General features: G+C 53.4%; 77 protein-coding genes and 1 non-coding gene across 86 annotated transcripts; 41 read left to right on the top strand and 37 right to left on the bottom strand.

Annotated features, from left to right (window-relative positions):
* Positions 1 to 2,486: 2,486 nt before the first annotated feature.
* Positions 2,487 to 7,523, top strand: PV07_03807 (uncharacterized protein; the record flags this gene model as incomplete). Its single annotated transcript, XM_016390561.1, has 10 exons — positions 2,487 to 3,279; positions 3,342 to 3,471; positions 3,545 to 3,703; positions 3,776 to 3,892; positions 3,999 to 4,564; positions 5,374 to 5,448; positions 5,541 to 5,719; positions 5,792 to 6,633; positions 6,739 to 6,779; positions 6,955 to 7,523. 10 exons carry the CDS (start codon positions 2,487 to 2,489, stop codon positions 7,521 to 7,523), a joined length of 3,471 nt encoding a protein of 1,156 aa, XP_016252463.1.
* A 7,009-nt stretch (positions 7,524 to 14,532) lies between these two features.
* On the top strand, positions 14,533 to 19,400 carry PV07_03806 (uncharacterized protein; the record flags this gene model as incomplete). The annotated part of the gene is made up of 9 exons (XM_016390560.1): positions 14,533 to 14,589; positions 14,656 to 15,527; positions 16,996 to 17,886; positions 17,939 to 18,123; positions 18,173 to 18,187; positions 18,236 to 18,377; positions 18,514 to 18,687; positions 18,739 to 18,900; positions 18,956 to 19,400. 9 exons carry the CDS (start codon positions 14,533 to 14,535, stop codon positions 19,398 to 19,400), a joined length of 2,943 nt encoding a protein of 980 aa, XP_016252462.1.
* Positions 19,401 to 26,248: 6,848 nt separating this feature from the next.
* On the top strand, positions 26,249 to 27,905 carry PV07_03805 (uncharacterized protein; the record flags this gene model as incomplete). Its single annotated transcript, XM_016390559.1, has 3 exons — positions 26,249 to 26,551; positions 26,605 to 27,655; positions 27,709 to 27,905. 3 exons carry the CDS (start codon positions 26,249 to 26,251, stop codon positions 27,903 to 27,905), a joined length of 1,551 nt encoding a protein of 516 aa, XP_016252461.1.
* A 771-nt stretch (positions 27,906 to 28,676) lies between these two features.
* Positions 28,677 to 30,777, top strand: PV07_03804 (uncharacterized protein; the record flags this gene model as incomplete). Its single annotated transcript, XM_016390558.1, has 2 exons — positions 28,677 to 29,058; positions 29,147 to 30,777. The coding sequence occupies 2 exons, from the start codon at positions 28,677 to 28,679 to the stop codon at positions 30,775 to 30,777; spliced, it is 2,013 nt and encodes a 670-aa protein (XP_016252460.1).
* Positions 30,666 to 37,252, bottom strand: PV07_03803 (uncharacterized protein). The gene has a single exon (XM_016390557.1). It carries the CDS (start codon positions 37,151 to 37,153, stop codon positions 31,067 to 31,069), a length of 6,087 nt encoding a protein of 2,028 aa, XP_016252459.1. The 5' UTR covers positions 37,154 to 37,252; the 3' UTR covers positions 30,666 to 31,066.
* Positions 37,253 to 37,454: 202 nt separating this feature from the next.
* PV07_03802 (uncharacterized protein) lies at positions 37,455 to 38,759 on the top strand. Its single transcript, XM_016390556.1, has 3 exons — positions 37,455 to 37,721; positions 37,782 to 37,864; positions 37,940 to 38,759. The coding sequence occupies exons 1-3, from the start codon at positions 37,701 to 37,703 to the stop codon at positions 38,430 to 38,432; spliced, it is 597 nt and encodes a 198-aa protein (XP_016252458.1). The 5' UTR covers positions 37,455 to 37,700; the 3' UTR covers positions 38,433 to 38,759.
* On the bottom strand, positions 38,492 to 39,744 carry PV07_03801 (uncharacterized protein). The gene has a single exon (XM_016390555.1). It carries the CDS (start codon positions 39,384 to 39,386, stop codon positions 38,775 to 38,777), a length of 612 nt encoding a protein of 203 aa, XP_016252457.1. The 5' UTR covers positions 39,387 to 39,744; the 3' UTR covers positions 38,492 to 38,774.
* A 386-nt stretch (positions 39,745 to 40,130) lies between these two features.
* Positions 40,131 to 42,620, top strand: PV07_03800 (uncharacterized protein; the record flags this gene model as incomplete). Its single annotated transcript, XM_016390554.1, has 1 exon — positions 40,131 to 42,620. One exon carries the CDS (start codon positions 40,131 to 40,133, stop codon positions 42,030 to 42,032), a length of 1,902 nt encoding a protein of 633 aa, XP_016252456.1. The 3' UTR covers positions 42,033 to 42,620.
* On the bottom strand, positions 42,243 to 42,979 carry PV07_03799 (uncharacterized protein; the record flags this gene model as incomplete). The annotated part of the gene is made up of 2 exons (XM_016390553.1): positions 42,243 to 42,691; positions 42,760 to 42,979. 2 exons carry the CDS (start codon positions 42,977 to 42,979, stop codon positions 42,243 to 42,245), a joined length of 669 nt encoding a protein of 222 aa, XP_016252455.1.
* Positions 42,980 to 43,808: 829 nt separating this feature from the next.
* Positions 43,809 to 44,972, bottom strand: PV07_03798 (uncharacterized protein; the record flags this gene model as incomplete). The annotated part of the gene is made up of 2 exons (XM_016390552.1): positions 43,809 to 44,712; positions 44,773 to 44,972. The coding sequence occupies 2 exons, from the start codon at positions 44,970 to 44,972 to the stop codon at positions 43,809 to 43,811; spliced, it is 1,104 nt and encodes a 367-aa protein (XP_016252454.1).
* Positions 44,973 to 45,324: 352 nt separating this feature from the next.
* On the top strand, positions 45,325 to 47,236 carry PV07_03797 (uncharacterized protein; the record flags this gene model as incomplete). Its single annotated transcript, XM_016390551.1, has 4 exons — positions 45,325 to 45,400; positions 45,459 to 46,007; positions 46,059 to 46,593; positions 46,643 to 47,236. 4 exons carry the CDS (start codon positions 45,325 to 45,327, stop codon positions 47,172 to 47,174), a joined length of 1,692 nt encoding a protein of 563 aa, XP_016252453.1. The 3' UTR covers positions 47,175 to 47,236.
* Positions 47,237 to 47,522: 286 nt separating this feature from the next.
* Positions 47,523 to 48,836, bottom strand: PV07_03796 (uncharacterized protein; the record flags this gene model as incomplete). Its single annotated transcript, XM_016390550.1, has 1 exon — positions 47,523 to 48,836. The coding sequence occupies one exon, from the start codon at positions 48,834 to 48,836 to the stop codon at positions 47,523 to 47,525; it is 1,314 nt and encodes a 437-aa protein (XP_016252452.1).
* Positions 48,837 to 50,609: 1,773 nt separating this feature from the next.
* Positions 50,610 to 52,293, bottom strand: PV07_03795 (uncharacterized protein; the record flags this gene model as incomplete). The annotated part of the gene is made up of 3 exons (XM_016390549.1): positions 51,837 to 52,293; positions 51,357 to 51,777; positions 50,610 to 51,291 (listed from the first exon to the last, which is right to left on the bottom strand). The coding sequence occupies exons 1-3, from the start codon at positions 52,123 to 52,125 to the stop codon at positions 50,610 to 50,612; spliced, it is 1,392 nt and encodes a 463-aa protein (XP_016252451.1). The 5' UTR covers positions 52,126 to 52,293.
* Positions 52,294 to 52,568: 275 nt separating this feature from the next.
* PV07_03794 (uncharacterized protein) lies at positions 52,569 to 53,622 on the top strand. Its single transcript, XM_016390548.1, has 2 exons — positions 52,569 to 53,477; positions 53,534 to 53,622. The coding sequence occupies exons 1-2, from the start codon at positions 52,680 to 52,682 to the stop codon at positions 53,600 to 53,602; spliced, it is 867 nt and encodes a 288-aa protein (XP_016252450.1). The 5' UTR covers positions 52,569 to 52,679; the 3' UTR covers positions 53,603 to 53,622.
* A 51-nt stretch (positions 53,623 to 53,673) lies between these two features.
* On the bottom strand, positions 53,674 to 55,636 carry PV07_03793 (uncharacterized protein). The gene is made up of 2 exons (XM_016390547.1): positions 55,393 to 55,636; positions 53,674 to 55,345 (listed from the first exon to the last, which is right to left on the bottom strand). The coding sequence occupies exons 1-2, from the start codon at positions 55,502 to 55,504 to the stop codon at positions 54,126 to 54,128; spliced, it is 1,332 nt and encodes a 443-aa protein (XP_016252449.1). The 5' UTR covers positions 55,505 to 55,636; the 3' UTR covers positions 53,674 to 54,125.
* Positions 55,637 to 55,845: 209 nt separating this feature from the next.
* PV07_03792 (uncharacterized protein) lies at positions 55,846 to 56,277 on the top strand (the record flags this gene model as incomplete). Its single annotated transcript, XM_016390546.1, has 1 exon — positions 55,846 to 56,277. One exon carries the CDS (start codon positions 55,846 to 55,848, stop codon positions 56,275 to 56,277), a length of 432 nt encoding a protein of 143 aa, XP_016252448.1.
* Positions 56,278 to 56,312: 35 nt separating this feature from the next.
* PV07_03791 (uncharacterized protein) lies at positions 56,313 to 57,497 on the top strand (the record flags this gene model as incomplete). The annotated part of the gene is made up of 1 exon (XM_016390545.1): positions 56,313 to 57,497. The coding sequence occupies one exon, from the start codon at positions 56,313 to 56,315 to the stop codon at positions 57,495 to 57,497; it is 1,185 nt and encodes a 394-aa protein (XP_016252447.1).
* A 956-nt stretch (positions 57,498 to 58,453) lies between these two features.
* On the top strand, positions 58,454 to 59,917 carry PV07_03790 (uncharacterized protein). The gene has a single exon (XM_016390544.1). The coding sequence runs from the start codon at positions 58,927 to 58,929 to the stop codon at positions 59,524 to 59,526; it is 600 nt and encodes a 199-aa protein (XP_016252446.1). The 5' UTR covers positions 58,454 to 58,926; the 3' UTR covers positions 59,527 to 59,917.
* Positions 59,918 to 60,090: 173 nt separating this feature from the next.
* PV07_03789 (uncharacterized protein) lies at positions 60,091 to 61,592 on the top strand. Its single transcript, XM_016390543.1, has one exon. The coding sequence runs from the start codon at positions 60,170 to 60,172 to the stop codon at positions 61,331 to 61,333; it is 1,164 nt and encodes a 387-aa protein (XP_016252445.1). The 5' UTR covers positions 60,091 to 60,169; the 3' UTR covers positions 61,334 to 61,592.
* A 67-nt stretch (positions 61,593 to 61,659) lies between these two features.
* On the top strand, positions 61,660 to 65,717 carry PV07_03787 (uncharacterized protein). Its single transcript, XM_016390541.1, has 2 exons — positions 61,660 to 65,153; positions 65,210 to 65,717. Exons 1-2 carry the CDS (start codon positions 64,316 to 64,318, stop codon positions 65,605 to 65,607), a joined length of 1,236 nt encoding a protein of 411 aa, XP_016252443.1. The 5' UTR covers positions 61,660 to 64,315; the 3' UTR covers positions 65,608 to 65,717.
* On the bottom strand, positions 61,758 to 63,876 carry PV07_03788 (uncharacterized protein; the record flags this gene model as incomplete). The annotated part of the gene is made up of 7 exons (XM_016390542.1): positions 61,758 to 62,174; positions 62,236 to 62,449; positions 62,504 to 62,996; positions 63,047 to 63,119; positions 63,171 to 63,215; positions 63,266 to 63,771; positions 63,816 to 63,876. 7 exons carry the CDS (start codon positions 63,874 to 63,876, stop codon positions 61,758 to 61,760), a joined length of 1,809 nt encoding a protein of 602 aa, XP_016252444.1.
* A 3-nt stretch (positions 65,718 to 65,720) lies between the features above and the next one.
* PV07_03786 (uncharacterized protein) lies at positions 65,721 to 66,762 on the bottom strand (the record flags this gene model as incomplete). Its single annotated transcript, XM_016390540.1, has 1 exon — positions 65,721 to 66,762. Exon 1 carries the CDS (start codon positions 66,636 to 66,638, stop codon positions 65,721 to 65,723), a length of 918 nt encoding a protein of 305 aa, XP_016252442.1. The 5' UTR covers positions 66,639 to 66,762.
* Positions 66,763 to 67,311: 549 nt separating this feature from the next.
* Positions 67,312 to 68,247, top strand: PV07_03785 (uncharacterized protein; the record flags this gene model as incomplete). The annotated part of the gene is made up of 2 exons (XM_016390539.1): positions 67,312 to 67,773; positions 67,824 to 68,247. Exons 1-2 carry the CDS (start codon positions 67,376 to 67,378, stop codon positions 68,245 to 68,247), a joined length of 822 nt encoding a protein of 273 aa, XP_016252441.1. The 5' UTR covers positions 67,312 to 67,375.
* A 450-nt stretch (positions 68,248 to 68,697) lies between these two features.
* On the bottom strand, positions 68,698 to 70,164 carry PV07_03784 (uncharacterized protein; the record flags this gene model as incomplete). The annotated part of the gene is made up of 1 exon (XM_016390538.1): positions 68,698 to 70,164. One exon carries the CDS (start codon positions 70,162 to 70,164, stop codon positions 68,698 to 68,700), a length of 1,467 nt encoding a protein of 488 aa, XP_016252440.1.
* An 8,517-nt stretch (positions 70,165 to 78,681) lies between these two features.
* On the top strand, positions 78,682 to 79,549 carry PV07_03783 (uncharacterized protein; the record flags this gene model as incomplete). The annotated part of the gene is made up of 2 exons (XM_016390537.1): positions 78,682 to 78,992; positions 79,189 to 79,549. The coding sequence occupies 2 exons, from the start codon at positions 78,682 to 78,684 to the stop codon at positions 79,547 to 79,549; spliced, it is 672 nt and encodes a 223-aa protein (XP_016252439.1).
* An 824-nt stretch (positions 79,550 to 80,373) lies between these two features.
* On the top strand, positions 80,374 to 81,523 carry PV07_03782 (uncharacterized protein; the record flags this gene model as incomplete). The annotated part of the gene is made up of 2 exons (XM_016390536.1): positions 80,374 to 81,105; positions 81,170 to 81,523. The coding sequence occupies 2 exons, from the start codon at positions 80,374 to 80,376 to the stop codon at positions 81,521 to 81,523; spliced, it is 1,086 nt and encodes a 361-aa protein (XP_016252438.1).
* A 9,049-nt stretch (positions 81,524 to 90,572) lies between these two features.
* PV07_03781 (uncharacterized protein) lies at positions 90,573 to 93,520 on the top strand (the record flags this gene model as incomplete). Its single annotated transcript, XM_016390535.1, has 1 exon — positions 90,573 to 93,520. One exon carries the CDS (start codon positions 90,573 to 90,575, stop codon positions 93,480 to 93,482), a length of 2,910 nt encoding a protein of 969 aa, XP_016252437.1. The 3' UTR covers positions 93,483 to 93,520.
* Positions 93,521 to 94,056: 536 nt separating this feature from the next.
* Positions 94,057 to 95,931, bottom strand: PV07_03780 (uncharacterized protein). The gene has a single exon (XM_016390534.1). The coding sequence runs from the start codon at positions 95,435 to 95,437 to the stop codon at positions 94,376 to 94,378; it is 1,062 nt and encodes a 353-aa protein (XP_016252436.1). The 5' UTR covers positions 95,438 to 95,931; the 3' UTR covers positions 94,057 to 94,375.
* Positions 95,932 to 96,297: 366 nt separating this feature from the next.
* On the top strand, positions 96,298 to 97,840 carry PV07_03779 (uncharacterized protein). The gene is made up of 5 exons (XM_016390533.1): positions 96,298 to 96,370; positions 96,421 to 96,466; positions 96,583 to 96,683; positions 96,751 to 96,864; positions 96,943 to 97,840. Exons 1-5 carry the CDS (start codon positions 96,350 to 96,352, stop codon positions 97,741 to 97,743), a joined length of 1,083 nt encoding a protein of 360 aa, XP_016252435.1. The 5' UTR covers positions 96,298 to 96,349; the 3' UTR covers positions 97,744 to 97,840.
* Positions 97,841 to 97,930: 90 nt separating this feature from the next.
* On the top strand, positions 97,931 to 105,207 carry PV07_03778 (uncharacterized protein). The gene is made up of 3 exons (XM_016390532.1): positions 97,931 to 98,520; positions 98,575 to 98,873; positions 98,923 to 105,207. The coding sequence occupies exons 1-3, from the start codon at positions 97,950 to 97,952 to the stop codon at positions 104,950 to 104,952; spliced, it is 6,900 nt and encodes a 2,299-aa protein (XP_016252434.1). The 5' UTR covers positions 97,931 to 97,949; the 3' UTR covers positions 104,953 to 105,207.
* On the bottom strand, positions 105,153 to 106,954 carry PV07_03777 (uncharacterized protein). Its single transcript, XM_016390531.1, has one exon. It carries the CDS (start codon positions 106,908 to 106,910, stop codon positions 105,390 to 105,392), a length of 1,521 nt encoding a protein of 506 aa, XP_016252433.1. The 5' UTR covers positions 106,911 to 106,954; the 3' UTR covers positions 105,153 to 105,389.
* A 213-nt stretch (positions 106,955 to 107,167) lies between these two features.
* On the top strand, positions 107,168 to 107,979 carry PV07_03776 (uncharacterized protein; the record flags this gene model as incomplete). Its single annotated transcript, XM_016390530.1, has 5 exons — positions 107,168 to 107,224; positions 107,280 to 107,296; positions 107,365 to 107,570; positions 107,644 to 107,846; positions 107,899 to 107,979. The coding sequence occupies 5 exons, from the start codon at positions 107,168 to 107,170 to the stop codon at positions 107,977 to 107,979; spliced, it is 564 nt and encodes a 187-aa protein (XP_016252432.1).
* Positions 107,980 to 108,429: 450 nt separating this feature from the next.
* PV07_03775 (uncharacterized protein) lies at positions 108,430 to 109,379 on the top strand (the record flags this gene model as incomplete). The annotated part of the gene is made up of 2 exons (XM_016390529.1): positions 108,430 to 108,625; positions 108,676 to 109,379. The coding sequence occupies 2 exons, from the start codon at positions 108,430 to 108,432 to the stop codon at positions 109,377 to 109,379; spliced, it is 900 nt and encodes a 299-aa protein (XP_016252431.1).
* Positions 109,380 to 109,747: 368 nt separating this feature from the next.
* PV07_03774 (uncharacterized protein) lies at positions 109,748 to 112,219 on the top strand (the record flags this gene model as incomplete). Its single annotated transcript, XM_016390528.1, has 1 exon — positions 109,748 to 112,219. One exon carries the CDS (start codon positions 109,748 to 109,750, stop codon positions 112,055 to 112,057), a length of 2,310 nt encoding a protein of 769 aa, XP_016252430.1. The 3' UTR covers positions 112,058 to 112,219.
* Positions 112,061 to 113,188, bottom strand: PV07_03773 (uncharacterized protein; the record flags this gene model as incomplete). Its single annotated transcript, XM_016390527.1, has 1 exon — positions 112,061 to 113,188. The coding sequence occupies one exon, from the start codon at positions 113,186 to 113,188 to the stop codon at positions 112,061 to 112,063; it is 1,128 nt and encodes a 375-aa protein (XP_016252429.1).
* A 690-nt stretch (positions 113,189 to 113,878) lies between these two features.
* Positions 113,879 to 116,026, top strand: PV07_03772 (uncharacterized protein). Its single transcript, XM_016390526.1, has 2 exons — positions 113,879 to 114,063; positions 114,187 to 116,026. The coding sequence occupies exons 1-2, from the start codon at positions 113,952 to 113,954 to the stop codon at positions 115,839 to 115,841; spliced, it is 1,767 nt and encodes a 588-aa protein (XP_016252428.1). The 5' UTR covers positions 113,879 to 113,951; the 3' UTR covers positions 115,842 to 116,026.
* Positions 116,027 to 116,316: 290 nt separating this feature from the next.
* Positions 116,317 to 119,912, top strand: PV07_03771 (uncharacterized protein; the record flags this gene model as incomplete). Its single annotated transcript, XM_016390525.1, has 3 exons — positions 116,317 to 116,848; positions 116,903 to 119,615; positions 119,694 to 119,912. The coding sequence occupies exons 1-3, from the start codon at positions 116,436 to 116,438 to the stop codon at positions 119,910 to 119,912; spliced, it is 3,345 nt and encodes a 1,114-aa protein (XP_016252427.1). The 5' UTR covers positions 116,317 to 116,435.
* Positions 119,913 to 120,782: 870 nt separating this feature from the next.
* Positions 120,783 to 121,799, bottom strand: PV07_03770 (uncharacterized protein). Its single transcript, XM_016390524.1, has one exon. It carries the CDS (start codon positions 121,579 to 121,581, stop codon positions 120,862 to 120,864), a length of 720 nt encoding a protein of 239 aa, XP_016252426.1. The 5' UTR covers positions 121,582 to 121,799; the 3' UTR covers positions 120,783 to 120,861.
* Positions 121,800 to 122,230: 431 nt separating this feature from the next.
* On the top strand, positions 122,231 to 125,234 carry PV07_03769 (uncharacterized protein). The gene has a single exon (XM_016390523.1). It carries the CDS (start codon positions 122,485 to 122,487, stop codon positions 124,837 to 124,839), a length of 2,355 nt encoding a protein of 784 aa, XP_016252425.1. The 5' UTR covers positions 122,231 to 122,484; the 3' UTR covers positions 124,840 to 125,234.
* A 28-nt stretch (positions 125,235 to 125,262) lies between these two features.
* On the top strand, positions 125,263 to 127,882 carry PV07_03768 (uncharacterized protein). The gene is made up of 3 exons (XM_016390522.1): positions 125,263 to 127,139; positions 127,252 to 127,360; positions 127,493 to 127,882. Exons 1-3 carry the CDS (start codon positions 126,156 to 126,158, stop codon positions 127,621 to 127,623), a joined length of 1,224 nt encoding a protein of 407 aa, XP_016252424.1. The 5' UTR covers positions 125,263 to 126,155; the 3' UTR covers positions 127,624 to 127,882.
* A 160-nt stretch (positions 127,883 to 128,042) lies between these two features.
* On the bottom strand, positions 128,043 to 129,449 carry PV07_03767 (3-carboxy-cis,cis-muconate cycloisomerase; the record flags this gene model as incomplete). The annotated part of the gene is made up of 1 exon (XM_016390521.1): positions 128,043 to 129,449. The coding sequence occupies one exon, from the start codon at positions 129,447 to 129,449 to the stop codon at positions 128,043 to 128,045; it is 1,407 nt and encodes a 468-aa protein (XP_016252423.1).
* A 359-nt stretch (positions 129,450 to 129,808) lies between these two features.
* On the top strand, positions 129,809 to 131,084 carry PV07_03766 (uncharacterized protein). The gene has a single exon (XM_016390520.1). It carries the CDS (start codon positions 129,887 to 129,889, stop codon positions 130,871 to 130,873), a length of 987 nt encoding a protein of 328 aa, XP_016252422.1. The 5' UTR covers positions 129,809 to 129,886; the 3' UTR covers positions 130,874 to 131,084.
* Positions 131,085 to 131,439: 355 nt separating this feature from the next.
* Positions 131,440 to 134,242, top strand: PV07_03765 (uncharacterized protein). Its single transcript, XM_016390519.1, has 3 exons — positions 131,440 to 131,911; positions 131,964 to 133,496; positions 133,543 to 134,242. The coding sequence occupies exons 1-2, from the start codon at positions 131,472 to 131,474 to the stop codon at positions 133,435 to 133,437; spliced, it is 1,914 nt and encodes a 637-aa protein (XP_016252421.1). The 5' UTR covers positions 131,440 to 131,471; the 3' UTR covers positions 133,438 to 133,496; positions 133,543 to 134,242.
* PV07_03764 (uncharacterized protein) lies at positions 133,578 to 135,342 on the bottom strand (the record flags this gene model as incomplete). Its single annotated transcript, XM_016390518.1, has 3 exons — positions 133,578 to 134,990; positions 135,047 to 135,107; positions 135,176 to 135,342. The coding sequence occupies 3 exons, from the start codon at positions 135,340 to 135,342 to the stop codon at positions 133,578 to 133,580; spliced, it is 1,641 nt and encodes a 546-aa protein (XP_016252420.1).
* Positions 135,343 to 141,409: 6,067 nt separating this feature from the next.
* Positions 141,410 to 142,739, bottom strand: PV07_03763 (uncharacterized protein; the record flags this gene model as incomplete). Its single annotated transcript, XM_016390517.1, has 2 exons — positions 141,410 to 142,364; positions 142,498 to 142,739. 2 exons carry the CDS (start codon positions 142,737 to 142,739, stop codon positions 141,410 to 141,412), a joined length of 1,197 nt encoding a protein of 398 aa, XP_016252419.1.
* Positions 142,740 to 147,551: 4,812 nt separating this feature from the next.
* PV07_03762 lies at positions 147,552 to 147,625 on the bottom strand. The gene has a single exon. It is a non-coding gene; the product is annotated as a tRNA-Ile (tRNA).
* Positions 147,626 to 147,873: 248 nt separating this feature from the next.
* On the bottom strand, positions 147,874 to 149,882 carry PV07_03761 (uncharacterized protein). Its single transcript, XM_016390516.1, has one exon. It carries the CDS (start codon positions 149,515 to 149,517, stop codon positions 148,003 to 148,005), a length of 1,515 nt encoding a protein of 504 aa, XP_016252418.1. The 5' UTR covers positions 149,518 to 149,882; the 3' UTR covers positions 147,874 to 148,002.
* A 183-nt stretch (positions 149,883 to 150,065) lies between these two features.
* Positions 150,066 to 152,931, top strand: PV07_03760 (uncharacterized protein). The gene is made up of 3 exons (XM_016390515.1): positions 150,066 to 150,474; positions 150,541 to 151,834; positions 151,888 to 152,931. Exons 1-3 carry the CDS (start codon positions 150,266 to 150,268, stop codon positions 152,380 to 152,382), a joined length of 1,998 nt encoding a protein of 665 aa, XP_016252417.1. The 5' UTR covers positions 150,066 to 150,265; the 3' UTR covers positions 152,383 to 152,931.
* On the bottom strand, positions 152,924 to 154,720 carry PV07_03759 (uncharacterized protein). The gene is made up of 3 exons (XM_016390514.1): positions 154,487 to 154,720; positions 153,327 to 154,437; positions 152,924 to 153,265 (listed from the first exon to the last, which is right to left on the bottom strand). The coding sequence occupies exons 1-3, from the start codon at positions 154,563 to 154,565 to the stop codon at positions 153,022 to 153,024; spliced, it is 1,434 nt and encodes a 477-aa protein (XP_016252416.1). The 5' UTR covers positions 154,566 to 154,720; the 3' UTR covers positions 152,924 to 153,021.
* A 655-nt stretch (positions 154,721 to 155,375) lies between these two features.
* Positions 155,376 to 156,978, top strand: PV07_03758 (uncharacterized protein; the record flags this gene model as incomplete). Its single annotated transcript, XM_016390513.1, has 1 exon — positions 155,376 to 156,978. Exon 1 carries the CDS (start codon positions 155,497 to 155,499, stop codon positions 156,976 to 156,978), a length of 1,482 nt encoding a protein of 493 aa, XP_016252415.1. The 5' UTR covers positions 155,376 to 155,496.
* Positions 156,979 to 159,557: 2,579 nt separating this feature from the next.
* On the bottom strand, positions 159,558 to 160,710 carry PV07_03757 (uncharacterized protein; the record flags this gene model as incomplete). Its single annotated transcript, XM_016390512.1, has 2 exons — positions 159,558 to 160,566; positions 160,626 to 160,710. The coding sequence occupies 2 exons, from the start codon at positions 160,708 to 160,710 to the stop codon at positions 159,617 to 159,619; spliced, it is 1,035 nt and encodes a 344-aa protein (XP_016252414.1). The 3' UTR covers positions 159,558 to 159,616.
* Positions 160,711 to 163,853: 3,143 nt separating this feature from the next.
* On the top strand, positions 163,854 to 165,815 carry PV07_03756 (uncharacterized protein; the record flags this gene model as incomplete). Its single annotated transcript, XM_016390511.1, has 1 exon — positions 163,854 to 165,815. The coding sequence occupies one exon, from the start codon at positions 163,854 to 163,856 to the stop codon at positions 165,813 to 165,815; it is 1,962 nt and encodes a 653-aa protein (XP_016252413.1).
* A 76-nt stretch (positions 165,816 to 165,891) lies between these two features.
* On the bottom strand, positions 165,892 to 169,662 carry PV07_03755 (uncharacterized protein; the record flags this gene model as incomplete). Its single annotated transcript, XM_016390510.1, has 1 exon — positions 165,892 to 169,662. One exon carries the CDS (start codon positions 169,660 to 169,662, stop codon positions 165,892 to 165,894), a length of 3,771 nt encoding a protein of 1,256 aa, XP_016252412.1.
* A 2,048-nt stretch (positions 169,663 to 171,710) lies between these two features.
* On the bottom strand, positions 171,711 to 174,166 carry PV07_03754 (uncharacterized protein; the record flags this gene model as incomplete). The annotated part of the gene is made up of 3 exons (XM_016390509.1): positions 174,015 to 174,166; positions 173,205 to 173,896; positions 171,711 to 173,143 (listed from the first exon to the last, which is right to left on the bottom strand). Exons 1-3 carry the CDS (start codon positions 174,128 to 174,130, stop codon positions 171,711 to 171,713), a joined length of 2,241 nt encoding a protein of 746 aa, XP_016252411.1. The 5' UTR covers positions 174,131 to 174,166.
* Positions 174,167 to 174,431: 265 nt separating this feature from the next.
* Positions 174,432 to 175,654, top strand: PV07_03753 (uncharacterized protein). The gene has a single exon (XM_016390508.1). It carries the CDS (start codon positions 174,644 to 174,646, stop codon positions 175,613 to 175,615), a length of 972 nt encoding a protein of 323 aa, XP_016252410.1. The 5' UTR covers positions 174,432 to 174,643; the 3' UTR covers positions 175,616 to 175,654.
* Positions 175,584 to 176,899, bottom strand: PV07_03752 (uncharacterized protein). The gene has a single exon (XM_016390507.1). The coding sequence runs from the start codon at positions 176,710 to 176,712 to the stop codon at positions 175,744 to 175,746; it is 969 nt and encodes a 322-aa protein (XP_016252409.1). The 5' UTR covers positions 176,713 to 176,899; the 3' UTR covers positions 175,584 to 175,743.
* Positions 176,900 to 177,214: 315 nt separating this feature from the next.
* On the bottom strand, positions 177,215 to 178,333 carry PV07_03751 (uncharacterized protein; the record flags this gene model as incomplete). Its single annotated transcript, XM_016390506.1, has 1 exon — positions 177,215 to 178,333. One exon carries the CDS (start codon positions 178,331 to 178,333, stop codon positions 177,215 to 177,217), a length of 1,119 nt encoding a protein of 372 aa, XP_016252408.1.
* A 1,547-nt stretch (positions 178,334 to 179,880) lies between these two features.
* PV07_03750 (uncharacterized protein) lies at positions 179,881 to 182,798 on the bottom strand. The gene has a single exon (XM_016390505.1). The coding sequence runs from the start codon at positions 182,568 to 182,570 to the stop codon at positions 180,486 to 180,488; it is 2,085 nt and encodes a 694-aa protein (XP_016252407.1). The 5' UTR covers positions 182,571 to 182,798; the 3' UTR covers positions 179,881 to 180,485.
* Positions 182,799 to 183,357: 559 nt separating this feature from the next.
* PV07_03749 (uncharacterized protein) lies at positions 183,358 to 184,401 on the bottom strand (the record flags this gene model as incomplete). Its single annotated transcript, XM_016390504.1, has 3 exons — positions 183,358 to 183,747; positions 183,797 to 183,903; positions 183,951 to 184,401. The coding sequence occupies 3 exons, from the start codon at positions 184,399 to 184,401 to the stop codon at positions 183,358 to 183,360; spliced, it is 948 nt and encodes a 315-aa protein (XP_016252406.1).
* Positions 184,402 to 185,097: 696 nt separating this feature from the next.
* Positions 185,098 to 186,877, top strand: PV07_03748 (uncharacterized protein; the record flags this gene model as incomplete). Its single annotated transcript, XM_016390503.1, has 4 exons — positions 185,098 to 185,254; positions 185,302 to 185,401; positions 185,453 to 185,977; positions 186,024 to 186,877. 4 exons carry the CDS (start codon positions 185,098 to 185,100, stop codon positions 186,829 to 186,831), a joined length of 1,590 nt encoding a protein of 529 aa, XP_016252405.1. The 3' UTR covers positions 186,832 to 186,877.
* A 1,841-nt stretch (positions 186,878 to 188,718) lies between these two features.
* PV07_03747 (uncharacterized protein) lies at positions 188,719 to 191,184 on the top strand (the record flags this gene model as incomplete). Its single annotated transcript, XM_016390502.1, has 3 exons — positions 188,719 to 190,249; positions 190,303 to 190,599; positions 190,655 to 191,184. The coding sequence occupies 3 exons, from the start codon at positions 188,719 to 188,721 to the stop codon at positions 191,182 to 191,184; spliced, it is 2,358 nt and encodes a 785-aa protein (XP_016252404.1).
* A 275-nt stretch (positions 191,185 to 191,459) lies between these two features.
* On the top strand, positions 191,460 to 193,864 carry PV07_03746 (uncharacterized protein). The gene is made up of 5 exons (XM_016390501.1): positions 191,460 to 192,736; positions 192,792 to 193,083; positions 193,149 to 193,252; positions 193,306 to 193,462; positions 193,525 to 193,864. Exons 1-5 carry the CDS (start codon positions 191,679 to 191,681, stop codon positions 193,588 to 193,590), a joined length of 1,677 nt encoding a protein of 558 aa, XP_016252403.1. The 5' UTR covers positions 191,460 to 191,678; the 3' UTR covers positions 193,591 to 193,864.
* A 1,134-nt stretch (positions 193,865 to 194,998) lies between these two features.
* On the top strand, positions 194,999 to 196,087 carry PV07_03745 (uncharacterized protein; the record flags this gene model as incomplete). The annotated part of the gene is made up of 1 exon (XM_016390500.1): positions 194,999 to 196,087. The coding sequence occupies one exon, from the start codon at positions 194,999 to 195,001 to the stop codon at positions 196,085 to 196,087; it is 1,089 nt and encodes a 362-aa protein (XP_016252402.1).
* A 219-nt stretch (positions 196,088 to 196,306) lies between these two features.
* Positions 196,307 to 199,449, top strand: PV07_03744. Of its 3 annotated transcripts, XM_016390498.1 has the most exons (8): positions 196,307 to 196,520; positions 196,572 to 196,687; positions 196,750 to 197,145; positions 197,196 to 197,633; positions 197,683 to 197,945; positions 198,009 to 198,548; positions 198,598 to 198,912; positions 198,975 to 199,449. In XM_016390498.1, exons 1-7 carry the CDS (start codon positions 196,380 to 196,382, stop codon positions 198,702 to 198,704), a joined length of 2,001 nt encoding a protein of 666 aa, XP_016252400.1. In that variant the 5' UTR covers positions 196,307 to 196,379; the 3' UTR covers positions 198,705 to 198,912; positions 198,975 to 199,449. The 3 variants fall into 3 exon arrangements, with proteins under 3 accessions (XP_016252400.1, XP_016252399.1, XP_016252401.1); XM_016390497.1 differs by having other exon boundaries at positions 198,598 to 199,449; XM_016390499.1 differs by having other exon boundaries at positions 196,572 to 197,145.
* PV07_03743 (uncharacterized protein) lies at positions 199,108 to 200,111 on the bottom strand (the record flags this gene model as incomplete). Its single annotated transcript, XM_016390496.1, has 2 exons — positions 199,108 to 199,872; positions 199,929 to 200,111. 2 exons carry the CDS (start codon positions 200,109 to 200,111, stop codon positions 199,108 to 199,110), a joined length of 948 nt encoding a protein of 315 aa, XP_016252398.1.
* A 1,766-nt stretch (positions 200,112 to 201,877) lies between these two features.
* Positions 201,878 to 203,758, bottom strand: PV07_03742 (uncharacterized protein; the record flags this gene model as incomplete). Its single annotated transcript, XM_016390495.1, has 4 exons — positions 203,673 to 203,758; positions 202,543 to 203,620; positions 202,293 to 202,485; positions 201,878 to 202,219 (listed from the first exon to the last, which is right to left on the bottom strand). The coding sequence occupies exons 1-4, from the start codon at positions 203,746 to 203,748 to the stop codon at positions 201,878 to 201,880; spliced, it is 1,689 nt and encodes a 562-aa protein (XP_016252397.1). The 5' UTR covers positions 203,749 to 203,758.
* A 532-nt stretch (positions 203,759 to 204,290) lies between these two features.
* PV07_03741 (uncharacterized protein) lies at positions 204,291 to 205,559 on the top strand. Its single transcript, XM_016390494.1, has 2 exons — positions 204,291 to 204,623; positions 204,678 to 205,559. The coding sequence occupies exons 1-2, from the start codon at positions 204,360 to 204,362 to the stop codon at positions 205,455 to 205,457; spliced, it is 1,044 nt and encodes a 347-aa protein (XP_016252396.1). The 5' UTR covers positions 204,291 to 204,359; the 3' UTR covers positions 205,458 to 205,559.
* Positions 205,560 to 208,737: 3,178 nt separating this feature from the next.
* On the bottom strand, positions 208,738 to 210,624 carry PV07_03740 (uncharacterized protein; the record flags this gene model as incomplete). Its single annotated transcript, XM_016390493.1, has 3 exons — positions 208,738 to 209,973; positions 210,065 to 210,119; positions 210,206 to 210,624. 3 exons carry the CDS (start codon positions 210,622 to 210,624, stop codon positions 208,738 to 208,740), a joined length of 1,710 nt encoding a protein of 569 aa, XP_016252395.1.
* A 502-nt stretch (positions 210,625 to 211,126) lies between these two features.
* On the bottom strand, positions 211,127 to 214,165 carry PV07_03739. Of its 2 annotated transcripts, XM_016390491.1 has the most exons (6): positions 213,700 to 214,165; positions 213,050 to 213,616; positions 212,840 to 212,991; positions 212,615 to 212,785; positions 212,203 to 212,559; positions 211,127 to 212,144 (listed from the first exon to the last, which is right to left on the bottom strand). In XM_016390491.1, exons 1-6 carry the CDS (start codon positions 213,910 to 213,912, stop codon positions 211,436 to 211,438), a joined length of 2,169 nt encoding a protein of 722 aa, XP_016252393.1. In that variant the 5' UTR covers positions 213,913 to 214,165; the 3' UTR covers positions 211,127 to 211,435. The 2 variants fall into 2 exon arrangements, with proteins under 2 accessions (XP_016252393.1, XP_016252394.1); XM_016390492.1 differs by having other exon boundaries at positions 211,127 to 212,559.
* PV07_03738 lies at positions 214,166 to 218,086 on the bottom strand. Of its 3 annotated transcripts, XM_016390489.1 has the most exons (3): positions 217,655 to 218,086; positions 214,752 to 217,539; positions 214,166 to 214,659 (listed from the first exon to the last, which is right to left on the bottom strand). In XM_016390489.1, exons 1-2 carry the CDS (start codon positions 217,945 to 217,947, stop codon positions 214,818 to 214,820), a joined length of 3,015 nt encoding a protein of 1,004 aa, XP_016252391.1. In that variant the 5' UTR covers positions 217,948 to 218,086; the 3' UTR covers positions 214,166 to 214,659; positions 214,752 to 214,817. The 3 variants fall into 3 exon arrangements, with proteins under 3 accessions (XP_016252391.1, XP_016252390.1, XP_016252392.1); XM_016390488.1 differs by having other exon boundaries at positions 214,166 to 217,539; XM_016390490.1 differs by having other exon boundaries at positions 214,166 to 217,539; positions 217,674 to 218,086.
* Positions 218,087 to 218,465: 379 nt separating this feature from the next.
* On the bottom strand, positions 218,466 to 220,410 carry PV07_03737 (GTP-binding protein rhoA). The gene is made up of 5 exons (XM_016390487.1): positions 219,838 to 220,410; positions 219,748 to 219,775; positions 219,418 to 219,615; positions 219,226 to 219,360; positions 218,466 to 219,156 (listed from the first exon to the last, which is right to left on the bottom strand). Exons 1-5 carry the CDS (start codon positions 219,903 to 219,905, stop codon positions 219,004 to 219,006), a joined length of 582 nt encoding a protein of 193 aa, XP_016252389.1. The 5' UTR covers positions 219,906 to 220,410; the 3' UTR covers positions 218,466 to 219,003.
* Positions 220,411 to 220,991: 581 nt separating this feature from the next.
* PV07_03736 lies at positions 220,992 to 224,396 on the bottom strand. 2 transcript variants are annotated; one of them, XM_016390485.1, is made up of 2 exons: positions 223,840 to 224,396; positions 220,992 to 223,784 (listed from the first exon to the last, which is right to left on the bottom strand). In XM_016390485.1, exon 2 carries the CDS (start codon positions 222,901 to 222,903, stop codon positions 222,106 to 222,108), a length of 798 nt encoding a protein of 265 aa, XP_016252387.1. In that variant the 5' UTR covers positions 222,904 to 223,784; positions 223,840 to 224,396; the 3' UTR covers positions 220,992 to 222,105. The 2 variants fall into 2 exon arrangements, with proteins under 2 accessions (XP_016252387.1, XP_016252388.1); XM_016390486.1 differs by lacking the exon at positions 223,840 to 224,396 and having other exon boundaries at positions 220,992 to 223,532; positions 223,594 to 223,786.
* A 1,352-nt stretch (positions 224,397 to 225,748) lies between these two features.
* PV07_03735 (uncharacterized protein) lies at positions 225,749 to 229,725 on the top strand. The gene is made up of 2 exons (XM_016390484.1): positions 225,749 to 226,393; positions 226,450 to 229,725. Exons 1-2 carry the CDS (start codon positions 226,042 to 226,044, stop codon positions 229,500 to 229,502), a joined length of 3,405 nt encoding a protein of 1,134 aa, XP_016252386.1. The 5' UTR covers positions 225,749 to 226,041; the 3' UTR covers positions 229,503 to 229,725.
* Positions 229,726 to 229,932: 207 nt separating this feature from the next.
* PV07_03734 (uncharacterized protein) lies at positions 229,933 to 232,526 on the top strand (the record flags this gene model as incomplete). Its single annotated transcript, XM_016390483.1, has 3 exons — positions 229,933 to 230,359; positions 230,445 to 230,632; positions 230,711 to 232,526. 3 exons carry the CDS (start codon positions 229,933 to 229,935, stop codon positions 232,478 to 232,480), a joined length of 2,385 nt encoding a protein of 794 aa, XP_016252385.1. The 3' UTR covers positions 232,481 to 232,526.
* Positions 232,527 to 232,848: 322 nt separating this feature from the next.
* PV07_03733 (uncharacterized protein) lies at positions 232,849 to 234,947 on the top strand. The gene is made up of 2 exons (XM_016390482.1): positions 232,849 to 233,625; positions 233,732 to 234,947. The coding sequence occupies exons 1-2, from the start codon at positions 233,498 to 233,500 to the stop codon at positions 234,600 to 234,602; spliced, it is 999 nt and encodes a 332-aa protein (XP_016252384.1). The 5' UTR covers positions 232,849 to 233,497; the 3' UTR covers positions 234,603 to 234,947.
* Positions 234,948 to 235,074: 127 nt separating this feature from the next.
* On the bottom strand, positions 235,075 to 238,299 carry PV07_03732. Of its 2 annotated transcripts, XM_016390481.1 has the most exons (5): positions 237,890 to 238,299; positions 237,302 to 237,829; positions 235,622 to 237,238; positions 235,492 to 235,562; positions 235,075 to 235,445 (listed from the first exon to the last, which is right to left on the bottom strand). In XM_016390481.1, exons 1-4 carry the CDS (start codon positions 237,894 to 237,896, stop codon positions 235,510 to 235,512), a joined length of 2,205 nt encoding a protein of 734 aa, XP_016252383.1. In that variant the 5' UTR covers positions 237,897 to 238,299; the 3' UTR covers positions 235,075 to 235,445; positions 235,492 to 235,509. The 2 variants fall into 2 exon arrangements, with proteins under 2 accessions (XP_016252383.1, XP_016252382.1); XM_016390480.1 differs by having other exon boundaries at positions 235,075 to 235,562.
* Positions 238,300 to 238,556: 257 nt separating this feature from the next.
* Positions 238,557 to 240,502, bottom strand: PV07_03731 (DNA repair protein rhp51). Its single transcript, XM_016390479.1, has 4 exons — positions 240,268 to 240,502; positions 240,133 to 240,212; positions 240,014 to 240,081; positions 238,557 to 239,965 (listed from the first exon to the last, which is right to left on the bottom strand). The coding sequence occupies exons 1-4, from the start codon at positions 240,358 to 240,360 to the stop codon at positions 239,157 to 239,159; spliced, it is 1,050 nt and encodes a 349-aa protein (XP_016252381.1). The 5' UTR covers positions 240,361 to 240,502; the 3' UTR covers positions 238,557 to 239,156.
* Positions 240,503 to 240,755: 253 nt separating this feature from the next.
* On the bottom strand, positions 240,756 to 243,424 carry PV07_03730. Of its 2 annotated transcripts, XM_016390478.1 has the most exons (3): positions 243,285 to 243,424; positions 242,808 to 243,219; positions 240,756 to 242,757 (listed from the first exon to the last, which is right to left on the bottom strand). In XM_016390478.1, the coding sequence occupies exons 2-3, from the start codon at positions 243,025 to 243,027 to the stop codon at positions 241,124 to 241,126; spliced, it is 1,854 nt and encodes a 617-aa protein (XP_016252380.1). In that variant the 5' UTR covers positions 243,028 to 243,219; positions 243,285 to 243,424; the 3' UTR covers positions 240,756 to 241,123. The 2 variants fall into 2 exon arrangements, with proteins under 2 accessions (XP_016252380.1, XP_016252379.1); XM_016390477.1 differs by having other exon boundaries at positions 242,808 to 243,424.
* Between the last annotated feature and the right edge of the window lie 1,253 nt (positions 243,425 to 244,677).

The following is a 244,677-nucleotide window of genomic DNA, read 5'->3' as shown; positions in this document are numbered from 1 at the left end:
CTAGTCAGCAGAGCTTCAATCACATACATGCACGTTTCACCAGGGATTCTCTCACATAGTACAGCTTTGGGGTACCTTGGCGCATGTCCAAGCTGAATTGCGCACCAGGGTACGTTTGCATCACTGTGTCCACGACGGGCTGTAGGAAGACTGAAGTTTGCAGATCATCGGGATTTCGAGCCTGTGCAAAAACTCGGAGGTCACAGGTAGCCGACTCCTGACTGCGCGGATTTGCAGGTGGCCTGCCGTTCAGCGATACTCTGAAACAGTGGTATTTATCGATCGGAAGGACGTCTCGGATCTGAGTTTCGAACATGGCAGCCTTCTCCTCGACATCGAGACCAACCACGTAGAAATGAGTCTCGGCTTGGTACCCGCCAATTGCAGTGATGCCGACCTTCGTCGTTGGTGGAGGCGGGAGACCCTTTACGCCCGAGACTTTGACGCGGTTCGGGCCAACCTGTTCCATACTGATATTCGAGAGTTCGGCGACGACATCCTAAAGGGGGCTATCAGTTATACAGTGGGGGTGGGCGTGCCGCAGGGACTCAGATGTAACCTACTGAGTTGAAATACCAAGGCCCCTGGATTTCATACAAAAGTTGGCTTCTGCAAGTTTCGGTCGTCACCACGCCCTTCGAGTCCTGCTCTTTGGTAACGATGCATGTACCATCTTTTGCGAGTTCTGCAATCGGGTAGCCAAGGTTGATGATATTTTTGCCAGTTCCGAGCGACTTGAATCCTGACCAGTTGGCCCCGCAGACGTACGCGCCACATTCGATCAGATGGCCGCAGACCAGGGCGCCAGCAAGCTCGTCCAGTTGGTCCTCGGTCCAACCGTGCCACCATATGCCAGCCGCAATAACGGGAGCTGGGTCAGAGACGCGACCGGTGAGGACGATATCAGCACCCTCAGCCCAAGCCTTTGCAATACCTCGACCTCCAAGATAGCATTGGGCGTAAATAGGGTCGAACTCCCAGGTCGAGAAATCCTTATCCGTGGTAAGTCTCTGCAGTTTTTCCCCCTTGGTGCGAAGCTTTTTGAGGTCTTCGATGGGGATTTCATCGCCAGAGACCCAGGCCACCTTCAAGTCCAGGCCTTTGCGCGCAATGATTTCCTTGACATGCTTGGTTAGGAGCTCAGTGCCTGAGGCACCGGCGTTGGCGGCGAGTTTGATCTTCTTGGCCGCCAAGTGCTCCAAAGCGGGCTCGAGCGATTGAAGAAAGATCGTTTCATAGCCGGGCGCTGTCGGGTCTTGTATTTTCTCCACCCCTCGAGTGGTCATGTTATATTCACTCATCCAGTCGCCGAAGATAACGTCTACATCCTCATTTTGTGCCATGCGTGCTAAAACTCCATGTTGATCTGTGATTCCACCTTCGCACCCCCCAATACGGACGGCGCGATTTTGAATAGACGGCATTGGTGTACAGAGAGTAATATAAAAAAAAATTTGGGTTGAAATGATGTTGTCTTGCTTGGGGAATCAGAAAATGGAGGCAAAAGGGTATCTGGATCTGTCGCGACAGGAGTAAGTCTGAACCTTTTTATAAGCTTCTTCACAAGCCGTGATTGATCATGCTCCTCCGCGATCCGGAAACTCCAATCCAGAGAAGGCCTGAAGGTTGAACCGAGCGCCAACCGCACAACCCTGGTGTGCGTTCGACAGATGGAAACCCAAAGATTTCCCGCCGCAAAGCTCATATTCCGTCGTCCTACTACTGACAAATACTGCAGTGGTAAGACGCGAGACCTCGGAGGTTTCGATATCCGAGCATGGAGACGCCAACCCCGAGAATCAGGAGTCTGCCAATGAGCTTGGCTGCACAAGCCTTTACGGCGCGAACTATGGAGAACGGAGAATGGATGGCGGAAAGTGGATAGAAGCTGGAGTATACAAGCCGGAGCAAGTGGGGAATCGATGGACCATGAGTCCCCCGCATACGCAGCCGAGGGTCTTGACATCAGTTCTCTTGGGTACTGCAAAGTGTAGCGCTATTGTACCCTACTGTGCTACTCCCTCCTGAAAACAGATACCGCTTTGGTGGTCCCAAACGCCATTGGAAGTTGTCATATCATGGAAAGAACCGGGCTCAACCTCGACTTCGCTCGGGTACCCCCCTTGAACGCTGTGACTAATCCATTGAATACCAGCCGAAACGAGCCCTCGGGCTCTGGACGAAGCAGGACTCGGCGGCATACATCCGATCATGATATATTTCTAGCATGCAATAGATGCAAACAGAAGAAGGTCAAGGTACGATGCAGTCGCGTTGATAGAACATATCTACCATTCGTCGCGGCCATATCCGAGGCTGACTTGTTCTCGACCATGAATGGGGTACTAGTGTCAACGAGATAATCCTCACTCCTGTGCCCGATGCACTAAGCTCGGTCTAGCATGCTCTGTTCGTGAGGAGGATGGGAGGAAACTGTAATCACCCTGTAACCACGTGTCAGGGGACCGGGTTAAGCCCGGCTCTGGATGTCGATAGAGAGGGATTTGCTCACCAGGAAACACAGGAATTCTTCCCGACATTATACCATCAAGTTAGAGCGCCGAATTCGTCAGCTTGAGGCCGAGCTACAGAAGAACAACTTGGAAGTGCCGCCAGGGGAATCAAGAGAAGAGGTGCTCGAAGCTGTCTTGCAAGAATCAGGAACGTCACAACATGAGTCTCAACAGTCCCTGCTGGGGCAAGGCCAGAAGCCTCGAGGACGATTTCACAGTCTTATTGACAGACTGTGTGCGGCCGAGCCCCGGCTGTGTACCGATAGAGCAGGGCGCCTACACTTTTACGGGCCTTCGTCAAGTTTACACACGGCCGAGAGCATCTCGTCATGGTTCACCTTCACGGACGCAATCTATACAGAGACGCCGCATCAAACTGCTCGGGAGCTACCTGTGCAGCTCCAAGAACATCTTTTAGACCAGTACTGGAAATTCCAACACGGAGTTATTCAGGTGGTCAACCGTGAGGCCTTTCTGAACGACATGAAGGTAGGTCGCTGCCAATACTACAGCAAAGCACTGCTCTACGCCATCTTCGCCTCAGCTGCCAGGGTATCAGACTATCCCGAGATTCGGGCACTGGTCGTACCACCAGAAGCTGGCAGCCTCCGTTTTGAGGAGCCCTATCTATTCAAGAAAGCGTCTACCCTGGTCGAGGAGGAGCTCCGCCACGATGCTAGCGTGACAACGGTGCAGGCCTTGGCCCTATTGAGTGTCCTATGCTGCTGCTACGCCGGCTCCGATGGCAGAGGGTGGATGGATTCGGGTCCGTATGCCTTTCTGCGCCCTACTGAGTCCTCCTGAGGTGGCAAGCACTTACTTCCGCAGGGCGTGCTGTCCGTCTCGCATTCGAATTCGGATTGAATCAAGAGCTCTCGTCTATTGGACCGAATAGTCTTCGCAGAGTCGACAGCAGTGTGCTTAGGACAACATTCTGGGGCTGTTTTACTCTGGATAGGTAAGCACTCGACTGTCTCCTGCGGTCTGCAGGCTCTCAAGCGTTTGAGATTGACTAAAATTGCAACGAACAGGCTATGGGCTACCTACCTGGGTCGACCGTACTTGATACGGCTAGACGTCGTGACGCTTCCCCGCCCTGATGCTTCACCCGGAGTGCATACCTGGGACGAGATAATTGCCGGTGCTTGGACTGACCTCCTTGACATCATTGGCCGTATATGCGACTCCATGTGCGTGCACCGTACCTTTGGGGCTCATAGGATTCTGTTCTGTACGCGCAGTTGCTAACAGCTTCACCTCAGAAACCACAAGCTTTCACAGCCCTTGGTCATGCGCCAGGAACTCTGTAACTGGCGTCTGAATTTGGATCCTGTCCTCCGCTACCTGCCCCAGTCACCACCGGCAGTTCATGTTCTGCAGTAAGTATCCACAGAGCTCCTGCTTGCGAGCCCGTTTGGACCTAGTGCGTCTTGAAGACTGAAACACCCTCCGGGCAATGAAAGAGACTATACTGACTGCACGAAGTCTCCACTACCACAGTGCGGTCATTCTGGAAAGACTCTCAGAAGGGCGCTTCGGCGTGGAAACGTCGAGCGCAGCTTCGGACAGCACCAGTGCTCGGACCATTTATACCGACCATGCACTGCAACTGGCTGCTATTACACAGGATTACAGAGCGAACCACGGCAGTGCCCGAACCATGATAGGGAACTCGCTCTACAATATCACGATTGCGGTCATCGTCCTGATTGCAAACTGGGCCGAGGGAGGAACGACGGACGAGAACCAGTACATCGAACGTGTCGACTCTTGTGTGCGCAGCATCAAGGAGATGGAAACCTCGTTCGCATCCGCTCGAACGCTATCCAACATCGTCCTCTCCCTGATGCGTCGGTGCAATTTCCCGCCTCTGCCATCACAACGACAGAAAGAGTGGAGCGAGGAAGATGAAGGGTTGCTGTCCCGGCTACGCCTGTCTCTGCCGATATTGTCGCCGGACTTCATGCCTGCTCTATACGACGACCAAGGCCTTTTCTCGGCGACGTTTGATTCCGAGGGACTCGAGTCCAGTGGCCCTTTCTGGCTCTTTGGTGATTCGGGAATTTAGAATGCAGGTCTCTTCTTCTCATACGGCTGAGCTTGTCTATTTTCATGTGCTTCTGACAGTCAAATGAACCAAGTGTTCTGGAATTCATCGTAATCCTTTCGTCTGGACTCTTAAGCAGATAACAGCTCATTCATTTGCCACATCATCTCATGGCGATGGTGTTTAAGCTACATCGCAGCGTAGAAATATGAGACGCAGGATAGGAAGTATTCTCTGTCCGAAATGGTCTCGCGAAGTTGTTCTAGCCCTCGATAGATTTGGACTGCTGCGGAGGAGACGGAAGCCAGCTTGGTCTACTACGCTAGTATTGGGGTCGTCTCAGTCCCGGCGGTCCAAACCTCCGAAACCTCGGGGCTTCCAAGAATCGACTCTCCATGTTGACGGATGCAGTCAGTGGGGTTGGAGAATGAATGGCAACCCTGAGACATGGTAGAGCGGGTTGCAAGAGAAGCGACCATGCGAAGCTTGAACAACTTGGAGAAACAAAGATCGCCAGATCTCCACTTCAGACCTTTACATGAGCGTCGTGGCATCCTGTCTCCTAATAAACGTCCCTTTCTTCTCAGTAATCTGATTGCCCTCAGCACAGATTGATATCGCCGCCTTATTTTGTAGCTGACATTAACCCACTTGCCACGCCCTTCCGCTGCCTGCCATGATTGTAAAAAATTCGAGATGGGACCAGCGAGGCAAGCGGCCCGCGAGAATAGCCAACGTCTCGGGTGCCAGAAGTTCGTCTATCTCAGATCTTTGTTTGTGTCGACGCCGGTAGAGAGGCTAACGTTCCGTCAGCCGATCCCGGCTATCATATGCGTCGACAAGCTGAATGGGGCGATGTTGATTTCTTGACCGGCGACTACCTTGCGGGTGAGTGCTGATACAGGTCATGATCATGACTTCATCTCCTCGGTCCTTGTTCAGACGTGGGACTGATGGTTATGCGCCTGATGCGAGGACAGAGATCAATCTCCCCGAGAACAAAAAAGGAATGGATGCCGGTGTGCACGAGGGCTGGGAACCGACTTGCTGGGACGGGTTTGTGCAGACCATTGATCTGATCGCCCAGAAAGAGCTGAAAGTCATTGTCAACGGAGGAGCTCTAAACCCTGCCGGGCTTGCAGCCAAAGTCCAACAACTTGTACGACTCTCCCACGTCCACTGCTACGTTGTTTTTTCCTCAGACATTGGGAGTTATCTAATCAGGTCTCAGGTCAACGAGAAAGGCTTCTCCCTCAAGGTAGCCTACCTTTCTGGTGACGATCTGACCCAGGAAACAAAGGACCAAATATCCAAGACGGGTCAAATTCCAGCCCATCTTGATTCCAATAACCCCGACGTCAAGGTCGAAAAGCTGGCTGTCGCATTACAGGACTACCAATCTAGACCAGTGATCACCTCACATGCATACCTTGGGGCGAGAGGGATTGTGGGGGCTTTAGACGGCGGCGCAGATATCGTCATCGCCGGCCGAGTCGCTGACGCTTCTCCCGTTATCGCTGCCGCCTGGTATTGGCATCAGTGGAAGCCGACAGACTACGACCAACTGGCGAGTGCACTTATCGCCGGTCATCTGATCGAATGCTCCGCGTACACGACCGGCGCCAACTTTGCCGGGTTCGATCAGTTCGATTTGGATCTCTTTGTGGACCTTCCCTTTGGTATCGCCGAGGTGGCCAACGACGGTACGTCCGTGATCACCAAACATGAACACACCCAGAAAGGGATCGTAAACGCGGACACCATCAAATGCCAGTTTCTCTACGAGATCCAAGGCGCCATCTACCTGAACAGCGATGTTTCCGCCGACACCACCAACATCGTGATCACGGACGTGGGCAAAAACCGGGTGCAAATGTCGGGGATCAAGGGCTACCCGCCGCCTCCGACGACGAAACTGGCAGTCTTCTATGATGCAGGGTATCAATGCCAGCTCTTGGCCAACGCGGCTGGGTACGCTACAGAGAAGAAATGGCAGTTATTCGAGAAGCAGATGCGCTTTTTCCTCAACGAGAAAGGCGTTCTGGACCAGTTTGACCACCTCGAGTTCCAGATGTGAGCCAATCCTCTCCTTTCCTTTTGCGGTCCTTTCGCTTCTCTCCACGCATGGCTCGTTTCTTCAAACCCTCAGCGCTGACCTACATTTTCACCTCTCCAAAGTGTGGGCGTACCGGAGCCCAATCCTCGAAGCCAGCTCCGCAGTACGACCTATTGTCGTGTCTTTGCACAAGCCCCAACCGAAGAGGCCGTTGCCCAGATATTCCCAGCTTGGGCGGACCACATAATGCAGCATTTTCACGGCAAGTACCGCCCAACCTTGAGCTGAATCTCGTTCAACTGTTGCCGTTGTCGAATCCATTCTGATATTGGTCCCAGGGTTACATTGGTCGCTCGACTACCGCACTGCTCACCCCAAGCCATACATATCTTTCTATCCCGGCCTGTACGATCAGACCGCGCTCAAGGAAGCAGCACACATTCTGGGCCCAGACGGAAAAGTCGCCCAGACGATCGACGCGAAATTGCCGACCGAGTTCTACCGTCTGGAGCGAAGGATCAACTTCGACGCCGAACAATGCACTCTGCGCAATCCTCAGGGACCCACTCGAACCGTAACTCTGGGCGATATCGCCTACGGTCGATCCGGCGACAAGGGCGCAAACTGCAACTTCGGCATCTACCCCCGGAACCCGGCGCATTGGGCCTGGTTCCGCGGGTACATGTCGCGGGCGAAGCTGCAGGAGCTGATCGGCGACGACTGGCGAGACACGTACTTTATCGAGAGGATGGAATTCCCCGAGATCAAGGCCGTGCACTTTGTGGTGTACGGCATTCTCGGTCGCGGCGTGTTGGCGAGCACCCTGCTCGATTCCCTGGGCAAAGCATTTGCGGACTACATCCGGGCGAAAACAATCGAGGTCCCGGTGGAAATCTTGGAGCTGTGAAAGAAAAGGGGGGGATCTAGCTAGCTGTCAAGAGTTTTGCATTGTGCGAGGGACTGGCTGTATGTTTCAGTGGCGACGACCACCTCAAGCAACTCAACGTATGTTACTTCATCTTGGCCCAAGAGAACAACTACTGTGGGCAGCCATCTACTTTCGCCGTCATTTCCTTTCCCTTTTTGGGGACCCAGTGGGACAGTTGATTACAGTGAGAAGCTGGTCGAATTGACGTTCTTTCTTTCAGTAGCTTCGGAGAATTGCACCTCCGGCCGTTGCAGTCGGTGTTCAAATACCGAGGCGGATACGGCAGAGATGCAGGTGTAATATTCCAGCTTGCTGCCAGGCAGACCTCCTTCCTTACAGAAGGTGGCAAGCAAGAAGCTAAGGGTGAACTGTCTACTTTGCTCGGTGTCATCCTTTGGAACGACAACTAGCCAACCCATGGTATCTTTCCACATTGAATGGCATGCACAGGATATCTAAATTCAAGAACTCGCTCCAGGCTTTGAAGAGGTGCAACAGTTGGTATTGCTGTACTTCAACATTGCGAGATCCAGATGCACAGATTCCCTTTGATATTTTTTTCCAAGCCCACGCTTTGGTGATCTTGAGCCGTGTCCCTATCTTTCCTTGACGCTTTCTTTCGCCTTGATTCGAGCCTCCGACCGGCTTTCGCAGTGAACTCATGGCCTTCCTCATTGTATTAAGATTTGGAAATCGGCCTTTTTCTCTGCAACCCTTCCGCAGGTCCTGGTCCTTGCACTGTCCCTAGACGAGTCCCTGGTGTTGTATTTTCCCCTCCTGGTGCTGGTGACGATTCGATATCAACATTCGCTCCCTGGCAGAATGCAATTGCTTGGAGAATAGTACGCAACAGTACCCTCAGTATGGGTACGACGACTTCCAGCATGCCAGTGGCCAAGACGAAGACTACGATGAGGGTTTGGAGCAAGTAGCGGCGACGATAACGATGGTATGCCCTTGCCAGTTGCGCAAGGTTGCGTAAAAATAAATTCTCCAGATTTGCTTTGTACTCGTCCCAGATACGACAACTTCGCGACAGGACCCATGCACCTTGAACAAGAGCCGTCAAATTCGACGCGATATTTGCACCTCTAGCCCCTCTTGCACCACAAAGAACGTGGTATGGTGCTTCAACGGTCTTCCTGGGTGGAGCAGCTCAAAATGATATCGCCGTAGCAGCCGTGGGAGCAATTTGTTCATCTCCAGCAGCGCGAGATTCCGGCCCAGACAGAGGTGGCTCCCGCCCCCGAACTGTATGGGTGTTTCATCAGTCAATGCCGAAATAAGGAACTCATGAAGCAGAGAGTTTGGGGTTTAGACGGGACCGGGACAGGCGTACCTGATACATATGTCGGTGCATCTCCTTCGCATTCGGTTCAAGCCAGCGCTCCGGACGGTAGTCTTCTGCATGGAGGCCAAAGACAGTCTTGTCTCGGTGTAAGACCCAGCCATTCACCGCGACTTCGGTTCCGCCAGGATAGAAAGTGCCGTCAATCTGCATACCCTCGGGTGGTAACTTGCGGTAGATGTTTAGGCCTACGGCAGGGCGGAGCCGCATCGCCTCATGAAGGCATGCTTGGAAGTACGGCAGGTCCTGCGCCTCGGCGTAGCTAACGGGGTCGGAGAGTTTCCCTGAAGTAGTGGCTGCATCGATCTCTGAGAGGAGCGTCTGGTAGCTGGACGGGGAGTTGAGGAGGAGATAGAAGAAGGACTGCATAGTAGACGCGGTCGAGTCGGAGCCAGCACCGCTAAATCGTGATTAGAAAAGATCTCTGGGATCGTTCTGGAAGAATGGACAGAGCTGGGGGACGGTGGTGCCGGACAATAGCTGCTTCTTGAAGGCAAAGCACTTACATTGCTCCGTGAGCCACGGAAAACACGTCGGCCTCGGTGAACTTGTCAGGAGACCGAAGGTGCCCCTGCAAGAACAGGGCCAACAAGTCGTCTTTCCCAGTGGCTGATTTGCCATTATCGTCCAGTTTTTTCCGATTTTGCAGTTCCTCGAGGGCCATGCGTGTCAGGAGAACAGGCCTGAGACCCAGCCCAGGAATATAGGACGCCACGGGATTGAGCCGAAGCAGGTAATGCAGCCACGGGACTTGCCCGACGAGGCCGTCATAGAATTGAACGTCGTCGATGAACTTTATACAGCCGTCGACATCGGTGCCTGTGCTCACGAAACCATAGCGGTGGGAGAACGCAACTTCACCTAGAACCTGGAGACACAAGTTTAAACTCCGCCAACTTGATGAGGAGGGAGACTTACATCGAACGCGAAGTAGTGGAGGTAGTCTCCAAGGTCACAACGTCCTTGACCAGTGCCGGCCAACTCATCGAACTTATCCATTAGCTCCTTTTCAACTGCCTCGATCGAAGACGACATCTTGAGTAGCGAGGCCAAGCTATACGGCTGGACCGTAAACCGCTTCAGCTGGGCGTGTTTCCATTCGCGGATCTCTGTAAAGACATCCGGATTCTCGGCGGGCGGAAACACCCAATAAAAGTCGGTCTTCTCCACGCCCTTTCCCACCGCGAAAATGTCTTTGGCCGCCTCCGGAGACGCAAAGGACAGCTCGTTGGGACCCGTGCGGACAATCGGGCCTTTGAGGATATCAAGAACAGGTCAATGTGAGGCTTTAATGGGTAGGAAAAGTCGTGCTGCGCACGTATCGGGCCGCCCGTACCATATTTGCGATGCAGGTCCATGTAATCATGTTCGCTGTGACCTTTGTACGTGACCCAGAATTTCCAGAGCCGCGAGCATGACGCCAGCAAGGGCCCAGGCCATGTCCTTAGCGGTGAGTTGTAACGTTTGTATATGCCCCTCGCCACCAGTAACAAGAAGAGCACCAGCAAGAAATGAGATCCCAGTATCCGAATAACGTGGTCCAATAGAAGACCCGCCATCGAGTCTGAAGACATGCTGAGAGACTGTCGTCAAAACTGTGAGCGGCTGTTGCTCGCTGGTAGCTAGGTACTGATCAGATCATATATGGCACTGTGAGGCTGACCCGCGGTCTTCTCGTCTTGCCCGCGGCGACTCGCATGTCTCTCATTTGCAGCGCCTACTCAACCAACGACGAGCATGTGCCAGGTTAATCTTTGGTGGTTCTTTGGCGCAAAGCACTGGAGATGAAATCATTGCGGCTGTTTCGCATCCATCCACAGGATTCTGGTGGGGCTAGAAGCAGCGGGCTTACAATAAGCAGCAGCAGCAGTGATCTCAAGGTCAAGTGACTTGCAACCTCATCCGGCCGAGACAGGGCGGTTTGCATCTTCCGCACAAAAGTGGCACATGCAAGGAGACTCAGGAGCCCCGCAACCGATGAATCGCCGCACACAAGGTTGAGAGCGAAGCCCCAGCCACCAAGCCCGATGTGACAACCCAGCCTTGTCGCACGTCGGTATCTGTGCGGAGCTGTCGCCCCCAGCTGCATCAGGCTGCATGTGGCAGACGAGGGGCGACTCCCCGCTTACGGAGTCAGGAGTCTCACGATGCGCAAGACCAAGTCCGGGGGATTTCTCGCGTTTACCTCCTGCCACACTCACTTCGCCGACATCATGAATTTGCCTGGGCGACCCCGGGGGCGGCCTCGCAAACTGTGTTCGACTACATGTGCCACATGCGGCCAGCAATTTTCCAAGAGCGAACATCTTCAGCGACACGAAAGAAGGCGTATGTTTATCTATCCGCGCCGCGTCGATGATGCCTGGGAAGGAATCGGCTGACCCAGATGTTTTAGACACTGGAGAGCGTCCTTTCGAATGCTCGCATTGTGGAAAGCGCTTTTCCCGCAAGTCAGACTTTGAGGCTGCAGAATCTTTGAGAACCAAATTGACCATACATGCAGGGATGTGCTCGGACATCACGTCCAGAAACACACACGCTTTATGCAGAAGAGCGGCAGGACATTAAGTCCCCTTGACCAGCCCGGCCATCTCCACGGGGGGCTCTCCCATGCACCGGGGGAGAGTCGAGAGGGCCGTGGCCAGCACATGTCAATAAGGAACTCGCTTCGCGATAGAGTTGAAGCTGCTTACGATGCTTATCCTGTGCATTTTGCGTCGGCTTATCTTGATCCTCTGAATGGGCCACAGTACGGTTCGGTAGACACGGTGGCGATGCCACTGTCGAGTCCATTGGCGTTACAACGCGCTTGTCCCAATGAGCATGCTCTTGATGAAGACTTCAATGCTGCTGCTGAAGCAGGTAGCCATAGAGTTGCACTACGGGAATCTGAAGACGATAGCAACTTCTGGTTCGACTCCGCGAATAATCATCAAGCAACCGACATTCTCTGGAACGCAGCAGAGGCTCCTGTTGCCGACATGACATTTGCAGACCCCTGGCTGGCTCCTCCGGGTCCAGCCTTTTCGGTCCTAGATAAATCTCAGGAGCAGGGTCGTTCCAGAGAGCGCTTACCTAACGGACTACTTGACAAGGTCTGTCAGTGCTGGTCAACGACGATGAACGTTGGGGCCAACGGCAGTCAGCTCTGGGATCAGATCATTGATGATTCTGAAGATGACACCTTCTCACAGCCTATGTCAAAGTTCTGGGCCGTGTATGCGGAACAGTCTGCTGCGTCGAGATGGAAGTTTGACGAGAGTTGTAGATGGCGCATCATGACATGTCTCAGAGGAGCCCAACTAGAAAGCCGCCATGTCACTTCTCAGCTCACAAGCATCAACGCGGAAACAGAAAATGATCAAGAATCTTGGCCTGATGTTACACCTCAGGATCGGTGGAATGGAAACCACGGCGCAACCATGAAGTTCCCATCGATCAGCACCCTTGACTTCAGCTTGGATTTGTTTTTCGATCACCTTCATACCTTTGTGCCTGTCATCCATGTTCCGACGTTTGATGCCAGGAAGGCTCCTGACGTACTACTCCTAGCACTATGTATGGCAGGATTTGTCAGGCTTAAAGGTCCTGCGGCACAACAGTTCCTGGAGAAAAATCTGACGGTATCCAACTCCCAACATGCCTAACTATGAAGTGGAACTGCACTAACCGACGGATCCCAGGCCTTGGTGGACCGCTGCCGTCAAGCGCTTCGGGCAGCTACATTACAAACTACTACGGCGCCAATGCTGCCGATTTTAGCAAGCTCATACCTCGCCACGCTCTCTGCGCTTCTTACGGTCTGATGTTTCCAGTAGCAATGCATGTCATGTCACGTTTGACTAGTTATCTAGGGCAGGAGCAACACAGAGTCATGTCGGAGACTCCACAGAGAGACTGTCTCGGTTTGGGCGCACCGCCTTGTCCTGGCATCTTAAGTTCTGACAAATGCCAGGCGATGATTGCTCATGGCTTCTTCGAAAATGAGGTCGTCTCAGCCACGGAGAGTGGCGCTTCTGATGAAGCCCTGGCGCACCGCTATGGATGGGAGGTCTGGGCTCGAGTCGAATCGACCAAGAGGTCTGTCATCGATCCCCCATGCGACCAAGCTCTACCATCACTGATCATTCCAGGCTGATCATCGCCATCGTAATGGTTGACGCTTTCTACTCCAATTCTCAGGGTTTAATCCCCACTATCCCAACCGAGATGTTGAATTTGTACCTTCCTTGTGATGAAGAACTCTTCTTCGCTCCATCCGAAGTGGAATGGAGGCGAATTCTCCAGACCAAAAGCACAAATTCGTCCGCAACCTTGGCCTTTTGCGCCGACCAAGTTTTGATATCTCCACAGACGTATTATCCGGGCTCCGTGGGCCTGCACGGTGTCCTCGCCGCTGTATGGATTCGTTTGTCTGAGGCTCATCACAGAATTTTGTCACGGAGCGGCTTGTTAGGCCATGAGTGGGGACTCATCCCGTACGAGGTCTACTCGACCGACCACACTGCCAAATCAATTGCGCCCTTTCTGGTCAATTTCATGCGATTGCACGGCAGGAAACTGCAAAATGGGAATCCTCATGCTCTGATCATGTGGAATATCCTGTGTGTGATGCTGCTGAGTAATTCGTGGATGTTCGAGCTCGGGGCCGGTCAAAAAGGTGCAGAGGCCGCGAAAGCCGCTTTGGCTTGTATTACCTCCTGGTCAGACACTCTTGCGGCCAGACGGGCTTGTGTTCACGCAGCTCAGATCTTTTGGATATGTTCGAAAGGGAAGATATCTGATAGGATGATGTTGCACTCGGAGACAAGCCTTTTCCTCGCCGCCCTGGTCCTCGGTCTCTATGTCCTCGTTATGAAGGCTGACACCGATGCTTCCTCACAGCACAATGTCTATGAGCTCCTGGGTGACATGGATTGGCGAGATCTGGGCGATGTGGCCCTCGGAAGTAGTCTGCACCACGGTCTAGAGATTGATGTGGCTCCAGAGGCGGGCTTCATTGTGCACGGGGGCACTCTCACCTTTGACGGTGTCCCTCTCTCCAGAGGCTACTCTTCTGCAAGACGGATTCTTGTGCACTTTGCCAACCTCCTGGAAGGTGTGGGCATGTGGTGTAGTTCGGATATCTCTCGAGTTCTCCATATCATTGGAGACGTACTCACGGACGAGGGGGTTGAGCATGGAGCCAACGACCCCGTGGCTTTCCGGAACTACCAATCCTAAAATATATCCTGGGGAGAACACAAGATGTGAGTTCAGCCGATCCAGTTAGAGACAAAGTTGGCATTGTTACACCATTCACAGTAAAGAGCGAGGAATGTAGCACATGGACATCCCGGTGGGATCAATTTTGCGACCTTCTAGATTCGGTCGAACTTACGATGATGAAAAGCAACACTCCAGAACAATTTGTGGGGAAAATATGGGGATAAAAATGGTAGGGGATGGGGAAGAAATTACTCTCACCTCTACGAATGACCCGTGACAGTGGTTCGGGCCATGGACGTCTCTGCTGACGACTCTCTTCACGAAGACAGAGGGGAATGATAAAAGCTCCGCCGACCCCATGGAAGAGCAAGTAGGGATCTAGCACCATCTGGGTGGAAGAACAGATTTTCTCACCAGTCGCCCTCTATCACCATGCCCTCCAGACGTCTCATAGCGGTGCTCGGAGCAACAGGGGTCCAGGGTGGCTCTGTGAGTGAATTACTGGCCCATGAAGAAGCAAAAGTCTCTATTCAATTTTAATGGAAAAACTTGTAGGTTGCTCGATACCTCTCGACACAGCCGGAATACGACATTCGAGGAGTTACACGCAACCCTTTCGGCGCCGCGGCGAAGGAGCTGGCCAGTCTTCCCAATGTTTCGGTGGTGAAGGCGCACTTCAATGATCCTGCTTCGCTCCTCAAGGCGTTCGAAGGCGTCGAGGTGGTCTATGCATTGACCAACTTCTACGATCCAGAGAACCAATCCAACCTCCTCGCCGAGGCGCAGCAGGGAATCGCCATTGCCGACGCTGCCAAAAAAGCCGGTGTACAGCTCGTGATTTGGTCGACAGTACCAAGCGCCCTACTGCGAACAAAGGCACAGTTCGCCTCTGTCCCCTTGGTCGAGAATAAATTTTACGTTTCAGCGTACCTAAAGAAGATCAACATGCCCCACGTTGACATGTACCTGGGCTTCTACTACGACAATTGGCGCAATTTCCAGTGTCTCTCGGTCGGTGCAGACGATGTGATCGAGGTCACCCAGCCCGTCATGAGGCCGGAGACGAAGATAGGGATGATCTGGACCGAGCGCGACCTCGGGCCCACCGTCGACGCGATCCTGAAGAACTACCGCACCAAACCGCTGGTTGGCGGAGAAGTCTACTGCGTGGGCGGGTATCACAGCACCTCAGACGTGGCCGAGGAGATTCAGAGGCAGACGGGGAAGCAGACGCGGGTGGTCACTGCACCAACGTCGGGGTTCAAGGACCTGGATGTCATGTACGAGTATTACAACGACCACAGCCTGTACTCGGAGTTTCCCATTCCGGAGAAGGAGACGCTGGAGCTTGGGATCAAGTTTCATTCGATAGAGGACTTTGTCAAAGAGGTCGCAGTGCCTCATATCAGTATGCTAACAAAGGCAAAGTAGTCGTTGACAACAATATATGTCAGTCTAAGCACCACTATAAGTTATGGGCGTGGAAAAGAGAAAACAGGATTCGATATGAGCTCCTATCCAGTATGTTTGACGCCGCTCACGATCAACACTTCAGCCTTTCTGAGATAAAGAGGTAAGTACGCAGAGGCTGCTTCACGTTACCACTTGCGGTTGTGGCTCACGGAGGTGTCGAATCTTTCCACCTGGGAACTTGGGTTCGCCATCTTACATTTATGTATGCCATGCACTGTCTATCGTATCGGTGTCAAACATCGAATCATGGAATTCATGAGCCATTGTTTTGTCCTCCCGCTAGATCGCGTTGATTACTCCAAGGACAGCAACTCCCCGGCCAACGCCGCAGTCGGTATCAAGCTCAAGCTCTGTCCTCAATCCCCTGAAAGAAGAGCCTAGTTCCTGAGACAGAAAGTACCGCTTCCTGTCTTCAAAGCGGCCCGGCTGTTCAGGGCCCACAATGTCCTTGTCTGGCTTCGCGTCCTCTCCCTGAAGCAGCCGGCTCGGCGAAAGGATCTCCACGGACAAGCATCTCCGAAATCGGCATACTGGGTTTCTTCACATTTGTGGTGACACTGAATGCAAGGCTAGTAGCCAGGGCATATCCTTGCTAGCAGACCTGTATCGAAACTGCTTGAAAAGAGTTGACACCTGCAACTATTGATTATATGCGCAAAATATCGGTCGGAGTGAGAGACATATATTAGCAGATAGTGTTGGATGCCAATGTCTTTGGCTTCCCCTGCAAAGCTGGAGTTAAACTGGCCGAACCTATTGTATAAGGAGCGAGGCTCTCAGGCCACCAGCCTAGATGCTGCCTAGAGCAGCTGCCTTCCCCAGTCAATGTGCCGCCCTTCGCGCCCCGATGGCTGGGCCTGTCCGCTAGCTGCCACACACTCAGTATGCTTTGCACCCTCTTTCTGGGGGGGGACTCCGCTTGAGCGGCTTGGATGTCTTGGAGTCCGGGGAACTTGGGTTAAAGGGCCACTTGCACCCCGCAATACAGTACCCTCATGACAGCAACATCCTGCTCCTCAAGGCGCACTCTTCCCCTCCTTTAATGCAGCCATCGATTATTCACCTATTTGACGACCAACCAGCGACACCTTTGGAGCTTGCAGCTACTTATATATTGCACAAGGCTCGGGGCTCTGGTACACGGAACGATGGATAGTCGAGCCCAAGGCTCCCAAAAACGACATGCTCGTCTGGCCTGTCTGCAGTGCCGCAAGAAGAAGATAAGAGTGAGCTCGCGCTAGATTCCCAGCTTTTGCTCTGAAATTCGATATCCAAGAAGCTAAGTGTTGCCAAAGTGCGACAACGGACACCCCAAATGCTCAAACTGCCAATTGTACAACACGGACTGTGTTCTTGGAGAGGACAAACGCAGGTCAGTTTGCAATGACTCCAGAAAACACCAAGCTCATGGTTGCTTCGCAGAGCCCAGTCGACGAAAAAGACCATCAACGAGCTCACCGACAGGCTGGCCGAGGTTGAAGCACGCTTGGCCCAGACGTCACAGGACGAGAGTATTTCTCAAAGGCCTAGTATAATAGACAGAAGCACTCCCCCAGATCCGCTCATTGAGCACTTTTTGGATGCAGGAGAAGAACTGAATTCTTCCGCAACCGTAACTGGCCCATACGTCACGACCATGCCTGAGTGTTCTTCCTCGACACCAATGGTTTTCCGAGACATCGACTTGGACTTCTGGGAGCACGTCGACGACACGAGAGCCGACCTCGCTGAATTTTCCGACCTTGGACCGTCGTCAAATATGGAGACGGTGTATGAGGCCGGAGTTGAGTCCATGTCAACGTTACTGGAAAACGTGGGACCCGAACAACCTCTGTCTCGGATTTCGCCCATCGCTTCGCAAGCAAGCCGGAAAGACAAGTCAGTGTCACCCAATCAAAGTCCCGGAAGCGGCCCAAACTACAATGCAACCAGTTTCGATCAAGCTTCGCAGACTTCCGAGGACGATATCACGCAGCAGATATCGAAGCGACTCGGTCGTATGTGTCTGACAGAGGACGGACACATGCGGTACTTTGGCGCCACCAGCCATCTCTCGATGCTGCCGAACGACCTCAGAACCATCTATCGACCCGACATGCGCGTGTTCCGGGAGGAAGGCGAAATCGTGGTCAAGCGGGCGCACCTGGGCTGGACTCCCGACCCCGAATACGAGCTCCATCTGACACGGCTCTACTTTGCGTGGCACAACACTTTCGTCAGCGAGGTGGAGAAGGAGAACTATTTCCAGCAGAAAGAGCTGTACTACAGCGGCTATGAAACCGCGCTGTTCTCGCCCGCACTGGAGAACGCAGTGTGAGTCAGGTAGCATCTCCAGCGTTGGACGCTTACTGAAGGTTGTCTGCAGTCTTGCGATCGGCGCATTGTACTCGACCAGACGACATCCTGCCATCCAGGACAGTGCCTCGGACTTTTTTGGCGCGAGGACCCGGTTATACCTAGAAACGGAGATGGACCGTCCGACGATAGCGACAACACAAGCGGCAGTGATTCTATCTGCTTTTGAGTCGGCGAACGGCCATGATTCTCGAGGTGAGTCCTCGCACCATTTCGAGCAAGGCATTGGACTTATGATCCCCAGGTTGGATTTACTCAGGTTTGATGATAAGAAGCTCTACCGTGCTCCAGGTTTAACCAGCCACAGGCGTGGCAGTCCAGATGACGACGGATCTTGGGCTACAGCTCCGTCTCGACACCAACGATGACTACCTTGGAAGCGAGGACAATACGCGAAGTCTTGAGGACGTTCGTAGAAGTCTCTTTTGGACCGTGTATTCTGCGGACATGTGAGTTCTCCATCCTCGTAGCCTCGGAGCAGGGAACGAACGCCGGCCCTTCATGAGATGGGTAGAATGGCTGACTGTCTTTCGGGAGTTGCAGGTACCACAGTAGTTATAGTGGACGGCCTTACTTGATGAACAGGATGCGATATGATGCTCCTGGTCTGGATGCGTTGAACGACGGCGATTGGCAGCCATTCCATTCGGACGGCGAAGCGATGAAGCTGCCGGCTGCTTTCGACGGTTCTGGTATTGGATCAGTCACCGCATATGTGGTGCAGATGGCCATCAAGCTGCGAAAGATCTACGACACACTGTAAGCCGCCAGAAAGCGTCTGCCTCGATGTTTTGCTAAAGGGGTTTTCAGATACTGCGGGACCGCCTCTGGCTCCGAAGATGCCAGACTGTTCGTTCCCGCCATGGCCAAACAGCTCCAGCATTGGCTAACAGCGTTACCGCCGGCGCTTCGTGTGGACTATGGAGAAGAACGGCCTTCTCCAGTTCCAGCGCCGATTGTGCTCCAGCTTCAGTGAGATGATATCACCAGTGTGCACGTATCTTGACAGAGCTAATCCAGTGGCAAGCATCTTATACCATCAGATCCTGATCATCCTCAATCGGCCGTTCGTTGTGCACGAATCAGACTCCGAGATCCTCGCTGGAGAGAACTGCACCAAGTCTGCCGGGATTATATGTCAACTGCTGCAAGTGTTCAAGGCCAATTACGGGCTACGATATATCAATGTCCAAGCGGTTGCGTCCACAGTCACCGCCGGGGTTGTGCACGCGTACGACAGCTGCATCTACTCGGGACCGAAGGGTAAAGCGGCGCAGCATAACTTTGTGGTCTGCATCCAGGCCCTGGCTGAAATTGGCCAGTCCTTCAGAAGCAGCATCCACGGGCTCGAAGTGATAACCTCCCTGAGACGCGCGTGGCAGCACCAGATGTTCAAGGAAACCAGAGCGAAACGGCGCTGGAGAGGGTCGTCCGAAATAGGAGGAGACCATCTGCATCGTACTCCGACCTGAATTTGATGTTTCCTGCCATCAAAGGTGTGCACGGCGGTTGATATCAGACACAAGGCATGCGGATTTGCAATGGCCTACAGGAATTTCATGGCAACGTCACAGCCAGAGTCTATCCTAGTACACACTCGGGTCGAGTGCCGGAGCGTCAGTATTGAGACTGGCTGTTTTGCTCTCCTCGTTAAGCCTGCAATTCTTGTCCTCGTCGATTTAGGACGCGATGGTCAAAAATGAAATTTTTACTCCCATCGCCACAAGATCATGATTAATATCGTCAATGGGTTGCCTGGTTGTGATGCCCCAGTCCCCGGGAGCTATATGAATATCATCTGAATATTCTTCTCGATAAGGAAGATGCACTAAGGCTTCAAGGACAATTCCTTGTATCGTTCACTGGCCACCTGGTCGCAGCGAGCTCGGTAGTCCACCGCACTGCCGTTGAAGATCACCAAGGTCCGCGTTTTCTTACCATCGACGTTGCTGTTGACGCCCGTAATCCAGGAATCGACATCATTGGTCAACAGACCTTCGCTGCAAGTTCTGACGTGTTCTGTCCATTCTTTCTGGCCTTGTTCAGTGGCCTCGATAACAGAGACGCCGTTGTCGCGCGCATATCCAAGGATGCCCGCAATCCATTCGACGCTGTATTCGATACTCCGGGGAAAGTTCCCCAGAGCCGAGTGCGGACCCATGGCCATTAGCATATTTGGGAATCCTGAGACCAAGAACCCCAGTTGCGTCTTGGGCCCCGGAGCCCATAGTTCCTTCAGTCGCTGTCCGTCAACACCGACGATGTCAATGGCGTTAAAGCTTCCGGTCACAGGGTCGAAACCAGTCGCTATATTCAGGCCATAAGATCAGCGAGAGCCTGCCAGGTTCTGGGACAGTCTGCGACTTCCAAACGCGAGAAACAGTGACAAGGAAATCCAAGGGGCTTACCATAGATGATGACGTCGAACTCTCGCTCTTGCTTCGAGGTTTGGATTCCTTTCTCCGTGATGCATTCGATCGACTCCTCATTCAGATCCACCAGCTCCACGTTCTCTTGGTTGTACACTTCTAGATATCGCGTCTCGAGGGGAACCCGGCGTGTGCCAAACCCGTGATCCTTCGGGATCAGTTTGTCGGCGACTTTGGGGTCTTTCACACGCTCCCTGATCTTCTTGGCCACATATTCACTCAGGAGGGCGTTTGCCTTTTTGTCGGTGTACACGTCTCGGAAGTTACCCATCCACAAGCCAAACCCAGGCTCATAGTAGCGCTTCTCCCAGAAGGCTTCCCGCTCCTCATCAGAAACGTCAAAGACACTCCGAGAATCGAATTGGTGGACAAAGCACCCTGGGGTCGTCTTGCAGATGGCGAAGATCTCGTCGTACCGCGCCCGGATGCTCTCCATTTCTTGCGCCTCGATCTTGCGGTTTCCCAGCGGAGAGCACCAATTGGGTCGGCGCTGGAAGACGGTCAAAGTGCCTGCCGACTTGGCCACCTCTTGGATGGTCTGGATGCCGGTGGCACCCGTCCCTATTACTGCAACCCGCTTTCCGGCATAGTCGATACCGTCCTTCGGCCAGAGCCCTGTATGACACCAAGACCCCTTGAAGTTAGGTATCCCTGGGATGCGTGGCAAGACCGGGTTGGTCAGAGCCCCAATAGCGGTGACGAGAAAATGGGCGTTGAACACTTCACCCGACTCGGTCGTTACTTTCCACTGGTTGCGAGCCTGGTCGTAGTGTGCCGAGCTGACGCGACTCTGGAATTGAATGCCGTCGCGCAGCTTGAATTTGTCGACCACAAAATTGAGATAGCTCTCCGTTTCGGTCTGCGGCGCGAAATGTTCCTTCCAGTCCCATTCTTTCAAGAGATCTTGAGAAAATGAATAGCAGTATGTCCAGCTCTCGGAATCGAAACGTGCCCCGGGGTATCGATTCCAGTACCTACCGTACGTTAGGATCAGCCAGACCTGGAAGGACAGGCATTCTCTCACCATGTTCCCCCGACGCCATCGCCGGCCTCAAGTACTCTGGCAGAGATGTTCAGCTCGCGTAGTTTGTATAGCATGTATATTCCCGAAATCCCAGCTCCGATCACCAGGACCTCGACATTTTGCTCGGGCGCAACAGAACCCATCTTTTTCCTTTTTCACTACTCGGCAACGATGTACTCAAAGCCGCAGATCGAAATCGCCCTAACAGATAAAAGACGTCCGTGGGCTATGTGTCAAAGATTTTGAGAATTTGAAACCAAATTTAGGGCGTTAGGTATTCGCAATAGTCTCGGACGGTGACTGGTGGCTCTTATAAAACGACAAGAGCCAGATCAGTCTGTGGAATACCAAAGCAACAAAGGATCTTTCTCAACCAAATACAGCTACGCCATCACTGAGTTGTGCCTATCGCGTTCGGCGAAGGATGGCGACATGGTGAAGCTCCTCCTCTGCTCTCTAACTCCGCTGTCCCGCATCCGCCTGGGGAAGCAGCTCCACGGAAAATATACAGCGTCTTCTCCGAGAACATCAGTTTTGAAGAGCACGCGCGTTCAAGTGTACTTCGGCCACGATTGGGCGGGAGAAGATGAGACTGATGTTTTGCTTACGCAACTGCAGACTCCTCGTTCAATTGTTGTAGCTCTATTCGGGGTATTCTATGGGCGCAAGTGACAGCCTCGAGTGAAGCAATGTATAGTGCATGGCTGGGTACAACCATGTGCAACCAATGCGGTCTAACAAAATCTCCTGCGAAAAGAACACATGGCATTCTGTTATATGCAAGGCAACTCTTGAGCAGTCCCAATTGTAGATTTCAAATACAGGCCCCCCCCCCACTTCCCACCAGGTTGTCTCTCCCATTTTCATTGTGGTCTTGCACCCCCCCCCCCCCCAGCCAATCGCAAGAAACGCATCTCTAGCACGAGACCCGAATCTTGCTCACACGGACAGCTTCTCTGAGTGCATTGCTGGCTCGTCAGCCTTGCCCTTGCTCTCTTGCACTGAAATAGACGTTGTGTGCGGATCATCCGTTCCACCGCCCATCATTTCCGAGAACCTCGCCTCCAGCAACTCGCTCGTGATGGCGGTTTGGTGCACAACGACCAAGTCTGGGTCGCCAAACATGTCGGCAATCTCCTCCATGGGCTTGTGCAGCGTATCGGGGAAGAACAGGAAGACCGTGATGGAGCCCAGCGCGGCGAAGATGATGAAGATGAGGAAGAATTTCCAGCCGATGCTTTCAAAGGCGGTCGGGGCGGCCTGCAGCCAGCAGATGTTGATGGCGTTGTAGACCATGAACGCGATCGCACCGCCCTGCGCACGCAAGTGGCTCGGCCAGATTTCCTGGATGTAGAAGAACTCCGGCCCGTCGAGGCACAACTCGAAGCTGCATCCAAACAGGTAGATGAACGCCACGGCGGCCGCCTGCGCGGACTTGTTGGACCCGGTCAGGAAATTGGCGACGAGCGCGGTGTAGATGATGAGGCAGACGCACTGGGCTGCGAAGCCCGTCCCCATCAAGTTCCGGCGCGAGACCTTGTCGACGAAAGTCATGGCGAGAATGCTGCAACAGCACAGCGTCAGAGTATAGCCTGATTGAAGTAGCAAAGTATCCACGCCCGTGTAACCTAGTTCGGAATACAGGGTGACACCGTAGTCTAATTAACACCAGACGTTAGTTATGAGGTTAGAAAAGCCTGGACAAATGGTGATGACCTACTCTGAATCACAATCAGGCCAGCGCTCATGATGGAAAAGGAGAGCATGGCGGAGATCAACGCGCGCTTTCGATACGATGGCCGCGTGAATATCAACTTCCAGCTCGTATCTTGACTCCGATCAAACTGGATCTGCTCGTGGATCTGGTAGAATTCTCGTTTGGCGAATTCGTCGCTCGGGTCATTTGGATCCGCGTGAAGCGCACGCAGGATCTTCCACGCCTTCGCAGACTGGTCTCGCGCGATTAAATACCGCGGGCTCTCCGGCAGCCACCAGCAGCCAGCCAGGAAGATAATCTCGGGAATAATGGCGATGCCGAGTGGAGCGCGCCAGGCGTCGGGGGAGTCGTAGTAGTAAAAGCCAACTCCGACAAACCCGATGATCGAGTAGCCAATATTGATCATGACTGCGTGGATGTCGGAGAGCTTGCCACGGTGTCGCGGGGGAACAATCTCGCTGATCCAGAGAGGGACGCCGCATATAGCTTGAAATCCACTGGTCCCAGTCAGCGCCAGATTTTCAACCTCGGAGGGGTTACAAGGAGCAGGAATACATACCCCCAGCCCAAGAAGAACCGAAATACAATGAACATGGCCACGTTCGCAGAGCCCGTGAGCAGCGCCTGCGAAACCAGGATCACGCAGACAGCAAATATGATGGATGGCTTGCGCCCATATCGATTTGCAAACCAGCCATGCACAAAGGCCCCCCAGGTGGCACCAACGTAGTACAGGCTGGTGACCGCCCCAGTCAGCGAGGCGCCATTCGGACCGTCAAGGCCCATCTTGACAATGAATGACGGCTGTCCCAGGGTGGTGCTGATCACTGAGGCCGTCATGCCCATGGACGCCGAAGCCATGGACATGGTCAAAACCATCAAGACCGTCTTGACCCTAAGATGGCCTTTTTCACTGATTTCGTGCATTGTTGCGGGGACTTGCGACTGAGCTTGTCTTTGTCATTCAAGGGAACTGTTTTTGGTCTGCGGCGATGGGGATGATAACGGAAACGTGTCTGCAAGGTATGAATATTGCCACCTTTGTGGGAGGGTGGTCCTGGAGGTGGACCATTTATTCTTATGCAACCTCTACGCTAAGGCCGGCCAACCTGGGGAAGGGGTCAACCCCAGAGCCAATGTGGATACTTTTGATGCGGAGCCTTGAACGTGGGTATTGCCGGAGAAAGGAAATCCGGGGAAGCCTGGAAAGGAGAATCCGGCGGTCTCGACTCAGAGGAGAACTTCGGGCCGCCGAGAATGCTTTCGCGGAGTCATCCAAGAGCTTCTAGAGCCGACGGTGCAATAGTCCAGCTCATACGCCAGCCTCCAGCACTTGAAACTGTGATTCTTTTCAGCCGTCTTCAGCACCGTGCGGTTTGGTAGCGAGGAAGATATCTTCACATGTTTGGAGGACTTTATTGTCCTTGGATTGCGGCTAGCTGATACAACTAATGTTCTATGCACCTTGAAGCTTAAATGCTGCCTTGTGTCCATCTGCTCTCAGTGTCAAGAAAAGCGCTTCGTTTAAGACCTTTAACAGCCTTTCTCAATTGCCCCGTCAACGTTAATAACCTGGTTATATTTAGTTAGATAAAGAACGACCACCCTAGCAACAGCCGAACATGCGGTGAATGGACTTACACTTCCGCTGATATAAGCCGATTGATCACTGAACAAGAACAAAATAACCCTGGACACCTCTTCGGGTTCGGCGATACGTTTGAGCGCGGTCTTTTTTACCAAGAGCTCATTCACTTGGTCGGGATTTCCCAGTTGATCGGCAAGAGCTGTGCGAATAATACCACTGAGTCTTGTTAACCACATCACTACGAGGCAGAATCGTGAAGTACTCACGGAGCCAGAGCATTTGCTCGGATACCTCTTGCACCGACCTCGCGTGCTAGACACTTGGTGAGACCAATGACCCCCCACTTGGCAACAGAGTATGGTGCGTTATACTCCGGACCGTATTGGCCTGCAATGCTGGCTGCATTCACGATCGATCCGTGGCCCTTCATTTGATTCAACTCGGCTCGCACGCAGTTCTTGACACCATTCAGGTTAGTTGCTAGCATATCGTCCCAGTCATTATCCTTCAGCACGTCAAAGGCGTAGCCCTTGCCGAAAAACCCCTGGTTTCCAACGTAGCCAGCCATGTTCGCTGCACCGTCCAGTCTGCCGAAACGCTCTGCTACCTGCTTGACCGCAGCATTGACAACGTCGGCCTTTTGGACATTGCATTCAATCGAAATGCCTTGTCCACCTAGCTGTTCGACCTCAGCTAGGACGGCGTCGGGCTTATGGAGGTCCAGAAGGCCAACATGCGCGCCTTGTTGAGCAAGCATCAGAGCTGTTGTTCGGCCCATGCCAGAGGCTGCCCCGGTAATAACGAACACCTTCCCCTTCAAGTCACTATATACGGCAGTGCCGTTGACTTCTTGGAACGTCGTCATTTGTAGGATGGCGACGGAACTGCCGGTGGCGCGAAGAAGATAAGAGTGAGTTAATAATTAGGAATGAGCAAGCAAGGCCTTTGCGATTTGTTCTGTGAATCTGTGGACGTCTAGGTTAGTCAACGGTTCAAGTCGAAGCAAAGGATTTGCATTTGAAGAGTTCTTGCAACAAAACATGGCGGTAAGACGTGGGGTCTAGCGCCGCCGTCTGCTCAACTAGTGTCGTGCATCCTAGCTGTTGCGAAATCCACGGAGATCGTAATGTAAACAATAATGGTTGCTCCTGTTAGGAAAACCGAGTGGAGTCCGTCGAGATTGACGCAGCACGACCATAACAGTCGAAACGAGGGGTAAAGAGCATCGGGAAACCTTGTCTGCAAAACAAATCCAGCAAAGATGCACTAAGACTAGCAGCGGATGAAGGCACCATGTCAATGAATCACAGTTTTCAGACAAGTTGATTTGTGGAAAAGGGTACCCGGTGCCAGCTGGCTAGCATTTCGGTGGAAATTATGAGTGGCATTCTATCTCCGCCAGCTACGGAGGTCTGATGCTGCCAGGAGTTTAATAGTTGGTAAGAACAGAAACCGAGGGCTTCCAGTACATTGCCTCATATTTTTATTTATTGAAGAAGTTTTGACTTGCCATTAGTATCGACGACTTTGTCATCAACGCTGCCGTACCGGGCTATCAAACGATGGGGCTGGCGCTTCAACTCACACAAATATTCCAGCAATGGTGGTGGGCTATTTTGTGTCTGCTATTCTTTACAAGGCTTCTATATACCTATTACAGGCTTTCGTTTGTCCCTGGCCCAGTATTGGCCGGTGTGACTGACGTGTGGAGATACTTTCACGGCAAGGCTGGTAAATGCATTCATGACTACCAATTGCACAGAAAATACAACTCCAAGCTGGTACGTGTTGGGCCGAACCAGATCTCGGTGTCAGATGCGACAGAAGTGCCCAAAATTTACGGCTTGAACCCGATTTTCAACAAGGTGGGCTTCCAGTGTATATCAGTGACGAGCGTGAATGGGCTGAACAGTGGCAGGGGGAGGCTTATGTGACCCACAGCTTCAAGAGCATTCGGGGAGAGGTGATGCCCAATCTCTCTTCCACGCGCGACGAGAAACTCCATGCGCGTTTGAGGAGGCCGGTCAATCACGCCTATTCCATGAGCACGGTCATTGACTACGAACATCTGATGGACTCCACAACCAATGTGTTCTTCTCGGAGCTGACGGAACGTTTCGCACGTCCTGGCAGGGTTTGCGATTTCGCGACCTGGCTCCAGATGTATGCCTTCGACGTTCTCGGTGAGATCACCTTCAGCAAGCGGTTCGGCTTCCTGGAGGCCGGGCGTGATCTGGAAAACATGCTCTACCATACTGCTCAACATATGGAATACCTCGGCACGATGGGACAATTGCCATCGCTCGACAAATGGTTCCGACTCAACAACCCACTTGCGCGGCTGCTGGTGAAGGCCAATGCCATCGTCAAGTTCACCACCCAGCACATTTATGAGCACAAAGGCCATCTCGAGGCACAAGGGAAACCGGATTTTGTGACCCGCTTTCGAATGGCTCAGGAGAAATACCCCGACGTCATGACCGACTCCCAATTGATCGACTTTGCCGTCACAAACGTCAGTGCCGGCTCCGACACGACGGCCATAATCCTCCGCGCCGTCTTCTTTTATCTCTTGACAGATCACCACAGGCTTGAGAGGGTCATGGGCGAAATCAGAGAGACACTGGCGCTGCGAGCCAGGGACAGCAGCTTTGGCGACCACTTCTCGTGGGCCGAGGCGCGGCAGATGCCGTTCCTCCAAGCCTGTATCAAAGAATCTCTGCGCATGCATCCCGCGCTCGGAATGATCTTGCCTCGTGTGGTTCCTGTTCAAGGCACCACTATCTGCGGCGTTTTCATTCCCGGCGGCACCGAAGTGGGATGCAATGCGTGGACGGTCCACCGGGACAAAGATGTATATGGTGAGGACGCCGACCTTTGGGTGCCAGAAAGATGGTTGGACGAAGATGAAGAAAAGGTGAAGATGCTGGAGAGATACAATTTCGCCTTTGGTGCAGGGTCGCGGACTTGTAAGTGGTCGACCTCTTTATTCTGCCTCAAATAGTCTCTAATGGTGACGCAGGTATCGGACGTCATGTTGCCATGCTTGAGATATCAAAGCTGGTGCCCGAGGTGTTTCGACACTTTGAGGTGGAATTGATAGACCCCAATCGGTATAAAGCGAAAGCGGGCTGGTTGGTGGTTCAATCAGGATTGGACGTCAGCCTGAAGGTGAGGGATCCAAGAACGCTAGATATTCCTCAGCAGACAGTTGGATGAAAGTCTCATGTTTTGGCACCAATCGAATAATGACGAATTTAGAAGGCTATATTGTAATCTTAAATTAGCAGCGGAGAGTGCAGAAGAAGGGGAGGAATAGGTTGGCCGTCGTGATGATTCACGCGTAGGTCATTTGGGTTTGTGTGCATATTGCCGGCTCTATAATAAGAAGCAAAACAGATACCTACTTAGTATATCCATAAGATCAGAGAGGCTGAGAGTACTCTCTTGGTCCTAGCACATGATTTTTACACCTACTGTAGATGCTCGCTTGCATTGACAGCTATGTATCGGAGGTTGAGGCGGCAAGGACGCTAGAGATATACCCCACTAGTCAGATTAGGCTAGTGGGATAGAACAGGCTACTTTTGGCCCCACAACTCGGGCAGCGCGGGAGCCTGCCAGCCTTGTAATGAACACTCTTCCACCCCGATCAGTCTACTAATCTATGATCATCATACTGGTCTTACGTTCTCGGGTCTTCAGCTTGCCTAGTGGCGCCGTGTTTGCCACCGTCCAAAGACTCTGAATGTGTACACAACACCAAAATAAAACCAGTGGGCACTGTTGCGGAGAAAGCGATTTCCGCGCGTCATTAACGGTCAATTATACTTCATATTACACAAGGATTGGGACGCCCACAGAATGTGGGTACAGCGGAAAGGTGTGACAGGGTACGTTCAAAGCTGGCTTTCTGTGCCTACCACCTAGGCCAGCCGAATTGGACCTAACCGATAGACACTTTTTGTTCTTACGAATGGTGATTCAAATATGGCGTACCTTGACTCGCACAGCCTTTGCGAGTATTGCCAACGCATCAGAATCGATTCGATCATATCAACGGGCCCAATAGATCCCAGGGCGGGTCTCTCTCAAGGAGGTTTATCTCACCAGCCAACTTTAGATGCACTTCAGAAATCGTCACGATCTTGCCAGCTATGCGCTTTTTTCAACTCGGCGCTCGAACGAAGCAATGCCGGTGAGCCAGTCGCACACGAGTATAGCGTGCGGCAGGGGAGTTTCATCCGACTGATTGCCGGCGCGACGGCGTTCTCGAACTTGTCGACGCCCAAAGGCCTGTTCCACATGCTCATCTGGTCCCGTTGGAGCAATTTCGCCAAACCAGCGTACCTGAGTATCACGACTGAACCTGGTGAGTTGCGGGACCAAAGTCCATATATCATAGCTTCTTGCCTTCGTCCGGACAGCTATAAAGACCTCTTTGCTGAGATTATCTACAGATGATCCGTTGGCCCTTGCTGGGGACGTAGTCGGAAGACAAGTTGCTGAAAACTGCGAGCCTGTTGGATGTGCCCACCAGATCATCAAATGGCTCAGCAATTGTGAAAACGAACACCAGAATTGCCGGAACCCGCTCGTAATATCCGACAAAACACCCTCGCGATTGCGCAATTCGCAAGACCTTGAGAACTCCCTACATCAGTCGCCGCTACCCCCAAGGCTCATCGACGTTGGAGGCGCGTCTTCGGCGGTACTGCAGCTCAAGGAGACTGACGGCTTGTACGGACGATATTGCGCGTTGTCTTATAGCTGGGGCCGGTCCAAGTCTTTTCGAACCCACAAGGTCACCTATAAAGACAGAATCTGCGGGTTTCGACCTGAGGATCTTCCGACCACTATCAGAGATGCTGTCCACTTGACACAAAACTTGGGTTTCCAGTATCTGTGGGTGGATGCTCTGTGCATTGTACAAGATGATAGGGATGACTGGGCCAAGAACTCGGCTATTATGGATGAGATCTACGGCTTTGCGACGCTCACCATTGCTGCTTCCATGTGCGAAGACAAGTGGCAGCCCCTGTTCCGAAAGAGGGCTCAAGCCGAAAGCATCCAGATTTCGTCCCCGTGCTCCAATGACAGCTCCAAGCGCGGAACCATGACCTTGTCCCAGTCGGACGGCCATTTTGAGGACGTTGTCAAGAAGTCCGTGCTCGCTCGTCGAGCGTGGACTCTGCAAGAAAGCGCGCTATCGCTTCGGGTAGTGTATTTCACCAGGGAACGCCTGTTCTGGGAGTGCCAGCAGTGCATCCTAGCCGAGGACGGCTCGATTTTTGACAAGTCCCAGAGCAGTCGAATCTTTCTCCCACCACTGGATCGGAAACCAACGCTGGAGCTCAAGTTGGTCCGCTGGCAGAGCATCGTCGACGATTATGCCCGGCGCAAACTATTCGCCGCGAGCGACAAGCTGCCGGCTCTGGCTGGTCTGGCGCGACAATTCCACCGCCTTACCAGTGCAACGTACATCGCCGGGTTGTGGCGCGAGGGCCTACCACTCGACCTGCTTTGGACAATAAACGCCGAGTTGATCACTGAAACGAGCCAGGGACCGAAATCGTGGAAGGCGCCATCCTGGTCTTGGGCCTCTGTCGAAGGCGCCGTTCATTCTGATGGGTATCAAACCATGGTGTTGACCTCGTCGGCCGGACCACCGGTGGAGCAACTGGAGATCCTCGACATTGACATCTCTCCAAGAGAAGTGGCGAACCCTTTCGGTGAACTCACAAGGGCCAACCTCCACGTACGTGGGAAAACGCAGCGTCTCAGCCGCGCTCTCGAGAGGCGACGACCCCATAGTAAAAGAGGGCGACTGACGAGAATTTCCCAATACTATGCGACGGACCCTCCAGGTGGCGAAATCACCTTCGACGACGCCGCGGAGGGAGCTGTGGTCCCAATCAACTTCCTCTGCTTGCTTGTAGATAGACGGAAGTCTGACTCAGGGCACTATACGTCTGTCTTTATCGCCATTGAAGAGGTCGAGCATGGTCACTTTAAAAGACTCGGCGCAGGTTACATTGACGGAGACTCCTTCTTTGCCTCCCAGCGTTTGCAGGAGCTTACTTTGGTATGAGCAGTTCAGCTCAACTCAGACCACACTTTGGTGTTGCCGATCCATCATGAGCAAGCATAGGGAAATGTAAGGCAAAAGGCCCATGGAGCAAGGATTAAAGACATATCGAACTCCGCTCCCATCCTGAGCATCGATGGCGATGTCTAGGCTTGAATTGTTCGTCCTCTGGGGGATGGCAGCAATGGCAGTGAGATGGAGTTTGGTAATACTCCTCGCTCTCAGATGGCACTCAAACCCTCAGATCAATTCATCAATTGGCAATGGGGCTTGCGCCTCTTCCCTCTTCCGTCTATTTCTTCTTCAGCAAATTCTCATCAACCTTCACCTCTACTGTCTTGAAGCCCCCTGTCTCCTTTTGCGCCACAGGCACAACCACATTCTCCAGCCGCCACTCCATCCCCGGATACGCATCGCTCATTACGAGAATGTCGACTTTCATCTCCTCTTGTCCTCTTCCCATATCTAGTTCCGGCGCTGGGATCTTGAGCTTGACGTTTGCAGTTCCGATCGCCTTGCTCTGAGTTCCCTGCTTCGTAGTAGACCAATTGGCCCGCTTCAGTGCCAGAATATCCATTCCTTGGCCGTCTGCAGCCGATCCAGGAGGGAGCACAAGTACGAAATAGCCCTCTGTCTGTGGCTTTGGGAACTTTGGGGCATATATTCTCGCTTCGCGGTCAAGCAGTCGATTGCTGCGTTTCAGAGTGAGTTGCAGATTGTCCGTGTTGCCCGTCGCCGACAAGGCAAGGTCTGGAAGCGCGTTCGCAGCTTTGATGAACGCCGCACGAGTATGATGGGCTTTTATTCCAAGAACGTTCATCAGCCCGTCAATTGTCTTCACCCCATGCCTTGTAGACAGCACCGCAGTTGTGACTAAGTCCTTGGGGACTCTTCCTTCAAGCTTTTCGTCAAACACCTCATCCACTCCAGGCAAGATGCTGAGCGGATAATCCTCTGGCCATCGCGCAGACTTGATGCACTGTAAAAGTTTAACCATTTGCACCACAGCGTCAAACCTGTTGAGCTCTGTCATGACGTCCACTCCAGCTTGAATGATGCGAATGCCTTGGTCCAGCACCGAGATCTGGTCGCCAACGTAGTCAGAAATGGGGAGGTCGATGCGGGCCATGAACGCCTGAATGAGGAGGAATGCCTTGACGTGGGGATCCCACATGGGCAAATTGTCCATTAGGCCTTCAGTATCCAGGGGCAAGTTCTTCGCCAGCTCGGCGTTGATCAGATCTTCGTTATGCCGTACAGGAAGATCGTCAAATTCAGTGGCCAGGCTTATCCAAGCGAGAGCATCGGCGAAGGTTGTAGAGGTGGTCTTGCGCGCTTTCGACAGGAATTTGCGAATCGTTAAGTGGCTGAGATAGTAGTACGACATGATCTTGCCAAATGGGGTGCTATCCACGTCTCCGTTATTGTGCACCAAAACACAGTCACTCTCAGCTAGGTCGTCGAGCGATTTGTCCACCAACGTGATCATGTAATCGGCGGCAGCTTGTCTTGCAGCAAGCTGGTTCTCCTTGTGCTCCTCTGCCGAGATCTCAAGGCCATAGTAGGTTGGGTTCTTATGGAGACGACGAAAGAAAAATGTCCAAGTCAAGTAATCGAGCGCATCTTGCTTGGTGGTTATGACTCCAGCGGAGACCTCGGCGCCCAGATGGTTATCAAGGACTTTGTGCAGAGAGCTCTCTACTGGGAACCCCGTGTGTAGGAAATGCTTGTAAAATGCCTTCTTCGAGTCCTGCGTGAAAATGCGAGCAATCCCGGAAGTATCAAATTGTGGTCGTCCTGCTCGTCCTAGCATCTGAAGTACGTCGGTCAAGTCCATATCTTTGTATCCTTCGATTTTGGCATCGAAGAACTGTGTTCCCTTGACGACAACCAGATGGGCAGGTAGATTCACACCCCACGCAAGCGTCGACGTGGCAACGAGGATTTGGATCTTGTTCGCAGCAAAAAGTTGCTCAGATAGTGTCCTGTCAGACTCGACTAGACCGGCGTGATGCAGTCCGATGCCGAAACTCAGTGCCTCTCGAAGCGCGGCATCCTTGACAGCAGATAGAGTATGCTGAAGATCATCTTCAGTGTCAAAATGTAGGAACCTCCTCGGATTCTCTTCCATGCCACAGAAATTGATGAGATCTTTTGCAGTGAGACGAGTTTGTCTTCTCGAAGCTACGAAGACAATGACAGGCTTGTCTGGACTGTGGTTCTTAATCGCCAGGTAAGTCGGGCGGTTCATGCTTTGCATCAATGGACAGAACCCTCTCTGCTCAGGAAATCCATCGATGTATATCTCGAGTGGAACTGGCCGAACACTGTGACGGAAATTGAACAGCCCTTGATTGTTTCCAGGCTTAACTCCAAGCCAGTTTGCCAAGTCTGTGGCGTTGGCGCAGGCGGTGGACATTCCTACCAGCCGAATAGAACCGCTTTCCGCCTGCGACGCGATGTAGTTCATTCTAGATACGATGATCTCCAGAATGGGACCGCGATCACCACCCAAGAGGTGGATTTCGTCGATAATGACGAGAGAAACTTGCCGAACGTAGGATCTGGTCTGCCAGGATCGTGATATACCGTCCCACTTCTCAGGTGTGGTGATGATGATGTCTGCATCACGAATAGTCCGTGTATCTGGTGTATTGTCGCCAGTCAACTCGACCAGTCTCAAACCCATCGGTATAGTGAGCCGCTTGCGCCAATCTTGCACTCTCTCGCGAACAAGCGCCTTCATTGGTGCAATGTACACGACTTTACTTCCTGGTCTTTCACGGAATGCCCACCACATCGCTAGCTCTGCGGCAACGGTCTTCCCAGAACCGGTGGGTGAGCCCAGGAGGACATTATTGGAAGTATGATACAAGGTATGGAAAATCTGAGTCTGCATCGGGTTGAAGAACTGGAATCTTTGTCCATAGAGCTCTTCCAGCGCGGGATTCTTCAAGGCAGTGATGGGAAGAGGTTGGAGGTCGAGAAGGTCTGTATAGACACTCTCAGTGTCGGGTCGGATGAGATGCTGAAATGAGACAGGATGCACGGTTTCTGCTCCCAGCCATCGATCCGATATGACTCTGACATAAATCTGAGAAGGCAGAGGGTCAGCCAGCGGTATGGTGAAGTTCAGTTCGTGATCGTCGTGCATCTTTTTCCGACTCAGGATGAAATACTCGTGATGGTAGACTTCTGACGTTTCCGAATTTTCCACCCAAACCCAGTATGCTTCAGAAGTCCCGTGGTGGCGGTCATTCCACACAAACTCTGGATATAGGTATAACCTCATACGCAGCACATCCCTATTGAGTGGTGCAGTTTCTGCCTCGACAGACATTGTCGGGAAGTTGTCGAGCAGCTTCGTCAAGGTAGTTCCCATTTTTTGATTGTGTACAAGATTTCCGATCTCAGCAGGCTCCATTTCTCGCAGGCTTTCAATATTCGAGGAAGGCGCCTTGTCGTCCAGATTCTTCAAGACTGATAGAGGAAGATCAAACTGGTGAAACGGATGTTGGAAAGGCCAGATTTGCTTCTCAATGGCCTTGCACATGGATAGCAGCACCTGACACTGATAACCCCAACCACGATTTAGAGCAATCATAAACAAAGCTCGACAGATGCGGGCGGAGTTCTGTGCAACGTATGCCAGGTCCGAAACCAAGGCAAAATCTTCAAGTTTGGCCCTAGATATGTATGATTGCAGCAGGATATTTGTCTTTGCATGGTTCTCGATGACTTTCTGCTCTTTCTCCTCTTCAGAGCTCTTGGGACCACTCTTTCGATCCTCGATCTCGCACACGACGGCTTCTTGGCGGAGTCGGTGCAGTTCTAGCGCTTCATTGTCCCGGGATTGGATGTTGTCGAATTCGCCACTCATGCTGATCATTTTCAGAACATCTGCCTCGCTCGCATGCGGCCGCATCATGGTATTGAAGATCTCAATACTGCTCTGTAGGACGTAATATTGGCTGGCGATGCGACCGACATCTTTCGCACGGAGTTCGTCCGTCCGTTCGTTGAAGATAATCATTTGGCTTCGGTGCAGCGTTCTTGCAGCATCTATGATTAGTTTGCGCCTTCTTTGACCCAACTGGGGGTCATCTTGGTACTCGTTCCAATCGATCCCATATGCCTGCGGATTCCGCCGCATGCGAATGAATAAATAAGTGTAGCCTAACCACGTCACAGCCTCTTGAACCGTGGTTACTGTGCCCAGACTAATCTCAGCATTGAGGTTATCGACCAGCTTCTGAGAGAACTTGGACTCAATTGGCTGTTGCTGGGTGACAGCAGACAGATAATGCTGTAGTTTATCGTGGGTGGTACAAATATATCCAACACCGCTGTCTTGGAACTGAGGACGACCAGCACGCCCGAAGATTTGAAGGACGTCTAATATTCCAAGATCCACAAACTTACCAGCTTCGGCACTGTAAAGTTGCGTTCCTTTGATGACGACAGCGGCGGCGGGCAAGTTGACACCCCATGCAAGAGTTGCTGTACAGCAAAGGACTTTGATAGCGCCTTCGGAGAAGACCCGTTCAACAAAGTTTCTGTCCGACCGCGCCATGCCAGCATTATGGCATCCGAATCCTTTGGGAATGATTTCTCGCAGTTCTCGGCCTCGAGTGGTTTTCAAATCTGCCATTGCTCTGACAAACGCAGGGTTGTTGGGGTCCGGGACAAACAGCTCCGCACAACCATCGTCGATAGCCATTTGATTGAGGGTTCTGGCAGCCAAGACGGTGTCTTTCCTGGAGTGAACAAAGACCATGACTTGCTTGTCCTGTTTCAAAAGCTCCTTTACCTTCTCAAAGGTGGTTTGATCTAGATTCTCGCGCTGAACCTTGCTTCCCTTCCCTTTAACACCAATGAAGTGTTGTTCGAGTGGGACCGGGCGGAAAGAGGCGTCAAAGTAGAACAGACCAGACATCCGGTTGACTTTCAGAAAGTCTGCAACGTCGATGTAATTGGGAAGAGTGGCAGACAGTCCAACAATACGGATTAGTGACTGTGTACTTTCCACCTGCCGTTCTGTCCTGGCAACCAAAGATTCGATAACCGCACCTCGCTCGTCATGAAGCATATGGACTTCGTCAATGATGAGAAGCCGGACTTTCTGGACCAGTTCGGTGTCTCCTGTGCTCTTCCGAGTGACAACATCCCACTTCTCTGGTGTCGTCACGATAATTTGGGTCGCAGCAATTTCCTTCTTGGTCAACTGCATATCCCCTGTCAACTCTCGCACCTGAATGCCTAGCCATGCCAATCGCTTGCCCAGTTTTTCTGTAACTTCGGCAGCCAGGGCTTTCATTGGCGCAACGTAGACGATCTTGAAGTCGTCTGCCATCACTATAAATTCCGTGGCAGTGGGCTCTTCGATTGGATTGGGTATGACGTTCTTTGAAATCGCTTGCAGGATTGTGAGCATGGCAGCATCAGTCTTACCAGCACCGGTAGGAGCACAGATTAGCATGTTCTCGGCGGTAGTGTATGCCACAGGATAAAGTAGACTCTGCATTCGATTCAAGCTTTTGTAGCTCTTGAAAGTGCGCTGGCACAGACCATCCATGTCGGAGATATTGACCAATTTCTGTCCTGCAGCAAGAGCGCCTACCTTTGAGGCCGGGATCGAATACTCTTCGTATTTTGGATAGTCATGTCGGGTACTGCCAACAGGTAGAGTATACTTTCTGCCAGCCACATCCAACCTATTGCCCGTAGCAGCGACATCGGACTTGTAGACATGCGGATACTTGGGCCCAGATCGATCGAAAGCCGGAGCCAAAGCAGCATGTTTGTGCTGGTGGTCTTGTCGTCGGAGAGTTGCTTCTCGCTCCTGACGAGTCTCCAGCGTTCCAAAGAGCCCGTCGGTCTGACGAGTAGTTGTAGTTTGAGAAGCCAGGACTTCCTTACGATGGGAGATGAGTTCAATGACAAAGTCAAGGTCGTCAAACCCGATGACATCTGCAAGCGACATCTGCAATTCATTGTCCGAACTGTCTGAAGCTAACAGCGCCGTGATTTGGTGTTCGACCTCGGTCGAATCGATGCCAGGCCGTGAGCGAGCCCAGGCAGCACATTTTGAGCGTAGCCATGTCCTGTCAAAGACACCATCGGCAGCGAAGTTGGGAGTTTTGAGCCCATTTACGGTGTCGTCGAAGTCGTCGGTAAAGGGGCTCTCATCGACCGCGCTTTCAGCATCCCAGATGTCATCCTCGATGTCTTCACTCAAGTCTTCGTCCAAGTCCAGATCCGCCCCATACATTTGCGACGCATCGTTGAGGGATGGCAATTTCAGGTCGGCAATAGCCTTTCGCATGACTGCCACTTGAGCCAGCCATTGTTCCGCGGACTGGAAAGTTTGGTCAACCATTTTGCGGTCAGCTGGACAGGCGGAGCAGAAACGGGCTTCCGAGACCTGCAGAGAGATGAGAAACAATCTGGCAGCCTATGCCGGAAGGCTATGTTGATATGGGAAGAGGGCGAGAGGGATGCGGTAAAGTGAAAAAGTCACTTTTGCTGGCTGATGACTCGCACATGGTCGCAGCCTCGCCCTAAGCAGAAGTCAATACTGATAGGCCAAAGGGCATCGCGGGGGCTGAAACTTGAGGCTGGAGGGGCATTTGGCGGGCTGGCAGCTGCGGGCACCGCCCACAAAGGCAGACAACGGGTACCTTTGGTCCCGGCGCTACACTTCGTGACGTGCCCTCCAGCGATCGCAGGCACTGTCAATTCATCTGCTTTATCATTCCTTCACAAGATCCTTCTTCCCTTCCCCTTGTGATCCTTCCTTTAGCAGTAGGATCATACACCCGGGCGCTCTACTACGGTATCAACACCCCGAGCAACTCTTCGACCTCGATACACTTCTGCTTCTTCCACACTTCCCACCTTGTCGACAAAGCCCTCACACCGCCAGAATGAAGATCTTCTACATCGGAGTGAGCAAGCCCTTTGATCATGGATTGTGTCGCAGCCAATAGACGCTAATATCCCTTCAGGTCCTTCGAAACGACTCGTCTCCTGCCATCGAACTTGCTGTTGAGCGAGATCTGTCCTCTTTCTCCCGGTTCACTCGAGACAGGTAGGCATGGCACTTCCCTCAACCCCGTTTCACCTCCTTCTCTCCTTGAGTGTGCTAACGCGCTGATTCCACCAGCTATGGCGAATTCATGACCGTGTTCGCCAAAACAGTGGCCGAACGCACTAAGCCCGGGGTGAGATCCGACATTGAGGAGAAATCCTACACATTCCACGCCTACAGTTCCAGCCTAGGACTCTGCGGCATCATTATATCCGATGGCGAATACCCAGCGCTCGTCGCACATCAACTCCTCTCGAAGATCATCGACGAATATTCCTCGCAGAATCCGCGGGCCTCATACTCCACCAACCCCCCAAACACGAGACCATTCCCACAACTTAAAGAGTACATTGTGAAATACCAGGATCCGGGCCAAGCGGATAGTATCATGAAGGTGCAAAGGGAGTTGGACGAGACTAAGATTGTGCTGCACAAGACAATCCAAAGTGTTCTGGAGAGAGGGGAGAAGATTGACTCTCTCGTGGCTAAGAGTGATGGTCTGAGCGCACAGAGTAGGATATTCTACCAGCAGGCCAAGAAGCAGAACAGCTGTTGTGTTGTTATGTGAGCGTCGGGCTCTAGAACCGCGAGGAAACAACCAGGAAACTGCTGGCCTGGAACCGCCGTGTTGGAACTCGGAGTTAGATGCTTCTGCGGGAATCAGGTTGAGTAGGCGTTCAGGTGTTCACATGGGACGAATGAGATGAGATGAGATGAGATGAGACGAACTGAAAAAGACTTGACGTTGACGGCAACCGCCCCAACCATATCCTGCTTGACCATCCGCAACACCATTTCGTTCGCTGCGCCGTTCTATACCACAAATGCCGCTCTCAAGGGTCTAATGGTTCTAGAGACAGACAACAAATTCCAGAAAGCGAACTTTTCCCTCCCTCCGATTGCCAGTCGTTTAATTGCCCTCCACCATCTTGCTCAGCCTCTCCAATCGCTCCCCTTCAACCCTCATGCCCACCCACTCCTCCATCCTCGTAGCGCCTACGCTCGCGCCTTGGTAGAAGTCGATGCTTGGGGTATTCCACTTCAAGACGGACCACTCCAGCCGGCGGCAGTTCAGTCTTTGGCACTCTCGAGCAAGGGCACGGATCAGCGCCGTGCCGTACCCGCGGCCTCGGTAGGTTGGATGCACGAACAGGTCTTCCAGGTAGATGCCAGGTCGGGCGTGCCAGGTCGAGTAGTTGTGGAAGTACAATGCCATGCCAGCGACCTCTTCTTCCCCATCCTTGTGGATGTCCGGGTGATGCTGCTCACTCCCGCCTGACGCGGTCGAGCCAGGAACCGGACAGATGAGTAGCGTCTTCGCATATCCCTCCGTAAAGCCTTTGTCGAGGTCCTTGGGGTCGAGTGGGAAGGAAAGCGACTCTCGCAGCGATTGCTCCGTGGCGAAGACTTCGTGAAGCGCTTTCTCATAGATGGCGAGCTCGCGGATCAGGTGTAGGATCACCGGGACGTCGCGCTCGGTGGCATAGCGGATCTTGTACGTTGAGGTTTCCTGTTCCGCCATCTTGTTGCTCTGTCTGGGTGTTTGCTGGAGAGAGATGCGTGCGCCAAGATGAACATTAAATAATAAAAACACCGCGCCACTTCATGACCGACTATGGCATAAAGGGCGGGCATCAGAGGCGCCCTGTGATTAACCCCGCTTCGCAAGATGCCAAAGAGCCTTTCGTTCAAAGTTTTCGCAAGTCGAGTAGTATCTCTATGTCAGCCACCCTTGGGCAAACCCCACCGTGGGCGTCTAAGATCTCGAGATCTCGAGTTAACGGTGTAAACAGCCCTTGTAGGCTCAAGGGCGTGACATGACAATGCCTGGATTAATCAGCCTAGTAGCCACTCTAGTATGTGACAGCGATGTCAGGTACACCTATAGGTATTCGGGTACTCCGTACAAAGGTAGGTGAGCGACTAGGTCGAGTTATGACTATAACTACCCTAATTACCTAGGTTTGCTGAAGTACCATTCGTACCGAGCCCAATGGAGGCTGGTGAGGCCTAGCTTGGGATGGTAGGGAACGGGCCCGAAACGTTGATTAGGCGAAGTATTGTCCACCCTCACACCATCCAACCCTCTAACCACTACCAACTACACAAGCAGCGAGTCTACCTCCTCAGGCGGCTTTGCTCGCCGATTCCCAGACCGAGAATATATGACCTCCTCACTGCCACCGTGGCCTCGCGCATCCTGCGAGTGAAGTGAAGAACGCACGTCTGCATTCTGACCACCTAGAAACCACGGGATCATCTCGCAATGTCCGACGACAGTGAGCGCCGTTACAAAGCGTGTCGAACATGCCGAAGACAGAAAATGCGCTGTGATGGTAGTGACGGCATCCCCTGTCGACGATGCCTCAATGCAAGGGTTCCTTGTGTGTTTGACAAGACGGTCATGAAAAGGCGAAACTCACCGTCCGACGAGGCCACCACCGCGAAACGGCAAAACAGGCAGAGTTTGGCGGATGAGGTTGCCATGCTGAAAGATCAGATCGCAATCCTTCGACGGTCGCACAGCTGTTCGGCCCAGGAAACAGCCGAAGCGCTGTCCATCGCAGGAGACCAACAGTCGGGGCGTGTCAACAGAGGGGTTACTGCCTTTTCATCCCAGAGTGGTCCCGGTGACGATGGCAAATCCGATTTTGGCCACACGTTCTCTCCGGAGAATCTAGGCTGTCCCGTCAGTGCTGTTCATGTCATGATGCACCCACCTCTGGACGGCGAGCCTGAGCGGAACTCGTCGGGCTGGACAGTGGAAAATCAGTCCAAATGGAATCGCGAAGATCAATCCAAAGGCTCCCGCCCAGATATTATTGATCGTCAACTAGTCGATGAGTCTGAAGCTCGCGAACTATTTGATCTATACATGCACGGGGGCAATGCCTTTCTGCCTATCTTCGATCCGCTCCTGGACACATTCGACTCAATCCGACAGACGTCTCCGTTCACCCTGACAGTCATCCTCTACGTGGCAGCTCGTCACCAACATATCCAAGAGACGAACAGTCCAACCTTGCAATTGTGTAAGGAGGAGGCTCTGCGTTACGCAGCAGAGTCGTTGTTCCAGAACCCTTGCTCCCTCGAGACATTAGAGGCCATGACAATTCTAGCCGTGCATTCCGAGAAGACATGGTTTGCGCTTGGACACGCTCTTCAGATGGCTCTCGATCTTGGAATCCACTATACAGTCCGGAAGATAATATCCAGTTCTGTATCACAGGCTAACTCGTCCACCTCCACCAGAGTGACGCGCATTGATCTCCGTTTTGCGCGCATCTGGCTTTTACTTGTTCAATACGAGCGGGCAATCGCCTTTGGGAGCTTACGCAAATCTCGCACCGAAGAGCTCATTATCGCCGACCTAGAAAGCTTTCTCGATCTTGCTGCGCTGCATCCTTCCGCGATATCTTCCTGCGCCGCCATCGATATTTTTCAGGACCTGGTCCGGCTGCGCAAAGGGCCGGATCTCCTTTCGACGGAAAAGTTTGAAACGGGTGTAAAGCTCTGGTTTCGCAAATGGGATTCTCGTTTCGAGGACAACGGTGTCCACAAAGAGTCTCTTCAACGCTCACACCTGAGGATCCAAGAGCTCTATGCGAGACTGATACAGGGCGGCATCATGTTCGTTCGGGTTCTCAAGGCGCGACAGCTTCGTGAAGCTCAAACGGTCTCGACCGATCACGACGAGAAGTCTGTTCAGCTCAGCATACGCATCTTACAATTGGTGCAGGACCTTTTGACCTTCATCAATAACTGCCGTGCGTACAAAAGAGTCTTCTCATGGGCACCAACGCACGAAGGCTTGCTTCTTACGTTTGTGATCATCCTGGCGTTTCAGGTGTTGCAGGTGCATCCAGATCCCCAGAGACGGGATGATTTATTGGTGCAAGTCGAACAAACTGCTGTCCTGCTAAAGCAACATCCTTTAAGGAGCTTCTACGAGGTCGTTGCTCGATTGATGCGCCTCGCCAAGTCTTCATCCATAACCCTGCAAGATCCTTCCCTACCGAGTTCCTCACAGGCCCATGAGTACAATTCCATCGACTTTGGGCCTATATTGGAAGGAGAGGACTGGTTCTTTGACACCTCGACCGACGCCTTCTTCCATCCCTCCATCGGTGAGGAGACTTCCGACATATATGGACCGCCTCTCATTTAACCGTTTGATGGTCCACGACATACACGACCTCCAATGGGCTGACGGAAAGCTTTAAACCCAGTGACTATTTTGTGTAGTTTCCCCTCGCACACTGATGCTGGAGCGACGACCCACGCCCTCTTCCACTCCAGATGACAGGATTGCCCCCTAGTATAAGGCAAGAGTCACAGCCTCGTCAGCCTTCCCACAGCTCTTTCCTCCTCCCCGCCGTCAAAGCACAGCAGAGGTCTCGAAGACAGCTCTGGGCAGATACCACTCATATTTTCTCGGATTGTCCTTTCCGCCAAAATTTTGCTGTGCAAGGGGAAATGCCTTTTTCCCACGACATCTTAAGGGCTTAGGTTTCAGCCGATGTCGGTCGGCCTGGAATCGCCGGTGCTTTTGTGATTGCATGTTGTTGCTGCCTAGGCAAGATTTCGATTCAGGCGTCCAGGTTTTACTGAGAACATCACTGGTGGTTTGTTCTGGCATTAACTCCTGCAGCAAATTGCACTCGTTATGGGTGACGGTGGTTGCGGAGAGCAAAGTGTGCAATAAATCCCTCGTCGAAAGGCGCTGGCCGACATCTTGCTGGTCTGTTGCTTCGGCTTTCACCTCATCTGCCGAAGAAATGTGTGGAAGTGCTGGTTCTGACAGTGTCGTGGCAGTTATTTTTATTTCTAAGATACACTCAGCATCAAGCTTGGGCGGAAATGAAACCACTCCCTTGTGGAATAGGTTGGCATACCAGCCTCCGAAGCGGGGAATGCTTCCTTGTCCTCGGCGCATGACTGGGGAGAACCCCATGGCACTATGATATCACCGGGGCATTCACGGTCCATGGAGCCCTGCTTGATCACGGCTCTCCTGCTGTCGATGCCATTGTGCTCGTTCTGGATGTGACCCACTAATTGACCTTGCGACAGATCTAGCAGAGCAGGGGCAATGCAAAAGGTTTGTGTAGCCATGCTGTTGTGTTCAGACAGGCCTGTCAAATTCGCATCGCCAGGGGGTCAAGCAAGGAGATAGCCTTGCCTTACTTATGCCGAAGTGGCTGTCGCGCACCAAAGACGTGGCAATCTACCGCGTTCGTCGTGGCGGCAGCCGAGTATTTTCGGAACCTGGCAAGAAGTCCCTTTGCAGTGATACCGATCCCCCGGGCGTCAGGACAGACTCAGTCCAACTCTTTGTGTCAAACTTGTCCTGTCAGATCTAGGTCTTCGTGAGTGCAGTGACCGAAAATCCTCGAGAGGCCGGTTGCCGGTTGCCGGTGGCCGGTTGCCTGCAGCCGGCAAGAAACATGCAAAGAGTGGCCGGCCGGTCGAGTGGGTCAAAGGTGAGAAATGACCGCCCAGTGTTGACCATCCACTGATGCAAGCCTCTGTTTGTCAAGAAACTAGCACGATATCGATCAAAGGTTCTTCGGCACCATCCTCTCCTTGTTTATTGCCTGCAGCCAAGTCCCCGGGGGGGCGAGCCCTTCTCAGCCTCGAAACCGTCGGTCGTGTTGCCGACCCGGCGGACATCCGCTTGATGTTATGATTCAAAGACTTCTTCTATTGCACAAGAATGGAGAAGATCTGAAGGACTGTTGATCATTTCAACCAGATGGTTGCTGCTGCTCTAAGACCCCAGTCGAGTTATCTTCGACACCTGCTGACTCTTCCACTAGCACCTCCCGTCATCACCACCGGGCCATCCACGAGCTCCGATGGTTCGAACATACGTCCTAAAAGTGCCCGTCTCACATGAATCCTACAAAGCAAGATCTTCCTAGGATAGGGAAGACCGCCCCTCTCACACAATTTTATCGATTTGCTGGATATTGGTTTTGTCCTGCGTCGCACTTCTCACCTCCTGCTCAGCTACGTTGCCATTTGCCGACGCACTCTCCGGATCAAATGCGCCGACATTGGTCAAATGCCTGACTATGCCAGCGCCTCCGTCCTCGTGCTTGGCGTGGCCGGCTCGAATGCTCTGCAGCGAGTCACGGAACACATACTCGTAGAATCCGAAGCCGAAGACGTAGGCCGGCAGGTTGACCAAGATGGGGATCCAGCAAAAGTTGGCGTACGTGAACGCCTCCTTGCCGAAGAAAATGGCCGCCACAATGCGCGTGCCCAGGTCGCGGGCCATGTTCAGGGACAATGCCTGCGACCCGAACCCCCAGATCATGACAGCGTAGGCCAGGCCGATGGTGTAGCCCAGCGACACGGGCGTCTGAAAGGGGTTGGCCGGGTCGATGCACGCCGCGATCACGATGCTGAGGGTCGAGGAACACGCGAATTCGATGAGGAACAAGTATCCCAGGTTCAGCTGTGTCGGCGGAGGGAACGAGCACAAGATGTTCGCCGCTCCCCCGTTGAACACAGCGGTGCCATAGTCTTTGACGTTGGCGGCCTTCAGCTCTTGGATCTGCGGCCAGTAGCAGCCCATGAGGAGCAAGGCGGCGAAGAACGAGCCGAAGGTCTGGCTGAAGACGTAGTGTGGGACTTTGCGCCAGGGGAAGCCTCCGTAGATGGCGAAGCAGAGAGACACGGCCGGGTTGAAATGCCCGCCAGAGACGGGACTGCAGATTGTGATGGCCAGGGCGATCCCGAGGCCGAATGCGAGGCCAATCTGCTGCAGGGAGCTGAACAGAGCGTACACCGGCGAGGTGAGGTTCAAGTTGCAAGCCGCCACCGAGGCAATGCCGCAGAAGCTATAGAGCCGAGTTTAGCCATCCACCCGAGACCACTTGAGTAATGAGTATGGATCTTACACGTAGAAAAACGTTCCCAGGGCCTCGGCGATACACTCCTGCAGCAGCCGTGGGCGGCGATGTTCGAAATCGAGCCTTCTCTGGCTCACGGGCGGCGCTGGCACAACGTGTCGAGTTACATGCTTCCGTAAGGCTTCGGTGTAGCCGATCTCCATCTCATCGCCTTCCAAGCGGTGACTGAAACTTTCAGAGGACGACATTGTTATTGTATTACAAAAAGTATGCGCTTCCCCGGCAGAGCTTGAAAACATAAACGTTTTCCAAACAATCAGGGAGCAACCGCGAGGATAAATACACGGGGACTCCGCATGGCTGGGGCCCCGGCCTGTGAATATCATAGCAGCCGGGGAAGAGATGGACGTTGAAAGGTCCGCGACACCGGCCGGCGCCCCGGTGAAGCCGGCTGATGCTCAATTGGAAGGGCACTTGCATCGCCAAAACGGCTATAAGATCGAATACTGAGGAACTTTGGGGATCTCGTCCATGCTCGCTTTGTGTCAAGGTCCTCGAGCTGCCTCAAAGTATTGATATAAACAAACGATTTCAACTGCCATGCCCACAATCTATCGCAACGCAAAGTATCCTTCGGTCGAATGGCCGAAGCTTGACTTGCTGACGCTCCTTTTCGGTATGGGTTTTTAGGTAATACAAGCCGCTCAAACATGATATGCTTACAGGGATGCTAGATTCAGAACACACTCTCGCTCAAGACGACGCAATACTACATATCTCCGCAGAGAACCCCAAGCGGACTCTGACCAAAAGGGCCCTCAGGAGCTTGACGCAACGAATTGCGCATACCCTGAGGACGAAATATGGTGTAGGCTCGAGCGGGCCGGGCAATGATGTCGTTACGGTCATGAGCCATGGTCAGCCGGCCCTAGCAGCGGCGTTTCTGGGTGTTATTGCGGCGGGGGGTGTCTATTCCGCCGCCAGTCCGTCCTTGAGCGCCGACGAGCTCTCGCATCAAGTACGGGTTGGGGACACAAAGCTGATCATCTGCAGCCAGGAGGTAAAGGAGGTTGCGTGCCAGACGGCCAGGTCCAACAGTCTGCCTCTGGAGAATGTCCTGGTGCTCGAATCAGACCCACTTTGGAGTCTGAAAAGGGTCACGGACGGCATCGAGCTGTTGACGGAACATCAGCTGGTGTGGGAGACGATTACAGACCCAGCTCGACTGAAAGAGAGTCTCATCGTCATCGTGTGGTCGTCCGGCACCACCGGCGTACCGAAAGGTGAGCATGGAATAAGGTCATGGCGGACGAGCCAGCCACTGACTGTCCCAGGCGTCATGCTGTCACACCAGAACCTCGTGTCGCACACCTACATCCAGCACTATCAAGGGCGCGAGCTCGCGGCCAAGCAGGTTGCAGAAGGCACTTACGAACCCTGGGAGTTCCGAATCCTCGCGCACCTCCCGGCCAGCCACATCTCCGGCCTCTTCGGCTATCTCATCTCCGCCCACTACGGCGGCGGCGTTGTGGTCTGGATGCGGAAGTACCAATGGGACCTGTTCCTGGCGTACACCAAGCGATTCCGGATAACGTACATGTTCACGGTGCCGAGCATCTACCTCCGAATCGCCAAGTCTCCTGATGTCACGGATCAATTTGCCTCTCTGAGGACCGCCGCCACGGGCAGTGCGCCCATGGACAGTAACCTCCAGGCGTCAGCGAGCACAAAATTGAGACTTGCGAACGACTGGCTCGTGGGGCCGACTTGGGGACTCACCGAGACGACGGGGGGAGTGACGATGACTCAAAGCTATCAGAACGATGAGATTGGTAGTCTGGGCCCTCTCCTCCCGTGTCTAGAGCTGCGGTACGTCCTATCTCGCATACAGCGCTGTCTCAGCTAATGTAATGCACAGCTTGGTCGATGACAACTTTGTCGACGTAAAGGATGGAGAGCCAGGCGAGCTGCTCGTGCGCGGACCGACCGTCATGAACGGCTACTTTAACAACCCCGAGGCCACCAAAGAAGCGTTTCACGAGCACTGGCTGCGCACGGGCGACATTGCCATCCGCCGGGCCGGCCACTTCTACATCGTCGACAGGAAGAAGGAGCTCCTGAAGTACAAGGGCCTCCAGATCGCGCCCGCCGAGCTGGAACACCTCCTGATTCAGCATCCGGCGGTGCACGAGGCCGCGGTGATCGGGGTCCCTTCGCCAGACGACCCGAGCTCGGATCTACCCCGGGCGTACGTTGTGGCGGGATCCTCTGACGTTACCGAGCAAGAGATCCAACGGTACGTCAAGGAGAGGCTGGCTGCGCACAAACAGCTCAGGGGAGGGGTGGTGTTCGTGGACGAGATTCCCAAGAATGCATCCGGCAAGGTACTGCGGCGGGAATTGAGGGATCGGGCCCGGAGAGAGCTGGGTCAGGGACGGGCGAAGCTATAGGAAGAAAACGCGCAACGCATAAAGCCTATGCCGTTGTTCTATGAAGTCAATCCTGAAGGGTCCAGAGGAACAAGACGTCTTGTGCAATCAATCTTCATGGCTAAGGAACAATGGATAAGTGGCTATTGAGAACGCCATGCGATTGCTAAAGGATAGACTCGAACACGAAAATTGATAGAGAAGACCATGGCGGAAACTTGCATGGAACAAAGTCCTTAGTACCATCAGGATATTTACATTAGGTCGACTCCGTCCGGTTGTCGTAGTTGAGATGCCACGAATCGGAAATTGCAGCTCCAAGGTTCGTCAATGTGTCGTCTCGTCCATCACGCGCTCAAACTGCCCTCCTCATGGAATTCCAAAAGGTTCGGTAACAGTGATGTTCACCGTCACATTCTGCACCGTACACCCCACTGTTGGGTAAGCTGCACTGTAATTCCCCTGCAGAACCAACGTTAGCCAGTTCAGCGCCCTGGCATCTCCGTTGTAGGATTCGTCGAGGTGATACCCCACGGTGTTCCTCTGGTAGAGGATGTTCGCCCCGCCGAGGCACAGCCTGTCCACGAGGGCGTCGGTGTCGGCTACGGCAGAGTACCCGTCCTGGGTCGCCTTGTAGAGGAATATTGGCATTTGGGGGACGCCGTGGTAGCCCATGAGGCCTTCCCTGTCAATTGCCTTTTGGATGGCCGGCGCCTGGACGGTAGTCCCGGCGGCGAAATAATCTGCGAAGATATCCTGGTCCGCGTATGTTGGGAAGAGTTCGAATGCCGACAGGTTTCTCGCCTCGAAGAAGCCCGTGGCGTTGTACTGTCCCCGCGTCTTCAGGCGGCTGTCGAGGTAGTGGGAAGTGTCCGGATACTGGGTCGATACTCCCAGCAGTATTGCCACCAGGAGGCCTGCCGCCGGTGTGTTGTTGATCTTGTCGAAGTTGCTGGTAAAGTTGGGCACGAGGCCGCCTATGGCCATGCCGGCGAAGTTGAGCTCCGGGGCGTACTGTACTTGCAGCTCGGCCGCGAATTCGCTGGCGACGGAGCCTCCAGAGTATCCCCACATGGCGTACCGCGAGGAAGAGTCGAGGCTTTTGTGGGATGACAGAGCAGCGCGCACCGAATCAAGCGTCGCATGGCCTTCTGAGACGCTGGCGCCGAAAGATGCAAGGGGCCCTTCGAAGTCCGGCACATTGACAAACCAGCCGTGGTTGAGAGCTGTGTTGATGTCAGAGAACTGAAGTCCCAACGCTTCTGCCCCGGCATAGGCAAGGAAACTGGGACTGGCATCCACGTCGACCGTGTTGTAGGGAACCTGGTACGAGAGCAGGGCGTTGCTGGCGTTGTGTGGGGGCTTTAGCGGGACAAAGAGGGTGGTCACGGCCCAGGCAGGTTGATAATGGCTGTCTGTGGTGCGATAGAGAATGTTGTATGCCTCTGAACTAGCATTAAATATCGTCGTCAGATTACCGGGTGCCGCGCGAATATTTAGAACGGCACCGGGCGCCGCGTTTTTGAACCCTCTGGGAGCTGTATAGAAAGGATCCAGACTTGGAGGGATGGGCGTCGACGTTGCTTCGGGTGCCCGAGCATCAAAGTCGTGGAGGGCGGTCGGAACAGCAGAAGATGCTGCAATCAGGCTGCCCCATCCCAGGATCCTAAGGCTGAAATACATCGTCAGTGAGCTTCAATGTAAACTCGCAGATGCCACACTCTGGACTCCAGGGTTGACAGTGGTGACAGGAGAATTTCATAGATATTTATTCCCTACCCAGTGATGTCCTACACAAACTCGTCTGGTTGCTTCCCACCCAAGCCATCAAAGACTAAGTCCGTATATTGACTCGCACTTGGAATGCTGGGAGCATGCTTGACAGTCTGGTTTGCAAGGCTTCGCTCAAAGGAGAAAACAGTCTCGAGCTTGGCATGCACTATGGAACGACATGGAGGCTTCTCCGGACGCCCGTATTCCTGAGCAAGGTAGATCACCTTGCGGAATTGGATTCGATCGGTTCAGAGAATAGCAGGCAACAACAACCGGGCATGGGTTGCTCCGAGCCCGCTGAGTCTTCGGCTGGGATGGACATAGAAGAGGAATGTGCGTGCTGACCGCCTGGACGAAGTAGTCAAAAATTGGGGGTCGTAGATCTATTTCCCTGTTTCGTATACAGAGTGGACGTCTTACCTCCGTTCGTATTTAGGGATAAAATAAATGCTTGTATGGAGTACTTGTCCTTGCATTGCGCCATTCTCCCCTGCAGGAAAGACTCGCTGTTGTCTCTTCGTACTATGGTGCGGAATCGGCACTTTTTTCCACCTGAGCAACCCGCAGTTCGCACCTTACGCCTTACGCTTTAACCGAGCCCTCGACCCAGTGCTCGCGAGAGATGAAGTGTCGTCGTCTCGGTCGCCGGCGTCAACGTACGCGGCGTCACCTGCAACCCTTGCCTGGTCAACACGTGTGGATTCAGTCCCCTGGCGATGATTTTCTTCCTGGCTGCGGGCGTGTGGGTGCTCTGCTTCGTGTTGGCCTTGGGGTACCGGACCTATAGGCCAGGCATGCCGGTGGCTGGGAGTTGCAGGATCGCCATCGCCGCAGCGTGCCATCCAACGCAAGATGAGCGGAACCAGGATGTTTTGCCATCGACATTGCCCCTGCAATGGGGCGTTGTCGAGAGGTACGATTACCACGGTGTGAGCGAGACTGCACGATCGCCGACACAGTGGCGCCTTCGCCCTGAGCTCGCAGGCCATTGCAGCTTTTCAAGTCGACCGGTCGAGATGCCAATTCGATGGAAGTACTACGCCTAGAAGTTACCGGAGCTCCGGCTCCAGCCACCAGGAGAGTATTCGCATAGCCCGCTTGATCTCGCGACACCTTAAGTTGGACGTTCGACGTCGTTAAATGATCGAGCCTGTATTCTTGGCGGGTTTGTATCCTTATACGCCGGGAACAGTCTCCTCGTATCTTTTGGGCTTGTCATGTTGCCTGAGATTAGGTTGCGTGCGTGGCCGGGCGGTCAGGCGACTCAGAGATCTTCCATGGTCGCCATTGTAGGGCGTTTCCTCGTGCATCAGAGGCGGTGATAGACGTCAAACTTCTTCCCTGTGTAGCTGGCATATACGCCGCGACTATTATAAGAGCATACGGTCTACTTACGCGCACACGCGCAACTCGCAACACAGTCCGATCTCCAGCGGAGGAAGAGAGAATGGCCTGTTTTCATTGGACACAGGGGTCGATGGAAGGACAGACATTTGTATGCGGAGTACAAGGACGACTCGGTCGACCCAGGGAGACACCCGGGCTTACTAGTGGAAAGGCAAGGAAGAAAAAAAAGTCTTGAAACCATGGCCCCTGGTTAGTGAACCTGTATGGTTCCTGCATTGTCAAGGTAGCTCAGCAAGCATGTCAAATTCTCAGCATAGAGTGGTCCAATGAGACCGGTCATGGCAAGACGGAATCAAAGACATCCTTTCCCGGCTTGTCATGGAGCAGGCCGATCCACATGAACGATTTTAAGACTCCCCGCATCTCGGTCCAGGACTTCACTTGACATCTGTCGATATGTTCTCGCAAACAATCCTTCAGCCACGGATGGTCCGAGGTAGTAAATGCCGAAACGGCTCCGACCATCAGAAACCACAGCATCATCTGAGAAGAAGCCACATCCACGAGCTTGTGGTCTAGAAGGCAACTTTTGTAAATCGAAGGAAAGAAGGTATACGGCAGCCTCAGATACTGCCACTTTAAGAACACATGATAGGTCAACCCTAGTAGGCTGAGCCGCACTGCTTCGTCAAGCGAGCCGGTGTCAAAGCTCATATGGAGCAGGCGATACATGACCGAAGCCATGGTATCGTAGAGGAGTGGCGGAGAAAGCATTCGGTTGGTTTCGGCCGCGAGATTGACGATTGAACAGAACCTCTGCATGACCTTCCAGGCTTCGAGGAGACTCTCATCCATCTTGTGCAGCAGTCTTTCCGAGTCATGTTGAGAGGGAGTAACACAGGCACTGTTTCGAATTGACAGCAGCTCCTGGTCTGGATAGGGCACAATGGGTTCTGAAAGAGGGTCGTTGAAAAAGACGGGCTCGGTTCCACTTTGCATGGCCATGCCTATATCGCATCTGCGCAACAATCAGAGCTTCTCAGAAGGATCCAAATTTTGACAGAAGCAATGGCCACGGCTTACCTGAATATTTCTGTCAGAAGCTTGTTACCCTTGAAGGCAGCTATTCCACCTCTCAGATCGACCATCTTGCGCAGGCCCACCATATGATGCTTGAAGGTCTCGTCCTCGCCCATAAAAAAAGCACTTACAGCCAGGGTCAAAACTACGGCGATGGTGGAGTTTGAAAACTTGGTGCTCTCGTCCTCCAGCAAGAGCCTGTTGCGTAGGATTTGAATCCCTTTCAGAAAATGCACGGTTGCATCTCGGTTGGTGGTAGGATATTGTCGACCCAGGATCCTGTCCATGAAGACCTCGGCTGCGAACACGGTTACGTGAAGATAGGCAGCGTCGAACTTCAGTGGATCAAACCAGTCCATGTCCCGGTGGCTGAATCCAGTCACCATCACCAGAGGGAACAATGCTCTTGCTGCCATGTCAAAGACTAATTTTGGGGCAAAGTTAGCTGCTGGTCAGTGTTCATCCTAGCGAAAAGAAACCCACATCTCACCACGTCAACAAACGCCGCCGGATCCATCTCGGCAGCAAGCTCGATGGAGGACAGATCCGAACCCACTCTGCCGGGGATGGCAGAATAGTACGCGTCGATGAATGTATCCAAAGGCTCTGGCGGACCTCGTTTGGAGTCAACCGCAACTGCCCAACTTGTCGATTTCTGTTGTTTGGCACGATGAGACTTGCCACGGTTCTTCCCCATCATTACCTGACTCCGGATAAGCCTCTGTGTCTCTGCGTCCGCCTTCTTCACGTCTGTTGCCACAATGAAATGCATCGCGGCTGATCAACATCGGGGAGAACTGGAATAAAGTCCACCCTTGAGCAGAGAACTAAACCGAGTTGGGAGCAGATATGTTCTTGGACTGCATCAAGGCAACGTTTTCTGGTCGTTCTGACTGGACAAGTGAAGATTCATAATGTGGGCGAGGACACAGCGCGTATGTGGCCGTGCAAGCGGCTTTAATGTTCCCGTCTTGATTTGATGTCGTGAGATCATGCAAAGGAAGCGAGATCATCCGGCGTGCCAAGCCCCTGATTGCTTTCCGTTTCCGGCCATAGTCCGTTGGATGAAGCATTAAACATCCATCTACCAACCACCAGAATGGAGAATAAGGTACCTGTGTAAGTTACCTATCTAACACACTACGGACCTAAAGGACTGACAAACTCCCTGTGTGGCACGATGCAGTCCTTCAGGTATAAAGGTAGTGTGACTCTCTCTCTTATCATGGCGTCTTCGCTCTGCTTTGCCAACGCGAGAACGGCCGCCACCCACAGATTTGAACCCTGCAAAAGAATACAGATCGATTTCTTTACCTAGGTGCTCCGATGGCCTCAGGACTCAAGTCAGTCCTCATAACCGGCTGCTCTTCAGGTGGGATTGGCGACGGACTGGCCCAAGCCTTCCATGAAAGTGGGTATCACGTCTTCGCGACCGCGCGGACACCGTCAAAGATCTCACCATCCCTCGCCAAAGCACCCAATGTCACCGTCCTGACTCTCGACGTGTTATCCTCCGAATCGATCGCCGCGGCAGTCGAGAGCGTCACGAGGGTGACCGGCGGCAAGCTCGATGTGCTCGTCAACAACAGCGGCTTGCTGATGGTCATGCCGGCGTTGGACACGTCGATCGAGGAGGGCAAGAGACTGTTCGACACCAACTACTGGGCGGTCCTGGCCATGATCCAGGCCTTTGCTCCGCTCTTGATCAAAGCGAAAGGGTACATCGTGAACAACACGTCGGTGAGCGGGGTCGTTCCCTTCGGGGCCTTTGGAAGCATCTACAACAGCTCCAAGGCGGCCGCCATCCTGGGGAGCGAAACGTGGCGTCTCGAGCTCGCGCCCCTGGGCGTCCGGACCTTGACCCTGGTGACCGCTGCCGTCAAGTCCAACGTCTTCGCCAACATGGCCCCGCCGCAAATCCCCGAGAACTCGTACTACTACGGCATCCGAGACTACATTGAAGGGCTCTGCGACGGCAGCATGCAGGAAAGCGGCATCACGGCGAAGCAGTTTGGTCTGCAAGTCGTCCGACAGGTCGGAAAGGGCAAGACGGGAAAATACTGGGTCGGCGGCGGTGCGTCATCTGCTCGCTGGGCCGCATGGCTGTTGCCGGCATTTATAATGGTGAGTTCATCATGGTTACGCCCTGAAATGATTGACACTGGCTGAGATTGAACTAGGACGCGCTGTTAGCCTCCCTGTTTCCCTTCGCCAAGTTGCTACAGGCCCAATCCAGAAGCAAAGGGTGATCAAAAGGGTAGATGTATCCAGGGGTAAGAGCAACAGGTGAGAGAGGCTTGGGCGAAAGTGAGAGTCGGTTGGTATAAGGTCGATACTAAGTCAATGAGTGGCACGGGAGCTCGAAATGGCTTGTAATCTCTCGAGTCGACGAGAACAATGACAAGGATCGACGACTTCGAGGAAACGAGTCGTAAAGCTTCTTGCCGACCCAGAGAGACCTATTGTCTGATGGGACTATAAAGCCTGATATCAATTGATAGTGTTTCACGAGCGCACCGCCGAATTTGGATGGAATCCCAAGCACAGCGTACGACTTTCGTCACGCGTTTCGCCCGTCCGCCTCCTCAACTCAATGTCCAGAGACGGAGACATCTCCTGGTGGCGACAGGATGGCCTTTGCTGTAACGAGTCATTTCCTCCCTCAAACTTTTCGTCAATGTAAAGCAAAATGCCATCCAACATTCCGGTCGCTAGACAAATAGCCAACATTCAAACACCAATCGCCCAACTTGTCATAACAATCGTTCTATCTCAGAGTTGAATTCTCTTCTTCTCCGGACTCCTACTTCGCGCTCGATGCTCTTTGCTGGGACTTCGAGGATATTCTAACTGCTGCTGGCTGGCGAAACCAGGATCAGCGTGCCAGCCCACATAAGAGTGTTGTCCGTAAGACGCAGCCGGAGGAAGTGCAAATTGACCCATTTGTGCAGGATGTTGCTGAGGATGCATATATGATCCAGAGGGCGCTCTATAGACGTGCTGGCTCTCTTGTTGTCGCCGGTATAGAGTAAATGTCGCATTGTTGACCACCAAGCCCAAAACAATCAGGGTAATGGTGAAAACCATGGTTTTCAAACTGATGGGCTCGACGAAGCTGTTGAAGATTTCGGCGAATGTGTGCGCACTCAGTCTCGCTCGTTTTACAGCGCTAGGATCCCGCTTCATGCACAACTCCCAGTTGCTGCACACAGCCTCCAAAGCGGGCAGCCTAGTGTCGGCGGCGCATCGATTTTCGATGAAGTTCTTGGAGCACGCCGCCATTTCCGCCAACACTTCGGCCATCGCATCCTCGCTCGCTCGGTCCACATCCGCCTGGATGGTGGCGTAGAACGACCAAAACATGTATAGACAGCCGCCGAGGATTGCTGCGTTGAAGAAAACCTGAAGGTATTTGGCAATAATGGAAGGCGCGTCAGGGTATGTGTGGATGAAGGTGAACAGGCCGGTGATCCATCCTGCTTCTTTCGCCGGCGGTTTCTTTGGCTCTGCCTCAGTCGGGCTTGGGGCACTCTCATCGTCACTGTCGTCTAAGGAGCCCTTCCGCCCTATCATCAATTGTCTGTCAAATTGCTGAGCTCGCCGTCGCTTCTTGTGGATCCTTCGTGCAACAGCATCACTCGCGGGCTTTCTAATTTCTCCTCTTCCCGGGCTTGGTGCAAATCTGCCGTAGAGTCCAAACAATGAGTTTCTCTTGTTCTCTGTTTTTGAAGGGCTGCTCTTAAACTCAATGGGTAGCGGTGTCGCGTCTGGTGTTTCCTCGTTGTCTGTTGGTGCCAGTGGCGAGGAATTTTCAGGCGGTGACGAGAAATCGATGTCGAATGGTTTTCGAGGAGTTGTAAATGAGGATGTCCGAAAAGGAGAGGATTCAGGCGCCGCCGCCGGAGTGTCTGAGAAGAAGAAGGGCTGATTGTTGGGTTCTCGGAGCGCTGGCATGGTTGGTTTTTGAGGAGATTCAAACTCGCTATGGGTACCTGTCATATTCAGCATGGCAACAAGGTGCATGGACTTCAAGACTTACGCTTTTTCGCCTGCATCTCGAGAACACGTTTATGATAGGGAGAGGTGGGATCAAGGGGACCATGGCCTTGCCATTCAAAGTCCATAAAACTCTCTGTACCGCGAAACGCCATGTTTTGAGGGGGGGAAGGTTGGGGTGCAAGATCAAAACATAGACGATCAAATATTCTGCCAGTACCACTGGGAGGTGGAAGGCAACACTGAGTTCAGGTCCAGGGATTTATTTGGTAGGCCAAACACACGGCCTGCCGAAGGAGGAAAATAAACAAAGCATGCAGCGCAGCGCAGCGGGATCTATTTACTAGCATGGTTGGCAAGGGTCTTGGATCCATGCACGCCACATCTCCATCCATCTCGGATTTATAAGTCCCATCCGTTCAGGAGGAGCTTTGATTCGTCTGTCCATCAGTCCTGCTCTCCTCTGTGCCTACCGCACAGCTTTGGATCTAGAATCATGCCTCGAGAAAAATCAGAGGAAGCGCAGTGGTGGTATGAAGCTGTGTATTCGGCCATCCAGCAAATCCCCCACGGCAAAGTCACCAGCTACGGACACATCGCCCTCCTCCTCGACTTTCCCAAACGCGCAAGACAGGTCGGCGTATGTCTCAAACATCTGCCCACATTTGATTCTGCCAATCCGGACCAGTACTTTTTCCACGATCAAAATGTCCCTTGGCAGAGAGTGGTCAACTCCAAGGGCGGCATCAGTCCGCGCGGCGATGACGGAGCGGCGGCAAACAGACAGGCGGAAAGATTGCGTGCGGAGGGGGTTGAAGTCAACCCGGCTAGGGGTATTGAGGAGATGACGGTCGATTTCGGCAAATACGGGTGGTTTCCATCAAGACTGCCGGACGAGGAGAGCGAGGATGACATGCGAAGCCAGTAGGAGTGAGAAGCTGACCGGGGTTCGAACCGTGGAGGATGACACTGCATCTCTGTCCATCGTATACCAGGAAGATCACCTCGACAACATGCTTACGCGCGCAAGGAACGGATGTGACCGAAAGCTTCAATTCGAATAGGAGGTCTTCTGGTGCCCAAAGTATATCTACTGGTGTTTGTCGTTGGACAGCTCGAGCTCTGTCGAAAATCCCAGACTGTCGACTGATCACTCCGACCATTGAGTGCGACGCAATGAAACCATTCCTGCTCACCTTGTCGAACGATGCCCAGCTCTCAGGTATCTATTCCGTGCCCGGAAAGACTCCTACCACTCCACGATATCGACCTTTGATCGTCGCACTACATGGAGGCACCTACAGTTCGCAGTACTTTGACGCCCATCCGGAACACTCTGTCGGGACCATATCCGAAACCACTGGAGTTCCTTTCGTGGCCATCGATCGGCCGGGATACAGGGAGAGTTCGAGCCTGCCCACGGTACCAAACGGGTCTACATTTGCACAAGAAGAGGGAAAGTACTTGCATGACTACATTCTCCCCAAGATATGGGCGGAATACGGCTTGTCAACCGGCGCAAGCTCGATGGTAGTGATGGGCCATTCACTTGGCTGCTCTCCCTGTGTTGTTGCTGCAGCCTTGCATTCCCAGGAGGCTGATCCGCAATATCCATGGGCAGGAGTCATCCTCTCCGGCCGTGGTATGGTGTCGGCGTTCCCCCAATCAAAGGGCGAGGAACAACTGGCCCGAGGCAGACAGCTTGGATATGTCGAATTCCCTCCCGGGGCCAAGGACTTTTTGATGTTTGGCGACCCTGCGCTGGGGCTGGCGAGCGCAGAGATACGGCGAATTTCGGAGGAAATAACGCATCGAGCACCATTCGGGGAGTTTGAAGACAGAAGACTTCATTGGGACCATTACTGGAAGGGATATGCAAAGCAGGTCAAGATCCCCGTGGTGACGGCGATCGGAGGGCGAGACTCGCTATTCCATGCGTCACAGCAAGACATCGAGGAATTTGCCCGAGCATTCAGCAATTCCCCGAAAGTCGAAGCTGTGCTGGTTGCCAACGCTCCTCACTGCTTAGAACTGAGTTATTGGGGACCTGCTTGGCTGTTGAGATGTTTTGGCTTTGCGATTGAGTGTGCAACCAGTGCAGCTTTACAGCCTCATGGGGGTGCATTGGGACCGACAGAAAGCCAGTGACACGAGGGCTGGACTGGGAAGTTCCGGTCGACGGGAGCAACGGTGGCACTTGAGTCACTGCTGGGAGTCACAACCCCTATAACCAGTGCCGTCATCATGGCAGATTTGTCTTGGTCGGTTTCGGGGACCAGAGTTTGAAAGCGAGGAGGATGATCACCATGGTCAGTGATGTGTGTTCCAACGTAGTACGAGTACCTCGTATGCGTAATGAGCGAAAAGATGGTGGCTGTGAGGATTGTCACATGGCCACGAGGCGAGGAACTTGGACAGGCTGGAGATGTGAGGGGTGAGGTCATGGTGTGTTTTGGTCCAGGCGCCACGGGCAGTGAGGGGGTGTCCTGGACTCCTGTATGGGCGGCCTTCCCTCCCAGGAGGCCCCCCGGAGAGCGCCGAGGCTCTGGGTCGTAGCTAATGACATATGTACTCCGTACCTACAGCCACCTAGGCACCCGGGACCTACGCCTGGACTCCCTGGAATAAGCGTCAATTTCCCTGCTTGCCCACCCCCTCGCTTTGTGGTGGGTGGTGTTGTTGTCCCTTGTTGTCCCTGTTTGTCCCTCGGCACCGTGGATCTCCACCGTCCTATCTCGAGCTCTCAAGCTCCCGAGCTCCCAAGCCACCAACATAAATGACATGCTTCCTGGTTCGCCAAATCGCTGACTGTGATTGTTTTTAGCATCTGATGGCTGCCCGTGGGTGACGCCGCCGAATGACTCCATTCACAGCAGCTGAGCCAATCCCGCGCTTGTGCCTTGGCCGCGTGCATGAATCCCGTTCAACTGCCAGTCCACTGCGTCCAGCATCCCGCGTCCGGCCTCAAAGGGTCGCTGTGCTCATGCATCAGCCCCTCCTTGCATCCCTACTATCGCCCCGTGCATCGCCTCCACACCTCAGATCAACATCACGAAGCATAGATAGTACATCCCGTACAGGATCTATCAAGCTTTGGTGGGAGTCAGAAACCCATCATCTCGGTCCCTAACCGCCCCGCGTGCCAGCTTCTCAGCCAGTGGTGACGGCGTGTGACAAAACATCCCTCATCATCCTCACTTCCGAACCACAGGCCTGATTCACATAACAAAGCACTCTCCTTATCTCCCAAGCCTGATCTTTCTCTCTTCTCTTTCATCTCTGTAACACCTACATACTCGGCTGTTACTCACTTCTTTGTTCCAGTGCCTCGTCATCAGCCACACTTGCCCGGTCCATAGTACTTGTACCGGGCAATCCCTCTCCTTTGTCCCTTCCTCGTCCAGCCCTCTCTGCACGCGTCATTCTTTGACTCAACTGGTATCTGACCAGGGACCGTCCCTCTTTGCACCCTCTCAGCTGCACGAATCCTATAGTCCTTCAGTACACCACGCATCGACCCTTACCTCGAACTATCCCAGCAGCCCACCACCTACCGAGTCCATCTCAAGCCTGTATCATGTCCGCCTTGCCCAGCAACGACCTTCGTAGCGCAGCCAAACCATACCTCCGTGAAAAGAATCACAATAAGAAGTGGGCAAGAGGAGCTCAGGAGCCTCCGGAACATAACTGCCACAAACACACATATCCTGAAGACAACTGCCGCAAATGCATGGGCAGACCCAACCGACGAGATCAAGATCGGAGAGTCGGCCGATCAGAGGCGAAACACAAGCATGACATTCAGAACAAGCTGAGTGGCCACGCCGCAACCTTGGCTCGCAAGGCTTTCCGCAACGAAGTGGTCGATGCCATGGACGGTCCTTTGGCTCACGTCTCCGACACCTCGGAGGAAGAGGAAGTCCCGGACGCGTCCGAAGCCCCTCTTCCAGCTGAAGGAGACTTCATGTACAGCTATGATCACGCGACTGGACCGAGAGCGGGTGGTGACATCCTCAGCCAGGCCATCATCCAAGCTGTCCGACGATTTGAGAACAACGAGACCGAGAAACTAGTCAACACAGAATACAACATCATTGATGACAAGGAAATGGCTGAGGCTTCTACCGAGGACGATGATGACGATTTTGAGCTCGTCGACTACTCTCACTTGAAGTGAGATTGCGATCTTGTGCACGACACTCTGTGAGGTCGTCGCAGACCTGGAACCGGCGTTGTCGGCTGCTTTTCACACACTTGTAATGACTCTCTCTCAGAGCAACCGAGTTGCTGTTGTTTGGATGCTTTCAATTCATCAGAGATACCCCAAGGAATCATTAGGGAAGCGAGGCTGTATCAACAGAACAATCATCATGGGTACTACACGGCGCTTCTTGAGGATATGAATGACCTTGGAGAGGAGGGATCACTGCCAAATATCATTGGGTGTTCCTAGATTTCTATTCGGCGTTTGATTATCAGAGCACAATCGAGAGCAGGAGAGCAGGAGGGCAGGGAGCAACTAAGCAATACGTAGCATTAGGAATTCAGCACCCAGCCTTATCGAAACAGCAGTGGAGGCTCAGAAGCACTTCCCCTCGAGATTCGTAGCATGTGACGCGTCCAGGCTCAACAACAATGACGTCTTTTCGGTCGGCCAAACTGTGCAAACTTGGCAAATGTCACAAACATGGGGGCGAAAAGAAACTGGACATACTCACCACCTGCGTCCTTGACCTTACAACAACGCTCTCCATGCCCCGCAACCAGAGGCGTAGAGTGCACAAACTGGACGACCACGGCGCCCCAGAGCCCTCACCATAATGCCTAAGGAAAACCTCGCCGCATACCTGGCCAAGAACTACCTCACCGCCGCCACGTCGCAGTCTGCTTCCCCGTCGGACACTGTCTCCTCAGATTTCCAAGATTCGACTCGCCCAAAGAAAAAGCGGCGAAAGAACAAGGATGATTCCTTTGAAGGTGGCCTCGTGATCGCCGACGACGATGAAGCCATTTCACTTCGAGGCGGCGCTTCACGAGGAAAGCGAGGAGAAGAGGACGAGGATGGAGATATACCAATGTTCGAAGCAGGCGTAAAATCCGCAGAGTTCAGGAAAAAGAAAGGTGGGGGGGACTGGAAAGTTATAGCGACTGCAACGCCAACAATGACCCAGACATCAGACAACAGAGATGAGGACAAGGAAGCGGATCGAATCCTCGCTGAAGCGGCGGAAGAGTCTCGACTGCGACGCCAGGAGATTGAAGATGAAGACGCTCCTGCGATCGTCGAAGAAGACGACAGCGGACCACGCATGCAGTCTGGCGTTCGTGCGGGTCTCCAGACTGCTGCAGACACAGCGGCCTTAGTCGCCAAGGAAGAGCGTGAGAAGCAGAGAGAACTTGAATCAGTAAGGTCCAGGACCAAGTCGAAGAAACACAAGGACCAGCCACTTGAGGAAGAAACCATCTACCGTGACGCCACTGGCAGGCGCATCGACATTAGCCTCAAGCGAGCAGAGGCCCGAGCTGCTGCACAGGAGAAGGTGCGGGCCGAAAGGAAAGCGAGGGAGGACGCAATGGGCGACGTGCAGCGGCGTGAGCGGGAGGAACGCAGGAAAGAATTAGAGGAAGCAAAGTTCTTGACTCTAGGCAGAGGCGTGGATGATGAAGCGATGAATGACGAGCTTCGTGCGAAAGTAAGGTGGGATGACCCTATGGCTGGGTACATCGCTCAACAAAAAGCGGAGGCGGCAACCGACGGTGCAATATCAACGCGAACGTCCAAGGGAGACACAGGTGGAAGAGCAGGAGTGAGGAAGAAGGTGTATACGGGTCCTCCGGCCGCCCCGAATCGATATGGAATCCTCCCTGGCTGGCGGTGGGACGGAGTCGACCGGAGTAATGGCTTTGAAAAAGAATGGTTCCAAGCACGCTCGAAGAGAGGGAGAGAGGAGGAATTGAGGTTTCAGTGGCAGATGGATGAGTGATCTCCTGTGGCTCTATTGAGACGGAGGAATTGACGAGGGAGTGAAAGCTTCGAAGGCTTTTCCTGGCGTTCACCGTCATCATTTCCCCTTCCGAGAGCCGTTCTACCCTGGATCTTATCCAGTTCAATAGACTCGTGCGTCTAGGTACTACTAGCTAATAAGGTACTTAGGAACTCGGACCAACTAGAAGGTGCCATTAATTCCTTGGCAGTTTGGTCTTAGCTAACCATTCTAGGAGCTCATTAAACTGAAGTTCCCAAGGGCCTCTATTCCGAATCGAAATTTCATAACCTCCACAGATCTCATCTCTTTATTTTGGGACAGAAGAAGCATCAAGCAAAGAGATATATACGACAAATGACAAAGCCACTAACCCCGTGATTGACGCCACCATGTAGACCTGTTCAGAATCGGCATACACCCATCACAATGTGTGCCATTGGTCCAGATCATCGTTGCTTGTGGTTGATTGACGATGAGATCCGCTGCTCCAGTCGACCTTGACCTGATCATCTTCACTATTCACCAGCCTGCCTCCGCTAATCAGGCGGAACTTCAAATCGGCATGCCCAGGGATGAGCTTGACACGGAAATGGGCAAGCTCGTAGCGCTCCCCAAAGTTCCACCAGTGCTTGTTTCGCACGAGCCGTTCGACCAGATGGAGATTGACTGACACGGTGCAGAGCGTCCTGACATGGTCTCTCTCAGCCATGCTCTTGGGGAGGGCGTCTGCAGGTCGTGTGGACACCACAAACTGCGCCTTCCATGGTTTCCGGTACTGTGCAGGACTCAACTTGGCCTTGAATATCTTCTCGATGCCGTTGTCGGTGATTTTATCGCCCTTTGCTCAAGTCAGTCACTCGAGTCTACCTTTCCAGCGATGCGGACTCCGAGAAACTTACCTTCCGGATCAACCATTCAATCTGGTCAACCGCCCATTTCTTTCCGTCCCTCTTATCTCGAACTACTCTCTGGCCGAAATGTCTCTGTTGGCTGTATTTTTGATTGACAACAACACCATAGCTGACAGGTGCGCAGCGCTGCACAATTGGCGTACAATCTTGTCCTATTTCTTGGGCACGGTAACTGACGAGTCCCTGGACTACGGCAAGCTGCCTATGAATGATGATTAGCCCCTGGTTCAAGGCAGCACAGCGATCCACTACTCACAGGTTCTCCGCGAGAAGCATTCGCAGGCCGCGCACGTTTGGTATTTCGGCTCCTGCTCCAGATTCGAAATGCGTTTTGATTCGGCTCTGAATGTATTCCGAGGCAGAAAGGCCTCCAGACATGATCAGATATGAGACTTGCTCGCCAGGGCGCGTTCTTTTCAGGGATTTCAACTGTTCTTCAATCAGTTCAATTAAGCCATCAACCTGTTCGTCGAAAAGATGCTGGATGGTGTCCTGATCGATCTCCATATGGGAGTCTCTAATCCCTGCCTGCGGGTAATCCAACCCTGTAGGGAGCCCAGTCACTGGCAGGTACAACTTTGGAGCAGTCATGCCAGGGCTTCCAAAACTGCACTTGAATCTCTCGAATCTGCCTAGCATCATTTTCTCGGCAGTCTCGGCAGGTTGCAAAATATCACGAACCTGGTCCAACCGTTTGGCAAGGTGCTGCTGTACTTTTATATCGATGAGGGCGGAGCCGACCTCCCGTCCTTTTGGAATTGAGTTAGCGAAATAACGGGTACGCGATTCCTGGACCGACCTTCGACCTGAAGCAACTGTTCCAACTTGAGCGCCTCTCCTATCTCAGACTTTACTTTCATAATATTGACATCCTTTCAAACATTAGCCAGGCGACCATCCGGTTACGGGAGTGGCCTACATACCGTCGTACCTCCACCTGCATCGCACACCAAGATCACGTCGTCGCGCTCGATGACGCTCAGCATCAACATAAGCCATGCAGGTAGATGGGACCAACCTTCAACATTTGCTTCGCGACACAGACGGCGGCTGCCTCGGCCTCGGTCAAAGTCACCACCGAAGAATGGTACTGGCCGTCCCTTCCGAATCCAGCGAGCTTCAGGATCGCTAAGAGCTCACGGACCATTCCAGCATGCTTCCAAGTCGTCGGAACGCTAAAGTTCCATTCGACTCGCATTGTCGCCCATTGAGGATATCGACTTTGGAAGTATCGGGCAATATGGTCATGCACACATCTCATGTAGTCCAGGTAAAACCGTCTTGCGTCTTGATGGGAGAGATGTTTCCATTCTCCATATTCAGGGTCGAGGTGGAGCTTGAAATACTCTTTGATGTCGGTCGCCCGATCGGCGACGTCGACAAAGAAACCCCAAGACTTTATGTTTGCTGTACCATGGTTATATGCCAGTCGCGATGGCGCCTTGTTGAACAGTTCAGCTGCAATGGTCGTCCAACTTTGAAAAGTTACGGGATTTGTCCATGGTGCCGTGCAGTATGCCACACCTACATCCAGTCAGCAGTGCTCATATTGGCCGTGTTCAAAATACCTGTCTGGGACATGCCAAAGTCAACACCGATGACGAGCTCGGGTTGCTGAGAACTGGCCATGTTTGATTCCTGGACCTTCTTGCAAGGTAGGAGAGCTCTCGAGGGGCATAGGCTGACCTCTTCAGGAATCACGATTGCCCAACTACCCTCTCTCAGGCTGAGAAGGCATAACCACCCCATCGCTGAGGCAGTGTGCGCCCCCATACGACCTTAAAAGCAGCAAGTAAATGGTACCATCCTTTCCTGCACGACGGAGGGGTCCAATATGCACGCCAGCGAGACAAGTTCGTGATGGTCTTGTTTTGGCTAAGGCTTGCGCGAATTGTTGCTGTGCAGGGTGGCAGTGAACCCACCCACCTCGTATTCACGAGTCCCAGCCTCACCGTGCTCGGTGAAAAGGAATGACCTTCACGAAGAAGCATTCTTCAAATGAAATAAACGATCGATCATTCTCTTCTACGGCATTCAGGGTAGCAGACACGTTTCGAAGACACCAAGCATGTCAACCACCGATTCTTCCCTCGTCGGTGACACTGGCGGTCCCGGTCCTACAGGGTCGCCAAATACCAATCCAGCCTTACAAAATCCCACCCCAAGTAATTCAACAACTCCCTCATCGTCTACCTCCCTAAGCGTCTCATCAACCAGTCCACCAAGCAATACATCAACCAATTTCTTGACGAGTTCGACTCCAAGTGCTTCGGCTTCACCCTCGGCCGCCGTGACAGACAATCCACAAACAACCCCACCGACGGGTTCGAATCACCTCTCTGCCGGAGGAATAGCTGGAGTCGCCATTGGATGCGCCGCTCTCGGTGCTCTTCTCGCCTTCTTATTCATGGTGCTTCTACGTCGAAGCCAGACGAAATCCTCGTCCAGGCATCGCCAAGCACATTCTCGTCTCTCAAACAAATCTCTTAGAAGTGACAAGGACCCGGACAAGTCTCTCGCTCGCCCCAGCGTTGCCGCCATTGCTGTCCAGCCCAACGTCAACATCGACGCCTTCCTCCCTCAGCAGGCAGATGATGCCACCGTCAAGCAGAGGGTTTTGCTTCTGTTTGATCAGATCGAACTTCACGTCGACAATTATTACAGCGACCAGCCCCTACAATTGACGCCCGAGCAACAGAGCGAGCTCTCGAGATTCGGGACTCCAGAGCTGCCTATGCCCTTGGGTATTCTCCTCAACACATCCCAGCGTAAAGTCACAATCATCAAGCACTGCCTCGCATTTCATGTCGTCCAGCTTGTCTCCCCTTCGCATGGCTCAGACTGCCTATTGCCCTACGAGGTCTCTAACGTGCTGGTTCTCTCCACTCCAAAATCCGGTGATCGTAGTACGTCAACCCCTCTCCCTCGCCCGCAAAAAAAAGCAAAACTAACTGATCTCCAGACTTCCATCTGGCTCTGTCTCGCTGGCGTATGCTCACTGCATACCTCCGCCCGGACTTGTTCGACGGCAAGGAGTCCGACTCTACTGCACAAGACGCCCATCTGTACAACCTCGCGAAGACATTCTCCGATCGCTTCGCTGCGTTCAGTCAACCGCAGAATGCGGAGCAAAAGGTCAAGCATCTCGCCGAGGTGCTGCGGACCGCAGTGAAGGTTGCACTTTGGTTGTACTCACAGCCCGCCACGTTCAAGTTCGACTGGGGCCCGGCGTCGGATGCCTCGCGGCGATCAACACCGACTGTTGCCACTGTGCCCTCACTTTTGAAGACGCACGATGGTATGGGAGGAGAGATTCAACCACCACAAACCATTCAACCACTTGTCAAGAGGCGCGTGTGAAGTAATCTCTGCTTTATTGAAACATGATTGGAAAGCCTATTCAACGCGGTAATAACAGTCCCTGACTCGTTTTCATATACACAAAACTATCAAATCAACTTCTCCATTTTCCTTCAAACGTGGGTTGCTCTTGCTCTTCTCTCGCTTAGCATACTTGACTTCATTGCTTGGTGCTCGAGCCAAGTCCGAGGCTTGTACTCGCTCGTCTCAAGTGTCGACCCCGTCATTGACCCTATCGCTGACCCCGTGGTTCTCATGGTCGGCACTGGTTCATTGCCACAGGGCACTTCTACCAGAGTCGACGTTTCACTACGGATCCGGGTCGGTGACAGCTCAATGGTCGGACTTCTCTGACCCGTTACATTGCGTATAAATTGTGCTGGGACATCGGCGGGCATTTCTGGAGGAAGTTCTTTCATCGGCGGTGCCGCCTCGCGCGTTGTGTTTTCGGGGTCGGCCCGTAGAGTACGAAGATCTTCAAAGCTCGGCTTCGGGGTCAGCCTGCTCATGTGCTTCCATTGAAGCAGCTGGCTGGTATTGTAGCTGGGAGGCCTTTCTTTGCTGCGCACCGGCTCGAGCCCGGAGGTGCCGTAAGACCTCAGAAGCCTCAGCGTCGCGATGTTCTGCGTGAGAGTTGTGTGGACGATATCCAACCGTTTCAACGCCGCGCCGACGTTGGAATTGTCGCTTAGCACCCACATGACTCGGGTCGAGAAATGGATTTTGCAGTCCGCATCCAGGTCGACCCGGGCGGGCTCAAGGAGCAGAGCGACCTCTTCGGCCGCTCTCTTCGTTTCCTCCATCACTCGTTCATAGTCCTTCCGTTCCGACAACGGCAGCAGGTCTTGCTGGTGACTGAGTAAATCGCGGCAGGTTTTGATGTTGGTCCAGGCGTGCTGCGCGGTGATGAGATACTCTCTCGTCTGTTGATCGACGGCCCTTAGAGCGTAGGTGACCTCGCAAATCTTGAAGACAAAGGTTAGGCCCGAACTGACGCCAGCAGTTATTGCCGACCACGGATTCCCGCTCATGGTTGCAAGATGATGGATAGCAAACTCAGAGCAAGGCCCAAAATCGTTCTGATCAGGCTGGGATCTTAGTAAGTTACCAACCTTCCACCTCCTTCGCTTCGAAGTTGACCGGTGAGGCTGAAAACACACTTGTTCACGCGGGGGGGGAGGGGGGGAGTCCGTCGCCAACGTTCTGGACACAGGAGACTCAGGAGCGACAGAGTCAGCCGACCAGGCAGCACCGGGCGCAGGGCACTTGAGCGGGGTTGATAAGGAAGGGGGCTAAGTCACAGACCTCAACTCAGCATGCATATACGAAAGGCGAGGTCGGTTCCACGAAGTTGGGTGAAGCCACAGTTCCGAAAGCAGCTTGGTGGTTGGATAAATCGGCCTGGGCGTTTCCCGTCGTCGCAACGCAGCCAATCGTGCGAAGCCTCAGCCTGATCAGGACTGTAAAAGCAGCGCAAGAGCGGTGTCAGCTGAAAGATGTCAACGCCTCAACTGGACTGCGTGCAGGAGACCATTGGGGCTATCTCGTGTATGCATCCCAAATGCTAGCTCAGGAAGAAGCACAAAAAGCTCGGCGGGAGGGGCGAGAGAAGTCGAAAGCGCAACATCAGGCTGGAGACGGGAAAATGCCTCAGTGCTTAAGAGAGGGGAAGGTCAGGGAAGAGGGTTCTGGGGACAAGTCTCCCTGCCTTGATCACCAGAAAACAGAGCACGTCTTTTCCAGGGAAGTCTGAAGAAATAGTGCAAGCATGTTTTTCGCGGCGCTTGCAGTTCTTGTCCACGCCCTAGGCGTGGCATATGCCCTCGACTATGTCGGCGCCATGGAGACTGGATTCATCGGCCTCGATCCTCGTGGCTGGTCGCCAATGCCGACACCTGCTCCCTACTACAACCTCTATCGCCGCCGGCTGCAGAAGAGGGATCTCACGGACACATGTGCAATATTCAACGACGAGCCGATAACTTGTCCCCCGAATGAGTATTGTGCCTACAATGGGAACCTCCGCTTCATGGCCTGCTGCTCGGTCGACGCAAACGGGGACTTCGTCAGTGATTGCTATTACACGACCAGCTGTGTCGATATAGCTGAAAGTTCGTCCATATGTGGTGTGACCACCGGGTGCATTGGTTTCCAAACAGGGATCTGGTATGTATAGAAGAGACTCAAATGGCCTCTATACTGAAACAAATATGTAGTGGAAAAGGCGATTCTTACCCAGAGTGCGTGACCATCGTCCTCACTTATGGAATCGCGGCATACACAACCTTTCAATGTGGCACCACTGCGGCCTATGTGACGGCAAGCTCACCACCACCTTCGCCACCGACCACCACGACGACGACAATAACAACGACATCAAAGACAAGCAGTACGACGACGCCTCCACCATCTTCTACCACTACCTCCGTCACATCCACTTCCCCAGCCGCAGTGATTCAAAAGGCTGAACCCAACCACACGGCTGCGATTGTGGGTGGCGCCGTGGGAGGAGTGGCAGGTGTCCTGATTATCGCTGGTATTATTGGGTTCGTCATCTACAGGATCCGCGTGAAGAGGCGTGAGGCAGAGTATGCCGACGATGCACCAGAGATGCCTGGGACCGCTCACATACCGAAATAGCTACTCGGTGGGTGCATATATCGAAGCCGCGAGGACCTTGTATTGGTGCAAATGACTAGGTTGCCATGCTGGGTGGTTAGCTGAGACGTAGTTGGCTATCAGGTTGAGAATTGTCTTTACTATACCTTTTATTATAATGAGTATCGTGCCCGCCTTTTCAAACTGGAATGCTTAATGCTTCCTTATGTTCCTTGATACATCCTTCCACGAGCTACCACTAACACATCGGTTGTTACTTTGTCGTCGAGCATTCTTCAGGCTATATATGGTGTAACGATAACTTCAGCAGAACCGGGAAAGACTGTAACTCGTACTCTGCTAGCCGCTAACAGTCTGCTTAACCAATGCCTCTATCTCTATATAATCCCCACGAGCATTCCAGCCTGTCAGAATATAAAATCTTGCAGTACGAAGCCAGACACCAGATGTGAACCAGAAGCTTCATACTTTCTATATTTTTGCCTTTGAATCGCCCAGCTCACTCAATATCTTCTCATTGTGCTCTCCCACCGCGGGGATCCTCTCCATCCGCGCGTCCAGATCGGAGCTCATCCCAGGCGGCAGGAAGGCCTGGATGGGCCCGACTTCAGTGTCGACCTGCCTGAACCGCTTCCGCGCCGCGAGCTGTTCATGCTCCCACACACCCTGCATGTCGTTGACCTTTGCGTTCGCGATGCCGGCCTTCTCCAGCCGCCTGACGACCTCCTCGGCGCCGCCTCCCCACGAGGCGAAGATGCCGCTGATGATCGCTTCGAGCTCGGCCCGGTTGTCACTCCGCGAGGCCGTGTCCTGGAACTTGGGGTTCGTGGTCAGATCCCCGCGCTCGAGGACCTCGGTGGCCAGGATCTTCCACTCCCGCTCGTTCTGCACGCCGAGCATGACCTGCGCGCCCAGGCTCCCGTCCGGTGCGACGCCGGTCGAAAACGGGCCGTAGGGGTAGATGCTCGCATGAGCGGCGCCCGCGCGTTTCGGCGCCGTTTGGCCTTCAAACGCATAGTACAACGGGAACCCCATCCACTCGACCAGTGACTCCAGCATGGAGACGTCGATCTCGCATCCCCTCCCGGTCTTCTGTCTTTGGATGATTGCCCCCAAAATGCTGCTGTATGCATAGATGCCCGCTGCGATATCCGCTATCGAGCATCCTACCTTGGCCATCTCGTCCTTGGTGCCGGTGATGCTCACCAACCCGGCCTCCGCCTGCACGAGTAAATCGTACGCTTTCTTGTGCGCGTACGGTCCGTTGGCTCCGTACCCGCTGATCGACGCATAGATCAACCTGTCGCCCCTCGCTTCCCCGGGATACGCGGCATTCATCATGGCCTTCATGTCTTCGTAGCCCAGTCCCATCTTTTCGGCATCGCCGGGCCTCAGGTTCTGAACAAACACGTCGGCCTTCTCGCAGACCAACTTCCGGAGCACCTCCATGTCGCGCGGCTCCTTGATATCTAACGCCAGAGACTCCTTGTTGCGGTTGGTCCACACGAAGTGGCTGCAGAGTTTCCCGCGGACGCGCTTGTCGTGGTGCCGCACAAAGTCCCCCGTCCCGGGCCGCTCGATCTTGATGACCCGAGCCCCGAGGTCGGCGAGATGGCGGGTCGCGAGAGGCATGGAGATGACCTGCTCGAGGGCGACGATCGTTATGTCGGAGAGGGGTCGGCTGGAGGGTGCGTTGAACTGGAATGCCTCTGCATCCGGGACATTGAGCGTGCTCTGACAGCGGCAAGACGCAACGCCCCTGGGTGGCATCGGTCCCGGTTGAGCATTCCAGCGAGAGAGCGGTATTCGATCCTTCCTTGTTGGGCCTGTCTTGATGGAATATCTCCTATTACCAGAGCCTGTCATGAGGCATGGGAACCTTCTCGGAGTGCTAGGTCGGCGGAGCAGCCTCAAAAAGTCTTGCTGAAGTCCCCCCATCTTGACTGACCGCTGCTGTGCCCTGCAGATATCTGTGTGGTTCTCTCCTCAGCTTCAGAGATTTTTCAATCCTCTTCAAAGCTAGATGGTCAGGGGCTTAGAGCTTATCATAACACAAAAGCAATGGGGCGGCAGGGAGGCAGTCAGAAACAGGGCAGGAGCTGGGAATCTGCCTCCGGACTCGGTCGCTTGTTGACATTGACAGCCTTTCCCCGCACAAGGCTGCAGCGTCGGCGACAGGGGCGGTGTTTCCCCGGTGCGGAGAACATATGTCACGTGCACTTCAAATGCCGAGGGGTCTCCGCCTTATTTCCGATTTCGGCTGCTGTGTTTCTGTCCGTGCACAACAGCTTGACGGCTTGGTTGTTGCAGAGGTACTTGGTTCACCTAACATATCTCCTGGTATAAATCGACTAGGAGTCGAATTGGCTTCATGGGCACTAAGACTACACAACAATGTCAAGTCCCCTAGGACTAGTATCAGAAAAGAAACTACGCACCAGCTGCTCCAAAATACCGACTTGAATGAATGCCCCTAGAAATCGAGACTGCACCTCTCTGGTCATGTAGCACTGATAAGGCGAGGGAACGTATTCGCTCTGTGCTGACAGCTTTGCTTTTTGCAATTATCTACCAGGTGCTCTGTGTTGCCATTTCATTCAGAGTCTAGAGTCAATAGCTCAGAACCAGTACACGGGAAGTATGGTTTGTGGTCCGAAGAACACTCATACCACGAGGTACTCCTTGACTGGCTCGTGGGAGCGGGAGCGGGAGTGGTCAGGAAGCATGGCACGAAGACTGGTCAGCATTCTGCTGGTCAAAAGAAGACTTGTGCATCACCAGAATGGACACACAAATAAGTGTTGACCTCTGCAGCAACGCCACCCCCACCACAGCCGAGCCGAATTTAAGCATCGACCACTTTTTCGACGTAACCGAGCGGCCGAGGCTGGTAGAAATCACCAAGGATTGGATCCCGTACTGTCGGTATTGCGGAGAAATGAAGCTAGAGACGAGATCTTTTCCGTGTATGGAGTATTACGATGCCAGAACTTCTCAAGTTGGTTGCCTTGAAACCGGGGAAGCAGCCTTGCGAGTGAGTGGGGGCAGCCCCGTGCATCTCCCCCAACTATCAGCCAGCCAGGCAGTTGCTGTCTGGCTCCGTTGAATTTCTTTCACGTCTTTGGGCTCACTTTGCTCCTCTACTCGAATTCCTCAGGCCAGCTGGTAGTTGCTCGCCGAAACACGCAACAAAAGTCTAAGAGGCTGTTCAAGGAGCGTATTGTCGAATCATAACAGTAACCAAACACTCAGCCGGTGCATCAGAGTGCACCAGTTGACATCCCATGTTGCCTTTCGGGTCACCCTACCGTTGCACCCTGTGTCAGCAGAGCTTCTCTAGAAGGGAGCACTTGCAGCGACACACTATCAAACGTAAGGCTTCGCTTCCAAGCGGCCGTGACGAGGCAACTGATCACTGCGTCAGATACCGAGTTGCGATCGTTCCGATGTGACATATGCTCGCAAACATTCAGCAGAAGGTCCGTCATCATGATCCACTACCTTGCCAATTTTTGGTTTCGTGACATTCAAGGTTGATCCTATTTCTTTCCAGCGATGCTCTGAAGAGGCATATCTCCATACACCGGCCCGCGGAAGAGGCGTCTTCCTCCTCGACAACCTCAAGCCAGGATATTTCAAGCCGGTCAAAGCGAGCTTCTGCTGCTTGCGATGCCTGCTCCCGATCAAAGACAAGATGTGACGGACGAATACCGTGTGGCCAGTGCCTTGCTAGGGGAAGACTCTGTACATTGGATAGACCACATCCCCTCAAGAGACGATGTGTCCTTCCAAATCATGAGCTTGCTCATCAAAATTGCGGCGCCAGCAAAGAGATGCACAGGGAGATTGATGTTGTCGACACTCGATCGGAAGACATATCTTGGCCGGCTCTAGGGGTAGGGAAGACCTACCAAGAGAGAAAAGTTGAATCGCTGACTCCCTCATTTCCATTAGCCTTCCCACCAAAGCATGGAGTGGGCAGATGGACAAGGTAAATCCGAAGCGCAATGAAAGAAGAAGCGGGTCGTGTCTAATGACTCGATAGACAGTGTTGAAAAGAACGGGCAGTCTGACGACAAGACTTCCGACCGAGTACCACTGGACAAGGACCCAGTGCCCCTAGATCAACAGCAGCCGACAGAACCGATGATCAGTACTGCAAATACGCACCACTTGAACACGTTTGGACTGAGTGGCGGACCTCTGTGGAACGACTTTGCTTCATTTGACTGCCACAATCCATTCGAGTACGAGAATCTGACGCAGCTCTTCTGGTTTCCTGAGGTATTTGTTTCCGACGATGTGGTTCTAGGACAAGGAACCAGCACCCAGAACTCTGTCAATGGCGCACATGGGCCAAACGGCGTGGACAACACGGTGGATCCATATGCCGACTGGGTTCATTCTCATCCCTTGAAAAAGGGACCTACTGTTGAAGTGATACGGATTTGCGACTTCCTGCACGATTCAAAAAGTTGGGCACAGATTCACACGTTTGACGGCAGATCCAGCTTGAGACAGACTTTAGGGCCGGTGGTCGCCGATGGACTTCGCGACACTGTTTCTTCTCGTATACATGTCATGGTGTCCAAGGCACTGGATCAAGATCTTGTGAGGAAGATTCCACACCTGTTTCCACCTCTTCAGACCGTCCAGGCAATATTCGCGGAATGTCATCGGAATCTCGCTTTACTCTACCCAATGGTACATCCAAGTACCTTCTTCGAGTCCACCTGGGCAAAAGATGAAGCTTATTCTGACATCGGCCTGTTCTTTTCCACCTTGATGGCCCTTGGTTGTCTCACCATCCCCGTGCCGGAAGCTCGATCGTTCGCGATCCAGCTGGCCTTTCTCATACGCAACATGATCAACGAAACAATGACAAGGGATGAAAATCAGATCAATGATATTTGGACCATGAGTACCGCGCTCCTAGTCACCGTGTTGAGCGCTTGGTGCGGCAACAAAAGACACGCGGAGCTCGCGGAGGCGTTTCGGGGTACCTTTTCAACGGTCAGTGAGACCATGACCACTACTTTCTCGTCGAGACAGGATATTGATCTGACACCCATGTAGGCATTTCTCCGCCGAGGCTATTTCAAGTCTACTGCTTCCGTCGATCTGCAGAGTGCTGAGTCCAGCTTCGCCAATTGGGGAGCCTGGATAAGCAGAGAGCGGAAGACTCGGTATGTGAGATTCCCTCCCATTCACCTGTCTGAATACCAGGAGCCTTTTACTAGACAACATCACTGATATAAAACCTCTAGAATGGGTTATGTCTGGTATATCGTGGAACAAGAGATTGGTCTCTTCCACTGTTTATCCCCTACAATCCACTTCTCGGACATGCGCAGCCCCATTCCCTGTGCAGACGAGCTCTTCTTTGCAGAGACTGAAGAGGAATGGAGGGCGCTGGTAGAGCGCTATGGTCAACTGCAGGGCCCAGGCAATCACTCACGACTGCATCCACCGTCCCTGGCGGCGTTCTACTGCATGTTTCTTCGACACGACTTTCTTGAGCTGCATTGCCATGTCACCGCCTTACAGCTGAGGCTCCTGCTGTGTGCTATTCAGACTCAAGTCACTCAGTTCGTCCAAAGTAATCGCTTTGTCAGTACAGAACCTTATGCCGACGAACCCCATCTCGAATCCAGCAGTTTTGCGTCTCTCCGACAAGAAGAACTACAAACCATGCTGATCAAGTGGTACATTCTGAGCCAAAGAGTCCTCGGCGGTGATGGCGAGACCGAAATGACCCTTGCATGCAAACTGATTTACCATTTAGTATGGCTGGAACTGCTTATATGTTTCAGTGACATCCAACTCCTCGCTGGCCGAGAAGGCCCAGCTGGTGCCAAGCCACTCATACCACAATTCCAACGATGGGTTCGGTCACCGGCCTCGCTCAAGGCGCTGGCGCATGTAGGCCAAGTCCTAAAGGTTTTGCAGTGTCCAGAGTATATTGTCCTGCGCCCGCTCTGGTGGCCGATAGCTTTGTTCCGCGTGTCGTTGATTATGTGGGCTTACGGCATTGGATGTAAGCTCCAACCAGGCCGCACGCAACAGGCCTACGACCTGGATTTTGGGGCTGCTCCTCGGATACCATTGAACGATCCCGAGCAAGACTTTGGGCCCCATGGAAGAGTGTTACGTCAAGGAGAGGGTATTCCTTGTGTGCTTCACGCCACCGGGTTGTTGACTCCCGTCACGGAATCTTATGACGCCCTCAAACTGTGTTTGGATCTGCTGGAAGAAGGGAGACTCCAGAGTACACCTATATGTGAAGACGTCTACCGCTTCCTACAGGCCATCAGACAGTACGACTTTGTTGGCACAAAACCGTGATCTAGGCTGATGCTCCACTGCGACAGTGGTGGTGAAATTGACGAAGAATGAGACTTCTGTTGCTCTCTTCAATAGAAGGGCAACACTGTGGACCCGATCTCCTTGGCTGTACGGCACGCAAAAGCACCTTGCTACTGTCGCCTGTCTCTAACAAGATCTTCATGCCGGAGAAGAGCCGTATTCTCAACGCATGTCGTGGGTTAAGGCCTGTGGACACAAGGGCTAAAGCACCGCGAATTCTCCCCTGGTTTGGCGTATCTCTGGCGTCTCGGTACTAAACCTAGAACGATGGTACCATGTGGCTCGATATGACCTATCGCAACTTACCAGCTTCCTCAGCTGCTCCCGGTGTCTCCGCATTTCCCAAGCGAACCCCCGGCCGGGGAAGGCGACTCCACCCCCTCCACAGCCGAACCGAACCAGGGTTGGCAAGGACAAGGCTGTTACCCGCATAGCTTCGAGATCAGCTGTGCTTCGGCCGCATGTTCTGCCACTTTATTCAAATGGGCATCGCTGGAATAGTTCATCGCCTATGATGCTAGAGTCAATACCTATTCCTCTGGTTTTGGGGTTTCTCCTTTTCCAACGCAAAGTATGTGGTCCTCGACCATTGGGATATTGAAGGTGGTCCAAAGCCATCTTTATTTATTAGGAGTTGCATTTGTTGTATATTATGTCGGTTGGGTCATATTTGCGTTATATTTCCACCCCTTGCGACACATCCCAGGGCCATTCCTGGCACGAATCAGTCGAGCTTGGATCACATGGCATATACTCTGTGGAGACATGGAATATGAGCAACGGAGGGTGCACGACGCCTTTGGGCCTCTGGTCAGAATAGCACCTGACGAGGTGGCTTGTTCAGACCCCAAGGCGATCCCCATAATCTATCCTATGAAATCTGCGCCTCCAAAGAGCGATTTCTACAGCATGTGGCAGAACCCAAACATCGGCAACTTCCCAGACCACTTCAGTCAGCGCGACGAAAAGGTCCACGCCGAGCGGAGAAGGATCATCAGCCATGTCTACTCTCTAACAAATATCCTCCGGTCAGAACCGTACATTGACAATTGCTCCAACCTTTTCATGCAGCGAATGGGAGAGTATGCGGATGCTGAAGAAATCGTGAACCTAGGAGAGTGGCTGCAAATGTACGTTGTTGTCATATGCAAAGCTGTGCCACGGTCCTCTGACTGATTCATCCCATGCTCTTAGGTACGCCTTCGACGTCGTTGGCGAGCTCTTCTTCGGCAAGATGTTTGGATTCATGCAAGAACGTCACGACCACGAGAACTTCATTGCGTCTCTCGACCTCCTCCTGCCTTTTCTCAGCGCCACCAGCGTCATTCCTAGCTACCTTCGGACGTTCTTAGCAGTCTCAGCCTTTATGTTTCCCAAAGTACGCCGAGCTTTTGAGGCCATCGGCACCATCGAGGCAGCGGCAAAGAGTTGCGTGGTGGAACGTGCAGAGCTCTTACGGGATCCCAACCAGGGCCCACCGCGACGAGACCTGCTGCAGCAGATGTTCGACATTCAGCAAAACAAGGGCGCAGATGTCAACTTCGGTGAGAAGGACATGGCCAAGGAATCCTATTCGGCGATGTAAGTAGACCAGAAGTCCGACTCGTTCTCACGAGGATCTTCAAAATGGGATTGGACAGGCGGTTATAGGGTACCGCTGACAAAAAAAAAAGATTCGCTGGATCCGACACGACTGCTATAGCCATGAGAGCTACCTTGTATTTTCTCATGACAAATCCGCCAATCTACGCCCAAGTCGTGAAAGAAATCGACCAAGCAATGGGAAACGGCACCATTCCCGCCACAGGACCAGTTGCTTACTCCCAGGCGACCAAACTACCACTGCTATGTGCGAGCATCAAGGAAGCCATGCGTCTCCATCCGAGCGTGGGACTGACGTTGCCTCGTGACGTTCCTCGCCAGGGCCTGGTGATAGCCGACACGCCCATCCCCGGTGGGACTCGAATCGGGATGAACGCGGCCGTAGTCCAGTATGACCGATCTGTCTTCGGCGAGGATGCAGATACCTTTCGACCGGCGCGGTGGCTTGCAGACAGCACTGCTAGCATGGATCGTTGCATGCTCCATTTCGGGGCTGGAACGAGGACTTGTCTGGGGAAGAACGTAAGTAAACCTTTTCTTGGCTCCCGGGCTGTATCCCAGTTGGCCATCTCCTCTACCAAAATGCTCCCCGACCTCCGGTTTTGCAGAGAGTTTCCTCTTCTCTTCAGGACTCGAGAAAAGTGGTCAAAGGCACTTGGCTGACCTTGCGACAAAAGATCTCCCTGAGCGAACTGCACAAGCTCATCCCCGCCCTTCTTCGGGACTTCAAGCTGGAACTGGCCACGAAGGAGCCGTGGAAGACGTACAATTTCTTCTTCAACACCCAAAAGGGGCTGTTGATTCGCCTGCAGCGGCGGAACATCAGCACATCTGAGACAGGAATTGCTGCCCACTAAAATCGCGCCATGGAGCTTCAGGGGATTTGGCTTATGGGGTTCTGGAGGCAAGTTATGTTGTATAGGAGGCTTTGAAATGTGTTGGTGGGAAACCATAGGACCATTCCTCGATCTTTTCCGATCACCCAAACAGATCCTGCAATTCGGGGACGGGAAATATTCGAACCGGTAATGAGGAGTTCTGGAACGAGGAATAATCTGGAACAGGGTACAATCGTAGAGTGTCACTTGGCTGATCTGGTAGTCTTTAGGCTTAATCCTTATGTCGTGAACTTGAGAGCCCATAGTTCAGCGTTGGCTAATCTGCTTGTCGGGGCGTGCTCCTGGTTCCGCGTCATAGCTACCTATATTACTCGAGAACGAAGAACACCTGATTGCCATTTACGGTTTGATCATAGTGGGTGAGCGAAGGCCGCTTTAACCTGAGCTTTACCTGCGCCTTTGGCTGAGCATCACTGAGCGCCTCATCAGGCCTCTCGTAGTCGGCCAAACCTGCCATTCGATTAGACATCTGTTCCAGACGGGCGCCAGGGGTACCTGGTAAATCGCCTACCTTTCCGCTGCTGCCTACGTAACCTTGTGTATGGCGGTGCGAGAGGAAGCAGCTATTGGTCTAGGCCTCGAGATGCCTCAGGTCTCCCCTGAACTGCGGGACGGCAACTTGGCCATGGGTTCATTGCTATTGGTGTTTCGAAACCTCGGAATGCCTCGGTGGCCACGGCTCTGGTCACACTGTTGTGACCGCACGCATCTGAAAGGCAATTGGCGCCAGTTATGAGCCCAAACGTCCAGTCTTGTGGCTTGAATTCATGCCTCTATTCTGCGGGCAAAACCCGTCCGAAAACAAGCGTCTGGCACATTAACCGCTGGGTTATCGGCTGCTAGGAGCTTACAGAAGACGAATGTCTCATGAGGTACGCAGTACGGCCTAGCTGACGGCCATACTTCCGTATGAGGGTGAAAGTGCCGTGGGAATGGGCTGTTGAGCAGCTGTCCCAGATCGATCCACGGGCTCCCGAAACTTGGTCGAAACTTGGTGCAGGCACATGCATGAGACGCGGATATGTGTCAAAGGTGATCCGAGAGACCTCTTCACCGCTCCACCACTGACTGACTGGATTGACGCCTGGAAGACCTTCTGAATCACTTGGACTCGCGTTTGGTTGTCCGCCCAAGGTGAGGATTTGGCGGGCCAGACATTATCTTTGTCGACTCCATGAATCAATCATCGACCCGAAAAACGGTTCGGCTGGTAAAGCTTGACTTGATCCCCAGCGAAATAAGGCGCAAACAAGCAGACAAGGCACCTAGGCACGGGGCACACGGGCTGCGGGAGGCCTAACACAAGCGGCACGACCCCTGCTATCGCCAACGGGACGGAAACCTGATATATGATATGTGCAGCCTCTGAGGATCGAGTGAAGGGGCCAGCTTCGAACGTCCTGGGCCCTTGCCTGGGTGGAGGGAGTGGTCGATACGGAGTTTGAAGTCTGTTAATATCCCCCCTTAGCAGACCCGTGTGCCTCTTCTGCACCAGAATCTCTCATCTCTCTTCATTGTTGACATCCTCCTACCAATTTTGGATTGCTTGGCCCGCTTTTGCCACGACATGCACTCTTCGTGCTCGAAGATGAGGGCTGTTCAGGCCTGTTGGATGGTGTTCTTCCTGTCGCTTCGGCTCGCAGTGTCATCCAAGACGTGCTACACGCCAGCTGGCGAAGATACGAATGGCCCTTACTCTACCCCCCAGAACAGCACCTATCAACCATGTAACCCTACGGACGGTACAGTATCAATGTGCTGCGCCAGCTGGGACACATGTATGCCGAACGGTCTTTGCTGGAACGAGGCGTACCACATCTGGTGGCGTGAAAGCTGTACCGATCCAGACTTTACCGATCCCAATTGTGTGAAGTTGTACACCAACATAACTGGAGGTACGTATGGAACAAGATGCTGCGAGTTCCCATCTCTTGCGTACATGGAGTGCTAAAGTAGATATATCTATCTATCCAGACACGACGGTATCGAATTGTACCGACGGAAGTTGGTGTATCGGCACAAGCAGTGACTGCTGTTCGGATCACACAGGAGTCCTTCTTGTAGCAAACAATGACACCTTACCTGTAACCTCCAGTGTCGCCGCCGCTGCTAGCCCTACTCCCACCGTTCCTGCGAGTGGCACGAGTTCGTTGACAACAACAACTACTCTCTCTTCCTCGAGTCCCACACCCTCGCCCATCGCATCAGAAGCTTCACATTCGCTTTCTACTGGCGCCAAGGCAGGTATAGGCATTGCCACAGCTGCAGCTGTCTTGATACTGCTCGGGCTGCTTTATTTGTTTGTCCGTCAGAACAAACGCAAACGACTCCGAAACCGTCCTGAAAATCTGCTTCCAGCGTCAAAGCTCGATAGAGCAGAGATTTTCTCCACTCCGGTGTTTGAGAAGGACGGCTCTCGCCTAAAAACGAGGGTGCCGGCGGAGATGGAAGGATGAAAATCAATGAAGAATGAGAAACACGATCATGAATTTCAGAGTTTTGAAGAATTATCAGATAGTCGGATCAAGGCAGAGCGCAGGACTACAATAATTGGGTCGACTACCATTTATAAAGCTGAGTGTCCAGCCCCTGTATGTCACCCTATCCGGGAATTCTCGTTCGCGTCTACCTAGATTACACTCGTCTCTCCTAACTAGACACATTTTACCTACGCTGACCAGCTATTGAGTGTTGCACACCTTTAAGCGAAACTTCACCGAAAAGAATGAGAATTGGAAGGAAAGGCTACCCACATTTTTCGGGACTGCTGCTATCGGCGGCTCGCATGGATTGAGGGACACCTGGGTACTTGAGTACCTCGCACTTGCGCTTTCTATCGTGTGCCTAGTCACGATCTTTGCGGTACTCTTTCATTTTGATGGTCTGGCTCTAAACACATGGCACTCACACCTGAGCGTCAACACCGTCATATCGATCCTTGCAACCGCCTTGAAAGGGGCTGTGTTGTTGGCTACTACATCGGCACTAGGCCAAGTAAAGTGGATGTGGTATCGCCAGAACCATTCGCTACAACAACTTCCAGACCTTTGACGACGCCACTCGTGGTCCATTTCGCGCTTCTATCCTGTTATTTCGGATCCCGCGCAACACTCTGGCGTATACAGGTGCTGTCATTATTGTTATCGCAACTCGCCTCTGATGTATCAGTCCAGGCATCGACGACGCAGCCATTGAGGACTGCAAGCGATCGACAATGCAACTGTGCCGGTGTGTCACAACTATACCAAGAGTCAAAACACGGTTGACCCTATGTTGCAAAATGCGGTTTTCACGGGCCTTTTTAATCCCCAAGCTGATAAAAAGAAACTCTGGGGGTGCAGAGAGCAAAGATACTGACACCTCTGGTATCACTCCCTCGATCTACGCCACACCTGCTGATTGCCATACCGGTAATTGCAAATTCCCTGTCTACACATCTTTGCCTGTGGACTATCACTGTTCCAATATTACCGATCAACTCCGACTCAGCCCAGGTAGCAGTCATACCGATGGCACATATACTCTCCAGGTCCCATACGGTCCCGACTTGCAATCTGGGTACACTGCTGATAGTTTCATGGAACTTCAGATGGGTAGCGTCAACTTGTACGACGAGGGATCCCAGGGGCCATACCCCAACCGACTGCTTCTGGCCGATGTCTTTCTTGTCCTACAAAATAACGGAAACAAAGACGACGCATTCAACATGCAGTATCAAGCTCTTTGTTGTACCCTGCCCTATGGCATCCAATTATATACATTCGTCGTGCGTGCGGGGACTCTCGTTGAGACGCTGGGAGATTTCATAGCAGGTAATTGGACATCACAGACTGCGGATGTAGGAACGGAAGCCTACTCTGCAAGTTACTGGCAACTCGAAGCGGATGTCCAAGGAGCGAAGAGGAGGGTTGCAATTGACGCCCTATCTCAGCAAGACATGGCCTCCACCTTTACCGCATACTTCACAAATGAATCTAGCTACGGTTCAGCAGCAGGCCAGTTTTCTCAAGCAGTAGGCCTCTCAGACCTAGGACCCTGTCAGTTCTGTTCCTCTGGTGTTCCACCATATTGCCCAGAGTTTGACAAAGTACTTCAGAACTTCGTCCGGCGCGACTGCCATTGGCTCCACATATGGCCCTGAGCAATATATTCATATCCGCTGGCCATATCTTTTGATACCTGCAGTCATGGTTCTATTGAATCTCGTCTTTGTCTCTGCGACATGCCTACAGAGTCGCCAACAGGAATTGTCCAACTGGAAATCATCCGCGCTCGTGTCCATGCTCAGCCAAACTACGGCCGAAGATGAAGCAGCTATTATTGCAAAGGACTGTGTGCTTATCGGACCATCTGGCCGATTTAACCGAATTTGCGAGCTCGAAGAATGGGCATCAGAGAGGGTAGGCCGGGTGCGATCCAAATTGTCGTAATACGGGTAGGGTCTAATTAACTACCGCTCCGTAGTCCATTGGGAAGAATCTTGCCTTTTCATGATTCATACTTGGACCTCTTAGCTTACATGGCTTGTCAGAACCCACGTTCATGACATAAACGCCGTAGCGAGAACGATAAATCAGGTTCTAATAAAAATAGTCGTGCTCATAACTACCGGATGGAAGGGGAATATATCGCGAGGGAGGGACGACGTACTTATATTTGCCAGGATCTGTATTTATATGTGTGGGATCGAAGTGGATGCGGTTGGCTACGTTTTGAGCATATAATAGAGAGACCCCTCGTCCTTCCATAGATTACAACCAATACGCCATTCTTGTGGAGCAACTCCCAGTACAAAACCGCAGGAACCAGCCTGGAATTGTTTACAATAAATCTTGGAGTCCAGGTGTATTTGCTTAGGGAATGCTCGGGGAGTATGGAGTACTCCCCGAGCGCTGAGGGAGCGCTCAGGCAGCACCCAGTTAAAGCTCAGATTAAAGCGGCCTTCGCTCGCCCTCTAGGATCAAACCGTAAATGGCAATCAGGTTTTTGGTTCTCGACTAACTAATAGAGGTACCTACCTAGATACCGAGCAGAGTATGTATCTAACCGTGGATCCCCACCACATCCGAACCGAATACTAAATCTCGTTTCCGCCAACAACTCGAAAGGGTTCAGGCTCACGGGCCTGAAAAGTTATTTTCCGTCCTCCCCTTCATATTTATCTTATGTTTAGATGGGGCTCAGGCACCCAGCACGAGGAATGAGCTCGTGATATCCCTCCCTGGACCGCCACAAGCAAATACTCTCCAACATCCCCCGACCTCGAATTTCACCTCTCTCCATCGGAGTTTCCAGCAATCCAGCCCATCCAAAAACCACATGAAAGAATGGAACTGACGCGCGAGCAACAATACACAGCCCGCGCCGAGATCACGGCGGTGATGCACCGGTACGCGTCCCTGGCGCGCGAACACGCCGACTGGGACGCCATGGCGAGGCTGTTCGGGCCCGACGCGCTGTACCGTCTCCCCAACGGCGTGGCGGTGGACCCCAAGCGCATGGTCGAGGTCGTCCGCGGCAACGAGGCCCCGTACATCCGCCACCACGTCACGACGGTCGACATCGTCTTTGTGGGCGAGGGTGAAGCACGCTCGGAGGCGTTTTATCTCGCCGTGACGGACCGTGCGAGCCCGGACCACTGGGGCATGTGGAGGGACGTGTTTCGGTGGCATGAACGGGAGCAGGTGTGGCTCATTCAGGACCGCACGATTGTGGTCGAGGGCGCCGCGGCGGGCGGGTGGTATGCTACCGTCTACGGTATGCCGGCTGCGACTAAGGGCCCAATATGAGATCTGCAACGTGCAGAACATCCAAGGGAACAACACCTTCCCGATTGAGAACTATTTACTATTTGTTTTTGGAAAATGCGAAAATGAATCCCCAAAAAGAGGTGTGGTCTCGAGGTCGAAAGATCGTGTAGACTACGCCGTCGATGGTCCGGATGGAGTGAGGCTATAGTACAAATATTATTGTGAAGTGTGTGTCAGGTTGAATACCACGAGCAGTCTCGAATCATTCTTCTCTCCGTAATTGGAAACGGTAGCATGATGGACTGGCTTGGTTTGGCAATAGAGGGAACATAACATTCTGGACCCCGCTCTGGAGCGAAGAGTCAAACTGAGTGAGTTTGTTCTGTGCGCAGTTGATGGCACCGATTCGTCTTAGCTGAGCAATTGGTACTCTGGACTTGTAGCCTGCATTACACTACCTGACCTTGGAGTGATAGTTCGGGACGGAAGTGGTGGGTTCGCCGGCAAGACAGAAAGGCTTCCTTTCTGGGTACCACCTGCAGTGGCGGTGGCGTGCAGGAAGTAGAGGAATGACCTGCATCAGCCATGGTCCATATGGCTTCGGGTATCACTCCATACAGAGCCCGATGTTCTCTGTATTTGTGAAAGAAGGACTATAGATCTCCCTCTTGGGTGTATATCCTTGCACTTTCCATCGCTTGTTCGGATATTGACATACCCAAAAAATCAAAGTAACAAGTGACATGGACTCTTCGACACCTGTTCTGATAGCGGGCGCGGGACCTACAGGTCTCTTCCTGGCGCTGCGCCTGGCCCGGGCTGGAATTCGGACTGTGGTGTTTGAGCAAGACGCGGAACTCCTCCCGACGCCTCGTGCACTGGGATACTTTGGCCCGACACAGTTCGCTCTCCAGCATGCAGGGATCTGGGAGGAAGTTCGAGATCAAGGGTATCTGCTGAAGGGTCTGTCTTGGAGGAGAACAACCCAAGAGACATCTCCAGAGAGCCGAGGATGGGGCGAGCTGATTGCATCTTGGGACCTGACCAAAGGGTCATCCTCGAAGGAGGGCGAATGCGGCTACGGCATGACCATACTCGGACAAGATCGTTTGAGAGGGATCATCATGTCCGAATTGACCGCCTTGGGACTTGCCCAGATCCGTTTTGGTCACAAAGTCATTGCTGTGAGCCAAGAGGACCAGTCGGCGAGCGTGAATGTGACTGTCCTTGACCAGCAGGGTGTCCAGCGCTCATTCCGGGGATCATATCTGGTGGCGGCTGATGGAGGAAAGTCCACAGTGCGCAAATTGCTGGGACTGCCTCTTGAGGGTATCACTTGGCCTCAGGTCCTCGTGGCGACGGACACATGGGCCAACATTCCCCTTCCCAGCGACGGTCCTCCGTTTGTGTACATTGTTGATCCAGTCGATTGGGCGTTGTTTAGCCCCATTCAAACGCCCTGTGAGCGTGGGCCCAGCTACTATCGCATCACTGTGCCCATGGCCCCTGAGCAGTGTGAACCGGACGTCCTCGACTCGAATTTGAAACAGAAGTTGGAAAGATTGCTCCCTGGCCCACGACCAGCCAAGTATGAGGTGATGCGGTCGCAGAGGTACGAGACCCATCAACGAATTGTCCCATCCATGCTCTCTGGGAGATGTATGTTGATCGGCGACGCGGCCCATCTGAACAATGTACGTTGTCCTGAATTTTCTGTTCCACCCTGACCGTTCACTATAACGAAGCAGTCTTCCACTCTCCCATCGAATGGCTATAAGTAAAACCATTGCTGACGGGTTGGCTTCAGCCTTGGGGAGGATTAGGGCTCAGCACCGGGCTGCTTGACGCGGACTCCCTGGCCGACGCTTTGACATACGTCCTTGCACAAGGAGTATCAACCTCGATACTTCAACGCTGGGCTGATGCGCGAAGGGAAGTGTTTCAGAAGCTCGTGAACCCCATCTCGTCGGCGAACAAGCTTCGCTGTCATAATACAGATCCGGACAATCCGAGTTCAGATCCTTTCTTCGCAATGCTCAGGAAGGAGAATAATGAACCGGAGCTGCAGGCTTTGATGGCGGCCATGTCGGAAATGGCTACAGATGTGTCGCAGTTCATGGAGGTCCAAACTCGGGGGCCGGGAAACCAGCCTCACGAGATGTAGAAAGATCAATACTGAAGCTTTTGGCAAGGGGGTCTATGTAGGCTGACACTTCGAAACGACCTGTTCCTGGTGAGCCAAGCTAAAGCACCGTGGAGCATTGCTGACAGAGTATTTAGGCTGTTCTAGTTGGCCACTTCGCACTGTATACTCCGTCGCGACTCCCGATTCCGCCTCTCTACTCTTTTGACCAAGGCAGGCTTTCCACCCCTCTAAGAAGATAGTGAGCCTTTCAAATTGTGTCTACCAGATCCCTGCATCTGTATGATTCGCCTGTGTTCGCTTAAAATGTCCTTGTCCAAGAAACTTTCTTTTCCGAAGGCTAGGCGCCGATTTGTTCATCCAGCCTCGTATCAAGTGGTCTAGAACCGAAGAGCCCGAGGAGCTGAACAGAAGTCATGGGAACGCTACTCCATGGTCACAGCCGTAGGAAGAGCATCACCATGTCTCTCTCTTCACAGTGTCGTTGTAAGAGAAGTCTGCTATGACCCCGAGGTGGGCCAAACGACGAAAGTGCCCCCTACAGTCCAACTGCATCTCTTTCCACGATGCTCTGTGAATTTTGCGACAACATCCCATTTGGCGACCTGCCCTCAGAAGAGCAAGACGCTTTGCCGCACCAACCAAGCCTTGACGCCTTAGAGGCATCCAAAGAGTCATGTCAAATATGCAGTCTCATCTGGTGGGCGGCGGGCTGCTCCCTGGTGGACATTGGCGGAATGGTGGCATTCAGACCAGGCGTGGAGTACTCCTCAGGCCGCAGCATCATGACACGAGAGACAGAGAGCAATTACAGCTTCCTGGGAGGCATGCGTGCCATGGAAAATGGCGCAGCAATGATTGACAATTCCGATCCAGAACCTGACCTCCGCGAACCTGCTTTCTTGGATCCTCGCGCTCGCTTTCCAGCTGACGATAAAAGCAGTAAAAACATTCGACCCTGGCTTTTCGGTAGCTGGTACAAGTCGCCCTTCACGGACAGACCGCTTCAGTTGATAGGGCTGGGCGTACGGCTCGGTACAGGACCCAGTATAGAGACGGCAGAAGGCAATAGTAACGATGACGTTCGCATAAGAGGGACATTCCTAAGGATACGCACAGACGATGGTATCTGACATCTCCTTCAATGCGACTACATAGTTCTATACTAACCTCCTCACAAGATTCTGACCTGGCCACCACGGTCCCGGGCCGACTTCGTACAAACGATCAAGGTTCCGCTATAGCAATCCAAAGAATCAAGAAATGGCTGAAAGATTGCAATGAAGGTCATGCCTGCAGTCGAAGTCATTCATGTGCAGACAAACCCACGTCGCCACCACTGCCGACTCGGGTCCTCGACGTCAACCGAGAAGGGGATACTATACACCTCGTCGCGACCAACGGCCGGCGTGGACAGTATGTGGCCCTGAGCCATTGCTGGGGTGTCTCGCATCGAATCACCACAACAAAGAAGACATATATGGACCATTGCGAAGGCATCCCGCTCGCTGAACTACCGGCAACTTTTCAACAAGCCGTAACCATCACTCGCGAGCTCGGGATCCACTATCTGTGGATTGATTCGCTGTGCATCATACAGGACGACGACGTAAGTCTTTCCTCCCACTGTCCTCCATCTACTTGGACCACACGTCTTTCGTGGCTTACGACATGGCAGCTTGACTGGGAAACGGAGGCTTCCAGGATGGGCATCGTCTACTTTGCTTCGTACTTGACACTGTCAGCCATGAGCTCGGCAGATGACTCGTCGGGCTGCTACCGCGACTCGTCAAAACCGATCGAAGTGACCTATGTCAGGCCACACGTCTCGGTCGACACTCTATCCACCGGAAGACGATGTATTCCTCTTGCGGCGCCTCTAGTAGTAGACTACGCAGGCGACGGCGTTACCTGCAGGACATTCAACAACATGTTTGGCATGCGCGGTAACCGGAAATCCCGAGTGTACATCACGCCAGAGTGGATGCCATCGTCCTTGAAGCAGAAACCAAGGGTATATGTTGTCGGGAGCTTTGGGGCGTCAGTCCAGCCATTGAAGCACGAGCCGTTGAACAAGCGTGGCTGGACACTTCAAGAGCGACTCCTTTCTCCTCGCACATTGCATTTTGGGACAGAGGAGCTCTATTGGGAATGCGAGCAATATGTCCTGGCCGAGGACGGGGCACTCTTGCAACGAGACTTTCCGACGTTATCAAAGGTTGTCAAGTCAAGACCGGGCTCGACTTTTGCTGCTGATGGCTCCGACTCCAAGACCGACGACAAGGACAGCAACCGAAACCCCTGGCCCAACATCTGGCTCAGTCTCATCGAAGAATACACTTCGCGAAACCTGACCCGAGATCAAGACAAGCTGCCTGCCCTGTCGGGCGTTGCCAGCACAGTCGGGTCGCTGACGGGAGATGACTACCTCGCAGGCCTCTGGCGCAACGACCTCCTGCAGAACCTCTCTTGGTCCGTAGAAACGTTCGAGCCGACCCATCAATGCAATGACCCTGCGCACGACGCGGCAATGCCTCCCGCGACCAAATCAGAGGTGAAGTTTCCGCCGCAGTACCGCGCGCCGTCCTGGTCTTGGGCGAATCTGGACGGGAAGGTGAATTTCCATCCTCTGAATCATAAGAATCTAAGGGCTCGGTGTGTTTGTGCGCATGTCGATATTGCGGGCAGAGATCGGTATGGCAGAGTCAAGAAGGGATGGATCACACTCGAGGTCTAGTCTCTCTTCCATTTTCTTTGTTTCACCTCTTGCACATCTATCCATCCACCCTGAGTCGCCCGACCATGAGCCCTGACAGAGATCCATACAGGCCCCGTTGTACCTCCTGCAAGCCGCCGAATCAGACACAAAATATAGCAAACTCCACCCGTTCTCGACCGAGGTGGATTTCGTTGTCGCCGGCGACACCACGAAGGCGGCATTGCACGGCCGGGGCTTCGCAACGTTCGACGACAAGCCGCATTTCCCAAGCTTTGCCCTCATGCTCGATGATCAGCGTGGCCTAGTCCTCAAGGCCAGGGAGCCCTGGGAGTTTGTCAGGATTGGGACCGTCAGGCATTGGTCCATGCAAAGAGGGGGAAGTGGCGATGGGGGTAATAACACCGTGAATGTCAATGGATCCAGCGGGCTTGCGAATGGTGCCAGCTACTCGGCGGCAGAAACTACTGCGCTGTCGATAGCGAGGGCGCTGGCACAGAAGATCACCATCTACTGAGTTGGTTGGACTTTGTGCTGTTCTCTCGCAGTGCGACTGCGGCGGCTGGCTCAAGGGAGTTGAGAGGTAATTGCGCACAATAGCCATGTAGGATTGCATAACCTTCTTCGCAAGCGTACCTACCTATGGTAGTTTTTGATCTGTGCTTGTTCTAGCACGCAGAGATATCAGTCTCTTTGTCCTTTTTCTTGCATCCGCCAGCCTACCTTTGCTCCTTGTAAACAACGTGCCACGCCTCCAGAACCTATGTATGCTCGCGCCAACCTGCGGAATGGAAAGCCGATGGAAGCAACGGGCGACGAGGCCACATGAGGCTTTCGCACAGCAAGGGAAGCCTGCTCAAGTCCATTGCAGGGTGTTTGCTTGATTCACTCTCCCTTCTCCACCTACAACTGTTTTGGTCTTCACAAGCGTTGTGGGATACATTCATCGGGTAGGTGCATGATCTGTGACCCGCCGACCAACAGCGCCCGCGAAAACCACGCTTCGTCCAGTACTTTCATCTCCGGCATAACATATCGCAGTTATTAAATTCGGGTTGATTCACGCGGTCAGTGACTCCCTCGCTCCATGCCGCACATTTCCCTGCGGCACATGGAAGGCCCAACTCACCAAGTTGCGCAGGCCAGAGCCGCGAGGGCCAGTCCTCGAGGGACGAAATCTGGTCCTTCATGCCGATCAAGCCTTGCTCCTCATCAGAATGCTGGCCTCAAATCCGGCCCTCGAAAATGTATCCACAAGCGAAATCATCGCTTCGACTCGGATGGCTCACTGGTTCTGTCACAATCACCGGGACACCACACCTCAGGAGACACGATGCAGGGAGTCGGCGCAGAAAGAGGAGGAAAATGACCAGCCGGCCAACAAGGAGAGGATAATTTCAAGATTGTTTTGATTCCTCTCGAGCGACGTCGACGAACACCAGATGCTCATCTCGCCGTCGAATTTTCCGAAGCGCGCCAATTAAGGGTCACAGCAGCGCCATGGCCTGACCAGCCCCCGAAGCACGGCGGTCAGCAACGATCTGGCGAACAGCGGCTCTAGTTGACGTCTTTGCCTAGGAGGTGGGGATGGTTTGGCATCCTTCAGATCCCCAATAATCCCAAAATAAGAAGCCAGTCACAACCAAGAAGGTGGATGGCGTGGTAGGAGTCAATCTCTGCGAAGCTTGCAGCATGTGGTGGCGCCCTTATTCTACGGAGTACTCGCACCCACGTTTGAAGCCCATGTGTTTCAGGGGCAACCGAGAAATCCGAGCGCAACAAGCCCACAGGTGACGAGATTACAGGACCGAACGCGAGCTTGGGCGAGCAATCAAGCCAAACAGCCCGGCGGCAAGCCACTCTGGGCTCGTGAGATAAACAGCGAGGACATTGTTGGCCTTGGATCTGCCATGTTACTCAGCTCTTCGCGACCGAAGCAGAATCGCTCTTTTCAGGCGTCGAAGCTCTGGAATCTATCTTGAAGAGGGGAGTCCCCATCTCATGCGGGAAAAGAAGAGCTTTTGCTTTCTGCCACAGTGCCATCCCGCCTCTCGGAAGATTTCTGAACCATGCCCTGACATGCGACAGGACGCCACGCGAGAGACTAGGGAGAATCTGAAGCACGCTAGGGCTGATGGGCTCCAAACACCCCGTTAGACTACTGCACCTGTGAGTGGCTCCCTCAAACCTCCGCTCTCCATCTTTCTCTCGACCCTGGCCGCTGTGTTTCCATTGCTCTCAGGTCTGCAACGGAAGTCGTTCGAAGATTGGTCTCAAGCCTGGCAAACTCATCCCTGCTGGTGCCGCCCTCTTGAGAGCCCCCATCTTCAACAATGTCACTGCGCCACGGCCGGCATGGCTGAAAGGAACAATGCTGATTCGGCTATCGAAAAAGGGCCGCATTGACGGCCACCAAAGATCGCGGAACTTGCATGCCACCTCATCCATGCAAGTCATGCTGCATCCCAGTCTGTTCTGTGTCCCCTCCTGCAACCTCGTGTCGGGGGGGAGCTTCTTTGCCAATTCTCTAGTCCCTGTCTTCGCTGGGTAAACAGTGACACGACGGTTGGCCGTTGGATTTTTTGTTGCAGTTTGTGCGTCGGATTTTGTTTCTGGCTCTTCTACCTTCCCACAAACCCCAGCCTCAACATACATTCGACGTCCTTGGTGAACGCCAGAGTTGCAGGCGACAAGTCACCCGGCCGTGTCACGATGCTCACCTTGTAACTGTTTCATGGTGCCCTTGGTCCTAAACTTTGCTGAGCCGAAGTGCAAGGTCACCCGCTTATCAGCATTCTCTTTCCTGTCACTCATTTGTCCTTGTTTTAATCGGTTCCCTTTTCTTTACTGGCTGGTCCGGAACTTTGAACATGCCGACGAGGTGGTTGTCCATTCGCAAACGAAATCCTCTTCTTCACAACGAGTCGACGGCTGAACCGAGTGCGAAGCAGCAGGAATTTGATTTTGCCTTTGGGGAGTCGTCTTCAGCTGGCCAGGGTGCTTCAGGCAGGATTGGGCCCAGGCTGGTTCAGATTCGTCCTACGACTTCCGGTAGCCCAACTGGAAAGCGGAAACTGCGTGTCGAGGTCCCTTCGATTCGGCCACGGACATCGGACAATCACAAACCCTCGCCTCTGCAGAACGTGAATGGTATATCGAAATCAGAAGACAGCTTGATAGGTTTGGCGTTTGGCAGCCCAAGCCATCCTCCCGCCTTCTTCTGCGGTCCTCCGGAAGAATCCAGTGCGGTCGATCAGAACCCTGTTCTCCGCCAACACCCAGAAACTCCAGGCACCGCCGCTCAGATGCACTCTAAGAGATGGAGGAAACTAGGGACGCTGTTCAAATCCCGACAAGCCGCTATCAGACGAGACGATGTTCCCTCAGGCCCGACTATAGGCCTTCCGACTGGTTTTGTGGTCCTGGACAAAGACCCAGCGGCGGAGTCACCCAAAGTCGAAGGCGATAAACAGCGAACGACGCAACCGGACCATCCGAGGCGTGACGCGCCGCCGCCACCGCCCATCGAGAAGAATCAAAAGTCCTCGATTCTGAAAACGAGCGACTTAGTTATCCAAAAGCCTGAAGATGACTTAATATCAAGACCTTCGACCGCGACCGCGACCGATGCAGGGTCCACTGGGGAGCCGTATACACGTCCGCCTTTACCGAAGCTTGAGCTGGATATTCCATTCAATCTCCCCGCAGCTAAGCGCTCTTCCTCACTTCTCGCAAGACGGAGTAAGGCTCTGGATAGTCTCAAATCCTTCGACGACAGTCGGCCTACAACTCAAGGCACCAATAATGGCGACAGTGACGAGCGTCGAAATCCTGAATCGGAGCCTCTGACACCTCTGATGCCACCAAGACGACTGACGACGCCAACCATGACGAGGTCGCCGGCAGCGAGCAAATATTCTTTGTTTCCAACCACTTCTCCTGCCCCAGTGAAGATCGTTGGTCGAGTACCCGGCTCAGATCATGACACCCTGCCGCCAAGTCAATTGCGAAGATCAGCCACTTCCCCAGCCCGCTTGTCTCCTATGCAAGACCATTTCTCCTCCGTCCCAAAGCCGGAACCACTCAATCCGAATAAGATTGCTTCTATGAACGAGCATGCTATCCACAGCCCAGAGGATAATACGGCGTCGACAGATCGCGAGGCGCCCTGGAGCTCTGCTCACTCCTTCCAATCATCTGTTTCTAGCGCAACCACGGTCGATGAAATCTTTTTTGATATCAAATCTTTCCGAGATTCCAAAGGCGTGGAGGACGGTCAATTCGTCATGACCAGACCGGACTCGGTCCAGGTAGAGCTGGCTCGAACGCGGTCCAAACGAGCACCTGCCCCAAGCCACCTTCGACACGTTGAGGCTTCGTCCGGCAGCGCAGGCGATGTCCCTGAGCGAATCACCCTGATCCCACCGGAGCCACCGGCAGCATCGAGTGGTGCGCATTCTGCATTGACGACAAAGCACACCTCGGTCAACACCGCCTACTTCGATGAAGCAATTGCTGCAGTGGAGAGACTCACTGCACCCACGGGCAGTGCTGCTTCTGCCGTTGAAAAGGTCCCTAGCATTCCCACCTTGACGATTGCGCACCATGACGAAAAACCACATCAGCTGGCCCCGATCGTGACCGTCCAGCAAGTGCGCCCGTCTGATCACCAGTCACGATTAACCAGCAAGACTCATGAAGAAGTCGGCCGCCTGATCCCTTCGCCTGTGGTTGAAGTGAAGGAAGACGAATCCCCCAGATCGAATGTGTCGCCCATAAGTGTTGCGAGGTCCCCATCGGTTCAGCAACCGCAGGCGACGAAGGGGGTACCTCCTCGCCTGACCGCAATCAAGCGCGTAGATCGTCCCATTGACGATTCGCCCACAATTCCTCAAGGCCCGCCTAGCCCGAAGAGAACGGCCAAGCCGACAACAGCACCATCGGACGACAAGCCGCCTCCAGTCCCCAAAAAAGACGCCAAGTTCATTCCTCTCTCAAAATACGCTGCAAAGAGCACTGTGACGGCCATTGAGCAACGGGCTGGCGTGGTGCCGACAAGACCTGTGCGTGCCAATACTGAAGATCTGGCTCTGCGATCGGCGGCGCCCCGGGCATCGAAAGAACGATCTGCGACGTTGCCTTCGTCGCTCCAGCCTCACTCTCATGATGTAGTACATAAGTCCTCACTACGCGGCCTAGAAAAGGTCATCCCACCCCGACCCAATCCGGTGGCTTCAAATCCGGTGACCGCAGAGGTTGCAGTCGCGCGAACTGTCTCGCTATCCCGCAAGCAATCCGCACGTATTCACGTCCCTGGACCCCGACTCGCCGCCCGCCGTGCTGAAGCCCAAGCCCAAGCACAGGCTCAATCCCAAGCACAACCTTCTTCGCAATCCCAACTGCAAGTCGGCCCCCCACCGCAACAACATATGCGCAACCCATCAAGCACGTCTCAAAGATCGAACAAATCCCAACGCACTTTCCTCGGTGGCGGCCACCGGCACAAACGCACCGCGTCTTCTGCTAAATCGGCGTCCCGCGCCTCGAAAGATCTCTCCGCCAACAAGAATGCTCTCAAAGTCACCAAGCCACAGCCGGACGGCAAGACCGGGTCCAGCTTCGGCAAGTTTCTGTGGAGCAAGGAGTCGGAGAAGCAGCTCATCAAGGAGGCGCGCAAGTGGGAAATCCTCGAGAAGAAGAGCTACAGTCCAGTCGTAGTGCAGGCAGCGAGAGGACATCGGCCTGGCGTTAGTGTCGGGTTGGTCGTGGAGAGCATATGATTTTCTTTGGTTTTCTCTTCCCTTCTCATTCTTGTCTTTATATATTTCTTCTCCTTTGTTGTTTTTCTTGGGTTCTCATGCATGACTATTGCGAGCAGGGGCGTTGTGTGGGGTATCTAAATACCACCACGGATTGCATATATACATCCTTGTCCACATAGATGATATATCTGTGGATTGGATTGCGGGTTTGTGCATTAGATACATACTCGAGATGGCGCGCGGGGGTGGATCTGGTCTTGTTTGGACAGACCTGGATATTGAAGATGACATTGGGCGCCGATGACGGGAACGGGCGGGCGCATTCTGAGAAGAGGTCGAATGCCACACGAGCTTTCCAGCCCCCGGTGTGGCGCAAGAGGCTGAGGGAGAGCCTGGGGGTTTTATGAACTTTCACACGTCAGAAGTCCCATATCCCGTGGCTTCTATTCTTCTTTTCTAGCGGGTCGTCATATCGTGTCGTGGCACCCCAGGCTTGGGACCAAGGGTGGTTTGGATTGTACGTTGGACCGGGAACGGGGGACAAGCGGTTTTTGTCCCAGGTCGATACGCGAGAATGTGGCGTCCGTCACGCACGAGAGATGGCCCTCGCTTCTCGTCTTTGACGCGATGATCGATGTGTCGAGGGAGAAAGACAGGGCAAAGCATCATGTAAGACTTCAAATACCTAGACATAGAATTACATGGTTGCGCCTGATACTCCAGAACTGGCATTCTCTCTTGATGCGGCGCTGCTCTTGCAGCATTGTTTCACTGTGGTCCCTGGATCGTGATATCGTTCATTCAGTCATCAAAGCACCGCATGCAATTCGTACCCTAATACGAAATATGAAAGTGAAGAAGCGAAGATTCCCCAGGTTTGTATTCTTTGATACGCCAGAACCGATCCCCTCTCACAAGAAATTCAAGTCCCAGCGACCACCAATGACCGTCTTCCCCTCAACGGCAACCGCGTAGCGATGGATCAGCAAACTCGGCGGCAGCGGCTTCCTGTGCTCATGGGCCAGGTGCTCGGCGAACTCGCGCACGGTGACGAAGGCGGTCAACCCGCGCTCCAGCTCGTGGCCGGTCGCGAAGCAGAATACACAGCCGTACTTGGCCATGCCGTAACTATCGCGGCGGCTGTGGGTCGACGGCGCAGCGGAGGTGGACGGGCCGGGCGTCTTCTCCGACGGCGGGAGGTACAGGTGGCATTTGGCCAGGAAGGAGCTGCGGTATTGGATGTCCAGGCCGGGATGCTCGCGGATCTCGTCTGTGCTGTGGATGTTGGATGTCGTGCTGGCGGCGACGTGGTAGCGCACCTTGCTCGCGCAGTCGGAGCATTGCCAGTTCAAGAACGCGCCGCCGAAGGCCTTCAACTTGCGCTTGTCTTCGTCGCTCAGCTCTTTCTTCTCGACGAATGCTATGCGGCCCCGGTCGCGGTGGTTGCTGATCCCCAGAGCCCCGGGGCAGAAATTGCCCAGTTCTGCAGGCCGGAGATCTTCGGGGGCAGCTCGCCGCGGGATGCTGGGGCATACGACGGGGAGCTGCTTGATCTGGTCCTGTCTGTAGAGCAGAGTGTCCCAGATGGTCTGGAAAGGGCGACGCTCCTGCAGGTCCCGATCGTAGTGCTCCACGAAGATGGTCTGGACTCCGCGCACCGAGGATAGTAGCTGGTCCACGATTTGGTTCAAGTATTGTGAGCCGAGGTCGTCGGAGCCGTCGATCAGGTAGGGCAGGCGCTGGAAGTCGATCGTCGAGAGAGATCTCAATCGCGCCTGTAAGATTTGGAGTCGTGGGTCGTAGGCCTGGATCGAGTTCGGCACCACATTCGGAAATATGTACCAGTCGATCAAGGTGCGAAGTTTACGCCGAATTTGGTTGAGGGTTACTTGGAGGTCGTCGATGGCTTGTCGAATTGTTATGGGTCCAGGTGGAGGTGGCATCAAGCCGGGATCGAGGATGTTGGCGGCCATGATTTCTGCATTGGCGAATTGAGAACATTCAGGATGCTCGTGGCTTTGAGCTTCAAATCCTTGAAAAATGATACTGTGACTTAGATCGTATCATGGAGGTTGGAGATGCTGGCTTCACAGCTGAAGGTCGTTGGCGTTGGTCGCAAGCGCAAGCGCAACTCGAAGTCCTATGTAGCGTCTCGGTATGGATGTCTTGCTTTTGTGCAGCGAGGCTCGCGCAAAGACTGTGAGGAGAAAGCAGACATGAAATGAAGGATGTCGGCCTGAGGAAGAAAGACTACCTTTTTGAACCGCGTCGCGGGAGGAACATCGCTGTCATGGAGGGTCACGCGGAGTCAATGTTGTGGTCGCCTTTTTGGCGAGTTAAGCCTTCGCTTCCCGTTCCCGCCCCAACACGATCGAAGAACACTCGATGGGGATGGGTTTGCGACAAGGCCAGGGAACAGGGCGACGGAAGGCTGCTGAAGTGCCAAAGAAAGCGGGCGCTTGCACATGCATCTGTGTGCGAATCATGCATGAAATACCCTCGTGCTAAATGGTCAGTGAGGCGAGATGCGCATGGCTTAGCCTGGAGCTGGAGTCCGCCCTGCTCTGGAGCGATGTCAATGGCAGCCCTGGCGAGGGGCAGGAGGGGCGGATGGGGGTTTGACTGGAGCGAGCGTGTGGGAGAAGAGACGCAAGCTGCGGTTGGTGTCGGCTGGTGTTGGGCGTCAGTGTCAGTGTCGGTGATGGTGTTGGTGGAGTGCAGCGCAGGCAAAGAAAATCTAGTGTCATTTTTGTCATTCATGTCATTTGAAAACTATGCCATTTTCGGCCGTTTATCAAACTTCATCTCGAAGAAGTCCCCAGCAACAGGGCGCCAAATCTCTATATCCCCAACCGCTCAAACCTCTCCTGAGATATACGCACATCATGCCTACGGAGTTGGAGGAGGTAAGCCAGTCCGCGTGAAACCCGCCGCGATCATGCCTGATTTATTCCAGTTGCTCGAGTTTTTGCATCATGGAAATACTCAAATCCGACAACTTGGTAAGCACAACCTCTTCGTTTCAGACCTTGATCTGTGTCTTCGACTGGCTAGGGTGTGTCGATGTGGGGAGCTACGTGATGGGAATCTTCAAGCTGACAAAATGATCTTCAATCAGCCTGCGACCATCTTGTCGGCCACTCTGCAGACCCGGCCATTTTTAAGAAACCTCAACTCGTCCCTGTCAAAGACTTGAAACTTCTCGTTAGAGACTATCCTGTGAGTGTGACCTTGGACATGTGTTCATTGGCACGGTTCTGACGCAGGCCCACGCTTCCGGCTCTAGCCCATAGCCAAAAATGCTCTTACAATTTTAATCAACATCAGCCACGATACCGAAATCCTCGAGAACCTGGCGGTAGACGATGACTTTGTTGAGACACTGCTCAAGAAGATAACAGTATGTAGGTTGGAACCCGTCTCCAGGTCCTCTGCTCCATGCCCACGATGCCGAGAGGAAGCTGACTGAAAGTTGAAGGATCCGAAAGAGCAAACCGCTGATGAGATTGCCATGCTCCTCTCAAACCTTGCCAAAACGGATCATATGGAGAAGTTGATTAGCCTGAAGCGAGCCTTGCCCGCCAAAATTGTATCTACGTCTCCATATGCGCTCGACCAGCTGCTCGATTGCTTTGTGAAAGGGGCCGACGGGTCTCTCAACAAACACGCAAACTTCGACTATCTGGCATATTTCTTAGCCGACCTGTCAAAACACAAAGTCGGTCGGGATTATTTTCTGAGCAAAAGGGATTATGACGGGGTGGTGCCCATAAGCAAATTAACAGTCTTCACGGAGCACAAAAGCCACATTCGGCGGAGAGGGGTTGCCAGCACAATTAAGAATGTTGCCTTTGAAGTTGACAAACACCCTCTACTCTTGGCCGACGATACCGAAACCGTTGATGGGGTACCTGGCGTCAACATATTGCCATACATCCTCCTCCCCCTCGCTGGGTCAGAAGAGTTCTCAGAAGAAGAATCGGCCAATATGCTCCCAGACTTGCAACTCCTGCCGCCTGACAAGGCTAGAGACAGTGACAACGATATTCTTGTTACTCATCTCGAAACGTTGTTGCTGCTAACCACTACGAGGGAGGGACGGGAGAAGCTACGAAAGGTGCAGGTGTATCCGCTGATTAGAGAGACGCACATGCACGTCAAGGACGAGGGTGTCAGGGAGGCATGTGACCGCCTAGTACAAGTTCTCATGCGAGACGAGGAGGAGAGGCCAAAGGTCGAAGAGGTGGATGAAGACGAGAAGATAGAAGAGATATTTTGAAGGGGACGAGACCTAGGACCGTAAGCCCCGGATTTAGTGAATTTCCGTGCCAAGCACTACGGCGGGCTCTTAAAGCCTTTAATGGCAGATACTACGGGGAAGCATATTTGCCGGCGCGTGACATGCCACTCCCACCTTTTCTCCTCCTGATTGACGCGTCTGTGATTCATTCCCAACCAAACTCGACATGTTTTGTATGAGAGCCTATGGCGCCAGTGCCTGCTGCAGGACAGACAAATGGCTTCGAGCCTCCACCATCCTCTATTCTGGCCACGCACGTTGTCCATGGAAATGGAGTGACTGATTTGGATCGAGACAATTTCAACCAACTGCTGGCTGAAGCACTAGGAACCGATGACCAAGGTCAGCCCAATCTGGGCGCCGACGTGGCCGTCAACCACAAGTTGATCTGCATCGTCTTCCAGATCGGCATCGAGCGTATTCTTGAAGAAGACCCTTTCCGCTCCACGACCGCTGCAGGTAGGGGCGACTCTCAATTCCGAACGTGCCTTGAAGTCCTTCAAGTCGCTATCGAAAGATCTCCCCAGGTTGTCTACGTAAAGTCAGATGCCCAGGGCAGGCCCACCACCGGGAATGGACGCCCTCTCTATGCCTGGCTGATCCCGACACTTCTTCCGTTGGTCGCCTCAGCCCAGGCAAATGTGGCCAGGGATGTTGTTCTCGAATTGTTCAGTTCAATGGTGGAAGCTGACAGAAAATGTACAACCACGTATTCGTGCGATATCGTTCTTGACTTTCTCAGGAATTGCGTTTCCGGTCAGTCACTCTACGTTGTTGAATTCTAGTGTGTTCAACACTGACTTTGACTAGGCATTCTCTGCATCGCCGAGTCACTACCGACTGCTCAGCCGAACAAAACCATAGTCGTCGATGGGGAAGACTTTGCCTCTACAGTTTCGAGAATCACAAATGGCCTCGAAATCAACGTTCCGAGCCTCAAGTTTTCGTCCTTGCAACAGCTGTTACTCGGACTGGCCCAAGTTTTGAAAGTGGTATCTAGATACTCTGAATCGCCACAAACCAAAGTTCAGTTCCGCAAAGTCTTCTCGCGATTTCGGCAGTTCGCCGAAGAAAACGAGAACCTGATAACGGGCAGTGATCATGCTGAGGTAACATTCTATGGCTCATACTAATCTATTGCTGCTTACCACTTGCCAGAATCTCAGTCATGAAATCCGTATTTTGAGTATCACACCTCCCGCGCCGCCAAGAATGCTGTTCAAAGACACCTACGCGCCCTGGCCTGATGGTGACCGAGCACGGAAGCGATTACGTTTGTCAACCGATGCCGAGGATGGAGTGTTGAATGGTAGCTTGCAACAGAAAGTCTGCCGCAGACTGACCTCAGAGTTGACTGGGAGCGCAGCTCCTGATCTTGATGGGCTGAGCAAAACGTCAGCTGAGAACTTCAAACACCTGTCAGAAGAGAAACAGTGCAATGCACTCGGCTTGCTAGGCCTGACCGCGTGCCAGCTTGCTTCGCCCACTTTGGATAGCTATTGTCCGATGTGTGATGAGGATTGCGAAACAAAGGGTGCTGGTCCCAATCCGGCTTCACCTGTGAGCCAAGAACTACTCAAGACTTTGATTGTCCTCATTCAGGCAATCTCGCGCCGTTCCCGAGCCAGAATAATTGCCATGTCTTCTCTCCGTCGAATCATCATGCACACAAACTCGACCGAAGACTTGAAGCTCGGCCAAACACCTGCCGGTGACTGGTGTCTCCAGTCCCTCAAGAGCTCCTCCCGAGACCTGAGAATAGTCGCAGGTAGAACCTTGCAGGCCTACGTGATGAGGAGAAAGCACCACGACTTGTCTCTGGCGCGAGAAAACAGAATAACGGCATTGGACTTCCTGGACAGTTTATGGCAGAAAGGAGATGCTTCCCTGCAGGAAACCACAGTCATGGCTCTCACGCAGATGGCTAAAGTTGTCGGGGATGAAGAACTAAACATCATCCTGGTCCGACTCGTGGAATACCTTGGGCACACCAACCCATACCTCAGTGGTTTGGTATATGCTGAGATTCAGCATCTTGCTCAATCCTTGCAAATCTCAGTATGGCTCCTCTTTCGACCGTTCTGGCGGACTCTTGGTGTGGTATTCGCCAAATCCTTGATGTCCCGACCGAATATTGCTCATCAACTATCCGATCTACTGGGGATGGACATTACCGGTCTGATGGGGCACGCTGCTGAATTCGCTCTCCCTTATCTGGTCTTACACAAAGCAAAGGATGTGATAAGGAAATTCGCTGAGGCGAATGGGCAATCAACTACCCTCTTCGACTTGTGTACGCACAGGCAGAATCTTATTGCCATCCTGTCGTTCCTGCTCGTCCAGCCTTTTCCTGAAGCGGAACAATCCATTATCTCAATCCTGTCGGACGTATCTGAAGACTTTGGGAAGACTGACCTTGCAGATTGGGTCGCTCTGGATCCCATCCACATCACCTGCGAGCTCCTTAAGGCTATCGGAGATAGTGGCCAGGGCAAATCTTCCCGGATTTATCGAGCTCTGCAGTTGTTGGCACAGCTGGTCGCTCGTCAACGTGGACAATCATCTGGGACGAGGCGCAGTGATAGCATGGGAACCTTCCTAGAGAATAATGTTCTCGCAATCGTCACACATTTTACTGTTCTCCTGAATGATCTGGAGGCAAAGGAGTCCAAGGTCGATAAGAGGCGATGTCTCGCCGCTCTTGGGGAGGTAGTCAAACTGGGCAAAACCCGGATTGTGCGAGCTCTTCCTCAGATTTGTGCTTGTCTCAGATCCGGGTTGGACGACCCCGATCTCTGCGACGCTGCCTTTACCTCTTGGGCTGCCATGGTCAAATCACTCAAGAGAGATGATTTGAGACCTCTCATTGACCAGACTCTGGCTATTATTGTTCGAACGTGGGATGCGCTCGACAGTCCGTCCCACCGTTTAGCACATAACCTTGTCGGCGATCTACTCAAAAACCACACAGATATCGTGCGAGAGCACTTTGCCACAATGCCGTCATTAGCTTCAATTCCGGTCATGGCCAAGTTCGAATCTGAGATAATGGCCCTAAAAGGTCAGATGGATGAGCGTCACCAAATCATTGCTTATATCCAGAGACTGCAAGACGAGAACATTGCCGTGGTTGAACAAGCTCTGGTTGAGTTAGCGCCACTTCTATATCAGAAACAAGATCTTCTCCAGAGATCCATCCTCAGGGAACAACCCGATGAGTTCGTGGCCGACTTGACTCGTGCATTACTGGATTGTTGCGTGAAGTTCAACACAAGCAATGAGGTCTCAAGGCTGTGTGGGCAGTGCCTAGGCAGTATAGGATGCATGGACGCCAGCAAGATCGAAAGCCTGAGAGATCGCAAGACAATGGTTGTCCTTGCAAATTTTGTAAGTGCAGACGAAGTCATCGAGTGGATTTTCTTCTTCTTGCAGCACGTCCTGGTCAAAGCCTTCTTGTCTGCGAATACAACGAGAGCTCAAGGCTTCCTCGGCTGGGCGATGCAGCAATTCTTGAACTCTTGCAGGCAGGATACGTCGACGGACGAATCCGGCAACCTGGCGTCAAGCCTGTGGAATCAGCTGCCTGAATCCACTCAGAACGTATTGACACCGTTCATCAGCTCCAAGTATACGGTGCAGGAGGTTCGGGCGCCTGAGAAAAGTCATTATCCTCTTTTCACCCCTGGCATGAAGCACCGCGATTGGCTGCGAACGATCACATTGGACTTCCTTCACAGAAGCACCGGAGACAACGTCGAAATTATCTTTTCCATTTGTTGTCGCATAATCCATGGTCAAGATGCTTCCATTCCAGCTTTCCTTCTGCCGTATGCTGTGGTCAATCTCATTGTCAGTGGCATAGAGCAGGACAGTCAAGATATTATAGCCGAGATCAGTTCAATTCTCAGCCAGTCGCTAGACGATCATGATCGGAGAGTGCAGGACGACATCAAGTTGTGCAGTCAGACAGTCTTTGAAATCCTTGACTACATGTCTACATGGCAACAACAGAAGCGCAAACAGTATGCCATGGCTCTGGCAAAGTCAGATCGTGGACTGAATGATCTGCTCTTGGGCAAAGCTGCGGACCAAATACGCAGTATCGAGCGAGTGCTAGAGCAGATTCCGCCTGATGTTCTTGCTCGACGGGCCTTAGAATGCAGATCTTATTCGAGGGCTCTATTTCATTGGGAGCAGCATATCCGCAAAAGCAAAAAAGACGACGTCGAAGCCGAGCTCCAGAGACTGCAAGATATCTATGCTCAGATTGATGAACCAGACGGTATTGAGGGCATTTCTTCTCGGATGCACGTACTCGATATTGAACAGCAAGTCTTGGAGCACAAGAAAGCAGGTCGGTGGACCGCTGCTCAAAGCTGGTATGAAATGCAACTTGTCGCTTCTCCAGATGACAGTGATGCGCAAAAGAACTTAATGGCTTGCCTCAAGGAATCCGGGCAGTATGACGCCCTCCTCCATCATTTCGACGGCATTAAGAGCCGCAGCAGCAGTTCCGCGACTTTACTGGCCCCTTACGCCCTCGAGGCCGCGTGGGCAACAAGCCGTTGGGATCTGCTATCCAATTACATTCCTCAAGAGGTTGGACACGACTTTTCTTCTCACGTTGCAGAAATCATGCTGGCCGTCAACAACAACGATGAGGCAAGAGTCACTCAGCTACTTTCGGAAGTGTATCGCACCACCGCCTCTGAACTAAACTACAATAGTATTTCTTCATTCCAAGCCAGCCACGACACGCTTCTACGCTTGCATGTACTCAGCGATATGCAATTGATCGCCGAAAGCCCTAAGGAAGATCGTGCAACCGTTCTGGACACCCTACGCGGCCGTCTCGATGTGCTCGGATCCAACGTTGCCGACAAACAGTATCTCTTGGGGATCCGCCGGGCTGTAATGTCTCTCAGACCAGATATGTTCGCTCTAAATGATGTTGCGGCCGCATGGCTCTCAAGCGCTCGACTCGCGCGCAAAGCACGTTCAACCACCCAGGCTTTCAATGCTGTTCTCAAAGCTTCTGTGCTAGGTGACAAGTCTGCAGCAATTGAACAGGCAAAACTGATGTGGTTGGAAGGGCACCACCGGAAAGCCATCCAAACTCTTGAAGGAGCCATCGAGTCGGGGGCATTCGTGGCCCATGATTACGTGGCTGACAACGGACCGACAACAATGACGGTGGAGCAACGCCACTCTCAAAATGAAATCACTGCCAAAGCACACGTTCTACTCGGAAAATGGCTGGCACAAGCCGGTCAAACCCAATCGGAAGTCATCAGGAAAACATTCAGGAAAGCAACAGAAACCTTCAGCAAAGGTGAGCAAGGATGGTATCACCTTGGCCGCTACTACAACAAAGTTCTTGACTCGGAAAGAGCAATGCCTCCTGGCAAAGAGAGCCAAACCTATCTGACGGGAGAAACGGCGAAACATGTTATCGAAAACTATCTACGATCGCTCCTCACTGGGAGCAAATACGTTTTCCAAACTCTTCCCAAAGTATTGACGCTCTGGTTCGAGCTGGTAGATGGGATGGACCTTCCAAGAGATGACCGTCGAGGTAGCGCCGAGTTTCACTCCAAAGTTGCGGCACAGCGAAAACGCATCATTGAGGAGACGAACAACCAGATCAAGAAGTATACCGACCGTCTACAGCCAGTTTTACTCTACACCATTCTGCCGCAGATTGTTGCTCGGATATGCCATCCCAGCAAAGTCGTCTGCGAGATTCTCACCAGTATCGTGGTTAAAGTAGTGAAAGCATTCCCACAACAAGCATTCTGGACGTTGTTGGCAGTGGTTGAATCACAACAGAAGGAGCGGGCGATCAAAGGTTTGACCATTGTCAACAAGATTGTCGAGGTCACGAAGAAATCCAGCAAGGACTCATCCGCAGCCGAGCTCAGGAGCATGTTCACCAGTGGTCAAAAATTCGTCAAAGAACTCCTTCGTGTCTCTGAATTTGAAATCAGAAACAAAGTCACCAAAATCAGCCTCGCCAGAGAACTTGGTTTCAACCACAAAATCGCCCCTTCGAAATTGGTGGTGCCTAATCAAGCTTGTCTCATTCCCAGCATGCCCACGAGCTTCGAAGCGGCACAGCTTAAAGCATTTCGTCCTTTCGCCAAAGAACCCATCACCATCAGCGCCTTTGTTGACGAAGCTCTTGTGTTAGCCTCTCTTCAGAAGCCCAGAAAGCTCACTATTCGTGGGTCTGATGGAAACATGTACTCCGTTCTTGCCAAACCGAAAGACGATCTCCGCAAAGACCAACGGCTTATGGAGTTTAACAACATGATCAACCGCTTTCTCAAGCGTGACGTTGACGCCGCCAAACGGAGACTCTATATTCGCACCTATGCCGTGATTCCAATGAACGAAGAATGCGGCTTGATTGAGTGGGTGGACAATCTCAAAACCTTCCGCGACATCATTCTCAAGCTGTACAAGGATAAGTCCATCCATCCGAATTACATTGAGATTCGGAATTTGCTAGACGAATCTTGCTCAGGAGATCCCGAGAACGCCAAAATCTTCACGAACAAAGTCATCAAGAAGTTCCCACCTGTTTTTCATGAGTGGTTCGTCGAGAGTTTCCCTGATCCGAGCGCGTGGTTCAATGCGCGGTTGAGATATACTCGATCCGCTGCGGTAATGTCAATCGTGGGCCACGTCTTGGGCCTCGGGGACCGGCATGGCGAGAACATCCTCTTTGAAGAAGACAACGGCGGGACTTTGCATGTGGACTTCAACTGTCTCTTTGACAAAGGCCTCACGTTTGAGAAACCCGAGATGGTCCCGTTCCGGCTGACCCACAATATGGTCGACGCCATGGGCGCGTACGGATACGAAGGACCGTTTAGGAAGTGCTGCGAGATCACGCTGACACTCCTGAGGTCGAACGAGGACGCCCTCATGACCATCCTCGAGACATTCCTCCACGACCCCACCACGGATTTCATCAACTCGGCCGGACGCAAGAAAAAAGTCGTCTCGGGCGTGCCCAGCACCCCGGTCGAGGTGCTCGAGGGCGTCAGCGGCAAGGTCAGGGGCATGTTGCCCGGAGAGTCGGTACCCCTGAGCGTGGGCGGCTACGTTGACGAGATGATCAGTAGGGCGACGGACCCTCGCAATCTATGCAGGATGTACATCGGCTGGTGTGCTTTCTTTTAATGGTCGTCGCTATCAATTCGAGGACGCGCCGACGCCTTTTGCCTCGAGGTGTTTCGAGTGGTGGCTTAATTTTTCATGGCGGCATGATTGCGGAGACGATAGAAATTCCGACGGATAGGGCAGGTGCGACCACGGATCCTATGGTTCAGGTTCAGGTGTGTACAGAGTAGTTGTCGCCGCTGGAGACTGGGTGTAGTTTGGAGAGCATCATGGGTTACGATTATCTTTGAACATACGGCGGTTTTATCATAACGCATACGAAAGGCAAAATTGATACTCTTTCCTAACGAGTATTTCTTCCTCTCTTTCAGTCTCGTGTCTCCATCCGCTGTATAATACCTTTGCTCGACCAAAAAGACCAAATCCCGTTGTAGCTCGTCATATTTCAACAGTCGTCATCGCCATGACAATATCTGACAGGGCAACTTGGCGTCAGATCATTCATTCTGCACAGGCGAAGATGAGAACATATCCCCGGCGTCCAGACCCTGTGATTCCTCCTCCTTTTCCTCCGCTGCTTCAGTGCTGGTACCAGCTTTGGATCTTTGCGTGGCAATAGGAACGTCTTCGCCTTCAGACGATCTAGTCTCTTGCGTTTGAGTGGCGGTGAGGCTTGATCTCGGTTCAGCAGGGTCCAGTTCGACTCCTAGCTCCCCAGCAAGCCCCAAACCTATTGGTGCTGTACCTCTCAGAGGCGACGAGGAGAACATGTCTGCACCATCGGCTTTGTCAGCTGGCTCGGCAGCAGCCGCTACAGGACGTGAAGTCGCGGGTCTGTCTGTGGGTGATGAAGACACCGGTGCTTCGATGGTGACATTTTGCCGTGCTTCCTGCTCGGCTATCAACGCGTCCAACTCATCATCCTGGGCCATGTCTCCATCTGGTCCTGAGACAGTGCGCTCTCTGTTCTGCGTCATCGACACCTGCATGCTGTTGGGATTCGAATGAGCGGTGCTGGGTTGCATGCGCGCTTCTTGCTCTGCAAGCAGGGCATCTAGATCATCCATTTCGTCGTCATCGTCACTGTCGTTTCCGCCAAAGGGCGAAGGCTTTAGTTTGGGCGCAAATGTAGCTGCGTGCTGGGATGGAGGAGGTTGCGGAGGCGCACGCCGCAGTTCTTGCTCGGCCAACAACGCGTCAAGATCATCATCGCCCTCGGAATCGTTGTCCTCTGCTGGATTCGATACAGCCAAGGGACGCGTGGTGATACGGGTCTCCTGCTCGGCTAGTAGAGCATCAAGATCGTCATCGTCCGGAAGCATACCATCATCGTTTTTATTATTCGCTTTGTTGTGGTGGAGGTCCGGAACGAATAAAGAGTCGTCCTCTGCGCCAACGCCAGCATTCGCAGCCTCTTGGTCCGCGTTATCTGCACCCGCGTGATCTCTCGCAAACAGATCATCGTTTTCCTTATCCGCTTCCTTCTCATTTTCTGCTGTCTCCTTTGCCTCTCTATCTCTGATATATCCAGGCTTCCCTTCATCAATCCACTCTTTCCTCATGACTTGCATGCGTCGGCTGTGCCCGACTTTCTCGATCAATTGTAGTCCGTCGGCGAACTTGGCTCGCGGGTATAGATTGTCGAGCCATAACTGATAGTGGTTCAACAGCCGTGCGACGTCGGAAAACTCATGGCCCTTCCCCTTTAGACGTAGCTTTTTGGAGAACTTCCCGGAGCGTGCATCGGCGCGTAGCTTGGGTATTCCCGGCGCCGAAAGGAGTCTTGCTTCGTCAAGTTTTGAGATAGGCTTCCTTTTCTTTGTGACTTTGACCTCCTCGTCCAGCCCCAGACTGGCGTCGAGCTGGTCTACTGCCTTTCGTTTGTAGCCGGGACTCGATGTTGGGTCTTCGTAACGATCTCGCGGGGCTGGCCGGTCGTTGAAGGGATCTTCATCGTCAGAATTGTCAAGGTTCAGTAGGCTGTCAACGGTTGCTGCAGTTAAGGGATCCGCCGCCATATTGTGGTAGTGTCTTCCTGAGCCTTCTGTGTTGTAGAAAGTTGACCAGTGGTGGGTTGGTATAAGACTTGGGGAACGCGTTCAATGAGAACCCCGACGCGTCGTGACTAATTACGACCGTGCAAAGTACGTCATTTGAAACCATTGAACTATCCCAAGTTTGATCTAGCCTCTTGGCACTCGAAGCTCCGCATGCTCGTTGAACCTCAAGATCCAATGCTGAGGAGTGTCTACCAGTGAGGAAAGTCGCTACAGCCATGGCCGACGAGCAGAAGGTGTTTATCCCGCCTAAGCGGGTGAACACAGACTATCCGGTAAGGTCTAACAACAACGAAACATGGGATCAAAGCTAACACATACCTACAATAGATTATCGACACAGATCCGTACGTCCCTCCTTCATCTCACAGTTTAGAAGCTCCTCCCGACCACTCACTGACGCATTAATCTTCAGTCACTGGAGAAGAGCATTTGGATATGCGAGAAGAGAAGACTGGTTATACGGAGCCGGAATGGCAGCCGTGGGTCCGGCTTTCATGCTCATGACCGAACGATACGCTCCCTCGTTTTCCGGCAAAGGCGCTTTTCCCATGGCCTTTCGACTTGGCTGCGCTGTTGGCTTGTTAGCAGGCGCGGGATTGGTATATCAGAGGAGTTGCCGTAGGTTTCTACCGCGAGAACGAATCCGCCGATCCGTTTCTCTGAGCTTGGACTGACGAGTTGGCGACGACAGTGAGATTCTACGGCTGGACGGAGAACGAACGAGAAGTCAAGATGGACATGAGGGAGATGGTGGACAAAGTTAAGAGGGGGGAGCCACTTTATGGCAACTCGGACCTCACACCTTATATGCAGGGTGTCGCGGCGCGAAACAGCAGATACTCAGCGCTGATGGCGAATGTGGTACCATGGGCGAATTTCGTCAACCACAACCAGGTGAGTGAGACTCGTTCAACGAGCGGGGATGAGACCAGCTGATGTGTTCTAGCACGGTGTGGACACAGCCAAATACTACCAGCAAGCAGAGCGAGAGTTGGAAGCCGAGAGGTTATCAAAAGGTGGCAAGTGAGAGATGGAGGTTTCGAAGGCTTGAAGCAGAGACCAAAGTTTCAACCCTGATGCAAGCGTTGACTTGCTCCTCCTCCCACGATTGTACATAAGGCATATCAGGTGATCAGGAAAGAATCCCGGAAGGTTCTCCAGGCTGAATCGATGCACCTCTTGACAACAACCTGAGTTCTGACTTTTCTTTTTCTTTTTCTCTTTCTCTTTCCCTTTTCTTCTCATCTTCCTATCCCTGAAGTCTAGTATATATATCATGCTAATCGGAATCCAGAGTCTCATGGCTGGACGGAGGCTTGCATGATTCTTCCCTGGCAGCTGCACTCTCCGACAAGGACTCTGCCGGACCAGCTCTGTCACCTTCTTTCCCGGATAAGTTCCCAGGTTGAGCGACTTGTGAGATAGGAACATCAACTTGCACGCGCCAAGGTGTTTGCTTCCTTTACCAACATTCACGATGGCAAATCTCGCTGCCTTAACCTTGACTTCCTGTGAATATTGTCCTTTATGGCTGTCGTCAAATCGAACCAAGTCGACTTTTCAACCTCTCATTCTACTCATTTCTCATCGTCTATTCAAGATGCGGGCACAACCAGCAGAGAGCAAATGGGCGAACGTTGATGTCAGCTACACTTCAGCTCTGTGGGAGGAGCGTGAGTGATTTGCTCTACGTTATCATTTGACTTCATTAACCGAACTCTAGACGTCGTCGCGAGCGAAGTGTTCATCCTTCCAACTGTTGTGTCAGGTCAAGGCACGCGTCAACTTCTGTCCATCATAGACCAGGCCGTCGACGAGCTCAGCGTCCAAGCCCGCGAACTCGCACACCAAGCCAAGACTGCAGACCATGAACAGATTGCTGTCAAGTGCGCCACAATCCACGGGCACCATCGCAAGCAACAACCACAGAGTTCAGACCTGAAAGAGCTCTCGGCAAAAATCCACGCTTTGCGAGTCATCGAAGATTTCGAATTATATGCGGCGTTGGTTCAGCGGGCCGCCGGTGTGGCAGAGCATCTAGTGGGCAAATTCGAGCAGTTGCAAAAGGTAGCACAGGGCGTGCTCACCGAACAGGAAGAAAAAGGCAACGAACTTACACAGACGCCAGAGGGGATTAAGAAGCTCACCATCAGCATCAAATGCGTGGATACTATCTGGGCCGACATCATCTCATCATGGACAAAGCTCAAGAAGTTGAGAAAGGAGATTCAGGAGGAAAAGGTGGCATTGCCGCCGGTTCGTCAGCACTTGAAGGCCATCGGCGCTAATGCAGAAGACGACGACGGGGAAGCAGCGGAGGGAGACGACCAAGAGGACTCAGTCTTCGATGGCGCCACAACAGGTTCTCACGCAACCACTCTTGAGGATGTACCGAAAGAAGAGCAGGGCGAGAGCGAGATGCCCTGAGCAGAAGAGCAGTGTGAACCTAAGGCTGAAGATGGGACAACCAGAGATTCAGTCATGAGATCAGCCGTGAGGAGGATTACCACCAATGAACAATGAACAATGAGCTTTGACTCGATCTTCATACAAACTTCGCTACTTATGTTCTCTCCATCGTACGAGTAGCACTGTCAATTTCGCCCTCTCATGGCGCCTTAATATCGCTTTTTCTTTGGCCAGGCTGGCAAGGCTGCGTGATTACCTAATGAGGCTGCACCGCCTCATCACCCTCGACATTAAGAATGAACTTAGCTCGTCCATCTTCCCTTTTCAAAAACCACGATGTTTTCCCATTGTCTCGACCTCGCCCTCACGTCATCTGATCCCCGACCATGACAGACAAACCGGCGGGTGTCACTATTCGTGATGTAAAGAAAGAACAGCAAGAACGGTTGCGTTCCATACTGCATTATCAGTTTCCCTCAGAGGAGCTCAGTCCGAATCACACCTTCTGTGGTCGATGCAAACTCATCAATTTTGATGCCATCTTCAAATTGCTGGCGACTCGGTCAGACTCACAAGAAACTGCAGTTGCCAACATCGGGAGCGTTGATCGGACCATGTTGACTTTGACTTGTCCCTGTTGTGTCTTTTGTGCTCAGATTGTCTTCCTCAACAAACCCCAGTATCCGTTTGATATGGTTAATGACTGCTATATCCAGGCACAGTCCTGTCGGAAACAGGGATCGGCTCAAAACGATGCGAATCAAGAACCCTATGGCTCTTATCATAAATGTTTGAAGCTCTATTGGTCTGGACCAAGCTTACAAGCCTATGACACTTGGAGACCGGGCCCCCTGTCAGAACACCTTATCTTCCCAGCCGGCCAGTACCCAGATGGCGCATGGGCTTTGGAAGATGGCGCTGTGTATGCACGACATCTTGATCTAAGCACCATTGAATACGGTCACATCGTACGATGTTTGCACCAATGTCGGTCCAGCCACGCAAGCTGCAAGAAAATAGACCCTGACTCGGTTATCAATACAAGGCTGATCGACTGCCAGACAAATCCTCCGACCCTTGTCGATGGCTCAACGGATATGGACTACTTCGCTTTGAGCTATTGCTGGGGCTTTGCACCGCCTGGCGTGACAAGAAGAGCCGATGCCGCAGGCGCAGCCTTGGACGCAGCCTCCCTTCCCCAGACAATAAGAGATGCCATTGTCGCCACCATCAAGCTTGGGGGTACTCATCTATGGGTCGATGCAATCTGTATCGATCAAGACGATGCACTCTCAAAAGAAACCCTCATCAGCAGGATGGACTATGTGTATAACAAGGCAGATCTCGTGCTTGTTGCACTAGGAGATGACTCAAGTACGGGACTGCCGGGAGTTTCGACGCCCAGAATTCCACAACCTGCTCTAAGAATCGGTGTCACGACACTGGTCTCAAACATGTCTGATCTCCGCGAGCTACTACAGGCCTCTAGGTGGAGCAGTCGAGGCTGGACATATCAAGAGGTGGTATTGGCTCGCAGGTGCCTTTTCTTCACTCCTGAGCAATGGCATTTTGTGTGTAGAACTTCGTCAGCTTATGAGACTTTGGTTGAAGATCTGCCCAAATTTGACGACCGTCGAATGGATCTTTATGCTCTGCGGTCTACGCTATTTCGGATGGCAGGAACCAACGCGCACGATCTTGAGATTACCGAGGATGTTCGGGAATATACAATCAGAGACCTGTCCTTCGACAGCGACTTTCTCAACGCATTTCGAGGAGTTCTTCGCAGGAGTGGTTTACATTCTCTATGTGGAGTTATCGCGCTGGAAGCTAAGAATCGCCTATACGCACAAAGAGATCTTGAAAGTGGATTTGCACTGGGGCTTTTCTGGGCCGGTCAAGATCGCTATTTCACGAGGACGCCGGGTCAAGGTCCTGCGCGAACTACCCGGCGCCCTGGCTTTCCCACATGGTCGTGGCTCTCCTCACGAGGTGTGGTTGATATGACTTGGAGTAACCCTCAAGACTTTATCCCGGACTTTTCAGGGATCAATGTTCATGCAGTATTTAGCTTACAGGATACCAATGGTATCGCGACGCCTTTGACCACCATGTGGCAGGGTGGCGCCGCAGGGGGTTCGCTGAACAAGTTTTTGGAACTGCAATCGGGCCAGCATCTTCAGATTACAAGTTACATCGTCACTGTCCGATTTATGAAACCCTCCCAGGCCGTCATGCTCCAGGAATACTGGTTCATCTTGGACGGTCCCCTCACTCTCTTCGCTGACGATAATGGCGCTCTTGGCAGACCCGAAGAGACGGTGTTTTACTCAGCAACTCTGAAAATCGCGACCGGAGACATTCGAAAGGTCTACGATCAGGAGAACATCGCTTTTGACAAGGAAGCGTTCTCTGACCCAACCCTCCGTGAGCGCATTCTCCAGGAGGAATTCGAATTATTGTTACTAGTTTCTCATGGGCACGAACAGCGTCAACTGAACTATTGGATAATTCTGGACAAGGAGAATGGGAAGAGGAGGAGAATCGGTATTGCCAGGTGCGAAGGCTACAGATACACGGTCACCAACTCCAGCCAGCAGAGTGAACTTTGCAACTCCTTCCATGACGGAAATTTATCTAACATGCCCGATGACTACATCTTCCTCCCGAAGAAGACAATCGTTACCATGGTATAGACGTCACTGAATCCTCGACCTTATCTTCCTATCGAGCTTCCTCTTAAACTGCGCTATGATGTCCCTCAGCGTCTCCACAACCCACGGACTTGCACATGAGATGAACAGTGCTTCCGCTTTGGCGTCCACCTCTGTCCAATCTTTGTCCCGGCGAGCGTCTTCTACCGCTTCATACCGCTCTCCCTGGCTGTGATAAGGATAAATGACGCCTAAGTGTTTCAGAAGTTCAGTGAATCTCTCCGTGGTGCGTTTCTGGAGATCTTCGATGACACTGCGGAGCGAGTTGCCAGTGCTGCCTTTGGAGTCCAATAAATCCACCGCCAGGGTGGACAAACGGTGCCGGACAGCGTCCTCGATCTCCTGGACCGCTTGGAAATATAGGTTGCCAAGGAGAAGGTGACGGACTCTGATCTCGTCGGGGGCCGTTACACTTGTCGCCAATGTCATCTTTGCGAAGGACGCTGTGGTCGAGCCAATCTCGCCGCCATTGTCGTTGGCGTGCTCCTCCCCACTATTAAGGATCCTCTTTGAGCTATCCCGATGCTGTAAGAGCATCACGCACGCAGGCATGCATCCGTCTCTCGCCTTCTTCAAGCACCTCTCACGCTGCAAGATCCCCTTTTCCAGCTGCGACACCTGCCAGCCAACGCTGGGGACGCCGGAGAGCTGAGCGGCCGTCAACCCTATCTCCTGCCCGATGACATCGTCCCGCAAGAAAAGTACTTGTTGAACTTCGTTGTTGAAGCTGATGGTCTTCTTGCCCGAGGATGTCTCAAGCATTGGCTCTGATTTTGAGCCTGGGTGTGAGCCCGTGTCGAGGCGAGCTTTGCCAAGCACCTCCCTGTCGTTGACATGGTAGCGACAACTCCTCGGCTTTAATGCCGGAGGTCGCTGCTGCTGGTTCCGCGGCTCTTTTATCACAGAGCTAAAGCCTGTGTACGAATAAGGTACACTGCTGAGACCTCCGTACTCCCAATCCTCAAACCCAAAGGCCGCATGATGGCTTCTCTTGATGCCATGAGGAGCCCTGTTGGCAATGAAGGTGGCATTAAAGTGAGCGACCCGCATCATCGCTTTGGCGAAGGCGGTAGCCTCAGCAGGCTTCTGAGGAGTATGATTTATGTTGGACATGTTTTCGAAGGGGGTCTACAGAGACAGGAGAAACTAGAAACTGTGTAACGGTGACTGCCCGGTTGTCGGCAAATGTGTGTTGACAGAGGTGTCCTTGCTGGGGATTCGGCGAGGAAGGTTGAAACAAGAGATATGAGAGCAGAATGTGTCTGGAATGGAAGTGGTTAACAAAGGCCAGCTTTATATGAGAATTTGTGAGGACCTGTGGTTGTGCGATGTTAGAACCATGGTACCGGGTCGGCGTGGCGAATCACGAAAGGAGTTTCACGATAATTCCCGAAGGGCTGAAGACAAAGTACGCGGTTGTAGGCTCCGCTTAGGTCTATCCAACTGAGCGCACAGAGATTACAGATTCTTGACCTTGAGTGCAACGAACTGGTGCCGAGCTTGTATACAGCAAGGTTTCTCATACCGTGAGGCTAATGTGGAGGGTTCACTTCCACCTCCATGGAGAGCAGGTATTTCGTGTGGCCATTTCCTGATCCATAGCCTCGACAGAAGCTTACAGTCAAGGGAGCAGCTACGCAGGATATATGGCTTCAAGTGATGTCCATTCGCAGCAAGGCTGAAAGGCCCAAATAGGGAAGTCAAAAGGAGGCGTCGACGTCACAAGGCCGCGGGCCCCTGAACAGCCTCGTCAGTTGGGGAAGGTGGCGCGATCTCAATTGCGGACAACTTTCATGTTGAACACCAGACTCCTTGAGACAGACGCCGCACAGCTTAGACTCAGCCCGTGGTCTGACTGTTCCTCCACAATCCCAAGATGATACTGAGGTCAGAATTGCTCATACTCTCCCATTTGCTCGTTTCCCAGGCATGGGCAGCAGAAACAAGGTCCTCCGAGTCTTCGCGGCCCAGAGGCGTCGGTCCTGAATGTAAGAAGCGGCCCCTAGATCTCTACACCGTCCAATTCCTACCTTCGAAAGAGTCCCTTTTTGTGTCTTTCATGCTCTCAAATGTGCCAGACAGCTAAGTACCGGGCCGTGTGTTTTCTGCAGTTGCGAAGTTCTACAAGAGTTCACCGTCGAATACATTCACATGCATCTCCAACCCCTCGATATCCATCCCCTTCTCCCGCGTCAACGACGACTTCTGCGACTGCCCCGACGGCTCAGATGAACCGGGCACGTCCGCCTGCTCCTACCTCTCACCTTTATCTCCTCCACAACACCACCCCGGCCCAGACACTCCAGCCAGCGTGTCGATAAACAGCACGCTTGCCCTGCCGGGGTTCTACTGCAAGAATAAAGGCCATCTCCCCGCATACCTGAGGTTCGAGAGCGTCAACGATGGCAAATGCGACTATGACGTATGTTGTGACGGGTCAGATGAATGGGCAAATGTCGGGGGCATCAAGTGCGAGGATCGGTGCCAACAGATTGGCAAAGAGTACAGGAAAACGGAAGAGACGCGCCAAAAGAGCCTCAGGGCGGCGTTGAAGAGGAAATCGCAGCTCGCGGCGGAAGCGGGGCGGCTGAAAAAGGAGGTTGAGATGAAGATTGAGGATGCAGAAATCAAACTCAAGGGGTTTCAGATCAACGTCAAGGAGGCCGAGGAGAATCTAAAAGAGGTGGAGAGGAGGGAGAAATTAAAAGTTATAAAAGGTGAAGCAGGTGGAAAAGGTGGCGGCAAACTCGGCGTCCTTGTCGGCCTGGCCAAATCGCGAGTCGACGAATTGAGGACTCACTTAGAGAAGACCAGATCTCAAAGAGACAGCATGGTCGCCCGGATCACAGAGTTGGAAGGCATTCTCGCCGCGCTCAAGGACGAACATAACCCCAACTTCAACGACGACGGGGTGAAACGCGCCGTTCGCGGGTGGGAAGATTACGCCGCGAGAGAGACGGACGATACCTGGACCGAAGCCGAGGACCGTGACCTCGCCGCCGTTCTCGCGGAAGACAGTGAAACAAACGGCATCAACTGGGCTGAGTTCGAGAATGTTTCCTCCGAGGCCGAGTCTGATGTGGCGGCCCTTTACAGTTTCAGTGCCTACTTGCCGCCGTCGCTCCGGCTGTGGCTCGATGAGACCCTTTCCTCTTTCCGCAGGATCCTGATCGAAAACGGTATATTGGCTGATACGTCTTCCGACCCCTCTGCGTCTGCCCAAGAGTCCAAAGCCGTGCAGGACGCCAAAACGACCCTTTCCGACGCAGAGCGGGATGTGCGCAACGCGGAAAACGACATCAAGCGATTCCGCGAGGATCTCGAGAAAGATTACGGTCCCGAAGGTGGTATTTTCCGCGCCTTGAAGGATACGTGCATTTCCAAGGACAGCGGTGAGTACGAATATGAATTGTGCTTCATGGTGTCAACGAAGCAAAAGCCCAAGAAAGGAGGGGCACACACGGGGATGGGCAATTTCGTTGGCTTTGACACGGAATATGTCGACGAGCCCGCGACCACAGATGGGAAAGGGCTAGGCACTGGCGAAAGACTGGTCATGAAGTACGAAAATGGGCAGCATTGTTGGAACGGACCACATAGGAGTACGAGGGTGATCCTTGCCTGTTCGGAGAAGGAGGAGATCTGGAAAGTCAGCGAGAGTGAAAAGTGCGTCTACCGCATGGAGGTTGGCACGGCCGCCGTGTGCGAATCGCCCTTGAAGAAAACCGCCGCCGCCGGCGATGAGACGAAGAAGGATGAGTTGTAAAAGTCGGAGTTTTGGCGAGGTTTCTCTGGGGACAGGTAAGGGAGGTTCGCGGTAGATCCAGTTGGTTTATTTTCCAAAATCAATGCTCAGTATATGATGCGCCCCTTTCCGATCCGCTATAACTAGGAATCAATACGATCAAAGTACCCAGTATTCCCCGCGAAAGACTGGATCTGATAGGCGCCTCGATCACGTCAGCCTTGCTAGCTCGAGTGGATTCCCTAATAACTCCCTGTGCCTGTGACTAAGTTGCTCCAAGATGCTATTGTACACATATAACTTTGACTTTGCAGAAATGCGGTATCACAGCCCTATAATATTGGATACCTAGACCGTGAGGCTCTGCTGGTCCTGCAGAGTGCCCAATGGTTGCCTGTCACCCAACGAATCAGAGGCTGCCAACGCATCTGTTGCATGTGCTCAGCCTCAGCGGTTGCAGGAGAGAGACGATTGCTCATGTCTATCCCTAGCTGCCCGTCGTAACACTCGTTCATTCATCTATCAATCCTAACAACGACATTGTGCTCGGCTGGCACCATACAAGCGCTTGTGTATTTCTCAAGTTGGAAATCGGCTTAGGTGACGAGAATCGAGATGGCAGAGCTCGCCGCAATTGGCCTCGCCGCCAATATCCTCCAATTCATCGGAATGGGGTATTCGGTCGTCTCAACCGCCGTCCAAGTCTATAATTCCACCTCGGGGATGACTTCAAGCAATTCAGAGCTCTTCAACACCGTCGGGCGGCTGGAAGAGGCGTACGGGCGGTTGAAAACACCATCATCGCCCCAGCACAAGGCTCTGAACGACCTGGCCACGAAATGTGAAGAGCTGCTCAAAACACTCCAAGACGTTCTGGCGCCTCTCAAGGTCAAAAGGCAGGGGTCTAGGACTGAGAGCATACGTGTTGCATATCAATCCTGGAAGAAGGCGGACAAGATAAAAGCGGTCCGTGAGACGCTCGATGACTATCGTGCCCTGCTGTTGGTGGAGTTGAACTTGCTACTCGAGTCAGTTGAAACCCTTTCCATCCGTCTCTGGCATGCAATCTAAACTCCAAACAGAGAACGTCAGGGGTCCATGCAGGACAATCTACAGAAATTGCTGGTATCGAAAGAAAATATCGTGGACGAACTCCAGGGGCTAAAGGATGCCGTTAATGCCCAGTCAACGGCGGACACCGCCGAGAATATTCGTGCTATCCACCATGAGTTTCAGAAATTCTGCTCCAGTGTGCGAGAAGCAAAGTGTCGACAGGTTATCCTCAAGGCTCTGCGCTTCCCGCAAATGAATGAACGATTCGATGATGTCAAGCCGGAGCATAACAACACGTTTGCGTGGATATTCGATGATTGCGCATCCGGAGCCCAGGTGGAGGGAACAACCCCGCCAGCCAAGGTGTCTTTCACCCAGTGGTTGCGAGCTGAGGGTGGAATATTCCATGTGGAAGGGAAAGCAGGCTCCGGGAAAAGCACCCTCATGAAGTTCCTCTGCGACAAGAAGCAAACCAAGGAGCTTCTCGACGCATGGGCTGGAACGAAGCAGCTGATATTCGGCAAATTCTTCTTTTGGCGGGCCGGAAATCCCTTGCAGCGATCACTAAAAGGCCTGACCCAAGCCCTTCTCTACACCATCCTTCAGCAGGCTCCCGACCTCATCGAATCCACCTTTCCGGACGAATACAAACTGATCAACGAGAAAGAGTGGAATGTGCCCTTCGATGGCGAAATCCGTGTTGACTTTGATATGGTCCAATCACGGTTTAAGAAACTTTTGGAGTCTGAATCGACATGCCAATCCCGGCGATTCTGTTTCTTTATTGACGGCCTGGACGAGTTCGATGAGAGCAGTGAACAGGACCACAACTTCACCGTTTACAGCAACTTCGTCAGCACCATAGCTACTTGGGCAACTTCTGGGTCCGATGTGAAGATCTGCGCCTCCAGCCGAGACTGGCAAATCTTCAAAAACATCCTTGACGAGACCATTCCTGAAACTCCTAGGCGCCGGCTGAGACTGCACGAACTCACGAGAAACGATATGACCCTAGTAGTCGAGGACACCCTCAAGCATGGTCTCCACGACGCGTCTACTACAGGCCCTCAATTTGTCGAACTGGTAGACGAGATCGTGACAAGAGCGGAGGGAGTCTTCTTATGGGTGACGCTGGTCTTAAAATCTCTGCTTCAAGGCGCCCAGTTTAGAGATTCACCAGCAATGCTCCGCCAACGGATGGATACGATGCCAACCCGATTGGACGGATTTCTTCAGTACATGCTCGATGATATTGATGCTATATACAGAAGAAGGGCGGCTACCATCTTCTCCTTTGCTTTGGCCACAAGAAGGATTTGCCCTGACATGGGCCCCACTCTCCTAAGATACTCGTTCTTGGAAGATCTCGAAAACGACCCGAAATATGCACTCAGAAAGGATCTGAATAAGGAAGACCTAAACTATCGCATAGCGCGAATGCGTAACCAGCTTGTGCCATGCTGCAAGGGCCTTCTCGAGACGCGACTTCGCAGCCACCTCAGCGAAAAATATCCAGTCTTCCTCCAGGAGCGCGTCGTGTTCCTCCATCGCTCCGTACTCGACTTTCTGGAAGCCCAACCCGAATCTGATAGAGACACCGATTTCCGGCGAATGATCCGAAAGTCGACTGCAGACGAAGAGAAGAATACTAGCATCCTTCGGCTTATTTGTCACAGCTTCCTAGCTGAGCTCAAATCCGTGTTTGCCCTTCACGACGAATATCTCCGGAGTACAGATGTGGGTGTGACCATGGCACGCTTGGTCGTTGCTCTTCACCGAACATTCCTTAAAGGTAGACCTCCGGACTTCGAGTTTCTCGACGATCTCGACTCTGTTTTGCGATATGCGAACTCTAATCCTCAATGGGGGGATTCAGGCTGGATGATTAGTGGCACGTTTGGCTACATTTGGAAGGTCTCACTATCGGGCAATGGAAGGGTGATCGCCAACAACGATCTCTACGGCACCTTTGCATATCGCGGTTCCCAAGAGATCTTCCTTGACGGACTTGTTGCTCGTCGAAGTGCCGTTCTACATAATATGTTGGACCGATTGCTTGACCACGCTCTCTGCGGCTTCGTTTTCATGCTCTCTGACAGGCTCAAACCCGCATACAGTCAGTCTCTCGATACATCTGAGTTCTTCGCGGTTGTTGACATTCTTCTCCAACAAGGCGCCACATGGAACCCCATATTTGGGCTGACTGAACACTCCCGATATTTTCCTTATAATTTTTTTACGCTAGATGCAACGCTGGATTGTTCTCTGGCAGTCCGGTACGACGAAGATGCATTTAGGATGCTCAAACTTTTCCTCTCGCATGATATAGATCCCTATGTTTACTACACCAAATCTAGCCAGCTTTGTCTCTGGCTCCGTGTCAAGAAAGGCTTCATCTTCTTCAGCCCACTTCACAAAGGGGTTGGCGATTGGAAGGCTCATCCGGTCGTCTCTTTGCGACAGGTCCTGGAGATGCAACCGCAGCGGACATCGATCATAACAGATGTTCTTAACCGTCTTCCCACCTACTCCGAGTACAAACAGGAATGGGACGAAAGCTGCATAATTTCGAGGAAAAGTGCCAGGAAGCTGCTGCCAGCCCCCGCTAAATCGAAATATTCGTCTCGGTCCGAATCTTTTTGCGAGGCCAGCAACTCAGACGACAAGGACAAGTATCTAGATTTCAGACCCTTACCGAAGCCTAAACTTGCTTGGCCGACTTCAGAATTCTTCCCTGGATCGGTAAGAACCCCATGTCTCAACAAGCAGGATCTTTACCCGGGCTTTAGAAACCCACCTCTGACCAACTTTTCATCACAGTCATACCCAAACTCGCCGTCACCGACAGACCAACCATCGAAGCATGCTCTAGGAGCCCTGCCCGAACCAGGGACGATATGCCCAGAGCTTGAATCAACTCCCCATTCTATGCCAGCGATGGCCCCGGCTAGCCACCAGCCGCGCGATCTGAATGTGTTCCGGAGCGGAGCACACGTCCCTGTAGCTACTATTATGATGTTTCTCGTCATGGGTACGTAAAGCTAAAAGCCGGATCCCAACAGACTCCGTACCGATTTACTAAATTTTTCTCCCCAGGAATTCTTGTATCATCACTATTAGGGTGGAAGCTGGTCAAGCCATGACGGCGCTGCCCGATGTTGCCAGGACTATATTCCTCATACATAGGTGTCCTTATCTCCTATGGTGTCCTAATAATCGGCCACAACTGGCGCGATATTCCATCTGTTGGCTGAACGGAAAGGGATTGAGACACTAATCCTGACTGATGCGGGTTGTAACTGTACGAACAGAGAGATCTTACGGACTTGCCTAATACTAATACTAGTTCTCGAAGTGTTCTCTCCAAGGAATGCTAAGGAGCCATGACGACGAAAAGAACCATTTAAACCCCCTAGACAGGGTTGCGGAGCGAAAGGATACAACCTCCTAAAATTCCGACTTGGTTTCGGTGACTGGTAAAGGTTTTCGGCTCGCTGTCGCTGTAGCCGTGAAGAGTCGCTGAAGGGTCGGCGCAGACCTCGAAGCCGGTCGGATCAAGGGACGATCTGACGAAGTGTGAGCTGCTGAAGTATTCCTCGTTGAGCGTGGACCTAAAGAGTGTAGAAATATTACAACAGGCACGACCGATATCTTGTCAATGCGGAAAATTATTCTTCCACCGCCGCCCTCTGGAACTTGCTGCAGCCAGTGCATTGAGGACCTTAAGATGAGGACCAACGGTTCGCTCCCTATCGAAGTCGTGAGAGAGAGAGAGAGAGAGAGAGAGAGAGTCAAAGAGGCCTCCGAGACCAGATCCCGAGAACGATAGTAATCGGCTGGTAGAATAGAGTAACAACAATTACTGCATGTGGCGATGGCGCCATACTTTGATAGAGTAGTAATCAACCACCGCCACTAATCAGCTCATTTCCAATGGAGTATGCAACGAGGACAATCTGCTAGTGACACTACATATAAATGCCAGAACCTACTCGTAGACACACTCATCTGTACTCACAGGCCTCGTCCCATTTTCATTCAGGATGCTTTCCCTCTCCGAACTGCCCACCGAGATCGTGGCGCAGATTGTGCGGTATGCCAACCTCAACGGAGACCTTCCAAACCTCAGGTTGAGCAATTCGCGTGCTTTGGCGTTAGCGGACCGCCAAACCCATCTACTGCTCGATGATCTGTGCTTCGGATATGGCATCAGTGCGCGAGTACGGGATCTGTACCTCTCGCAGAGGGCAGGTGATAAATCCACATCTGGGATCCGGCAGCCGGACATCGTCCATGTCATGGCCTTTGGCAATCTTCTGCGCATGACCAGACTCCTTGCCGCGGATTTGGACAGGGCAATCGGACACCCCGTCCAGGCCGCGGCGCCAAACTTGCGACCTGGCAAGCGAGAGCCTTTCGTGCTATTTGCAATCTTCAGCCAGGTGCTGAACTCGTCTCTAGGGGTTGCGTATTCGACAATGGCAGATTTGCTCGCCCCTGCCCCTGACGCCGGGCATTCTTTCTCAAAGCAGTTTTCGGAAAGATTCGTCCATTTCCTAAAACAGGATCTCGCGCTAGAGGACTTGGAAGATCTCATAGGCGCTATTAGTGTTTGCTCAATGCGGCTCTGGAGCACTGTCTTCTTGTTTAGACCTAAGGATTCCAGCGTCAGCAGTTTTGGCAGCCTCAGCGGCGCTTCGTTCAACATCGATCATGCGATTTTGACCGAGCATGTTATCTGGAAAGGCCCACTTTGGGCATCGCAAATATTGAGAAGGTATGGTCCTGCAGATGCAGGTTTCAACTATCAGACTGCAGGGGACGTGGAAGTAGACGACAGTCTTGTCAAGGAGGGCATTTGGAGAGGGTCGCGCAGTGAAGGGGCTCGGCTGGCAGCGAATGGAGTGGCCCGACTCCTGTGGAAAGAGAGACAGCAGAAGATTGAAGCCAAAGCCAGCGCGTCTGCGGAAAGGACAACCATCACGGATATGAGATTAGATCCGTCAGTGTGGCGAGGATCCTCAGGAGATATGTAGGAGGGGTGACAAGCCGGAGGGGAGAGATGCATAAGCGTTGAGAGTGTGGCGGCGCCCAGCCTCTCAGCAGCTGAGATGCGGAGGGGCATCGATGCAGGTCATATGCAGGAGAAGAACAGCTCGATGTGTTGGCATCTGTTCACTGGGTGCGGCTGATGGGATGCGAGGAGGGCGAGACGCGCCATGCAGGGCGCAGGCTGAGGAGCGCGAGGCATTCAGGTACAAAGCCGTTACGGGACTAGCTGCCCTCTAGCGCCTTGGCATTGTTTATCCGATCGGGGTCCACCGGGTGCAATCCCAATAATATTGACAAGGGGCAGAACGAAGGGGAAGCGAAGCGAGTTTCTATCACCGCAACTTGGTCTCGGTGGCCTCTTGTCACCCAGCGCAACGACAGCGAGGCGTGCCTTGACACACGTCCTCTGCGCTACCAACAAGTCAATCTTGGGATAACATCACCTCCCCACAGTAATTACCCTCATCATCGTACTCGAATTCACTCGCTCACACTCTCATGGCTGTCCTCGTCTCTCAATCCTGCGTCCGTACCTCTCTCAATGACCTAGCTCCCGGCCATGTCCCTCACCGACACGATGCCTGAGCCGTTATCTTCCCTGTCGCCCGCCAAGCAGAACTCCAGATCCTCCCCTGTCAAGCTCGATTTTCCCCAGAAGCCTCTTCCAGAAGCTCTTAAATCCCCTAGCACCATGACCACCACTACTCTTGCGCAGTCCGCCTCGATCAATCCTACCAATATTTCCCTTCCTGTCATGGACGTTCCAATCTCGTCCCCGACGCTCTCCAGTCAACCTTCTAGTCCGAGGAAGCCACTGTCGCCCATCAAATACCGCTTACAAGACGAATCAAAAGTCGACAGCTCTCCCCCAGGCTCCCCTGCCGAGCCCACGGTGCGGTTCAATGAAGGCCTCACGCGTGCGATCGACGCGATGCAGAAAGACGCAGCTGCGCAAGATGATGGTTTGGACGAGTCAATAATACACCACTCTCTCGACGATGGGGTCGACATATCTACAGATTGCGAAACTCCTGCCAGGGAGGCATCTGATACTATGACCTTGACTCTGAGTTTGGGTGACAAAACTATCCACGATGACACAATTGGAGATCTGAGCACCATCTCTGCCATCCCGACAGACCTGACCAGATTCGCAAACCTGAGAGACACTCCGTCCCAGTCCCGGCAGGAGCCTTGGTCGCCTTCCAAACAACTCAGACCATCTGTAATCACTAGTACTCCCGGCACTGCCCAACGCCCCTTGCGTCTGCTGTCTGCGTCTAGGAGGAGTATCTCATCAAATGAGGAGGACGAAGCAACCCCCCGAAGAAATACCTATTTCAACGACTCCCCAACCGATCTCATGAATTTCACGGGGCAATCAAATATCTTGATGCCCCCTCCCGGCTCTGTACAGCGCCCCATCAGAAGAAGCCCCTCTGGGAGGAAAGGGTTCCCGATCAAAGTCAATCCAAGCCCCGTTCATCGGTCTCAAGCCTCGGTGGATCGCGAACGAGCTTCAGGTCGTTCTCCACAAAAGCAGGACCAGGCTCTATTCGGAGACAAACCTATCCCATCAACACCTGCTAGTCAGAGGCACAGCATGTATGGCGCAACAACCGGGCTGGGAATGGACCTGTTGGATATCGACCTTGAGCCAATGGCCACGCCACGCTCCATTCCCACCATCACGCCCCGAGAGCTGGAAACTCTGCGGTCCGAACTGCAGTCGCGAATCTCCGGTCTCGAAGCCACTCTATCGGGCAAAGAGGCGGAGGTGATGGCTTTGAAACGTGCCGTCACTGATGCGGAAGTGCGAGTGGGAAAGACCAGCGAGGAACTTCGAAACGAGCGTGCCTCTCGGGAAGAGTTGGAACATGCAAAGGAAGAGCTGGAGCGCCGCAGTCGAGAGATGGAGGAAGTCCTTAGGGAGGTCAAACAGAACATCTTTCTCGAGGAACGGGAAAAGGAAAAGCTTCGAAAACAAGCCGAAGAAGCTGAGCGAAAGACAGAGGAGCACGAAGTGCGGATTCTTGAGCTTCAGGCTTCCCTTGACACCTTACGCTCTGAACGCATCAAGTGCACTCCGAGCCCCGACAAGTCAAGCGGTCCTGCAACGCCCGGGGTGAGCACTGACATTGATTTTGCCGTCAAGGACGCCACAGAAAAAGTGGCTCGCGAATTGCATGCCTTATACAAGAGCAAACACGAGCGCAAAGTGGCGGACCTCAAGGTTAGCTACGAGAAGAGATGGATCAAGCAAGTCGAACAGCTTCGAATGGAGCTTAAAGCATCTCAAGAGGAGGTACTCAAGCTTCAAACGGAAAAAGAAGCAACCATGAGCGGCATTATTCCGGGTCAAAGCGAAGCTATGTCCAAGATGGAGGGGCAGATTGAAGAGCTTCGGCGGTGGAACGAGGAGACCAACGCTGAGAAGAAAATGCTCGAAGCCGAGGCAGCAGGGCTTCGAGGCCAAGTTGATTCGCTCACCGCTGAGACCGATTCACTGCGCAAGGAGATTGAACAAGAAAGGGTTGAGAAGGGCGAGTTGGTCGCCCAGGTGGATCTATTCCTGACAATGAGTGCTCAGCAAGAAGAGCAGCGCGTCATGCAACAACCACAACAGCCCGTGAGTCCACCTCGGAGTGAGGATGGCAACGGGCGACCAAATTCAGCGTCCGCCTTAGCCAGTCCGAACAGATTCAAGAGCAGCACAAACGGTGGAGAGTCCAGGACAGCTTTGCCAGGACGACCTCGACCAGTAAGCATGCTGCAAAAGCCCACCGCTGGCAAATACTCGGGTATTCCAGCCCCCGGCTCCGGCCTGAAGGCGCCTTCAAGCAACAGCAAAGCTACTGGATATGGGGGCCGCATCTTGGAGGGTATTGCCCGAATGGGTGCCGGCGGAAGATGAATGTCCTGGCTGATCTTGGCTCTCATGGGGTGGTGCCACGAGACTGGCCCAGCCTGGTAATTTTGGATACGATTCGCATGATTGACTCCTGGACGACCTTGATGACAACGGGGACAGAGTGGCCACGGCGTTTTCCATTGCAAAGCGTGTGAGGTGTCTGAGCGATTCTGTAGTTTCGAATAGGAGTTGTTATTGTTGTTCGGGGACAGAGCAGTTGGCTCAATCGAATAGTATATGGGAGAGGACGAAGCTGTGTGTGCATCTGAGGCATTCCGGATCAAGGTAAAAAGCCATGCCGCCCTAATCAGAGACCCGCTGCCAAGGCTTCCTCAGAATTCTCCATACTTAGAACGGAATAGCTCAATATCTGTATCTCCTGCTCCTGTTCTTCTCCCTCCTCCTTCTACAGGAACACACACCAGCCGATACAATTGAGAGAATGTTTCTTCAATACGCCTTTGTTCTGAAGAACGGACGGGGACATTTCCTGGCCCATCGAAGCAGATATACAGCATCCCGTCCCCTCGTTCAGAGTTTACAGTAGCCGGTCGCTCCATTGCCCTTCCGGCGTTTCAGCCGCCATGGTTCCCAGACCCGAGACGCTGCACGATCTGGCCGAGGACTCCTACATGATACACCCTTCACCCATCTTCGACTCCTTCACACACCAAAGCAATCTCGTCCAACCGCCGTTGTTCCCCAGAAATCGAGCCTGAGGCTTCAAAAAATGGCTCAAAGCTCGATGTGGTGCCACGTGCCAGCCTGGTTCATCTGTTCCGTGACAGGGACACCGACCGGTAGCCTCTGTTCCGGATCTTGACATCCCTGCCTACCATGGTGCCGGCCTATGGCATCCACTGACACATGATGGATGGAGCTCTGATGGTCAGACCTGTCCCCATTCCTCGCTAAGATTTCGTCACGGCAGGGACAGACTTTTCTCTAGAGCTGATGGTGCAGAGTCCCAGACGTTTGAGGCACGCCAGTGCTGGATCGAGGGAGTTTATGCGGAAAGTGTCCAGGTACGGAGTAGACCAGCCCGAGGCCCTGGAGTATATATGCACCGGCTTCTTTCAGTGCCCTTGTATGTCTTTCCAGCTTGTTGACTCAGCTCGATCGCGACCATTCGTTCTCACCTTCACATTCTCTTTCCGTTTGCATCTTTCCCGTTCAATTCAAAGTCGTTCCTGGAGAACTGGTCAGGCCTGTGGCCTATATTGTATTACCACACCGGATTCAACAAACTCGATCTGCGATCAGTCCACGCTCTCTACGAGATTTACGACAACATAAGCGTCTAACGACACTCAACCAAAATGAAACCAGTCATTTGTCTTTCCGTTCTCCTCGCTGCAGGCATTGATGTCACAGCTGCCCGTCCTGCGAACCTGCATATCAAGCGGAGTCAAAACCATGGCATGCAGACCCGATCTCCGGTCTGGAATACAAAACTTGGGCGACGTGAGGTGCCACAAGAACACTCACACGAGAAATTCCTCACGACTGTCAACCAATTCCTGAAGACGGACAATCCGGACAACATTGTGGATGCTGTATTTGGTCTCCTCGGCAACGCTGCCGCTTCCGCCGGACAGGGCGACATATCCAACACGGATTGTCTTCAGCAAGCTACCGCCGACAGAGCCTTCACCAATGCCAAAGCTGCCGGGGATGTTGACGGTATGACAGCTGCTTTGATCTACAGAGCCCTCGAACGCAATACCGGAGCTGTTGGACAGACGTCGGTTCCTTGTACGGCAATCCAAGCCGTCAATCCGGAAATCGCGGCCATTTCCCAGCACCAAGACCCAGCCTCTGACAACGCTGCCACTGTCAACAAAGACATCGCTCTGGCGCTCGCTGTTCAGATTGCCAACATCGGCGGCAACCCCCTCGACGCCCTGCAGTCCGGCACTTTTGCTCCCGGTACGATCGGTGACCCGACTGCAAAAGGGAACAGCTGTGACGACCAGAACGACCCAGTCGGGTGCATCTTCACCCAGAATCTGCTTGTCGAGGACGCCACCGAAGATGAGGTCAATGCTGCCGTCGCTGCCTCGGCCACTGCTTCTGCCGGAGCTGACTCGGCGGCGGCGACAGAATGCGCTGCGCCCCCTGCTGCAGCCGACAGTACCACATCAGCCTCATCTACGGTAGCTACCGTCGCTGCCACTACGACATCCGCCGCGGCGGTTGCTACCTCGACGGCGGCCGCAAGTGAGACGACGACGAGCACTTCCAGTACGACAACGGGATCCTCCAGCCTGGATTTCGGTTCATGTCCCGACCCGACTATTATCGTAAGTCAACCTTTTCCTTGTTTGAGAAAACCATCTTCCCTTTTTCCGGCGAGATCATTGCAATCAACCCCCTAGCAGAGTACCGACCGGCACACGCTTACAGAAGATGCAGTTCGCCGACGGTCTGGACGGGCGCAACCAGCCAGCCTTCGAGCCTCACGACCAGACGCTCTTCCCGCACGGGTCCGCGCTGGGTATCAAGGTCATTACGGACTTTATTTGTAAGTCACTGTCTTTCGTCTTTTTACAAGCATACTGCCCACTATTGTCCCGACCACTTTCTTCTCGAGTTCCTGGCTGTCTGGGCATGTCGATGGATTGGGCCATAATGGCTGACACGGATACCCTCGCAGGCCAGCAACTCAACGACAAGTGTAAAGCGTCCCAACAGGCCCTCGACGCATGCAACCAGGGCGCCACCGCGGCACAGGCGCAAACGGGCCAGGCGGCTGCCGACGCCTTCAACCAGGCACTAGGCTTCTAGCTAGATCACAGTACATCCATAGTCAATGCACCAGCAGAGCATAAGCGAATGACAGTGGGACATGCAATATCTTCTGGATGAAGGGTTTCGCCCAACGTGCCCGGGTGGAGACGGGCCATGGCAGCGATGATGGACTTGAAGTTTCTTCCGTAGCGCATTTGTATGTGTATTTAGCACACACACATATGCATTATTTGAAGAGGAATACTTTAACGCTGACAAACCGTAAACTTTTTGATTCAATACCACCCAATATTACCCAACCCAAAAAAACACCGTAAAGCAGGGTCAAGTGAGTCGAATCATTACGCAATTTTGCTGTGCCAGCCGAGCAGTAGAGGGTCCGCAGTCTGCCCCAGGCGCGCCCGGGAGCATGAGACGGTCGACTTGTGGCCGAAACACGTCCGTACCGGGTCGGGTCAGACCAGACTGGGCTTCCTCTGCTGAGGAGGCTCATCGGCCAACTTGAGCACCTTCTGGACCATGGCCTCGCTGTACCCGAGATAGCTTGCGGGGTCGCACAGCTTGGCCAACTCCTGCCTGGACATCTTCTTGCCGATCTCCTCGTGCTCGCAGAGCAGGTCGAGCAACTGCCGGTCCTCGAGCTGCGACTTGCGGCACAGGTCGTAGACGACGTCGTGCGCGTACTGGCGGCCCAGCGTCTTGCCCAGGCCCATCATGACGGCCTCGCTGACGATCCCGCCCTTGGAGAGGTCGAGGTTTTTCTTCATCGCGTCCTCGTGCACCTCGAGCCCCGCGAGCAGCTCGGCCGTGTGCTTGAGGGTGGCGTGCGTCAGGGTCGAGAGCTGCGGCAGCACGATCCACTCGATCTCCCACGGCCCCGTGCTGCGCTCGTGGTCCTCCACCATGGCTTCGAACAGGCTCGTGCTCAGCTGCCTGACCGTCGCCGACATGGCGGTGATGTACGCGCACGAGATCGGGTTCCTCTTCTGCGGCATGGTGCTGCTCGACCCCCGGTGCGGGACGTACGGTTCCGACGCCTCGCCCACTTCCGTCTGCATCATGAGTTTGACGTCCAGCGCGAACTTGGCGCACGTGCTCGTGAGCATGGCGCAGAGGGAACCGAAGTCGGCGATGCGGTCGCGCTCCGTGTGCCACGCGATCTCGGGGACTTTGAGGTTCAAGTCTTTGGCCAATTCGCGTTGGCATTCGAGCCCGAGCAAGGGGAGATCCTGCGAGGGCGGTAACGTGGCCAAGGTGCCTGCCGCCCCCGAGAATTCCAGCACTGTCACCCTCTCCTCAACGTCCTTGAGCCGGTCACGATGTCGAAGAAACGTCGCGAGAAGCCTGGCCAGCTTGAACCCAAAGGACATGGGGACAGCCTGCTGCAGGTTCGACCTGGCGGCCATTGGGGTGGATTTATGCTTGTCGGCCAGGTGCCGAAGCGCGGCAATAATCTCCTCGAGCGACTTCTCGAAGAGACTCATCGTGTCCCATAGCTGGATCACCGTCGCCGTGTCCGTCACATCCTGCGTGGTCGCTCCCCAATGCGCCCACTCCCCGAGCCCCGGCTCGATCCCATTGATATGCTTGACCAACTGCTTGACCAGGCCTAGCACGGGGTACCCGATCAGCTCGGTCTGTCGGCGGAGGTCGTCAAAGTCCACGTTCCGGATGTCCAGGCAGAACTTGATGATCTCGTCGGCGGCCCTTTGCGGGATGATGCCCAGTCGAGCCTGCGCCTTGGCCAAGGCGCCTTCGAATGCGAGATAGCACTGTGTACGCGTCTTGTCTGACCAGATCGCGGCGGATTCCCGGGTGGAGAGGATGTTGCCGAAGATGAGGGAGTCTTGCACAGAAGTCATTTCGAAACGCAGTCTTTGCCTGCTCAATGTCAATGCTACGGTTCACTTTGGAGTTGATTGCCACTGGAGGTTGGCCTTTTACGATAAATTTCTGCCGTGTGAGATTTCCTCTTGACTTCTGGACCACAAAGAGGCCGTGCATGATGATGTCGATCGAGAAGCCACCATGGCCAATGATCGCTGTCTGGGGACGTTGGGCAGTGCCACTGCATCGCAGCTGGGGAAGTGGAAGTTGGAGGCTCCGGGGACTCGCAGATTGGGGTAGGCCGCCGGCACCGGAAAAACAATGTTCAACGTCCCGAGGGGTTTCGGCATCCAAGCACGAAGGACGTCCAGCTCCATCATCCCACCACTGCCTCCATCAGTCCCATCGTATGACGTGAACTTGGTTGCTTTTGCCCATCTTCCCATCCTTGTCCAGTCGCCAAAAGTCTCTGATGAGACAATCTGCTCTAATTATCTCCAAGCTCGCACAAAGCTCACGACAACCGCTACTCAAAGCCTTTCGCTTACCGGCCGCCAACTGCAGCCTTTCCGGGAAGATCAATCGCCTTTCATTCTCCTTCCAACCCCTCATCTGCGAGCGTTGCTTCAGTATGGCCACATCAACGCGCTCCTCCAAACGCCAGAAAACCGGCGCTGGCGCAGCCGCCGAGACGGGCGATTCGATGCCCTACAAATTGATTTACTGGCCCGGCATTCCAGGCCGAGGTGAGCACATCCGCCTCGCCTTTGAAGCCACAGGCACTCCCTACGTCGACGTATCCAACGGAACGGATGCCGGCGTCAAGGCAGTGATGGCCCAAATCAGCGACAAAAACATTGGGGACGACAATAACCCCCCGCCGTTGGCTCCACCCATTCTGCAACATGGAGATGATATCCTCCTGTCCCAGACGCCCAATATTCTCGCCTACTTGGGTCCCAAGCTCGGCCTGGTCCCCGACGTCGCCGACGATAGTGTTGGAATGTACCACGTCAACGCACTGGCATTGACGGCACTTGACGGGCTCTCCAATGAGCCTCACGATGTCCACCACCCCATCGCCAGTGGAGCCTACTACGAAGAACAGAAGGAAGAGGCTCTCAAGAAGGCCGCCGACTACCGCGCGGTCCGCCTGCCCAAATTTTTGGGGTACTTTGAGCGAGTCCTTTCGGGGCCAGCTTCGGGCGGAGGGGAGTGGCTGTACGGCGGGAAAATGACCTATGCGGACTTGGTGCTCTTCCAGACGGTGGACGGAGTGAGCTATGCCTTCCCCAAGTGTATGGGCAAGTTGAAGAGCAGTGGGAAGTATGGCAAGGTGTTTGCACTCTATGAGAGGGTCAAGGCACTGGACAAGATCAAGAGCTACCTGGAGAGTGACAGGAGACAGAAGTACAGCATGGGAATCTACAGGCATTATCCCGAGTTGGACGAAGACTAGAAACGCTCCAATCTTGACAGCGTGGGGAAGATATCCTAGAGCGGATGCAAAAAGCTAACCAGGAAGCACCTGGCTTTAACTCAGAATAAAAAGGAATGGAAGAAAATAACAGATGCTATACAACGACAAAAGCATATCTTTCGAAGCTATGGAGGTACAGTAGTCTTTCCGAAAGAGCGCAAGTAGGTCTATGGCTGGCCGTATGAATCGGTACGGTGGATTAAATATGCGCTCGCCCAGCCTCATCAACGTCTGCTGCGAGCAGATTCCAGCCTCATCCGTCTACATACTGTAGAATGAGCAGTAGACTCTGTCAACATGCACCCAACGTTGCCAGCATAGTCATATTTCTTTATTAGCACCAGGTACCAAGCGCTCACTTGTCCAAATCCCTACAATTCGAACCCAGGATTGTCCCTTTTGCCTCGATTGGTCCCTTGGCCAAGATTGTGGCGCGGCACAGCCTCACCACGTTCCGGGTGCCTGAAGACCACTTTCCTTGTTGACAATTCTCAATTCTCGCTTTGAGACTTCTTCCTTCGTCCTTCCCTCATCACGAGAGATTCAACGAGGATTGCCTCACGTGAGACTCGTCAGGATGGACCCCCTGACCTTGTCCATGGCCATCGTCAAGGCGCTCTCAATAGCCCTCAGGCTGGGTCTGGACCTCAACAGCCTAGTCGGAGACTATCAAAACGCGCCTCAGTCTCTTAGGGCTGCTACGTTCTTGGTCAAAGAGATGGGCCTCGTTCTGTCCTCCATGCATTCTCTTCTGAACAATTTGGTTGCTTTACACCCGTCGAGGAAATCCATGATCGAACTGGACCATCTGGTCGTTGTAGTAACACAGACCACAATAACGTTTCTCGATCTCGAAGAAGCAGTGCATCCATTCAGACAAACAAAAGCTGGGGGCTCGTGGGATTGGACGAAGTTGCGAGTCGAGTGGCTGAGGAAGGAGAAAGGTATCCAAGGCATCATGGATATGATGTCACAACATAAGAGCTCGTTGTCGATGATCATGGATATCCTTCAATGGTAATGGCTTGCACTCTTCTAAATGAACAGTCCGACGCTGATCTGTCGATAGCAAATCCGACCAAGAGGCGCAACAATCGCATCAAAAGCTCATCTCAATGATGCAGGCCGTGCTCGACCAGAATGAAGACATGCGCGATCGTCTTGCAAGGCTCGAAGCCAATGGGCTCATCAAACCAGCGTCCATTAGGTTCTTTGAACGTAACGAGGACGACGACGATGACAACGTAACAATCAGGCCGGGACCCAGCAATTGGCAACGTGCGGGAGAAATTGCGGCAATCACTCGCCCGATCAGCATTTTTGAGAACGTTCCAGCTGAATTCGAGCTCATCCTCGGAGACTCGAGAGTTTATCGACGTGTGGAAATGAATGCCTGCGACATGTCCTTCCGATCATCACTTGCTCTGACTCATGCCTGGAGTATATTTTCCGGGCTAAGTCTGAGTGAAATATCAGCCATATCTGTTATCTCGCTACCGCTACGGGAAAGTGAGCTTCAGCGACTTCACGAGATTCCAGACGGTACTGAAAGCGCAGAGATGTACAGCAGTTTTACAGACGATGTCAACAGTCGGATTGACACCAACCTGTCATATCTCACAGTTCTCACCCCAGAATTTTCCGACAAGCCGCTTTGGTCCATTTCCAGTCTATTACATCCCAACACCCCACCTGTAACCTTGACGCCACCTCTAGCATCGAAGTCTGAGTCTACGATCGCACCAGACCTCCCTGTCGATAGTCTTGATCAACCGCCAGCTACAGGCGACGAACCGGCCCAGGCTGCCTTGATCAGCGACTCTCTGCACTCGTCGGGAACAAAGAGCACCGCGCCACATGTGAAAAGGGAGGCTGTGCCACCGTCTCAAGATCAGATCATCGAGAGATTGCGCACCAAGATTGCCGACGCCCGACAAAAGACCGAACATATCGCATCCAGCAGCAAAGGGACGAACAATGTCTTCAGGCTGAACCTGACCATCGACCTCGGCCATTTGAATATGACCACTGTGCCCGAAGCGGTCGTGGAGTTGATCAAGGAAAACGTGAAACGACTTTCGTTATCGAACAACGGTATACGGGACATCCCAGCGCGAATCTCCGAGTGCTCCCATCTGCGATATCTCAACCTCAGAAAAAATATATTGCGCGAAATCCCCCAGGCTGTATATCTAATGCCGTTCCTGGAGATCTTGGACGTCAGCCGCAACAACATAGGGACAATCTCGCCCCAAATTGCAAGACTAACCTCGATGCGTATCCTCGCCATGGAGGGTAACCAGGTGATCAATCTGCCAACTGAATTATGCGACATGACCAGGCTCGCCATCCTGAAGGTGGCCGGAAACCCTCTGGAGCTCAACTTGCGCAGAGCGATTCAGGCCACGGAGCTCGAGTGTACTCGCTCTGAGAGGACCGAGAATGAGGCAGGAATCCTCGTCACAGCGCAAATCAAGCGATTTCTGCGCGCTCTACGAGAATGGGGTTATGAGGCTGTTTATCTGCCTCATCCGTTCACGTAACTGATAGCTTGGCAGGGAACGCCTGTCAAGTCTGGAGAGAAAAGACGATGCGGTATTCGGTATGTTTGGCACTTCTAGCGGGTTTGATGTATCTAATGGTAACAGAGACCAAACGGATTCAGAGAAGAATTCCCCAACAGTTAAGCTGTCTTTTCTCTATCACACTCACGGGATAGTTGGAGGGTTAAAGTTTCCCCCACGAAGTTGTGCTCAGCTTGCCAATGACTTTGAATGATTTTCACTTTTCTGGAATTGACGACGCAAGATCTAGCCCGAGACTGCTCGATACGATACTGACTTCCCTCGCCATCACGCCTTCTGGGTCCCTCGTTCGACGGTACCGTCTTCCACTGCTTCGTCTCGCCGTCCAGGCACTCCCTCTCCGCGTCCTCCCACTCCCTCCTCACCATCTCAGCCCGGGCCTGGGACCGCGGAGTGATCTGGCACGGAAACTCCACCGGCATGCAGACAAATCCCTGGGTCAGTTCGTCTGGATCTGGCACGATCGGACGTCCCCGGTCATCCGTCGTCGGCTCAAAGCGGAACGCCCAAAGCATGCGCGACATGCCCAGGAAGAGGCTGCGCTCGGCAACGTGGATCCCCTGACAGATACGGCGGCCTGCGCCAAAGGTGAAGTTGTCGCGCTTCGAAGCATCCGGGCTCGCTGCCGAGTCATACAGGCCATGGTGGTCGTCCTGGTACCGGTCAGGGTTGAAGCGCCGCGGGTCCGGATGGCGTTGCGGGTCCATATTGACTCCCCACACATTGTTCATCACTCCGGCTCCTTTGGGGATCAGGTAGCCCATATAGTAGTCGTCCTGTGTCACCGCATGCGGCACCGCGCCGAGGATGGTGGTGGGCATCCAACGCAGCGTCTCTTTCATACAACACCGTATATACGGCATGTGAGGCTCGTCTTCCATCGTGGGCATCCTCGTATCTCCAACGACACGATCAATCTCCTCTTGGGCCCTCTTTTGCACGTCTGCGTAAAGCACCATGGCCTGCACAAACGCGTACAAGGTACTGGACGTCGTGTCGGATCCGGCCTCCAGCACCGTCCCGGCAATATAGGCGGCCTGGTCATCGCTGAAATCCTGCGCTTGCTGCGCAGTCGCCATTCCAACGCAGAAGCAAGGCTTGATGGTGCTGTCTTGCACCGCCTTCTTTGCCGTGAGCCAGTGGCCCAAGTACAGTGCCTTTTCCTCTCTGTGAAGCTCCTTGGCCTTCTTCTGTGTGGGCAAGACAAAGTCGGGCAGCTTACGCAGCCAGGGGCAAAAGTCAATCAGCGCGGCAGTCCCCGTTTGGTTGATTTCCGCGAACTTGGAGAAGCCGTCGAAGAGTTGTTTCATCTTGTCGTCCTCATAAGTTGGTGTCCGCCAGCCATAGATCATGGTTGTCGTTAGTGCATTCGAGTAGCGACGGATGTGCTGGAGGAAATGCTCGGGATCGGCAAGCAGCTGGTGTAGCATTTGTCGATTTTCGAGCATTTGGTACGGTACGTATGACTTTGCCGCCGACACATTAAGCAGGCCGTGGATCATCTTGCGGTACTGGCACCTGTGTCAGCTGAGGGCCAGTATCACCCGGAAGCCGCATGCTCTCATACTGTGCGCCATGTCGGACCATATCCCTGAGAGCGGTCAGCCTCGTAAGTCATGTCACGTTTTCTTCAGATTTGTATCATGCCATCATGAGTAGTCTCAGGCCGTCGCTGCACAATGTTTGGCCGATGTACATCTCTTGTCGGTGAGAGTAAATGTTGCTTCGTCGATCCAGGAGCTCTTTTATGGCTTCATCGCTGGACAGGACGATCAAGGTCTTCGCTCCCAAGATGAGGCTATAGATCGGTCCATATCCTCTGGCCCACTTCTCAAACTGCAGATGGGCATCACGAGAAGGCATCTAGGTCTAGAATTAGTGGGTAGAACACTTTTGTAGGATGAGATGGTGATAGGTAACCTGATGAATGTTCCCCAAGAGCGGCAGCGTCGGCGGTCCTGGGGGGTAGTCCCTTGGTCGACGGCCGACGCGAAGCAGACGGACGAAGGCAATAACAAGCCCTGCAAGGCCAAGGAGAATATATGGTCGCAGCATGGGTGTATGTCTGGAACGAATTATTCCATGCGTTCAACGAATCTGGACATGGCGAGCGGCATCGATAGAGAAACTCGTTTTCGAGTTAAATAGTCTATCCTTTGACGGGTCGGGTAGCCATCGGCATTACTGCATACCCATTCACCCTATGACGGTCCTCTCTGCCGAGGACCATCCTGAAATGTCGAAAAACCATGGAAATCGCCTGATGGAGAGAATCGAGGGTGGAAAGGGCTCCTGGCAAGGGTTTGTCGAAAGAAGAGATGTTGGAGGGGGGGGTCGGAAGGGGGGGGGGGGGGGGGGGGGGGGGGCAGCAGAGCCGTGGAAGTTTGGTGAGGGTGTGTGGACCTGGTGGTTGCGTTTGCAAACTGCGCTAGATGAACCATGTTTTCGAGAAAGTAATGCTGGAGATAAGTTACGATCTCTTTACAGAAGATCATCAACCGAGTTTGCGGTCGGTTGCACTTATTCGGTGTCGAGGCTGAAGAGGGCACGTTGAATAACCGTCCGAATAGCCGTACTGCAGACCACTTCATTTGTTGGCATGGCATCTCTGGGAAGAGACACATGAGGTCTTTCACCTCTTGCATATTATTATGGTTCGAACTCGAGCAGAATTGACTCTTCACGAGTCCCAGTGCAAGAGTTTGCCACGCTCTGAACAGCAGGAGAAGTACCAGACCGGGATTTCAGCGATGACTTTGGGAAGCAGCAAGTGTAATATCCAGGTTAGTACGCCATGTGAGGCACACGAATCCAATTATATCTTCTATTAGACACCATCTTGTTCTGGTCGATGACCGTGTTTCGCAGCTCGTAATGCCGGTTGGCAAATCGACCAATAAACCCGATATCTGGACTATCTCTCTGTTTGACGATGTATTTCGACTCTAACACTGGTGCTTACCCGGTGCCCACTTTGACTCTCTAGTCTTCCGATTTGCAATATCATGTGGTGTGTCCACCCAGCCTCCCTTGGTCTTCCTTTTCTACTTGTATTGAGGTAATGGATTGCCCATTAGCGACGCCTTGATTTGCAAGGCGACAAATCTGGAGTAGTATCTGGCATGGCCGACCGTGCCGCCCATGTACCATAATGCTGGATCTATTCAAGCCATAGCTGTCAGTGTTGTACGTGTATTGCTGGCTGTGAGATAGGGGCAGGATTCGAAAGACATACGTCCCATTGGCTTGAAAGCGCCTCGGAGCTCTCCTTCTTCGTTGAGACCCCAATAGTCCTCGACCTTTGTTGCGACGCCTTGGCCAAAAATGCGCTCAATGTCTGGTTTTGCATTTCCAACAAAGCCCGTGCAGAAGACAATAACATCGGCCGGGATCTCGGTCCCATCGCTGAATGCAAGGCCTGTTGGAGTGTAATGCGATGGCAGGGCGTCTGACTTCATCTTGATCTGTTTGAGAAGTAGACGTTGTTAGCGAGACCCAGCCCAGCTGAACGCGTGTGTTTGGTCACTACTCACTAATCCTTTCACAATCAGCTCTGAGCACCCAACATCCATGTGATGACCGCCTGCTCTTTCACAGATCTGATACCAGATGTCGCCATACCTTGCAACCCGGAAACCCGCGGCCTCCAAAGCGTCGAACCGAGCAGGCTCTTGACTGGCCATTCCATGAAAGATTTGGTTGCTGACCAAACGGAGGACTGCATAAGGTGTTGAAAAGAATTCAAAGTCGGCTTCCGATGTCGGGATAGTTGTGTTGTATGACATGTCACTCAAGGTCTTGTAGTAGGCTCCTGGCAGGACATAGGTACGTGCTCGTTGGACCATGGTTATGCATGATAAGCCTGCTTCGACCATATCCTGAGCCACGTCATGGGCTGTGTTGGCGGAACCCACTACAATGGCAGCTTTTCCCTTCCAGAGATCTGGGGATTTATAGTCGGCTGAGTGGATGACTGTGCCTTGAAAATCGAGTCGGCCTGGAAGATTGGGCATGGTCGGGGTTTGACCGCAAGCACCGGCCGCCATGATGATATTTCGACTTTTTATGGTCTTGATTCCACCTTGCGTAACCTGAAGAGTCCAAACCTTTTCTCGATCGTCCCATGATCCAGAGTCCAAGTTGGCGCTCAACCAGACCTGTTGGGCGACTCCAGCTCTCCGAGCGAAGTCCTGATACCCTTTGGCAAGATCATCTTTGGTCAAGTACTCTTGATAACCTGAAAATGTCCGATCAAACGGTAGATGGCCGAACTCACGTGGCGTGTGGAGTCTGGCTGAGTCGTATCGATTCTTCCAGTTGTCGCCGATTTTAGCATTCCGCTCGAGGACGAGATAGGAAACACCCAATACTTCGAGGCGACCCGCAGAGCTCAACCCTGCTTGACCCGCACCCACAATGACACAATCATATATTTTCGTCGGCTGTTTGCTGGCATGCAATCCATTGGCACCATTGGCGCCCAGGGCACCGTTCATGCCATTTGCCTGGGTGACTGAGTTTTTCTCTCCCGAATCGGTCCAGGTGAGTTTATCGACATTCGGAGCCCCCTCCAACTGGTCGAGAACGGTTCGTATCATCCAGATTTTCCATGTGCTGTGGCTGTCGTGGATCAGGGATAATAGCCCTCGACAATGTGCGGCCGGAGCAGCTTCTGTCTTGAAGGTAAACTGTACGTCAACCCATCCATTCTGACCGATTTGAACAGGTCTGATTCGGTCAGGGACAAAGGCGAAGTTCTTGGCCTCCCGGGTCGCGCATGTCGACGACCAGCCTTTCATGATTGATGCAGGTGTATAGAACGTCCTCAAGGATCCTGTGAGAGCGAAGGTATCGCGCCATAGGGCTCTTTCGGCGAGGATGCTTTCGTTCAGGCAGGACAGCGACTGGACAAAAGTTGCGGCTGCTGCGGCGTCAAGTTGTGCTGCAGCGCCATCAGAGGGCAAGGTTGGAAGTTCTGTGAAGAGAGTCTCGAGAACTGTCCTTGGTGCGTAGGGAGCGCCTTCGACTGTCATGGTAGGCGGTGGTGAACCCACGAACTCCAAAGTTTTGTGCGGATTATCAAGCCAGAAATCAACCCCAGAGTCGGTAATCCCCACGCAAGGTCACTGGTGCTCGCAATAGAACTCATGCCAACGAACCCTCTCTGCCAGTATATTATACTTGGCCTTTTATACACTCTTGTGCGAGACCTGGCGAGTTTTGGCCCGATACCATCTCGAGCACTCCCAGCCCTTTCGAGAATTCGGGCCATTTGCCGGAGAGAGCTCCGTGAAGAGAAAATACACTTCCTTGTTCTGATAACCCATACACAATACGACTAGAAGGTGGAAGAGTCCGAGGCACCAAGCCGCGATCCACACTGGGAGGAGCGGAAAGAGGGGCGGAACGAGGGGCGGCGTGGTGGGTCTTGTCTTGGCGGTGAACTTCGCCTCCGCAAAGCTCAATGTGATTAACGATATATGCATCAATACCGACCTAAGGTAGTTTTGGTGACCAGAGAGCAGAGGCTGCTTGATATTCTACTGTATCTCCACATTGTGGCTACTCGTGCGGAAAAAGAGACGAGGTTCGCCTCGTGCGTGTGTCGAGTCGTACCTAGCACAAAGTGGGAGCCGGAGCAATCCAACTATCCGTGTGTCGATTGACATGTATTTCTCCCCACAATGTACTAGTGCCCCCTGACTCTCGCTCTAGATACTCCAGTCCTGTTCATATTGAGTCCTTTTAGAGCAGAAGGCACACGAGGAGAGACTGGCGAGATACCGGCAGCAAAGCAAATGACACGAGGGGCGGGTGTAGTGTGGCAGATGTCCACCCACACTGCACTTCACCACACCCCTCCACCTCGTATCCCCGGCTTTCTCCCTTAGACATGTCGAGGTCTCCCTGCAACGGCTACATTCAATCCGCAAAGCAGAGAACTCGAGTTGGACTTGGCTGCAATCGTAGGTTTTGGGGGCTATAAGAATGGGATCCCCACCCTTGATAGAAGACTCTTGCCCCGCGAGAAACACTATCTCATCACCATGTCTTTCGGACCAGGAGTCAAGCAAATCGTTGCTATTAGAAGGAAGCCAAACCTGACGCGCAAGGAGTATTTGGATTATCACTTTCGCATTCATGGCGCCATCACCGATGGGACCGAGAACAAAGACGACAAGCCACAGTAAGAGTACCTACCGCGGTCCATCTCATTCAACAACTTGACTAATGTGGTTGGCACCTTGATAGCAAGTACATCCAGACCCATGTATTTGACTCGGTTTTCGGGCCGCGACAAGGCGGACCCGTGAATGCCAACCAACCCTGGCACGGGCGCGATGATACAACGGAGATCTACTTCAGAGATTGGGAGCATGTGCTCCGTTGCTTCACGTCCGACCACGTCAAGGAGAAGGTCGGCCCAGACGGAGCCAACTTTGCCGATTACGAAGCCAACATTGTGCTGATGGCCCGCGAGAAAGACGTCCACGTCCCCACGCGACTTGCATCTCGCCGAGAGAACACCGGCGTCGACGAGGCAGACGCGACGGTTGCTCTGTGCTTCATCTCGGGTACCCGACAGGAGATGGAAGGAGAGCAACTGGAGGCCACCCTGAGTCCTCTTCTCGTCGATGCTCTCGAGCGGCACTGCCATGATGACGTCTGGCGACTGACGGCCAACGTTGGCGTCAAATCGGACAGGTTTGATCTTTCCTCGTACTTTGGAGGTCAAGGCATGCCACGCTATTGCCTGGTGTACAAGGTTTTCCTCAAAGATCGCGCCTCGGTCCCGATTTTCAGGCGGAGTCAACATGTCTTTGAAGCCTCGGCCAAAGAACACGTTGATCTACACACGTGTTTTGTCTTGTTCGCGCAAGAAGTTTTGGTGATGGATATGAGCAAGGACATCAGGGTATGTCGTTGCCTTTTTCTTCCTCTGCGCTTTCATTGAGCTAATTCATGGCTGCAGTTCGCCCTGGACCGCCAGCCTGATTTTCCAGATTTGCCTGGACCCACGCATTTGAAGTCCTAGAGAGAAGAAGGATGTGCTACATCATCGTGTTGGCGGGACTCTTTCATAAAAGTTTGAATCAAGCAGGCTGTAATACCTCTGGAGTGTAAGCGATGGACGGCGCGATCGCTCGACGGGGTTGGCTTTGGATCCCGATCCCTGTGGAAAGGCTTCTGGAATTTTGATGATGATGCTCGCCGACTAAGGGGCCAGTCGGATACTCCTAGTGATAACAACTAGATAGATACCCGTATAACTCATTGGCCCTTTATTTCGTCCTTACTCGAGACAACGGGACTTTCAAGGCTTCTTGGGCTTCATAAAAGTGGAACAAACCGGACTATCCAGCGCCTTACTTTACGCCGAGCAGGAAAAGAACTCCCTGGAGGAAATGAACTTCCATCCCTTTCACGTTCATTTATCAAGTGCAGTGATTCTGGAGGAATATACCAGTCCAGTTAGAAGACAACGGTGCCTCAGCCGGGTACACTGGCGACTTGCTTACGGTGATGTTCTGACCTTTACGTATCTTGTTGTGTTCTGCCACTTTTCGAAACGTTCTCACACTCCTAGAACCTCGCTGTCGCCGTATATACATTTATACCGTTCCAAAGCCTCGGACGAGTGTTGGTTGGTCGCCGATGAGAGCTCCCAGGGCAAGTTAAGAGATCTTGTTGTTCGACAACTGCACAGAGTGTAACGCTCGTTGGTACGCCGATAGCAAGGCGGTTCTTGTGGGGTGCTTATTGAGGTACAACATATGCGATATATCTCGCCAGTTGGTGTCACCTCAAGCTCGCACCCTGTAGGTGGGCTGGCAACTTTCGTAATCTCTGTCTTTGCTTTCCATTGCTGCACAACCGATGGAGTGGCCGACGAAACGTTTCGAGCGCAGAGGCAGTGAAATCCCCCCTCTCATGGTGGATTGCACGCAGCTCTTCTCGACCGTGTTATACTCTGGTAACAGTACGTGATGGTAGATGCCACCGCATGACTTAGCTGCCAAGCAGGCTTTGTGTTCAGAAGGTCGCAGCCTTCACGGACGAGACGGTCCACCGGCACAGCGCCTTCTATCAAGTCCAACTCGAAGCCCGATATCTCGTGGCCAATGGTCGCCTTCAAGCAGCAGTGGTCCAGGCTGCCAAGCAAGTCCCTCCTACACTCCAAACACCGACCAAGCTCCATTCCACGTGGCCCGATTTTCAACTCGACGTATACCCAAATCGTCAAGACTGCAAGACACAGGACCAATGAGGCATGAGGACTTTTCGGACTTTTTGTTCGCATTTGCACGAATATCTGAATGGCGTGGAGAAGGGCAACCTGGATGCTCTGTGGTTGCTCCAACATCCAGGTCGAGAGACGGTGCCTCGTCACATCAGCTTCTTGGTAGTTTGCCTTGTATCCCACAAAAGTGTAGAGATCTGTAACGGTGACGTGAAGAGATATCATAGTGCAGTGGTAGGATTGAGAGATGAGCTCTTGATGGAGCGGCCAAGTCTTTTCAGAACAAGGTGTTCGGATCAGCCGTTCGTAACATTTCGAGAGAAGATCGGTCCATTCCGATCTGGAGTGCGGATGCTCCTTATTTTGGAGGCAGCGAAACTTTTCGGCAGCTCGAATATACTCGCGAATATCCTGAGAAATGGCCAGCATGACCAGGAGTCTCGAGAACCCACCAAGAGTCCCTGGGGCGGTCCCATCTCTGTACAATATTTCGACCCAGGTGTCCAGGCTCGGTGGATTCGGATCTAAATCTGCGTCCTGCTCAGTACCTGCCTTGACACCAGGAGCAATATAGTTGTACCTTGTTTGACGCGCTCTTTGTTCCAATCTTCCAATGTAACTGCTTCCCACAATTCGACTGGAGCTGGAAGAAGGAATTGACGTGTGCCGGAGATCATTAGAGGCGGCAAGTCAAACAGAAGCGACCCATGAGTGTCAGTCGCCCACGAGTCTGTTAGCTAGCAAGGAAGACCAGTGCGAAAGTGCAACTCACCCACGCCGCAAACGCTGTTCTCTTGATTGACTCTATCCGCCTCCAGGCATCTAAGTCCTCTTGAGATTGCATCCAAGTCGCCACGTCCTGTTTGACGCTTGCACCGTCGAGGTTCCGCAAACGTTGCTCTTGAGATATTACGAACAACCCTTTTGATTTCTGAGCATAGTCCAGATATTCGAAGCTTCCACTGCAGCTGAAGATGACATGTGCTAAGAAACTGACTTGCTGATACCAAATCTCCATAGCCAGCGTGGTTTCCTTCCCAGCCTAGTCCCCAAATTAGCTTCGGCACGCTGTGACCGTGATCTGGAACAAACTTGCAAGACTGTCTAGACCCTTCCGTAAGAATGAACACATCAGGTACATGGTTTGTTGCTTCGTCTCTGCAAGGAACGACACGCCGATCGTGCAAACACATAAAACCAGCAAATAGTGCTCCGTGTCTGCAATGAAGCTGGCCGGCGAAAGCACCGGGAACAGAGGGGAAAATTTTTCAAAATACATCTCAATAAACGAATTCAGCATTTCTTTAGTCGGCAGGGATATCCTAGTGGCAAAATCCGCATGTTGGCCGATAAGTTCGGTCAAGCTCGCTTGCAAACCATCATATCTCGTCCGCAAAAAGCAGGTAGGCGGCAGGTGCGACTGCTTTGAGAGAGCACATCTGTATTCAAGGTCGCTATTGCAGACGTGAAGATCCCGCTGGCGTTCCCTCAGAGGTGGTGTTGCGGGTTGCCTACTTTCCGCATGAATAAACAACCATGGGAAGTCGTTGGTAGGGTCAGTATGAAATGGAATGGCGGAGGTATTACAAGGGCTCAACAACGGCCGAGATACCTCCGAAGGGCTTCTCAGCCATGAGTCCGGTTGCAGGGAGGGATGATCCCAAGCGATTTCATCTCTACCTGGCTCTGTAAGAAACTGTCAGCTAAGGGTGGACCCAGAGAGGAAGTAACGAGAGGCGTACCTGTTGATGGAAGTGCTTCCACAGGACCAGCGACGCAACCATCCAGTAACGACACTGAGCCTAGTTCATCACCGTTCGGAAAGGACAGGCTCGCAGAGACGAGAGGTGACATTTCCTTCCGCGGTGCCGGTTTCTTGGGTTCGGAATAGGTGCAGACACTGCTGCGAAGCCGACAGCGGCCGCACGGACTACAACCATCGCAGCGCTGTTTCTGCCGACGACATTCCTGACATGCAGATTGTATGCGTTGACGGACATGTGTCCTTCGGGTCCGATTGTCGGCAGCCTGAGCTCCATGGACGGTTTTGCAATGGCGGACCAAAGCGTCCCTGGAAATGGAAAGACAAGGGGTCAGCCTTGTCAAGCACCTGATACAACACTGCGTGTGCCCGGTGCATGGATACACTCACTGTCTAGGGAAGCTGCTGGCACAGTCTGTACACTGGAAAGGTCTTATCTTTCCGTGTATCATGAGATGGCGCCTGAGGTGCTCTCGACGGCCAAACACGGCTCCACAGAAGCTGCATGCGCAATCGAGCAAAAACTCCATCGTCTGGAAGAGTGGTCGTCGGATGGAGGACCGAGACTGACCTGCACTAGATTTTGTTTGTCGCTGAAAAAAGCACGGCGGTCAAGGAGAAGAGAACCCTTTGATTCCAAGTCAGCACATTCGTGGGGCAAGTTGGTCCTTTGGTTTCTTGGGGTCCACCTGCTCAGAGAAGTAGGAACCTAGGTAGAAGACTCGGAAGCAATGTAATAATTAGGTACAGCACTAATTACTCCACTGGGTAGCCAAGGCTTGAAGCTGGGGAAAGACAATACCCACAGGGAAACCAGGAGGCTTTCGGTTACGAACCTCCCTCTCTCCGCCCCTCGACCAAGCCCCGGCCCCTCGTTCTCCCTATGCGTGGTCTGAATGTTCAAGAATCTGGGCATTCGCAGAGCAAATCCTAGGTGGTTCACTTACGCAGTCAGATATCGTCGTCATCACTGGGTCGGGGTCTGGCATTAGAGAGGCAACTTCTCGGCTGTTCGCGCAACAAGGAGCTCAAGCAAGTCATGATGCTGGATATAGACAGGGGGGGACTCGCCGTTGTCCAAGCCTCGATCCGGACCGCTGGACACAAGACAGACACCTAAGCGTGCAATGTTGCAATGAACAGTCCATTTCTGCCGCAATCGAGGACACGGTCTCCAAAAATACCAGAAAATCGACGCTCTCATAAATGCCGCCGGCATATGTCCATTCCATGCGGTGCGCTCGTGGGCTGCCCGACAGAATTTATACCGCCGTAGTACAATACCAGTCAATCTTAACGGCTCCTTCTATCTGACTCGTGCGGTGCTGCCGCATATACAGAAAGCTGGAGTACAGGCGCATTATTCACACATAACCGGCAAGTTTCGAGATTCCTCAGCCTGGCATGGCTTTCTACGTGGCTTCCAAGGGCGGTGTGATTGGACTTGTTCGCGCCGTGACTGTGGAGGCTGCACCGGGAATTCCTACCAATGCAGTCCTCTCTGGGCTGATTGAGACAGCAGGCGTATTGTCACACCAAGGATCTTCTGAGCTATTTGATGTCGTTGTTTCTGACCCAGATTGTCAATAGAAGGGGCAATCCATTGGACATTGCCCGTATTTTCTCCTTTCTTGAGAGTCCAGAGGCGGCCTTCTGCACGGGCCAGTCAAGGGGCGCTCGGTGGAATAGCCTGATTTTTCTGAGTCCCTACATATTCCCGACTGGATGGACGCGCTAGGTTCGGTGCCAGCAGGTACGAAGCATCAATTGGCTCCCTGGTGTTATTGAAGGACATTTATTCTCGGGGCTTTTCTATTCCGCTACTACCCATATCTATGAAACGTGGATGTTGACCCTGGGCGGCCACTGTCCATCTCTCCACTTGTCGAGCTGCGCATTGATCCTGTCCACATCCAACCCCTCAATGACGGCGAAGGAAGTGGGCTTGAGCACCCCATCATCGATCAACCTGGGCAACGCCTTGTAAAACTGTGTGGCTATCTCCCGGAACAAGACCGGCCGACACACGAATTTCCTGAAGTTGTAGCCTTGCTGCTTGGGCCCCACTTTGGCCTCGTCGATGGTGTTTGGGCGCGACACGGCCAAGGGCACCATGGTGCCCTTCTTCGAGTTGGACAGCATGCGGATGCCCTGCGTGTGATCGGCTCGGTTGTTGCAGTCGAGCACGTACAGCAGGTCATCACCGACGATCTCCCGGACTTTGCGCTGGATGTCTTCGTCTGGAAGGCTCCGGTCGATGACATGCGTTGCGCCGAGGGATTTGAGATCACCTTCGCCGTGCTTCCCTGCGACGGTGACGATGGTGCCAATCCCAACCCATTTGGCAAGCTGGATTGCGAACCTCCCGCACGCGGAGCTACCTCCGATGATGACGATGCTGGTGTTCTTGTAGTCGAAGCCCGTCGTCGATCCGGCCAGTGGTGATGGGATGTCCAGGCCAAGGGGCGATAACACTGCCACATACGCCGTCAAGGGGTTCAGGATGACCGTGTCGGCCTGGTCAGGGCTGACCGAATCGGGCAGAGGCGCGATAAAGTCGGCGTCGAGGACAGCATATTCCTGGGACCCCTTTGTGTCTGACACAACAGGATCTCCCTGGCCCATGACCTTGTCCCCTATCTTGAAGGCGCTAACCTTTTCGCCAAGTTGGACGATTTCCCCGACTATGTCGATTGCGAGGACACCTGGCAGGTTGTCCTTGCCGACAAAGTAGGCGATCTCTCGCACTAGCCCATCATGCGGATTCACTGTGTGGGAAACGAGTCAGCCAGGATTCACCGTGTCTTTTCATCGGGGGGTACTCACGTCCGGCAATGGAGACCTTGACCAGGACTTCGCCCGGGCCCGGCTTTGGGATGGGTCGTTCAATCAGCTTGACAGGCTGTGCTGTCGCGACCACGGCAATAGCTTTCTGGACAGACATTTCTGGAGTGTGTCGATGTTGTTTCCTACTCCCTCTTGAGCACGAAGCTATAAAGGATATGTGGAGACCGACATTTGGCTGGTAACAGAGGCGCGTTTATATCGATCTCAGTGCAAGCCGTCGCGCTCTCTGGCTTAGTCAAGCACATTGCAGCAGATTTGGAAGCAAATGTCGTGCTTCGTATCAGAACGGCATAGCGGCTTGGGATGGCATACGTCGCTTGGAGTCTTTTGACAAAGCCGCTCCCTGCCCAACCTGCTGGTGTTCTGTGTGTACACAATGCCTGCTGTGGTGTGCAGGGATGCATCGGCGAACTTTCGGCAGAGCGCGTATCAGCAGCACATCATCACACTCTCTCATAGTAATTCCAACGCCATGATGTGTCTAGAATGGATGGTTGTAAGTCATCTGAGGCATAAAGGCTAAAAGCGGCAAACGTAAGCCACGGGTGCCGGCTGCCCTTTGTCATCACACTGTCCCTTTAGTTGATGTGGCATCATTCGATAATTACCTGGGTATAGATTCAGGAAAACAGTTTCCGTGATCTGTGAGCTGTGCGCAGCATAAAGCCCCTCGTCCTGTAGTAGTGGAAGTCTTTGCGCGGGACATTAGATGGTTTGATGACTATTCACCCCCAAGTCCAAGTGGGGACTCGTAATCACAACTCGTCTCCCCTTGGACGGCGCGAATGACATACACATACGCACGCCCGACCACCGTCCAATTGGCCGGGGTCGAGCTGAGTCGAATTGCGAGGCCGCGGGTTATGATTACAGATCGCGTGCAGGACCTAGCACGGGATGGGGGTTTTACCGACAAATGCGGCAGGATTTTAGCGAGCATAGACGATTAGAAGGGATCGCTGCTCGAAGAAGTGCAACAGCAAAAGGAAACGGACAACGAGACGTGGTCAGCCATGTGCACCGGGGTTCTCCTCACTCCCACGCCGTTATTTCAAGGTTCAAGACGCCGAGGGGGTTCAAGTGCGCAAGTACCCGGGTATATACGTGGGTGGTATGTAAGCAGGGACACACCCACACTACTGCCTCAACCGGTATATATACATCACACAGGTAGCTAGGTCCCCACAGCCAAATGTAGGAGATCCCAAAAAAATATACGATTGGTCCCTACGAGGCTCGAACTCGCGACCTTGGCGTTATTAGCACCACGATCTAACCAGCTGATCTAAGGGACCGTTTAGTTATTGGATTGTGTGAAAGTTTGTCAAGGTTGAGGGTCAACTCTGATTGGTCGAGAGAATTCGGATAATGAATATATATCTCAATAAAAATCGAGGTAAAAGGGTTGTACCGAGTAGTCACATGTCAGCCCACCGGCGTTGTGGACATCCAGCTAAATTACTCTGTACAAGCAACACAGGCCACAAGGAATCACACCCTCAAAGCGGTCGTTCCCTACGATAGATTTAGACGGTTTTCAATATGAGTGAAAGTCCGATGAAAAGATACAGCTTCTCATGACTTCTAATAGTTCTCGCACTGAACACCTGATCCGGTAGAAACTGACTTCTCATGGATCCAAGTGAAAACTCTGCCGACGCCCAGCTGTCCATCACTTCCGTTCGACATTTTCCTGCATCACCGCAGAGCCCTTCTCCTCATCTCCTTGAATAATCACTTCCTCCACCGTCGATAGCCCTCGGGCCCGAACCTGTGCTTCAACCTTGTCGACTTCCCCAAAGAGATGATCCATATGCTCAAGGCTGATGCCTTTCGTCTCCGGCCAGAGGAAGAAGACCACAATAAAGCCGATCAGGTTGATGCCGACGAGGATCCAGTACGCGTTGTGACCGACATTGCCGAACATGACTGGCCAAGCCTGATTGATCCAGAGTGTGGTGATCTGTTGGCCTGCCTGGCTGACATTCACACCCTTATCTCGAAGGTGAGTAGGAAAGATCTCGCTGGCGTAGATCCAGGCGACCGGTCCCATTGCACCGCTGTATGCCATCATAATAACATAGATGAAAACAACGCAGGCAATGGCGGCGCCGTGGTTGAAGTTCGTGGCCGTGGGATATGCATCCGACAGTGCTCCAATGATGACATAACTCAAGATCATGGTAGCTGAACCAGCAAGCAGGGTGATCCTGCGTCCCCATTTGTCGACTCCTCCAGTGGTGATTCCCGTGGCCGCGAGGCAGAGGACGCCCGACACAACGTTCAGGAGCAACGACATGGTTCCAGATGAGAAACCAAGACCTTCGAAAATGAGGATGCCGTAAATCATCAAGGCACCGACGCCAGAGAGTTGTCCGAGGGCCATAGTGGTCATACCGTACGCAATTCGTTTCCAGACAGGGAATGATCGAAGGAAGTATGACCAACTCTGGGTGTTCTCGTTCTCCAGACGATAGTCGCGTGCGGCAACCAATTCGGCATATTCGTGCTTGACGCTCTCGTTGTCGGTGGGAAGTCTACGGATTCTGGCGAGTTCCCGTAAAGCCACTTCCGGCTTCTCAGGGTGGCGCTCCACCAACCAGCGAGGAGATTCAGGGATGGTGAAGGAGGCTGCTATCAAGACGATACCAGGAACCACTTGGAGCGCAGTCGCGATTCTCCACGAGTTGTTGCCGGAAATCTTGACGGTCCCGAGTCCGACGCAATAGGCGATGAGGACACCAACTTGGTAGGATAGTTGAACGAAGGAGACCACTCGACCTCGGATTTCGGGAGAGGAAACTTCGGCTTGATATGCAGCAAGGTTCGTGCCGATGATGGCAGTACCAATCCCGGCCACAATTCTGCCAACCACGATCATGGCGAAATCGCGAGCACCGGCTTGGAGGGCAACACCGACCAGGAGGATAATGGTGCCCAGAATAAAGGCAAATCGACGTCCGACATACCAAATAAACCACCACGAGACGAAGAGATTGCCAATGACATTGCCCAAGCTGATCATACTAGCCACGACCCCTTCCCGTGCACTGGAGAGGTGGAAGTAGTCGCCAAACTTCTTATCCGAGATGATGATCGAGTAGATGCCTGAGTCAAACCCTTGGAAGATGTTCGCAAGGGACGCTACCGCGCATATCCAGTAAATATACCAGTTGCTTTTTGCCATTTTGATGCGTCCTAGAGCTGGTGTTGTGGTGGTTACAAATGAAGATGCTAGATTCTCCAAGACATGTTTTCCAACAAGCACAAACACGTTGCTTTATATGCCCGAGCCCTGCAGGGCGAGTTGAAACTGGCCCCTCAACTCAACAGGCGAATGTCGATCTGGAGTCTGGGGTGCGCTCCAGAAAATTCGGTAGGGAGTCTGGGCTCTGGGGCAAGCTAGACTCCGGTGGCACGGTGGTCGTGCTCTCAGATTCCAACTGCCTCGTCCGCACATCTTTGTGTCCATGGAGTAAAACACCGGTGGTCGCAGATCCGGCAAACGAACCTGGCATTTGGTGGACGACTGAAAGGCGTTCGGAAGACAGGTCCGCCAATGCAGGCGCAGATTGACGGTGGCGTTGGAGGCGGAGATTTTATATGGAGGGTGGGAGCGCCGAGGTAGACTAGTCTATTTATGGTTAGAGTAGTTTAATAGCGGCGATCTCTCGTAGCTTGTAGTCACTGAGGAAGAATCCCGTGGCCACACACCCACCACAACCACCGCAACCACCACAATCCTCGCCGTCGGAACCCCAGTCCTATGAGACAAATGGATAACTTACAGGGGAATAGGCCAAGGGTCGAGTCTTCCCGTCGGTGTCGGCAAAGAGCAATATTGTCGCACAAGACCTTGGTTCTTTGAGCGCCGGCACTGAACTCTCACTCCTGCCAGACCACCAGCAATCCTAGCTCGACATCATTGTGCAATCATGGCCTATCCCCAAGAGACGTTCATGCGGACCTCGATCGCGCCGGGATCTCTAATAGCTCGGCGACGCGACGCTGTGGCCTCCAAGACACTCTCTTACCAACTCAAAATGTTGAAAGACACAGGCAGATACAATGCATTCAACCTGGGATGGCATCCCTCGTACAATGACCCTCCTGATGAATGGCCGATACCAAATCACCTCTTCTGGTAGTTCTGTCTCGTCCAACTCCGACTGGGAATAAGGAAAGCGGCTAACATCGAGATCACCTGCAGGGACTCAGATATTGCTAAATGGATCGAAGGAGCGTGCTACCTTCTACGTGGACGGACTGATTCGACAGTTGACTCGGCGATCAAGGAGCTAGTTGAGATGATTAGGACTTCTCAACTGTCCGATGGGTACCTCAACATACATTATACCGTCGTCAGTCCCGGACAACGGTTCACCAATCTACGTGATTTTCACGAACTCTACAACGCCGGCCATCTTATCGAGGCAGCCCTAGCTCACAATGATTTATACAAAAATAATGACCTCCTGAACCCGATTCTCGAGTATGTTGAACTTTTATGTCGCAGGTTTGGACGGAAGAAGGGTCAACTCCCCGGCTATCCAGGCCATCCTGAGATCGAGCTCGCTCTTCTTCGATTGTACCACCGTACTCAAAATCCTGAGCACCTCGAACTGGCAAAGTTCTTTATTACTGAGAGAGGAAACCCAACCGGCATCGATGGCAGCCACTATTACCATTTCGAAGCAAAAAGAAGAGGAGAAGAACCACATGTGAGAATGCCATTCTGGGGCGAGGCGGACGCGCTCTGGTACTACCAAGCCCATAAGCCGATTGTGGAGCAGCAGACTATCGAAGGCCATGCTGTGCGCGCCATGTACCTTCTCACAGCAGCAGCCGACTTAGTACGACTGGAACCGACCTCTAATGGCCGCTTGAAACATGCCATATATCGGCTATGGGACAATATGGTCGAATGCAAGATGTACGTGACCGGCGGAATTGGAGCTATAAAGCAATGGGAGGGCTTTGGCCTGAACTACTTCCTCCCACAAGGGACCGATGAAGGAGGCTGCTACGCCGAGACGTGCGCTGCCATTGGTGTGATGATGCTAGCGGAACGAATCTTACGATACGATCTGGACCACCGGTTCGGCGATAAAATGGAATTATCGCTCTACAACGCCGTGTTGACAGGAATGTCGCACGACGGCACCAAGTTCACGTACGTTAATCAGCTGGCGTCCAGTAACCAAGATCCCTCTAGACGCGAGGGATGGTTTAAGTGCGCCTGCTGCCCTCCGAACGTCCTTAGGTTACTAGGCCAAATCGGTGGCTATGTATACACCCAGACGGCAGAGAACCCACATCAAGTCAATGTCCACTTGTACGTCCCAAGCACATATGAGTTCACATCTGGCAATCAGTCTGCAACTTTGACTCAAAGGAGTAGTTGGCCGTGGAGTGGAAAGGTCGAATTCAGTCTTCAAACCCAGACGCCGCTGGTCAATGTCAGTCTGGCGCTTAGGATACCGGGATGGGCAAAGAAGTGGAAGGTAAGCTACCCCCAAACTGAGCGAAGAGTCAAGTGTCTAACAAGGTGTGTTAGTTGAATCCAAGGCCACCAAAATACGACCTCCAGAGAGGTTACCTCCTTTTGTCCGCCGAGTGGTTGTCTGCTTTCCGGATCTTTTCTCTCGAGGTGGACATCTCGCCTCGCCTTGTCACGCCACATCCCTATACAAATCAAGATACTGTAGCAGTGGTTCGAGGCCCAATTGTGTATTGCGTGGAGGATGTCGACAACCCTTGGGTGAAAGACCATTTCAAAAGCACTTTGCTGCAAACTACGTGCTCGTTCGTCGAGAAGACTGTGACTGACGATACGACGGGAGACACATACGTTGCAATCACCACCAACGGCGCGAGCATGCTCAAAACGGAGGCCATTCGAGCCGATCCCGGCGTCTTACTGCAAGGGCCGGCGAAGTTCGATAAGAGTGGCATTAGCGAGTTGAATTTCGTACCTTACTTCTTCAAAGCCAACCGCGGCGGTCGCGGCCAAGCAAGAGTCGGATTGAGAAGATGGCATACGGATCTGTGAGTCTCTGCACAAATCCCAGACTCAATAACGACGAGTAGCCACCCTGCGGTAGGCAACCCAGGTCCATGGTACGAAGCGACGTAGCGCCTATTCTAGGAGTTCCTGGTATGATTGTTTCTTACGACAGCCCAAAGGAAGCCGGCATGATGATTCGATTATTACTGTTGCGCTGTTTCTACTTCAGATAACGAAGACGCTCACCATAGCTGAGAGAGGAAGGAGCAGTTGCATTCACGTCGTTGTCTGCATGGATGTGTCCAAGGGCTCGTCGGGGCCCTCGGAACTAATCTACCTTTACCCATCCCAACCCTCCTCGCCATACACGAGATAGCGATGCTCGCTGAAACGCATCTCCTGCACGAAATGCCTTGAGGTCCCAGGTCATGTCTGAGGGGAGAGTTGGATTTGTGTAACCGGACGACGGAAAAGCACACACAGAGTGAAGGGCAGCCGGGGGACGATCACGTCACTTGTTGGAGTTCGTGGTAAAGGTCATAGCGGAGGTGCTGGCTGGCAAGATCCAGACTCTGTCCGAAAGGCTCGACCGACTGACAGCAGCAGGACAGCGGGCGGTCCTTGATGTCGACATGCATTGCTGCTCACGAGCCAGGCCGCGCTCATGCCCGTGCCTGCTGCTTTTCACACCTCTTTCTCAACACGCGTGTCGATAGGCTCATCGGCAGACGCGCTTTCAGAATGCGAAAACCCCAGATCCCCTTCCACTGCGGGTGCAATGGCATCGTTGCCAAAGTGTCTCACCACCAGCCACGCCGGGAGCAACGCCGCCGCCCACAGTCCAAAGTTGATATACACTCCACCTACTTCGGCAAATATCTTGATCGAGTTCAACCCGTAACTGACAGCTTGCCAGGCGGATTCCGTCCTAAGTTTGTCAGCTTGTTGTCTGTCGAAGAGAAATGCGGGAGGTGGTGAGCTTTTCTTACCCACGAAGCAACGCCGCATAGCGAATGATCTCGACAGGCGTGGTGGCCAATTGTGCCATCATGAAATAACAGAATAAGTAGTTGAGCTGGAAGCCTGTGGTCAGGAACAAGAAAGGAACAAAGGCGTGGCCGAAGCCGCTGCTGGTCCAATCGTACGATGGCCTCGTGTGTCGGAATTTTGTTACGAGGACCGTTGCCCAAATCCACCATCCACCTTGCAGCACAACAATCGTGAAGAAAGCAGATCTTGACCTGAGCTTCACCGACAGCTTTGTCCGGTCGAGATAGTGACCAAGAACATTGCCACATGTCACGGCAATAATGCCAGACACGAACGAGCCGAGTGCGCGGGCCCGGACACTGAACCACAATGAGAGATACGTGAAGAAGACAGCCTCTGCGTACACGGCTTGACCGATAAACAGAACCAGCAGCAGGTACTTCTTGGTGAAGAAAGTCCGTGTTGTCGCCTTGAGCTCGCTCCAAGGGTGCTCAAGGATTTCCAACTCGACCTTGAGACCGTCGGTACGCTCAACTTTGTCAGGCCGGTTCAGCAGTGCCGCCACAAACGGGCCCGTCGCCTGCAGGGCGATGAAGACCAGGTACACCGTATAGCTGACCTTGCCCGCTTCGTTTCGATCCGCATTGATGCCAAGGTTGATTGCGCCGCCCAGAATCTGCCCACCAAGGCGGTACGTGAGCCAGTATCCTAGAACCTTTCCACGATTGTAGGGTTCAGGGTACGCCATCGCAATAGCGGCCTCGGCAGACCAGAACACGCCAGCTGAAATACCACAAAGGGCTGCTCCGAAAAGCACCAACCACTCTGTGCCGAAGCGATTGTTGGTGTAGAGGCCTGCAGCATACGGCGCATAGCCCAACGTGCCGAACATGAGAGCGCCCTTGATGCCAATGTACTTTGTGAGGACGGGTGAGCAGAGGCAAGACACCACCATGAGGCAAAAGGTCAGAGCATTCGCAGCGTTGACGAGATATGGCTTCTCCTCCCCGCCGGCACCGAGAGAGTTCATGGCTCCCCAGATGCCCGGCGCGGCAAAATTACAGAGACCGAGCACTGTGGCATTGTAGAAGGTTGAGCGGTGCCAGCGAACTGTGAGGTGGTTAGGTATGCCCCTTTTGCCCCGGGCGAACAGACCGACCTGGATGCTTCTGAACAGAGGACTCCCTGACATCTTGGAGCTCGGGATGTTTCGTTGTAACTGACGCTGCGCGAGACATGGCTTATCAATCGGTCCAATACTAAGTAAGAACAAGTCAAGGGAGAGCCAGGCTCGAATTGCGGGCTGGGTAGAAAATGTGGCAGCCCAGATTGACCGGAAGAAAGCAGATGACTTCAAATACGCCAGGAGCACAGATGCTCCGACAGACTCAAGTTTACAAATTTGAGGCTACAGCCCCTTTCTCGCACGGTCTCGGCCGCCCTGAGACTCTTTTTATTTATTTATTTTTTTCTACCCGCCCAACGAAGATCATGTTGGACTGAGCCGCCAAAGTTTTTCCAGACGCGATGGAGTCGCCCAAAGGCGTCAGACACGCGAAGAGCACGCCATGGACCAGAGGGAAACGAAAAGGGCACATGTTTCCAGTCAGTATAACGAGAACATCTGGGCTGCAGATCCCAGGGCGTAAGACGGACGATCCAGATACCAGTACCAGGACCGAGCAGTCCCCGCTCGGTGGAAGTGTACGTCGGCTACGAATGGTCGATGGCGATCCGAAGAGTAGTATTTCTCTCGTCGGTGGAGGAACGTCCATCAGAGCTGTGAGAGCTGTGCGACAAGGAGATTTGCAGTGTTCGAGGGGAGGTGGAGTCGCCGTCATGAGGAGGAAGCAACTTCGTGATAGATGGAGCAGATTGCACCATTCACTAACCCGTTCCAGACACTATCTAATGCCCTTGGCCCTCTTCCTGCGAAAAGTCAGACAGGACCTAATGGGCGAATAGACGGACATCAGCGCGAGGTTCCTTGGACGTCAGCATCGAATCTGAGCCAGAAAAAAAAAAGCCGGATTGTTGCTGTACAAAACCAGCATTGTTGAGCACGGGGAGCACAGGGGGTTGAGAGTCCTGAATCAGCACCGCGGCTCCAATTCCTTGACGTCGACGAGATCCAGCAGTTGAGATCTTGCCTACAACAACATCCGCACCATGTCGTCGACCAACGGCACGCCCGCAGCCAATACAAGGCCAGGGCCAGGGTCTGCGCCAGCAAAGAAGCAGTTCATCCTCAACGCCTTCGTCGAGACGTGCTCAGGACACCAGTCGCCGGGGCTGTGGAGGCACCCTGCGGACAAGTCGCACGAGTTCAACAAGCTGTCGCACTGGACGGAGCTCGCGCAGCTCCTGGAGCGCGGCAAGATCCACGGCATCTTCATCGCGGACGTGCTGGGCGGCTACGACGTGTACCGGCAGTCGCTGGATCCGGCCATCCGCTCGGGCGCGCAGTGGCCGGTGCACGAGCCGCTGGCGTCGGTCCCGGCCATGGCCGCCGTGACGCGGTCGATCGGCTTCGGGGTGACGGTGTCGACGACGTACGAGCCGCCGTACCACCTGGCGCGGCGGCTGTCGACGCTGGACCACCTGACGCAGGGCCGACTGGGCTGGAACATCGTGACGTCGTACCTGGACTCGGCGGCGCGCAACCTGGGGCTGGCCGCGCAGCCGCAGCACGACGACCGCTACGCCCAGGCCGACGAGTACATCCAGGTCATGTACAAGCTGTGGGAGTCGTCGTGGCGCGACGACGCCGTGCGCCTCGACCGCCAGGCCGGTGTGTACACGGACCCGGCGCGGGTGCGGCGCATCGACCACCGGGGCCAGTTCTTCACGGTGCCCGGCCCGCACCTCTGCGCGCCGTCGCCGCAGCGCACGCCGCTGCTGCTGCAGGCCGGCACGAGCTCCAAGGGCCGGGCGTTCGCGGCGCGGCACGCCGAGGCCATCTTCGTGTCGGCGCACGCGCCCGAGGCGTGCGCCGCGAGCATTGCGGACGTGCGGCGCCTCGCCCGCGACACGTACGGCCGCGACCCGCGCGCCATCAAGGTGCTCGCGCTGGTGACGCCCATCCTGGGGCGGACCGAGGAGGAGGCGCGCGCCAAGTACGCCGACTACAAGCAGTACGCGGACCTGGAGGGGGCGCTGGCGCTGTTCGGCGGGTGGACGGGCATCGACCTGGCTCGGTACGGCGAAGACGAGGAGCTGCGGTACGTTGAGAGCAACGCCGTGCGCGCCACGGTCGAGAGCTACGCGCGCTTCAGCCCCGGCGCCGCGGGCAAGTGGACGCGCCAGACCATCGCCGAGCACGTCGCCATCGGCGGCAACGGGCCCGTGCTGGTCGGCACGCCGGCCCAGGTCGCCGACGGGCTGCAGGCCTGGGTCGACATCGCCGACGTCGACGGCTTCAACATCGCCTACGCCGTCTTCCCCGCCAGCTTCGAGGACGTGGTCGACCTGCTGGTCCCCGAGCTGCGGGCCCGAGGCCTCTTCTGGGACGATTATGCCGTACCCGAGGGCACGTACCGGGAGAACTTTTACGGGCTGCATGGGCAAAAGGGTCCGCCGGACGAGCACGTTGCGAGCCGGTATAGATGGAGAGAAGGGGTGAAGGCGGAGGACCACAAGATCCCAGAATAGACGGTTCCGTTGGCGCATATGAGAGGGTCACCTTCTTCGCTCCAAGACCTATTCAGGCGCTCTGTTCGTGGCTTTGTGACTGAAGAGTTGGCGACTCGAGCCCCATCACACTCAAACTCGAAAGTCCAGTTAGAGAAAACACCCGTGACTAGAAAAGACCTCCAAACATCCACCTCCCCATACCACTCCTTAAACCCTGTAAGCCTTCAATAAGCCAAGACACTCCTCGGCCGACACAAACCCTCTCTTAAGATTCCCCAAGAATCTCCCATCGAAGAGCGTGCAACACGGTGACGTATGGCCGACGTGGTCGCACTTCAAGGACCGGCGGTATTGACTGATATGCTACTGTCTGCCCGGCAAGCGTGGAAATACAGGACGAACGGCACCGGGGTGAAAGCGCAGGCGAGAGCCGCAAAGACCGTCAAGGCATGATGCACGCCGAGGTTTTCAAACATGGGGATCGACAATGTGACCACGGTTCCCGCGACGACATATCGGACGAACGTGTTCGAGACAAGGGCCGACGCCGCGACTTTCGTGAACCTCTGCATGATGTATCCATAGATTGAGATGAACAAGCAAAGCATGCTGAACCCGAAGCAAGCAGCACTAGAAGAGAAAGTCAGTCAGCACAGGGATGCCTTCTCAACTGAAAGGCTGCAGATCGAACCTGATCATGGGAGACCAATACGAGACTGAGTGGCGGGAGGACCAGGCCATCCGAAAGACTGATACTGGCAATAGTGGCCCTCCGATCATCGCCCACCACAGCATGCCTTTCGGCCCTGCGTGGCCCTTTCCTCGTGCCACAGCACGAGTGTGCTCTCTGCCAACCAAAACACCAAATAACGGAGTCACAAGCGCGCAGAGAACGAGTCCGGCAGAGATGCTCAGAAACATGAGGTGCGTGCTGCCTTGATCGAATCCGTATGTTTGTCCAAAGATGTACTGTGCGCTCGAAAAGAAGCAGAAGGCAACGCTGTATACTAGCGTCAGGTATGCGGTGAATACGGCGATGACGGGCTCTGTGAAAAGTATGATGCACGGGCGTAGTAACGCAGAGGCCAGCCTGCGCTGCAGAGGCAGTTTTGCGGGTGCTTGAATATCGATGCCGTTGCCGTTGCCGTTGCGTGCTCGCATTGCTTGCGCCTTCCAACGAAGAATCTCCTTTGCGTCGGTCTCGGGCAAAAAGGCAAACATGAGTACCAGAACACCACAGGACATGGACAACGTGATCCATTCAACCCATCTCCAATCCATCTCGGCTTGTCCAATATATCCACCGACAACAGGTCCCAACATCGGACCCAGGAAAGCGATGCATGCAAAGAACGGAAAGACCTTGGCCCGAATCCGATGATCAAAGATATCACCCAGAGTGCCACCGGCAGCTGTAAATGGCGTCGAACCACATGCACCTGCAAGGAATCGAAACGACAGTTGTGCCCCAATGTTTGGAGCAAAGGCAGCACCTAGGATCCAGCAGCAGTACAACGTAAAAGTGATTAGATACACAGGATTGCGTCCACGTTCCTCCGACAGAGGGCCAGCAAAAGGGGCACCGCATCCCAAACCGACCAGATACAGTGTTGTAGCCAAAGACTCGGACACTTCGCTGACACCAAAATGCCTCGAAGCTCGTGGAAGGACTGCTGAACCAATGGAGGACCCAAAGCCCACAACAAATGCAACAAGTGATATGATCATCGTAATGCCAGCCTTTTTCATCGTCGGCCAGTTTTGCGGATTCGCCAGGTCATCCTCGCCGTCAAATGTCACCAACATGCGCTTCGGCGACATGGTTGCCTCGCTCGAAACAGCCTGCACGTCAATTTGTCACCGCAACGAGGACGGAACCAGAGTTGTGACCTCACCTCTTCTTTGTTCTTTTCAGCATCGCCTCCGGTTGCGTGGGGTCGAAACCTGTCCTGGAACCACTTCATATGCAGGTATGATTGCATGCCGCTTCCAATGGCCAGTGTCGTCAAGTCGACTGCAGCACGGTGAATATATAGTGCCTGGCATAGTCTGAGGAGCAGATGATAGTAGTGGGCTTGCTGGCCGCGAGGCTCTCGGACTAATCCAACAATATAGCCATCATACCAGATTTGACTCCATGAATAAGGAAATGCTCTGTGCAGAGTTATATCTCCTGCACAATACCTCCATGAAGGATGATGATAGTGACTGATATTCATTGACCCCTCAAAATGTGTAAACACTGGAAAGGAAGGCAGGGACAACAAATTACCTGATCAAGGAAGCAGCCGGCTGAAGAAAGAGCGGGGCGGCGAGGTCAATAATAGAGCTGAATGCCGTCTTCTGCGATATGCTTGTGTATTGTCACCATGTCAGCATTTCATTTCAATTAACAGGATGCGTGCCAACAAGGACACAATAATCTCGAAGCACAGGTTGATTAGACGGGGTATTTCCGGCACTTGATGATTGTAGCGCAAGGCTTCATTGATCATGAGCGGAAGGCTGATAAGGCGAAGAAAAGTTGAAGTGTCCAGGGTCGCATTGAGGGCGTACCGAGACACCGTCTACATCTAAGGTTGCTATGCACAGTCGCACAGAGCATCATACCCGCCCATGGCCATGGGCAGAAGGCCAGAGTTGAAGGAGGTCCGCCTCACAGTCGGCTCTCCGCACCCAGATCAAACTTCTGCCCAACAATGTCTTCACTGAGTCTCCAAAGTCGCTCAGCCGCTCTTCCATCGCTTGCCCAACTTGCAGGCTCCGCAATCTGGCAGTCACTCAGATAGATGACGTCCGGATCCCCAAGGTTGGGGTCAAGCGCAGCGACCAGGGTTGTTGCGCTGCCCTGGTCAAGGTCCTTCCAGAACCCACCCGTCTTCTCGATCACCGACAAATGCTTCTCGTCCAGATTACGGGAAAGATCCGTCCAGATAGATCCTGGATGCGTCGCAATCGATTGTATACCCGCACTTGACAGGTGCTGATTGAGATAGAGTGACATGAGGATATTTGCAGTCTTTGATTGTCCATACGCCACGAAAGGAGCATACGTCTCCCCAGGAGGAGGATCAAAGGACATACCTGGCCTTGACATTGGCCGCTCCTCGGCCGGGATTTCTTCAGGTCGTTTATGGAAACTGTGGTCGCTGAATCGTATCGGAGATATCATATGACCCTGGCTAGTAACATTGATGACTCTGGTCGACCCCTTGGCCGAACCTTGTGCAGCTTTGAGAAGTTGGGGCACGAGAAGATTTGTGAGGAGGAAGGGGCCAATGTGGTTCGTTCCGAATTGAAGTTCGAGACCATCCCTCGTGAACGCATGCGTTGTCATCACAACAGCTGCATTGTTGATGAGGATGTCGATGCGGTCCACCAAACTATTGATAACCTTGGATGCCTTGCGAATGGAATCGAGAGATGACAGATCCACCTCAACGATCTCAAGGCGCACAGTCGGATGATCGGCCTTGACCTTGGCAGCCACCTGCTCTATTTTTGCCCTGGTTCGAGAGGCCAACACCAAGAGCGACGGCGAATGAGCGGCCAGGGCAGTAGTCATCGATTCGCCTAGACTTTGAGGCGATACTCCGACGACGACCACTGCATCAACGTTATTATTTGAGGGCGCAGAGCCAGAGAGGCACGTAAACCAGACTCACCTGTCTTCCCTCGGACTCCGTCAGTGAACGCCTTTGCGACCTCTGTCGCCGTCGTGTACTGATTGTACTCCGAATGTGACGCCATGTTGAAGGGTGCTGTGACAGGCTGTCAGTTCTAAAAATCTTGACAGACCAATCAGAAATCCGAAAGAACGGTCTGTGTGTGCGAGAAAGTCCAAACGGCGGCAGAGGCTGTGTGGTTTCAGGGGACGCGCAGAACCAACCACGTGGAATTGCGGCTATTGGACAACCGTCGAGCAATCTGTTGTAGAGATCGGACGAATTGGTCCAGGCGAGTCCGGGACGAGAAGATAAACCTCTCCTGACCCAGCGATGTCAGAGTCGATCGGGTTGTGTGGCTGTAGGCAAAGAGCCGAAGTACTCGGTTCAACTGTGAAGCGATCCACCGGTTCGGAGATAAATATTCGACCTCGACAACAATGGACTTACCTATTTGGATAGACGCGGGTTCAGTAGGTCTAGAACGAAGGTGTAAGCCGCGAACTTCCATGTCCTGGGTGCCAGGCGAGTGGGCTTATCTGTGCAAGAGTCGGAGGCAGACGGCGTGCAATTACCTTCTGCGGCGAAAATCCACCCCGGATGCATTCAATACCTGTCACCACAATAAGGCTTTGCAGTAAGTGACATACTCCAGAAGGACCAGAGCCTGTTGCAATGGAAGGGGAAATGATGGGGGGGTGCGCCTCTTCAGTGTGGAGAGGAATATCCACTGCACAACTGGCCCAATCATGCCCCAGGATCTCGTGTTCCATTGTCTGTTTTAGTACAATGCATGGGGTCGGCACTTCAGTTGGAGAAAAGCTGCACCATCTCCGAAGTCACTGGGCTTCCCTCACCATCCGCTTTGCATTGCACGTGAGGAGGGACTGACGGGGTGGTCGTGGGGCTATATCGGCCTGGTATGCTGATCAAAAGGGGATTGGTGTCGCTGGTCCTCGACTTTCTACCATAAAGATCCTCAAACAGTTCCTGCTCTCTTTCGGCTATCCCGCGCTGGCGCATACTAGAGTCGGATTTCGTCTTGCGGGAAAGAACAACTTTGAAAGACTAGGGCAAGGTATTCCAAGATGATCATGACAGAGGAGGAACCCTTTGCAAAGTCCAAGACTGGCATCAAGGTGGTCATCGTCGGGGCAGGTATGCAGATCCAGTAGTGCTCCAGGCAGGACTGCAGAACTGACAAACAACTAGGTTTTGGGGGCCTCACAGCGGCGATAGAATGCCATCGTCAAGGCCACCAGGTGGAAATATATGAGTCGTTTCCAGAGCTGAAGCCCTTGGGAGACATAATATCCTTTGGCTCAAATGCTGGGCGGATTTTTCGACGATGGGGCGTCGATGGCTCGATAGCTAAGAAAATGCGAGCCCTGAGTATCGACCTGGTGAAGCATGGATTCAAAATCCACAAGTACACTGGAGAGCATATCATCACTCAACAAACACCTCCAATGGACCCCGACGCTCCGGTTTTTAATGGCCACCGTGGAGAGTTGCATGAGGTTATCTTCAATTACGCCAGGGACGACCTCAAGATCCCCATTCACCTCGGCCAAAGAGTTGAGAAGTACTTCGAAGAGGACGACAAAGCTGGTATCGAACTAGCGAGTGGGGAAAGAGTATGACCGATGTGTCCAACGACAATCGTGCAGTTTTGCTAATCAGCTGTCAGATATATGGCGATATGGTGGTCGGATCGGACGGTGTGAGGTCAAAAGCACGGGAGCTTGTCCTGGGGTATGTTGACAAGCCGAAGAGCAGTGGCTACGCGGTCTTCCGCGCCTGGTGAGTTTTAGAGAAAAGGGAAGAATCTGGCGGATAGGAACTGAATGTGTTCAGGTTCCCCAATACCGATATGATCGCCGACCCTCGGACGAAGCATTTCTGCGACAACGGCGATACGTTTCAGGGCTGGATCGGGCAGGATGTGCACTTCCTTTTTTCAACCATCAAGAACGGCAGTGACTGCTGTTGGGTGCTGACACACAGAGTAAGTGCAAGACAACTGGTGTCTTTGATTCGCCTAACTCTTGCGCAGGACGAGGCAGACATCGACGAATCCTGGTCATTTCCCGGAAAGCTGGAGGACGTGTACAAAGTATTCGAGGGGTGGGATCCTCTCTGCAAAACTATTGTCTCGAAAACGCCGGAAAGCCACCTAGTTGACTGGAAGTTGGTGTACCGAGACCCGCTGCCCACATGGGTCAGCAAAGGCGGTCGTATCGCTTTGCTGGGTGATTCAGCACATCCATTCCTGCCAACCTCGGCTCAGGGTGCTACACAGTCGATGGAAGACGGCGTCACTCTCGCAATTTGTCTCAGGCGCGCTGGGAAAGGTCAGGTCCCAGATGCTGTCCGGACGTATCAAAGGATCAGGTAGGTGATGTCAGGTTCTGTTCCAGCCTTATGCTGAAATTGCCTCCAGGTACGACCGTGTGAAGGCTGTGCAGAAGACTGGAGAAACGACACGAGATATGTGGCACAAGGCAGATTGGGACAAAGTCAAGGAAAACCCCAAATCCGTGCAGTTCCCACGCGAGGACTGGATCCACATGCACGACGCCGAGAAACATGCGGAGGAAGTCTTTGACGAGAACTTTGCCGCAGCTCAGGCGGCGGAAAAAGGAGTTCCTGAAAGGCTGGTGAGCGGAGTGGACACGGTCAATGGCGTCAATGGGGTGCACGGGGTGACTGCCGTCAATGAAGTAAATGGTACTCACTGAGCATGCTCTTTTTTGTGGATGGTGGCTGAGATCGTGGCAGAATCAATGCACTTACTCGCAAAGCTGTGATTGTCTAGTCCATGGTGTTGAGCCGGTGTTGTGTGGGGGATAGAAAGGGAATGCGTGCTGGATGTGGCAAAACTCTCGTCATGCTCCGGGCAGAATCATTGAAATGTGTAGTACTTTTGGCATCAGCGATTTTGCAATCCATCGTTGTGTTTCGAGGCCATGATGCTCGGCCAATGTCAGAGATACAGGAGGTTGAGAAAGATGCCAGGCTGTGGAAAGAGATGGTTGACATATTGCGATACGTCGGACTATTAGCGCGCCAAACGCACAATATACGGTGAAACATACACATTTTCAAGCGCGCAACAAAACCTCGTCCAGTCAGTCGAATCGTTTTGCACTACCACTGCAACAGCCTTGTGTCAATTGACTATCTTTCTCTCCCTCCCTCTCTGATGGCGTTACGCAGCTATAAATAATGGGAATCCCGCGGCTGTCGCAGGATCTCTCTCCTTATGCAGATCATGTTGTCCTGGGCTCCTCACCCCAATCCTCCTCCCTTCCGCTTGAAGCCACCATTGTCAGAGATCTGATTATCGACGGACCGTCACTTGTATATTGGGTGTATAACAAGCTCGTGGCACACCAGCGACTGAGTAGTCTTACCAGTGCAACCTTGCCACCTACATACCTCGAAATCAACCGCATGCTGCACCGCCTACTTGATGATTTCCAAGCCCATGGTATCAGTATTCAACACATTTTCTTCGATGGTGGTCTTCCTGTGTCTAAACGAAATGTCCGCCTTGAGCGGATGGAGAAGCTCCGACAGCAGCTGGAAACCTACCGCAAACTCTACCCAGAATTCCCACCGGTTGCTGCTTTACCCGATCATCGAGAATGGGAAAGGATACTCTGGGATACCCCTGTCTTGTCGACGAGGAAGTCTACTCTCCCGGCTCCACCGTTGATGGTTGCCAGCGCCATTGAGTCACTGAAAACAACTGTATGGAAGGATCGTGTTCACGTGGTCCCGGGTGAAGCCGACGCGTTCTGTGCCCTTGCTGCTCAACGGTCTACACCTGTCGTGGCCATCCTCACAAACGATTCTGACCTGGCAGTTCACGACCTCGGGGCCAATGGGCGGGTTGTGTTGCTACACAGCATTGAAATCAAGCACAAGGGCCCACACAGGGAGTCTTATATCTCTGCAATGTCTCTCGACCCGAAGCTCATCGCATCCCGACTCAAAGTGTCGTCCTTGCTTGGATTTGGTTTCGAGCGCTCCCTCGACTCGGGAGCATCATTTGCCGTCATTCAAGAGCGCGCAAGGGACTCCTCGAGGTTGGAGAGATTGCAGAACGAGTATATGCTGTTTGCGGAACCATTCACCCCGACCCTGCCACCAACAGCGAACCCCTTGTTCTCTCTCGAAAACATTGATCCACGAACAGCAGAGATTGTCAGCAACCCCGCGGATCCACCACATATCTACCTGACTCCGCTATTGGAAGACCCTCAGCGTGATTCCTCGTGGTCCTATGGAGCCAAAATTCGACAAATTGCCTATTCGCTGCTCTTGAAGACCTCTCCAGGTCTCGTCGCGAGGAGATGGCCGCACGTAGTCGAATGCGCCAGGAAGGGACAGAGAATCACATCCGTTTCCGTTCCATGCTTACAGGTATCCGAGATCACCGAGCAAGCGGAAGGACTCCTCCAGGTCCTGGATGCCTACATCTCGCCCTGCGAGGAGTATCCCTCGGTACCAAATTGGAGCACGCTTCTGGCATGGCACTCGCTTGCCGTCGACGTCGTTCAGCAAGAGAAATCCAGCCTTGGCAAACCTCCTCCCACGTCACAGCAGATCTTACAGCTCTTGGGCTTGGGATCGACGGCGCTGTTTTCCCCCAGAGCCCCGAGGAGAGTCACCTGGGACGACATCCACCTCCTTGCCAATCTCCATGCAGTGCTGTACTCTGTCCGCATGCTTGCGCAGATTACCGAGTACATTATCAGGCATCCCAACGCGTGTTCAGACGATACAGCCATCCACGAACTTGCTCATCGCGATGCCATCTCAAAGCTGGTAAACAAAATCCATGCTAGATTATCGACGTCGCCTCCCATCCAAAGGTTGTTTCTCGACATCCCTCATCTCCGTGCTCAGCTGAGCAACATGGACCTTGAAAAACAGAACTTGGCAATTGCGTCTTTCAAGCGCCTGCTTAATCCCAACCTTGGTGTGGATCGAGTCGAGGAGCATGAGGCAAGTGATGGTGCAACTACAGGAGAACCTGGCTCCATCCCTGGAGAGTGGGTCACCACCACATCATCGTCAAAGACAAAAAGGAAACGGAAAAGGAAACGGCAGGGCGGTTCTGAAACAGCTGCAGTACGAAGCACAAACGGTTTCGATGTGCTATCAGAAGAACCTGGGTGACTCATGTAAACCCCTCAGTATACTAATATTTTCTTCAGCCAACGCCCAAGCACCAAGTATCTCGGAGTGCCATGGTCTACGCTAGAACATCTAACCCGGCCAAAACCTCCTGGATGGTCATTTCCATTCCCTGCTCTGTATCGACAGGGAAAACGTCCGTTTCATCAACGCCAGGTCTTTCAACCGCATCCAACTGAGATGCTATCATGTCAACTTTCATGTAATGGCCCTTTCTCCCGGCGACCCGTCGGAGGATTTCGTCCTCCGTGGCCTGCAACACCACAAATACGGTGTTGACGTACTCCGCCTCTGCCTCGTCTTTCGACGCTGACAGGATGTTCCTTAATGCGTCACGATGAGAGCGGGCGAGTGCAGAGCACGTCAGTATAACATCTCTCCCATCATTCTGCCAGCTAGATCGCGGCCGATCCCCGCGGACCAGATGATGAGCTCGAACACGTTCCAGCACATCAATTTTGATTCGACTCAGCCAGATCTGCCTGTCTAGAGACGTAAGAGGGATTCCCTGGCTCATTTTTGCGATGGCAATGGCGTCATGAACCGCATCGCCTTCAATCACCGGGCAGGATAGGGATTCAGCAAGCTCCGCGGCAAGGGTGCTCTTGCCAACGCCGCATGGACCGGACAGGACGATGAGCCGAGTCTGTTGCTGCGACCGGGCGCCCGCGGTCGGCAGTTTAGCCGCCCAACTGGTCTTCATAAAGTGCGTTACGAACCTCTTCACCAAATCTGCAGACAAAGCAGGCACGTTGCCGAGCTCGGGGGAGATCTGTTCTGCCGTGGCTGTGACATAGTTGAAGCTCTTCCTCTTCGTAACATTGTTGTCGTATTTGCTTGCGAAGAACTCGACGAGCTTGATTGTGGGATTCTGTTCGGGGTCTGGATTTGACGCGCGCAGGCGGCGGATCCATTCGCGCTGGTTCACCCGGGCGAACGAGAGGCCGGCGCTGTGCAGTGCGGGCAGCAGTTCCTCCGTCCAGTGGAAAGTGCGGGGATTGACAATGTTGAAGACTGACTGTGTGGTGCTCGAAAGCGAAATATCCATGACGGTGGTCGCGACAGTATCCACCGGCAACCAACGGGGACGTTCGTCGAGGGCAGGGAGTGCCCCGATTGTGGTCGCCGCTTGCAGCATCAGGGGTATGGCCTCGGTGTCATTCCAGATCCCGTGTGCGGTGTCGGCAATGATCTGTCCCACGCGCAGCACACGGGCGTCCATGCCGGTTTGAGAGGCGGCTCGGGCGACGAGGTGCTCGGTCACCAGCTTTGACTGTGCGTATCCCATGCCCTGGGCACACTTGAAGCTATGGGGAAGCGCCTCTCCGACGACATCGCCGGGCGTGTTCGCGACGGTGGAGACCGACGAGCAGAAATTAAAAGAAGCCGGAGCAGGTTGTTGGGCTGAAAGGCAAAGGAGCATCAAATACCGGGCGCCCGCGATGCAGTCTGCCTCGAAGCTGCTCAAGTTTTTGTTGAAGTTGACCGACCAGGCACAGTGCACGAGGCATGTGATCTTTGCGGAAATGCGAGCATAGAGTCTGTCACCAAGGCCCAGGTTTGGCTTTGAAAAGTCGGATGGATAGCAGGTGATCTTGCGGCGCAACTCCAAAGGAATGGTGTGATACACGGCTCGCTCCTGCATCGATTTGACGACCCGGCAACGAGCAGATGTCTCGGAGCTGGCTCGCACCAAACAACACACCTCAGAGACATCTTGCCGGCGAACAAGCTGTGCAACAAGGTGAGCTCCCAATGAGCCCGTCGCGCCTGTGACAACGACGCAGTGCTGTGTCGTCCCTGATGGCACGGGCACATGTTGGGGAAAGGTGCTGTACTTATCAACAAGGAGCTCCATCTCCTTGACCACGTCTCGCGTCTCGCCAGATTTACGATCGCGGATGTTGAGGATCGCAGTGGCCAGTTTGGAAATGGTGGGATATTCAAAAACAATGTTCTGTGGCAACGGGTTGCCATTGAGTTGGATCTCCTTCAAGATCGTGGCTCGGAGCCTCGTCGACTGCAGAGAGTCCACGCCGAGTGAGAACAAGTCGGTATCATCCGTCAGGCCCGAGGGTTCGTCTTCTTGAGGACAAAGCTCCAGCAGATGTGTGCGGAGGAATTCCCGCAGCTCTAGCTCCGAGAGCACAAGAGTGCCTCCCGTCCTCGACTCTGCCCGTTGATAAACCTCTTCAATGTCGTCGTGGAAGCCTCGGTAAAACGCCTGGCGCATCAGCGACCCTTTGTCGGTGCAAGGATATGGAGTTCCGGCGGGCAGGACTCTGACCATGTCCTTGGCCAGTTGCGCGTAAGCCGGCAACGGCTTGTTCTCAGCCACGACTGTCGGCCAGATGGACTCGATCAGATCTCGGTCCTCCATGCCAGCTCCCTGCTCGGAAGCAATGACCATCATGCCCAGCTGGCTCTTGCCGGTTCCAAACATCACCGCCTCGCGAACCAGTCTGTCCTGTCGCAGCGCCTGCTCCATGGCTATGGGGATGGCTTTCTCGCCGTTGACCAAGACAATGGTGTCGTCAAGTCGCCCGCAATATTTCCACGCCCCCAGTATCGACGGGTGTGGCTCGAAGAGATCTTTCGTGGCGTACGATCCATCGTCCCGATTCGTGGCGACCTTAGAGGGCCACCCGTCCAACACACACAGCTCATACAGGTTCCCACCTTTGGGGTCCATCCTGAGATAGGGTTTCAGCCGGTCGTGTTCTCGGACGTAGTTCCAGGCCCTGTCGTCGGCAGGTCTGAAGGAGGTCATAAGCTGACCCGTCTCGGTGGTCCCATAGTGACTGATCAGGTTGACTCCGCCTTCAGTCAACAAGTCACCCAGGGCATCCGGACATGCCGAGCCTCCGAACATGACCACCTTCAAGGCGGCCAGCGCGTCGATGCCCTGCTGCGTCTCGCTCAGGAGTTTGAGCGCATACGGGACGGCGAGGAAGATCTCGAACTGGTGGTCCGTCAGGATCTTCAGCAGGTGCTGGCTGGTCAGGGGGAGGCTGGCGTTGTACATGTAGATCTTCTTGACGGCGGTGATGCCACGAAAGACGTTGCTGAGGCCGAAGGCGTGGAAGAGGGGCAGCGTGACGAAGCCGCGCATCCTGAGGCTGTTTTCATAGTTCTTCAGTGCGGCCTTGTGGGTTTGATAGATGGGTTTCGGCAGGCCGGTCGAGCCAGACGAGTGGATGATCCACGCGACCTTGGAGGATTCCTGCTCCAGATCAAATTGCTGTTGCTGCTGCTGCTGTAGCCCAGCGTCGTCTAATTGTGCGGTATATCGCTCTCGGGACAGAATGTCAATGACCTCCAATCCATCCCGTTCAGCCGCCAGGGCATTGGCCGTCTTCCGGAACGACGAATCGACCAGGATGTGCCGGCATTCCGTGACGTCCAGCAACGACAGGTACGCCGCCTGGGAGATTCTCGTCGACAGAAACAGCACCGTGAACCCCAGCCGGGACAGGGCCAGGAGGGTGAAGAAGTAGTCCAGATTCGACGGCCCCAGCAGCGCGATGACCCGCGCCTCGTGGCTGGAGTCGGGACGGCATGGCAGGCACGCCGCATACTGCCGCGCCACCTGGGCGGATATGCTCACGAGGTCCGCGTAGGTGTATTCGAGGTAGGCGAGGTCGTCCGAGGGGTACCCGAAGATGGGCTCGTCGGGGAACTCCCGCGCCCTCCAGGACAACAGCTCTGTGATTGTCCGAGGGGTTGGGAGCGGCGGTGACAGCGGCGGCGTTGGCAGCTGCAGCGACGTCGACGTGACGGAGCCGACTTTGGCGAGTGGCGCGGGAGCGACCACGTCGATGGACGTCATCCTGATTCTTAGATTGGCCGGTGGTGGTAGTTTCTCCCAGAGATCTATCCTGGGTCCGTCCCAAGGTGAGATATATAGCGAGGAATGGGACATATAATCATCTCCCCCGGGAGGTTCTCCTTCCCTACGAGGTCCTGGATACCTATTGTACCGGTGCCGAAAACACGTCGTCCGAAGGAGGAAATATCGCTTCGAGGTGGTGTGGCGGCGACCGTTGCCAGCCCAGTCGTTGCAGGGAAATAATGCGACGAGGGCGATACGACGATCCTTCTTTTCTTGGGTGACGCGGTCGTCGAAAATACCCGTCGGCTCATATCGTGTTCGTTCAGTTGGGTCGGTTGCAGTCGGGGGCTGGCATGGGGCCCCATATCACGCCAAACAGACGCCCGACACTCCGCAAGGAGGGTCCATGCCCGTTGGCCGAATGCACCCTCAGGCGGAGGAATCGCCCCCTGCACGCTCAGATGGACAAGGTGGACAAGGCGGACACTCACCCTCCACGGGGGCGGAGATTCCGTCGTGGCACCCGACGGAAGAGGCAGAAATGCTGATCGAGCTTGGCAGGGCTCCGGCTGCCACCCCTTTTTCAGGGGGAGGCAGCCTCATGGCATTCCGCCCGAGTGCTTGGCAATTACAGTTGTATGTGTGTTTGGGGATGGTAGTGATGGTAGCAAAGGACAGTATTTGGCCACAGGTACCAGGTCGCTGATAGTGGGAATACAGAGGAGGGTGGGAGGCTCGTAAGGAGAAGGTAGAGAGTCAGATGCTAGATATCCTCCACAGAACTAAGGAAACTCCTCAAAGAAGACTTCAGTGTTGTTTTTCCTCGCAAAGACACTTTTCCGGAGCAACCCCACTGAACACCTAGCCAGGGTTATACGCTCTTTGGGCGCGCTCCTCGTAGACGAGACTGTGTCGTGGCAGCACAGCAAGGGACGGCAGGCCTGAACAGAATCTCGCCAGGACATGCGTGTGAATCTGGCGATCATTCCAGCAGAAGATCTGGTTTCAGGACTTAGTGTAGGTCAGGGCTTGACAGAGGCCAGGACATACCATCGCCTCAAAGGACAAGACCCCCTGTTGGCATTGCCGATGTTTGTCAGAGAAGGCTTCTCGGATGAGCCCGATGGCCTGGATCTCGTCCACCTAGCTGAGGAGATTGTGGTAGCAGAGGATGTCAAGGATGGAAGCGAGCTTGAAGATGGCATAGAATCAGAAACTGTGATTGCAACCTCTGTAAGATCATGATCGCTTTGGGGACCTCCAAGAGGGGGAGGGGGGGGATGCCTACGGCTCGGCTTAAACAATTGATCGGCGTCTGCGATGTTGAAAGCTCCAGATCTTGAACACCATGTGGTATGTTGGCGAGAGGCGGCTTTCCATAGGCCTGGGACCCAGCAAGCGTCGAAAATGTTGCGTAGCGCATGCAAACAACATCGGAAGCTGAAGAAGTCAATGCGAGGGGAAAACGAAGATGTTGCACGTGTCCGCCAGAAAGTGCGCAGGTGCACACCGCAACATACTTGGTCGGTTTGGGTGCTGCGCAATTGCGCAAGACGCCACAAGACTAAACATGCCACCACCACTGCCACCGACTCTCTACGCAAGGAGTCGGTAGCTTGTATGATGTCGCGCAACTGCGCGTCGACTTTGACTGGCTCGGCGATAATCTCGACCTACTTGCGTGCGCTTCCTCCTCCTCGGCCCTATCTTGGCTATGAGAATATAGCAAGATGAATATATATCACCAGAACAGGCAACTTTGAGAAGAGATTGCCTCTCTTTGTCCCCCCATGCAGCTTGTGCTTTTCGGAACCAACCCATAGTATCTATGCGAGGCGGTAAATATTCGAAGCTGAGGTCCCGCCCAAGCGTGTGCGATGTGCGGTGGGCAAAGTCACTTACGCCACAGGGAAGGAATAGGTGTGGAAGGCCTTGTCGTGGTCTCTCGATATGTGTGCAAACTCGGTTTCATTCTTTTCACAATCGGTCCTAAAATGGTGTGCATCCTGCCTCCCTATGATCCACCGCCTCTCCCGAGAGGATCTTCATGGTTGAATACTGAACAGGTCTGCCTCTCCGGGAAATCCAACCGTGTCGAGGCTCTCCCATCCCCAACCCAGGAGGTTCTGGAACATGAAATCGTCGTCCGATGGCGTGAACTGTCCCGCGAAGGTGGCGTCGGCACCCGTGCCCACCTCCACGTCGAGAGCCACACCGCCGCCATCGCCACCAGGCCGGGTATTGCTAGAATATCCAGGTTGGTCCGGCACCGCTGCCGTTCCGTTAGACTGACTCGCTGGCCGGGGACTCAGGCCCTTCGATTCTGCGGATTCCGAAGCCAGATGTGGCGTCGTCGGTGCCACGTCGCGAGGTGCAACCGTCGAGATTGGGGCGCGCTCGAAAGCCGCCGTCCTCATCTCGCCGTGCCTTTTCGCCCGTGCAGCGTCCTTCTCGGCCCGGAGTCGAAGCCGACTGAGCAGTTGGCAGTGCCGTCGTGCCTGGCTGCCTTCGGGTGCCGTTGCTGCCAGTCGATCCTGACACAGCTTGGCCTTGTCGAAGAAGATGTTCATGTCAGGAAAGACACCCGCCGGGATATTGGAGCGGCTGCTTTGAATGACGAAGACATAGAGGGTAGACACTGCAACGAGGGCAATATACTGCGTGAACCAGAAGGACTGGTACAGGGCTGCTCGTTGAATCAAGTCACAGGTCGTGTTGAGGATGGTGCTGATGGCGCTCGCACATTCCCGGATCGGGTTCAAGGCCCTCTCGTCCAGGACAGAAGACGCCCGGCGACCAAGGCGACTGAAGTCCGCGAGCAAGCATCGCCGAGTAGCAAGGATCCGCAAATGAGCGTACGCGAGTTTCAAGACCGTGTTCTGGCGCTCGAACGTTCTTTGTCCGGCGAGGGTTTTATCACGGGGTTTCAGGAAATCAGGCAGAGTGTCCTTCCATTCCAGCGTGGCCTCGAGCATCCAGTTGGTCCGATCGAATAGTTGATCTTCTGACAGCGGTTGGATTGGATAGAGGAGATCGCTATTGCGGCCCATCAACTTGGCCAAATCCGCATGAGCTATGAACGCTTCTAGATTGCCGTGCAAGGGCAGGTCCTCGGGCGATTCGGACGACAGCAAGTCTTGATCGTCAATGTTGCGAGGATACGGCTGGTCGATGTCTTCATCGCGGAGCATTCGTGGCCGGCCAAGCATAACACTCATATAGTCATCCAGGACATACGCGCACCAAAATGTGCGTTTGCGCGACTCCAGAGTCACCAGGTCTAACTTGTGAGCAGAAGAAATCTTCCTATGCAGGCCAATAGACGTCAACAGTGTGCAAGCAAGACTGAAGCAAAACCGACACTCGTTGATCCGGAAAGTGCTGAGAAGGTACAGACACATGGCCAGTCTGGCTTGGACGCTGGCAACGGAGGCTGGACCAGGTTCTTGATTAAGAAGAGACTTCGCCTTTTCAAAATCTGCGGATTGAAGACATTCAGCAAGTTGACCGTGGACATATGGTCTCCAAGGGCCACTCACAGTATTGACTCCGGGTGAGATCTTGGTCGCCGCCATCGACATACCTGTCGCCTTCCCTCGTGTACAGAAGCGACTGCGAGAACACCAAGAGAGTACATGCGGCTTCTGCGGTCAGCATACGAGCCCCCGTCAAGAGCTGAGAGCTCCACTTCTCGAGCGTTGGCCGATGGAGAAATCGGTAAGTTGGCGTCGCGAAGCGGAAGTATCGTTCCAACAGCGCATCTGCTTCTTCTCGCTTGGGCAGCGGCTGGTCTTGTCGAACCTGAATTGGAGGGATGTCCCCGTGGCAGGCCAAAGGGGCCGAGGGCAATGCAGCCTCTCCCTCGACCGCATCGCCTCGATTCCACGAATGGTAGAGGAAGGACACTCCGGCTGTTGCGCTGATGTGATGGCCTTCGGCAAAGGTTGGTTCTAGGGATGGACCCCGGGAGATATGCGGCGTATGCTCTCGCGACATGACACCCACTCGGTTCGACGGTTGGGGGATTGAAGTCGTGGCATTTGCACGTTCACTCGGCAGACCCCCAGGCGAAGTCCACGTTGCTGGGACCTGGTGGAAGCTTGGAGCAGAGCCTTGGGTATGGCCAAAAGCCCCAGGAGGTGGCCTTGCGATGCCATCGTCGTACTCACAGCGAACTTCTTCACCAATGCAGTAATCGCACGGTTGAGTGCCTGAACATCGCACTTTCCGCCTAGCACACACCAGAAATCATCAGTATAGAAGCAGGAAGAAGACAAACATCCCAAGGGCATCTGCTCGGTTGGGCCTCCCTTCGAAACACCAATCCTTGCCGTCCTGGGACCACATACCTCCTGCAGAACATGCACGCCCGTGCTGTGCGCGGATGCTTGAGCTTGCGTCTCTTGGGAGGGCTGGAGGGCAGAGCATCGTTCTCCGTCGGAGAGGAGGTCTTGGACTGCTCCATGTCTGTCGCTGGATTATACAATTCTGGCTCATCTGGATTCCGTAGGAACGGCTGACGAAGGAAGGATCAATAACTGCTCTGATGGAAAAATGGGGGGCGGGGGAAATGGTGGCACGGCGGAATCCCCTCGGCTTTCACAGTCTCCCCTTCTCCTCCTGCCCATCCTCGAAAGAGCGTCAGCAGCCCTAGCCCAAGTCGAGATAGAGCCGGCAACCGGGCATTCCCTCCGTCGGCAAGCTGTAGGGGAACCCAATCCTCCTCCAAGTCCCTTCATTCCGGGGTCACGCTCCGATTCGACCAACCCAACAGCGCAGAGACATCGGTTCAATAGCCGATAAAGCCGATTGCCCGGTGGAAAAGTTTCCTAAGCAGGATGCGGAAAAAGAAAGAGGAAAAGCAACAGGCATAATGCTCCTGGGACGCAAGAAAAGATAAGAAGAATTCGACTTCTCCCTCAGTATACAACGACCAATCGACCACCTCGACCAGATACAGACAACCAGGGCAGCGGCAATGGCGCTCAATCGATCTTTCACCCTCAACACCGGCGCCAAAATGCCCGCCGTCGGCTTCGGCACGTGGCAGGCTGCACCGCACGAGGTCGAGAAGGCGGTCGAGATAGCTCTCAGGGCCGGCTACAGGCACCTGGACTGTGCGGCAATCTACAGAAACGAGACCGAGGTCGGCCTGGGCATCCAGAAAAGTGGCGTCGACCGGAAAGACATCTTCATTACGACGAAGCTGTGGAACAGCAAGCATGACCCCAAGGATGTCGAACCGGCCCTCGACAAGTCGTTGAAGGATCTCGGTCTCGACTACGTCGACCTGTACCTTATGCATTGGCCCGTGGCTTTTGCCTCGGGAGACCGGTGGTTTCCCCTCGACGAGCAGGGCGTGTTCCGCCTGTCAGACGTGCCTTTTACCGAGACGTGGAAGGCCATGGAGGCACTGTTAAAGACCGGCAAGACCCGTGCAATTGGCGTCTCGAACTTCAACGTCCGCCGGCTGAAGGAGCTTCTCGCCACTTGCGAGGTGGTTCCCGCGGTCAACCAGGTCGAGGCACACCCCTATCTCCAGCAACCCGAGCTCCTCGACTTCTGCAATGAGAAGGGCATCATTCTCCAGGCCTATAGTCCTCTGGGAAACAACACGACCGGCGAACCAAAGACGCTCGATGATCCCGAAGTCCATGCTGTCGCCAAATCCCTGGGAATGGACCCAGGCCAAGTCCTCGTGAGCTGGGGCATTCAGCGCGGCACGGTCGTGCTCCCCAAAAGTGTTACCGAGAAACGTATTCGCGACAATTTCAAAGACGCCATCCTACCGGACGACGCGATGAAGAAGTTGAACGCGCTCGAGAGACACAAAAGGTTCAATTTCCCCGCCAGATGGGGATACGATATCTTCGACGAGGTCGGTGATGAGCAGGTTGCCAAAATCGCAAAGGAATCCGGTCCCGACAACCTGCAAAAGTTCACTGTTTGAGCATAGAATCTAGATTTCGATAGACTGCATAGAGCAATTGACGGGCCGGCAAGGTCGCCTTCCGAAGTCGATTACTGGTTCTAAGTCGCGTGAGAGCATAGATGCATGCATGTATTCGTCGCCGCCAGCTAGAATCCGATGGCAGGACAGACTCTTTGGTTTTGGTAGTTCCAATCGAAAGCCACCCAAACCCCGTATAGATGTACCTGACTGGCAACCACCACCAAGACATGGAAAAACTGGTGTGAGGAAAACCAGATGTCAAAATCGCCGGGCCATATCGACTCAGGTATCCGCGTCACGAAGAAGAAGGCGCCGATGCCGTAGACGACGCCTTCCAAAAACCAGTACGGCATCCCCGAGCGTACCCACATCTCGCGCCAGCCGTAAAGGTAGAGGCCGTGAAGGATGGGTGCGAAGCCCGACAGTGCGGTGAAGATGAAAGCCCACGTTCGATGGCCCCGGTATTTCAAGCCCTGTAGGCGTGGGTGCAGAACCAGCGTGGCCGTGATGAGGCTGAGGGAGATGATCATGCTCCAATAGACCCAACGGAGCAATGGTTCGCAATAGAATCCAACGTAAATCCCGGAAAAGAAGCTCCCCAGGATCAGCGTGAGAATGCCCACATAGTCGACCCTCAGCATTAGATTCTCAACATCCTTGGAATGGCAGATGAGGGTGTGATAGGTGGAGGAAAGGAGCATGGTGACGATGGCAGCGCCGACTTGGATGCTGAAGACGGCGTAATCGGCCACCGACGCCTCAGGGTAGAACCAGCTGAGACCACGGTAGACGAGGACTTGTCCCACGGCAAGACAAAAGGCCGGGACCAGATGAGTGTAGATGTTGATTGACTCGTTGTGCAGGTGTCCTAGGGACAGGAGGCATGTAAACCACGAGTTGGCTACCGGTCGATAGCCCGACCTTGTGAAGTGGTTGTCTTGGTACCATGCGGGCAGTTCTTCGAAGTTCAACAGCCTGTAGGGCTTCGACTTGAGCTTCGTGAGATTTTCATGGAGCCTGGGAATACTTGGTGCCCGCGCCCGGGCTCTCGCCAGCTTCTCCTTCGGTTTTCGATAGGCAAGAATGAATGACATTTTGTTGCACGCGCAAAAGGGGATAAAGGCCGACTGACGGGTTTTCAAGAACAAGGTCTAGGTGGCCGTCTGTAAGCAGGATTGGGCAAAAGAAGAGGACTGACTGGACCAGTAGTATATTATATAACTCCCCAAGACGCCTTACTTGCGCCTTTAACATTATCAAAATGGCAGATTGGAAAAAGGAGGAAGTCTCGGACTTCTTCACATGCGCGAAAAGGTTTGAAATTCGACCCAAGCCGCCGATACGCTGATCTGCAGATCGAGTGCTTTGCGATTCGCCGACTGTCCCGAAATTGGGCTTTAAGCGCTGCGCCAGTGAAGACTGAACAGCTCCAGGTCCAGCGACTCTCCAGGGTCTCCGGGCAGCCGATTGAATCCACGGCTTGACCGGGACTCGACTTCGTCATTGTTCGCTTGCCACTCGCATTCGCTGGTAAAGAGTGATTTGTGTGGCCTCAATGCGGTAGATAATAGTAGTAAGCCAGCCGGTGTTGGCCATCTATTGGAGCTGGCCAACTCTCCCTTCAATGCTGACTTTGTTTTTGCTCAGAATTTGAAACACTGTAAAATGCAAGGGCGAGGATTCCGCCGTCTCTCTAGAAACCTGCAAGTCCAATTGCGCGGGGACAACCACAGGCCGCTTAAAAGATATTTCCATAAAGAGCGGCCCTGTTTCACTTGCCAGTGTAATGTACTTGGCCGCTAAGGCACCGACGTGGTTGCCGTGAGCTAGTTTTCCTGGGAAGCCAAAGAGCTTTGCTGCGATTGTCGAGGTATGTATCGGGTTGTAATCCTTGCAGAGCCTTGCCCAGTATGCCGGAGCATTGTCCTCGACGGTCAATGCTGTCGAATCCGACCAGACTGGAATGGCTCCTCCGTTGCGAGCACAATCCTGTGGTTGAGCCAATTCTGCACGAACTCTTGCGAACTGCAAAATCGTGAAGTTTTGACGAAAGACGGTGATGGGGTTGTTCGAGTCCTTGCTCGGGATACTCAAGCTTACCACCAGGTCGACTTCGAACCCTCGTTTGACGGTGCGGACATCTTTTGAGAGCCTTGCAGTCAAGTAGGCCTTCTTGAACGACGTCAAAGCCCACTCCGTGCACAGATCAGGCCTCAACAGTTCGAATCGATTTCTCACGTTGACAGAACCTAACGGCCGCACTGTGCACGACGAATGGGCAAGTAACAGCAGCATGGCTGGCTCACTTGATGCTGATAGGAACAGAAGCAACTGTGAGCCCGCCAAGTCAACGCTCTCACTGTCCGGTGGGTTCTTGATAGCCGCCGAATATGCAGCAAGGTCTGCTTGCGTTACTCGGAACGGCATGACCAATGTGAGTTCGTCTGCGCCTGGTGACTTCGGAGCTTCAGACACCCTATTTCTGAGGTTGAAGGTCCGCATGGATATTGACAGCATCGAGTATCTGACAGATCTCAAGAGGAAGACAGCTAAGACGACAGCGATGTCGATGACAGAGAGTTGGTTTGGTGAGAAATCGAGCTTGATCTGACGCTCGTGTTTCCAAAGAGGCAGCAGGTGCTTGCATTTGAATGCCCCAACAGTGACGAGGAGAAAGAGGAGCGGAAGAGGAGCAATAAGGAAGATGCTGGCCATCGCTAACACTGTGAATATAAGCCAGAAGGCTGGCGTGAATGCGCTTGAAGAGAGATGGACAAATATATCACACCGCGAGCGAAGTAGCACTCACTATCTGTACCCGCATAAACAAAATCTCCAATAAGACCCGTGCGAGATGGGAGGAAAGAAGGATCTCAGGCTCTGGAGTGTCGACACACCGATCCTCATGGCAATAGTAGCACTCGCTGTCCTGTTGAAGAGAGTGGAAGTATCGAAACAAGATTGCTTGATGACTAATCAAACACCGAAGAGGACAAAGCCTCGTCGTAGTCAGTACATACATGGTACTCCTGGCTGACAGCTTGAAGTTCGAGATTTCCCATAGGTGTGACAAGCAAGTGACGGGCAGTTCTTTGGGTAGGTTCGAACAAACCCTCCTCGTTCAGCTGGACCTTGGCCAACGCTTTCCTTGGTCCCAAGACCACCGTATCCGCACTCTCATGCGCCATTACCTGCATTTTCGCCATCAATGTATGCTTCGAAGCACTAGGACTTGCGAGATCTCACACCTCCCAACCACTTAGTGCTAACATTTTCTATTTATTTATGTAGTGTATTGACTGGTAGATTTGAGTTCTTCCGCTCTCGTGTCTCCTGCTACGACTACATAGTATTTCGTGAGCTCAAGCGCACTACTTCAAGTTCTCTCTGCCCCCGACAGGCTTTGGGCTAATTCAACCTGGAGGGGTTCAACCATCGATGCTGAACCCTTTTCAGAAGGGAATAACATTCAGAATACTTTATGTATTGTATTAGGTTCTCTCAACCCAGCCAAAACGAGCTCTCAAGTCATCTAAATTCAGAGTTGAGTGCCGAATTGTACATGTACTTAGTAATAATCCTTGATGGTCCACCTGCTCGTATATCTTAAAACTTCGCCAGAGGCACCACCATCATTGATACCCACACTGCAACAACGTCAGGCCAAAGAACAGCTTGATTCAGGTGCCGATTCTAGCCTGACTTTGGACCCTCTGAACAGATTCCAATCCACTTCGAGTCCGTTTAAAATCAGGCTTGAATCGGTTCAAACCAGTTTGTTTGAGATTTGACATCGGTGTGGAAGCGAAGTTGGAAATTCGCCATAGCAAGATCCCACACTCGAATGAATGAATACATGGTAATTAGTACTTTTACCGTCATTATGATAATCGACTCACAATGACAACGAGTTGGACACGTACATACTCGGACAAAGGGATATCCAGAACATCAATTTCGTACGCTGCTGGGCGCAAACGACATTACTGTCAAGCATGAAACAGGTCACCTAATCATCCTAAAAAGGAAATCGAGCTGAAAAGGGTTTAGTCACACTTTCAACCTCCCATCACTGTGCTATGAACGGATAGAGTAGTAGAGTAGTACTGATGGACCAGCGGCAGAGATGCTATGAGTGTCTAAGACGTAGCAGTCAGTATCAGGATGGTAGGAACTGGACGCTGCCTAAATAAATCCCTTGGTGTTCAGAAGTCTTCAAGTTCTGGATCTCGAGTGGTGTGTAGGTTATTACTACATACTAGGAGTAAGTATTGATTGTAATGCACTTGAATGGCTGGGGATTGACAAACTACCAGCATCATCGAGTTCAGCCAGCCTAGCAGCAATCATGGCGGCCGTTGTTGCTACATGCAGGGTACAGCCTAATAGAAGTATTATTTCCTTCCCTGTCACCCTCGACGATCGTAGTCACTAAACAAAGCAATAAAAGGTCCCTCTGCTTTTCCCAGCTTGCATTCCAAAACTCGGAATTATTGAACAGGGACCGGTCCGTTTACCTGGGTCCGTCCATATCCAGCCCTCCTCGTCGTCCCATTTTTCACATTTCCATATTCCTGCGTCATAGAAGTCATTAGCTCGTCGCGTTTTCAAGTGTCGGCCGCATCTTTCGTCTGTTGTTGGATGGTATTACGGAGTCGATGATTGTTTCGGCCGCTCTCGCATATCCCACGTGTATGGCCTTTGCATGTTTTATCACTTTGCGTTCGGCATCGTCACTTGATTCATTAGACTCTGGGGTCATTTGATGTCTTGTCCACTTTTCTGTCGTAGTGATTTTCCATCTCTCCTGAGACCGAGAATGGTCCGTTCTCGCCACCAGATTGGACTCTCGAGCTCGTTGCCCAACCTAAGACTGTGCGGGGACAGATGCCGGGGGAGGCACAGGTGCGGGCGAGGGCGCAGATCTCCCTGGCTGGGAAGTGGTAGCAGGAACATTCGTGGATGCATGAGCCTCACTCTGCGCGATGGGGGTTTGTGGAGGTGGTTGCGGTTGCGATGGTGGTGGCGGGCCGGGCGGTGGTTGCTGTCCTGCTGGTTGGGGTCGAGGTTGCTGCGGCTGCTGTTGTAGATTTGGAGGACCGGGCGCTGTTCGCGAGTACTCCTCAATCCCCGAGAGCATGCCGTTTGTAAGGGGAGGCTGGTCGACAGTCATGTGGCCACACATAACCACATCAGCGTCTCCCATTGGTTGCCATCTGACGTTTCTTAACCTTGTAGCAATGGGTCGCCCTGTAGGGTCGAATGTCGGATCCGGAGAGACCATCACTCCTGCTTTGCCAAAAAAAGTTGGAGCTATCGTGAGAATGATAGAATCGATCAGATGGGAGCGATGCATTTTCAAAAGCTCTGAAAGCACGATCCCTCCGCCTTCAACCATGACGCTCTTTATGCCTTCTCGAAAGAGCACATGAAAAACCCCTTCCCAGTTCAGCCCTCCCTGCGCTGGATGGTAGTCATTAATCATCAGGTATTCTCCACCATGAGCTTTCAGCGTGCTCACAGCAACGGGATGTAACAAGGCCCCGGGAGCAACCACCACCCATGGTGCCTTACCCCGTCCTTCGGCTGCTGTTTTGAGCACCTTCATGTCTGGGTGAATTCGCAGGCGTGCATGAGGATCAATGATGATCGGTCGTGGTTGAAATTCCCAAGCCAGTCCACCATATCCGCCGGGGTTGGCGAGCCGACAATTGAGCGCAGGATTATCTGCTATGGCTGTTGAAACACCAACCAAGATGGCATCGTGTCGACTTCGCAGATAGTGTGTCATAGCCTTTGTCTCCAAGCCAGACACGGCGGTAGGAATCCCAGGGACTTGACTGATCCTGCCATCAAGGCTGCTTGCCCAGGTAAGAGTGATGTGGGGACGAGTTCGAACCGCAGTAAGCTTTGGATCCGGCACGTATGGTTCCAAGAAACCCCTGGCATGATGGGGGTACTGTAAAGTGTCCCAATGAATTGTGGTTGGTGGCTCGGTCCGTGCATCTGCTTTGACGGGTTCCAATCGGCCAAAGACGCCAGGCTGCATGGAAGGTTGGAATTGAGGTTTGGGTGGAGGAGGTGCTGGCGGCTGTCGAGGGGCGCGTTGTTGATTGAAGCCCTTGTGTGCTTTGAGAACGATCTGTTGGTGTCCCTGGCGCCAGGCATACTGGACATTTCGGACGTCTGACATTTTCATAAACTTCCCGCCTGCAGCCTGCATCTTGTCTGGCTCCTCCCACATCTTCCAAAATATCGAAGCCGGCAGATATGCTTTGGCAGCCTCACGGCGAGCTGTATCCATGATTCCGGTGTTTCGCTTTGTACCATCGACGTAGTCTAGATCGTGCGAATGCCTCATCACGCCGTCGGTAGCCTTCGAAATGGTGCACGTCTCTATCGGACCGTGGTTGTAGACCACCCTCATCGTCATGGCACATGTCTTTTCCTCTCGAACCCTTTTCTTTCTCTGCTGTTTGCCCTCTGGAGTCGGACGGGGCGTGTGAGGCTTTTGGGCGGCACCGCGTCGGAGTCTACAGGCATAATAGTCGACCGTGGCAGCAACGTCCTCCGGCGGGGGTTCCGTAGTTCTCATCTTGCGCCAGATGTTGTCGACGAAAGGGAAGTAAGTTTGCCAGTCCGCGACCGGCAGCTCGACGGGGTCTTCAAGGGAGAAAAGTCTCTGCCGCATCTCGGCGAGATTGGGCGGGTTGTCGAAGACGCTGTAGTCGCGAGGTTCGTCGGACACGGTGTAAGTCCTGCCATTCGGCAATGTTCGTTCAGTCTCGGCATCAGCTTCACCTTCACCTGCACCGTCCCGCTCGATGGCGCCTTCATCATCTTCCGCATCGTGCATGACGGCGTCGTTGACAGCTTCATCGTCAGCTTCGCTTTCTTCGTCGTGGTGGTCGAGTCCATCAGGCGCATCGGGAGTCTCAGGGTCGGTACTCATGATGATCGACGCGCGGGTAGTGTACAGTGGGCTGGCGATCGACTAATGAGAGGGATGTGGATGCTCCGTGCGGCGCAGGAAGAAAAGCGGACGCGTTGTCATTCGGAGCGCGGTGAGAGAGAGGCCTGGTAAAGATCAGGCGCCGGTCGAGGAAGTCGAGAACATAGACTGGTCCTGCACAGAACTGAGGTGATGGGTTTCACGTCTTGCTCACTTTTTGCATTGAATGCGCACCAGAAAGTGAAAGTGAGCGGACTCTGAAAATTGGCGCGGGCGTCGGGGTCGAGGATTCGCCAAAACAGAGATGCCCATCACTGAACGAGGCTCCACCCTCCCGCCAAGCGACCCTCATGCAAGGAACCAGCTCAACTAAATTCGCCCGCTAAAATACTTCGAATAGGCTCTCAGCACCGCCAGAGCTCCAGGCAGAACGCTAAGTAAAGGTGCCTAGGCCAGAACTTCCTAAGGCAGGCTCTAGGCAGCTCTGTCTATCTCGTGGGTGAAGGACTTTTTCCATAAGCAAATGTTGTCCACTGGCATTTGAAACCTGTCGTCTGCACAAGTTTGACGGATGACAGCAAGACATTGGCACTTGTTGAGATTTGAATTGAGCTCTTCAATTCGTGCATCTATGCAGCACTTGCCGGGCACCTCTTGTCCAGTGCACCTCAATCCAACTGACACAATAAAGTCCTTGGTCTTTTGCACAAGGTTGTCAAACAGTACATTTTGGGTATCATTCGTATTCTTCTTCTTTTGTGCGCATAGAATGGCAAGCCATCGGCCTTCATCCAGCTAGCTCATCTTCTTCCCCCATACCTAGGTCTGCTTCTTGACCGACTTCTGCTTCTGCTTCTGCTATGACTGTAGCTGCTCCGAGAACTGTAACTTGGACTGCGTCTTCTCCGCCGTGGTGGACTTCGACCGGGTTGGCCTCGTCTTCGGGGCGGTGTCCTAGATGCGGATCTGGAGTATGAGGGTGACCGTCGCCGACGCCTGGGCGGTGAAGGAGACCTTGAGTACGTATCACGGGGGATGTACGTGTCATCTTCTGCTGCTCGCCTCCCTCCACCATAGCCGCCTCTTCTCGGGGGTGGGCTGCGATATCTTGGTGGAGGGGGTCCTCTTGGGGGTGGCCCGTAACGGGAGGGCAGTGGACCATACCGGGAAGATCTGGCTGGAGGCGGTGATCTTGAGAAGGCCCGACGAGGAAGTACAATGCTCACGGAGATGACGACACCGTCCAGTTGGGCCTCATGCATGTGGGCAATGGCAGATTCTGAACCGGAAGGGTGATCATAAAGGATGTAGGCGGTGCCGCGATTTGTCATGACTGTTCCACGTTAGACACTTAGGGGGTCAGGCCAAGGTTAGACATACACTGTTTGTTCAGCGGGAGGTCAATCGACTCAATGCGACCATACGAGCCAAAGATCTCGCGCAGATGGGCTTCCGTCACGTTTCGGGTAAGTTTTTCCACCACGATCTTAGAGCTCTGCATCCGTCGGTTGTCTCTGCTCGGGCTACGCGTGTAGCTTCTTTCTCGGTAGGACCTTCTGTCCCCGCGACTTGGACTCCTACTCCTGCTTCGCGTCGTGCTCCGGCTGTGGCTTCTCCCCTGGCCTTGCCCATTGCGCCCATCGCGAGGTGGAGGTGACTGCGTGTATGATCTGGATCTCGACCGAGAGGGGGAGCGAGACCGTGACCGTGGTGACGGTGATCGACGCGGCGAACGGGAACGATTAAAGGGCGGGGATGGTGCTCGTTGTATAGAGGTGGGTGTATGCGATCTTGTGGGAGATCGCCCTCGTGACGGCGATCGCGAGGGCATCTTGGACAAGATTTGGAGGGTGCTGTCGACAAATGTGTACGAGAAGGGGTTTCAGAACATATTCGGATTTGAATTTCGAGAATCAAGAGGGACAATGGGTGATCAGACGTTTGCGTTGTTCAAGTAGTGGTAATAAAGGTGTCTTTGCCTGCAAGTTTCGCAAAATGGGAAATTGCGGCGGATGTCAAAGTACTTCGCCGTATGGAGATCGGCTTGGCATTGCCGTCCACCTTTTCTTCTCCTTCCATCGATTGAGTTGTATGGAGCCTTCACCATCACTCGTCCCCCACTACCACCGTCGGATCATTGCCATCTTTCATCGTGAGACAATTCCAGTCCTGCAGATGACGCTCTTCACTGCGAGGCGCCGATCTGTCTAATTCCCTTCCGGGCAAATGAAAGGTATCCTGTCAGCCCTCCGCTCCCAAAACACTCGTTGCACAGTTGCCGATCCACGACCTTTCTCCCCGCAAATGCTCTGTCACCTTCCTGAAATGCAAAGCTTTCCACCAATCGCAAGATTTACAAACCTGGAGAATTCCTGGCCTCAAATGTGCCGAACCAGCCCCCCGCGGAATGCTGGGAATAAACAGGGCTTTGCTCGAGAGCATGTGTATTGCGATGGCCGGCGCTATAAAAGCAAACGGTAGGAAGGAGCCGTCGATTCTTCTTTCTTCTATCACTGTATCTCGCAAGATGCTCGTATCTCGTGTCATTACTGGCTTGCTCCTTGCAGAGGTAGCTACGTGCGCCATATCCTTGTCACTCGCTCCTCCGCAAAATGCCAGCAAACCCCTTCTTGAGTCCTTTGTCTCGTACTCGATTGAGTTTTCGTCCTTCCCGGATTTCGCAGGTAAGTTTCCAGGGAAGCGGCAGGATCTTGTCACCAACTCCCTTTAGGGAACTCGAGTCAACCGAACAATTTCTCATACAACCTGTTGAATAATTTGCGCAATCTTCAAGGGACTTATCCCATCATCAGAGTTGGCGGGAACACGGAGTACGTCCATATCGAACTATATTAATTGGCTAATGTTAAACGGACGGCCAGAGATTACGCCACTTTCAATGCTTCCCAGACGACTGCCCTGATTGGGACTTTCAACTTCACAAGGTCCAGAGACTACCCAACCACAATATCTATCGGTCCAGCCTACTTTGACTCTTACTCCACTTGGCCAGGCGTCACGTATATCCATGGCTTCAACTTGGGCAAAAATGGTTCCATCGGCTACGAGACCTTGGTAGGAACTGTTCCCCTTGTCTGCAAGGCTCTTGGTACTTCCAAAGTCGCCTATTGGGAGCTAGGCAACGAGCCCGATCTCTACAAGACCAGTGCTCAAGGGCCAGTGAGACCAAGTTGGTGGAATGAGACCGATTATGTCCAAGAATGGCTCAACAAAACTCGCACTATCCGACAACTAGTCCAGCAGAATTGTCCGGAAATCATCAGTCAGGGGAAGTTCAAATTCTACGCCCCCAATTTTGGGGGTACTTCAAACAGTTTGAACTCGATCACCACATGGCAAGCTGGATTGGACGCCGACAACAATATTGCTTTCATCGACAGCCACAAGTGAGTCGTTTCAAAAGACAATTTAAACATTGCTGACCGCGTCCAGCTATATTGGAGGTGCGACTCAACCAGGTGTGACTCTCCAGGGCACCTTGATGAACCACATATCGACCGTTTTATCAGTCAACAAACACCTCAATGAATCAAGCCTCCTAGCCTACACGGGCCTCCCATACATCCTGGGCGAGACAAACAGTTTGTACAACGAAGGGGCACCAGGCCTGTCTAATTCCTTTGGTGCTGCTCTTTGGGGCGTGGATTTCAACCTCTATTGTGCTGCCACGGGAATTGCTCGAGTCCACATGCACCAAGGCACCAATTATAGGTATGCTTCATGGCAGCCAATTCCAACCGTCAACGAGACCCAGGGCACAAAGGCACCATACTATGGAAATATCATGGTAGCCACCTTTCTCGGAGATTTGACCAAGAAAAACGTTAGCATAAGTGACCTCGAACTCGGGAGCATATATCAAAATGCCTATGCGGCATACGTCGACGGCCGATTGGAGAGAATAGCTGTCGTCCAGATGAATGCGTACAACTACACATCCAATGGCACGGCAACTGCCAAGGGACCTCGTCCCAGTGAGACGTTCAGCTTCCAACTGCCCGCCACTGGCACCGGGCCAGCCGTGAAGGGAGTTAGTGTGCAGCGGCTGATGGCAAACGGCAGTGACGCCATTACGGGGATTACTTTCGATGGGTGGTCATATAACTACGAGCTCCGTCAGGGAAGGCCCGTGAAGCTCAACAACGTCACTTCAGGGGAGGTGTTGCAGATCGCTCAGGGCGGCATGCTTGCGATTACAGTGCCATGGTCTAGCGCAGCGATATTGAATTTGCAGTGGTGAATGAGTCGGACTTTGAATATATGATGGGGAGATGGGGAGAGAGGACTGCATTGATGAGATATGCGTTGCGTGTTAACTATAGCTAGGCATATGGCTCTTGGACAGGCCGTATACGAACAAGCCTAGTGTGAGAGATGCTGTCCCAACTGACGCTTCTAGAAGTATAATTTCTCGATATCGGTGCAGCTTCGTTGTCATACCCGGATACGGAGATTGTTGTAAACAAACCCAGTGTCAAACATCGAGCCGCTCAGTCCCCTGACGCAAACAGCGACCTTCAGCTGCCGATCCAGGGCGAGTTCAAGGCGCAACCTCCAGCGTTGCGAATTGCGTAGCCTTTCATCGGAAACTCAGTGCCATGAATTTACCTTTATATCCGGTCAGTAGACAAGGCTCCGGCATCGGTAGTCTGACGCAGGGGTGACGAGGTCCTCATGACTCCAGGCCCAGTGTACTTTCTGATGTAGCAGCGGTCGCCAGCGTAGTAGATACACAGACTGCAACATGTATTTTGTTTTTCAGCCAACGAATGTGACCACATCCATGAACATCAGTATACCATACCCGTTCAAAATGCCGAACCTCCTCTTGCCATCCCGTCCTAGTCGGATCGAGCAAGGGAGCGAGGTTAAGCCCATGATCTCGTCCAGAATCCCTTTGCCGGTGAGGGGGCTGGGCTCGTAAAGGCGGTGTTTGTGTTTCGATCTCTGGCATGGGGAGAACATTTCCAGTCTCCGAAGGGACATTGTCTGGAATCAGCTCGCCCTCGAAATGAGCGCGAGACGCATGCGTGTTGGGAACGTCTCTCTGGCTGGTCTGAACAGGGTAGTGTCCTGTTCGCACCCACGGCCTGTCGCTATCACAGCTCCCATGACCACGGGTGTTTTTGGCAAATATGGGAGGCTGCGTTTATGGACGATTTGCTGTCTTCATGGTTCGTCTAGGGAGCTTTAATTGGACCTGAAACGAACCACACGAAGGAATGGATAATGTCGAGGTGGCGTGAGATGATCGACCTTGTCAGAGCCTGCGGTGGTCTATCGGCTCGAGGATAGCCGATGCTTGCCATCGAACTCGACTAGCGTTATGAAAGTAAATGTTCTTCCTCCTCTGTCACGTCCTGATATGCCTCATCAGACGTCTCGTTCATGTGCGAAACAACTGCACGGTGCTAGAGCCGGTTCGTCAGCCGTCGAGCCATAGGCGGCGAAGAGGTCGCGTCATAGGCCGGGTTGTTTCGGTCTTTGATAGCAATCGCTGTTGCAAATAATGATGGTGAGTCGTTCAAGAAATCCAAATCCAGGCATGGGGTCTTGGATGATCTGCTGCGCCCGTAGTCGATGGCAAATGGCAAGAGCGTCACCTTTCTCACGCAAGCAACCTGCTCCGTTTCGGCCTCTGGAGGCTCCAACTCCATCGCTTTGCGATCTCTACTAAGTATTATACATCTCGTACCCAGACCTCTCTTGAAGGTCCAGCTGCTGCTCTGATGCCAATCGACAGGGATCGGCTCCCGCTTCAACATTTCATCGAACCCTGTCATCACTGCGGAGAGAATACACCAATCCTGTCGCCATGATCCGCGCCATGCCACTACTCCATCGGCTCCGACCCCTGCAACCGCGGCTGAGGTAAAACTTGGACCCGTCCAAGAAAAGAAGGAGGATCTGAGCGTTGATCAGAACTCAGGTCTCCCGACTTGTGAGATGGAATAATGCAGAGCAATGTCGAAGGAGTTGGAAATCAGCTTGGACCAGCCAACCCATGTGTTGAAGCGACGACTCCTATGTCTGCCGTCGCCAGGACCGCCACGTCTTGAACAATTTCCCAGACGCATGGTGGCACAAGTCGATTGCTTTAATATTGTTGCTTCTCTGGCTGCCCATGATGGCTCACGGCACCGCTTCTCAAGTTCCGCAAATCCTCATGGGGCCTGCTCCTACAGTGCGGAAGCAGAATTCGTCGTGTGATCCTTGCCGGCGTTCGAAACGACGATGTGCGTTTCCGGACGGGGTCAAACCCGGGTCCCCCAACAGCTGTCTGAACTGCATTCACCTCGGGCATAACTGCACGTTTGATTTTGTCAATTCCCGAATCAATCAGAAGAAGAACAAGACCAAGCAAGCAGTCCCATATGTACAGGAACAGCCTATCGCTCCTGCCACCTCCAGACCCGAAAAGCAGGTCATTGTTCCTTTGCCCGCGGATCCGGTGCTGGTGGACTCCACCCAAGGGACCGCGCAGAATGAACTCTGGAGTGGGATTCCATATACCGGTTTCCTCGATGTCGATATGTTCATGGGCAATCTGGTGTCGGAATGGACCAGCTTGGACCGCCAGGTGTTCACCACCGAGGCCGCGGCCACAGAGCAATATCAAAGCAGCAGCACATCGCCATCGACCACTCAGCACTCAAGCAGCCAGTACCAGACACTCCCCAAATCACCCAATGACTTGTTCGCCCGGAGAAACTCGTCGCTTGGGCTTTGGCGGGGCAGTCCAATCCACCTGCTCAACTCCAGTGTTGAGACACAGCGAATAAATCAAAGTCTCGGTGAGGTTTACAATTCCATGATGTCTGGGATTGCAATACGATACCTGGATTACAACTGTAATCTATTCGCCGGATCATACAAATATTCATTTGATCCCGATCAGTCAAATCCATCGACCTTGGATATTAGTGCTGGCCAATCTGTGGGCAACATGTTGACGCCGTCATGGAAGAAAGCTGCACTAGACACTAACGGCTCCCAGATTCACGCTAATATGGCACCGGAGAGACTGGCGAGTCAGATCAATAAGGTTACCATGATTGGAGTGGCTCGATTTTTGGACAACTTTGGCGCCCTCTACAGCAATGTCATTGATCAGAAAACACGCAATGAGAATGAGCGTACCTTGATCGCAGTCCTGCAGGCATTTGCTCTCCAGTTTGCGCCATCTCGACAAGCAGATGGTCCGCTAGCACGGTTCTTCGACAACCCCCAGGGCGCAAGTCAGTGCTCGACATCAGACCCTTTACCTGGTGATCGGAGTACCAACAGTCAACACGTCTTCACCGCCGCCTGGTTCAATGCACACTCTCATCTGGTTTCGTCGAGGGAAAATAGGTCCTTTGTCAAGCTTTACTCGGTCTTCCTCTTTCTGATGACGAGCGTACCACCAGAAGCATCGTCAATTTCCGCTTACGAAGACACTCCGATCTGCCTTCTAGATGATGCTTTGCGCCAAATGGGAGAGCTACAGAGTCTAGTGGAAGGCTATTGTGAGCATCTGGGCAGGCAATCAATTTATCGATTCCTCCTTCAATCCTCTGTGGGTATTATGCGCTGGTACGGCTATTTGCGCGACACGATAGATTCCGTGCTCCACGAGCGACCTTGTATGTTGGAGGACGCCCCCCCGAGGTCAAAAGGTAAGGACCATAGCAGAGGTTGACACTGCTGTAATGGTTAACGACAACATCAGGAACCCTTTTGAGTGGTCACTTGCCCCCAGAATGGCAGCAACCGACCGTATTTGACCAGGAAGTTCCTAAGCATTGCCAGAATGCCGCAGGGGACCTTTTTCGTGTTTTCAGGGGGACCATTAACCTGAGGCAGATTCTTTTAACTGGCGCCGCAGCATACAACATACCTACGTTGAGGAGTGCGGTCACAGTAGCCGTGGGCATCAACGATGAGTTTGCCTTGATCTATGGCTCATGGCTGCAGCATTGCTCTATCTCTTTCTACTTACTGTCTGAGAAATCCAAACTAGCCTCGGGTGAATAACCAATCCCCTTCTGACGAGACTTGAGGCTGACTATCTGGCATTTCAGCGTTTATGTTGTTGTTTTGGAGCCTAGCTACTCTGTTACTCGTAGAGCAGCTTCATGGCGCATCGAATATTCTTCCTGTCGCGGAGAGACAGCCCCTGCTGGAAAAAGCGCTATCTTACCAGCGAGATGCAGTTACGTCTCTTCTCACAATAGCACAGCGAATTGTGGACGTATCGGCCATGGGCGAATTCAGACTCATCAACAGTGTCCAAGCAAAGATGCACTTCATCTCACATCATGCAAACACGGTCCTGGTGGTCCTGGCCTTGTCCAAAGCAATCGAGCATACCATCGACTTAAACCTATCAGCAGGGCAGCAAGGCGACTTGACTTCGACGCTGTTTCCCGACATGAGCCCAGATTCGGAATGGGTTGCCAATATGAAGCCTTTGCTCACATGCCTGTTGACGCTCGACTCTACTGTATCTGGAGCGATTACCGCGAGGCCGGCGCTGCAGAGGCTGATGCAGCAATATGGTGACATCCTGATGGATTGCTGGTCACACGAAGACGTGGACAACCTGTCGTGATGACCTTTTTGAGGTCACTCTGAAATTTTCCACGAAACACTTGGTCGAAGGCATTCGAGGCAATGGATTTTCTCACGGCATAATCCAGTCAACAGTGGACAGTACGCCTGAATTTACTCCGTGTATCTGGCAAGGGGTGTGCCAAGTGGACGCCACTGTTGAGGCCTCGATTCCATGTCGATCGTCTGGCTACAGACTGGACTGCGGCTCCGACGTCAGCCGCACCGAGCTTCGTGCTTGTGGATCCGCGACCGTAGGTGGCCTCGATCTGGATCCCTCTCGCCACCCCCATTATGGTCAGCCACCATTTCGGGGTTTACATTCAATGTTGGCGACCATAATGACTTGCAGGCCATACGAGCGATCATATATTTCGCTGCGTTCGCGTCCTGTCGCTCTCCCTATTTGCGTAAACACTCAGATACCGGAACCACCCCAACCCTTTGATCTACAGACGACGCCGAGCCAAAGCAACTCGATCTAAGTACTTCAACATGCCCTACAAATCAAGATGGCAATTGACACCGCCAGCACTGTCAGTCCCGACATTCATGTTTGGTTCTTCGTCCTCCAGCATCAACACCACTAATAAAATCATCATCGACGCAAAACGGCCCGACACCCACTTTCTCACTCTCCATACCTACCGCGAATGGTCGAAGAGATTTGCTGCGGGCGTCCAATCCGCAGGACTTGACAATGGGGATCGCGTTCTCTTGTTTTCCCCTAACAGCATCTTCTACCCTGTTGTTGTTATGGGTGCTTTGATGGCCGGGGCCATCTACAACAGCGCGAATCCAGCCTATACCGCGCGTGAACTCGCGCACCAGCTCAAAGACTCCAGTCCACGAATCGTCCTCGCAGCGGAGAGCTGCATAGAAAGAGCCCTGGAAGCCGCTGATCTCGTCGGCTTTGACAAGAAACGCATCTTTCTATTTTCCGAGGTGCCTGTGGACCACACGATAGAGGGACCGCCAGTTCCCAACGCCAAAGTCCACCATTGGAGTGAATTGCTCGCAAAGCCTGAAGTTGGTCGAAAGTTTGTCTGGGAAGAGCGCAATACTGAGGTGTTTTCTGAGCGCACTGCAATCCTGATTTATTCTTCAGGCACTACCGGCCTTCCTAAAGGCGTTGAGCTCTCCCATAGAAGTTTGATCGCGAATATGCTTCAACTCAAAACAATCTCGATGTCCGATCCCACTGTTGTCGCTCGGCGGACATTGTGTGCGGTTCCAATGTACCATGCACTTGGGTTGTGCTACTATACCTTCACAGCGCCAAAGTGGGGTCTCGAGACGTACTTGATGGAACGATTCAGCCTGGCAGATTTTCTAGATCACATTCAAAGGTTCGAAATCACGGAACTGGTGCTCGTGCCCCCGATGTTGGTTGCAATGGCCAAACACCCTTCGGTTCGCGACGGCACCTGCGATATCAGCAGCATCAGAAAGGTGGTGGCTGGTGCGGCGCCAATCGGTATGGAAGTAACGCAACAGTTCGAGGAGCTCTGGAATGGTAGAGTCAGAGTGCGCCAAGCTTGGGGAATGTCAGAGTAAGTGGAGGGATCTGTTTCGTAGTACGAACTGTGCTGACAGTCTTGACACCAGAACACCAGCAATCACGCTGTGCTGGGACGAACGCGAGAGCTTGGGCCCGTCGTCAATATCAATCGGCGAGTTAGTCCCCGGATCAGAAGCAATGGTGGTCAAAGAGAACGGCGAGGAAGAAATGCGGCCGGGCGAGACAGGAGAATTCTGGATCCGGTCTCCGAATGCAATGAAGGGATATTGGCGCAATCCCAAAGCCACTGCCGAAACTATCAGCAGTGGCTGGCTAAAGACCGGCGACATAGCATATCGAGACGAGGCTGGAAAGTGGTACATGGTTGATCGCAAGAAGGTGAGTGGCAAGGGCACTAATTCTCCAATGGTTCTCGTGTTAGTCACTCTACTAACTCGGACCAGGAATTGATCAAAGTCAAGGGTGTCGCAGTAGCGCCAGCCGAACTCGAAGCTCTTCTTCTCGAACACAACGAGATCGTGGACGCTGCAGTGATTGGTGTTAAGACGTATGTACGTGACTGCATACATATCGAACTTCTGCTGACAGAAATGTCTCTAGGACGACGGATGACGAACGGCCACGCGCTTATGTTGTGCGAGCACCGGGCTCTCGGATCACTGAGAAGGATGTGGTGGATTTCGTCAAGGCTCGAGTGTCCACAATCAAGCACCTCACAGGAGGTGCGGCCTTTGTTGATGCTATTCCCAAAAACCCTGTGAGTACACAAAATATCTATTACCCGCATAGATCCATGACATTTACTGACCTCTCTCCCAGTCAGGAAAGATATTGAGGCGGCAGCTGAGGGAGCTCGCTGCAAAGGAGACGGGGTCGAAACTGTAGCCAGGTTCTGGCGAGCAAATAAAGTCGCGGCGCGCGAGCGATGGACGGCAGATCTCCTATAAAAGTACACATTCCAAAAAGTGAAGGCATTTGGCATATCACAGATGCGACCCACTGAGCTTCCGAAGGCCCAGAAACCTCACCACCTGTCCAAGATGATCGAAACCCCAAAAGAACTCCTCCTGCCCTTCTCCAGTTACAGCTTTTATCCAGGGAAGACCTGGAGACCCACTAGCAATCGCGATTTCGGTATTCTGTTTCAGGAGGGACTTGACCTCCTCAGAGGTGCTCTGTCGAGAAGTTGGTCAACATCCTTTGTCAGGTCACGGCACTGGCTTTACGTACCCTGTGCAGGATCTTTGCGGCGAGTTCACTACCGACCACCTGAGCAATAATGGGTTCGTGGACTTCGGATAGCTGAACACCCTTTTTCTCACACCAAAATGCATGATACAGCTCGCTTAACACATCCGGATATCGATCAGGGCATTCGAGGGAACATGCCACCAGGGCCCTTTGCACCTGTTTGAAGACTCAGCATGTGAAGCGAGTAAGAAGCTGTGGGCGAATGGTCACCTTCAACGTGGTTGCCTTGAATGGATAATTCGCCGGCAAGCCTGGGTTCCAGGGGACGTTGAATTCTCGACACCATCTAGCAACATCTGTATGCATCCAATTCACCTTGTCTGATACCGGGTTAGATTAAGCCCATGCGGCTGGGCCACGAACAAGGACGGGCATAGGTTGGCCACATACTAGGACTGCTCCAAGGTGGCTTCAACCCGACAGCATTTATATATGCCACGAGCAGAACGGGGGTATATGTTATGTCGCAAGCTTTGAACACGGGTGAATTCTGTCAGGCCATGTCAGTGCCAGCCAGACTGGCTTTTCCATACTTCTCACGAGGCTGTGGATGGGATACCAACCTTGATAACGTAGAATGCCAAGTACGAGTATGGGCTGTGCAGGTCGAAGTACAGGGTCAGTTTCGGCCTAGCCATTGCCGCCCGAAGCACAACTGCGCGTTAAACCGAGTCTCGAATTTGGGGGGAGCACCTTGCACCCTCTGTCGCATTTATGGTCAGCCTAAGGCCCTGCTTGCCAGGCTGGTGAGGCCTCCTGCGCTCGCGGCGTGTGGCCAAGTGGATTCCCGCACGGCCGATACCGAGGTCGACTAGCATCCATCATCCAACGGCTCCGCGTCGCCTCCGCGTTGTCGAGGCTTCCTGGTGTTACCGCCCTAGGCGCCACCAAGAGATCAACCCACAATCTGTCGAACGCGATCGGAAGGCCTAATCACTAGGTTGGCCGCGGGCTACGTGAACTTGAGAGGCTGCAGAGGACTAGCAAAGGACTCCACTGACACCAAGGACGTAAACTCGTACGCTACAATCTCTCGCGGTAGATGGACGCCGACCTCGAGAGTACGTACTTGAAGTACGTCAGCTTCCTTCCAGCAGCCCTGAGTGAGAGCGATGGGTCGGAGCGCGAGGCTCTCACAGCTATCGACCCGGCCGGGTTTCTTATACGACACCCTCCTAAGCCACACGAACTGGATGCCGAGCTCACAGATGAATCCCAACTGTTTCAAACCATCCACATGGGTGCTGCGGTTGTAGATGAGAGTAAATGGAAGCTAGTGGTGGACGGACTGGTGGAGCGACCATTCTGCGTATCCTTCGCGCAGCTGAAAAGCATGCCCGCGTCCACCGTCACCGCTTTCCATGAATGCTACGGAAGTCCCATCGCCCCTCCAATCCACGCGTTGTGGAGGATTGGGAACATCAGATGGACTGGCGTCAAGCTCGCAGACATGCTCAGGCTCGCCAGGCCCAAGCCCGAAGCAAGATATGTGTGGTCGCAAGGACTGGAGTCGGGTTCATTTGCCGGGGTTTCCGCGGACCGATATGAAAAGGACCTTCCTCTGGAGAAGGCGCTGGGCTCCGAGGTTTTGATTGCCTACGAAATGAACAACGAGCCACTGGGCAAGAATCGAGGCGGACCGGTAAGGATGGTTGTACCTGGATACTTTGGCACGAATAGCACAAAGTGGCTGTGTCGGCTCTCGCTACAGGATCATCGCGCGGTCGGGCCGTTCACCACGACATTTTACAATGAGATCGATCCGACCGACCCGAACGGACAGAGAACGCGGCCGGTGTGGCTGGTTGAGCCCAATTCCATGATCGTCAGGCCGGAGCCCGGAGCAGTATTGCAAGGACCAGATATTGAAATCCGAGGTCGCGCTTGGGGCTGCGAGGAAATCAGCCAGGTCGATGTCAGCACCGATGGCGGTGAGTGTTGGCTACCTGGAACCGATGTCGCATTGACAGCGCGGAGTGAATTTGAATGGCAGTTATTCCATGCGAAGGTCTCGATATCCACACCTGGGAAATACAAATTGATTGCGAGGGCGACAGACAAGGCTGGCGTCTCCCAGCCCATGATCGGGCGAAGGAATCATGTACATACAGTCGAGATTGAAGTCACTTGATCGGTCGTTCGTATATGATGGTCAGTAGCCGGAATATTTATGAATCAAACGAGCTCGACATCCGCTGAAGGTCGAAAAGGGGAAGGGGACCCACAGCCTTGCGCCATTCAGCCTCGCTGGATATTGAATCGGCCGACCTTCCCTTGACCCGAGGCCTCCATCGCAGCCTCACCAACTCGCGCTCTCCCCACACTTCCACTTCCCCATCTTTGCGTTTAGCGCAGCGTTGTCATCGGATTGCGGCGACCGGGGAAGTCAAGATGCGCGGTTGCAACTTCGCAAAGCCTCTCCGATGATGCCGGCCCATCAGCAGGGTCCAGAAGTTTCCGTCGCAGCGGAAGACAACTCTCACGAACGGCCCGACAGTGTCGAGAGACAAACGCGTACCAATGGCCTGAAGCCGAAAGCGTGCAACAATTGCAGACAGCAGAAGGTGAGCTGGAGCATTTTGTCCCCGTACCAGGACGATAACTAACGTCTTCAGTTGAGGTGTGAGTTAACGAAGCTCGACACTCCTTCGTCAAATGCCTGTTCGCGCTGTCAAAGGCTGGAGCTGGACTGCAGAGTAGACGATACGTTCAAGAGGACGCGGAAGCGGAAGTATGACTGGCAAGAGTTGGGGGTTCAGAATGGCGCGTGGCTGACCCTCATCCACGTGGTAGGATATCCGCCGAGTTGGAGCAAGAAATAAACAAACTCAAGCGCCAGTTGTCCGTCTATGAAGGCAATGTTGTTACGGACTCGGCTGCCCCTGCTGTCCCAGACCCTGCAGCGCTCTCCCTTGCTGAAGGGGTCGGTCTTCATGGCGACAAAGACAGAAGCGCAAACGAGGACCCCGAGGACTTATCAGACCCTCTGACGAACCGGATTTTCTCGACGACGGTACCTGGTGGAATGTCTCCAGACTCTCCTGATGGATCGTGCTTGCCAGGAGCAACCACAATCCCAAAGAGCGGTCTACTCGATAGTGGTTCCACCAGCAGGGGAAAGGTGATCGCGTCGCGGAATTTACGCGACATTGAACTCTCCTCAGATGTGATAAATGACCTGTTCCGCATGTATGTCTCTCTGCTTTTCAGGTTCAAGGACAGACTAATAACTTTCCAAGTTATTTCTCGCATTACCATGCATATCTACCATTTCTTGACCCGGGAGTTTCTCCCGCCCAATACTACGATAATTCGACTCTGCTATTCTGGTCCATAATTTCCGTCGCATCTCGTCGATATCAGTCAGACCCCACTCTCTTGACGAGGCTCGCTCGAGCGGTGACAGATCTCTTGTGGAAGTCCCTGCAGACAATTCCACATTCCCTCGGTGTGATCCAGAGCTTGGTCCTTCTATGCACCTGGCCCTTCCCGACGAGCAGCAGCACAACTGACCCGACTTACATGCTCTCGGGGATGATAATACAGCTTAGCATTCAGATGGGCCTCCACCGGCCCAGAAGCCCGCTTGATTTCACCAAGTTCCGCGTTAAGCTCAGTCCTCGCGAGATTGAGGAGCGGCAACGGGCATGGATTGCTGGCAACGTCGTCACCCAAAGGTATACCCTTTGTATTGAATCCTGATGAGAATCGGCTAATGTGCTGTAGCATAAGCTTTGGGGTCGGACTTCCCACTCCGGCGCAACTTTGTGACTGGTCGATCGTCGCGTCTTCGCTCGAGGGTTCCTGGATAGATGAAGATTTGCACGCTCATTTGAGATGTGCTTCGACGTGCAACAGGATATCCCAAGCACTCACCTCGAATGCTTCGGACCCGACCGGGCTTTTATCAACGCGGGAGAGGGTCCCTCTGTATACGATTTTCAAGCAGGAGATCGTCGACCTGGAAAACAGCAGGGTCTGGACTACAGGTGAGCGGCAGACTTGATGTGGTCTATGAATAATCAAGCAGGCCTTCTGACTAGCGAATTCAGCCAACACCGCATTCTACCTCCACGTTGTCAAGCTCCACCTCCACGCATTCTATCTTCTCGATGACCCGCCAGCTCTAGGCTATCTAGAACGTATCATAACGCTCTATTCCACCGCGACAGCGATGATCGAACATGTTCGTGACCGAGACAGCCAATCCCACGGGTTCTTGCAATTCTGTCCACTGTTCTGCTACGAAGCCTTCCTCTGCGCAGCCTTCATTTTGCTCAAAGTTGTGAAGAACGATTACTTTGCTGCGATTATTGACGCAGGTTTGGGGAAAAAGCTCATCAATTTTTCCGTCTCAGCACTGAGGAAAATGTCAGTGGCCAATAATGACCTGCCAGGGAGACTCAGCGATGTGCTCGCCTACCTCTGGACGCATCCAAATCCGTCTATTCTTGGTGGCAGCGGTATCGATGGACTTCAGTTGAAGGTCAGAAGTCGAATGAGTATGAGCGTTGTATACGACTCGCTGTGGAGATGGCGGGAGCAGTTTCGTACCGAAGTCGAAAGCGCCGAGTCGCAAGATCTCAACAATGGTAACACGCCTCCCCTTGTTGGAAGAAGTGAGGGGCTGATTTCGAACAGATGCGGCTGCAACCGCCGGCCTCAGCGAAGGCTTTGACAACGCCTTTGACCTGACGGAGTTGAATGGCATATACTTGGATGATCTTCAAATGGACTGGTTTGCGTAGTCGTCGGCAAGACATCGGGGTTCAGTGAAGTCGGCTGCTCAGTGCTCATCATACGTCCGCCATCAGGCGGCCAAATTGGCCCCCTACCAAACAAGTACGATCGCCAAACACCGTTTGTTTGTACGAAAGTGCCACTTTCCGGAGAGTCTTCCTTTTACTACCAGCTGGGTACGTTGGTACCGGATTAGGGGTGGTGTTGGTCTGCATGGTAGGTTGGCTTTCCGTGTAGCAAATGGATTACAATTGTGATACTGGTCTAACTCGACATAGACGTCACTAGAACTGCCTTGAAGCTGTATATAACATATCCATTTGAGAGCTTAGCGTCACTCCAAATGCGCCGTGGTCTTGGTTCGGACAGGCGCATCACAGCCTCTGCCTGCCAGCATGGCTAGATCCTTATCTACACTTTGCTGTAAAGACTGCCGCCTGCTGCAGCATCGATTGCGGTAGCTCGTTCCAGACCCACGATAGAAAACAGCTTCTTTGGAGTGAAATCACCAGGGACTCCGGTCCGCCCTGTCTTCTTGACACGCTCGAAAGCGTCACGCATCGCATAATACGCAGGTGCAATCGCGAGGAACGGGAAGATGATGATGCGGAATCCAAGCTCTTGCGCTTCTTCCGTCGTCCACGACGGCGTGGCCCCGTTCTCAACCATGTTCAGGAGGACAGGTGTGGGCGCGAGAACCTGGCATATGGTCCTGGCTTCCTCCTTCGAAGTTATGCCTTCAAGAAATGCGACGTCCGCTCCTGCAGCGACCGCAGCCTTCAGCCGCTGGGTAGCTTCGTCGAAGCCATGTGTCTGCAGAGCATCCGTCCGGGCAATGATGACGATATCGGAACCGATTCTTTCTCGCGCTTGTGTGGCGGCGGCGATACGCTGCGCAAAGGTATCAATGCTGACGACCTCTTTTCCCGCAAGGTGCCCACAGCGCTTGGTCTGAATCTGGTCCTCGATGTGCAAGGCCGCAACGCCTGAACGGTGGTACTGCTCAACTGTTCTTGCGATGTTGTTTGGGCCTCCGTACCCGGTGTCGGCGTCGGCGACGAGAGGGACGGTCGGGTCGAGATTGGCGATCATTTCAGCGTGCTCTCGCATGTCATTGAGGGTTGCAAGGCCCAGATCCGGCTGTCCTAGCTTCGACGCACAGGTTCCTGCTCCTGTCTGAACACGGCAGTTAGAGAGAAAGAAGAGGATCGCGGGCAACAGATGTCATGTACCATATAGAGGCAGTCGAATCCCACATCCAGGGCAACCCTGGCGCTGAAGCCGTCGTATACTCCGGGAGCCACGATTATGTCCTTACTGGTTTCCAGCAGTTGTCGAAGGCGTCTGCCAGGCGTTGGACTCGAGGGTGGGGTGTTGCCGTTGGCGTGAGTGTCAACACTGGTATGTCCGTTCATGACGATCGCGCGTGTCTAGTGCTACTACCAGTCTTGTGAAGATGAATGAGACAAAGGCAGTACTTGAAGTACCAAATCTGCGGTGCTTCCAGAATATTATATACTACGTACACAAGTATAATAGTGACTTCTACTTGTCAAGTTTTTCATTGACCTCGCTGGACTATCAAGTTCCTTTTTATCTAGACAGCCGCACCGCCTACAGGGTGTCAATGCGTCTGAGACCCATGTGAAGGAAGCGAGTCCGCAAACACATCTGCAATCTTTTGCCATTCTTCTGCTTCGGCACGAGGCATTTGGCCTCCGCATCGGAGGTCACGTCACGTGGAGCCGCCGATCGGAGAGGCCGAGTCGGGGACCATTCATTCACTCATTCATCCCCTCGCGATCTACAACTACAAAGTAGTATTCTAGGAAAGGGGACTCTGAGTGGTACGATATAAGTAGTAGTAGTACTATAGTTAATAGTAGAATACCAAGAGACTCCGAGTGGTGGGGAAGATTGATAGGTTTAGTACTGGTAGCACTGATGCAGCACCCTACCCATGGGTTGAAGCTCACTCCGATGATTGCAGCAGAAGTTGCCCGTGGACCAGGCAGGGTCTCCGAGGTAAACTTGAACCCCTTCAAAATATGCCCGGCTGAGTCACGTAAATCCAAGTCAGTGCTGAGGAAACGCTTGGACAAGTACCGCAAATGCTATGTGGTGGTGAGGTAGTAGTACCACCTAGGCGCAAGTGACTGTGAAGGCCGTCACGGGGGTACAACGCATAGCTGGCTTGATCAATCGTAGCAGCTTCATCAAACATTCTCAAGAGTTACCAGCAGTAGTGTTAGAATGACTAGGAGGACTACCAGAATGGAAACATTGTCAGGAGAGCAACCTGCTCTTCGCTCATCCCCTTCTGTCACAACTTGGAGCACCAAATAACAAGGGAACCGTTTTGGGAAAGAGCAACCCAAAACGCAGCTAGACCAAGTTCGGCACATTTGGTGCCTCGTTTCGTCCACCAACTTCAATCCAGATAGTACTACTTACAACTTTACTATGTAACACCACAGCACTAGTGTAGATATACTATAGTATACTTTGTTGACGCTCCTGCTCCAATGACTAGGATAATCTTTTTGCTGTTAAATATTCAGGCGAGTCCACCCGTACAGACAGGTGTACAGGAGGACCGAACCGAAGCCGACTTGCCATATCAGTCCGGGGCAGCTTCTCTAAAACTGGCAACATTAAGCTCACCTCAGTCGGCCCTCGGGCTGTTGTCGAAGACTCGATGCGAATTTCGTCCTCCTATCCCAGAGCGAGTGAGCAGAGACGGGCAGGAGAGCCCCCGCCCGAACAGGAGATCTCTGAGTGAGCCCGCCCTGACCATGATGTCAGAAAGTTCAAGTTTTTATCAACCTCAACAACTTTAAGTTCCCTTGAGATGAGGACGGGACCATTATGTGTGAAGGAGAGAAGGGGTTGATGCTGAAAGCGATGTACTAGTAGGACAACAGATGTCCGCAACATGACACTGTAGCATCGTGCAACTTGTACTAGATTTGGGAGTACTCTGTATTTTCGGCCCTATTTTGCTTGTAGACTAGTACTACAGTAAGTAATACTACTACTACTATGCCGTGTGTTACATAGTACTATGTAGTAGGTGGAGGATGTTCTTTGAAGATGCGCTTGTCGGAGGGTTCTATAGTTACTATGTATAGATCTGTATCCAGGTCCCAGGACTTTGTCGTCCGCACGGTCCTCCCCGTCCTCATAATTTGGCCTGTTTGACCAGTCCCAACTCCCTCTTCGCCCGGTCCCGCAGCTCCCTCCGCAGATACTTCCCGACGGCGTTCTTTGGCAGTTCCTTGACAAAGACCACGCCTCCACGCAGCTGCTTGTACGGCGCCAGGCGCTGCTTGACAAAGTCCTTGATCTCCTCCTCGCTGATTTCGGAGGGATCGGCAACGACGTACGCCCGTGGGAGGTCGGTGCCGGGGTCGTCTGGCATGTTGACGCCGACGACGGCGGCTTCTTGGATCTTGGGGTGCGTGAAGAGCAAATTCTCGATCTCGGCGGGCGCTACTTGGAGGCCCTTGTATTTGAGGAGCTCCTGGAAAACTCGTCATCAGCACTGGCAGTTTTGCAGCTCGGTTGGGCTGTGTTGGCTGGGGTGCAAAACGAACCTTCTTTCTGTCGACGATATAGAACTTGCCATTACGCAAGATTCCAATGTCGCCGGTGCAGAACCAGCCGTCGTGGAACGCTTCTTTCGTGGCTTGAGGGTTGTTGAAGTAGCCTTGCGTGACGAGCGGACTGCGAACCAGCATCTCACCTTCCTGACCTGGCTCAACGTCGTTGTAGTTCTCATCGACCATTCTGCGTCGGCAGTGAGCGGGAAACCCAAATACAACCAACCAACTCGGAAATTCTTACCTGAGTTCCACATTGGGGAGGATCGGAGAAATGCTGCCCGTCGTATCACTTTGCCCCCGTGGCATCATTGTCACCGCGCCTGTTGTCTCGCTCAAACCCCACGTCTGACCGATAAAGGTCTCGCCTTGACCCAGTTTCGCATTTGCAGCCGTTTGCAAATCGCCGTCCATTGGGGCCGCGCCGGTTGTGGCGGCATCGAGCGACTTGAAGTGGTCCTGCACCTCGGGTGACTTGGATATCCGGAGATATATGGAAGGGACGGTGTATAAGGCGGTGATTTCGTAGTCTTTCACGTACTTCAACAGTTGCTTCCACTCGTACTTGCGCATCCACACAACCAACCCGCCAGAATAGAAGGGTGCCACGAGATACCCGAACAAGCCGGCAATGTGACTGATGGGGAGGTGAGCAAGAGTCCGATATGGCTTGAGCTCCTTCCCGGCTTCAATCTGCTTCGCGGCCCATTCTCTTCCGGCCATCGATGTCACAACTACCTCTTGCACGAGATTTTCGTGGGAGATCATGACGCCCTTGGGGAGGCCGGTTGTGCCGGAGGACCACAGGATCACAATGAGACTCTTCTTCAATGCCGCATGGTCTGTGATGCGCTCCCACTTCAGAGTCTGGTCGGAGAGGACATTGGTCCGGCCATCTATACTGGTCAGGCTCCACGAAGGACTGGAATCCAGGACCAGGACTCTCTCCAATGGAAGGTTGCACTGTTTCGCCGCTTGGGTCGCCACGTCTTTGTGTTCCGATCCACAGATAATGAGGCGACTGGTACCGACGGTGACCTGTCGAGCCAGATCCGCTACCGTGGACGAAGGACTGGCGGCAGAATACACTCCGCCAGCAGCGATGGTGCCATAAAATGCTGCTGGTACCAAGGGTTGGCCATAGCTGATTACCGTGATGACATCCTTGTTGGGGCCACTGGCACCAACGCCATAGTGATGCCGTAGACCGTGGGCGATCCGCTGAGTGAGGTTCAGAAGGTCCTTCTTGGTGATCTTATTCGACGGGTTCGCTGCCTCCTGATGCAAGACGGTGTCGTCCTGGGCCACAGAGTGTTCGGTCTCTGGATCGCAGTCAGTAATGTTTTGAACAATGATTGACGTGCGCAATGCTACCAAACAGCAGTGTCAAGAGGTCCAGCTTCGGGACATCAAGAATGGGTTTCTCGGGGTTGCGATATATTCTAGCCATGATCTTGGTGCCAGGTAGGGTGAATTTCGTTCAACCAAATGCCAACGAATAGAAAGCCAGAGATCGGGGATCGTCCAACTCCGGGGCAGTCAGTATGATAGAGCGTTTGCTTTGGTAGAGCATTCTCCCTCTTTCTTCTTGCCTTGGTACTGCTCCCACCTATTTGATGTGGGAGCCTTGCCGCCCGGTGTGGGGTTGGAGGGCGAGCGAAGAACCGAGGTCTAGAAGAACTGAGATCCGGGCCCAGGTACCCCGGCTATCCAGATGTAGGGGAGTGAGCGTTGGCGCGGCAAATCCAGCCTTGCAGGGACCCAGCAGGCGATGTGAGGTCTAGTAGTCAGTCAGTCACTGCCTTGGCCCATCGGGTCGCATGTAAGTCGTTCCGTCGAATCATGGATGAGGCTGCGCCTCGCACCAACCACAGGCGATACTTTTCAGCCTTGTGCCTCCAAAGGGGATTAGTGCAGCCTCATGTTCTCCGTTGTATGCTGTCACTGACGTCACTGCATTTGGAAGTTCAATCTTGCCCTGAAAATCTGCATCCAGGCCCGTCCAACACACCCAGTTATATCAAGCAGTCTCTCAGGAGTGGAAAGCTTAATTGTCAAGCCATGGACAGCCGTCGGGACAAGAAGATCTCGCGCTCAATCATCTTCGCCATCCAACAAGACGACACGTCCGAGAAGCGACTCAGACTATGGCGCCCTCTCAAGACCTTCTTCGCGCTCTACGGCCTGCTGTTGATCAGACTGCGTCCCGAGTTGTTCAAAAGGCTCCGGAACCAGACATGGCATCTGCCAGACGAGGAATACAGGAGCAGCTTCGGGTACAAGGACTCCCTCGTGTCAAAAGGCGACATGGGCTATTCGGGCTCGGTGCGTGAGAGATTCGTCTACCGCAAGATTTGAGCATTGACAAGGACGTTCTAGACATTCTTCAACACGAAAGATAACCGATTCCTCATCAAGTCCATCCCCCGCCGCTTAGAGCACACCTTCTTCCGCGACGACCTGCTGGAGCCCTACGTGTCACACATGGAGTCCCACCCCAGGTCGCTCCTCGTCCGCATCACCGACTTCCTGGGGTGGCGCTACCCGAGCATCGGCGGCCTGTTTGGGATTACACCGACCTACCATCTCGTGATGGAGAACCTGCTGCACGGCCAGCAGGAAGATTCCGACTGGCAGACCTTCGACCTGAAGCCCATGTCGTACTTCTTCCCGGAGCGCGACATCGCCGGCGGCAAGCTCGCCTCGGAGGCCACCAAGTCCAAACTGGCCAACCACTTCGACGACAAGATGCTCCTCAGCCGCGAGCGGGCGGAGGAATTCTTCCACCTCCTCGAGCAAGACACGGAGCTCCTGGCGAGGCACAACGCCGTCGACTACAGCCTGATGCTGGTGCGGATCCCCAAGAGCTCCTCCTCTCCCGCAGACGACGACCACCAGAACCCCTTCGACGACCCGCCGGACTGGCGGACCGGGGTGCCCAGCCAGGACGACAAGTGGCTGTTCCGCGCGGTGATCCTGGATTTCTTCTGGGCCAAGCACAAGGTCCACGCCAAGACGATGACCATGCTCATCAACGCGTGGAGGATGATCGATGACAAGGGCCCCATGAGCATCACCACCGCGGCGCCCGAGTACCGCGACAGGTTCTTGAAGATGTGCAGAGAGATCGTCAAGGTGCCGGAGCAGGAGCAGGAGTAGAAGTTTTGTTATCGTCGTTGTCCTTTCTTAGCAAGCGAGCCGGGATTTTATTTCTAATTGTTGTCCAGCCGGGGTATGTATGGTGTCTAGGGAGAAAGACCGGTCTAATCAATGCAATGTCTCCTGAACATAAGGCTCTTGTTCTGTGCCAAGTACATACCCCGTTGTAGGATTAGAGAGGGCAATTTCCAACGCCCGCCCAGAAACCTAGTTAAGACGTACCGCGAGCCCAAAGCGGCAATCGAATCGCTAATGAGGGAATGGATCAGGGCCGCAACTTCGACCGCAACTTCGTACAACCGTAACTTCGCTTAATGCTCGGCAGAATCTTGGCCCACCAAATTTTGCTGGCATTCGTTTTTGCAAGGCATATAATCGAATATTGAGTAAATATCGCAATCTGACCTCGCCGCCGCCTGTTTTGTCCGATGCCTAGCCAGTTCTCAGCCTGGCGCGCTAGGCCAGGCTGTCCTGACCACCTCCGCCAGCCACTTGAGAAGGCTGTGAACGCTCTGCCGGTTGAATGGCTAGCCGATCCTGTGGACAACGAGCCCTTTGATACTATCGACGATTGCCTCAGGCGCCTCGTTAGATACTCGCTATCCCAGGGTTTCGACATTGTCAAAGGCGCAGGTGGATCAAAACGCGTCCCTAGTAGTACTTTCCACTGTATCTTCCACGGCCAGGAGACGCGTAACTACCGTAGCCTTAAGGATAAAGTTGAGAGGGATAAGAATGGCGTAATCGTCTCAGATCGCAAACGCGAATTAACTCATATTCGTGGCACCAACTGTAAATGGTCCTGCCGTGTGTCCTGGAAGTCAGTTAGTAAACGGAACAGTGGAATTAAGGCCTTTATCCTTACTATTAAGTCTCTACAGCATATAGGCCACCTATTGAGCGATAACCCTTTGATATTCCATCGCCATAGAGGGCGACTTACGGAGTTCCAGGCGGCGATCGCTCAGGCGCGATTCCATCGGATCAATACTATCCCATTCTCTACTAGTCGTAGGATCCTAGGATCGGATGAATTTAGTGTTATCCTAACGTCGAAAGAGTACTATAATTTAGTCAGATATAAGCCTGCCTCAAAGGAAGACGATAGGACTATCAATAGACTAGTTCTTACCTTATAGACTGAGGGCTTTATATACGAAACGCGGCTTGAGGAGGTAGTTAACGTAACTAGTTATACTGTCAGTAGGAAGTGTCTACAGATCTAGTTCTCACACCCTAACCTTCTTAAGGCGACCTCTCGATTTGTTATAGAATCTATCTACATTATCGATGCAACCTTCAATATAAATAGGCTGAGAATGCCTATAATCGTGGTAGTTAGTGTACTAAATATAGGTAAGACCTTTCCTATAGCGTTCTCATTCTATCCGAGTGAGAACTATACCTCCTATACCTTCTTTTGGGAGAGCCTTAAGTCACACTTACTAGAGAACGCCGTTCCACCTGCGGTTATCATCTCAGATCAGGTAAAGGCGATTATCTCGTCGATAAGTGAGAGTTTTCCGTCCGCGAGACACCAGATTTGCACCTAGCACGCCGTTGAGGCGATGAAGGCGAAGTTCCGTAGGATGGGCCACAAGGCAGACTAGATCAAAGGGCAGGACAACGTCGAAGGTCTATCCGATCTCGCATGGGCCTATATCAATTCAGGCTCTCAAGAGGCACTTAAGGCTAGACGGACTGACCTAAGATCGCGACTGCTAGAACCAGGATATCTAGATGAATGGCGTGATAAGGAAGATCGCGTTATTGCGCTATTTACAGTAGAATTGCCAAATCTCGGCCATCGATCTAGCCAGCGCTCTGAGTCCTACCATAACGTAGTTACGCAGATAACTAACGGCTAATTAGACCTTGAGACAGCGATAAAACGTCTCTATTAAACGGTCAAGGGAGTCATTAAGGACGTTGTAGAATCTAGAGATCGCTCACTTACAAGTTATCCAAGAGGTGCCCAGGGCGTGGCGTTCCAATACCTACGATTTACTGTCAGCGATTATGCCCTTGAACAGGTTGCGATCGAGTGGTCATTCCTCTGTCAACTTAAGGCCTCAGGCACTGATCTAGGCGCCTGTCATTGTCCTCTACTGAAACAGTTCCTCCTACCCTGTAGGCACTACCTTGAATACGCCTGGCAGACTGGCCAGCTAATTCCTCGAACGCTCCTACATCCGCGGTGGTGGCTAGATGGGCCGTAAATCACCTCCCTAGCCTGGATTCCTACCTATCCAAACGTCAAGATTGAAGCGTGTCCAGAACCTACAGAATCAATGATAAATTCACGGAGGATCGAACAGATTCGGCAGGGTCTTAAGGACACTAAAAGAGCGCGATTTGACAGACAACGAGACCAATTACAGGCACAGATGGAACGAGACTTAATCCGCCTAGGTGAACGACGCCGCGATCTCCAGGATATACCTATTGGCGCGCCTGATCCAGTTCCAAGGAAGACCTGGATAAGGAGACATGAACACGGCAAGGCGACAGCGAGATCCTTAATCGCTAGCGAGATCGGCGAGCGTCAGGAGCGTAGGCAACACCAGGCGGAGAGGCAGGAACAGCGCTATCAAGAGGCACTCGATCGGCGGCCTCAAGAGGCGTTTATGCACACCTTTCGATTTACGCCTAGTGTCCAGAGCGTTATTCAGGTACCACAGAGACATCGACCACCTCCGATTGCTATAGAAAACACTAGGGAACAGGAGGTAGAGAATGTGCCAGAGACCCCTCCGCTATCGACCTCGACTAGGCCAACACGCCTAGTGTCTCAGACGCCAGATCGGCCACGGCCGCGCCGCAGTCCTTCGCCTGAGGACTCTCCTGGACTAGTCCGTGGCCAACTACCACTATCAACGGCACCTCCTGCGATTGGCGCTGGCAGTAGCAGTGGCAGGGCTAAACGAGTCCGCAAACGGACTACTAGGCTAGTTGAGGCAAGGCAACAAGGCTTCCTGCCTGATTCACAGGATGACTGAGAGATCAACACCAAGGTTGGCTATACAAAGAGCGGCGGCGAGGTCTAGCGGCGGCGAGGTCTAGCGGCGGCGAGGTCTAGCATAGCACAAAGAGACGAATTTATGACATGAAGAATCTGCCACAGGCAAAATTTGGTGGGGTTATCTTCTACCGAGCATTAGCCGAAGTTGCGGTTGTACGAAGTTGCGGTCGAAGTTGCGGCCCTGATCCATTCCCGCTAATGAGATGCGATAAATATTCCACGCTCTCGTCGTCGTCGTCGTCGTCGTCTTTCTCCCCCTCACCACCCTCTGCTCGAATACCTATCCCTGAGAAACTCCTCGACTTGGATCTTGTCTCGCGCCGTCATGTCTTCTTGTTCGAGACTGTCGTCCGTCTCCCTCTCAGCTGGTGCCGGGGCTGGAATCTCTCGTTCTGCGGAAGAGGTATTAAGACCGGTGACGCGGCCCGGCTTGGATCCGGAGGTTGTTTCGGTCTTTGTGTCGGCTTCGACTTGGGTGCCGGTCTCCGCTGCAGGAGACGTCGGCCTGGGTGGTGTGGTGGCGGCGTCGGGCTGAGCCGTTGACTTTGACTGCTTTAACGGAACATGTCTCTCCTCCTCAGCGTGGGTGTGTGAATGTGTGGTTTGCGGGTCAGCGACAGGGGGAGGAACAGGAACACCATTGGCACCGTTCACAACTGTACCACCACCTCTTCCTCCCTTGTCCGACCCGGCGTGCGAATTGTCCGGCATCAGGTCGCCATGATATGGCTTCCGGAACCGCCCCCCTTCCCAGTCCCTGCGCCGGAACCTCCACGCCGCGGCCTTGTCCCCGGGGTTGGGGCTGAGGGCGAGTCCGACCTTCTGGGCCAACGACGCGGCGACCTCGTCCAGACGGGCCACGGGCTCGAAGAAGAGGCGCTCCCAGTCCCGGCCCTCGCCGTCGGCCTTGCGCATCTCGCGCTGGCCGTTCTCGACTCTCGCCTTGGCGTCCGCGGCGGCCTGCATGTCCGCGCGCTGCAGGGCCTCGCGGACGCCGCGCCACGCACGACGGGACTCCCACGGATCCTGCTCCGCGACGGGGTCGGTAACAAGCGGCGTGGTCGTCGCGGTGGTGACGTCGAATGTCTCGAGCTCGACGACGTTCTCCTGCCTCCTGGCATCGCGGATGACGAATTGGCCGTCCCAGTGGCCGGAGACGGTGTATATGGGATCATCAGCAGCAGTGCCACCGCCCTCGCCCTCCCCGGCATTGCGATATACACTGGCTTCGAAGCCGTGCTTCCTGTCCGAGCCGGAGAAGAGGCCCTTGCCGCTGAACTCGATGATGGAAGTGTACCCGCTCGTGCTGGGGATGTGGTGCGTGCCCTGCAACTCCGGGTACGGGGAGCCAGTCAGGACGCCCTTGATTTTGATGTCGGGCAGCGGGATCAGGTACGTCTCGTCGTGGCGCGCGAGGTGGAGTGTGGCGTGCCCGATTTGCTGGATGTTGACGCTGCCGCTGAAGGTGATCTCCTGGCGGGTATAGCCCTCTGCCTGGAGGAGAACGAACGTGAGTGTTGCCGAACAGTCCCTTGGGTGTTTGGAGTCGCTGAAGACGGAAGAACCAGACAGGGAGCAAGCTTACCGTGACGCCGTGTTTCTCGTTCCAGACTCGACACGCCGTGACGGGCGGGTGATGACTGGCAAGAACTCAGAGAGTGGTGCCGATACGAACAACCAGCCAACAGGGAGAGGGCAGAGAAAGAAATCACTGTCCTCAACATACCTGACTTGCTCACTGACCAGCCTCGTAACCCCGATCCTGTCCCCAGCAGCCCCGTCCTGGTCCTGGACCTGGTCGCCATCCCATCTGGCCAAAAACAACTCGCCGAGAAAGGCGTTGATGGGCTTCTTCACGCCCTCGACCGGCGATCGGCCCCCGTACTGCTGATTCCGCAGGGACGAGAGGAACCATTTCAGCACCAACAACGCCCGCTCAGCGGGGTCGTCTGCCGCCGCGGGGGCCACGAAGGTCGAGGGCCTCTCGGCCCAGAACGAGGGCAGCTCGACGGTCGATTTGGTGTCGAGGACGAATGGCGGGGCGGTGATGTTGGAGAGGTCGCCGCGGATGGTGGCTATGGACTTTGCAAATGCGAGCATTGTCAGTGAGCTTTGGTCCGTCAGGGAGCAGTTCGTGGTGGTCATGGAGGGCGGATTTGTCTCCTCCCACGGACCCGACTGGGTAAATGGAGAGGGGATGGTCTGGACGGCTCTATTCTCCTTTCTTATTTTTCTGGTCGATGGACCCAGGAAGGCTCGGCGAGGCAAGGAGAGGAGACGGACCAGGGAACAACAATCAGACATACAGCAAGAAGATCCTTCAACTTGAACCGGTTCTCAGACAGCGTTGGCTCCGCCATATCCGCCGAACATCGATCGCTTGCTGACGGATATAGTGTGTTAACGTACCCAGTAGTGTGGCCAAGGGCCTAAGCAGCCTTGAATGTATACCTCGACCTTAGAGGAAGACGCATTGTAAAGCAATACTAACTAACACACACTTTGGGCCCCATCGTTGTTGTTCGCGGCACAGAGGTATTCGCGAGTTGGAAGGGGACATGGGAATCCGCCCCGGGAATCATGATATCATCATGTCGTGATGCCGTGGCACCGGCCGCCACGGCAAACAAGATCCCGTTCATCGTTGCTCGACTACCGTTAGTGGGATACCGAGCGAATAGATATACGCTGCCGATCGAATTCCAATTCCGCTGGGGTCGTTGTTGGACACGGTACCAAAGGACAGAACAGAGTTACAACCACATCTTCGTAGATATATCGCATGAGAAATGAAAGAGGACACCCATCTTGGATGCTGGAAAGAGCTTGCACCTCTTCTACCCGGCTTCTCTGATCCGTCAAAGTGCCTCTTCTCCGTGGACAGAAAACTGATAGCTCTCATTGGGCCTTGGAACAACTTGTCCAGGGCAATCCGCATCGACGGTCCACCCATCCATCATTGTTCCCCTCCTCCCTGGCCTGTTGGTTGACGGTCGCCAGAAGCAGCGGTGTCTTCAGTGTGCTCTTCGTGCAAGCCCATGTCCGCCCACTTCTCGAGCAGTAGACTCAGCTCGGTGTCCGGATCCTCCTTGACCAGAATGTGATTGGGATATCTGGAACTAAAGGTGAGATGTTCCTGGCCTTCCCAGGCGATGTCCTTCACGATGACCGTCAGCTTCTCCAGGAGAGACTGGCTTACGCCGCCGGGAGGTGTAGCTCCAGCCACAACAGCAGCCACCTTGTCTTCTGCCGTTTTGAGTAACATGTGCGTGATGCCTTTGACCAATTGCCGTTGCCTCGAGCATCTCACCAGGACCCGCATAACCTCCAGCAACAGTTCCTCCTCCACCACAGAGTTGAGGTTGCCCGACAGCAGGAAACTAGCAGCAAGGATGCCAGATTGCGGTGTCAAAACAGAGAAGAAGCGGGGGCCAAATCGAGCATCGGATCTCTGAATGATTCCGATCGTGACCGTCGTGATCTCCATACACATCTCCTTGGTCTCGCGTGTGACCTGAGCCAGCTCGTCTTGACCTGGGCGTGGTGCATCTGGGCTCCTCCCTGCCGCCGAGTCCTGCTCGGGCCGTGCCTGGGGCTTCGAGGCACTCTGGGGTGGAGGGATCGTCCAATTCCACATCAGCAGCCGGAAATGATGAAGACTCAATCTACAGCACATGTCAGCTTGTCATCGTCAAAGAGAGACCAGAGGGACAGGTGTAGTACGCCAAGTCGACAGTGGTCGGGACCAGAACAAAAGTTGGGTGGTCCACCTGGAACCGCTGAGGTACAGATCTATACCATTCCATCATTTTCCGGTCCAAGTCCCGCGCCGCATGAAGCTTTTGTACGGCATTCATTTTGGCAAAGTCGGCAAAGACCAGAGACTGCACGTCGCTCGCAAATATGTACAGCTCACACATGTAGTGATAAAGAGCTTGAAGTGGCAGCTCAACAGGATCTCCAGCCATGGGATAGGGTGACCATGGTGTGAGACGGTCGAGCCATACTTTGGAAGCGTACGGCGCTTCAAGAGACGGCTTGGGACTCGTGGGGGCGATTAGGAACCCCGTGCCAAATCCCCTATTCGCAAAATCAATCAGACGTCTAGACTTGATCAACGGGTATCGATGCTCACGTTGAATATATGTGCGCCGCCCACTCCACAATCTGGAAAGACCGCCGAAGATCCTCGGATATCGCTGGACTCTTGCCGGATCTGGGCTGTCGGCGGAGAAGCTGAGGCATCATAACCTCGAGCTGTTTCAAGGACGTATGGCTCACCCTGTCTCTGCCCGTGAAAGCTGCCCTGGTTCAGGGTATCAACGTGGGTCTAGCTCTAGCTGGTATGCTTCGGACTCACGTCATGATCATAATAGTGAAGCCTTGTACATTGGTCAGTGTTGGCTTAGAAGCCTCGAGTGTCCAGAGTAGATGGGCCTCGTTATAGAAATGGAGTCCTCGTGAACCCACGTCCCCTGGCTTCTCAAAGGCCAAAGGGTGGTCTGAGAAGAACTGCTCCCCGTGGTCAGCAAATGTGCCCCCGCCCGCATTGCATCGACAAGTCACGCACACACCCCATCCCGAGGACTGCATTAACCAGGAATGGTGAACAATAGGGAGACTGTAGATCTCCCGCTGCCATGGCTTCGAGAAACAACTTCTCGTCGAAGTTGTGGTAGTAGAAATGGTACCAATTGAGGTAGGCCGAGACTAAATGCGAGACAAGCAGGTCATCTTTGGTGACCGTGGTCCATGGAGCCGCAGGGACCCTGAAAGTCGGATCGTCTGTCAGCTCACTTATTGCGAGCATGCGACGTATGCCGCCGCCGCCTTCCGGAGGGGGAGTGGCAGAGAGAGCCCGCCGTGTCTCGTTGGCCACGGGGCCTGGATGAGCGTCAAGAAACTCCAGGATCTCCTCGAGGGGCGCATCTCGCTTGATGAGTTCAAGCAATTGCCGTGACTCGGGCGCCGGGGACTTCCTGAGACTGATCAGGATTCTGTCAAGAGCGTGACTTCGAAGTTCGAGTTCGTCGAGTCTCCTCTTGCGGGCCTGCTTTCTCCTGCCGTCTTGGGATGGATCGTAGATACACTCCCTGCCGTTCACATGGCAATTGGAACAAGGTTGACGTTGATCACACTAATAACACGGATCAGGTTGATTTGCCTTCAAGGGATTTGCAGATGTGGGATTCCCAGCCGGTTAGACACCGTTGGACTCACCTTTCGTTTCGAGGTTTTGCAGGCCTGGCAGGCAATAGAAGCATTTTTCTTGACTGTACGCTGTGTGTTTGAAGTAGGCAAGCCGGCAGAGCTCGTATTTTCGCCTATCACAACCGAGGGCTCTGGCAGCGCAGCGGCGGGTGGCAAGACGACCGGCCCGTCAGGGGCGCCTGAGGGCGGTTGACCTGGGAGCTGAGCTCGGGATTGAGGCATGGAAGTTTAAAACAAGGTCATAGCTAGTGATTGAGAGGAGAGAAGAACAATGCTGGACAATTCTGGCTGGTTATCACCACGGGGGCCCAGGCCGGTAGACGGGACCATGACCAGAAAAGCGCGACGGTAGATCCACTGACCGAGAGCGCGGGGCTGTAGGAAGGTGTCCTGATGCTCAGAGTTTCTCGTCACACGGACTAAGCTAGGGGCACGTCCTCAACATGACCAGATTTTGCAGAACGAAGCAGCCCCCGGGGGGGGGGAGGGGGGCTGTAGCTCGCAGTCATGGGCGGCTCGCAACTGGCAAAGCGGAAACATAACTCCACCGGATCGAAAAGGTAGTGATGATAATGGATAAACTGTTTGGCGTCATGCAGCTCAGTCGCCCGAGCGCAGGGGGCCAGGGGTGAAAGCATCCAGTGAGCAGTGTCGCCTCCCCGGCTTCCATTTCCCAACCTGGTTGCTCGTGGCGTCTAGGCCTGTCCTGGTAGCGTGGGAGTGTCGTATGCTGTCAAGGCGTCCATGGAACTAGCCGACTGTTTCTGGACGGTTGCAGGAGGAGGGCCATCACCATCCACGTCCAACACCTCTGGGAGGATGTGACACCTTCGAATCTAGACGCCTGTTTCTCTCAGCCAGGCAAAGACCTTCAGGCTTCCAGTGATAACTCGTATGCCGGGAGATCAGTCAAAGCTTTGTCGTTGTTGAATCCGTCTCTACCAGACCCGGGGCGAGTCCATTCGGGGGCTTTCTCTGGTAAGTCACTATGCGATCCATTTCGTGGCGACTTCGTGCACAATCACCTCGCTTGGGAGGACGAAGCACCGGACTATCCTTACCTGAATCATGTCGACCGTTCGTGCATGCCGGCTTGCATATATATAACCTGTACTATTGATAACGCCTCAAAAACTCAATCGAATCAGCGCCTCAACCCACTTTTTAGCGTCAACTCCCACGCCCTCGGTGACGCCCTTTGCAGTTGTGCTTCCAGGCATCCCGACAACGCCAGACATTCCGCGTCCACTGCCGCTGACTTCTCGACTCCGGGGTTGATCACGGAGGAGCCATTTCCCGGAAAGGTGAGAACTCCCGGCATCTGATCTGGATCGGGACGTGTCTCTGCTTGTCGAAGTGCGTTCATGAGCAGATCTTCTGACGAGAATGGCTTCTTTGACGAGGTCCCCTCTTCTTTCTAGCCCATCCCCGCAAACCCCGGAATGGGTGGTACTTTTGTCTTGATTTGCCGACCGTATTGCAATGTCATCGCCACCGACTTCCTGTTGCTCCGAAGGCAAGACTTTCATCCACACTATCCACCAACCTCGTGCTGTTTTGATGGTTCTTTCCAATTCCTCGCCATTTGGCCCAGCGTTGGTAATACCAGCGTTCTTGTCGCGAGTCGACACCCAAGTATTGAGGATATGAGTGTGGACATTTAGAGCTTCGATGCGGGTCCACTCACTTTTAATGATCTTCGTCGAACCTGAAGAGCTTGTGCCACTCTCTGTCGACGATGACCCTATGGGTATCCCAAGAGTGTACCATGAGCCCGAAACTGTGATGGGGCGGACATTCTGCTGGGCTCGATGCAGGCCCTCCGCGGCGAGACTCCCTGGGAGCGGTATATTTGGAATTGAAGTCCGAAGCGTCGATTTCAGGGGATCATAAAGAAGATCATATATTTCGGTGACATCGTTTGTGTCAGGCAGGGATCTCGGGTTGTCGCCATCCTCGAGAACTGAACTGGAGTCCGGGCCCAAAGACGCTCTCATTCGCTCCCTCCAGCGTTCTGGATCCGTGCTTCTCAAGAGGCTCTTTTGCAACGGGCCTAGAGTATGATGTATAGCACGGTAAAAGCCAGGCACCGTCAGATTGGGCGTGTGCAATCGGAACAAGAAGACAAAGATGAATGGCTGGTGAACATAGACCGCAACCTGAACCTTTTCGTGGGTGACAATTGGACGGACGCCGTCGACGGATGCCGACGCACTCGTCTTACCGTCTCTTGAGTCGGCATCCATTTCGTTCCTGTCCGACTGCCACAATGAAGAAGGACGTTCCTCGGCCTCCAGACGGGAGAATCTAGAGGTGGACATCTCAACAACCAAGGTGCGGAGGAATATCCGGTTTGAGGAAACGTGTAATGGTGGTCTTGACTTGGTGGGATCACCATCGACTCTCTCATCGTTGGATTCGTCCTCGAATTCTGTATTTTCCAGGTCACCAGAGAGGCCAATCAGGAATTTGCCAATGGACTCCTCGAGCCTCTGGACGAACGGTGTTTCTTCCTCGTCGCTGACCTCTGGAGTTGGATCAAGTTCCTGCAATTCTTCAGCCGCAGGATCTGTGCTCTGACCTGTGCCTGTACCTTGACCAGGATCTTTGTCGTCGGGGGCGTTGAACGTCTTATCGATATTGAAACCCTTGGGACTCAGCGTCCAGCTGGTGCCATAGCCAAGGCTGAGATACTTCATCATCTTCTCCGTGTTGAACATGGAGACCTGTTCGGAGGGCCCAAGGCTCGGCTCCGCATCCCCTTCACTCCTGTGGTCGTGGTTTGCATTGGGTGACTTTGCGTCTAATTTTGCCATTGCATTATCCAAAGATCGCTCTACGGCGCTAACAAGAGGTGGCGGGATGCCTGGCGGTGTTGCATTGTTTTCGATCGCCCTACGGCGTAGGTCCCGCGGTTTGCCTCCTGGGGACTTCACTCTGGGATGAACCGCTTGCACTTGCTTGTTCGTAGTGTGGTCCGAGTGTTGCCCCTGAGGTCTGTGTTTATCCAACTTCCGTTTTTTTCGGCGATGCTTCAGTCGAGATGCCGGATTCTCAACCACCCCGTAGGCTGCATCGCCGTGCATGTAGATGGATTCCATCCACTGGGACAACGTGACGAGAGAAGGCCTCGAAATGCCACCGATGCCGGAAAATACGACTCCATCATCGGCCTTCGAGTCCTCGCCATTACCCAACCAAGGCTGCGATTCTGGGGAGGGATGCACTGCGTTAACATCTTTCGGTTTCTCCCCTGTAATGCGGTTCGGAGGAGCATCACCATATCTCCCCACGATAAGATCGACGAGTCCCTCAGTCCGGCCCGCAAATCCCTCGAGGACTTCTCTCTCACCACTTCCCCATTCTTCTTCGCCAACACCAACACCGAGCTCACCTCCGCCGGCAAGCTTGACAGCATCATAGATGTCTGTCGCAGGATGACCGTGCAAGAGAACATCCCAATTGTAGACGAATCGCGTCCAGTACCTGTGTAAAAGACTGCAAAACAGGTCTCGGTTATTTTCGTGTTTTTTCCACAGCTCAGACAACGAAGACGCGTGGTGAAGCAAGAATCCACGGTATCCTTGTATAAGCTGTGCGAGTAGCAGAGGCGCCGGTGCAACTTCCCGTGAGGAGTATTCGAAGTCTCCCTTGGACGCAGTGCCACCCAAGCCTATGTTCGTTCCTGATTTTGAAGTTTGTTTATTCCCCGACGGTGTTCTTGAGACAGAAGGCAATTGTGTTAGGTGAATGGCGGCGATGATCCACCATTGAGGCTCGACCTCTTTCAGGACGGTTCGAGATTTTTCCGCTTCCATGGACTCGAGAGGGACGCCATTCGAGAAATTCCTACGATGCCGGACAAAAGTCAGATCAGACCGGTTATCCCAGGAGCAATTGGAGTTGAGGGCGTGAGAAGGAAACAAGCATGGAGGCTGCAAGGCAGCCATGGTTGCCCACGTACTTTGCAAAGTTCACCATACCTTGTGCTAGCCCGACCTGCCGCAACCTGTGATTTTCTTCTGCCTCCTCTTCCTTCTTCTGGTTTCCATTTGGCTGATTGTCCTGCACGGAGGTTGCATGGCGGCTTCCATCTGCTGCAGGTTTCCCTTTCGCCTGTTGCTCCCGATCTACTTCGGCATCGTGCGAGTAGTAGAACACGATCTGGTCGCGTAAGGTCTCATCAGTCGGCCCAAGAGATGGATTGTATATTGCGAAATAGGATAAGTGAGCTGGGATGACAGAACGAGCGGACATCACGAGGAGGAGTAGGGTCTCATATGGTGTGTAGCAATGAGCACTATGCCCAGTTGTGACACCGCACAGAGGATGAACGTCAGCTGGCCATGTTGAACATCACCAGTATTCCGAGCGCTTTCGACCTTTCGTGTTTACGAACATCTCGCCGCAGCTCGCTGAGGGAAGGGTCGAGGTCCAGCCTATCAGCAGGGTCTCTACGTCATTGGCGAGGCTGCAGATTGCACGTGATATTAATCTTGCTAGCCTGGTTTCAGATCTCGAGGAGGGGCACGTGCTACATCAACGAGGTGATTATTGTTGGATATTCGATTGCAATATGCAGGCTTGCATTGGTATGAGGATGCAGATCTGGTAGAGATTGTCCCCCAAGAGCAGATTCGACGAATGATTGTCACGTCTGGTCAGGTGAGCCTCCGAATATGCTGTCTTGAATTTCCAAGACCAAGCTTGCCAGCTCAGGAAGTTTCAGGAGGCACCAGAGGGTTTCCAAAATCCCCAGATAATGTCTGGAGCTAGTTGAAGTCACCCAGAACGGACCTCAAGACGAGTCCAACAACCGTTGATTGATACGCAACAAGTTCGTAGAGATGTGACTGGAAATTATCTGATTGCATTGCTCGAGAACCCTCTAGTACAACCTGAATGGGCAACAGAAGTGCTAGATTAGACTGTGGAAAGCCCGAAGCCTGAGGACGAAACGCCGTGAATGGATTTGCCTATCTCGATGATGACTCGACATGTCTCGACTGTGGAAACGCCGTCATGCTGCCAGTACCATCCGAACTTGATCCATCCCTGGCCTCTGTGCAATTCTTTGTATTGCCTCAATCATCAACCCATCCATCCTTCGCTCGGTAAGGAAACAAAACTAATGTATCAGCGCCCGAAGAGCAGCACACTCAAGCCGCCAACCCAGATCCTTGGTGAAGCCGGAGCAAGAAAATTGCAGTCCTTGATTTGATATCTGAGGATCCCTCTGGCGATATCCTGGTATAATGTCGGGGGATTTGCGCGGGCCATATGATTTGCTACAAGAAAGATGGCATGCTCGACCTACAAGATCAAGCATTTCTTGCTCTTTCCGCTCTTGCGGGTCAACAGGGCGGCACGGGTGGCAGACTCGAAGACCTCACGGACACCCTGGTTGGTCTTGGCCGAGCATTCGAGATATTTGTAGGCACCGATCTTCTTGCGTACCTCCTCACCCTAAAATCAATCCAAGTTAGCGCTCACTGCCATCGGCCATTGATTGAGCTGAGATGATGAGAGACGTACCTGTTCCGGGGTGACAGGCTTCTGGGATGTCTTTGCCAACTCTTCAATGGTCTTGGGATCGTGTCGCAGATCGCATTTGCAGCCGACAAGGATGATAGGAAGGCCTTGGCAGAAGTGAAGAACCTCGGAAATCCACTGGGGGTCATCTCGTCAGCTCCATTGTGATACAATGTCTCGACCACGAGATCATACCTTTTCCTGAACGTTATCAAGTGAGTCGGGGGAATCGATAGCAAAGCAGATGAGGATGACATGAGAGTCCGGGTAGGATAGAGGTCGAAGACGGTCGTAATCTTCTTGGCCAGCCGTATCCCACAGGGCTAGTTCGACGTGTTTTCCATCGACCTCGACGTCGGCAACGTAGTTTTCAAAGACAGTGGGGACGTAGACCTGTTATGCTCACGAATCAGTTGTGTTCTGCACGAATCCAGCTCCTCACATCCTTGTCTCGATAGGGAGTTGTTGATAGGTATCACAGGAATGGAGCAAAGGGATTGGACTGTGCCATGTTGGGTTGCGCACCTCAGGGAATGTGCCCTTGGAAAAGACACTGTTGGAAGAAGCAGTCAGCGATCCAATTGACACGATTAGATTCGAAGGTGATGGCCATACATCAACAAACAGGTTTTCCCACAGGCACCATCACCGACGATGACGAGCTTGCGACGGATTTCAGCCATGACGGCTGCTGCGGACAGAGTCAGATAAGACGACTAAAGGATAGCCGAAATGAGGGTGTCAAGGAAAGGCCGGCGGTTCAGCAGTCGTTTACGGAGATGATGGATAAGGTTGCTGGCGCAAGGATGAGGGAAAGAGGGAAGTGTAGGACGGAGATGGATGTTTAAAGAAAGAGGTTGAGAGGATGATTGTCAGGGAAGCACCTTTTCGGGGTGAGTTTAGTGTGGATGTGGCTAAGACACTGGCGCGGGCCTCCAGGCACTGCACTGCGTTGCGCTGAGCTTCGCTGCGCTGCACGGTACTGCCACGGACGGATTGGACGGGGGTGTTGCGTGGGTGGGCTTTGACCGTCACTCCCGGCCAACGGAGTCTGTGAGAGATGATTGGTGATGATAGTTTGTCGATGGGAGATTGTAGGACAAGAAGGATATTGAGAGAACGCGAGAGTGGAATGAGCTTTGTCTCAGGGGGAGCAGGCCACGTTAAAGAAAGGTGGACGAGTACACAACTTTGTTGTTACAGAGTTACGCACTCCTGCGCCCACCTGGGGAGGGAAGGTAGGGGGCCTATTGTGAGTCGCATAAACAAAGCGCACCCCAAGCATCGCTGCTAGGTGCCACTCAGCAACCAGCAACCGACAGCCTAGCAGCCTAGCAGCCTCATCAGCCCTGAAGCGCGCCCGCGAACTGGCCCATGCGCCCCCAGCCGCCCCTTAGATTGTTGGGGCTTCCTTATCAGTCCAGCTGGTGGGCAGAGAGTCACTCTCATTGAATCACTTCGTGTGGGTGCCTACCATCTACTCGTACGAGATGCAGTAGAGAGCACATCATGGTTGGACACTGGAGTAGTCATCGTTCTTCTCTTCGTTTGGGGTTCAACCACGACACCGTTGACGATCGCTAACCCCTACACCGCACATCCTGATATGCGTCGGTTCAATCCCACAAATGCTTCCAAGTGCGTGGATACGCATTCGAAAACCGACTCTTATGCACAATAAGGCGGTCAGGCGGCAAAGAGGCGATAACAATGCCTTGCCCGTCGCTGCATCTTATCCTCCGACCCTCTCTCCCTTCCCTCCCTTCCCTCCGCCCGCCGCTCAAGCATTCTTGCACGAGCGTCAGCTCTAAGCAGGAACCTTGGGGGTCCTGGAGCCTGCCTGTGCCAAGTTTCGATCGCCCGAAAGTGCCGGCTGCTGAGTGCGGGTAGGACTTGGGCCATCCCCAGAGCCTGCATGGCCATGCAGGGACTGGCCTGCTGCTATTTCAAAGTGACGGTCGAGACGACCACTGGGTATGCTGCCTACTGCACATGTCTGGGCCAAACACCATCAAGCCGCCTGTCGTGGACGCTCCGTGCCTTTTCCCTTCTCCAATGCAAGTACCATCAAAGAGCTCGTGGAGTAGCAAAGTCGAGATACGAGTGTTCTCCCGCCTGGTCGGTGCCGGTGCCTGTGCCTGGCCTGGGCACGTTTGCTGACTACTGGTCTCTGCTCCTACTTTCTCATCAGATTGGCAGGCACCGAAACCCTTCAGGATACTGTGACAGACAGCACGATGTACTTTACGCGCTCCGAGAGACACGGCGTGCCAGCCACGTGTCAGGCATTCCTTCAACGCTTCTGTGGCTGATATGGCCACAGACGTTGCCCACATGTGGCCTGCACGGGCTGGTGGGCTGAACTTTTGTTCAATCCATCCCGTAATTTTAAGCCAGAGTCAAATCGCACTGGCTCTGGGCTTCAGCTGGCCAGGGGTTCAGCTGACCTCTTGGGATGCTGATATTGGCCAAGATCCGGAATCCGATCGGTTGCGACAACCTCAACCGTATTACGTCTTCGACCGAGCAGAGCGTTGAACCTGAGTTCACGAGACTTTCCCTTACATTCAGTGATTGAAAAACTGAGGACATGTGCCTTGTCACAGACATTTGAACTCGATACGTCGCTTCACTTTCTTTGCACATGCAAGGTCCAGAATCCCGGCTATTATCGGCGCGGGCTCCTCCACAACTGCATCCTTCGAGTAGTGGACTCGACGTCTATTCTCAAATCCAACGATTTCTCTGCCAACGGCGGGGTCCCTATAATGTATAAAACCGCATATGTTGCTGCTGGAAACACTCTTCGTCGCCACCCCTGGATACTCGTTGCCAGGAGTGGAATGTGCCGCTCGGAATTGGTCACTGAGGCAGACGCACTTCTCACGCACCAAACGCTCTCACAGCATCCTCGATGAACGCGACCGTCTCTCCAGGCTTACTCAGCATGGGCGAATGACCAGCGTCGCACTCCCTTGTCGTGATGTCTGCACCAAATGCGCGGCATTTCTGCACCATGTCTTCTTGCAGCTCTTTCTTGATAGCATTATCTGCGGTGCATATGAGGTACCACACGGGCACGTCTTGCCAGCCGGCATAGACTGAATCCCGCGCGGATCGCATTGCAGCAGAGAACTTGATGAGCTTGGAAACCCATTTTTCGGCGTCTTCGCGAGGCATGTCGTTGTAGAAATACTCGGCAGGCTCGCCCTGCACCTCGGACCAGCCTTCATCGTCGATCTTCGTTTTCATCCGAACCATCGATATCTGGGGATGTCTGCGCGCAAAGTCGTCGCCAATGTCGGCCAGAGAAGTTTCGTGGGCGCCTGGTGTCCACGCCGTAACCTGGACTAACCCGCAAATGTGGCCCGCCTTCTCACTTTTGCGTTTTGATGGGTCTTTTCTCGTGAAACCCCTGACAGCGCTGCAACCTGCGATGCCGGCCATAGAGTGGTTGACCAAGACTACATCATTGCCCAGCCCGGTCTCGTCGGCAATGACCTCTTGCAGAGCCGCCACAACCGATGTCATTGACTGGACAGGCGTTTCTCCCCCGTTGTAGATCAATGCTGGGGCTATGCACTTATACCCCCTGTTTTGGAGGTCGTTCATAACTGTGTCCCAATATTCCGAGGTGTGCCAGGCGCCATGGCAAAGGATCAAGGTAGGAAAGGAGGACATCGTCTCCTACTGACAGATTGAGTTGGGCTGGAATGTCTGATGCCTGTCCAGGAGCAATGTGGAACGAACTTCTGCAGAGTCACAATTGTTCCACCCTGCTCTCTCTCTCTCTCTCTCTCTTTTCCCAGAACGCGAGGAATGACCCTGCTTTTGTTTTCAAGTAGACAAGGAGCGGGATAAGACGTTATATTGGTCATGCCGTCCCCCGCCTCCACACACTTCTGTCTCACGCTCGTGGGGTTTGCTGATAACACATCCACAAGAGAACAAGACGGCATTGACTATCGGGTCTTATCCGCGGTTGGGGATGACAGAACAGTGCTCAGCACCAATAATGAAACAAATCGACTAGCGTCTCGATCCCGGGCCACCATGTCTCCGGTAGAGGCGAGAGGAGGTTGGAGGAAACCCCGAACACCTCGTCTGCCGTTGTTTGCCCTGACGTTGGGATCTGACGGCAGATGCGCCGCAGCCCCCGCGTTGCTTACTCGTACGTCCTATCACGTCGGGTGGCCCAGACAGGTGCTTGCCAGTCCTGGTAAGCTATGTCGTCCCTGGTTGAGGGGAATCCGCAGTCGGACTGAGGGTGGCTAGAGGCTTACAGCCACTGATCCTTTGCGTGGATTTAGCTGTACACAGTTAGCCGAGTGCATGCCATTCTTCCCTCCAATGTTTGCCTAGTTCACTGACGACGCTCCTTGCCAACGAGAATGACTCCCTCTTCGGTTTGCCTTCATCGAATTCGTCCAAGTTCGAGTGTCGCGATGAATATCACTCGCAGTGAGGGAGTTTCGTTCAGCCTCATCAGCCACATTGCGCCACCTCCGCCACCTGCGCCACCCTTGGCACCTTGGCGCTGTTCTTCGTTCTTCGCGAACGAACTGATCTGTATCAGCAGAAGACGACGAAGAAGCCGTGGCCAGGAATGCAAGATGCCTTTGAAAATAGCAGCGCAGTACAGCACGCGAAGCGCAGCCCAGCTGGGGCAAAATGTTAACACTTCCGTGTAGATTCAAGCATTGAGGCGAGCGTCCGCCAACTCAAGGCGCTCCCGCGCCAGAACACCACCTAGATTTACGTCAGAAGTCTCTTCTTTTTGCAAGCCTGGGCATCTTCATGAAGTAGGATACTATCTCGGGTGTCTACTTGGGAAGATTCAAGGTCGAGATGTCTCTCAGCAGCCAGCTGGGACCACCAATTGTGGCGGGAGTCGCTGAGCAAGATCACCCGCGTTTGGGACATTCAATGAAAATGCTCATTCTGCGAGGAGCTCAAATCGAAATGATGCAGTACAAACAAAGAGCGGGTCGTGCGTGCGAACGAGTCGACAGTGTCGAGATTTAGTCCATTTGCAGGTGGCCAGCACAACGAGAGAACCCACGGTGCTTGAGCACGTCCCCTTGGAGCACGGCCTGGTGTTAACCCCCGCCGTTCAGTCCAGGTCCACGGGATCTCAATCGTATAGATTTCACCGTGGGAGCCGCGTCGCAAGGTGGCAGAGGAGCTTGGAGAAAAAACAAGCACGCACATGGGCTAAATATCTCCCGGACATCTACCCCTGGAATTAGTCTGCGAGCATGGTCAACAGCACGGTCGAGCCAGTCGGCCTGGGACCCTTGGTTTCCACGTTGAAGCGGACCAGCGAGTAATGCGTCACACCATGAATGCCGAAGGCGAATTAGAATATGGTCGCCGTGCGCGAATCCGAGGTTGGGAACAACAATGCTCCCTTGTTAGGAGAGATCTTGCACCGTCGTTCATTCCAGGACCGGTGTTGCGCAATTCCATCCTGAGAAAAGAGTTTGAGAAAATAATGACAGCAAAAAAATGCCCTGGGACTTGAGTGATATGGAACAACCCACACCACCCTGTACATCTGCAGTTACAGGTAGGTAATGACAACCTGGGATTGGAGTCTGGCTACTCGGTAGCGAGCACAGTACTGCTTGCCCACGTGGAGGTTGTCTGTGATAGCAACCCAGAAAATGCCTCATACTGCAGTCTGCATTTTCCTTTGTCTTCCCGCGAGTCTCTTCTGCAGTTGCAGTAAGTGTGGGCATGATCCTCCTCGGCAAACGCCCAAAATCAGACTTTTTTTTTCTCTCTCCTTGGACTCTGGAACCCATCATCTTGTGGATCTTCAGGGCAAGTCTGGTGCAACGGCAGGAAAGGGATATTGGACGCGGCAAGTGGCCAGGGCCAGAAGATCAAACGAGGAGCTGGAAGTGGAAGCATTCTCGTATTGCAAAATCCCGCTCTACACGGGACTTTGGCTGCTCGACAATCTCCTTACCGCCAAATCCCCAGTTTTTCCCACTGTCCGCAAAGGCTAAATCGTCGAGCCGGATCGTGGGTTTGCTCAAAAAGTGCATCCACAGTCCTCCCATTTGTATGGAGATGAGCGAGGAAGCTGACAGGCCTGAAACCAATGGTTCGCGTCGCACGGAGCATAGCCACGCCATACACGCTAGGACTTGTTAAGAGCTTGACATTGCCGAATATTGGTCTTTCGCAAGCTGAGTTTGGCTGGCTCTGACTGCCAGATGCGCTCAGACCACAAGCATGTGTGGCAGTCTGCCGGCAAGACGGAGCAGAAGTATCTGTGGCATCTAGGCAACTTCTGGAAATGAGGCCCACGAATGCTCCTCTTGCGTCTGAATCCCTCTATTCCATCTCCCCTCGCACCGCATCGTCCAGCCTTGGACTTACCATTTCTCGTTAAATTTGAGGCATTTTGTCCAGCGTCTTGCATGATAATACCCAGAACCTGTTTGGGGTTCTCCATATTTCCCCTGGTCATCACCGTGGGCTATGTGGCCCGTGCGCCTCTGCTCCCTTTATCGTTCCTGGGTGCGTCGAACCACTCCATGGGCTTTGTTGACCTCGCCAAAGTCATGCAGCCACCGTGCCCATCTGCACAGATCACCCAGGGGAGCTGTAGGAGCTATGCATGTGCTCCCAGCTTGGGTGCCAACTCATATATCAAGGTAGGTCAGGGCAGGTCTTGCTCTCCCACACATCTGGATTTCTTCTCTACTCCCCCCTCCTTCTCCTCCTCCTCCTGTGTCTGGCGTTTCCCTCCCTCCTTCTTTGTTCGCGCTCCCTGCGGCAAAACCTTGTCCCCTGCATCTTGTCAATATGGCGATCACAGACGAGATTGGTGGCGGCTCCGAAAAGGCCACCGTGATCGTGGAGTCACCTAACCACAACGACGAGGATCTCAACCCTGCGGTCGCAGCTAGACGCCGTATCCGATACATCGACGATGACGAGGAAAACGGTGGCCCATCTGCTGCCACCGACATTGGTCATCCGCTGAAGAGGCGAGGCTCGACCTACTCTGTACATTCACTCTCCAGCGTCCGCAGTGGACAACGTGTCGTCGATCCATCTGTTATCCTGCCAGTTCAATACCGCACCCTCAGTTATGATATCACCAACGTCAAGGCCATTGAGAGCGCAAAGAACGCTCGTGAGAAAGCCGCCGTCGGTGAGTTACACGTATATTCTTGAATACATGGAAATATGCTAACCACTCGCTCTCAGACGTGGGAGGCCTCGAGTGGCATCTACTCACCCCTCAAGAGATTTGCATTCGGTTAAATACTTCGACAGACACTGGTCTCTCGCCTGCCGCCGTGAAAGAAAAGATTGCAGAATATGGCCGCAATGTCCCCTCCCCTCCACCCTCGAGGTTGGCTCAGAAGCTGTTCGGCTACTTCTTCGGAGGGTTTGGCTCGATCTTGCTGGGCGGCAGCGTCCTCGTCTTCGTCTCTTGGAAGCCATTGGGCGAACCGCCCGCCGTGGCCAATCTCGCCCTGGGCATCGTTCTCGCCGCGGTCTTTGTCATCCAGGCTGCGTTCAACGCCTGGCAGGACTTTTCGTCTTCCAGGGTCATGAACAGTATCACCGGCATGCTGCCTGAGGCTTGCCGTGTTTTACGTGACGGAAGCAAGCACACAGTTCAAGCCCCCGATGTTGTACCTGGTGACATCCTCTACTTCAAAGCGGGCGATAAACTGCCGGCCGATATCCGATTCATTGATGTCTCGACGGACGCCAAATTTGACCGGAGCATCTTGACTGGAGAATCACTTCCGTTGGCTGCTGTCACCGAGTCTCATGAGCCCAACTATCTCGAGACACGATGTATCGGCATGCAGGGCACTCACTGTACCTCCGGGAGTGGTGTGGGCATTGTTGTGTCTACTGGCGACGACACCGTCTTTGGCCACATCGCCAAATTGACCAGCCAACCCTCCACCGGAAGGACCAACCTGCAGAAAGAGGTGCTGCGCTTCGTCTTCATCATTGTCGGTCTGATGGTCTTTATGAACATCATCGTCATTGCAGTTTGGGCAGGGTACATTCGACACGCACACCACAGTTATATCAACGTCCCCACTCTCATTGTCGACATTGTCAGTGTGGCCATTGCGTTTGTCCCCGAGGGCTTGCCCATTGCTCTCACAGCATCGCTCACAATCACGGCCAACATCATGAAGAAGAACAATATCCTCTGCAAGTCGCTGAAGACTGTCGAGACTCTCGGCTCTGTCTCCGTCCTCTTGTCCGATAAAACCGGAACGTTGACCAAAAATCAAATGGTGGTGACTGATTGTCTGATTGGGTTTAGTACCATGACCGCGGAAGAAGCAGCTCAGGACATGGTGACAGAAGACAGCAGTGCCAAATCAAAAAAAGCGGCATTGCAACAATTGCGCGTACTCTCTGCGGTATGCAATGCTGGGGAGTTTGATCCAACCACGATTCATCTGCCCCTGTCCCAGAGAAAAATCATTGCAGATGCAACCGATCAAGCAATCTTGCGACTCTCGGAGAGTCTTGGCCCTGTCACGCAGTCCCGCGACATGTGGCGGAAGAGATTCGACCTGGCCTTCAACTCCAAGAACAAATTTGCAATGAGAGTCGTTTCTCCCGACAATGCGGCAGCGGTTGCAGCGACCATGAGTGCCGTTGAAACAAATTCTTTCAGCGTTGAGAACGACCTGCTGTTGATGATCAAGGGTGCCCCAGACATTCTTCTCCCCAGATGCACGAGATATGTCGGAGAAGATGGGGGCGTCCATCCTCTCGACGAGGGCGTCCGATCGTCCATGGAAGCAATCAAAGATGCATGGTCGAGTCAGGGCAAACGAGTTCTTCTACTGGCCCGCAAACCTCTTCCGGCAAGTATGGTGCAATCCGCGCCCAACGACAATACATTTGAGGCCGAAGCACTACGACATGCCGGAGCTGGGCTCACTCTGATATCAATGGTGGGCATTGTTGATCCTCCCAGAGATGAGGTGCCGAGTGTGATCCAGACTCTTCGCCGTGCAGGGATCCGCACAATGATGGTCACTGGCGACTTCAAGCTGACAGCCCAAGCCATCGCCCGCTCATGCGGGATTATTACCGTCGGCGACAGGGAAATCCACACGGTGGAAAACCTCCCTCGGTTTCCTCCCCAAGACGCCGTGGAGAAGAAACAGCAGAAAAAGTCGAATCGGATGCCCTCGGAGAACAAGGCAATCGTATTGACAGGTCCCGACCTGATGACACTCCTCCCACACCAATGGACCACCCTGACGACTCAGTACAGCGAGATTGTCTTTTCCCGCACCACACCAGACCAGAAGCTGCGCATCGTCAGGGAATTCCAGTCCCAAGCTTTTGTTGTGGCCATGACTGGCGATGGTGTCAACGACGCACCCAGTCTCAAACAAGCAGATATCGGCATCTCGCCGGCCTCTGGATCCGACATTGCGATCGAAGCATCCGATATGGTGCTTCTGGGTTCGTTCTCGGCAATTCCGGAGGCTGTCTTGTACGGACGTGTGGTTTTCGACAACCTCAAGAAGACCATCGCCTATCTCCTACCTGCAGGCTCGTTCTCGGAGTTCTGGCCCGTCATGACCAGCGTCGTCTTCGGTCTCCCTCAGGTCCTGTCCAGCTTTCTCATGATCATAATCTGTTGTTTTACCGACTGCGTCGCTGCGACAATGCTGGCGTACGAAAAGCCTGAAGCCAACGTCATGCTGCGCCCTCCGCGGGATATCCACAAAGATCGTCTCGTGGATTGGCGCCTGTTGCTCCAAGCTTATGGCTTCGTTGGAATACTGGAGTCGGTGTGCTCGTTCTCCATGAGCTTCTGGTACCTCCAACGTCATGGCCTTCCCTTCGGCACGCTGTGGTTCTCCTTCGGCAACATTCCCGTTCCAGCGGGCCAGACCGAAGACGATGTGTCGTATCACTTGACCGTGGCGAGCTCGATCTACTTCGTTACGCTCGTGGTGATGCAGTGGTTCAATGTCATGGCCCTGCGGACCCGCCACCTTTCCATCTTCTCGCATCCTCCCATTTTCAACCGCAAGACACAGAACCTGCTGCTCTTCCCGGCTATTCTCTTTGCGCTCGTCATCGCACTGATATTCACTCTTGTGCCCGGTATAGACTATCTCGGATGCGATAAAGTCCCCGTCGAACACTGGTTTATCCCCATGACATTCGGCATCGGACTGTTGAGTTTGGATGAATTGAGGAAGATGATGGTGAGAAAATATCCCAATGGCTTCCTAGCGAAGATAGCATGGTAAGAATCGGACTTGGAGGAAGGCCGTCGGTCTGCCCTGTGATGGTGGGCGTGAGAACATATTCAGATACCAGTTAGCAGTCGGTGTACAGTCCGTATCCATTACAAATCATGCGGTAGGAAATAGAAGATACCTTTCCGCTTTCATGAGTGCTAGTGGGATATTGGCCCGTCTATACAGAACATTATGGCACAATTCTGCTGATGATGCCCCAAGCCAACGCTGAACGATCAAAGTGGTTGCGCGATATGGATCTAATGCCGCGCCGGAGTTCTTCAGCCGAGCAAACAACGTCAACTGTGCATTTCGCATCTTTCGTCTTCTTGATTCCCTTCCCCAGGTATGGGCATATCGCGACCGCTACCGTCCCGAGAGTCGTTCTAGATGGTGGCTGCTGTCTTTGAGGGCACGCATTCGAAGCCCAATCGCAACCATGTCTCTACATATGACCAAAATATGCGACACATGTGGCGATTTCATTCGTCAGGAACAAACATTCTATCACTGCTCGGTCTGCCGCCAGGGCAACTTCGACATCTGTGAGAAATGCCATTCGGGGGATAAGCGGTGCGATGACGAGCACCATGTTCTTCTCCACTACAGAATACGGGGCGATGCTGTGGTTGACGCCGACACTGGCAATCTGATCCATTACTTCACCTTTGGCAACTGCCCCGGGTGTACGTGGGAGAAGGATGGGAAGCCTCGGGACGACGACAGCTCTTTTCACTACGAGCCTTTCCCGAACGACTCGTACATCAGGGTCATTGACCTCTTCCCGGGACCGGACGACGAGCCTCTGCGGTACTCCCTGCACTACACCCGGCTAGATTCCCTTTCGAGGGCTCAGTATATTGCCAGTGGGTCCAGTCCAGCCCTCCCATCTCATCGTCCATTCAGTCGTGCTGCAAGCTTCTTTGAGCTGACATAGGGTCGTTCGTCAAGTCAGCTACGTTTGTGGCGATGTGAATATTAAAGTACCGTCCTACTGCAATGGGAAGAGACTCGACATCTATGCAACCCTGGACAAGGCTCTGCGCAAATGGAGGCGCCTCGAAAAGCAGAATTGGCTTCGGATATGGGCGGATGCTATTTCCATCCAACAGGATGACAATGAAGAGAAGTCTGCCCAGGTAGGTACGAGTAACTTCTACCAGTTGAGGCGTTTAGGGACGGACGTCGGCATTTATTTTACCTGACTGTGAAAATAGGTTGCTAATATGCACGAAATCTACCGCCACGCGAATCAGGTGTTTGTCGATTTGGGTGATCCGCCAGATGGACTTGATGTCGCTGTGGATCTGATCCGAGGTGCATCGAAGAGCTTCCGAGTCGAGAACAGGACTCACCCAAAGCCCGACAATGTCGAGTCCGGTCCGATCCATGCACAGCGACTCCCAAAGACTGAAGTCACCGTGGAACAGGCTCTCGCATTGACTCGGTTCTCGGAATTGGCTTGGTTCAGGCGGCTGTGGGTCATTCAAGAAGTCTGCCTGTGGGACGTATACAAGGCTTTCCCGCCCGTATTTCTCTGCGGTGAGCACAAAATCGAATGGCTTGATCTCATCAATTCCTCGACGCAGTTCGGCTTGGCTCCGCTGCAAATCATCGATGATCCTGAAGTTGTGACCCCCGAACTCCGAGGCGCCTTTATCGAGGGCACAGGCTGGAACCCCGTTGCGGCTGCAATCTTCCTGGAGTACTATAAAATCCAATCCAAACAAGGCCCTGCCCAGAATCTACACTGGTTTCTTCATAGAGCGTGGAAGCAGGAATCAACCCATCCTGCCGACAAAGTCTTTGGACTTCTCGGTCTCGTCAACAATCAATATGTCATCAAACATTCGAGGGTAGCTGCCACGAACGTGCAACAGAATGGACATTTGCAGATTCTGGATGGTAAAAGGGTGATTCAAGTTGATTACGACCTGCAGGTGCCAGAGATCTACGAGGAGATAGCACGGCTTACATTGGCAGAGGAGAAGTCCCTCGATATGCTTGCTGACGCCGGTTGCAGTAAGTCAAGGAGACAACCTCATTTGCCGTCCTGGGTGCCGGACTGGAGCAGCTACCCCAAAGAGCCAGCATTGATATTATCGTCCGGATTGACGTCAACGGCGAACTATCGCGCTTCTCTGAATACGAGACTTGAACTGCCTACGAAATTTGCTTCTGGATTGCTCGAGGTTGATGCATATCTCGTGGACACAGTGCTCATAGAAGCTGCTCGGTGTGGCGGAGAGGCCGAAGTGATTGAGGTGTCTGGGAGGGCTGGTTTGCCCGAACATCGCATCATCGGCGTAAAGCAATACCTCTTGAGTCTTTGGTGGTGTTTTGGAGCCAAGTTCAACTCCTACCCAACGGGACAACGACCGTTTGATGCCTTCTGGCGCACGCTGATTGCAAATAGAGCCATATCAGGGAAGCAGTTGGTTATACCACCAGCAGAATTTGCGGAAAGCTTCCTCCTGGCATATCCGGAGATTCTCGAGGTTGAGATCGAGGACGAAAAGCCTGCGTGCATCTGTCCTCAATGGGCCATTGCAGCTAACCAAGAGCGAGTCAACTCGGGCCAGTCAGACAACAACAACGACGCTGGTCTCAAAGAAGGAAAGCCTCTTTCCATCCAGGACAGATATCCCCGTCCAGGTGAATTCTTTGGAAACGAGCAACCAGCTTACGGTGAACATTATAACGCAGCTCTTCGGCAATCAGCAATCGGCCGACGATTTTTCAGGACGACGAAGGGCTACATGGGCATGGGACCAAAGAATCTTACCAAAGGTGACCATATCGTCATTCTAAAAGGAGGTTCGCTACCCTTTGTACTCCGGAAAGCGGATGCTGGTGACGTTGATGGCATGCCGGTCTTCACCCTACTTGGAGAAGCGTATGTGCACGGCCTCTCTGAAGGAGAGATACTACAAGATTGCAAGGATCCCGACAATGACCCCAACTGGACAAGGGTCATACTGAGCTGAGGTGAGCTGTCTCGGGGTGGTTGGCTCTCCAGGATCCGGTTTCGTGCTCAGCCTTGTCAGTCCATCCGCTGGTCACGTGGCAACGCAACCCTTCCCCTTAATTGCCAGATCGGGTCTAGCGCTGCCTCGGAGGGACACATTCTGAGACGCGAAGCTCAACCTCCTCGAGTCTCAGACCAACTTCTGCAGCAACAACAGTCTCAAACCACCCCCCGCATCGCGATATTGCCGGGCCGGCGCCTCACCTCTGGCTGTTTTCTCAACAGACTCTCGATCCATCTGCGGCACTACTTGTCTGGGTCCCCGCGCGCGATCGATGCCAAGTCGTCCGCTTGACCCAATTCATCCCCTCCAACTGCCGCCATGTGCTACAGGAGTTGCGCACGGCCCAGAAAGCCGTGATCGGGATCTCCTGAGCGGCAGATATCATGCTATTCTATGGTCAAGACCCCAAGCCAAACTCCATATCGTCACGTTATGAGAGTTTGGACATGCCTGATCTGGCACCCCTCCGACACGATCCTGATCTGATCTACCCGCCGAGCATGGGGTCTGCGGCTCATCGACCAGGAGCTCTCACGGATGCCCTGTCGTCCGGGCACCCGTATCTGACTTGGACTCTATCCCTCTTCCTTGTTTTCGGTTGCCTTCTTCGCCAATCTCTCGTTTGCTCTTTTGTCTCCAGCTCCCCAGGCGGGTAGACCTGTCCTTTCCTTCTTTTATACTCTCGTTTACATATACAAGGTCGACTGACCCAGATCCATTCCTTTTGTCCTTCTGGGTTTCGACTCTCGTTTCCTTTCGAAGGCGCTGGCGCTGAGCGCTGGACGCTACTAGACACCCTTTCCATTCTTTCCGTCAGCTTGATCCCGCTTCATTCGGTCATTCACTCAGGGATTTCGATTTCTCCGTTCGCGGTGCAGGACGCTGCTCGTCCTACTTCCTACAGTGGACATTTTTCATTCTTCTTAAAAGTCATCCGAGTCGACCAGACCCAGCACAACGTCGGTGCCAAAGATGCAGACTCGAGCCGTCCAAGTGATTTTGCTCATATGTTCCTTGATCTTGGCCATCATCATTCTCATTGCCTCGTCGAAATATGGGGCGTGGGCACACGAAATGGTTCCGGGAGCAAGCAGATGGCTGTGAGTTTTTCTTTCCGATAACGATAATGCGTCTTCCAACACTAGTCTTGCATTTTCGTCAGTGGTTGAAAAATGTGTGTTCATGGCTGACCCTAATCCCACGCAGACCCCTGGTATTCTACGTCGGAACCATTCCCTTCATCTCGCTACTGTACACGGTCTCTCATTTGGCCGCCTTGCAATTCAACGGCCTGCCCTGCCCGCCATATCCCGACGGCCGCGGCGGGGCGTCGACATCTCCGAGACAGTCCCGAAATCCGCAGCCATACGACGCCAACTACACGGTGACGACGACGTTTTTCGTTTTCTGCGTCTCCATCGTGCACACGCTGATGTGGTTCGCCCAGTCGGTGCTGTGCACGTCCTGCGAACTCGCGCCCATCCTGGCGGGCCACCAGGGCCAGGTGCCGCGGTGGTGTCCGCAGTCGCGATTCCACGACACGGGCAACCCGGGCCTGGCCAACATGCTGGGCACGCTCGCGACGGTCAAGGATTTCCTGCAGTGGGCGATGGTCGCGCTGGCGGCGGGGCTGGTCGAGTGCGCGCGCCGCGAGTGGATGCGGGCCGAGCACGTGCGCGGCCTGCACGTGCGGACCATGGGGGCCGGGGTGGACTTTGGCGGCTACGGCGGCGGCGAAGGAGAGAACTTTCCTAAGAAGACGACGCTCGGAGGAGCAGCCGGGGCTGTCGAGCTCAGCAACATCTCCGGGCCGAGGCTCGTGTTTCGCGCCGAGGAGGAGGCAGCAGCGAGGCAGCGGGAGCGGGAACAGGAGGAGACGCGGCGCCGGCAGGAGGAGGAGGAGAGGAAGAGGCAGTGGGCCAGTGGGAACGGGCCGCTGCCGACGACGACGAGGACGACGGGGAACGGCGTGGTGGCAGCGGTGCCCCCTCCGAACAAAAAGGACAATTACTACGGCAACGGCATGGGGTTGAAGCGAAGCGGGACGCTCAACCACATGTACGAGTCGAGGGTATGATTTGGTTGGCTGGCTGATTGCAAGCAAGACTCTGTGCCTCGCGGCTCGAGATCTCCCTGACGTTGGGATCTTTTTAGAAAAGGCCAAGGGAAGGGATACGCGCGTGCAGTCAGAAAGGAAGCTGAGAGGACGTCGTGCGTGTTGCGTGTACGTGTACGTGTGCAGAATATACCGTGTCTTGGATATGGATATGGATATGGATGTGTGAGCAACAGATTGTCTCCTGGACTGGACGATATACGCGAGAGAGGAGAGACTGTGTACAAGTACGGAATACGGAATACCGGGTCCAGAAAGCAGAGAGTATCATGCGGCCCTCAGAGGTTGCTTTATACAATCCTCGTCGCACCACGTTTCGCCAACCCATCCGGGTCCTGTCCTGTCCTGTACATCTCACCTACCTTAAGGTACCTACCTACCTAGCTACCCACCTAGCTACGCACCGAGCTACCGCGTACTTGTATACTCTATACTCTACACTCTACATCCTGCAATGGACGACGAGCATACCAAAGATATCGATTGAATTGTATCGTCCAGTGGCGGTGATCATGGTACACAAATATCCATGGGACCGATACATTGTCTCGCTGTTCTGTTCTGTTTGTCTGTCTGACTGACTGTACTAGTACATTACATTATACGCACCTCCCTTCTCTCCTGGTCTTTGTGGAGCGGGAATTCCTACTGCTGCTGCGCTGGTGTTGCACTGCCGCCGCCGCCGCTCATTTTCCCACCCCCTCTATTTGAGGCGGTGGATAAACTAATGTTTAATAATAACAGGGTGATCAATATCGGAAAATTTTGGGTCAAGGATGGGCCTCATCTCTAAAATGAGTCCACCTGACGGACAGGTCAGCAGTCGAACTGTGTCTAAGAAAATACCCACCACCGGTGTGGTCGACGTTTATCCGTGTGTCTCTGGTGTTCGAGGTGTGGGCTTGATCGTGAGCTTAGGAACTGTGGACCAAAACATTAGCAGGCTCGTCAACGAGGATAACAACACCGTAAACACTTACTGCTCATCCCATATCCCTCCGTCCTCCCTTCTGGGTCTCGGTTGTTGATCTCGACCCTTATCGCGACGTTCAAGCCTCCCCTCAGCGGCGGGCCGACGGCCTCTGAACTGATCCCATCTGCGGCTAAATGTGTTGTTCCCGCCCCCTCCTCACCGAGGTGTAGATATCCGTGTCCGTCGCGTGCACCCTTGTTCGTGTGAGGACGAGATTTGCCCGTCTTGCCCGTTGTATTCACGGCACTTGACGTCGATTGCGAGTCGGCAGAGCCATTGAGGATGCCATTTGCTGGTCGCGAGTCCTCGTCATCGGGAACCTCGGTGATACACGCAAAATTTCTGCTTGGCATCGTGCATTGATTCCAGTCCGCACCTTTCATCACGCCCCCTGGTTGTTTGTTGAACATCTTGAGGAGTGTCTCGTCGGTATTCCCATCCCTCAGATGGTGGATTTTGTTTCTCCGCGCTAGTAAGTTTGCCACAGCTCGGGGAGGCGGCTTGTTGGTGATGGCGCTGGAGATGATGTTGGCCATGTATCGTGGATCGTGAATCGGGTCCATGTCATCTGCAGGACTTGAGTAGAAGCGGCCTAAAGCTGCGAGATGCACGTCTCCGCCGAGGATGGTGATTCGAACGGAAAACTGGGTTGAGAGTTTCTGTAATCGAAGCACCAATTCGCGTCGTTCAGTTTTGTGGTGGCGTGCCGTGTAGTGGTCGTCCAAGTCGTCTAGGAGATCAACAGAGCCGTCGAAGGAGTTGAAAAAGCCGCCGGCGAAGCCGAACCTCTTATTCAGCAAGCGGACGGGGGCTATCAGGGGCGACGTCAGGATGTTTTCTAGCCATGCCAGTCGGGGATATGCGATGGGCACGCCGAGGAGGAGAATCAAGTGTGTGATTTCTCCCCGCGCAGCCGTGAACTCCTTCTCCAGTCTTTCAAAGATCAGGTCGTACGTGTCTGGATAATTGACTTGCTTTCTCGTCCGTTCCGTTCTGGCGTCAATACCGCAGAAAGCGATATGGCGACCCAAGCGCATGTACAGGTTTCTCGACCGCTCCTCAACGTACGGACCGGGACGCTTGCCAACAATCCAACTGGGGTCGTCTGCCGTCCTCTTATACACATACGTGTTCCTCAGTTGCCGCGGATCGGCCCCTGCCGTGCCATTGGCATCAGCACCCATGGTCTTCGGCGCGTCCGTGGTGAATGTGGAAACTGGAGGGGCGGTGTGGTGCTGGAATAAGCAATAGTACTTGAAACTGACGCCACCAAGCCCCCGGAACACAGCACATCTCATGAAATGGTCGGTATACGAACCGAACCCGTCAATGATGTCGTGGTCGTCCCAGATATTGATCTGGGGAATCTGAGAATTGGCCGAGGCGAAAGGTTCGGTGGAGTACCATCGTATGTAGTTCTCAAAGTAGTACTTGTCGCATCGATCCCTCAGATCCTCGCCGAACAGGTATTCTCGTCTCTTTTTGGGATTGGCAATCGAAGTCCACTCCTTCAATGGTCCCTTGACTCGGATCGAATCGTTGTAAATCTGATCGCCTCCACCGATCATGACATGGAACGGGCGCTGTTCGTGAGTGCGCAGGACGTCATGCCACAACGCAGGCCCTAGATGACTACACGTCAGCGTACTCGTCCATTCGTCTCAGGTTCCGACCGAAAGACACCCACCTGACCAAAAGTCCTCGTCCGTTCCGACCGAAAACCCATTGCACGAGTGGAACATGATGCGCATGGATTGCGTGATGGAAGGCACCACAAACTGCCTCGACGGCTCCTTACTAACATTGGTGAGGAATCGCATGTTTGGTATCGAGTACTGCCATTTTGCTTCCGCCTCAACCAAAGGGACCTTGAGAGTGAACCGCCAAAATGTCTTGTCCGGGTCCGAGTACAGCTTCAACCCTTGCACCAACTGCGGCGGAGAAGACTTGATCTTTGCGCCGGATTCCCATGCCCCAAGGGTCTTTAGTTCCAGACTGGGAGTATTGACATTGGGTGTCGTGACGAGAAGGACGGAGCCGTGCCAGAAGATATTCGAGGGGCTTTCATCGCTCATACGCTGGTAGTTCAGTAGAGGGCCACACAGGACTTCGAAGTCAGAGCTGGAGTTTGTGATTTCGGGGCCTGTCCCATAGCCTTCCTGCGACTCTGCGACGCGCTGGTACTGGCCCTCGGCCGTGTTTCCGTCTGTTTGGCCTAGTATTTCCTGTCAGCGGATTGCACAGGTCGACTGAGTCTGAGTGCTGCCAAGCCCACCTTCCATTGACTGTAACGGTCTGCCGACCAGCTCTCACAAAAGTGTTGCTGCGGGCAATCACAGTCGCGCTCCTTCAATCCGTCCGACGGGAAGCTCGAGTCCCAACGGTCAGCGTGAAGACGAAACTCAAAGTGTAAGGCGTAGTAGTAGCAACACAAGGAAGAAGAATGTGGCTTGGAAAGAGGAAAGAAAAGCAAGGAGAGGGAGAATTGTTTACAGCGACCACCGCTCGAGCAAATTATGGATCGAGAGAGTAGATTCACAAGGACACTGGCAGCTGATAGTAGTTCATGGGGCCAGATGTGCTAGCGAGGCAATCTGATGCCGTCGTGGTCCGTCCCTCGTGGGTTTCGCAGCGCAGTCGATCGGTTTCCAGGTGGTGAGAGGCTGGTGAGACGCATTCTTGTTGTATTACTCGGTACTCTGGTCTGCTTTCGGCTGCCCATGTATGATGACGCCAAGGGTCACGCCTAAGCAGCAGCCGGACGGCCCCCCCCTAAGCGTGGGCCTCTGCCCCAGGCGGATTGGAGAATGGGCTCCCTCGGCCTCACTAGGCCTCACTAACCAGCCACGGGCAATCACCCACAGCAGCGCCAGCCACCCGCCAGCGGGTCACGAATGGGAACCACTGCAGCTGGCTCGCCGCTGCCCCTTTCTTAACTCGTACTCGTACAATTAATTGCCTTTCCATATACTCCGTGCCTACCTGGCATTATGGACTGTGAACAATATTCGGGGTATAGGCGTAGGCTTCGGATGCGCTCCTCTACCGAATCTCTCGGGGCAGGCCGTCCCTACAGCGCCACCAGCACGATTCTTCTCCGTCGATCCCCTACCACCTTGGCTCGCCACAGACGGGCTCCGACAGGTAACATTCCTCCCAAAACCTGAAATTTCACGGCTCATTAGCTGGCATCCATCGCACAAGGCCCCTCTCTCATTTGCCCGAGCCACCGTGATAGCCATCAGCCACAATGCTTAACTTTCATCCTTATGCACGCCTGCTGCTTCATAGTTACCCGGGACTCGTTCTTGACATTCTTTAGCTTCGCCTTTCAGCTGGGTGTTGCATTCTGGGGGAATTCGGCGCTTGTGCCCAGTTTGCCAATAACCATTGTGCGCCTCTTGACCCCTTTCGATGCTCGCTCTATGGCTAGCGATACTTAGACATTAAACGACTTCCCTTGCGCCGCTGCTGATAGCTGTACATCATACCACCTGCTCATATGCATGAATTTTCAATCGTGGACATAAACCTTGCCCTTCTTATTCCTTGTCGTCCTTGGGTTGAGGATCGCCAATTCCACTGTCATAAATGGCAAACAGCGTGTCGCTCTCAGGCAAACATGGACTGTCGTAGATCTTGCAGATCCGAGTCTCGCCTCGACCTTTCTTCAAGCTTAGTCTGGTGGTGCTGGCATGTGCAATAATGTTGCCGCCGATGGGCTTCTTCGGGTCTGGGTTGAACATGGCGCTGGGTCCGCCGTCCACTTGTGCAACTACTTGGTTGGTGATGACCACGGCGATGCCAAACTCGTCCGCGAGTCTCTGGAGCGTGCGCAGGAACTTGGCCATGTGTGACTGTCGTGATGAGAGTTCTCCTCTGCCGTTGTAATCTGTTCGGTACAACGAAGTCGCTGAATCAACAATCAGCAAGGAAAACCGGGTTTCACACATCATCTGCGACGCTTGCTGGAGCAGTTGTAGCTGATGCTCAGAATTGTACGCCCGAGCATAGGCGACATTGTCAAGCACCTCTTCGCCTTCGAGGCCATATCGCTGTGCTACTGACAGCAAACGTATGGGTCGAAAGGTGCCTTCGGTGTCGATGTACAAACATTTCCCTTCTCCACCACCCATATCGAAAGGCAACTGGCATGTAACCGCCATTGTGTGACAAATCTGACTCTTGCCTGTGCGGAACTCGCCAAAGATCTCGGTGATGGAGCCCGTCTCAATGCCACCGCCTAACAGTCGGTCCAGGTTCTTCGAGCCGGTGGTTATCGAGATCAGGTCGCTCCTTCGGGCATGCATCTCGGTGGCGGTCGTGAAGCCCATGGGCACCAGTTTCATTGCTGCCACAAGATCAGCTTAGGTTCCAAGAGCAGCCAGTGTTGCCAAACCTTCGTTCAATAGTTTGGAAGCCTTTGCCTCCGATATGCCTTTGATCTGTTCTAATTGCCTGCGCGGCCTGTATCGACTGGTGAGCTTGGTTGCACCGGATGCGAGTGTTGATACCTACGTGTATGCAATAGACTCGACTGTATGGTAACCGCCCTCTGTCACCAATTTGATGTCTCGTTCAGTCAATCCTGCAACGCCCTGGGAGCGGCTCAGCTGTCTGCGATGCGCGTGGAAAATCTACTGGGAAGCTTACCACCAACTGAGAAATTGGGATGGGTGCTCCAGGACCCCCAGGCATGTCCTCGTAGTCAGTTTGAGTGGTGTCATTGCTCTCAATTTGAGTCATGATGATCTTCTGAACTGCGGCGAGGAGGCGACCTTAATGAGCCCTGTACGAAGAAGATGGAGCAGCTGAGTCTACTGGCAGAGGCAGTGGGTGCTCGGAAAGTAGTGCACAGTGAGAAGTAGTGCGCAGTGGCCAAATAGCAACGGCGCGTTGTCGTGGGGGAAAATTGCCTCGACGCGTTCTGATGAGTTTACGTGCCACCAAACGCTGCAAGAGAACTAAGGAACATTGTTTTACCGAAACGCGATAGCACGTGATATGTATTGCCCCACGACACCGATGTCGCCTTCAGCAACTTCCCCCTTTTCACATGGACTCGGTACGTTCGAGACACTTCCGTTCATCTCTGCAGGTCAAGACTCGATGAAATATTGAAATCAAGTCTCTGATCGTATCAAAAAAACTTCGTTAAACCTCCAGCCAGAAACGGTCTTGGTCATCCTAGATCATATCGTTGCCCTCAGTCCCATCAGCTAGTTCCTCACTTGCCGGTCGATGTTCGATGCGTCCCACGCTTGAGAGTAATTGTACATTTCTCGCATTCCGTTCTTTGCCCTCCATTATGTGATTTTCCAGCCTTTCCAGCCCGCCAAGTAAGTGGTGATGTCCTTCCAGATTTTCCCTGCTCAAGAAACTGTCATCACCCCCCAAGATGCTTTTCGAGTCCCCCGAGCCCCCAGGTCGCCAACATACTTCGTGACTCCACGATCTCCTTTTAGTCCCTTGCGCCATAACGAAAACGAGTTGCTGACATCCAGCCATATCATTCAATCCATCTGGTCACATATCCCATAAAGTCTGCGTCTTCCAGCAATCGGGCCATGTCCGCTTCTGCCATCTGTATGACGGCCTCCAGGTAGTCCTTTCGGTCGTCGTACGGCAAGATGATGCATGAGCCAGGATCCTTACTCCAGGGCTTCCGCACCCAATCTGGCCGACCGAGGCCCATCTCAAACGTCGACTCGTAAATGTTCAACTTCTCCCAGCTCGTGATGTACATATCTGCGCCGTCGGTTCGGTCCATGTTGCTCGCTTGCAAATCTCGGACGTCGATTTTCGGATTGGGATATGTTGCCAAGGCAATCGCTTGTCGGATGTAAGGCTCGTCAACGCAGTTGATGGCCTTGCGGACTGCCAGTGCCGTCTCGGTCATAGAAGCGATACTGTGATCCGCCAAGTGGCAAAGAGGCATTTGCACCGAGGCGAAATCGACCGCAGCCCCAAAGTAGGACTCTGACAGAGGCTTCTTGAGCTTCTTGCGAATGTCGACGGGAATAAGAAGCTTCGAGGTAGTCACCTCCGGCACAGAAGGGATCCTCGCCTTCGTCATTCCATGCCAGATCAAGGTCAGCAAAGCGTCATGTCGAGTCATGAAGGCGCCACTAGCATGAGCCTGGAGCCCTTGCTTCAGATCTTCCAGCTTACTCGAGGGAAAAGCAAACACGCAGCCACGACCCCGAGGTTTGATGGCTTCCTGTTCTGTAGGCATCGGCTGGGCTGTCTTCCACTTCAACTCACGATTGGTGATCTGGTTGGCAAAAGGGTAAGATAGCTCTCTTCTGACGATACTCTTGCGAGTGGCGAACGCGTCCAGTCTCATTGAGAGGCTGGGTATATCATGACCACGAGTGTCCAAGTGACGGTCAAAAGTGAAGTCATCATTCAGAACGCTGCCCGAAGCGAGCAAGCCAAAGCCCGTGCCATCGGAGATGCAATGGTGGAGGTAGACGGACACGATGATACCTCCCTCCACGACATTTGCCTGGACTCTGAAAACCGGGGCCCGGTGCTCATCAGCAGATTCCCCTAGCGCCGAGACAAGCTCAGGCTTGATGACGCTGGGTGGGAGACCGCGTTCGCAGATCTCGTCATAGGTGTACGGGAACTCTTCGCGGCTGAATTCACGCACACTAACGTTGGGATATTCAAGGAAATCCGTATCAGAAAATCGGATCTCAACTGCACCCAGACGATTTCCTGGATTGTCCACTGCTACCACAAAGCCACTCAAATATGGCTTCGCATCCACAGTCTTCCGGACGAAGTGATTCAACTTCTCCACCACCTCCGGGAGCACTTCTGGGCTCGGTAGGCGATACGCAAAACAGATGCGAATGTACGACCGAGGCATGCAGTGCTCAATGCTGGACAGTTGAATAACATGATCGGAGCCTGGGTGGTCATAGGGTTCGAGGGCGGCATCGACTTCTGGAGAGATAGACTGAGCAATGCCGTTCGGGGCGAGGACAGATCCATTCGTATGAAGGTCGTCGGCTGGGTCAAGATCTGTATTGTTCTCGGAAGGGTTGGAGGTTGCGGCTGATGAGGGAAACGGACTGTCCGGACTGGAGCCGTTGGCGAAGTCCGACATTGTGTCGTTGTTGAAGGGATCGGGTTCTTGATTGAAATCAGTCATGATGGAGCTATTTCTTGAGAATGATGTTTACCAGGGCCAGCGCGAGGTGAGAAAAGAGGACTGATGTTGGCTGAGAAAGAGTTCTTGTTGCTTATTGGGTTTCGCCAAGCTGGTGTGATGGCATTATGCTGGAGAACGAGCATGGCTGGCGGATCTTTATGCAGGTCCCTCGAGGCGTCACTGCCTGGAGGTGAATACCGTGACGAGGGACAAGAACCAGGGGCGTCGTTTGAGGCAGGGGCAGTCACCATCCGACAGTGAATTGATATATACCTGGACGTGACGGGGAAATGAGACGTTGCTGTGCTAACAAACAGGGAGAGAAAGCAGCCCCAGTCACCACCAACTCCTCGACAGCTCAAGTTCAGATGACGTTCAGGTGAAGTCGGAAAGACAGCACACTACTCTGGAAGGCTCCCTGTTCATATAAACCGGTAGCAAACCTGTTCAGTCGGTCAGAGTGATGGACAGGCCAATCATATGCCGGCAGGCTGATGGTTGCGCAAACGTAAGAATCCAACCCCAGAGTGAGAGACAGAGAGTCATTGAACGGCCATACTGCAATTGACTAGCCCAGCCGGAGAGAGACAGAGACGAAGGGAACTAAATAGACGAAGACATCCTAGGAGAACCAGAGCAGAGGTAAGAGGATAGCCCGGTGTAGATGAAGGATGAGGAATTGGTTGCCTTTCTGCGCAAAGGCCCGGCATGCTCTGTGATCGCGGTGGGGAATGGCATGGTTAAAACTTACGTGCCCGCTTTGCGTCTCTGCAGCTCGACCCATGTGGCTTTGTCTATTTCTTTCCCCTAATTATCGGGCTAGCGCTGCCCGTTTGAGAGAGGTGCGTGGTGTCTGGGCTCGCCAGAGGGCGGAACTGCCCAAACTTCCCTGGGCCGATGGACCTTGACGAGACCGCACTCACCAAAAGGCAGGGATGGCATGCAGGCAGGCAGGCAGGCACAGTACAGAAGAGACAGCCAGACTCGGGGCATGCATCGAGCAAGCTGGCATGCTGGATATCTCAAGGTGCGGTGGACTAGTTAGCAGCAGGTCTGCAAGGCGAGCGATTGACAGAGATGAGCGACGACCAGGGCAAGGGCAGGGCGTCGGTCCCCTGGCGCTGTGTCACCTCGCCACTCTGCCGACGCGAAGGCAGTCAGCCTCGCTCGTCAATGTCCCGTTGGCCTTTGGAGAGTCATCCCAGGGTCCACCAATGCAGTCGATACAGTTTGGAACACATTATTGATGCATCGAATGCGGCGAGTGGACTCGCACGGTGGGCTCGCACCGGCTCTCCCAACTCGTCCAGGAGCAGTAAGGAAAGCAGGGGCAGAGGCAGAGGACGACTCGAGAGGTGCAGCACGATCTTGGGTCAGCTGAGCGACACAGGCGGTGGAGGTCCGGCTTGCAGATCGGCGGCGCGGTGCTGGTGCAGGCACGGAGAAGGGGAGGTGTGTGTGAGCAGTCGCTCGAAGGCAAGGACGAACAGGCGATGCGGCCAATGGTGAAGGGCAGCAGGCCGCAAGCGAGCCGGCTGCTTGACATCGAGCACTACTGCGGCATGCATGATGAAAAAGGGTGTGTGGATTTTGTGGGAGGAGAAGGGACGAGTGGTCTTGGATAAGAACCAGATAGCAACAGTAGTGGTCAGAGAGTGGGATAGTCGCGACCGGGGTCTCGAGAAGGCATGGGCCATGCCATGGGGGGGGCAGATGGCTCAGGATCATCCGCCCTAGCTTTGCACGGAAAGGCTCATCGTTGACCGTTTGGTCACATTTCCCAGACGAGTGATTCCGTGATGGGCGGCAAGGCATGATGATAAAATGATCTATTAGCCGAGAGTGGCAGCGCGGGAGCATTTCTCCGCAAGCCTTGGGGGGAGCGGGATGCCGCAGTTCTC

The sequence above is a fragment of the Cladophialophora immunda genome, assembly GCF_000835495.1.
Source record: "Cladophialophora immunda strain CBS 83496 unplaced genomic scaffold supercont1.2, whole genome shotgun sequence".
Taxonomy (NCBI): Eukaryota; Fungi; Ascomycota; class Eurotiomycetes; order Chaetothyriales; family Herpotrichiellaceae; genus Cladophialophora; species Cladophialophora immunda.
This window is presented reverse-complemented; position numbering and strand designations above follow the sequence as displayed.

Coding starts and splice junctions, on each gene's coding strand:
- PV07_03778 (XM_016390532.1), top strand. CDS start 97,950: ATGGCGCCAGTGCCTGCTGCAGGACAGACAAATGGCTTCGAGCCTCCA. Junction 98,521..98,574: donor TCTCAGGAATTGCGTTTCCG/GTCAGTCACTCT, acceptor GACTTTGACTAG/GCATTCTCTGCATCGCCGAG. Junction 98,874..98,922: donor CGGGCAGTGATCATGCTGAG/GTAACATTCTAT, acceptor ACCACTTGCCAG/AATCTCAGTCATGAAATCCG.
- PV07_03731 (XM_016390479.1), bottom strand. CDS start 240,360: ATGACTCAAATTGAGAGCAATGACACCACTCAAACTGACTACGAGGAC. Junction 240,082..240,132: donor GTCGAGTCTATTGCATACAC/GTAGGTATCAAC, acceptor CAGTCGATACAG/GCCGCGCAGGCAATTAGAAC. Junction 239,966..240,013: donor TTCCAAACTATTGAACGAAG/GTTTGGCAACAC, acceptor ATCTTGTGGCAG/CAATGAAACTGGTGCCCATG.
- PV07_03730 (XM_016390477.1), bottom strand. CDS start 243,027: ATGGTGACTGCCCCTGCCTCAAACGACGCCCCTGGTTCTTGTCCCTCG. Junction 242,758..242,807: donor CTCACCTCGCGCTGGCCCTG/GTAAACATCATT, acceptor ATTTCAATCAAG/AACCCGATCCCTTCAACAAC.
- PV07_03735 (XM_016390484.1), top strand. CDS start 226,042: ATGGCGATCACAGACGAGATTGGTGGCGGCTCCGAAAAGGCCACCGTG. Junction 226,394..226,449: donor TCGTGAGAAAGCCGCCGTCG/GTGAGTTACACG, acceptor ACTCGCTCTCAG/ACGTGGGAGGCCTCGAGTGG.
- PV07_03738 (XM_016390488.1), bottom strand. CDS start 217,947: ATGTCCGCTCGTTCTGTCATCCCAGCTCACTTATCCTATTTCGCAATA. Junction 217,540..217,654: donor GGTATGGTGAACTTTGCAAA/GTACGTGGGCAA, acceptor CCGGCATCGTAG/GAATTTCTCGAATGGCGTCC.
- PV07_03790 (XM_016390544.1), top strand. CDS start 58,927: ATGTCCGCCTTGCCCAGCAACGACCTTCGTAGCGCAGCCAAACCATAC.
- PV07_03772 (XM_016390526.1), top strand. CDS start 113,952: ATGATACTGAGGTCAGAATTGCTCATACTCTCCCATTTGCTCGTTTCC. Junction 114,064..114,186: donor CAGAGGCGTCGGTCCTGAAT/GTAAGAAGCGGC, acceptor TGTTTTCTGCAG/TTGCGAAGTTCTACAAGAGT.
- PV07_03732 (XM_016390480.1), bottom strand. Junction 237,239..237,301: donor GGACGAGGACTTTTGGTCAG/GTGGGTGTCTTT, acceptor GTAGTCATCTAG/GGCCTGCGTTGTGGCATGAC. Junction 235,563..235,621: donor GGAGGGATATGGGATGAGCA/GTAAGTGTTTAC, acceptor TTTGGTCCACAG/TTCCTAAGCTCACGATCAAG.
- PV07_03761 (XM_016390516.1), bottom strand. CDS start 149,517: ATGGCAAAAAGCAACTGGTATATTTACTGGATATGCGCGGTAGCGTCC.
- PV07_03777 (XM_016390531.1), bottom strand. CDS start 106,910: ATGGCGGCGGATCCCTTAACTGCAGCAACCGTTGACAGCCTACTGAAC.
- PV07_03765 (XM_016390519.1), top strand. CDS start 131,472: ATGGACCCCCTGACCTTGTCCATGGCCATCGTCAAGGCGCTCTCAATA. Junction 131,912..131,963: donor ATCATGGATATCCTTCAATG/GTAATGGCTTGC, acceptor ATCTGTCGATAG/CAAATCCGACCAAGAGGCGC.
- PV07_03766 (XM_016390520.1), top strand. CDS start 129,887: ATGAGACAATCTGCTCTAATTATCTCCAAGCTCGCACAAAGCTCACGA.
- PV07_03768 (XM_016390522.1), top strand. CDS start 126,156: ATGAAACCAGTCATTTGTCTTTCCGTTCTCCTCGCTGCAGGCATTGAT. Junction 127,140..127,251: donor GTCCCGACCCGACTATTATC/GTAAGTCAACCT, acceptor CAGAAGATGCAG/TTCGCCGACGGTCTGGACGG. Junction 127,361..127,492: donor GGTCATTACGGACTTTATTT/GTAAGTCACTGT, acceptor ATACCCTCGCAG/GCCAGCAACTCAACGACAAG.
- PV07_03752 (XM_016390507.1), bottom strand. CDS start 176,712: ATGTCATTCATTCTTGCCTATCGAAAACCGAAGGAGAAGCTGGCGAGA.
- PV07_03739 (XM_016390491.1), bottom strand. CDS start 213,912: ATGCCTCAATCCCGAGCTCAGCTCCCAGGTCAACCGCCCTCAGGCGCC. Junction 212,992..213,049: donor CAGTCCTCGGGATGGGGTGT/GTGCGTGACTTG, acceptor CACGGGGAGCAG/TTCTTCTCAGACCACCCTTT. Junction 212,560..212,614: donor GCGGCGCACATATATTCAAC/GTGAGCATCGAT, acceptor TTTTGCGAATAG/GGGATTTGGCACGGGGTTCC.
- PV07_03803 (XM_016390557.1), bottom strand. CDS start 37,153: ATGGTTGACCAAACTTTCCAGTCCGCGGAACAATGGCTGGCTCAAGTG.
- PV07_03759 (XM_016390514.1), bottom strand. CDS start 154,565: ATGTCTCGCGCAGCGTCAGTTACAACGAAACATCCCGAGCTCCAAGAT. Junction 154,438..154,486: donor CTCTGTTCAGAAGCATCCAG/GTCGGTCTGTTC, acceptor ACCACCTCACAG/TTCGCTGGCACCGCTCAACC. Junction 153,266..153,326: donor TATGCGGCGTTGCTTCGTGG/GTAAGAAAAGCT, acceptor TGACAAACTTAG/GACGGAATCCGCCTGGCAAG.
- PV07_03770 (XM_016390524.1), bottom strand. CDS start 121,581: ATGTTGAACGAAGCGCCGCTGAGGCTGCCAAAACTGCTGACGCTGGAA.
- PV07_03744 (XM_016390498.1), top strand. CDS start 196,380: ATGATGCCGGCCCATCAGCAGGGTCCAGAAGTTTCCGTCGCAGCGGAA. Junction 197,634..197,682: donor GGCAACGTCGTCACCCAAAG/GTATACCCTTTG, acceptor AATGTGCTGTAG/CATAAGCTTTGGGGTCGGAC. Junction 197,946..198,008: donor CAGCAGGGTCTGGACTACAG/GTGAGCGGCAGA, acceptor TAGCGAATTCAG/CCAACACCGCATTCTACCTC.
- PV07_03801 (XM_016390555.1), bottom strand. CDS start 39,386: ATGGCGGAACAGGAAACCTCAACGTACAAGATCCGCTATGCCACCGAG.
- PV07_03794 (XM_016390548.1), top strand. CDS start 52,680: ATGGCCTCAGGACTCAAGTCAGTCCTCATAACCGGCTGCTCTTCAGGT. Junction 53,478..53,533: donor TGTTGCCGGCATTTATAATG/GTGAGTTCATCA, acceptor AGATTGAACTAG/GACGCGCTGTTAGCCTCCCT.
- PV07_03737 (XM_016390487.1), bottom strand. CDS start 219,905: ATGGCTGAAATCCGTCGCAAGCTCGTCATCGTCGGTGATGGTGCCTGT. Junction 219,616..219,747: donor CCAAGGGCACATTCCCTGAG/GTGCGCAACCCA, acceptor TGAGCATAACAG/GTCTACGTCCCCACTGTCTT. Junction 219,361..219,417: donor TTGATAACGTTCAGGAAAAG/GTATGATCTCGT, acceptor GATGACCCCCAG/TGGATTTCCGAGGTTCTTCA.
- PV07_03780 (XM_016390534.1), bottom strand. CDS start 95,437: ATGGCCGCCAACATCCTCGATCCCGGCTTGATGCCACCTCCACCTGGA.
- PV07_03741 (XM_016390494.1), top strand. CDS start 204,360: ATGGACAGCCGTCGGGACAAGAAGATCTCGCGCTCAATCATCTTCGCC. Junction 204,624..204,677: donor ACATGGGCTATTCGGGCTCG/GTGCGTGAGAGA, acceptor AGGACGTTCTAG/ACATTCTTCAACACGAAAGA.
- PV07_03753 (XM_016390508.1), top strand. CDS start 174,644: ATGGCGCTCAATCGATCTTTCACCCTCAACACCGGCGCCAAAATGCCC.
- PV07_03789 (XM_016390543.1), top strand. CDS start 60,170: ATGCCTAAGGAAAACCTCGCCGCATACCTGGCCAAGAACTACCTCACC.
- PV07_03793 (XM_016390547.1), bottom strand. CDS start 55,504: ATGGCGTTTCGCGGTACAGAGAGTTTTATGGACTTTGAATGGCAAGGC. Junction 55,346..55,392: donor CGAGATGCAGGCGAAAAAGC/GTAAGTCTTGAA, acceptor TGAATATGACAG/GTACCCATAGCGAGTTTGAA.
- PV07_03746 (XM_016390501.1), top strand. CDS start 191,679: ATGCCCTACAAATCAAGATGGCAATTGACACCGCCAGCACTGTCAGTC. Junction 193,253..193,305: donor GCAGTGATTGGTGTTAAGAC/GTATGTACGTGA, acceptor AAATGTCTCTAG/GACGACGGATGACGAACGGC. Junction 193,463..193,524: donor ATGCTATTCCCAAAAACCCT/GTGAGTACACAA, acceptor CCTCTCTCCCAG/TCAGGAAAGATATTGAGGCG.
- PV07_03802 (XM_016390556.1), top strand. CDS start 37,701: ATGAAGATCTTCTACATCGGA. Junction 37,722..37,781: donor TGAAGATCTTCTACATCGGA/GTGAGCAAGCCC, acceptor ATATCCCTTCAG/GTCCTTCGAAACGACTCGTC. Junction 37,865..37,939: donor TCCCGGTTCACTCGAGACAG/GTAGGCATGGCA, acceptor TGATTCCACCAG/CTATGGCGAATTCATGACCG.
- PV07_03736 (XM_016390485.1), bottom strand. CDS start 222,903: ATGTCCTCCTTTCCTACCTTGATCCTTTGCCATGGCGCCTGGCACACC.
- PV07_03779 (XM_016390533.1), top strand. CDS start 96,350: ATGCCTACGGAGTTGGAGGAG. Junction 96,467..96,582: donor TACTCAAATCCGACAACTTG/GTAAGCACAACC, acceptor ATCTTCAATCAG/CCTGCGACCATCTTGTCGGC. Junction 96,865..96,942: donor CACTGCTCAAGAAGATAACA/GTATGTAGGTTG, acceptor TGAAAGTTGAAG/GATCCGAAAGAGCAAACCGC.
- PV07_03733 (XM_016390482.1), top strand. CDS start 233,498: ATGCAGACTCGAGCCGTCCAAGTGATTTTGCTCATATGTTCCTTGATC. Junction 233,626..233,731: donor CCGGGAGCAAGCAGATGGCT/GTGAGTTTTTCT, acceptor AATCCCACGCAG/ACCCCTGGTATTCTACGTCG.
- PV07_03760 (XM_016390515.1), top strand. CDS start 150,266: ATGGCCTATCCCCAAGAGACGTTCATGCGGACCTCGATCGCGCCGGGA. Junction 150,475..150,540: donor ATACCAAATCACCTCTTCTG/GTAGTTCTGTCT, acceptor GATCACCTGCAG/GGACTCAGATATTGCTAAAT. Junction 151,835..151,887: donor GATGGGCAAAGAAGTGGAAG/GTAAGCTACCCC, acceptor AAGGTGTGTTAG/TTGAATCCAAGGCCACCAAA.
- PV07_03769 (XM_016390523.1), top strand. CDS start 122,485: ATGTCCCTCACCGACACGATGCCTGAGCCGTTATCTTCCCTGTCGCCC.
- PV07_03787 (XM_016390541.1), top strand. CDS start 64,316: ATGTCAACCACCGATTCTTCCCTCGTCGGTGACACTGGCGGTCCCGGT. Junction 65,154..65,209: donor TCCAAAATCCGGTGATCGTA/GTACGTCAACCC, acceptor ACTGATCTCCAG/ACTTCCATCTGGCTCTGTCT.
- PV07_03750 (XM_016390505.1), bottom strand. CDS start 182,570: ATGAGTACCGACCCTGAGACTCCCGATGCGCCTGATGGACTCGACCAC.